This window comes from Dermacentor silvarum, chromosome 1, assembly GCF_013339745.2.
Source record: "Dermacentor silvarum isolate Dsil-2018 chromosome 1, BIME_Dsil_1.4, whole genome shotgun sequence".
Taxonomy (NCBI): Eukaryota; Metazoa; Arthropoda; class Arachnida; order Ixodida; family Ixodidae; genus Dermacentor; species Dermacentor silvarum.
In genome coordinates, this window is record NC_051154.1 from 35,808,433 (window position 1) to 36,096,790 (window position 288,358).

General features: G+C 46.0%; 2 protein-coding genes across 5 annotated transcripts; one reads left to right on the forward strand and one right to left on the reverse strand.

Moving 5' to 3' along the window:
- Positions 1-4,226: 4,226 nt before the first annotated feature.
- Positions 4,227-159,279, forward strand: LOC119460239 (huntingtin-like). 2 transcript variants are annotated; one of them, XM_049666594.1, is made up of 61 exons: positions 4,227-4,468; positions 5,968-6,051; positions 8,288-8,408; positions 8,992-9,131; positions 9,406-9,547; positions 10,104-10,245; positions 16,000-16,163; positions 17,313-17,505; positions 26,277-26,345; positions 26,452-26,613; positions 27,306-27,427; positions 32,472-32,697; positions 40,622-40,783; positions 53,280-53,476; positions 55,141-55,337; positions 58,359-58,488; positions 60,509-60,640; positions 61,887-62,029; positions 64,994-65,142; positions 66,640-66,772; positions 73,698-73,879; positions 74,906-75,012; positions 85,445-85,630; positions 88,836-89,041; positions 91,143-91,266; positions 91,330-91,499; positions 91,581-91,729; positions 94,818-94,954; positions 95,814-95,930; positions 97,351-97,473; positions 100,615-100,838; positions 104,883-105,025; positions 106,640-106,874; positions 113,276-113,366; positions 113,451-113,554; positions 113,627-113,702; positions 114,467-114,723; positions 116,848-116,962; positions 117,464-117,583; positions 122,912-123,142; positions 126,291-126,419; positions 129,469-129,646; positions 129,757-129,819; positions 132,944-133,066; positions 135,915-136,091; positions 136,618-136,721; positions 137,144-137,298; positions 141,976-142,044; positions 142,105-142,174; positions 142,961-143,233; positions 144,520-144,675; positions 147,913-148,097; positions 150,742-150,841; positions 152,407-152,546; positions 155,130-155,197; positions 155,301-155,406; positions 156,231-156,393; positions 157,088-157,248; positions 157,955-158,042; positions 158,120-158,264; positions 158,805-159,279. In XM_049666594.1, the coding sequence occupies exons 1-60, from the start codon at positions 4,383-4,385 to the stop codon at positions 158,225-158,227; spliced, it is 8,607 nt and encodes a 2,868-aa protein (XP_049522551.1). In that variant the 5' UTR covers positions 4,227-4,382; the 3' UTR covers positions 158,228-158,264; positions 158,805-159,279. The 2 variants fall into 2 exon arrangements, with proteins under 2 accessions (XP_049522551.1, XP_037577334.1); XM_037721406.2 differs by having other exon boundaries at positions 136,618-136,709.
- A 2,688-nt stretch (positions 159,280-161,967) lies between these two features.
- LOC119460265 (leucine zipper putative tumor suppressor 3) lies at positions 161,968-226,188 on the reverse strand. Of its 3 annotated transcripts, XM_049666607.1 has the most exons (5): positions 212,238-212,554; positions 173,558-173,647; positions 172,638-173,225; positions 163,169-163,319; positions 161,968-163,091 (listed from the first exon to the last, which is right to left on the reverse strand). In XM_049666607.1, exons 1-5 carry the CDS (start codon positions 212,283-212,285, stop codon positions 162,946-162,948), a joined length of 1,023 nt encoding a protein of 340 aa, XP_049522564.1. In that variant the 5' UTR covers positions 212,286-212,554; the 3' UTR covers positions 161,968-162,945. The 3 variants fall into 3 exon arrangements, with proteins under 3 accessions (XP_049522564.1, XP_037577336.1, XP_049522557.1); XM_037721408.2 differs by lacking the exon at positions 212,238-212,554 and adding an exon at positions 225,948-226,188 and having other exon boundaries at positions 161,968-163,319; XM_049666600.1 differs by having other exon boundaries at positions 161,968-163,319; positions 212,238-212,553.
- Between the last annotated feature and the right edge of the window lie 62,170 nt (positions 226,189-288,358).

Sequence of the window (288,358 nt, forward strand, 5' to 3'; positions counted from 1 at the left end):
TGTTCTATGCTTTCGAATGTATGTGATTAGAACGGCAACAGAGAATAAAGCCTGCCCCCATGGCTCATTTTTTGCCTGAATCATGTATTGCGATATCTCACAGTACAAATCTCACATGCCTTACTGCCAGTTCTGCATGCTTTGTTCCTTTTTTAAAACTCTTTACAATCCTGCAGCTGGGAGTGCACTTTAGTATGGGATTTCACTTTAGCTACGCACTCGGCCAGCAAAGTGCGTTCCGTGAACGCACTCCGACCAGAGTGCGTTCTTCTGCGAGTGACACTCCACTTGCGACGTTTCAATTTGGGAAAGCGCACTTATGCCGAGTGACACTCTCCATAAGTGCACTTGTGCCCGCTTGACAGAGGTAGTGCCCGCTTGACAGAGGTATTACCCCAGACAAAGGAAAGGCATCCTCAGTAAGTCTCTGGGATGTTGGCATCAGGACATCCGTAAATCCTAAGGATGCCCTGCACTAATCCTAAAAGGCTCCTGATAAAGTACATTTGTTCATCATAAGTAGATACTGAGAACATACAAGGTACATAATTGTAGGACCATTTAAGGACGTGTTCCAAGGCACTACTGTTTGACACTGTAATTAGAGAACAATTAATTATTTATAATTTAGTTTAATATATGCATAACGCATCTTGGATATGAGAATCATATTGTAAGGCTCTGTTTTGATATTTGTGTGCTTTCATGCTCTGAAATATCAGAAATTTGGCGTCCTTGTTTCTTGCCACCATTAAAAAGCAGTTCGGTATCAAACGAATGATGATGATGATGATGATGATTTAATAACATCCCCTTTGAAACGGGGTGGTGACAAATAGTCACCTAGCCTGACTGATTTAATCAGGCATACTATATATGTTCTTTATCTAGCATTTTTGTATACCTCTCATTAATCTTTTTCTTTCTTTTTTTTTCCAAAATCTACCTAGTACCGCTACCTATGGGAGATCAGGTCGTACCAATCTCTTCCCTGCTTTTTTTTTTTTCACCAATACTCCAATCGTCTCTTGCTTATCTCTACGGCTGATCGGTTGATGTTTCCTTTCACTTTAAACCCAAGCGCTTCTGGAAGTTGTACGTTACCTACGGTTCTCGCTGGGCGAATCCCGTCGCATTCTATTAGGATGTGCTGAGTGGTCTCTGGATCTTTACTGCAGCATACACATGCCTCATCTAAAGCCCCTCCATCCACGCGCCACCGCCGCTTTTGCTGGTCGGCGAAAACGCGTGTGGAGGGGCTTTAGCCTCATCTAGCTCCGCATATTTGCTCCGGTATGTTTTGGTCCTTAGGCAACCGGCTCGAGCAATAGCAAGGCACTGCCCTCAGTGTTATATCGTACAGATTTTCTCTTTTAATTTCTTCCTTCTCATTACCCTCCGTGGTTGCATGCTCAGTGGCTATGGTATTGGGCCGCTGAGCCCGAGGTCACGGGATCGAATCCCGGCCACGGCGGCCGCATTTCGATGGGGGCTAAATGCGAAAACACCCGTGTACTTAGATTTAGGTGCACGGTAAAGAACCCCAGGTGGTCCAAATTTCCGGAGTCCCCCACTACGGCGTGCCTCATAATCAGATCGTGGTTTTGGCACGTAAAACCCATAATTAAATTTTTTTTCTTTCTTCTCATTCTTGTAAATCTCCATGGTCCTTTTTTGTTTCCATTCTTTGCATCCAATTCACTGTGTCTATTTCTCGCCTTTTCTTTCTGATGACTCCTGGTTGTCTATCTATTTACAGTTTCAATTATCCTGTACTTGGTTGCCAACTTCCTTGACCTCTTCCTCCATTCTGTGCCCACGCTTTTCAGGTACAGATACTTGTGAACTTTAGCCACCCATTTATTTTCATCCATGTTCCTGAGCCTTTCTTCAAAACTAATTTTGCTCTGTGCTTCTCTGACTTCAAAAGTCAGACATCTTGCATGTTTCGTTGACGCCGCCCAGTACGGGCGCTCTGATCACTATGCCGTAGTTTCGGTTGACTCCAATGGCACTCTCATTAACTCAGCATCCGTGCGGAAGGTTTCTGCAACAGCAGCCGAGCAGGTTGCTGCACTGAAGGACCCTCTACGTCCCCATATCTTTACAGACTCATGGGCGCCGGCTTAGGACTGACTACAGGGATTCGCTCCTCACCTTCCATGAAATCTTGTCACATTATCAACTTGCTCGGTGGGCCTTTCCGCTTCCACATTCTAAACTCACTAGACCGCAACCGTCGGCCTTTCGCAAGCTCCCAACGGGGTCGTTTCCCTTCAGGGACCGATTCAGTCACTTCGCGCCTAATGTAAAACCCCACTGTCCAGACTGTGGGGTGGCGTCCTACTCTTTATCTCATATGCTCTGGCAATGCCCTGCGTTACGCAGCTCATCGCTTACCACTACGGGCTGTCCAGAGGGCCTGCGACAGGGCGGAGGACCACGATCTTTCGACCCTAACGTGGGTGCGGCCCGCGACGGCTACGGGGACTCCCTGAAAAGGGAGGTACCCTAGCGCGGTTCCTCAGGATCACCAATGATGATGATGATGATGAAAATGTATTTATTGTTGGATGGCTCGAAGGCCTATTATGTGGAATAGGAAGGGGATCACCAATAAAGTTGTCTGTCTGTCTGTCTGTCTGTCTGTCTGTCTGTCTGTCTGTCTGTCTGTCTGTCTGTCTGTCTGTCTGTCTGTCTGTCTGTCTGTCTGTCTGTCTGTCTGTCTGTCTGTCTGTCTGTCTGTCTTTCCGTCCGTCCGTCCGTCCGTGTCCGTCTGTCCATCCGTCCGTCTGTCTGTCTGTCTGTCTGTCTGTCTGTCTGTCTGTCTGTCTGTCTGTCTGTCTGTCTGTCTGTCTGTCTGTCTGTCTGTCTGTCTGTCTCTGTCTGTCTGTCTGTCTGTCTGTCTGTCTGTCTGTCTGTCTGTCTGTCTGTCTGTCTGTCTGTCTGTCTGTCTGTCTGTCTGTCTGTCTTTCCGTCCGTCCGTCCGTCCGTCCGTCCGTGTCCGTCTGTCCATCCGTCCGTCTGTCTGTCTGTCTGTCTGTCTGTCTGTCTGTCTGTCTGTCTGTCTGTCTGTCTGTCTGTCTGTCTGTCTGTCTGTCTGTCTGTCTGTCTGTCTGTCTGTCTGTCTGTCTGTCTGTCTGTCTGTCTGTCTGTCTGTCTGTCTGTCTGTCTGTCTGTCTGTCTGTCTGTCTGTCTGTCTGTCTGTCTGTCTGTCTGTCTGTCTGTCTGTCTGTCTTTCCGTCCGTCCGTCCGTCCGTCTGTCCGTCCGTCCGTGTCCGTCTGTCCGTCCGTCCGTCTCCGTCCGTCCGTCCATCCGTCCGTCCTTTCCAGATTCCACGCACCACCTCATACTTATTGTGGCCCCACAGTGCTGTCACAGTTTCATTATGGTGCTGTGGACGTCATCTGTAGGTCCCACAAAAAGCTAGGACGTTTGGATATTTCCGGGACATTCACGGGATGTTTTGTGTTGTCTGGGACCGAATTGTCATTCTAAGAACGATTTTACGGGTTCGAAATTGACACCGGGCACCCCCCCCCCCTCTCCCCCCTTCGCCAGAATCATCAGAATCGACAAAATTGTTCGATGTATTTCTAATATACAGGGCCCTTTTGCGTGTTTCAATTCCTCCTTATCGGAAGATTGTCAGCACTCGCGAGTGTTTCCGTTCCCTGTCAATCGTACATTTTCTTCATTTCATTCTGCGTATTTGAGTACGATGTAGCGCGATAGACGACTCAAAGTAAGGCTCCACCATACAAAGTGCTCCACCGCCCTCAGCCAACCAACTCCCCCAATTATTCATATTACCTTAAAGTACTTACACAACACTTATAAGTTTGGCAGATAAGTTCAGCCTCTGTGACATGTTAAATGAAAGGTAAAAAAATATTTGAGCGTTTGCTCCCTGAACACAACGTATATATATATATATATATATATATATATATATATATATATATATATATATATATATATATATATATATATATATATATATAAAAACGCATTTGATAGTGTTGTTGGTGATGGTTTGATAGTTTCGGTTTCGATTACCACGTTGTCGTTCTCTTGAGCACATATCTCGGCAATAGTATAAATATATTTGTACTATAGTTTGTCAATATGTTTTAATAGCTGTTATTTTTATTTTTGAAGAGAAAATAAGACGTTTACAATATTTTTAACTGCGTTTACTACGAACGCATTCTTCCGCAGGTGACGCCGCTGTTCGTAAAGCAAGATGGCGACGAGTTACGAGAAGTAGCAGAAGCGGTGATATTCTTGATTTATTTATTTTACCGCTGTTTAGTTCGACCAGCTGGTATGCCAGTTTTACGGAGACGTAGGTTTTATTAATGTAGCTTTTACTAGTGCTATGGCTTCTATAGAAAAATTAATAAAGTCTTTCGAAGCCTTAAAAGTCGTCCAGCCGTCTGCAGGAGGTGAAGAGCCGCTGCTTAAGTAAGACATTATTATATCTGCTTAGACCTGTGAGAGTACACCTTGAATTTGGCTGTGAGCGCTCACGGGCAGTCTATTTTAGTGCGAAGAGATCGCTCACTGAGCGACGTGGGTTACTACGCCTCTGGCTTCGCGTTCCAGCTGATAGCTGGACGCCGATGCATCTGTCGGGATCTACCTTAAACTTGTTGTGCAAAGCTCACACTATAAAAGAGACCATTTGATTGATGGTGACAGAATTGTGACAGCGTCCGATCGTAAATGACACTGATCTGCCGAACAGCTCCTGCCAGCAAAACATTCGAATATTGTGGCCTCGTAATGCAAGCAGCGTTGTCACGCCCATAAGAAAAATGGAATGGCAACTGTTGTTTTCTGAACATTACACACGTTTCGCAATCCCTGCTCATATTTCGCACAATGAACATTGCGTGCTTGTTGCTAGCAATAGGCGCCGCGTTTACTGAATACTAACACGGCATATCTTGCAATGGCGGGAACTACTGCACCGCATGCATCCCCCATATAGACGGACCAATCAATCAAGAATGCTGACCTTGGTAATTTTTGTATGTTAGCTAACCGGCCTTTTGAAAGGACGGTATTAACGGATTTTTTTTTTATTATCCGTTCGTGTCTTGTACCCTTTGCCGCCGTATGTATTAAAGCATCTGCCACAGGGACTCGGCGTGTCACATGAAGCGGCACGGTGTTCGTTTGAGCTTCATGTTTATTTAATTAGCATAGTCATTTATATTTATCGTCCCGCTATTGTGTGTGATATTCATTGCTACCATAGTGGTGATATAAGGTAACATCAATTAGTGACTGCATACATGTTACACATAAATTTACTCATGTTTGTACATTCACTTGCTGAGCACTTCTGTAAATGTGTTGTTGTGCCCGAAATGTATGTTTCTACTAGTGTTTGATTTCAAAGAAAGCAAGGAAGTTGCACTAAATATAGCACCCTTCCTTGTCTCTCTTGTGTGTCTAATCAGCGTCCTCGATATTACTCAAAATGCCATGTATAACAAGTCTTTCCACATTCAATTGCACTGTGTATGACTTACAGTGAAACAGAAGTGGCTGGATTGTGTGTGGGTGCATTTTGCAGCAATGCAGTGTGATGTAATACCTAGCAGTAGCAAACAGGCAAAAGGATACAGTGATACATAGCTATAAGGTTGTGAAGGTATCACCTTTAATGCCTCTACTGCTTCATAAAGTAAGCTCCAGCCTCATATTTTAAGGAAAGGTCATACTGAGCACAACCCTACATCTTGCACCTAATGAAGTTCTAATAAATTGCTGGCTAACGGTGCATTTATAGGGCCTTACCGCATTGTTGTTGGAGTAGCATGTTTGCAGGTAAATAGGTACTGTTCAGACTTGTACCCTTAAACGTAGGTTTTGATGTACAAGCTGTCTTCCAAGACTGCAGTTTTTGGCGTGATGAAACAATCATACTAAAACAACTCTTAATTATTTTTCAGAAAAAAAGAAACAGTGCCATCAAAAAAGGAGAAGATTATACACTGTACCAACATTGCAGATGTTATTTGCACTTCAAGCATACGGTACATGCTCTTTCCACTGTTCTTTCAGTAGTGCATCTTGATGACCTCTTCATTGAGAACTTTCTTGAGCAAATGCTCTCACTTGAAACCAGTGCTTTTACTTCAGTGAAATTTATTAAATCAAAGAAAAAAGAATAATTCTACTGTGATAAATTATTGTTTTAATTTGAGCCTTCAGTAATAGTTTGCAAAGGATTACAAGGCCTATAAACATAAAATGGAAGACAGACACATGTGTGAAACTAAACACAGTATCACATTAGCCAACAAAACGCAATTTGCAGCATCTGTAAGTTGAAATTTCATTTTCAGCAGTTTATTTTTTCTCCCAAACTGCTAACCATCTTAAGCAACATAATCACTTTTCTAATTGTGGTACTGACAGGAGTCAACCTTTCAAAATTTCAATGTGCATTTTTCTGGGAATTCTAACACCACTTTCTTGACAGACTTCAAGATGTTTAGTTTTGGGATAATTGAAAAGAATATATCAAGTTTTCGTTCCTACTAGCAATCAAACATAATCTTTTTTTTTTTTTTGGAATGCAGCCACTCTTGTTCCATTCAGTACATTGGCAGTCTATTCAAAAACATTTGTGTTTCCCATATAGTTGATGAAAATGTCACTAATATTGGGTCTTAGTAGTATGTGTTGCTGGGCTGGTCGGTTCATACTGAACAATTTCAGACCATACAACTGAGGACCACTTAAGGCAAAAAGGAAATAATAAGGAGGATGGGGACAAGGGTCCATGTCCCCTTTTTATTTCGTTTTTGTGCTAAGTGGCCATAACTCTTATGGTCTGAAATTGTTCTATTTGGTCTTGGGCAGGGCTTCCACTTAAGTATCTTTCAGTTCAATATGGGGCTCCTGTGTGGAGGCTTCAAAGATGGCTAAACACTATTTCCTAGTTGCTTGCTCACAAGTGACACTGTTGCATGGGAGGGGCCGCATGCTTATTGCCTTGCGTCTGACCTGTGCTATCAGGCGCTAGTGATTTTGTGTGCCGGTTGCATATGCAAGGTGTGGCATGAGACCCCTTTCAGTGGGACAGAATGGTTGAGAGGGCAGTGACCATGGTGTGAAGGTGTGGAATGTATTGTGTTGATTACTTGAATCCAAAAATGCCTTTTTCTGCTTGGACCTGAGTGAAAGGTCTGCAATATTTTGTTTAAAAAAAGAAGACAGCAGTTTCTCCTGTTGATGTGGATTCTTTATTGCTAGTAATCATTTGTAGCCAGGGAAAGCATAGGGGAAAGGGAACTATTCTTTATTCAAACAGTTCTGCACATTACTAAAAATTTAAACCCCATTTTATCATTACTTTTCGTAATTTCATTAAAAAGTATCTTCCTCTAGTTTTTTTTTTTTTATTATTGTCTGTTGTCTTGAGCCTCTTAGTTCACCTGATCCTTCTCGTTCATTGTTAGGATGTCTTATGCAGAATTTAGGCCATATTTATCTCCTCAAAAAAAGATGTCATAAGCACCTGTAGTCTTACATGGTCTTGTTGTAATAAGTTCTGCATATTTCTGTTTCTTGGAAGAGCGTCTCAAAGCTGCTTTAGGAACCAGTGGTGTTGAAATGTTTTTGGGACACATCTGCCGGGTTAATTAACAAGTTGTGTGGGTATTTTTTTGTTCAGATGAGGTCAATACAAAAAGAATGTAAGCTGAATTAAGTGAAGATATTGCCGAATCACTCAGAAGTAATTGCTCTGTCATGATTCATAGTTATCTATTGTGCAAACAGTGTTAAGATAATGCCTCTGTGCAAAGGCTTTTTTTTAATAAGTGGATATCGGGCACAACTATGTACAACTTTCCACTTTTGGATCTCCAATTTATAATTGAGAAATGTTGATGCCTTGTGTGCATCAATTCTGAAACCTAATTTTTTTGATTAGGACGATGCTGCCAGTACTGATGGTAGGTAATGATTCCTTTTTTATTTTTAATGCCCACAACATCACATTTCGTACTTTAGTAGCCTGTTTTACATTGCATTCAGCTTTTCTAGGGCCAACTGTGACTGTGGCTTCTGAGTTTTATAACAAAGTAAGCAGCTTGGTTCCTGCTCAGAGCTCTTGCTGAAGATTAACAAGATATTCTCATGAGATATAAATAGAAATATATACTGCTGCACAGTGCTCAATAAAAGACTGTTGGCAGTATCGGGTGAGTACCTTTACAGATGAAATCATTTACTCTCTGCTCTTGGCGGGACCATTTTCAGGACTTACTCAGATTTTCCTAAGCTTCTGGGCATTTCTGTGGAAAGTTTTTTTTTCTGCTGTGATGATGAAGACAGTGATGTGCGCATGGTGGCAGATGAATGTTTGAATCGAACCATCAAGGTGAGCTTGTATTAAACATTTATCCATCTGAATTTGTTTCATTTTGTGACAAAAACTGTGGCACATTTTGGCTAACTATTAAGATTGCTTGATTAGCTGTAAGTACTGCTGTATTTTTGTCTGTTATGGGCCTTCAAGACACCTCATTTGGTTGCTGAAGGTTCCAAGTTGTGCTCTGTGACGTGTTTTCTTGAATCTTGGAGACATGCTGTTGAAAACCAGTGCTCAAAGAAAAATGATGCACATGGTGTGGAGCTTAGTTGTAGTGTGCGGGTTTGTTGTAAACTTGTTTTTTTTTTCTTTTTTTTGATGTTAGGTTGTGACACATTGCATTTAGGTGACACTGGCATTTGTTGTAAGCTGCTGTTATGATGTCAGCTGTTTGCTTGAAACAAGGGTATTCACTTTCATGGCCACCTTGCATTGTTTCTATTAGAATGTAGCCATTGCCAAGGATGTTTCTGCTAGCAATATCTCATGCTTTGTGGTGTTTTCAGCTACTCGAAACTAATCCTGACAGTTCATCTAAATTGCCACAAAAGTATTGAGTGTATCATTATAGTTTCCTTGTTTCATATTTCAGACTCTTCTAGATTCTCACCTAGGAAGGTTACAGGCTGAGCTGTACAAGGAAATAAAGAAAAATGGCCCAGGTCGAAGCTTACGTGTGGCCCTTGGCAAATTTGGAGACTTGTGCCATTTAATCAAGACACAAAAATGCAGGCAAGGATCCAGCTTTGTACCATTCTGTTGCTGCGTCACTGTTAAGGTGTTTGCATTGCAGTGTTTTGCTTGCATAGTGCTTTTGTTGCAAGGAAACAGAGTAATCTTACTTTTGTTTATCACCATTGAGTTGTTTTTATCAGGTTAAATGTGTGTGTAACATTATAGTGGTGCAAAAACACTGAAAACTGCATGTCATTCAAAGTTAAATAGCTGTGCCATAAAAGTGTTTCTCCGCTAATTGCATTTTGTGTGCTCTTTCTCGTTTACTCAGGGCGTACACAGTGAACTTGATACCTTGCTTTGTGCGCATAAGCCAGCGTTCCGAAGAGGAGAGTGTGCAGGAGGCCTTGACAAACACTGTTGTTCGAGCCATGCCAATGCTTGGCCAATTCACCAGCGACAATGACATCAAGGTTGGTAGTGTGAATGCATCGTGGGTCAGTAACCAGGCGACGTAGTATAGTTGAATAATTTCTTAATAAACTCATGCCTGCAGCCAAAAACTTTGTTAAGGGAGGACATTCCTTCCAAAGCCGTTAAAAGGAATCTCTTCCCTTAACATTTATTTAAGCTATAAATGTTGAGGTAGGAATAATTTCATTTCCTGATATTACAAAATAGTGATTTGTTTTCTTTTCAGCTTTTATACACTTTGTTTTATGCGGCATGAAACACCACAATATGGGTTATGTGCAGACTTTTTCAGATGCTATTGACAAGAAAGGATATTATATGTCAATAATTGTTATGAATCACAACTGACAGTGTTGCATCTTCTGGTAGTGACAGTTACTGCTTGAATTTTGCTTTTTTCTTTTTTTTGCATTTGTATTGTGGTTGCCTGTTTCAAATAAGACATTGTGGGTGTCTAATTTCATTGAGACATGCAAAATTTCATTATAGTCTTGTGCGTCAATGCAGGCATACCAAGTTGCTAGTGTTTTAAATACTGTATTTCTTTTTATACAGATGCTGCTACGAACATTCCTGCCCAATCTGTCTTGTCCCTCAGCCCTGGTTCGCCGTTGTGCAGCCCTGTCCCTTGTAACCGTGTGCCAGTGGTCTCGAAAGCCAAATGTCTTCCTGTTGTGGCTTCTCAATGACCTCTTCAGTATGTCCATTTGGCTTTGTACTTCTGTTTATCTTCTTGTGACCACTTCTCCTTCTAGCTTGTTTTATATAACTGCCCAGAAGTATTTCATAGAAGGCACTGGCTTTACCGGATGTTTCAACAAAGACTTAAACTATAATGTTTAAAAATAGGCTTTTTGAAATAAAAAGATGCTGACTTCATAGTCATAGCATCAGTGGTGGAAACATCAGAGGATGGGTGAGGTGTGCTAATTGACTAAAATCACTAATTAACATTTTAACTGTATGCTCTGGGCACCTCACTGTCATTGGGGAAATCAAAGGAAGTGAAGCCATATACATGCCATATGTACATGCCATATAAACTTATTAATGGTGTCACAGACCCCGGTGAACGAGGCGCAGACGCCGGACTAAATTACAAAGCCGACTTATCAGCTCCCGAAAATAATCCCACGAAAGCAAGGACAATTAAGGGTGGGCCCTCTGGTGCGCCAGCGAACGCCGGTTGCTGTCCAAAGACCGAGTCAGAGCCCAGAGTTGTCAAAACACAACAAAATATATTCTTCACACAAGGCAGTTACACACACACTTGCACACTTAGGCTAGACACAACACAATACAAATCAGATGGGTATTAACAAACACAAGAAAATAACGACAAGCACAAGAGTCCAACACGTAAAGTACAAAATAAATAGGAACACTAAGTGTCCAATCGTATTCACCGTGCTGATTGGTCTTGGAGTCAGACGATCTCGGCGTAACTTGGGGGCAAATCTCGAAGAAGGAACTTCTTCCGGAAATGCAGACGCTCGAAGAACTCGTCGACTAGCTTACCGGGGAATCCCCTTCTTCCGCAGACGCTTGGTCTTCACGTTACATCACTTCACGGTGCGGACTCAACTCCTGAATTCCTCACTGGACTCCGAACTGACAATGCTCGCACGGCGTTTATATAGCCGTCAACGGTCCTTCTCGAACATTCGATCGGAGTTGTGATTCCGTAGCACGGCCAAAGCTTGGGAAACTTCTACTCTTTTCTGGTACCTTCGACCGCCACCATCGGAGCATTCTCGAGGGGGGGGGGGGGGGGTCCTGATGACTCATGCTGTTGGCGCGCGCGCTCACGCTGTAGTTATCTCTCTCGACTCGCCGGGTGAGAAGGTGTCTCGGCGCGCGCGTGTACTCTCTCACTCTCTCTGGTTAACGTCGCTCCGTCGAGTCTCTTCCAGGTTCCAGACGTTTCGGCGCCGTTGTTAGCATTGTTGCTTGAGGCGTATGCGCTCTCCCCCTCCGTTGAAGTTGCCGCGGGGCCGGCGTGTTCTTTCGCTGGCTTGCGTGACACTCGGCGCGCGCTTGGATTACGCGTTCTTTTGTGACACTGCCCCCCACTTTAAGAATATTATGCAATAATATTCAAGAAACCACAAAAGAAGCGCGCACAAGAGTCCACTACACAAGAGTCCGTAAGTCCATAAATCAGTCCACCACAAATCACACATCACTCACGATACATCGAATACAAGCACAAGTCACACAAGTACACTTGGACTACACAATAACACATCGCTCGTGTAACTAGTGCACTTATATTATACAATAATACATATTTCGCGTAACAAGGCAAACATTTGAAATATAACATGTGGAACAAGTATACAAAACTATGACGGGGTAGTCTACACAACAGAACAAATACATAAACATGATACATAAACAAACACTCGGTGCACTCAACCAAAACACTTTGCACCGCACACTAACCGTTAACGGTTCTTAAATTTAAATTTCCTGTCCTTGGTTTTTCGATGGTGGCGTTTGGCGTGCTTATGGGTCCCGGTCGGTTTATTTTCGGAATTGGGCGTGGAAAGGAGCTGGAAAGGTTTTGTCTGAACCTTTGTTTGAGTTCGGTTGTCTGCTGCCACGGTGCTCTCGACAGCTGCTGATAGATTTCCGCGTGGCTCTTCAATTGTCGAGGGTTCGATCTTCGGCTCTTCTTCCAAAGGTTTCGGATCGTCTGGGGCGCGAACTCCCTCGATGTTCCCTAGAATTAGGTCGTACAGTGGGCTGTCCATGCAAAGCGCAGTGAGATTCCCACTGTAATAGGGGGTATCGACCTCAATTTTGGCTTCGGCAAGCTTTCTAGCCGTACCATCGACTAGGTAGACCAAAGTGTTTTCGCCCGTGAGCTCCTCGTCTTTTACTAAGTCCCTTCGCACGATCACTGTGCTGGTGCCGGAATCTCGTAACACCGTGATTTGTTTGTCTCCCAATTTTCCGGCAAGTACGGGCATTACCTTATCGGGAAATTCTGGGCGTTGTGTCATCACCGCATTAACGACCGGAATTCTTTTTCCGTCTCGAAGTTCTACACAGCCGTCGTTTATGTCTTCTTGATGTTTTGGCGGGGCATACACACAGGATGCTTGGGGAGTTTCCTTCACTCCGTTGCGACATGAATCGGCTTTGTGCCCCGTTCGCCCACATTTAAAACATTTAACCTCATTGGTGCGCGTAAAGTTGGTCCGACAACTGCTAGCATGGTGGCCTAGTCGGTTACAGAGATAACACCTCGGAACAGGCTTCGGAGGGTTTCTTCTTTCATCGGATGCCGGTTTCTTTGCATCCTCTGGCTCCTCTTTTCTGATCTTGGAGAGATTGGTGCCTCCCTGTGCTTCCAAAAATTGGTCTGCCAATTCCAACATATCTTGAAGCGATTTAGCTTTCCTTTCTTTCAGATAGAGTGACAGGCTCGGGTGGCAACTGATGAGGAACTGCTCCTTGATCAGCAGCTCTCTAAGCGCACCGTACTCCTGTGCAATCTCTGAAAGTTCGGTCCACCTATCAAAATAGTGACTGAGCCGCGCGGCAAATTGCGTGGCAGTCTCGCCATCGGCTGGCTTTCCAGTCCTAAACTTATCTCGGAAGCCTTCTACGGTGAACCTAAATCTTTTCAGTAAAGCAGCTTTCACCCTTCCATAATTGGAGGCATCGGTTGGCGTCAGCCTACCGTACACACTAAGTGCTTCACCGCTCAAACACGTACTCAATGCAGTGGCCCATTGATCCTCTGGCCAATTCTGGCTTTTAGCAACTGTCTCAAATCTATGCAAATAGGCATCCAGATCATCTTTTCTTTCATCGAATGCCACAAGCAGTTTGCTTGGGTTCAGACGGAAGCTAGTTTCTTCCCTTTCAGTGCTATCGACTCTTGCCTGGGCGGGAGCGTCTGTACGCTGCTGCAATCGAAGTCGTTCGAGTTCTAACTCATGCTGTCTCTGTCTTTCTCTCTCAGCTATTTCGGCTTCCCTTTCTTCTCTGATCTGTCGCTCCTTTGCTTCTCTTTCCTCTCTTATCTGTCGCTCCATTGCTTCTCTTTCCTCTCTTATCTGTCGCTCCTTTGCTTCTCTTTCCTCTTTGGCCCGTTCGGCCGCTAGCTTCTCTCTTTCTACAGCTTCTTTTTCCTTCTGACTAACCCACTTCCGTAGTTCCGCTCCGGAAAGACCCATCTTCTCACCAAGGGCAACTAATTTCTCTAGATCCATAATGCCCTTCAAAGATCTAGCCGCGTGCAAAAATTATCTGCCTAGATTTCAACAATCGAACTTCTCTCTGCACACAAGTTAGCGAAACGTGGTGCAACACTCAAAATCGTTTACAATAGCAATGTAAACGACCCAAGGCTCTTTCTCCCTACTATGGACAAACAATTTGCACCAGAAAGGTCCTGTCGCGGACGCCAGAAATATTGTCACAGACCCCGGTGAACGAGGCGCAGACGCCGGACTAAATTCCAAAGCCGACTTATCAGCTCCCGAAAATAATCCCACGAAAGCAAGGACAATTAAGGGTGGGCCCTCTGGTGCGCCAGCGAACGCCGGTTGCTGTCCAAAGACCGAGTCAGAGCCCAGAGTTGTCAAAACACAACAAAATATATTCTTCACACAAGGCAGTTACACACACACTTGCACACTTAGGCTAGACACAACACAATACAAATCAGATGGGTATTAACAAACACAAGAAAATAACGACAAGCACAAGAGTCCAACACGTAAAGTACAAAATAAATAGGAACACTAAGTGTCCAATCGTATTCACCGTGCTGGTTGGTCTTGGAGTCAGACGATCTCGGCGTAACTTGGGGGCAAATCTCGAAGAAGGAACTTCTTCCGGAAATGCAGACGCTCGAAGAACTCGTCGACTAGCTTACCGGGGAATCCCCTTCTTCCGCAGACGCTTGGTCTTCACGTTACATCACTTCACGGTGCGGACTCAACTCCTGAATTCCTCACTGGACTCCGAACTGACAATGCTCGCACGGCGTTTATATAGCCGTCGACGGTCCTTCTCGAACATTCGATCGGAGTTGTGATTCCGTAGCACGGCCAAAGCTTGGGAAACTTCTACTCTTTTCTGGTACCTTCGACCGCCACCATCGGAGCATTCTCGAGGGGGGGGTCCTGATGACTCATGCTGTTGGCGCGCACGCTCACGCTGTAGTTATCTCTCTCGACTCGCCGGGTGAGAAGGTGTCTCGGCGCGCGCGTGTACTCTCTCACTCTCTCTGGTTAACGTCGCTCCGTCGAGTCTCTTCCAGGTTCCAGACGTTTCGGCGCCGTTGTTAGCATTGTTGCTTGAGGCGTATGCGCTCTCCCCCTCCGTTGAAGTTGCCGCGGGGCCGGCGTGTTCTTTCGCTGGCTTGCGTGACACTCGGCGCGCGCTTGGATTACGCGTTCTTTTGTGACAAATGGTAAGAAATGTAATTGCTGTCAGAGCCAAGGCCTGATGAATTGTGGCTCTCTGAGTACATGAAACCAAAACTTCGAGGCTAAAGAACGTGTGTAACCACACTCTTCAAGCGGGGCATCACTCTACTGAGCAGCAGAGACACACTGTGGCCTACATTTGTGTTTTGTCTGAGTCTGATCACTCTGAAGCAAAGGTAGCATCAATTTATTTCGAAAAGTCTTTGTTGAACACCTTCTATAAGCGAAAATAATAAAGAACAAGACCATAGTAAAAAGTAGAGGTAAACCATCTCTGACGGTGTGCAAGCACTATGCCCTGTGGCAGCTGCATGAACTCCATGGCAGGTGACCCCCTAGATATATTGCCAAGGTCAATATGCTCTGGTACTTACTACTTATTAAGGCTATTAAGGCAAGATTGGTGTGTTGGTGTGTAGGCCCAATGACCATTGCTGATAAGTGTAGTTAACCCTTTCACTGTCGGATTTTTTCGGAGGTGACGCACCCCCAGTGTTTGTTTGTTTTCTCTGAAAAAAAAAATGACATAGTTAAGGAAGAAATCCACTCTTGGTATCTGAGGGGAGAGAGTGGAGAATGCAAGGGGTGTGTCACTAACACGGCAGGGCAGAAACGCGGAAATGTACGGGTACGTCAGTGACACTGAAAGGGTTAAATGAATGTATAAGTGCAGTTCTGTCACGATAAATACAGACGTAATTGACTATGTATTGCATACACAAATGTCGGAAGGCACTGTTTTAACAATTCTTACTCATTGACAGTGAAGGCTGAAATGCAAATGCAATACTCACATCACTGAAAATTATGTGTGCCTTTAGCCAAGTAGATGTTTTACACCCACTTTTGGGGTGTATGGTCAAAATAGGAATACTACTATGCTAAAATTATTAAGTGACCCAATTTTTGCTCATGCCACAGTGACGTTTTTATCAGGCTCTTTCTGGTGCTCTGTTTTGTTCTTGTTTCTGATCCAGTTGTTCTCTTAAAATTTTCCACAGGCCTGGTACTTCCAGTCCAGGAAAACCATCCAGCTCACACTATTGTTGGAGTCCTTGTTTGTTTCCGGCACTTGATTCCTCATCTGGGAAGCAAGCCCACAAAAGAAATGCCTGCACTGAAAGGGGCCGAGAAAGCTGGCCCAACATTGGAGCATTTTCTTAAGGTATTCATTGTCCTTGAGCATGCTGCCTAATTGCTTTCAAGCTGTTGAAGCCAGTTTGGGAAGCCCAATTTATTTGTTATGGTTTCATGACCTCGAGCATGGCTACCAAACAAAGGAAAAAAAAATACACTGCATTTTCATACATGAACAAAAGATATGAAGTGCAGGCAGTATAAAAATCACCTAATGCAGTCTAGGGTTAGTGCTTGTGGAACCATTTGTTGCATGCTTACTCTACGCTTGTCCTCCTTTACTGGCATTAGTCACTAAGTGGGAGGACAGCTAACTTGGCTAAGTCTTAAATGTACCGAGTTAACTCTTTGGTTACCGCTAGAAATGTTTGTTTTATGTTTTTATTTCAAGACGTGGTAGTCGCAACATATAACGTGATACATAAAATTATAGCCTGATCACTGGTGTTTTGAATGGACCTAAAGCAGTAATAATTACTCAGGCAGTCTTTTAGGATTCTTATGCGAAACTTGACAGAAGCACCTCAAGGAATACGAATGAAAATAATTTCCTATTTTTATATAAGTACTCAGAGTAAAAAAAATCGAAAATATAGAAAGTATGCTCCTGGCTTCTAGTTCCCAACTTTTGTAAGTCAGATCACGCAAAAAAATTATGAAGATTTGTTGTCATCAATACTAGCCGTAGGGATGCCAATGCTATGCAAGGAAGCAATACCTTCACAAAGGTGAAAACATGTAAGTTTCTATTGTACAGGAAACATTTGGTTTTATTCATTGCAGCAGGCATTTTGTTTGTTTTTTACTGCATCCTTCAGGCTCTCGAAGCAAGGGTTGTTGGGTCAGGCAGCATGCAGAAGCCTTCTCATACTTGATTATTGCGTTCGATCAGCTTTTCTGTGCAAGCAAGGTGGTCCAGTGTTAAGCTTTCAGCTTTTTTAGACCTGTTGCTAATGTTTGGCTGTCGATCCATGTTATGCTTTTATGCGCCATATTAGGGCAACAATGCAATATGAAGAAATATGACCAGAGTTTCTGCTTCTAGTACTTGTTTTGTCTGTTAAACTGCAACAGTTTGTGAATGTGTTGCAACTTTGTTATCTTGCATCACATGAGGCACAGATATTCTGAAAGCTATTTTCTTGAAACCATCCTCACTTCTCTTTACATTGTTCAGATTTATGAACTACTGCTGTACCATATAAGCAACACTGACCAGACAGTGGTGACGGCTGCATTGGAAGCCTTAAACCAGCTGTTGACAACACCTCCGCCTGCACTCCTCCAAGTGCTGTTGAGCCCAAATGGTGTGACACAGTCATACATCCATGCTCCAAACCGCAGACCTGTTTCTCGCGCTGACACCTCAGGTGAGCTTTCTGTGCTTGTCAATGCAAAGCAAAGCACATTATTTTTCTGAATGCTAAACTTGCTTGTTCACATTGCAATTATGTTCAGCTAATGTTGGCACAAGTCATTATTGAAACATTAAAAAAGTGGCAACTGTATATGCTGTCACTAAATAATTGCTTGTACAGTATACATCCGTTAATTTGACTCCGGTTAATTTCATTTTTTCGTTAATTCGATTCGACTGAAGGTCCCCGTCGATGCCCATTCATTTCTACGGGCCCAACCTGTCGTTACTTGATCCTAAAATTAGCCTTCGCTAGATAATTCGAAGTTGACTAGTCAGTATGCACATGCCTGACCCCTATGGTGACCCAAAAGGGCAGCGTGTGTCTCGACAAAGCTTGGGGGACAGTGAAGGTGTTGAAAACGTGTCATCCCCTGTCAAAAACACCTATTTTTGGCCTGCCTAAAGATTTTCAAGCAATAACGGTAGCTCACAATGTCTGGTTACAGTATGTACCCGATTCTAAGGCACGCATTTATTTTTGTATTATTACAGTTAAACCTGGATATAACGAACTTGACAAATTCCCGAAAAACTTCATTATAAAGAGGATTTCGTTATATGCAGGTTCGGCACGAAAATTCGAAAAAGAAACGCTTACCGTATTTACTCGATTCTAACGCGCCCTCAATTGTAACGCGCACCCGTTTTCCGTTTTCGTCGAAGCACTCATCCTTGGAATGTCACACCAGGTACCGGATGCGTGGACGCGTGTCGTTTCGCACAAGCGCGAGGCATCAGAAACGAAGAGCGAGCGTCACGATGGCGTTGTAGCGTCGTATAGTGTTACAGTAGAACCCCACTGTTACGTTCCCGGGGGCTGCGTTTTCCCGGCTGTTCGTTTTCGGCCGGTCCCGGCACAGCTCCCATAGAACCCAATGCATTGGTAACCCCGCTGTTGCGTCGCAACTGTGGGACCGTTCCCGCATCATACGTTGCGAACTGCCACCCCGCGCCGGCCTGAGCGGCCATTTGGCTTTTCATGTCGCTTGGCTTGGTGGCTTGACGATGGCATTGGCCGCCCAAAGTGCCGGGGGCGACAACTATGACGTATTTTCGGTTTCCGCCAGAAAAAGTATGGCCCTTGAGATCCGTATTTGCTACATAAAGATGGTGTTTATGACGCGTTGTGGCACTAAAATTGGTTTTGGCTCATAGATATCCCGTATAAACTCCAAGAGCGATAACGCAGTCACCGCGCGCCGTATGCTGTATGTGCGAGTGTGCGAGGGGAGCCGACGACCTCGTCTAATCTCGTGCGCGCATGAAAAGCAGGGAGGAAGCGCGCCTTCTTCCGTTGCACTCGAGGCACCAGCGAGAAAGCGGGGGGGGGAGGGATAGCGGGGCGGCGTTGTACTGTACTCTGGCATCAACTGCGTACTGCGCGGCGGCGCGCGGGCCGTATCTTGAAAGCGATCTGCGTTGGGGCAGAGTGTAGCAGTGTAGGTACGTCGGCGGCTCGTAGCTTAGTGCGTGCTGTGTGTTCTCGGCGCTCAGTTTGCGTTGAAGTGATAGACAACAGCACGAAGGTCACTTCGCTCGCTTCTCCAGCGGCGCTTCCACACGCCGCCAGCGTTTGACAGCGCGTGTCCGCGCTCGTCGAGTGTGATGTGTCAGAGCGTGTACCAGCGCGTCGGCAACATCAACAGGAAAAGGAGAGAGTGCTGGCTTGGCGGGCTAGGCCAGCTGCAGCTAGTGGCATGATCAGGTTTGAATGAAGGGAGGGGGAAAGGTCACGCCCGCGGCGGCAAGATCGCCGGGTCCAGGGATACAGGCCCGCCTCACACACGCACGCACGCATGCACACGTGCGCTCACTTCGAAGTTCGCATTCCGTCGCGGCGGAGAAGCTGCTTCCGGTTGCTGGTCGCGCAAAAATGACAATACAGTAAAAGCTCGATGATACGAATCTCACGGGGTCACGAAAAATATTCGTATTAGCCGAAATTCGTATCATCGAAACACAATTAAATCTACTGTCGAATCTCGATAATTCGAACTCGAAGGGGCCCGAAAATTTGTTCGAATTAAAAGGACGTATTTTTGAAGTATTCGTGCACCATAGCACGATGCACGAACGGTGTGAGTCGTGAAATATCGCGGCGCGCAAGCGCATAGCAAGCGCGGGCTACGAAACTGCCCACGCCGGCTAACGGTCGCTTCCCGATAACGACAGAAAATGAAGCTTCAGGGAGCGAGCGGGCGGCGCCGGCACACGGGTGCGCGCGGAGACCGTCGAAGGTGAAGGAGGAGGGCGGCAGGGAAGCGGAATTGGCCGCGTCAACTCCGCCGCTTCGGTGGCTCCCCTCGCCCTCCCTCTCAACTCCCTCGTAGCTCTCTCACCTTCGACTCCGTGCGCACATCTCCGTGTGCGCCCGCCGCCGTGCTGGCGCCAGCTTATTTTAGCCGCCCCCTGAAGTTTCGTTTTCTGCCGTTATCGGGAAGCGAGCGTTTGCGGGCGTGGCAGTTCCGTTGGCCCGACTGTGCCTCCGCCGCTGCTTCCCTCTGCGCTGCTGCCGCAGCGTGCAAGGTCAACATGTGACTAGAAAATAGAGGAGAAGGGTTCACTGCCATTTTATCCGCGTGGCTGACACGTCGGCACTAGTGTGTGCTAGAATACGGTTGTCTAGAACACTCTAGTCGGCACGTACACGCTTGTTCTGGCGCGATGCAGAAACGGCGACCTTGCCATTTGAGAGAGGGGGAAATTTCCGCCGCGGGTTCTTTTTTTTTTCCCCCGTTCCTTTGCGCGCGGCATTGAGGGGTCTCTCCTGAGCTTTTGCTCTATGGCGGTGTCGTAGCAATGCCGGTCGGAGGCGCCGCCGCGTTATTTGGCGCGCTGCTAAGAGCATTGTCGGTGCGCGGTATGTTCGAAGTAAGCGTGTTCGAATTAACGAGATTCGACTGTAGCTAAATTAAAGAGTCAGAGGTGAACTCACTCAGGCACATGTACGTAAAAAGCATTTATTTCTTGAAGCGCCACCGCTTCAAACTCTTCGCGCCCAGTCGCGGAGTCCGCGCTGTCCGGCGCCGCGCCTCCGCACCAAAAGAGAAGGAGAGAAAGCGCGTGACTGCGCGCTGTTCTCTTTTGCGGCCATCGGTGGGGCGGCGTTTATTCGTATCAACCGACGCTGGCTGAAAATCGATTCGTAACAACCGTTCTCTAGCACGTTGCAAAGTAATGGGGCTCGGCCGGGACCACAAAAAAATTCGTATCATCCGGAAATTCATATTAGACGTGATCGTATCATCGAGCTTTTACTGTATTTGGGGCGAAATCTCTAGGTTGTCGGAGGGGGAAATTCGTTATATCGAGGGGGTCTCCTGCTGCCACTTCGTTACGTAGAGGTCTCAAATACATGTGCTTCTATGAAGTAATGGGGGGGAATAGAAAAACTTCGTTATATCCAGGAATTCGTTATATGGAGGTTCGTTATAAGCAGGTTTACCTGTATTATTATTATTATTATTATTGTTATTATTATTATTATTATTATTATTATTGTTTTTTTTTTCGAGAGTAAAATTGGTCAAGAACCGAGTTCGCGTTAGTAGGCGTTGCCGCATAACACGGCTGTATTACGGTTAGGTTATCCTTAGAAAACTGGCCGCCAGTGTGAAACACGTATTAAACCCTTGCCCATTTTTTTTTTTTTTTTTTGCCAGGAAATCTGGTGCACATTAAATTTCTGCTTTGTTTAGAAGCTTTAATGTCATTTTTACGTTAGTTTTCTACATTGAACAGTTAGAAAGTGGGTGCGCATTTGATTCAGGTGGATGTTAGAATCACGCAAATATACCGCCAAATCAATCAGCGGTGTGTTCTGATGTTTTTTTTTTCTACATCTTGCTTAATTCGACCCACTGGATGATTCAATCAATTTCGTCGGTCCCGTCAGGCTTTACTTAACGGAAGTTAACTGAATCAAAATTTCCACAGACATTTTCCATCTCATTAATGAATGGATAAAACATTTTATCACGTACCAATATTTATGGCTTCTTCGTGAGAAAGGGAATGTGAGGGTAAGAGTCTGCGATATTCTAAAATGCTGCTCACAATCAAAACCAGCCTTCTAGACTCAAGGATAGTACTTGTCTGTCAAACAAAGTCCAAAGTGCCTGAACAGTTCGCTGTTCTCAGGCCCATTGTTGAGGGAGCAATATGATGTTATACAGTAGCTGACATATTTTTGTATTGTGAGTTTTGCTCGATTATTTACTTCGTTGAATCACTGCCACGAGCTTCGAAGGGCCAGTGTATAATGGTGACCAAAAATTTGGATGACGGTTAACTTGTTTTATTTCTCGAATGAAATCTGCCCATACTGTGCCATGAATATCACTGTTTTAACTGATGAGACTAGCTGGTGATGTTGTGTTTGATCTTTGTGAGTCAGGATTTTAACACCAAGCACACCTACCATCACATTATCATGCTGTCAGCCCTTTCTTGAGATAAATTTGGAGAGAATGCACATGTGCAATCGACTGGCAGCAGAAGTGCTTTAAGAGAAACAATGTACCTATCTGCAGTCCACCACTAGTACCAAATTAACTTGTGGTCTTAAAAGATGCAACAGAAAAACCTCGCACATCATCACAAGCGCTTAGCCGAACTTGTGTGCTGCCAGTGATGCGCAGTCAGATAGCTCGTGAATTTTGCACTCTGCTGTATTGTAACATTTCATGTCAGCCTGTGCGTCAGAGAGCATAGGTACAGTAGGTGGGTTACTGTCTTGCATCATTTTTTGCCTCTTTAATAGAAGAAATGGTTATGTGTTTGATGGTGGGATTGAACCAGGGTCCCTCAGCACAAAAAGCCCAATGCTCTATTCATTAGGCCACAGGCACATGCGTGCTTCTTTCGTGCCAACACCAGCTACCGCTTTGAGACAATTGCAGTGATGCCACCGCTGCGCCAGTTGCGCCAAACAGCACCGAGAGGCAAACCCTGCTACATCTTGCTACATTTCAGCATAATATAAGAAATCTGCACCCACTCTGTGCCAAAAGGGTTGCTGGGGCTTTCAAAAACGGAACTAAGTCCTCAAGCGCCGTTTTACTGCACCATCGAAAGTGGCATGGCGTGGACCAGCTGCTGCATTAGCTCCAGACCGAGTCAAGCCTCACCAATTAAGCTTGGATCATACTGCTGTTTCTCCTGTGGGCTGTTGTCTATATTCACTACCTTCCACTCCAACGCTTGCAGGTTGCTTAGGTCGCAGCAAGCGATGGCACTGGTGCCGAGTCAGACCCCGCGCTCCTCTCCTGCAGGACCAATGTGAAACGATGACTTAAAAAGTTTCAGACACTGTATGGTGTCTCGCTTGCCGTGGGCCTCCAGATTTGAGAACTCTGTACCATCGACACCGATAAACCGCGGGAGCGGTGCCAATGATGTGATGCGCATTCCCCACTTTTGTCTGTTACGCAGATTGGCCTTAACGAGCTGACGATAACCCACAAAAACCGCCTGCCATGAAGATGGAAAAACCCTCCTGCTTTCTGGAAGAAAACTGGAAAGCAAAACTTTATAAGCAATAGAAGATTGCCATTCAGCACAGAATGGCCCACTATTAGACTGAAAACCCTATTGGTGTTTAGAACAACTTCGCTATTTCTTCAGCTTCAGACGAAAAAAAAAAGCACTTGATTCTATTCGACATACATTTTATCGAAAAAATATATTTTCTAGGGATGGGGCAAATATTCGGTATTGTCTAATATTTAATCGAATAATTCTATATTCGTTATTCGCTTTGATTCGGATTCAGGTATTCGATATTTTCAAATTATTCGGCGCTCCCGAATACAGCCGGTACACATCTCGGAGGCTATGCTTCACGTCATGGCTGCCATACATCAACCATAAATCTCGAAGGCTATACGTTTTTGCATTAAAGAGGTGGAAATGTGCGACGCAAAAGAGCAGAAACGGCGCTAGCGTACAACTGAAACGAAGCGGCGGAGTCCACATCGCCACAGTCATCAGCAGGAAATCGTACGTGAATGACAGCAACGACGGAATGCTTCGTGCCTATTTGTGCCTTTATTGCGTTTACCGCCACGCATAACAACGCATTGGCCGCGGGATTTCATAGTCGCCATCCATGATCGCGTCGATAGCTGCCGCGGTTTCTTCAGCAATGATTGCAGCAAAATGTAGTTTCGTTTTGACTCAATACGCACGTCGGCCGCGTGCCTAAAAAGCTGCGTAGTGGCCATCCATGATCGCATAGAAGCACCCAGTTAGTTGTAATTGAACTTAGACATCGCAACAAGCGCAGATCGACAGGAGCACAAAGAAGAGACAACTAGACTGGACGGGCGCTAGACATCAACTGTTGATGTTGATATCTAGCGCCCGTCCAGTCTACTTGTCTCTTCTTTGTGCTCCCGTCCATCTGCGCTTGTTGCGATGTCGTATGTTCGATCCTGGTGGTAGTGCAGAAAGGGTCCAAGCTCAATGGCACATTCCTGGGACAAGAAAGAAAGAGAGATAAAGAAAGAGAAAGATAGAAAGAAAGAGGAAGTGAGAGAAAGAAAGAACATCACCAGCCCTTCCCCTGTCGAGAAAATGGGGGTAAGTGAGGGTGGTTGTGTGTGTATTTGACCTACTACTTTCCCTTCCCTTTCCTGCTACTTTTGTTTCCCTTTCGTACAACTTATCCTTTCGTTGCGTTGTACGTTTCCTTCCCTCGATGTATTCATTACAGTGACATGTCGTGAACTTCACGTTACCCTGACGAAGATCAGATACACACACGACAAGCTTCGCTTACCCCCATTTTCTCAACAGGGGATGGGCTGGTGATATTTTTAAAAATTCCCAACAAGGAGTGTTCCAAGGCATCACATGCAGGCAATGTTTCAAACTGAACAGTCGTATACGGGCCACTTTTTAATGTATGTGACATAATTATGGGAAAGTGAAAATTTTATTGTAGCTGTTCGAAAGAAACAGCTCTGCTGGAAATTGGGTTGTAATTCTCCAAGGTCGCACACATCTGCTGTTTTTTTTTTTTTTTTTCTTGTGAATATTGCAATTTATGTTGATTGTACTTCATTGCGTATAACCTCAACAATACTACTATTACCTAAACTAGTGATCCATTTATGCTGTCGACTTAGACACGAAGTGCAATTCTTTGTTTAATTATAAAAATTGTTTGTCGCAAATGTGCATTTTTCATGTGCGCTGCACTGCTGCTACTGGGCGGGATCCGGGATGTCTGTGAGGTGCTCATTGCGTTTTGTCCCTGCAACATCATTAGATTCCGAATAAGCTTTCGCTATATATATATAGAGAGAGAGAGAAAAAGAGGGAGGGAGAGGTCAGATCGTTGGTGATTTGCCCCCCCCCCCCCCCCCCTTAATCGAGAAATAGTTGGTAGGTCACTGTGCCCACTGTAAAAGCCCCATATAATATAGTTTGCAATCGCTTTCATAAACGTGCTCCGAAAGTCCATTTTACTGCCTTGAAATGTATTTTTGGCTGCTCCAAAAGAGGCTCCGAAATGGCATGGGCCAGTAGCATCACTGTAGTTGGTGTGTACGTCACGTCACATAACAATGATTTCCTTAAAAAAAACTGAGAGCATGTGCGTAAACATGCAGGAACGGAACACGTGAATAATTGTCAACTGTACCACTGTCCCTTGCGTGTGTCATATCGTATAGTAGTAAGAAGTTTCTCATATAAAGCAGGAGTGCACCAGTTTCCCCCGTGTTGTACTGCCTACGGGAGCAGCCCATGTTGTAATGGATTAGCCTTTGCGCCATAAAACCCTGTATATCATCATCATAAGGTTGTAATGGAGCAGATTCTAACATTTCTTATGTTATGCCATTGCTGCCGCCATACTATTGTCATCGCCTTGCTGCTGTTGTAATGCATGCTTGTGTCTCACACACAATTGGTCGATTGTGTTGCTAAAAAGAATGACATCTAGGGGACATATTCTGCGACGATGGCCTCGGCAATACTATCGCTGAAAGTGATCGTCGCAGAATACGTCCTCTCCAGTTCTATGGTGACATGCATCTGTGCACCTCTCCGGTTTTTGCATTTATATCTGAGATGTGGCTACCTGGCAAAGAGCGTCTGTATGTCATGCTTCTAGGGTCTTTCATCTGCTGACTGCGTGTCAAGTGCTTTCTTCTGTGAAGGTTGTCCAATTACAATATGCAACTGGGGAGTGGTTTCATCTTCATGACCAGGAATTTTTGCCACTTTGCTCATTGAGGAGCATGAATTGGTTGTGACAGTCGAATTTGTTTGTTGCATATTTTGAGTGGATTGCATCCCACTCTGCTGTAGCCAGGTGCATATTCACTGATTTAAAAACCAGCTGTCCATTTTGCTGTCAAACTGCCTTCCAAGTAAACTGGCATTACATAATTTCAAAAGGGGTCTGTTAAACTGCAAAAGATGAACCTTTGATTAAGTACTCAGAAAGAAACAAATGGCACTTCAAAATGTTGGCACACACCACTTCATACCACTTTGCTACTACAAGTTGGTGCATCAATTTCCTAATTGTACTAATCACAGTAACTCTTGCCAGTTGATTCTAACACGTAAACATTTTGTGGGCTGAGTTGATTGGAAACCTCCTTGTGCAATTCACTTGTAATTCTTAATAGCTTTGTTGCATTAAAACTGTTCTTGAGATGAAACTATGCAATTGTGGCACCTGTACTTTTTCTTTTTTCTTTAAAGGGATGGGATCGTCCTTGAACATAGAAGAAGAAGTGGAACTTGTTGATGAAAACGATGAATCTCCATTAGGTATGTGCTCTTGGCCTTTGTAGTCTTTCGTGGTTGTCTCATTGGCATTTTATGCCACATTTTATTTGAAAATAGTGTTAATTGTCCTTTTTTTTTTTTCACCCAGTAACATGTGCCATTCAAAGCCGAACTTCATCTGAGCACCCTTCTGAAACAGAGGATGGCTCTGGAGGCCTTCCTGACGATATTGAGGCAGCAAGTATAGCATCCTGTGATGGCGAGGACTCTGATTTCTCAATTGCCAGTACAGCTCCTACACACCTTCTTGGTGAGTTTATGATAGTGCTGCCACAGCTCACATTATGATGAAGCATATCCTTTCTTCTCAAACCACTTCCTTTGCGTACCAGTTGGTTCAAAGCAGGCATAGGTGTGGGAATGTCATATTCATTGATCACTGCTGTGAACTTCATCACCTCCAAATGCAGCTCCATCCAAGGAAATGACATCAGCACTTGGAGACCATCTTAAAAGCAGCAGGACCACTTATTACCCAATTTTTCTTATTTATTGCATCTTGCCACAATAATGGGCAGAAGCTTCTGATTGGGAAGCGACAGTATTGAATAACTTGTGTTCAGTCAAATTGTTTATAATAAACTAGAAATTACAGAAACTAGAAGTAATTTCTTATCCCTCTTACTATAATTTACACCCTTTCATATTCTTGAAGAAAGGTAGCTTGAGACTACATGGTTTGATTATAATATTTAGTACAAATATAAAGGCGCATCTGTAAATGTATTTGTATATACTATGTGGGAATCTTGTACGAATGATACCACACACATATCTCTGATTCAAGAGTATCTGAAAAAGAGTCAAGATTCACAAAGTGCGCTTCGGAATGAAACAGACGTTGACAGCTGACCACAACTTCATTAAACAATAACACTGTTCATGACTTCTATAAAGCTTACGGCTGTTTTTAATTCTTATAATGCTTTCTTCTTTATTTAGCTTTAGACAGTCCCATGCGTCGTCCTTGTTCACTAAAGAAATTGGACCTGAAGGCAGAAGAGGAGGGCATGTGGGATAAGGTCTCCATCAACTCTTCTCCTGGCTTCAAGGTGGAATTTGTGGTGAGCATTATAATGCTTTCTCATAGTTGTTTCCAAAATATGATCATTCATGGCTGTGTCATACCTGCCAAATCTCTCGGATTACCTGGGAGATTCCCTGATTTGGAACATTTCTTCCGGTTGTATGGTTGACAGGAAAATCTCCTGGAAATTGCTGTTGTGTCCCGTTCCTGCGTCCAGCGCTTTGTCAGACTACATTGGCAAAAAAAAATACAACCTCATCTAATCCATTTAGAAGTTCATTGTTAAGCGCAAAACATTGTTATGAAAGTTGTAGGGAAACCCTATACATGCCCTATTTCGTTAACCGCATTTAGTTAGCCAGCAAATGCCGCCTTCCGCAACTAGCAACACTAGACTCTCCATCGTTCTCCTCGGCGTAAGCCGCTCTGGCATTGTGTAGGCCTACGTTCAGTCATGTTTTTAAAAGCAAGGAGCGCTAGCACAAAAAGTATCAAGTCTTTTTAATGTAGTGCTCAACCGAAGCGACGCTGGGTATTTTGTTGATACCACAGAGCAATGCAGAGTGCGAGCGGCAATTTAACATCGTGAAAAATACGAGGACACAGTGCCGCGAGTCTATGTGTCGCTTGTTCAAGATGCTGGCAAACGACAACCTCGCAAAATGTGAACGAAATGTAATTTCTCACAATCAAACATTATCTGAAGAATTTTTGAACACCCGCCGTGGCTGCTTAGTGGTTATGGCATTGCGCTGCTAAGCACGAGTTTGCGGGATCAAATCTAGGCCGCGGCAGCTGCATTTCGTTGGCGGCGAAATGCAAAAACGCCCGTGTGCCATCCATTGGGTGCACGTTAAAGAACCGCAGGTGGTGGAAATTAATACGCAGTTCCCACTACGGCATGCCTCATAATCAGATGGTGTTTGTGGGACGTAAGACCCGAGAATTTATATTAAATTTGAAAGAATTTTTTAAGGCAAAATCAGCAACAACGAAATACTTGCAAAAGTGAGACCTTGATGGTCATGTGGTCATTGGTATATCTGTAAATAAAATTGTAATGATGTTCGCCAGGCAGTACTTCAAAATATTGACAGTGAGGTAGAGGGGGTTGTGTAAACTGACTGACCAGAACTCCCGGATTTAGTTTCTCCGCCGAACTTGGCAGGTATGCTGTGTGTGCAAGCACTAGCTTTATTGATGCCTATGTAAATATACATGGTACATAGTTTATGCTGTATACATTTTTTGTTTATTTAAAAGGACACTAAAGACAAACACGTAATCAGTTTCAAATCATGAGGTGTCCTTTCCAGATGCTGTTTCATTTATTTGGCAGAACATGTTGGATTATTACAACCAAAAAAATTAAGGTTAAAGTTTACGCACAAACGGCAGCACTGTTGTGTCAGTCTGATCAGTGTGATGTCACGGATTTCAATGCTGTCTTCGCATGTTTGGGTCATTTCTGTGGGAAGAAAATTCTTTAAACTCACTAGGCTGAGTGTTTGCTTCTTTTAGAAAATACCATGTAATCTTTGTTTATTGAAAAAATTTTAACTAGTCCCAAGCAGAGGCATTCCAAATCCGTGATGTCACTGGCAACCAGTGCTGGATCTTTAACGGGCCCCTCACCAGGCCACATAGCAAATTCTGGTTATAAGCTGGAAGTTGTTACGTGACCTCTAAGGAGTGTTCTACCTCCAGAATTTTTCAAGTTAGTTCATTAATAGGAGAGGTAGAAATATTTGAAGGGCCAGGAACCCATGATTTCAGGAGGCAAGCATCACTGCCAACTTAGACGTTCTCTCCACTTGCCCCCTCTAGCCCCTGCAATCGAAATTGCTTCCCTGCATTCTCTCATACCGGAGCTGGAGGATTGCGTGACTTATACTCTCTCTATTGCGTTTTTGCTAAGTGGCACACTTCTGGTGACGGTCTCACGTGTGTGCTGTTGCGTTTGTCTCATTTCGTGCAGCTCACAATTTTGCACGCTCTGCACTAGAACAGCTGATTAGCGGTATAAATCAATGCCAAATGTCAATCAAAGCGGATGGAAGAGCTTGATCACACATTGTAACCCGGTAGAAAATGGCAGATATGTTCTCTGCACGCACGACTGCACGACGTGGGAACAAGTGGGTGAAACGGGTGCATGTCCCTCTTGCTACGGCATGAAGTAAAACAAAGACTTGCAGACATTTGGTTTGTAGGTTTTATTATTTCTCTCAACTTTAAATCATCTATTGAAGCAAGAGATCAAACAAATAACTGATGTTGCCTTGAATAATTCTCGAATTCGCATGTCACGGTGAGTGGCGTCACAGCACTGCAGTTTACGTAGGCGCCCACAAGGACAAGGGCACACGGCGTTTGGTTTGAAATTTCAGCTCTTTTCGCGGAGTGTACTGGCATAATAGCTAGTAGACATGATCATTAGCGCGCATTGTATGCACTACGTTTGTAAGCTCAAGATGGCCAGACCTAGTGAGAGGCCCAACACTTCACAAGCCATGGTATGCTGCAAAGCATTTCGTGGGCAGACGACTTTTGCACTGCTGACACTGGTTCGTCGTGTTTTTCTTGCACTATGCCCACTTCCCCCCGAGTCGCTGAGATGATGTAATGGCCATCAGTTTTCCTATCCTCCCGTCTCGGATGAACCCGAGGTCCAGGCCGCACACTGATTCTCAGCTTGAGGTGCAGCAAGCTAGGACATGACGACGTCCCGCCGAAATGCTATGTGCGTCATGGTGGCATCAGTTCCTTTGTGAAGCTCGCAGTGGAGGAGCCATCCTGCGACGACAGCCATGTTCAGACCATTGCTGAAAAGGTTCCACCACCATTTTTTGCTTCGAAGTCTTCGGCGGTAACTTCTGAGGAGGCGTTCACAAACATCTACTCCCCCAACGCCCTCACTGTATTTGTTGATCAAATATGGTAGAGGAATGTCTACCCTTTTGTTTGCGCGTCGTGAGAAGCGTTTTGCAGTTCCAAGAGGCTCATGGCAGAGGTGGTTTGAAGAAACTGTGACGACTGCATTGTCGTTCCACCTGCATGTGTAGACCACCCCGTCACACTTGTAGTGGAAAGAACCTCTTTCCTCTCCTCCGACGTCTTTCAAGCTATTCAGTGGACAACCACCGGTTCTTGTATCGCGTACAGTCCCCGTCACTCGAATCCCCTGATCAGCCAGTTTCGTCAGGAGACTGTGCGAAGTGAAAAATTTATCAAAGTAGACTTCGTTCTGTTCAAGGGCGGGCCGGACAGATGCCATATTGCCAACAACCCTCAGCCCGAGAGGTGCCCTTCTCGTCCTTCTCGTTTCTCCCGCATATATTTCCATTGCATAGGGGTATCCATTCGAAGAGCACATCATCCATATCTTATACCCAAATAGAATAGGTTTACCGCGAATGAACATTTTGCACGAGTGGGGGCCATAATAGGGTACCATTGACTGGTCGATGCTGAGGCTTTCGTGGAACATTCCAAACTGGAGGAAACATTTGAAGATTTCGTCGTAAAACGGCTGAATCTTTCCCATCTTCTCGCCTGCTCTCAACTGAGTGTTGCCCACTATATGAAAAAAAAAACCTTTTCAGCTGCCGGAACCTATAGCGGGCCATCACTGTCGCAACTAAAGGCATACAAAGATCTTCTGCGGTGCTCCAATACCAGTCCTCAGATCGAACTGAGTGATATCTGCTCAAAAGCAAGCGAACGAAAAAGAAGAAAAATAAGGCGAAATGCACGCGCGTGTCTACGCTGGTTTGACACCGTAAAACGCCAATGTTCCAAAAGTGGAACATTCGCATAAAACTCTAAAAACTGAAAACTAGAGTGTCTTTATTATTTTTTATTTTTTGGCCCAGTAATACCTAACCATATGCCGATATTTTAGTTCTGCTTTGCTCGTTGAACATTACTTTTTTCCTGCGAAATAATTCAACAAACGTATGGCCCTGAAGGAACGCAAAATATGCCTGTTTGTGAGCATTTATCCAAAGCTTCTAAATAGGTTGATAATAAAAATTTTAATTGCTATGTTTTCTACATGTATCAGTGAGTATGTGAAAACAAAAAGAAAAAACTGTGATAGATGGGGAAGAAAATAAAAAAATCAGGTTTTGTATGTTCCAGTTTTGGAACATTGGCAAGTAAAAGGTTAAGATAGCCTCACCACCTGTCTTGTTCTGCCATTTTTTCTGGCTTACTAGCTCTCCGCACGCAGTAAGACTGACGTTTTGGGTGTTTCAAAAGCTTGATTTATAAACCTAGGTTAACGTAGTATATGCCTCTGTTTCCCTTGAAGAGAATCCTTTATGCTTGGAGTTTTAGCTTTTTGTCACATAGTAGATATGTTGTAGCTACACACAGCGCTCCCAATGTTGTGTTGCTGCATTTCTATTGCCTCGGTCTCTTTTCTGCTGCAGTTTCATGATGTCAAAAGGGCCATCATGTGCAAATTCTTTTCACTTTATTGCACATGACAACCATTTGTCACATTGAGTTTTGCCATTACTTATTCCACTGTAAGCTCCTGACTTTTGTTTGCACATTTGTACAACTTCTCCCACTGGCTGTGCCAGGCTACTTTTTTAAATGTGTGTGTTCAATTTGGAAAGAAATCCACTGAGGACTCACTTGTTTCAGGGAGCTGTGAGGTATTAAGATTTTTTTTATTGTTTACTAGTTGATTGTGTTGTAAAGTAGATAAGAACATAACAGATGGCTGGCTTTCAGAGACAAAGCTGTTTCGTTTCTATTTGGAAGCTGACCTGATTTACAGAGAATCTTTGTAGATAATATGCACATTTCTCTGAACTAGATTGGCATAGGTCAATATTGTCTATGATTTGCTTGGCTGAAAAGCATCAAAGTAAAACAGCTTTGTTTAGTTATTTCTTAAAGCAACCCACATTTATTCTTAGGTCGTAGGCTGTGACTTTACAAATGAATCATAATTGAAGATGAAAATGGTTTTTCAAATAATTATCTCAGCAACATAAGTAGGGCACACATGTACGGCAAAAAAAAGAGCTATGAAAGGGAGAAGACTTCTGTTGGCTTGTGCGCAGCTGGGAAATCCAGGTTCATACCGCGATGCGGATGTGCCCCTCAAGTACTGCGCACGCCTCCTTGCGTCCAATTTCCTCCTGACGGGCACCAGTGGGGTGCTGATGCCTGATGCGAACGTGCGGGTCAGCATGAAAGTGCTGGCCGTGGGCAGCCTGACCCGTGTGCTGCTGTTGTACCCTCCAGCCCTCTTCCTTGACCTACACGTCACCCAAGTGCCCGATGAAGGTGGTTATATGTTTGCTTTGTTTGCTGCAGTAGTCTGGCAAGCCTAGGTATATACAGAAAACATTAGAAAGGGGGCAAATTTGGCATCTTCTGTAGCTATTTGTTCTGAACTCCTGCTCTGGTCTACATGCATTTTTACATATCTCTAATAGTCTGCATATAAACGAATTAGTGTGCGTAAACAAGACTTATTTACCGTGACAGCCATGACACACAAAGAAAATAAAAGTCAAGAATTTCACATGGGGCACACAACACAATTCATATATACAGTTACACAGATACTATATTTACTCGCATAATGAACACACTTCCCACTTTTCCATTCACGAAGTGTGTTTTTTTTCTTTTCCTCGCATAATGAACGCACCCTGAACTTGCGGCTATGAAGTTGGAGAAACATGATACGATTCGGCATCCGATACGCCGTCCGGCGGGTACGATTGTACCGGACGCCGTATCGGACGTCGAATCGTACCGTGTTTCTCCTTCTTTTATTGCGATAGCAAATAGATGGACACTCCAAGCACATTTTTGTCGGCGCCGACGATTGCGGCTTAATCTCCTGCGTTCTAGGGAGGCAAGCGTGGAGGAAACGCGCCGTATTCTGTTGCGCACTTGGCGCCGGGGGGAGGGGAGCGGCGCAGCAACTACACATTGCGCGACCGAGCACGCCCTATCTTGAAAGTGATCTGCATCGAGGGCCGAGTCCAGGTGGGACGGCGGCTTATACCATTGTGTGTGCTCCGTTCTCGCCGCTCAGTTTGCGTTGAAGCGATACACAGTGCAATGGTCGCTACGCTTGCTGCTTGCTCACGCCAGCGTTTTGACAGTGAGTGTCCGCGGTCATCGAGTGTGATGTATTCATGTTTGCCTGTGCTTGTTAATTTACATAGTTAGCGAATGTTTGCAAGTTTAAACAGCTGATAAAACTACTATCCTCACTTCGTATATCTGTCTATGCATTTGCTATCGCAATCAATCGTTCGCCTTTCGGCGGAAACTATTACTTTTTTAGAGGTGGCTGCAGAAAAAAAATTGCTCAAAACTTTACCCTGCATAATGAACGCACTCCCCAACTTTGCGAATATTTTTGGGAAAAAAAAGTGCGTTCATTATGCGAGTAAATACAGTGTGTCACTTATTGCTATTAGCCACTTCGACATTGTCAACCTTTACATTAACTCTATACAAGAATATGCTGCATGTAAAAATGCAATTATAGGTAATTGCATATCTGATGCAACCATGAAATTCTTACTTTAGGAAGCTCTTTTCTAATTAAATTTGTCATTAAACAAAACGCTGAAATTTCACTGAGGAAATTATGCCAGTGTGGGCCATAGTTCTCGCAGACAGCGCTGCCACGTGGGCCGTGTCAGTCCTCATTGAAGTTGATCTACATAGAAATTTTTAGTCCAATCAAAAACAAGGGTGAACCTTGCAGGATCAAAGCCATGTGTGCTTGAAGATAACTTGTGGATCATTGCACATTAAGTTTGATCTGCTCTGACTCAAGCATACTTGAAGGGGTCCTGAACCACCTCTCGGGCTTGGTGAAAAAACAGTCCGCAGATAGCATACGGCCATGTTTTGGCCTCAGCCAAGTTTTGGCCTCAGCCAAGTTTTGCAGTTGTGCGTGGCACATGGAGCTCGCAAGCAAAGGGCAAAGTCACCTTTCTCTCAAACGCTCTCTTTTCAACAGAAGCCTGCTTCTCACTGTTTTCTGGACGCTTCATTTCTTAATATAGCAGATTCCCATATGTAGCTGCTATTGGCCAATAGCTGACGTCAATCAAGAAGGGTGTTTGGATCAGTGCACTTCTTCTTACTGTTACTGTGTATATTTATTGACGAAGTTTAATGAACAGGTTGAAGTAAGCGAAAATGTGCTCTCGAATTTCAGTAATACAGTATAGACCACTTATAACGTAACCGCTTATAGTGCAGGACCAGATGTAGTGCGGTCTTTTCAGACTCCCGTTAATTTTCCCATAGCACTCCATGTATACACGTATCGCTTATAGTGCAGTTGCGGGAAACGAAATACCGGTTACAGTGCGGCTGCCTGGGAGTACGGAAGTCAGCGGAGACGGCGAACGCTCCCCTCAAACGGGCGCCCCAAGGAGTGCTCGAGGAAGAAAGAGAGACGAAGTGGAGGAGAAGGGCACGTGGTGCGAACGAACAGCCAGTGAGGCTGAAACCAGAATCTTGAGTGCGAGTCGTGAAATATCACGGCGCGCATAGCGAGCGAGGGCCACAAAACTGCCAACCGGCCAACGGTTGCTTCACGATAACGGCAGTAAACAAAACTTCAGGGAGCGGGCGGCGCTGGCACGGCACGGCGAAGGGCGCACGCAGAGACCATTGAATGTGAGGGAGGAGGGCGGCAGGGAAGCGGATTTCGCCTCAGCAACTCTGCCACTTCGGTGGCTCCCCTCGCTCTCCCTCGTAACTCCCTCACTTTTGACTGTCGCCGTGCGCGCCCGCCGCTGTGCAGGCGCTGCCGCTCCAGCTGGCCCGGCGCCAGCTCCCCGAAGTTTTGTTTTCTGCCGTTATCGGGAAGCGGGCATTTGCCGGCGTGGGCAGTTTCGTTGGCCGGTCTGGGACAGCGCCGCTGCTTCCCTCTGCGCCGTAGCCGCAGCGTGCAAGGTCAACACGTGACTAGAAAGTAGAGGAAGTATAAAGGAGAAAGAAGGGTTCACTGCGATTTTCTACGCGTGGCTACGGTAGCATGGCTGAGACGTCGGCACGTACACGTTTTTTTTTTCTTGCGCAGCATTGAGGGGTCTCTCCTAAGCTTTTACTCTATGGCGGTGCCGGAGCAATGTCGGTCAGAGGCGCCGCCGCGTGAATTATTTTGAATTAACGAGATTCGACTGTAAATTGAATGCAAACATTCTAGCCGCATTCCTCGACTGTCACATACGCATGGCAGCTCGGTGCACATGTTTTGCATATGTGCGGGCCTTGAAAATTGTTGCTTTGGTTATAGTGCGGGTATTCGTGACTCTGGCGACTTACGTTATAAGCGGTCTACACTGTAATTACATACTTCCAGAAGAAGCCGACTATCGTCTGCTCACACCACGCTTGGCTGCGGCCGCCCGTGTAGGAATTACACTTTGGCCATCCTGCTTATCGGTGTCATAGCCGTCGTGTCTCACTAATTTTGACTAGTTTTGAACGCTCAACTAGCCTCAAACCACGTGAAACTAAAGATCAGACCACACACACGCTTTCCAGTGCTTGCTCACTCCTGGGCCCTCTTGGTTGGACGCATTGGCAGACTGATTGATAGCGCTTCAAAAATGCGAGAGTTGGATGTGGCTACTATCCATCCGTCAAGTTGGTGAAGGACAAAGCCGGTCCACACCACATATCACAGTCAGACTGGAGCATATGAGCGAAAGCACGCACTCAAGCGCTGTAGTGCACAAAGCAAACACTGCGCATACACACTACAGTTGCATGTAGCTGCGGTCTGCTATGTAGCGTAGATGCCGCTGGTGCCACGACAAGTCCACTGGCTAAGCGCACTGCGGCTCACTGAGGACAACCACGTTTGGCTTACGTTTGGCGCGTCATAGGTGCTAAAATCGAAATCAGTGGCATCTATGTTAACATCCAAAATCAAAGTTGAACTGCGTGCCACGGTTGCATTCAGTAGGCGGAGCTTTGTGGGCACGCCCCGCTCCGCCGTTGCCTTCGCAGTGCAAGGCATTGAAGAAGGATAGAAGCACCTCGAAGGATGTCTTTGATTGCCAATAACTCCGCTTCTGCTGAACGTATTGAAGTACTTTTTGTGGCAAAGTATTTCTGAAATAGCCTATTTTAACTTCAAATGCCTTTCTCCACTTCGATAAAAAGTGGTTCAGGGCCCCTTTAAGAGTGTGTGACAGATGTATACGAAGCAATGCAACACCCGGTCAAAAGCCAGCTGCTGCAGAACCAGGCATAGGATGTGGACTTCTTTGGCCTGCTTACTAATTTACTTATTATTGCGATAGCAATTATACGGACACTCTAGGCGAAATTCCATTGTCGTCGTCGTCGCCGTGAGGTTCTGTATAAAGTCGACGGCTAATAAAGTTGTCGCCTCATGCCATACGCTGCATGTGCGAGTGAAAGCATGCGACAGTGAGCCGGCAATCGCGGCTCGTGCACACAAGGGTGGGAAGCGGGAAGGAAGCACAGTCTTCCAGTTGCGCACAACACTCTGGAGCGAGTGTAGGGAGGTGGAGGGGCCGCCTCTTACTGCGGCCTTGCGTTCCTGTCGCGCCGGAAGTCTTCGGGGGGAGGGTGGGCAGGTGGAGGGAGCACGCTTTACTGCGGCCACACACTCCCGCCGGGCCAGAAGGCTTCGGGGGGAGGGAGGGCTTTCGCAGATGGCTTTCAAGATACAGCCAAGCGAGCGCCTGCTCGCGCTGCTGTATCTTGAAAGCCATCTGCGGCGGGTTCAGAGTCTGTCTGCCCTCCCTGTGTTTTCGCGGCTAAGATCGCGTTGATGTGAGCGCCGGCACGAAGCGCAATTGGCGCACTGCTGCTGCTGCGCTGAATCACTCCAGCATTTTGACAGCCAGTTTCCACAGTCATCGAGTGAGATGCGTTCATGTTTGCTTGTGCTTGCGTGACACCATGCTTGCTAATTTAGTTAGTGTGCCTATGTTTACAAGTTTATACGGCAAATAAAACTACTATCCCTACTTTGTATAGCTGTCCACTAATTTGCTATCGCAATTGATGCTTCGCCTAACGAGCTAAACTGCGTCTTATTTATTTATTCATTTATTTATTTATTTATTTACTTATTCATACATTCAACGCCTGTAGGCACTACAGAAAGGAGTGGTAACAAAGTAGAAAGAAATGTACAGACAGCTATATAGAAAACAAATATAAAGTTATGGCGTGGTAGGTTGCTGTTTTGAATAAAGATGAATCTGCGATGTGAACGATGGAAGCAGAAAGGTGATTCCATTTCCACTCAAACATTTTGTGTAAGAGTGGTCAGCTTTTGGCCATAAAGGAATTTTAAAGTTCTGTTGAGGTTCCTAGCACTGTCACAGTGGTGCTAAAAGGGACAATATTTAGGGAAAATATTTAGGGATGGGCGAATAGTGAATTTGAGGTTCGAAGTGAATTCGAAGCAAATAGTGATTTGGTCGAATAATTTCGAATCGAATAGTTCGAATAGTAAATTCACATATTACAGTAAAACCTAGTTAATTCGAATTTCACGGGACCGAAAAAAAATGTCCGAATTAACGGAATGCCGAATTATCAGGGTATCCAGAAAACAATGAGCAAATGCTTACTACGTCAGCACGATTTTATTAGTGTAATGGATGAGCAAATCCTTTTGCTATTTTGCACAAAAGCAGTGCAGAAGCTGCAATTCTCATCATCTCGTGACTGATTGGCTCTCGCAGCGGCGATCGAGGCCTCGCGACTTCCTTCGCTGCACGGCCACGGCGCGCACCATTATTTGCGACACGCTTTGCACTACCGCGCGCACATCTCCACTATTTTTTCGCCAGTAAGCTGACCGCCAACAGATCGCTCGTCCATCGCGATGTAGCCGGTGCTCTTCATCCTCGACAGCTTTGCACCGAGTCAAACTGAAATAACTGTTTGTCGCATCTGCGGCCGCTGTCGACGCGATTATGAACGGCGACTTTGTGGTGCTTAAGGCACGCGGCCGACGCACGCACTGAGTCAGAACGAAACTACCATTCGCTGCAACAACTGCAGACGAAATCGCGGTCGCTATCTATGCGATCATGGTTGGCCACTACGCAGCTTTTTAGGCACGCGGCCGACGTGCATATTGAGTCAAAATGAAACTACTTTTGCCGCAACGGCTGCGGAATAAACCGCCGCAGCTATCGGCGCGATCATGGATGGCGACTATGAAATCCCGCGGCCAACGCGTTATGCGCAGCAGTAAACACAATAAAGGCACAAATAGGCACAAAGGGTTCCGTTGTTTCTGTCATTCACGTACGACATGGACATATGATTTCGGCTGATGACTATGGCGATGCGGACTCCGCAGCTTCGTTTCGGTTGTACGCTAGCGCCATTTCTGCTCTTTTCCTTCGCATATTTCCAGCTCTTTAATGCAAAAACGTATAGCCTTCGAGATTTATGGCTGATGTATGGCAGCCATGACATGAAGCTTAGCCTCCGAGATGTGTACCGGCCGTCCGTGCCTTCTGGCTGCCTATTTGGGAGCGCCGAATAATTCGAAAATATGGAATCCTTGAATTCGAATCGAAGCAAAAACGAATATAGAATTATTCGATCGAATATTCGGACAATACCGAATATTCGCCCATCCCTAAACATATTAAGTCGAGCTAGAATGAAAGATTAGGCTTCTGTGATAACAAATTCGTCATTTGTAGCAAGAACAGAGCTTTCATAAGCGAGAAAATTATGAAGATTGTAAATTGGAATGGAAACACCTATTTTGGACTATGTAACATCCTGTGTAATGTCGGCACTGGCTGATTCGCAAAAACTGGCAGTGGGGGAGGTCATGTGGGGATTACTTCAACTTGTTCACTTTGGCACAGCGATTTAAAGTGAGTAGCAGCGGACCCTTCGGTGACAACTTGCTACGCAACAAAATCATATACAGTGTAGACCGCTTATAACGTAAGTCGCCGGAGTCGCGAATATCCGCACTATAAGCGGTACCGCACTTTAACCAAAACAATGATTTTATTGCGTTAGTAATTATATAGACACTCCAGGTGCATTTCTGCCGTCGCTATTGCTATGAGGTTTCGTATGAAGTCCAAGGGCGATAAAATCGTCACCGCGCGCAGTATGCTCCATGTGCGAGTGAACGCGTGCGAGGGTGAGCTGGTGATCGCGGCTGAATCTCGCGCACGCAAGGCTACCGGGGGAGGGGGGGTATCTTGAAAGCCAACTGAGACTGGGTTTTCGCGGCTCAGTTCACGTTGATGCGAGATGCAGCACGAAGGTCAATTTGCTCGCTGCGGCTTCTTCACCCAACGTTTTGACAGCGAATTTCCATGGTCGTCGAGTGCGATGTGTTCATGTTTGCTTGTGTGAGCGACACCATGCTTGATAATGCGCAGAGAGCCACGGCAGTGGACGCGCTTTGTATCCGGTCCTGCACTATAAGCGGTTACGTTATAAGTGTTCTATACTGTATTGGCATACAAAACAATGATAGACTCCTAGGTGAATATCTATCCATCTAACTCTGCTTAATATTTTCTTTTAGTGTCCCTATATACAAAGATGTATTGTCTTTTTCCACGTATAGCGCACCACCGTGTATAACCTGCACCCCCAATTACAGCAGCCCGAAAATAGAAAAAAAGAAATCAAGACATATAACACGCTGATATAACTGCATACAGCAACACTCACATCTTAGCAAAACAGTCTCAATTCGCGTATGCACGACATGTCCACATCGCATCATTGACCAGCGGCTATGTTCCCCCCCATTCGGCAATGCTAATAATCTTCAGCTTCTGCTGCGCTGTGAAGGACGGCTGTTTCTAGTTCACCAGCGCCGTGTGCATTATTTGCTCACTATTAAACGCAAAATGGTGACCCGTAAAGAGGAGGAGAATGAGCGACCATGAAGGAGGGAGGAAGGGAGCTTCAACGCACAGGGATGGGCAGGGGGAAGGGTTCCCTAGGAGATAATGAAAGTTTGAATTGTAGAGAACCTTGCCTTGAGATATGGCTTCACGGCAGCACTGCCGTGAATCCACACCTCAAGGCGAAGTTCACGTATAACCCACTGACTTCAATGCTAAATTTAAAAACTTTTTGGTGCGGGTTATACACGTAAAAATGCAATACTTGTCAAAGCTCTGATGTTTAATAAATGATGTCATAGGGGCATACTTACATATTTTTTCCATGTTTTCAGATGGCGATCAGAAAATATGGGATGTTCTTGAATTTGTGCATCATTCTGACCCTCAGCTTTGTGGCCAGACTGCCCTTCTTGTGGGTCACTACATTGGCCACACACTCAAGCTGGCAAGCCATGGTTGGAATTACTGGGCTCGCAAACAGACACGGAGGCCAGGTATTTTGTTGAGTTTGCAAAAAGTGATAAAGTTAATAATGAACCTTGCTGGCTCTAATATGTTCACTAAAAACACAGCCAGGCTCATTGCAGGGTTTGCTGCTGAGTCTTGTTTTTGTGTATTGCTTTATTTATCTATTTATTTAAAGACACCTTAAAGGCCCATAGAGGCATTGCGTAAGGGGGGAGATTACAATCAAAGATTATAACATATGCAATAATTAGAATACGTATGTGAATACATATACAAAAAATACAAGGTAAGAAATGTGTTAATATACAGTAATATAGTGTTGCAATATGTACAAGAAACAAACTGAATGCTTTTGAATGCGACAGCTCGTTCAACAACAAAATTTTACATAGTAAAATATAATCAATTGAATTGCAGAACGAGCGCAACATAATTAGGCTATAGCAAAACAGCACTTAATGCATAGTTGTGCATTACAGTAAAACCTCATTAATTCGGATTTCACGGGACCAAAAAAAATATCCGAATTAACCAAATGTTGAATTATCGAGGGTATCACGAAAACAATAAACAAATGCTTACTTCGTCAACACCTTTTTATTTACCGAATGAATCGGCACATTCTGTTTCTATTTTCCACAAACACAATGCGGAAGCTGCAATTCTTGTCATCTTGTGACTAATTAGCGCTCGCAGCGGCGAAGGTCTTGCGACTTCCTTCACAGCGCGGCCGCGGTGCACGTCTTCATCTGAGACAGGCTTTTCACTACCGCGCGCACATCCCGATTATTTTTTCGCCCGTGTCGCCAGGTCGCCACCCATCGTGATGTCGACGGTGCTTGTCATCCTCAACAGCTTTGCACTGAGTAAAAACGAAACTATTGTTTGTGGCAGCCGCGGCTGCTGTCAACGCGATCATGCAGGGCGACCTTGGGGTCGCACGCACTGAGTCAAAACGAAACTACTATTTGCCGCAACCGCTATCAATGCGATCATAGATGGCGACTACGCAGTCATGAAGGCACGTGGCCAACGCGGTGCTATGCTTGCCGGCGAACGCAAGGATAAAAGCTTTCAATGCTCAAATAGGCACGAAGCATTCTGGCGTTGCTGTCATTCTCATATGATTTCCACTGATGGCTATGGCGATGCGAACTCCGTCGCTTTGTTTCGGTGGACACTAACGCCGTTATGGCTCGTTTGCGTCGCACATTTGCGGCGCTTGCCGAGCTCAGAGTGTTGTCCAAATTAAGCGATGTGTGGCCAAATACATCTGAATTAACGAGTTTTATTGCATTAAATAATGCATACACCTCCTGGGACCAAAGGACGTGTCCGAATTAACAGGGGTCGAATTACCGAGGTTTTACTGTTATAACTGGAAAGGCAATGACAAAAATAATACGTTAGGTCATGTAGAGTTCTTTGAATAATGTGTTGTTAGAAGAAGCCGGAAATTTTCTTGGGCACTCTCATAAACTACGGTGTTAGGAAGGTCATTCCAAAGGCGAATGGCTCTTGGAAGAGTGGAGTAGTTAAATGAATTAGTCTTTCCGTAGATGCTAATGAAATTGAACCGATTGTACAGCTGTTGTAGCCTGCAATGAGCAGTTTCAAGAGGCAGAACTGATGGTGCTTTGTTATTGACATATTTATGAAATAATGATAGTAGGGCTATATCACCATGATCTTGCAAGGGCTGTAGTGAGAGGTCGATGTTAAATTGTGTTATGCTTTTGTTATAGTCAAAAGAATGTGAAATAAAACGCGCAGCCCTATTTTGTATAGATTCGAGTTTTTCGATCAAATATTTCTGATGGGGAGACCAGACGGATGCAGCGTATTCAATCTGAGGCCGAACAAACATTAGGTAAGCTAGTTTACGAATATCTTTAGTAGAATTATGTAACTTGCGGCGTATGTACCCTAATGATCTCGAAAAATTGGCACATATGTGTGCAATGTGCGTTGACCATGAAAGAGTCGAAGTTAGGTTAGCACCAAGATATTTATATTGAGTATCATGCAAAATAGCGATGTTATTTATGTGATTAAAAGACGTACAGTTAGTATGCTTGCGGCTAAAAGAGATAATTTTTACTTTTAGCAACGTTAAGCTTCATAAGCCAAGTATTATACCAAAGAAAAATAAGTTATACATCCTTCTAGAGGATTGTATGATAAGTGGCACACCTAATAAAGCGATAACGAATGCAGTCGTCTGCATAAATGCGCACGTGTGAGGAAATGTTATTCGATAAGTCATTAATGTATATTAGAAATGGTAACGGCCTAAGAACACTGCCTTGTGGTACATCTGAAGTAGCATGTGAAAGAAGAGAGGAAAAATTTTTAACTGCTGTGAATTGCTGTTGATGAGATAGTAAATTACGAAGCCATGTTAGTATAAAAGAATCTAATTGTTTCTGGTGTATGCTGGCTTTTTCTTCTTATTGTATCCCCATCACACACAAACTTCTGACAAGACCCTGAAGTGTTGTTTAAAGGGTCCCTGAAACAATTTTTGTTGTATGCCTAGACACAGAGGGTATCTCTCAAGAAATGCTTTCTCACAAGAATTTTGTGTCAGTGCATCATAGTAACGCAAATATGAGTTGTTAAACGTAACTCTCCCCTCAAGCCGTGGCATTTCCCCTTAACTTTTACACCATGCAGCCATCGCTATTTCCCGCCTCCTTCAAGCGAGTGTGTTCCTGCCTGTCTTTCTTACGCACTTTATATTGTTAAGCCTAGAAATGGAAGCGAAATTGAAAGACAAACTGTGTGCGGCCGATGCGGCGGCAGTACGGACAATGTTCATTGGCTTATTTTTTTTAATGCTACATGAAGTGATAAGAGACAAATGCCCCCACAGGCATTCGCCGCATTGCTGTGAGCGTATATGCAATCTACAAACTACAAATTAGGTGTTTCCGGTATTATTTCGGTTTGATAATTGCCTGATAATATGAAAATATCTAAGACGTATGTTTACGATTGTCTCTATATTACGCTCGTAAGATTTCTTTGTGGCCGTCAGTGGGGGGAAAAAAAAGTGCTGCCGCTGACTTATAAATGTGGTGAAATGGGCTATTTATAACGTTTTCGGTACTCTAGATTTTAAAAAATAATAAAAACGCGGGGAAAATTTGAAAAAAAAAAAAGTACATTCATTCGTGTGTGTCATTGAACCCACACTTTCTGCGTAGGAGGCAAAGACTGTACCACTACACCAAAGTCTAACTCTTAACTCAAGGTGGCGGCTTTCGAATGGCCGTTTTGACAGCTTGTAAATCATGTTCAATTTCCTTCCCGCCGCTTTTTTTTTTCCCGATCTCAGCTTGTTAGGATATTTTTCTGTTATCATTCTAAGCAAATTATATACAAAACATGGCTCTCTGACGAATACTGAACCTGCAGTTACCGCTGAAAGTGCGTTTCTTTTCGAAACTGCGGGTGAACACTGTTGACCAAGGAGGCTGGTGTTGACATTGACGTGCAGCGCTTGCGCCTTCTACAGCGTGTAGTCGCTGAAGTTTACTCCCTGCACACACCTGCAGTGCAAGACGAGCGTAATATAACGCTGGGACCATTCATGTTCCTGCCACCAAAGACATCGCTGCTCCTAATTTCATATGAGAACCCCTCCATGTCCCATCAGCTGTAGCAGACAATCCACTTTCTCAGGCAAAAGTGGGCCATTGGTTTGAAGAAACATTGGTTTGAAGCATTCTCAATGACGCAACGTGGGTAGCCAATCGGATAGCTCATCCGACTGACGTCGCATGCTCCCACTACGTAGCAAGGAATGAGGCAACTGAAAATTCAGGGAGCAGTGCCTTTGCGATTGATAGCAATGCACATTTTTAGAACCTTATAATAAATTACATGCTTTATGCGGAGGGCTTAAATGTATCACTTAATGATCAGAAGGCACTGCCCTAATGACTAGGTATGTTTGTACTAAATTGTCAAAATCATTTCAGGGGCCCTATAAGCATCCAAAACCAAAAATATCTAAATAAGTATATAAAAACTGGTAGCAACAGTGCTACCAACATTGCACTAGAGTAAAATCTTGTTACTTCGAACCCGGCATTAACAAACTTTTCAGAAATTCCCCGCTGACTTCTTATAGTTTCAATGTAAATATATTTCGGTACTACGAACTTCAGAATACCGAACTTTTCAGAATAACGATCGTTATTCAGTTTTCGTGTCATTTTAACAATGCCTCAGTACTACGAACTAATATTCCAAAATCTGGGGATTCTTAGATTTCCGTGTGTCCAGTCACGGCAGCCGAAACAGTAGGCTAGCAGACTACAAGGTGCAGAAGCAGATGCTGCAGCGCATGGGTTCGGAAAACATGAGATGGCACCTCAGGGCCGGTATTTTGTAGCGATGCCTTTCCGGTAATAATGCCTTTTCGCGCTTATCGCGCTTTGCAAGTGGTAGGAGCGATGGTCCGCTCGCGTTATCAACAAGATTAGCTGGCCGTGAGCAGTGGATGATAAGGCTAGAGTAGAATAAGTCATAAGGCATCGCTACAAAATCGGAGCCCAGGAAAAAAAAAAGTACGCTGGCACGCAGCATCGGCGTGTCAAAAAGCGGGCCGGCCGCCTCTTGAAAGGCCAATCGCCCACGATAATCAATCCACGAGTTCCGAAAAAGCCTCGACAGTAGTGCGACGATCACGCGAATCGGTGACAACGGCATGTCACAAAGCAAACAGGTGTCGCCCGTGCGCGCACATAGGTTATTTTGCGCACGCCTTTTATGTATCAGCCAACGCTAAGGATGGCAGATGACATACCGCCGCGCGTTGCAATGGGTCCGTTGCTAGTTTAACACGGCGCCCTTGCGCTCTACAGCGATGCAGTATGCTCGAAGGCCCCGTGTGGACGATTATTCCAACAGCACAGCTCAGTAGAGCAGTGGGACCAGCGAGGTGAGAAGACGTGTATCATGTTGGGCATCTTTGCAAAATACTTTCGCTCTCTACTCGCACTTTTTCGTTCCGAGGCAGGTGAACAGTGTGTCAGCTGAACAGTCAGGTGAGCCGTTCTTTTTGAAAAGGTCCCGAAGTGGCGATTGTCACACGCAGGACCGTTCGAACACTAGCTGAGGCGACGACGCATCAGGTTTTGCGAGCGCATGCTCCTCCAAGACAAGTGTCGCCTAGCAAAGGAGGCACGTCTCATCCTTGTTTCGCCCTACTTTCCCGATGGGTTAATGGGTGGAATGGTTAATTTTGGGGCTTTCACTAAAACGACTTTTCAGAATAACGAACCATTTACCGCGGTCCCCTGAAGTTCATCATATCAAGGTTTCACTGTATCAGCTGCATTAGCTGCAAATGTTTTCATGAGACTGCATTACAAGTGTTTTTTGCATGACATAAGAACTTGAACTACTTAAGCTTCTTTTGCTGCCAGCAGCCTCATGTAAATAAACTGAATTGAATTCTGGGGTTTTACTTGCCAAAACCGCGATTTGATTATGAGGCATGCTGTAGTGGAAGGCTACGGATTAACCCTTTCAGGGTCAATAACGTACATGTACGTCCTCCGCGAACACCTTCAAAATGGTCAATGACGTACATGTACGTCATCGCTTGTACATTTAAAAAGCCTCTTTCGATCATTCCTTTTGCTTGGCATGTGCTGCCACTCAACGGGAACACATGGAATTTTTTACTTGCGCCGATGCCTCTCCGTATCTTTTTTTTTTTTTTTTTTTTAAGGCAACCGGCTATTGCTCTCGCATCTGGGAAGCGCGCGCGTGGTGGCGGCAAGTTTTGGTTTTCTCCTGCGGCGGCTCCCGCTTGTTGCATGCCCTAAACTGATGGCTATCTGGTTTCAAATCTCTCAAAGGGTGACCTCTTGTTACTCGATTGTTTATCTCTCACCATGGCACGCTTACACCTGTTCCTGGGCAGGCGCGTATATACGCAAACAATGCTGCCGTTCTTGCATTTCCTTTTTTGGAGACCACGAAAGCTGTATCGCACCTTTTTGGTGATAAGACGAAGGCTTCTCACTTATTTCGGTTTCCAGACGGGCGCACAACCATTTCTCAGTGCACTTATCTTCGTGTGTACATTGTGTGTTTTACAACACAAACAATTTTTTTGTCACTTTACGGTCACCCTAAAAAAATTACGACCATTTTTTTTTTTTTTTTCGAAATAGATTCTTTTGAAGAATTTAAATCGGTAATAAAAAATTCGACCCTAAAAGGGTTAATTTTGACCACAGGGGATCTTTCAATGCAGTAAATAAACTACCTTGGGCTTGTAAGAACCGTTTATATTCCTCCCTTTTACGAAAGAGCAACACTTGTTTTGGCCAAGTGCTTCCCGAGTTCCCTCCGCTGTTAATTCTGTTATGCTGAAATTGTAGCCTGCCGTGCATCTGTGTTCCTCTTTCATTATGCTAAATTAATTTAATTTAGGTAATGAAATTTTGTATATTTCAGTATACATTTTTTAACAATATGTGTTAAACTTGTTTTTAATATGCTTGTAAAATGTGTGCATTATAAAACGTTATAAAACAATGCAATTTTGTGAAAACTTTGACATCGAACCAACAAAAAGATACTGGTGTGGTCCAGCTCACTTCCGGTTTGTAGAAGTAAGAAAATATAACAATTGTCGAATCGGTTCAGTGCAATGCATTTGATCCTCGGACTTTCATTTTGTCATCTAACACAGAAGCACACAGGCTATTAACAACTAGTCAGTGTGTGAAGTTTTTACTTGGAAGAATTACAAGATGACCTCACTGGCACATGGGAAACAAGACTTAGATGTCTCGCACAATTTTAAACATGGAATATTGATGTTACATTGCTACAGCAAAAGTATATGCTTCCTCTAGCTGCAACCTAAAATGCTCAGTTGGCTTTAAGTTGAACAAATAGTATATGTATACACATGACTGAGAGCAATGAAGGTGTCAAACATATGTTGTGCATGATACAAAGACATCTTGTGGACAGGCATGTATTTGTTAATGCTTTGTATCATTCATGTCATCACCTATTAATATGTTTGTAATAGTATTATTATAGTGTGATGTCTAATAACTTAACAAGTTCATGAAACTATGTGTTTATTTTGTAAACTTGAATAGTCCAGTAGTACTGATTACGTAAATGAATGTGAGATTTTATTCTTGGATAGTAATTGCAATTTAGTGACAAAGCACTGCATGCGATAATCAAGCAGCTTCGTTATGACTACTTCACCAAATAAAGGACATAATAAACAGAGAACCTAATGCCTTCCACTATACACGTGAATTGATGTCATGCAAATAAATACTTGAAAAAGAAAAATCATGCTATTTTTTTTTAAAAGAGAAGCCATTTAATGTGCATCACAGTGTTTATGAAGCAGTCAAAAAGAATTCAATTCAATCACCATGCGCAAAGCAAAAGGCAACTCAATAAAGATTTTAACACCATTGAAAAATTTTAACCTTGCGTGCTAGGGAAATACGCTTTTCTTGCTGATGTGTGAATACACTTGAGTACTGCCTCATAAGCACAAAAAGATGATGCTTCGATTCTACATGCAAAGAGCCTCAAATAACATGATATCACTTTCTACCTATGACTAACGGTAGCACCAAAAAATGTCCAGCTCATCAACTTGGTTTGTTAGTACGTAGTTTGCACTGGCCACTGTGAATTTGGCATATTTCCAGTCACATCACTAAAACAACACTAGTACCATATAGACATGCTGAAGACAAGCAGCAATATTCATGCCAGTCAGAATTTTTATTTGTGCTCGAAATGCCTTTCAACTGCTTAATTGGATCTCTTCTTTGCAAAAATGAAAGTTATTGCATGTGGCACCCAGGATGGTCTGCCCCATACCTCTAGTGACACCGTGCTTGGCATTTTTTCTACTCTGCATTTCTCATGGTGTGTATACTTTAAGGGCTTATTAGTTTCTGCAGTTGAGCTTCTAATTTTTTACGGCTTGTGTTGAGCTTCCAACACTATGAGCTTCCACTGATCCACAAAGTCACAATGGAATGGGTAGTCACTCGGAGACCCTCGAAAAATGTTCCTGCCATGAAGGCCAGATAGGATGATTGTGTTCGAAACTGCAAGCATCCTGACCTAGATACCTGCAGTTTTTATTTATTTATTTATTTATTTATTTATGAGTACCTTACAGCGCCCTCGTGGGACATTGTGTAAGGGGGGCAATACAGCATGTACATAATAGAGAAATACACATAGGTGAAATATTGATTATTACAAATGTAAGTGAACACACGAACAGAGAAACGCAAAATATACTAAAACAGCAAAGTGTAGTGTCTGAAGGCGTTACACAAAAGATAATATAAAGCAACTATTTAAACACCAACAGTTTAACAAGATATGATAACTGCCGAAAAAGTATTACGCAAATAACTGTACACAGACGATCAAATAAAAACAGGTGAAAAAAGCATCGTCAAAACTATAAAAGCAAAAAGTATGCAGCACCTGTGCCAACTCGCGTACACAGACCATGTTGTGAGTGATAACAGGCTACAAGTGGAGCAGGCCAACTGTGGGTGGAAAGTGGTTTTGTTTATCCCAACGCATTTCTTGACTCCTCCTCACCCAAAATGCTTGAGCCATTTCGTTCTAAACCAGTAACCACCAATTTTTTTTATCATTCTTTTTTTATTTTTATTATTCAAGTTTGTTCGGGTTTAGTTGAACACCCTGGTGAAAACACTAACTAATAATCTCATCAGTATGATATCGGGACAAACTTGCCTCATTGTTCAGGTGTAATATAAAGGTATTGTAATTGCAGGATGTTTTACATTCAGAGTATGAACCAAAAGCTGAGTGATATTCACGAACCACAATAGTCACTATCACTTACAAGAAAGACTGTGCCTCCAGTATATAAGTTTTACAAATGCGTGGTATCCCTGGTGATGCCTTAAAGGGTTGCAACACCAAATTTTGATGCTATAAAAAGCCTGCTGTAGGCTTCCTTTGTATGCAAGGACACTCAATAAAATGTTGGGCGCAGCAAATGTTTAAAATGTATTTTCGTTCGCTTCCAAAGAGTGCCTAAATGCTCGCTCTCGCGATCGAGACCCATCGCTAGCACAATTGACACCGACGTCACTGTTTTCGAAGCGTAACAAAAGTTTCAGTGACGTCATTCCACATTAGAGTGACATACAGTGAGCGGTGACCCACAGCACCGGGCAAGCCTACAGAGTCTCGAGAATAGAGTTCAGTGAGCCACATCGGACGCAGACGTAGAGTCAGAATCGGAATCGGAGCTGCTGCGGCTAGTCATGAAAACTGTCCGCGTGGTTTTGCTTGCCTGCACTGGCACAGAATGTGTGTGCGAGAGCAGACGATGCAGCAGTGCATGCGTCACAGCTTTGTGGGCTTACGTGACTAAGCCTAGACTAAGCCTAGACTAAGCCTAGACTAAGCAAGACTAAGACTAGACAGTGACGTCACTGTCTAACTTGGCGCCCAAAAACCGAAACCGAAAATCGTTCACATAAATAATGCGATAATAAATTATTTACCGAGAATATATGAATCTTCAAGCATGTATCATGCTTCCTGGAGCAATAAGAAACGTTTGAAACAAAAAACGTGCAAGCCACAAATTTGATGTCTCAACCCCTTTAATAAAATCAATATAAAAGAACTTGTCCTGCATGGGATCCAGCTGCTGATGACATGTATAGCTTTTTACCGAGATGGTTGCTTTTATTTTAATGTGTCTAAGTACAGACCTGGATCAATGCTATTCTTGCTGGAGAATGAGTGTTGTGGTCCTGTCTTTTTATATGTTAAAGTACACAAGTCTTGTGGGCATGACATTTAAAAGGGCCCTGAACCAGATTTTATCAAAATGGACAAATGCATTTGATGCTAAAATAGGCTATTTCAGAAATATTTTGCCGCAAGAAGTACTTCAATCCATTCAGCAGAAGCAGAGTTATTGGCAATCAGACGCCCTTTGCAGTGCTTCCGCTCCTTCTTCGATGCCTTGCACTGTGAAGGCTACGGCGGAGCGGAGCGTGCCCACTACACTCCGCCTACTGAACGTCGCCGCGGCACACAGTTCAAATTTAATTTCGGATGTTAATGTAGATGCCACTGCTTCCGATTTTGGCACCTATGACGCACCAAACGTCAGTGGACTTGTCGCGGCACCTCGTTTCGACTGCGGTATCTATGCTACGTAGCAGACCGCAGCTACATGCAACTGTAGTGTGTATGCGAAGTGTTTGCTTTGTGCACGACAGGGCTTGGAGTGCGTGCTTTCGCTCATATGCTCCAGTCTGACTGTGATATGTGGTGCGGACCGGCTTTGTCCTTCACCAGCTTGACATATGGATAGTAGCCACATCCAACTTGCGCATTTTTGAAGCGCTATCAATCGTCTGCCAATGCGTCCAACCAGGAGCAGCCAGGAGTGAGCGTGCACTGGACAGCATGCGTGTGGTCTGATCTTTAGTTTCACGTGGTTTGAGGCTAGTTGAGCGTTCAAAACTAGTCAAAATTAGTGAGACACGACGGCTACGACACCGATAAGCAGCAGGATGGCCAAAGTTTAATTCCTACACGGGCGGCCGCAGCTGAGCGTCATTAGATGATAGTCGGCTTCTTCTGCAAGTACATAATTATTATTGAAATTCGAAAGCATATTTTTTCTTACTTCAGCCTGTTTATTAGACTTCGTCAATAAATACACACAGTAAGAGGAAGAAGCGCACTGATCCAAACACCCTTCTTAATTGACATCAGCTATTGGCCAATAGCAGCCACGTATGGAAATCTGCTATGTTCATAATAAAGCGTCCAGAAAAGAGTGAGGAGCAGGACTCTGTTGAAAAGAGAGCATTTGAGAGAAAGGTGACTTCGCGCTCTGCTTGCGAGTTCCACGCGCCGTGCACGACTGCAAAACTTGGCTGAGATGTTCACAGCAGAGTATGCTATCCACGGACTGTATTTTTTCACCAAGCGCGAGGGATGGTTCAGGACCCCTTTAATAAAATATGTAATGAGTGCACACAAAAAAAAAAGAAAAAAGAAAACAAATCCATATCTGCTATACTCTGCAAAGCTTGCTCAAGTCGCATTGAAATGAGATTAAGTGAGGTGAGTGTTTGAAATCTGAGGAGCTTGCTTTTAAGCTCTGTGTTTGCTGTGTTCAGCTTAAAGGGTCTCTCACCAGGTCTGGTCATTTAGAGCTGACAAGCACAGTGCTTACAATGCGCTCTTGCGATCGCTCTTGCTTCATGCAATGTCACAATGAGTCAATGACGTCAGATCCTAGACTACCGTAATGTAAACACGTACAATTTGTGCTAAACACGCACTACAAATGCCAAAAAAAGCAAAGCTGATGATGTCATCTGACAAGACGGGAAGCTTTTACAGCTCTTTCGAGCTAGACATTGGTGATTTCAGCGACAATATGAGCGCTAAAGGATCACCGTTTACTTTTGACCAGTCGCCGCCGTGTGAGGCAGCAGACGTGCCCAAGCTCAACGCATTGTGCTGTGGCAAGACGAAGAGAAGCACCGGTTATCACGTCTGTCAGAACGATGATTTTCGGCCGTTGTCTCATAGAAAAAAGAGCTAGCTTCGTTGTTTCTGGGCGAAGTGGCAATGGCTCTGACCTCATGAACACAGGGTGGCCAGTAAAAAGACAGTCTTGGCATGAGTCGGGAACACACAACCAATCTTTAAAATTCATTTTCAGGAAAACTAAATGACTTGCAGCCATATCGTTTGGCACAAATAAAGTGCAAAAGAGAACATATATTCAAAATTTTATTAAGGTCAGTGGACATTGAAAATTTGCCAGAGTTGCCCTTTAACCCTTTAAAGACTTTAAAAAAAGATAAAAGAGAAAAACTAGCAAGAAATATTGCATTCTTTTGTGTGAGAACGATTATGTTGATAATATAAAGCAAGTCAAAGGAAACGTTTGTGTCAGAAAGCGAAGTTTATTAGAAAAAAATTTTTTTTTCATACTGTAACGAAGGGCTTCACTGCAGAAAGATGGGCTTCGCTGCACATTTCGGCTGCGTGTTCACAACATTGTTTTCCAACAGGCTCCTTGCACCATTTGGTGTTGTTTACAACGAGCATAGAGTAGAGCACGGGCTCGGATCGTCTAGAGCTGCATGAAAAATAAAACAGCGCTGTACAAGTTGGGCTCATCATCCGTCTATTTTTTGCAATTATGCGCCTGACAAGCAAAAATGATAAGTGGCATGCTGCTCATGTACATTAGTATACGCCTTCTCATGGGCTCCCTCTTTTTTTTAGTGAAAGGAACTTTGTGTTCAAATTTATCAAGGTATTTGCGCTACAGTCAGTCTTGGTGCATGTCATGTGGCACCTCTAAGGTGCTAACAGGTGTCAGCTTTGGCAGAAGTTATGTTTGCAAAAGCACTGACCTGTTCTCAAGTGGCACTGTTCACACCCTCTTCCGCTACTGCCCTTTTGCAGATGTACCCAAACTGGTAGATCTGGTTGGCAAAATCACTCGAGTTGCGGGCAGCTCCTCCTCGGTGTCCAGTCGCACAGCGTTGCAGGCCACCCGCCTGTGCATTTCTAGCCTACTCCACTCCTGCCATGCCAACTTAGTGCCATCATTGCTCGAGGCTTGCATGAAGCTCAAGGACAATGCCTACTGGCTAGTCAAGGTAGGCACCACTCCCCATCCTGTGCACCTGTACACTGTGGCAGATTTTGTGCCTTGGGTGTTGCTCACATAGTTTCTGTTCGTGCTTTGTTGCTACTACATTCCATTATCTTCTTGTTATTTGGATTTCATATTCTCATTGTGTGCCCAGTCATACAGGGGCGTACTGATAACGGCTGTGACCCCCCTCCCCTTTAGAGGTCGACCTACCCAGCCACTCCTATCCGGAAGGTTGTTTTTTCGGTTTAAGCATGCAAAGAAGCGTCCATGAGTGTGCATGTGAGTGTGCGTACTTGTTTGTGTGTGCATGCATGTGTGTATGTGTGTGTGTTTAAAATTATTTTTCCAAAATTGTGATAACCTGACAGACTAATGCTGTACACATGTGTGAAGTTGGGGAGCTTAAGACTTCCAGGGTGGACTATCTGCAGCACCACTTTCCATTTCCACACACAGCCCAAAACCAAAGACTGAACATGTGACAGATAGTGCAGAAATACACGCTGGAGGCAATGCCTTAAAAATATTTTATGCCCTTGGTGCTTATCCTGTGCCCAAACAATAATCGTCATCTTGTGTGAATTTTTCTTTAACACTGTGCACTCACTACATTCCTGTCAGGAACGCTATGTCACACTGATACATGCATGCTGTTCATGACCTGAAAGTACTGGGAGCACAGCATTAAACTAAAATCACGCAAGGTAGATTACGATTGTTGCTTGGTGACGAGGTAAGCCATTAGATACATTATCTTCTTTATATTACCTTATCAAGTATCAGTCAACAAAGTGCAACCTGTGCTCAGCCAATCACATTGTGCAGCATATAACGTGTGTAACACCTCACATCCGCTGCTGCAAAATCCGACTGTGTGCCACTTGATTTGTTTGCGAGCCATATGGATGTGTGGAGCTGATTGCGGTATTAAGTGCTCTTGTCTGCAGCCCTCTGTGTCTGCATCATGCAGCTCGCCAAGTCCCGTACTGCATAAACAATGAATAAATACTTCAAGCCCAACCCATGCGGCAAGCCCCTTTAAGAAATGAGCAACTTTCAAGGCACACAGTCAAAACTACTTATGATTCCCCATATAATTATAATGGTCTATCAGTTATAATGACCAAATTTCAATTATTCTAAATATTTAAGACCCTGCCAATTGTAGTTACGTCCTGATGTACTGAAAAAGAAAATAACAGGATTGCTTACATAAAATAAGAAAAGGAAGCAAAGAAAGTGAGCATGTCTGATAATAAAATAAAAAGAGCAGAAGCTTCCTTCAGAGATTTGCAGACACTCAAGTGGTTCAAGGGGCTCTGTGGCCACACGTTTCAAGAAACAAGAAGTGGGGGAGAAGTCACAAACTTTGAACACTGAAAACCACACCCCTGACACTGTGTGTTGTATGGCTCACATCCCCACATCCGTCCTCTTTGGTTTGAACATTGGTTTGGTTATAGCATCAGTTATTGCCTTACCTACCTGTGGTCTATCAGCAAAATGGGGATGAATATGCTGGACTTCTCACTGTGGCTACGTAGGTTTTTCTTCTGTGTGCATTCTCCAAACTGGATTTCAATTCTTTGTTCGTTCTTTGGACTTAATTACCAAGGCGTGCACTCTTAGTAACATGTGGTACATATTCTACTTTCTTCTCTAAAGGTGGAACTCGTAGAGATGATTGGGGAGCTGCCTTACCGCGCCCTGCAGCACATAAGCAGTGTGGCCAGTAGTATTACAAGGAGTGTTTGTCCCTGGATGCCAACGTACCAAGAGATTCTTGTGCACGAGATACTGCTCGAGTTGCTTGGAGATGAAGATGTCAGAGTTCGCACAGCTGTCACTGGTGCTTTGGCAAAGTAAGGCTCCTAGTTGGATGAGCTCCACATTTGCATGGTTTATGCAGAATTTGCAAATTTATTGGCAAATTTATGCCTGGAAAAGCTAGTGCTCTTCTAAAGCATGATTTATTGCAGCAGCAGTAAAGAAAAGAACTGCAAAATTTTTTAAGCTGTTGTCCATATGGAGAAAAAATGCAGTTGGTATTTTAATGTGAGTATACTGGAAACACATGGTTGAACATACAGTTTAGATAACCATGCTAATCTCCATGCTAATGTTTGTGGTTCTTTGTTTTCATCTTACTTCATTTCCGTGCATCATACAATCCTGCTGCAGTCAGTTCACTTCTTTGGTGTTGACATGTCCCCGTGTCACAGAAAATTTGGTGTCGATGCCGGCGTCTCGTGAGTGAAAATTCTCGTATATATTTAGATATATGCATATGCCACGGCTTGCTATATGACATGAGGTATGTGCGGGTTATATTACCACACCATTCTATCACTAAAGTTTCATACATTGTCTTACATTCTTGACAAAGTTATTCCTCGGAATTTTGAGAATGACAGCCCACAAACAAATGTCATGAAACAAAACACCAACAGCATATGCCTTTTATGTTAAATCTTCTCAGACTGAAATATTACATTGTAAACAATAACAGAAACCTGAAAAATGATGTAATTTTTCTGGCACGGCTGTGCACTACCTCCGAGATTGGCCTACGCAAGAGGTCACGGTTCTACCAGCAAGCTCGCCTTCATGCATAGCATTCGCCACCAGCATTTCCGGGTAAACATTACGGTTACATAAGCTTCAGTTGCTGGGAAGCATGAGAAACAGTCAGGGATCTTTGAATGCTATCGCGTTCCACTCTTAAAGGTGAAGCTTAAAGGGACATTAAAGGGGAAAATGATTTCTTATGCATCCATAGGTTACCTTTCCATGATACCGAAAACACGACTCTTACAGCGAGAAGCCGCTTGGTAAGCCAGAAAGAAACGAAAAACACATAACAGGCGAGTGGCGACGCCACCTTGAAGTTCCCGAACCAGCTCACCGTGACGTCATGGATTTTGACAGCATCTTCTAGGTCTCAGTTTGTTCTTTAACGGTATAGATTGACTACATTGTGTTCTAAAGGAGCCCAAGACTGAATGTAGCAGCTTTTGTGAACTTTTACTGAGCCAACATTGCCCAAATGCGAAAAATTACTTTAGAAGTCGTGACTTCACACTGAAGTGCCAACGTTGGCACGAAATTCAAGAAAATTAACTTTGAGCTTCATTTTCTCTTCTAATAATTGACCTATTGCAGTGTAATTAACGACAGCAAAGTTTTCGAAGAATACTTTATCACCCTAAGTTGATTTATTGTTTTGCTTTAGTGTCCCTTTAAGCAGCTTCCAATTTTTTCCCCATGCTCTCTTCTGAATTCATTCAACATATAGAACTAGTAGAGTTGCCAATTGTCTCCACTCTTTCTGCATTTAATAGTTTAATATAAAGCTGTGGATCCCAGCAGAACTGTACATTAGCTACTTATATTAAGTATGTGGTCTGAAACATATCCAAGAGGGAAATTCACTTTAGTGCCCCGTTAACTCTTTCCCTACCATGGGAAAATAGGTGTTTTTTGTATGTTATGGCAGATGTTTTTTCTTTTCTGAAGGAACTACTGCACTCACTATTTAATGTAATACATAAACAGAAAGCAAAATGAATACACTTTTCATGCATCAAAGTTTTATTAACGAGATGTATGTCATAAAAAAGATATAAATTGTTAAAATGAAATTGTCCGATAAAATTGAACAAAGTTTGTAAAGACGCACTTGTATCTACAAATAAAAAAAATGTTATGAAAATTATGAGATATACAAAATGTATTGCCGTCTATTGGGCACTATCTCCAAAAAAATCAAAATGTTTAATTGAACAGGTATTCCACTACAAAAATTTAACTGCAAGCACTACAGTTGGGCGTGCCGGGCTGCGGCCGCCGATGTTCCGAGCTGGTTTGCGTCGTCATCGCTTTCAGACTCAAAGTCCAACAAAAAGTCAGCGTCCTCTGACTCGCTGCTATTCGATGTATCAATAAGATCAGCCGCAGAGGCAGTCGAATCGCGATATTTGAGATCTCCTGAAGCGCGCACGCGGTTTCCGGTGCCACACATTTTTGCGTTCTGCTTTGACGATCGCAAAACTTCCGAGCGCGTTTAAAAATCACTGCTTGGCGGGAAAAAAGCGAACTGCTTAGAAAACAAAAATATAGTTTCTCCTCTTTCACGTCCGATGGCGCAGTGCGTCTGTGAGCGGCGCGGAAGGTCTCGAAAGCAGCATTTCAAACCATCAATAGCGGGCTGCCATTTTTTCATTCTCCTTGGACGATCGCGAAACTTCGGAGCACGTTTAAAAATCACCGCTCGCGGGAAAAAAGCTAACTGCTTAGAAAACTAAAATATAGTTCTCCTCCTTCACGTCCAATAGTGCAGTATGTCCGTGGGCAGAGCGGAAGGTCTTGAAAGCGGCATTTCAAACCATTGATAGAGGGCTAACCATGCCCAATGGGCGCGGTACGGAAAGAGTTAAGGCTTTGTGTGTCCGGCTGTTGCATCTGTGCAGGTTGCCAGGTCAGTGGTTCAGGTGCTGCTGCCAGAGATATCCCAGATAAATTCCTTAGCTGCAGCTGCAATAGTTGCGCTAGGCACCATGTTTTTGGTGGAAAATAAGAGATTATGAGCCCAATAAAGCTGTTACATTTAGAAGGGTCTTTAATGTGCAGCAGCTGCCTGTGAAAGCTCTATGTACAGTAGTACGTTCAACCACAGTTTACGGCTTTGCAAAAAATCGGTGTACTGTAGTTGTCTACTTTTGCCCCAATTCTGTACTCATTGACATGGCTCGATTTTTTTCATGAGTATGATTAAGCTCTGGTATCGAAAAAAGTTTCATGTGCACATTCCTCTTCACTCCTGGAAGCACAGTGTTATTCAGCTTTAAATAATATGAAAGCTACATTGGTATGTGTGTGTGCAGGTGCGTTCCTCAGCTGTACTATCCAGAGGACCATCCTGGAGAAAGCGCTGTGTCAGCTGAAGCAGAGGTTGAAAGTAGCTTACTACTGGGATGGCTACTGCATGATTCGTGGATCCCTGGGCCACCTCAGGTACTTTCCAAAAGTTGATCATGTATAGTTTTACCAAGCAACGGAGAGTATACAGCATGCACCACATAGATGTGGGGTGGTTAAATTTCAGAAAGTCCTCCCTGCCACCTGAAGGTAGCACAATCGGAAACGTTTCATGGCTTACCTGCTGGAAGACTCTTTAAAGGGCCCCTAAACCACCAAGAGGTCGAAATTTAGTTGTGGTGTTGCAGTTGTGCACGAGTCTTTAACGAACACGTAGCCGCGAGAATTTGATGATCGAAAAACGGCCCTCGCTCGTTTCGCTCTTTACTTTGCTACTCTCCTCGGCAGCTGGTCTCTTCTCCTCGCTGAGGCTGCTCCAAATGTCACGTGACATACGTCGTCACCAACGCGCTTCTCAAAACAGCTCCCACTTTGGTTAAGGCACGTCCACGCTAGCAGCAAATATACCGACGGCGAACCTGCCTTCGGTGCCCTAGAACGTCTGCCCCGCAAAAGGTGTCCAAGGTATATGGTAGTTCGGCCGGCGTACCGCCCACAGCACGATGAACGGGCCAATCGACGACTGCGAAGTCGCGCACCTCCGCCACCGGCGACGAAAACATTGGCTGCAGCTTCTGTTCCAAGCAAAATAATTTTCTCTAGATAAAGTGATGCTTAAATTGTACATTTTATGAAGAGCAATATCTACTGTCAAATGTTAAACATGAACTCGAGAGCTCCGATACTCGTCGAGCTCAGCTGCCGTACACGGCTACCAACGGGAGACGACCGGCTCGGCTATGCTTGCATCGCAGCCGACGGCGCTACTAGTATAAGCGTGTTTTCTTCTTCGTGTACAATTATTGTAAAGAGCGATTACAGCTGTAAGAAAATATTGCGGTTTGTGAGCGTCGGTAATTTATTCCGAAGCACCATCCGTTTTAGCTTTGAAGTGAGCCGGAAAAGGCCTAGCAACGATATCGGCGCCATCGAGCGATCGGCGGCGGCGGTGAGGCTACCGCAGAAATGGGTCCCGGTCTCATCCTCTCTACAGCAAGGAAATCTCACCGTTCGCGAGGAAAACCGCCGTCGAACGGCAGCCCGCGAATGGCAAATGGCATGCGGCGAGTGTGCCGGTAACGGGGACGTGGACTCAGCGCTTCTCGGCTAACCACTGTTGCTGCTGTGCCGGCCCGTGTTCGTGCGAAGCGTGCCGCTATAGACCCTGTGTTGTGCGCTCATCTAGAAAGGCCAACACTGTCGCACTCTGTTCACGCAGCTAATCAGACCGCTAAGCACGACTGTGTTGGAACGCGAGCGATTTGGCACTTGTGTTGCGGGCTGTAATTACCAATTCGCAAGGGCGCACAAGCGAGCAACACGACAAGGAAGAGCAGGGAGCGCGCGTACCTACTAATAGACAAACCGGAAGTCGTAGGTTCTTGTTCGACCAATGGGCATCGTCCCCGACGCTGACTTTCACCAGATTCCCCCTGCTGACATCGTGACGACTGCTGGGGAGAGGAGGACAGGAGAGGAGGACATGCGCGTTTACTTAAAATGTTTAAAAAATAATTCCAATAATTTGCTGCACTTAGTGGTTCTACTGTGGCTGAGTCCGGCAATGAGACGAAGTGTATGTTGAACATTGAGCTTAGGGTTCGGGCTGGAAAATGAAATTTCTAGATTGATATGAGTAGTACAGGGGGGGGGGGACCCACTGAACCAGGCTTATATTTGCCTCAGTGGTAGCATGTATGGCATCATAAAGGAATAGTACGATGTAGGGTGAGGATTGTTCTTGGGATAGATTACTTGTGGGGTGCAGGCATTTCACAAAAATGATGAAAATTAAATCCTTGTTCTCCCTAGTTTAAGTGAAATTTCTTCATTCAACTTTTTTTTTTTTTTTGCATTTCTAAAATGTAGTCATATTTAACTATAAGTGTAGTGGTGAATCAGGCCAAGGTCATGATTAGAATTCACACTTTGCAAGACGTTTTTTTGTCGGACTTTACAGTTGTTGCAAAGTTGCTTCAACTTTGTATTCTTTCAGGTCCATGGTCTTGTGCCTCCTTTCTCATGCAAACCTCCCCGAGGCTTGTCTGTCTACACGGAAGCCGCCCTGTCACGTATTATTAGCCTCTTGTGGCAAAGGCTTGTTACTTCATCCAGCAAATACTTGTTGGTGAGTTCTAACATCAAATAAAAATCCAAGCACATTTTTCTAGGCTGTGTGATTATGTGTGATCACAGTGTGTGAACTCTTGAGGGGATGGCACACACTGTGCCTAGCAGTAAGACCAAATTATGTTCAGTGCTCATGGGACTTTTGGATGTGTCATTTAGTCATGTGTTGTGCTGCTACACTGGGCTGGGAAATGAGTAGAAGCATTGCACACCAAGCGAGCTTGAGCGAGTGATAAAACATTGTAATGTCTTGCCCCTACTTGGCCACCTTCTGTATCATGACACATATGCACATCCTGGGAAACAAAACTAGAACTTGTCATAGAAAAGCTGGTATAGTAAATTATGTAGGGCGTGTGAGGCTTGCCAATATTTTTTCTAGTGTTTCGAAGTCCAGGACCCTCATTTAAAGCACAAAAATGGCAAGTCAAAAATTTCATGTCATTACGCCTCCAAGCTTATTTCTTTTTTGATAGCAAAATTCTTCTTTATGTTGAAAGAACACCATGCTTTGACAAAAATGGCATTTCAAATTTTAGCATGTCTCTGCCAGTTGTGGTCAATGCTCCATTGCTTTTGCAGCACAACTCACCTGCGCTGGCCAGGCGATTTGTTGTTTAACTTGGGAAGCTGAATGCCAGCCTGCATCAGCTGTGAGGTGCTGGCATTCAAAATCATAGTGTGATTTTTGTTATAGAGTGTTCCTGTTCAACATAAATGTAGGTGTTCTGTCTGCACTCCTCAAGCATACTGCTTTGGTATCCACTAGATAAAAGTGTATGGCTTTGACAATGAATACTTTGCATTGTGTGTGCTCTTCAAAATTATGACAAAAGGTACTAACCATAAAAGGTGACAGTGTTGAAATCTGCAATATAAACAATAGCCCTGAGGCCACTAATTAAACAGTTAATACTAATATACTTCTTTTGAGCATACTATAATGTCTGCCTTTGCTTATAACCCATCTGCAATAAAATCAATTTGTTGCCACTTTAGGCTGTCCTTAAAAATTATGTATTGCCCATAGAAAATTCCATTCACATAGTTCTGCATTTGGCATCATGCTGGTAGTTTTTCTGTAATGTAATCGGCATATGAAAGTTAATCTTTGTATTAATGCATGTAATTCATGTGTAATGTTCTACTACGCATCATTATGAAATTTAATACTTGGATTGATCTCTCTTTTTAAGACACAATGCTTTGTTTATGGCGCCTCCTTCGTGAATCACATTTTACAGCATGGCTGCTGCCAAGCCCTAGCCAACTTGGTGCTAGAGTATCCTGTCACTGTGTACACCTTTGCCTGGAGCAGCATTCTGGGTTCCGCCATTCCGGTCTCCTCACCTCTGACACTTCGGTCACAAGCTAGTGTCAGTTCTAGGTCAGCAGCATTCTTCAAACTACATTATTTTGTGCCTTCGGGCTTGCTCTGTGTGAAGATCCAAGCCACAAGCTCTGTTCTAGCTAGTATTGAGCTGTGGTGGTGGCTGACCTCCTTTCTGTTTGTGTATTTATGCTCCGGATGTTCCAGCTAACACGCAACAACTTAAAAAAAAAGCCTTATGCCCTCTTCGCAGGTGAAACCAACTGTATGTTGTTACCAACCACCTGAAGAAGTCTCCACATTTTTTCTTATTAGTTAATTAGCCAATACAATTTATATTTAATGCACATTTGAAACCATCACTTTCAATTAGTTGTGATGCTCTACCTTTTGTGTAGATCTGTTTTATGCATACAAAACAAAATATTTGTGGCATACAAGTGGGGGGGGGGGTATGTAAGCAGTGGGCGGCAGTGGCTTTTTAAAAGTTTTTCTGGCTTTTTTTAAGGGGCCCTGAACCACCTTTGAAGCCTCGGAAACACCTTGTAGCGAGTTTGGTGCCTCCTACGAATATATTACTGAAATAAATAATTTTTCAAAACGACCTAGTAGCAATGTAATACTACGAGTGTGACATTTACATTTTTAATTCCCCCTTAACATCCTTCTTTCCGACAAAGTGAGGCGGTGCCAGTGGTGGTGCCCAGCCCATATGTTTTGGTCCTCCTATCTGCGGTGTGTAACGTCGTCTGTGCGGTGCGGCCTGTTTTCAATCGTGTGCATACATCAGTAGCACGCATAACAGCTCGCTGATGGATCCCGCATCGGTTGCCAGGTTGCGCATTTCATACCAGAGCTGCCAGCAGCAACCCCGCCTCTAGGTTATAGTGAGTGGAGATAACTCCGCTTAAAGGGCCCTTCACCAGGTGTGGCTGTTTTGAGCTCAGAAGCACAGTGCATACATTGCGTGTTAACGATTGTGTCTGCTAAGTATTACATCCCTGCGTGTCGGAGAAAGAGCTTAAATTTCAAACCAACGCCATTTGCCCTTCTCACGGGCGCCGCGCTCCCAGCCGAAGAGTTGATGTCAATCGCACAAGTGTGCAGGGCTGTGACATCACTCACAGTGACACTTGGCAGGGAAGAAGTCTGGGCGTGTTGGTAGGTCATTGTAATATTGACACTTGACTTTGAGAATGGAGAATTATTCAAGGCAACATCAGTTATTTAATTTGTTGCTTCAGTAGACGAATTATAAAGTTTTGAGAAATTATAAAACATACAAACCGAATGTCTGCGTGTTGTTTTACTTCGTACCGTAGCAAGAGATATGTATGTCCATTTCGTCTGCTTGTTTCCTCATCGTGCAGTCGCACGTGCAGAGAACGAAACTATGTCATTTTCTACCGTGTTTCAGCGCCACGATCATACTCTTTCATTCTCTCATGTCTGCCTCAGTGCTCGTGATTGTGGCACTGACTTATACCGCTAATGAGGTGTTCTCGTGCAGAGCGCGCAAAATGAAACAAACGCAACAAACAGCTCGCACGCAAGACCATCAGCAGAAGTGCACCGTGCAGCAAAAAAGCAAGAAAAAAAAAAAGAAGGCAAGGCCCGTGACATGTGCGTCACACGATCCTCCAGCTCCAGTATGGGAGAACATAGGGAACGAATTTATCTTGTGGAGGCTAGACGGGGGCAAGTGGAGAGAGTGTTTATGTTGGTAGGGATGCTCGCGTCTTAAAATCATGGGTTCGCGGCACTGAAATATTTCTATCTCGGCTATTAATTAACTAACTTGAAGAATCCTTGCTGTAGAACACTCTTACTTAGAGGGCATGTAACAACTTTCAGCCTATAACCAAAATTTGCTATGTGGCCTGGTGACGGGCCTCTCAACATTGCGTGGGGTCCTTGCCACTGACTCCGGGAAACAGGTTGCATTTAATACCTTTCACAGAAATTTGGCGACTGCCGCTGCATAAGAATGGCAGTGAAGCGACTACGAGGGAGCTGTAGCATCGACCTTTTTTGTTGACATGGAAGGTGTCGGCCAGACACCGCTGCTCCATGGGAATGGCACGTCCCCAACGCATACCTTCACCAGATGCACAAGTAACATGAGCCTGCTCTGGCTTATTACAGGAGTGGGTATACAATACAGACAATATATACAGGTGCAAGCAATGCACTAAATATATAAAGCAAGAAAAAAGGCAGAAAACATAAATAAAATGCTCAAAATGTAACGGTACACAAAAATATTTTTGTCGCTTTGGCAGAAGCACAGGCACTATACGTTTCCATTTCCCTACAAACTTTTCTAGTGTTAGCTGCTCTACATAAAATTGCTCGAGTGTGCTCCATTCCCTGATTACTTAAAGGAAAAAAAAAGCCACTGTGTGCTTATTAGAACTAACTAATTAATAAGAACACATGAAATACTGGGGGATTCTTCAAAGATTGCTAACAACATACAGTTGGTTTCATCCGCGTAGAAGGCTTCGCTTTTTTTTTTTTTTTAGCTTGCTCAGTATTATCTAGGACACCTGGTAGTGTATGTGTATGCAATATAGTTAGTGATCTTTAGCCATGGCAGGAGATTTGAAACATTTTATCAAACTGCAGGCACTACGTGGAAATGTATGCCCAGTGTCTTTTTTTTTTTTTTTTTGACCTCTGTGTTAGTCATATATGTTGAGCTTTCCTAGCTAACCTTGTGGTTCTAATGAGAGGAGATGCATTAATGCATGGCTGTGGTAGATCATGCGCAGCACCTTACCGAAATGCAGAGGCTACTGAAAAGCAGAGAAACAAAACTAATGTAGTGGAGGAAAAACTAAATAATTTAAATGCCACCAGAGCACACTGATGACATTGGCTTTTGCACAGCTGTTTTGATGTGCTGGGCTGCTTAAGTAACATCAAGCTGCTGTGCTTGCTGCATATGTATCTAACAAACATCCAGTGTTGAAGTAGCACTGCTCTTGACAGCGTTGAGTGTGCTTCCCTCACTTGCAGTAGCGTGACACCAGAGAGCCCTCAAGAAGGGACATCGGAAAGTGGAGGCCTGCTTGTGCATCTTGTGGCACTGCTGGTGGCTTCACCATTGACGTTGGACATTCATGTTCACCAGCACATACTCACCACTGCGGGTCACCTGCTGGCAGGTGGGTGCCTGCAAAAAGGCCGTGTGCATTTACTTGATATCTCTCCCTGACATTCCCAGCATATTGTTGCTATATATTATTTTGCCTTTAAAGACTCAAAGGGTACTAAGTAAGGGGTGATATGTATGCATAAACGTATGCATGTTCAAGTTTTGGACTGACAGTCCGACTGCAAAATTAAGGAACTAAGGATATCGGTCACTCAATTTCCATATAAGGAAGGAATGTTGGCTTGACGACATGCATTGTTTCATCATGAAGGAGAAGTGCTTTTGATCAAAGGCAATAGCAGTTGGATCTGCTATTCAATTCCACAGTTGCATCAATGTTAGTAAAGCCAAGCGAATTCCGAAATGTATTTGGCCATACACCGGTCAGGTCAAACAAGCTTGGAAGGGGATGTGTGCAAAACGGCACAAATTTGCAATGTAAAAGCAGTGCTAGCATACAACTTTACAGAATGGCAGAATATGCATTGTTACAATCATCACTTGGAAGTGATGAAATAGAGAGAACAATGGCAGGGGGGGGGGGGGGGGAACTAGACGGGGGTCTTTTGTGCTTTCGTTTTTGCGTTGTGCATGATTCTGTTTTCACTGGATGCTTGACGACATGGTCACGTTTCACCATCCATGGCCATTGTCACTGCAACATCGGTGATTACAGCAAGCAGTGGCCTCATTTTTTTCGATGCAAAGTATGAAATGTGACAAACATTGTCGAAGCCATTGGAAAATAGAATAATCTGTGCTTCTGCTACAGTCAATGTGCTGGCATCAAACTCACAAATTATACTTTGTAACTGATATTCAGAAGATGTGCGTGGTAGTGAAAAGCATATCTGTTCAGATCAAGACACACATTTTGCATCACTGCTGCTGCCACACTGTGAAAAATGTCACGAGGCCCTTGCCGCTCCAGGCATTTATCATTTGCACAAAGGGGCAGAACGTGCAGTTACAGCACAGTTCTTGTGCAAAATAGAAATGAGGATAATGTGTTTCTTTGTTAAGTAAAGGTATGTTGATGCAGTAAACATTTCTTTGTTTTTTGCTTGATCCTACAATGAAAAATTTAAACAGATTGGACATTTTTTCTGGTCCACTGAAATCCACGTTGATGAGATTTTACTGTAGTAATAATGGAACGTATAGTAATGAAGCATGTGTAGGTGTAAGGAAAATTTGCAAGCATTTCATCTTCAAGCAGATAAATGTGGTGCTGGTGGTAGTGTGGTGGCAGCTTTTCTTATAGATCATTGTGCAATACAATTATGGTAAAATATCAGCTTGTAAAGGGAGTGCCTATCAGCTAGACCTTTAAGGGGGGATTTCCTTTGGTGTTATATAACAGTTCCTTGTCTTCAGTAATGAGATAAAATAAGATAGCTAGCGTCCTGATTTTAAAATGACTTGTAGTACTTGCAGAACAAAAGCATCTTCATGGTAATTAGACTTTTGCTACATATGCTCTATTTGCTGTCTGGTTGTAACACAGGGGCCTGCTTCAAGTGCATCAGACCTCAGGACATTGAAGCCATGGCAAGCCAAGAAGGCGAGGAGCCATGGGCGTCAATGCGTGACCGCCACCTTGTGCCTCTCTTGGATAAACTCTTTCAGCATACCATGAGGTATTTGTGTCATTGCCTAAAGATTTACATATCTTTGCCACAAAGCATAAATCGGGTGCAAAAGCATAATGAAGATGCAACACAGTAAAGTAGTACAGTTAAACCTCGATATAATGAAGTCGCTAAATTCAGCAAATTTGCTTGGTTATATCTAAATTTCTTAATGAAATTCAACCTTTTATGCAAGTACAGTCGCCGATGGATTTTTGTTACCTGGAAGGGGCCTCAAAGCTTTACGAATTATCAGGTACTCGAAAAAAACGAAATTTCAACGAGAAAAAAAATTCACTTTATTGAATTTGAGAGTTGGTGACAAAAGATAGGGTTTGATGCCGTGTCGACGATATCTTCAAATCAGTGGTATGAAGCGAAGTCAGCCACGCTTTCGCGTCCACTCTGCCCCCGCGGCTGGTAGTGTCGCCCACAGTGGGACAACGCTATCATAAAAAGCGCTGGCAGCAGGGGGCAAATGCTTCATCGGCCTGTCGCTTCAATGAGTCTCTGAAACTCGAGATTGCGCAACCTCCAGTGCTAAATGTGGGCGAAGACAGCACAAACGATGCCATGTCATCTCGGCAAGCCCACTCTTTGCACCCTCGACAGATTACCTCTAAAACAGGGTGCGCAGGCTGTCGCAGGCTATGTATGCACTCAGCCACACTGACAGCCATTCACAGGCACAACCACACTAAAGAAGAAGACACGTGCCAACCTGCCCCTCACACCCTCCCCTCCCCTTGTGTGCACTTGATCGCGTTACCATGAGCTCGATCCCCCTTTTTTACCTTGCTCGCATGGGAAGACGGCACTCATCAAGCCACAAGCCTTCTCTGCACTCCCTTTGCCCACTTTTTCTTCCACCCAAAGCACACAGTGCGCAGGGTGCAATAGAATCTTATCACACTTGGTCTTTGCATGTAACATGCCGCTGCTCCGCTCCGGCGGTCGCTCTTGGTTGCGCGACGCACGATTTCAGAGGTGCATTAGCAAGCATCCGCGTGTAATTAAACCATTTGATCATCTGCGTCCGTGGAAGTTTCCATGTATTGTGTCTGTATTCCTTCTCGTCGGCAGGGAAGTTTTGTTATATTGAAATAGTGTATAAACACACATCGTTATATTGAGGTTCTAAATACCGTATTTGCACAATTCTGACGTGCACCTTAATAAAAAGCTCATTCAAATTTGCATGCACGTTACAATCGTAACCAATTTTACTCAGAATCAAAGCCGAAACTAATTCGTACTAAAAAGAAAGCTCAGTGCAAGGTAGCTAGCCGCACTGCCATCAAACGGACGTTGTATTTTTATGCCTTGGTTTTCGGTCGCCATTTTCCAATTTGCTGTGCGTGTGGCATTTCTAATGCATCAGATGGAACTGAAGATGACTTTCTGTGGTTGGTAGACAGTGAAAAGGAGGTGTCGGCGGACGCCGATAGCGACTAGCCGCTAAGATACAGCTGGGTGCCTTTGTATGTTTCATAAATTTGTTTTAACGCGGTATGCGTCGACTCAAATTTCATTGCTTGATGTGCAGGGTATAGTTGGCACCAAGTTATTTTTTTTGTATATTTTGGCTGTAATATAAATGCGCGTCCATTCTATAACTCTAATGGTCCACCAGTTATCCATCCTACGCATTACGTGGCCTGCCCAGCTCCATTTTTTTTTTTTTTTCCTCTTAATGGCAACTAGAATATCGGCTATCCCTGTTTGTTCTCTGATCCACACCGCTCTCTTCCTGTCTCTTAATGTTAGGCCTAACATTTTTCGTTCCATCGCTCTTTGTGCGGTCCTTGACTTGTTCTCGAGCTTCTTTGTTAACCTCCAAGTTTCTGCCCCATATGTTAGCACCGGTAGAATGCAATGATTGTACACTTTTCTTTTCAGCGACAGTGGTAAGCTCCCAGTCAGGATTTGGCAATGCCTGCCGTATGCACTCCAACCCAATTCTATTCTTCTGTAAATTTTCTTCTCATGATCAGGGTCCTCTGTGAGTAATTGACCTAGATAAACGTACTCCTTTGCAGACTGTAGAGGCTGACTGGCGATCTTGAATTTTTGTTCCCTTGCCAGGCTATTGAACACTATCTTTGTCTTCTCCATATTAATCTTCCACCCCACTCTAGCACTTTCTTGGTTAAGGTCCTCAATCATTTGTTGTAATTCATCCCCATTGTTGCTGAATAGGACAATGTCATTTGCAAACCGAAGGTTGCTGAGATATTCGCTGTTGATCCTCACTCCTAAGCCTGATCTGATCTCTAGAGTTTGCCACTTTCATGTTTTGTCTTTTCTTTATTAGGTCCTTTGTTACTTGGCAGAGCTTACCTACTGGGGCCATATTCTGAAACATTCCACTTCGGCGATAGTTCGCCTAGGCGATAGTTACGTTCAGTAAATCAACCGGCTACTTACCATGCACTACCAACACGCGCACTCGAACGCTTTGCAACACACGAGAGAGCGCACCGTGCGAGTGCAGAGCTGCTCGGGTGTGTTGTTTTCAAATATATCGGCCGCAGTACGACACAGGCATGTTCGTTTATTCAATATATGTCGGGAGCACCCAATTACACTGTGACGTCAAAATGACGTGCACCAGAACTACCGTACTTTCCGGTGTATAAGACGCTTTTTTTTTTTTTCCTGAAATTTTCGGCGGTGCGTCTTATAGAATGGTGCGACTTATGTACTCTTTTTTTTTTTTTTTGTCCTGAAAAACTGCCTTCAAAATCGGATTCGATGTTGTGGCCACGCTAAGCGCGCTAGTTGACTCAATTGCTATGGGTTCTGTGCGCTATCGAGGTGGCGGGTATGTTCTTTTCGTGATCGAGTTCCCGCGCACCGTGCGAGAAGGACGGAGCAGCAGCGCAAGCGGCGACAGGCCGACCGCGAGTCTGCCAACCCCGAATTCGTCGCGTGCGCAGATCACTGTCAAGATACGGTGCGCGCTGCTGCGCAAAGTACGCAGTTGCAAGCAGAGTACAAGACGCCCCCCCCCCCCCTTTCCACGCTGCCTTCCCGCTTTCCTCCTTTGTGCGCAATTCAGCTCACCGTCAGACGCTTTCACTCGCACTTACAGCATACGGCGCGCGGGGACGATGTTATCTCCCTTGGACTTTATACGGAACATCGCGGCAACCACGACGGCAGAAATGCGCCTGGAGTGGAAATATATGACACCCATACGCTTGCGCGTGACCTGCGTTCACAGAGTGAAACGTCAATGTAATTTTTTTTAAATCGCTTACCGAGCAAACAAGTGCGTCTTATACACCGGTGCGACTTATATACGTTTTTTTTTTTTTTTTTCAGAAAAACTGCCGTTTTGAGGGGGGTGCATCTTATACAAAGGTGCGAGTTATATATAGACCGGAAAATACGGTACTGGACGGCGCGATTTATTTTCCGGTTTTGCTCAACCAGCCAATCAGCGCGCGCCTAAAGGTGAAAGGCGAACTATCGCCGAAGTGGAACATTTCAGAATACGGCCCTTGGTTGCCTTGGTGCCTTACCTCCCACTTCAATTGCTGCTTCTGAGATCAGCCTAGTTACGGTTTCATTCATTACCTCTATGTTGTCTTCATCTTCCTGTTCTAAAGCTCCATATTTGTTTGCGAGCACCAGCCTGAATTGATCTGCTTTTACCGTTACTGCGTCTAGGTTTGCCTGTTTCTTCTAAACTAATTTTACTCTTTCTCTCTTCAAATTGAGAGAAATTCTAGACCTCACTAACCTATGGTCACTGCACTTTACCCTACCTAACACTTCTACATCCTGCACTATGATGGGATTGGCAGAGAGTATGAAATCTATTTCATTCCTTGTTTCTCCATTACGGCTTTTCCAGGTGCAGAATGGATACCAAGAGAAGGGAAGTGCAGTCGAGGACGGCAGAAAACTAGGTGGGGTGATGAAGTTAGGAAATTTGCAGGCGCATGTTGGAATCAGCTAGCGCAAGACAGGGGTAATTGGAGATCGCAGGGAGAATCCTTCGTCCTGCAATGGACATAAAATATAAGCAGATGATGATGATGATAAATGCGTGGTACAATCGGGGGCACGGTGGAATCTTGCAAATACGGTACGTGGTGTTCTACGGACAACAAGTTATAAAAGTTAAATACTTTGTTATATCAAGAATTTTGTTATATTGAAGTTCGTTATATCGAGGTTTAACTGTATCATATATGATATTTACCATACATTGCAACATGCACCTGGTTTCTTTTTTGAGAAAAAATGCAAATACTTATGTTCTCACTTGAAAGAATGTGTATGTATTCCATCTAGGCCAAATGAGAGCCAGGAACTAGTCCATCTGCAGTCAACGGGCTTCCTGCTTCAACATGATTCCTGACAGCCACTGACTCTCACCATCACGTTTATGTCATGCGGGAAAGACGAATGTCAGGGGATGCGACAGAGTTGAGTGTCCCCGCAAATTTTATGCATTTGGGGGAATTTCTGAAATTGTGAATGTTTCAAGACAGCATTGTAATTCAGAGCAACAAACAAGGGTTAAGATGTGTGGAGACAGTTCTTCAGAATGCCCCACTGATGTCAACAGATGCTCTACATTCACCACCAGTCAGATGCTGTGAGTAGCACTGACTGACACTCTTAAGCTTAGGTTGCACAAACATGTACATCTGCAGTGTGGTCCACCTTTAATCCTAATAATGCTTGTATAAATGCTATACAGTAAAAGCTCGTTAATTCAAATTTCGCGGGGACACCCAATGAGTTCGAATTAAACCGAAATTCGAACTAACGAAATTCATTGAAAAAACAGCAGGAATTGAGACCGGGTTGTTGGAAAATCACTCAAAATATTTACATGCGAAAATAATCTGTGATCACTGTCTGTTTCTCTTCTTTGAATGCGATTGCCATAGCCTTGTTTTCCAACGCGCGAACCTGGCAGAAAGCATCCTCTGCGTCTTCCTCGAAGCTTAAGAATAGACGCGCGACACGCATAGCCTCCATTAGTTCCAAAGCTGAGGGCCGCGTGGGTGCATCATCCTCTTCGTCATCCGCACCTACATCGACGACGGGCGCTTCTCCACCAGTCACCTGCGCGATGATATCATCGTCGGTGATTGTGCCGCAGACCGCTGCACAGCGATCTGCATCGACGTAGTCGTCGAAGGTCACGTCCTCCAGCGCATCCCGCAATCCGGCAGGAATGACTACGGCCTCGCGCTCGTCGGGCTCGCAAGCTGTGCCCTCATTGGTCACACAAAAGCCACTGTGGCGGAAGCAATTGGCAACAGTTGTTGCCGTGACCTGATCCCAGGCTCGCACCAACATATGCAAGGCCGTGAGCAGCGTCACATCGTAGCGACACGGCACCGAATGACTTCGTAGCTCCGACGTACACGAGGCCTAGCGACTGAATGTGCGGCACACAAAGGACACGGAGACTACGCAGACACGTCCGGCACGAACGATCACACGATGCGAAGAGCGAGCGCAATGACGACAGTGACGCCGCTGCGCTCGCGCCATCTATCGTTGAGCCTTGAAAGCTTGCGGCGGCAGTATAAAATACCACCACGCAGCGGCGCGCAGTTCGAATTATCGATAGAGGAGCCGATGCGTGCGTGAACTAACGAGTTGGTTAACCCATAGACGTTAGTTTGAATTATAATGAGGTGCGAATTAACGAGCTTTCACTGTATTTCTTTAGCTTTATCAAGAAAAAAACACCTCATATGATCTGATAAACATCTCCGCAAACAAAAAAGTTTGAAAGCATTCTGATGTAGTGTTTCTTTGATTGATTCTTGTCATATATCAGATGTAATCAATGATGAAGCACTAATTGAGTGTTCCCTTTAACCCTTAAAGCCAAAACACTATTTCACATCAAAGAAAATTAGAACTTATCCACCTTTATTTTTTGCTATGGAATGTACATACAAAAACAATGAAGTGGTACTTCCGTAAAATAATTAATCATTATAGTATAAAGGAGATTTATTGAGATTAGTAGCTACAGCCGGTTGTAGGGTGCACCGAGCACAGTCCCCTAGCTCAAGCCTCTGCTGCGCGCTTGATGCTGGCGATGGTGGTGACTCTGTGCCGACATTCATTATTTTCTTTACAATGAGTAATTGGTTTGCTGAACTATCCACAACTGGGGGGAAAAAAAACTTGTTCCAGCATATAAAAAAGCTGCTGGGGGCTTTGCGTTGTTTGCTGTGCTTAAATTAGAATTTCGAGGAATCAAACTCGGCGTAGCAAAATGACATGTTGCACTTTGTGGGGTTAAGAATGGGCCATATTGCATATGTAATGTAATAGACAACATTGCACTGTCGTTCACTTGGTATAGCACCACACATACGATGCAGAGGCTGTGGATTTAGCTCCCACCAGTGATGTGTTGTCTTTCTTTCCACATTTCCCCCCCCCCTTACACTTTTTTAATCATAAATATGCACAAGATATCAGCAAGAAGTAAAAGTACTCAATTCCCTCCCCCATGGTTTCCTAGGTGGCAGTGGCATTTGAGTTCTTCAGTAGTTGCTTCAGTCACTTGAACCACTTATTTACCCAAATTCTGTCATAAACCCATTTTAATGTGTGATCGTCATAATCAGCCTTTTCTTCCCATTTTAGTGCTAAGCTCTATTTTCCTTAGCTTTCATTATTGGTGAAGACTGCACATTAAAGGTAAGTATAGAAAGAATGACAGATGTCGCAGTCCTTCCGCATATCACGTCTTTCAGTGGCTGATAGGTGAGCACAGGCAGCAGCTTTCACCCACTGATTTAACAAATGTGTAATGTTAAGGAGTAGTGTAAGAAATTGTAAGAAAAGCGTAAGGAATTTCTACAACATTTCATAATGGTTAGTTCATTTGTACTCAATTATGCCTTTTTTCTTTACAAAGGTGCTTTGTCTGTCTGCTTAGGTTGCTTAATGTGTTTGCACACACCCTGGAAGAACAAGCATCACCCTCTCGAGGTGGACTAGGCATCTCGGGAGGCCCTGCACTGAGCCCCATCCGACGTCGCAGCAAAGGCCGGGAAGATGCTGCACTGGCAGCTGCTGGCAGTGCTGCAGCCAAGGGTGGCACTAGCAAGCTTACATCAGGTATGCACCAATTTGTGTAACCTGAGGTCATTTCTTTTATCATTTTCACTTCACACTTATTAAAGTAAAACCTTTACTCTCCTTCCCTTTGAGTGGATGGCTCTCTGGCCAAGTAAATTAGCCGATCCCGGATACAGTGTAATTCATCACTGGTGATCGGTGGGCCGGTTCGATTACTAATGCATGATGTGTGTCCTTGCAAAAGTGTTTATCTGTTTTGTAACACGTGCCAATTCTGGAGGCAATGCAACCTCTCAGCACCCACGATTATCATAGCTTTAACCAATAGAGCTAACCAATAAGTGTCCCCAGCAGCATATCTCAGCAAGTCAATACCGAGAAGCTATCACTTGACTCTGGCATTCATCCTCTGATGGTTTCTGCCTAATTTTTTATTGAATCAGCAGAAAGGAATCTGAAAAAGACTTGTAGGCACGCACACCTCTCATATGTGGCAGAAGCTGTAAAGTGCTCCAGAATAAATGAGCAGTGGAAAAATCATCGCACGTGCATGTGGCTATTCACTGTAGTGATATGTCCTACTGAATATTACATCACGATGAAATATCACGAAAAGTGAATGACTGAGAATACAGCCTTGGTGCGGACAGAAAGTGACTTATCACATGGAGCTCTACAATGTTCATCCAAACAGGAGGCTGCTTAGTAAAGAGTGGTTACATGTCACAATGTGTAGCCACCTTCTGTTGTAGTGGAAAAAGAGTGCATTTTCCCACATCGCATTCATATGGCCTGCTTTATTGCTGCTTGCACTATGCATGGTGGCACACCATGTATATTGAAAAGGTGGACAGCATACTTTTTTAAATATGAGCCTGCTTTTACCAAATTTTAATAGTTTGGCAGAACTTTAGTGCTGTTAAATGTATTCCTGTTTTGCATCCATTGGCAGCAGTTTGGGTTACCTGTTAATGGTGAATTTTGTGTGCCCATGAAATGAAATTGACCTGTACTTGACCCTCTCATTTTTTTTTCTTTGTTTCTTTTTCTTTCTTTTTTTAATAGACTTGGACAAGGCCAGCAAGTCACAAGTGGGCCTGGGCCACTTTTCATCCCTGCCTCAGTACATGAAGCTATATGAAGTCCTCAAGTCAGCCCATTCAAACTATAAGGTATGATGACTATATTATTATGCTTTAATTCTTACTTTTCAGCACATTGTGAAAGTCTTTTCCTGAGAACATTTCTGAATAGCCTTTTAAATATGCCATAATTTGCATTATTTTGTACCAAAGTTTAGTGTTAAATGGTGCCTAGAACATATTTTATAGATGAAGTGCAGCATCCACAGGTTCACAAAGCAGAAGACCTAAATTCCTGTTATAGATTTACTGTAAAGTAATATTTTTTCATGTTCATTTTTCGAGTATTTCTAGAACTGTGCAAAATTTTTGGCGGTTTAATATAACAGTAGTCATGGTTCAAATGTTCAGATGAAATACAGACAACGTCCGATTTTTTGGACTCCCTTGGGGCCACGAAAACGTCCAAAAACTTGGATACTCCAAAGAAATAAATGCAATAAATGCATGTCTTTTACTGCCCTCAAAGGCTCAAATCGCCACAGGCACGTCCGAAATAGCTCTGAAAGCCTTCCAGTACACTTATTAGGCATGCCGGTGCTCGTACTATGACTGGAGACAGCGGGTGCACGCGTGTATAATGAAGACGACGAAGTTGTTTTCTTGGCTGCTGCAGCTAAAACAGTAAACAGCCGTTCGCTCGGAACTGACTGCTTGCCTTTTCCTCTCGCAACAAACTGGTGGACGTGCTGGGTGCACATACGCCCTATGCCTGCTGGTCCTGAACCAGAAGCTACCGACATCAGTACCTCAGAGACTGCAGAAATCCATCGAAGCAGCCGTCACCTCCAAGGTCTTCCACCGCAATACAGTCCCCTGGCAAGCTCTGCGAGGAAAATGTCAACAGCAACCGCGTGCCAAACCAAGAAGATCCCAAATGCTGCTGTACCATGCATTGTCAACGCGCCTCGCATGCCTAACCCATTCCACGGCGACGCCTTTGAGGACATAGAAGACTAGTTAGACCATTTCGACCAGGTCGCCACCTTTAACGACTGGGACGGTCGCCGTAAGTTGAAGGTCTACTTTTCTCTTTTAGACGCGGCAAGGGTGTGGTATGAGAACCACGAAGCTTCATTTACCAGTTGGCAGGAGCTTTACCGACTGCTTCGTGACGCCTTCAGCACCCCTGAAAGGAAAGAAAGAGCCGAACAGGCACTATCTTCAAGGTTCCAAATGCCGAACGAAACCGTCGCCATGTTCATGGAAGACATGACACGATTGTTCCGTCAGGCCGACCCACTAATGCCAGAAGACAAGAAGGTGCGTCTGTTAATGCGAGGCGTAAAAGAACAGCTTTTCGCGGGCCTCGTGCACAATCCTCCTACAACAGTGTCTCAGTTCGTCCGTGAGGCAACAGTCATGGAATGCATGCTTTGGCAGCGGCTATCGCAGTATGAACGCCAGACCACCATGACTGCTGCATATTCGCTTTTACCTGCAAATGATGACAGGGAGTCCCTTACCGAACTAATACGGCAGGTTGTTCGATAAACAGAAGTATTATGCATCGGCACCTCCAAGTGCCGTGGCTCTTACGGACGTCATTTGGGAGGAAATCAGGTAGGTGGTTCATCCCTTGCCACCAACGCGAACCGAACCTCCCATGCATGTACACGGATGCTCTTTGGGTTTCTACGCCATCGACGGCCCATTTCTCGCAGCCCCCTGCAGGGCTTCCTCGACGCTTCCCAAGCCCAATCCACTGCACAACTCTGCAAGCATACTTTCGTCCTGGTCCGCGGAAGTCAACGGTATGGCGCGCTCCCGAGGACAGTCCGTTGTGCTACCACTGTGGAGAGGCTGGACACTTGCATCGCGACTGCCAGTACCGACGAATTGGTCTGTAGGGATACCATCCGGACGCCCATTGCCCGCGCTATGGCGAACACCCGCACGAAATTGAGGAATACTTGGAAAGCAACCGTCTTCCTCCTGCCCCTCAGCGAAGGCAGTCGCGGTCGCCATCACCTCGTCGGCACGCATCACCAAACCGCGCTCGACCCGCCTTTGATTGCACTGCAGTCACCGGCAGAAGCCTGCGCCAGGGAAACTGAAAACGGCAACCTCTGCCGTTATTTTCTCCTTGTGGTATTTAACCCGTCACCAACTTTTGTGGCTTAACTTTCACTGTTCTTTCGTGCAGTGGCATCGAGACAATGCCTCTTTTTTCGGAGAAAGGGGTAATGCCACGTGTTAGTGATGCTGGAGGACAAGTACGAAGAAGTTGTTTTGTTGGCTGCTGCGGCTAAAACAGTAAGCAGCCGTTCGCTCAGAACCGACTGCTTTTTCCTCTTGCGACAATACTGTGTCCTGTGACAGTTGCCCCTTCCCCCTCTTAGTATGCTTCACCGCAATGCTTCGCGTATGCTTCACCGCGTAACACTGCTGCATTGAGACGATGCTGACTTTCCTGAACCGGCATTATGCAACGTGGCGTGCTTTCCGAGCTTCGAAGCCATTGGCGAGGATTACAGAGGCGGAGTCAGCACCATTGCTGACAGCGGCAAATTATTTCAATGAAAAAGACTGCACCGAACAGCAAGAAGCTTAGTAGCGAACGTCACCCGCCGTGGTTGCTCAGTGGCTATGGTGTTGGGCTGCTGAGCACGAGGTCGCGGGATCGAATCCCGGCCACGGCGGCCGCATTTCGATGAGGGCGAAATGCGAAAACACTCGTGTACTTAGATTTAGGTGCACGTTAAAGAACCCCAGGTGGTCCAAATTTTCGGAGTCCCCCACTACGGCGTGCCTCATAATCAGAACTGGTTTTGGCACGTAAAACCCCATAATTTAATTTTAATTTAGTAGCGATCGTCGAAGTAGGTAGGCCTAGCGGTGCTGCGGTGGTGGCTCCGACTGCTAGCGGATCTGCGTGCGAGAGTGCCTGTTCAAGGTGACGAGACAATCAAAATGGTGGTGGTGGTGGCTTCGAAAATGCCGTTTCGGATCTGCGGTCATGGCAAAAAGGTTATTGCATTCGAAACTTCAGACATTCTTATGCATTTACTATTTGTTTTATATTAGGACGTGGCAGGGCCGCGAAGGCGTCAGAATTGTTGGGCATGTCCGATAAGTCGAGCATCCTGAAAGCCAGTCATTGTTGTACACACTAACCTCGTTATAACGAAGTTGAAGGGGGAGACGAACCTCGTTATAACGAAGTTGAAGGGGGAGCCGAAATTACTTCGCTATATCCATTATTGCCATTTACTGCAATATATGGCCAATGGGGTCAGAATTGTAAACATGGAAATAAGAAGACGACTTTGTGGCCCACGGAACCGCCACACGGTCACGCATGCGATGAAATTTGAATAAAATGACAAAAGAATCATCGGCGTGTGCAACACATGACTTAGCACCTGACGCGACAGCCTTTAGAGAGCTGCCTTCAGTTCCATTGTGATGGTTTTTCGCGTCCGCTTTCCACTTGGCTCGTCACGGTCTAGCAGCATGTAGCACACAACACAGTGCTCCGCTGTGTGATCGAGGAGGCAAGCGAACGTCACCGCGCCGGCTTGGCTCGGCCGTCTCGTGGCCTGAGAGATTGCACTGTTGCCAACGCAATGTCGGAGGCCATGCCCTGCTGCAAGCGAACGCGGTGTACGTCCCTGTCTTTCCGTCTATTCGTCCTTCCTTCACGGAGAGGGAGAAGCAAATGCTTGGCCGGGGCGTGACTCAAGAGATTGCACCGGGGAGGTCTCTGAGGACAGGCCCAGCTCGGGCTATTTGTGCAGCACACCGTAGAGAAGGAAGTTAATAAACAAACCTTTCACCCCGCAGCGCGTAGCCGCGCAGCATGGTACGACTCGCGCAGGCTTGTGCGGGACCCTCCGATATTGCGCCAGGGAGATCTCAGAAGCCACGCCCAGCTGTGCCTACTTGCGCAGCTGCCACCCTACTGCCACCCATAGCCGCACAGCGTGGCACGGCTCGCACAGCCAAGCGCACACAAGAGAGAGAGGTCAATGGAGAAGTGCGATAGCAGGGTGTCTACCAACCGGGAAAACAGGGAATTCTCAGGGATTTTGAATATTCTGGAAATACTCAGGGAAAACTCTGGGAATTTGTGCCTCTATCAGGAAAAATTGCAAATTAGCTGTAATTTTATTGAAAGGGAACGAAAGTTGCGGTAATGGAGGGAGGGAGGGGAGGCGACGTTTAGCAGCGGCACCAAATGTGTATTTATATAAAAATGTTGTGAGGTGAGAAGGTGGTAAAGACTTCGGACGCTGCTCGACGAGTGTCCCGTTCTGATCTCGTCGAAAACCTGCGAGCCGCCCCCAGAGGCACCGGCAACAGTCACCAACGCCGTGCGCGTTCGGTGCAAACGCGGGCAGAACGCCGACGGCGTCGACAACAGTTCTGCGCGTTGCTGGTGCTGCTGCATGTCCAAGTTTATACAGCTGATAAAACTACTATCCTTACTCCGTATAGCTCTCTACTAATTTGCTATCGCAATTGATGCTTCGCCTTTGGGTGTGAAACTGCAACATTTTTTTTAACATGCTTACTAAGGAGTGACAGCATCAGGCAACATGGTGTCAGCCCGTCTTGATGTAAAAGAAAGTTCCGTTTCACTCAGGGAATTTAGCAAAATCGCTCAGGAAAAACCTGGAAAACTCAGGGAATCTGAAAATGTCAACTTGGTAGACACCCTGGATAGTGAGCTGCGGCTTGTGCGCAGGTGCGCAGCTACGTGCGGTGGTGAGAAAGACCAGTGTTTCTCAACGACATATTCAACGTGGGAGTTTTGAACTGCCACGGCGAACGAGTGCCGAACCCCGCGGAAAGCAATGTACTCGGCACGCAACTGTAGTGCATTTTTTGGTTTCGGAGACAAATTCGGTTCGTCAATTGGCAGAACAATTTCACTTCATTAAAATGAGGTTTTAAATACTTGGATCTGTATGGGGATTTCAAGGGGAATTTTATTTACATCGTTATATCCATTATTTCGTTATACAGTTAAACCTTGTGGGGGTCTTCCCCAACCCGTAGCGCGTATAATCACAGCTACGTAGGGTTCGGGCGAATAAGGGAACAAGCGAGTCAACTCAACAACGTTTATTGCTGCGGGCAATAAAACACACTTGCAGAGGGAAGTCCACTCTGTATAATAAGTAATAAATAGGCTTGCCTCGTCACGTGTGATAGTCACGCAAGCGAGGTCACTCACGGGTTGCAGCGGGTATATCCGTAGGGGCAGGTCAGGTGTAGCGAGATCAGAGAGACCCGGGGTCTCTCGGTCGCTCTCTTTTATACCTTTTTACCTTTTCGCGAGGGGAATGTCCTCTTCGCCCGTCGAATACTTTCCCTCTTCCCGCGCGGGTATGTGCGTCGCGAGAGGCGAGCGAGAACCAGGAGAGGGCAAAGGGCCTCTCTCTCTTGTGTCCACCCGGCTCCCGCCGCATGCGCACGGCATGCGACGACAAGCGTACGCGGGAGAAGATGGCGGCGTGTGCTCCCCACAACCTGGATATAACGAAATTGACAAATTCCCGAAAAACTTCGTTATAAAGAGGATTTCGTTATATGCAGGTTCGGCACGAAAATTCGAAAAGGAAACGCTTACCGTATTTACTCGATTCTAACGCGCCCTCGATTGTAACGCGCACCCGTTTTCCGTGACCAAAAGAGAGGAGGGAAAAATCTGCGTGGACTCGTGTCGTTTTGCACAAGCGCGAGGCGTCGGAAATGACTAGCGAGCAACATGATGGCATCGTAGCGTCGTATAGTGTCACCTAGTGTCAGGTTAGTGAAGTGCAGAGACTTGCGCAGTAACCAAAGATTGGCACTGCCAGCTCGTCGAAAAAAAAAAAAAACGTGTTTTTTTTTTCCGTCGGCAACATTAACTGGAAAAGGAGAGTGCCGACTTAGCGCGCTAGGCCGGCTGCAGCAAGCGGCGGGATCAGGTTTGAATGAAGGGAGGGGGAAAGGTCACGTCTGCGGCGGCACGATCGCTGGGACGAGGGATGCAGGCCCGCCTCGCAGTCACCGTGAATTCGAGCGCGCTAAGCGCGACGCCGCCACTTCGCATTCCGTTGCGGCGGAGAAGGTGTTTCCGGTTGCTGCTCACGCAAAAATGAAAAAAATTGGGGCGAAATCGCTAGGTTGTCGGCGGGGAAAATTTGATATTTCGAGGGGGTCTCCCGCTGCCACTTCGTTACGTAGAGGTCTCAAATACATGTGCTTATATGGAGTAACAGCGGGGAATAGAAAAACTTCGTTATATCCAGGAATTTGTTATATGAAGGTTTGTTATAAGCAGGTTTAATTGTATCCCATTTCGTTATAACGAGGCTCAAGTGATTATATAGAGCCACAAATATGCAGTAAGGTACTCAAAGTTATTCCTTGTTTTTCTCAAAGTCAAACTCCACACCTGAATACAGTCAAACCTTTATGTAATGAGTCTCGGTTTAGGAAAGTGCATAATTTAACAAATTTTAAATATTTTCATATATTGGTTCCATTGAACACCATGTCCAGCTGTTTGACCAAGTAATTTTTTTTTCTGCACTTTCGATTTAACAAAATTTATGTGCACTTCTACATACATGTACCTAAAGTTTCGTGGCAAGCATGATTTCTTTATTAGCACATGACCTTTTGCATGCAGTAGCTGCCAGCGAATGGCAAGAAACATCTACTACCTAACAAAGGGAGAGATTCACCACTTCGCCATCTGTTGTGCCAGTGTGGAAAACCATAGTGGGTGTGCTCGTTTGTGCTCATGGTCTCGCGAATATGCTCCCAAACACATCAGCAGCTAGTTGCGAATGAAAAAATGTCGCAGTTTTGCCCTAAAGGCAAACCATCAATTGCGATAGTAAATTTACTAGTAGACAGCTATACGGAGTAAGCATAGTAGTTTTATCGGCTGCATAAACTTGGACCCATTTGCCTACTAACTGAATTAACAAGTATGGTGTCAGTGCACACAAGCGCTGTCAAAACGCTAGCGTAAGCAAGCGCGCCAGCAGCAGCGAGCGAAGGTTTGTGTTATCTATCGCTTCAACGGAAACTAAGCAGTGAAAGCAGAGCACATACAAAGGTAGGAGCCATGTTGCAGATCGCTTTCAAGATATGGTGCGCGCGTCCGCCCGCCGCCGCGCAAAGTACTAGTACGCAGTTGCTCGCAGAGCAGAAGCCGCACCCCCTCCCTCCCGCGCTGCCTTCCCACTTTCCTCCTTTCGCCTGCGAGATTCCAGTTCCCCTTGCGCCCAGTCGCAAGATACGCATTTGGTGCTGCAGCTAAATGTCGCCTCCCCTCCCTCCCCCCATCCCCCCACGGCCTTTCGCACGACGGAAGGAGTCGCGTTTGCTCTCCGTGAAAGCGCGCTGCAAAGATTTTATCGCTGTTGGACTTTATACGGAACCTCAGGGTGACGGCAGAAATGCGCTTGGAGTGTCCATATAATTGCTATCACAATAAAATGCTTACTGGAAGTGACTCACCAGTGCCTCCATGGAGATAAAAGAAATGTGTGTAGTCTTCATGTCATCATGAATGAATATCACAAATGACATCCTGGTGATATTGGCCTCATGATTTTGTAAATAAAATAACTTCCTAACATTGGTTGGCCCTGAAGGCAACGATATTGATGCACGTGTATGCATGGTATTGGGGTGATAGTAGCCGCTATAGCAGCACAGTCGGTGTTGAAGCTTTGTCTCGACACAATCTCTATTACATGTGTCAGTGCTTTTGACTTTGTAATTATTCTTCACATTTTATTGAGGGATTCTGTTCATAAATGATCTACTGACAAGATGCTTTCTATCAGGGCTGCTCTAGGAAACTGTAAGCTAACTTTTACAGCTGAATAAAAGATAGAAACCTTGACTTTAGGAAATTTGCAATTTAGCGTTTTCTGCTACAAGTACAGTTTGGTCAAGTTTTGACTGTACATTAATAGTCTTATGTTATTAGGACGAAATAATCGTTGCTGCGGCTCAGTGGCTGTGGCATTATGTTGCTGAGTACAAGTATAAACAATTCTTGTGTACCGTGCTCTGGGTGCATTTTAAAGAACCACAGGTGGTCAAAATTAATTCGGAGCCCTCCACTTCAGTGATAACTCGCTGTGCAGTTTTGGGACTTTTAAACCAAAAAAAATAAGCCTGAATGAACCAGTTTAGATTGAAAAAGTGTTCTTAAATACCTCTACTTTCGTCGATTTCGCAGTGATGGGTGTATTAATAGAAGAAACAATGACGGTTCAAGTTGCATTTCTTATTTCTTTTTTTTTTTTTATTTCGTGCCGAAACCCTAGGGCCGGTACGTCAGTCTGACATTGCAGATTGCTAAATATATATACATTTTTTAATTTTTTTTTCGCATTTTGGCCATTTGGTTCAGTAAACATTTTTTGAAGCTTTCTATGTTGAGTCTTTGGTTCTCTTGGAAAACAATTTGGTCCATTTTTGCCCATAAAGGTTAACTAGGCGCGAGCAGGCGGCTTCAAAATTCGTCAGTTATGGCGAGCTGGTGCGGAAATTTCATGGTGGGGGCACCACCTGTCTTTTGTGCTTGCATCTTTTCTGGCTTACCAAGCTTCTTGCAATAAGAGTGGCTCTTTTGCCATTGTTGGAAGGTAATATATAGGAGTGGTACAAATATCAAAATTTTCAATTACAAATCAAATATGATAACTTGAATTTGAATATTGAATCGTACATCGAATAATGATATGTGCATGCATTTATTAGCAAATTCAGTTATTTTAACTTGTTGGAACATTGCATTTACATTGTCAATGGTAAATGAAATGGTCAATTGAAAGACTAGTAAGCCGTTTCACTAAAATATTCTGTATTCGACTGATCTTAACTTGTAAAATTGGGTAATTCCCACTAGCTGTCTGCTCTCACCAACCTGTGCCTTAATATACAGCATCAAATACCCGTAAGCTCAGAGGCATTTGACACTGTGCCACTTGTCACTCATCGCATTAATGGTGAAGCAATAAGCTCACAATTAGAGGTGGTGCTTCAAAAGTAACAAATGAGTAAGGCAGAAGCTGCGCTCACACCCAACCAAAGTGAGGTGGTACTGTACTGTTTGCTATGACCATTGCTTAGAAAAGAACTGCAAGAACATTGTCTTTTCTTTTTCCTGTTTTGTGCCACATGCAAGCAGCACTTCTGCAACACAGCTTGTACAGCAAGCCCCTTCTGTTGTTTCCCTTCAGTGCGAGACATCTCATCGAATCACTGTTGTCGGGGTACTGTTGTCGGTGTGTTGCATTTGCAAGAATATAGCGCATCTACTCTGTCTAAAGCAGTCTTGAGCACTAGATCTTAGCTTCTAATGTATACTGCCAGTTTATTGAGTACTATACAGTGACATGATTGCTGGACCACTTCCCCCAAGCAGAAAACCATGCCATATCTATTGCAGTTGAGCAATATGCAACCATTCAGCATAAAACTTATGCAGGAAAGTATTTCAAATATTAACCAACATATTAGTTTGATTCTAATATGCCTCCCCTTTTATAGTTCCTAGAAAATGTTTATTAATGTCTTTATGCAGTTGTTGGTAATAGGATATTGTCATGCTTTCACAACACTGGTGTGCCACCTTCCACTTTTAAAGTGCCACACTGATAAATGAGCAAAACCATGTCACAGCATTCACATAGCCAACAGTAATGGAGGTGCATTTAATGACTGTGAGCTTTAACTTGGTGAAGTTCACTTCTCACTCCATTTACCCAAAGAGCAACCGTACATGCTGCCCTTGCTGGGCACATAGATCAGTACTTATATAGAACCTGCCTGTTGCAGTACATAAAGGGCTCAGTATATCCAGGTCAACTAATGGACTTCTTGCTGAGCTGTAGTTAGGGCGTGATTTATAACAAAGCTGGCATAAAGGAAGAAAAATGGACCAAGTAGAGACGTCTCTTTTTATCTCACTCTCTTAATTTGTGTTTTGCATTCCTTTGTTTGTGCCAGTTTTCTTATTAAGTCATTATAAACCAAGTCAACTATACGTGACAGTTAAGAAGTTAAAGCAAACCTATTTTTTCGTTATTTGTTGTGCAAGTGTTAGCAAAGATACATACCATGACTCAATTTTAACTATACTTACATAAAAGGGAGGTGAGATACGGTTCATGCCAGAACCCAACATCTGCTGGTAACTGCTCTTCATGCAACACATCAAAAATCACTAAGCTGACATCATAATTTAGCAATGATATTGATGTTGTAACCAGAGCATCTTCCACCTACAGTCAAACCAAGTCATTTGGCTTAAGTCATTTGGCTGAAAGGATAGGTTGACACATTAGTCATATAGTGCACAGGGCTCGTCTTAAAGTAATGCATACTGCATGTGGTTAGTGTTTGAGAACAAACATATAATAGGTAAAGCAACAAGTGACCCACCTTCTTCTAGAATGAGTGTACTATTTGCAAAAAGAGCTGAAATTCTTGTCCACAGGTGTCTCTTGATGCTGGCAGCAGTGAGAAGTTTTTGGGCCTGCTGAAGGCAGTCCTAATCACTACGGGTCAGATTCTGGAGGTGGCCCAGCTCCAGGATTTAAATCGGCATGTGGAAGAGCTGCTGGGCTACTTGCGCCTATCAATGACCGTCGAGCCTCTCACAACAGTGCAGTGTGTCCGGCAGGTCAGTCGTTTTATTCTCAACTTTTATTTTTTTGCACACAACATTCATTGGGCAATGGCAGAAGTGGTACAGTGAAATGTTGAGTAAAACAAATACAGTATGTACAAAACAAAGGTCAAAAGCAGTATTAGAGCTTGGCTAAAATATAAAACAAGGTTACAAAAACAACTTTGCATATGTATGCAATCTCTTAGCAGGCATACATCAAAAACAGTGTGAGAGTGAATGCCTAAAGGCTAGAAGGTTTTACAAATGCAATCTTTAACCAGTGATGTGATTGCTGCTCCAATTGCTCCAAACTGCTCCAAAAGGCCAATCCTGCTACATCCTGATACATTTTCGATAATGTGCTCCATAGCTGCTCCAAAAGGTGTTTTCTGCTATTTTAAAAACCAACTAATCTAACCAGTGACATCATTCATCACACACACTCGTCATGTGTGCACATGGAGGAAGTAAAATGGGGGTGTGAGAGTAGGGCTGCTACGTGCTTGAAATGTGGTTTCAGTCAGGGCTGAAATGGCGCTTTCAAAACTAAGAGGTGAGAGCACACAACTTTTGTAATAAACGCTATATGGAAAAGCGTTCTGCTTTGTGGTCATACTATTGTGATGCTGTAGTGGTCATACTATCGTCATCACAGCTTCATCATCTAATTTGGACGTCATTATTTAGCCATGCATGGGATTCGCATGTTTTAGCGCCACAACTTTATGTTGAGATAAATTCTTGTAAAAATGTGCTTGTTTCCTATTAGGCTCCCTCCTTCTGTAATCTCTCTTGCATCTCTCAAAGGCAATTTTTCCACTTGGAAATATGCATTCAGATGCTCCAAAAGCTTGCTTTTCTGCACCAAAACGCACTTTTGGCTGCTCCAAGAAGCTGCTCCAAGAAGCTGCTCCAAGAAGCTGCTCCAAAACAGCCTCGGCCAATCACATCACTGTTTAACATATGCTGGAGTCTTCTTGGAGATCACTCAAGTGTACAGGTGGTTACATGAAGACTGCTAGAAGCTTTGGTGCTGTCGAGCTAACTTATTCACAAATATCTTAAGCTTAGGACTTACTCAGACTCGGATTCATTACTCAGACTCGGATTCATTACTCAGACTCGGATTCATTAATAATGTATTCAGCCCGGCTCACTTGAACTCATGCTCACTAAAATGAGACACCACCAATATCACTTGGATTCAAACTTGTCAACATCAAACATGTGGAGGCTCACCCAGTCTTATTGGCTCACTCAGATTCACTGAATAAACCATAATGCAGCTGGGCTAATGAGTGTGTCACCATCTAGCCCAGCAGCATATATTTAAACTATGTAGATGAAATCATGTAAATGTCCATGCCTGAGAACTATACCAGACAGAAGCCTGGACACCCTAGACATAGTGAGCTCATTCAATGCCAACCAGTGTGGAAGTTTCCTGTATATCTCTGCTGAATTTCACTCAAGCAGGCATACACAGTTTAATTTATAATCTGGCACCTTACATCTCTAAAATTTGGTTTAGTTGACATAAGTCCTTTATTTGCATCTGCTCACTCAGACTTATTCTAATGGACCTTGCTGATACACGGTCATATTCACCTTGGATCATGTGGACACTTCTGCCCTGCTTGTGCACTCACTCAAATTTGTGAACTCAATAACAATTGCAATCGGATGTGATTCAAACTTCCTAAACTCACTCGGACTCATGTCTGCTTCAACTCACCTCATCTCACTCAGTCTAAGACTTTGTTGAAGTGAGAACACTTTGACTCACTTCAGCTCGCATTCACATCCACTGAGACTTACTCAGGCTCACTTGGGCTTAGACTCGTGGGTGGCTCTAATACTGAGTGAGTCAGAATGATTTGTCTCATAAGTGAGTTCAACAACCTATGATCTAAACAGAGGAGGATACAGCGAAGCGTGGATAAACTCGTAATAGCTGACGCTGTATAAGACATTTAATCATAATTAATCACTAGCCGTTATTTGCAAAAGCTCCTGGAGAGTCATGTAGTAGCGAATAGATGGCACCGGTTGAAGATTTGCAATGATAATATAAAAGGAAGGAAGAGGTTGCACGGCAAATAAAAAGGTGCAAAGTTCTATATTTTTGTGTAAGGGCCAAAGCCCTAAATTTAGGTCAGTATTTAAGAACAAAGTATTTAGGTAATTATCCATGCATGAGCCCGATGCTTTTTTGTAAGCACGGACGCACTGCACTGTCTCCGTCTGTTCTTGGCACAGTAGATAAAGGCCTATTGCACAGCGTATCAAACTCCTCTTCAGTATGTTTATTGCTTTTATAGTTGATAGTCAGCTGGAGGCTCGTTGACTTGAAGCATATGCATTGTCATAAAATTTACATTCTGGTGCCACATGGCTTGTCCTGTCACACTTTCTAGCTGTGTGTACGCATTCGTGCAGCGAGAAAATCCAGACCCAAATTTAGGGAGTAAAGTGTGGCTCTTACACAAGATTCTACCTATGTGAATAACGCTTCTCTCTCTCTTACACAAAAATATACAGCATTCATAAGTTGGTAATACTGTCATGTTGCAGATGGCTTAGCGAACATGAAGTAGTTGGAATAAATGGCTTCAGGTGTCACTCCAAATCACCTTGATGGAGCAGTGGGAGCAGTTTTCTGTTTTAGTTCTGACCTAATTAATTTTATTCTAGCTTTGTTAGTGATATGTTAGTAGAAGATAAATGCTGAAACAACTGTGCAAAAAAAAATGTTTATCAAGGGAACTAAGCTTCTAGTGCCCACACATGCACTGTCTTTAATAGCATGCAGCAGCTTCTAAAACTGACAGCATCGCAGGTCAACTTGTTCTTTTTTTTTTTTTTTTCTTTTTTTCCCCTCCCCCCCTTCGATTTCTGTGTATGTACCTGTGCTGTGCTTGTCAATGTCAGTGACTTCCGAGTGCTCATCATGCCTGAGTGACACGCGATCCTTTCTGCTATTGTCTTGTGCTCCATTTTACATCTAATATTCCTCATTTTAGTGTGGGCCTTTTTATCCGGCCATCAGTTTGTTCATTCTTTGTCTGATCACCTTGCACTGCATTGACAATATAAGTGCAGTATACCCGCAGAACTTACACCACTGATGTTTTTGCACAGCATTCGTCTCATGTTCTGCATACTACACACAACCATGGAGTTGCTTTGTTGACCATTCTCTGGTTGTACTGCGCAGCTTCTCAAGGCTTTGTTTGGCACTAATCTGACCAGCTTGTGGGAGGGATGTACAAACAATGACTCGCTGAACACCAACCTGTCAGGACATTCAACCGGCCTCTACCACAACTGCTGCTCCTACCCATATGCCTGTCTATCCAAACTGCTGGCCAGCTACAGTTCAAGATCTCCGCTTCTGACTGCAGATGCAACAACTTTAGGAAGGTGAGAGAGGCTGTACAAAAGGGGATGCACCAAGTGTGTGGAACAGCATGTACATTGCTTTCAGCTAGACAGCACCTGATGCTGCATGCTGTGCACGGAATCCATGCATCGTACGTACTGTACATGTTTGTTCAGTTTTAATGTTCGTATACGATTCAAAAACTAGGTATCCAAAACTTTTTGAATATTCGGTTGCATATGAATATTTGAAACAAATTGAATATATTGCTGACTGTGCAGGAGCAAACATGGTTCTTAGCGTTTGCTTCAATCTAATCTAGGAATGCGTGTTTTATTGTGTGCTGAATATTGTGGTAATTTCGTGCTGCTGGTGAAGTTTGTCCTGTAAAGCACGCTTGGACACTGGACGACGAAGCTGTGCGGGAAAGCCAGCCTCTCAGTAGCAAGGGGTACCAGTTAGCGGACAGCGAGGACGCGCTCTTTGGCAGCGCGCCACCCCCAGTCTGAGCTTAGTGCTTGAGAGCAAATGCAATGTGTGACGGCCGGTACAGGGTCAAATGCCTTTGATTTTACAGGCATTTGATGTATAATGAGGCACAGGTTGGCGAGAACAAACAGCTAGTGGGAATTATTAAATTTTCCAAGTTAACATGGGCCAAATACACAACTTTTAGTATAACGGCTTGCTATTCTGACATTGACATGACATTGTCAATTTTTTCCATTGACAATGTCATTGCGATGTTCCAACATGTTAAAATAACCAAATTTGCTAATAAATGCATGTGCATATCATTATTTCAATATTCAAAGCTAAGTATTCGTATTCAATTCGTATTTGAAAATTTTGATATTCTCACCCCCCCTCCCCCCCTATTGTTCACTAAGTTTAATGTTGCTCCTGTGCCAGCTGCAACTTATGCAGTTATGCAGATGCTACCGACTGAAACGCAATTCATATTTCAGCTGAATGCCTTGATATTCTTTTCGTCACGTGACCTCACATGCGGTGCGATGTCCTAGACCATGTAAAAGGCCCACAAAGGGCATAAGAGACCATACAATGTGATTGCTGTGAAAACATTTTGTACAAGATGCTAACTAGCAAAGTGTTAAAAAATAAAAAATAAAATCCCTATATCTGCACTTACTACTCCTATTCTATTAGCTTATTGCTTTGTTTGCTTGCTCTTGGGATCTCTAAAAACTTACAGGAAATTGCAAGTATAGTTCGGTAATTTCTATAACTTAACTTTTCAGAGTTAAATGGTATCTGTAGTACAGGGGAAGTATGAGGAGAAGTAGTAGTAGAAGAAATCGATGGAGGTGGTAATAGCATCAGTGCCATGTGTATGTTTTTGTTGCCAGCGCATAATTTTTTTACTTCTGCCATTTCATTGAGCCTTAGTTAATAGTGTACAATGTCACCCCATAGTATTGTTTTCTCATGGTTCCTCAATTTAGTTCCTGCCACAGTGACTCAGTAGCTGCAGCATAGTGCTACTGAGCATTAGGTCATTGGCTGAATTCCCAGCTGTGTCAGCCTCATTCTGGTGTGAGATGCGCAAACAGCCATGTGGTGACATTTTGTGCACAATAATGAACCCCAGGTGGTTGAAATTAGTCTGGATCCCTCTACTATTATGCTTTTATAGCTTAAGGCGTAACTCTGAGACATGAGGTATTGTTAATTAAAAATTAAAAAAAAGCTAGAGAAGTTCAGCAAGTACCCTTTTTTTTTCTTCTCTTGTTTTTCTTTTTTTTTTTTCTGAACAATTTTCCAGGAATGAGTGCTCGATATATTTGGTAACTTTCTGTGGCTACACTGGGCTTTATATGTGGACACACGTAATTTGTCTGCTTGCATAGACTTGTGTAACTCCGATTGGGGTTTGCAACACTGGGCTAAGTCTTCATGGGCAGTGGGTTATTGAGCCTGTACTTTGTTGCCACCTCTTCCATCAGTTTCTTTTTGTTTGTTTGTTTCTGAACTTTTATCAGAATTCCTAAGTCTGCTTTGTATTACAGAACTTTGCATGGAATGTGAAACTTGCTTGTGAATTGTGTTGATATCAGTGTAAGGCATTGTAGGTATTTTAAACGATGATTACAAAAATTGAGTACTATTGGTGCTGTGCAGCTGGCTAAGCTGGATGAGGCGAGGCTGTGAAAAGAAGATCTCTGCCTTGCTGAAACCCAGCAACAAGAGAGGCAAGGCAGTACTGGCAGCGCACATTCGCCTTTTTGAACCTGTGGTCCTTCAGGTGAGTACAGTTGCTTGCTGGATGTTGAGACCCATGATCTTATCCTGACACCTTCCTGCACAGGCACTCAAGCAGTACACAGTGTCGAGCAGCTCCCATCTTCAGGCTAGTGTTCTCGACTTGTTGGCTCAACTGGTGCATCTCAGAGTCAACTACTGCTTGCTGGACTCGGATCAGATATTTATAGGCTTTGTCATCAAACAGTTTGAATTCATCGAGGAAGGCCAGATCCAGTACGTTTGCATTTGTGCGCCCTTTTTCGTTTGAATCGTTTGTGCTTGGAACTGACCATATTTCTTGGGACTTCATTGCAGAAATGCTGAAGTGCTCATTCCACAAATCTTCTACTTCTTGGTACTGCTGTCATATGAGCGCTACCATTCCAAGCCTGTCATCAGTATGCCTGAAATCATACAGCTATGTGATCGCCTGATGGCCAGTGGTCAGCCACCTGACAGATACGGTAAGGCTGAACAATTTTAAGGAAAGCCTGATTGAAGGAAAAACTAGAATCGCACTTAACGTTCCACAGATGAGGTTCTTTTATTAATTATAATATTTTTTTTTCCTTTTTTTTTTTTTCCCCAAGTAACGTGCATGCTGGAAATGAATACTAAGGTATCGAAGGTGTGTTGAATAACTAGTTGAAAGGACAACACACTGGCATTCTAGTCTTTTATGCCAAAACTAATATGTAGCATTTTCAAATGGTCATGTGAGTGACATGCATAGCATAACTTTGTAGTAGCTACTGGTACTACTAAAGAGGTTATGCACATGAAGTGTGGATACCAGAAGAGAGTGACGAACCAAATGCATCTGTATTTGTTTTGGACACACATGTATGCAAATGGTCAACCAGAAGGTGACCAACGGGCACTACAGCAGTCACGTGTGCCTAGGCAACCTTTTAAGAGGAAGCTTTAGCTTGGGGCCAATTAAGATTTTTCTATTCAAATACATGTGAAGTGCAGAGATGCACTCATTAGACAACCACTGAACCGATTTGAGTGAAGTTGGTTGCATTTTTTTTTTATTTGAATATACTACAACCCAGAAGGGTTATTGCAGGTGTTAGCACAAGTCATAAAGTACAAAAAAAGGAAACATGTTAATAGAAACACAATTTTAATTTATACAAAAACTGGAGATATGTTATTAGGCTGCATTGCCAGCTAGTGCGGCGCAAAATTCATTAGATAGGAGGGAACGCGTATTGCCAGATAAAGAATTTCATAGGTCAATAGTATGTTGGAAAAAACTGTAGTTAAATGGGTTAGTGCGAGTGAAAGCCGGTTTCAGATTAAGTTCATGATAACTGTGGGTTGAAGACTGCTTAGCAACAGATAATTATTCGCTATTTGAAAGTCGACATGAAGAGTTAATGATATTGTATGTTTATTTCAGTGAGTCAATTTCACGGCGGACAGAGAGTGGGGATAACATACCTGCCAAGTCTCCCGTATTACCCGGGAGACTCCCGGATTTGGACCATTTCTTCCGGTTGTACGGTTGACAGGAAAATCTCCCGGAAATTGCTGTTGTGTCCCGTTCCCGTGTCCAGCTCTTTGTCAGGCCACATTGGCAAAAAAAAAAATACAGCCTAATCTACTCCAGTTAGAAGTTCATCATGCAAAACATTGTTAAGAAAGTAGTAGGGAAACCCTATACATGCGCAATTTTGTTAACCGCAGAGCCACTCCTTACGCTGACGGGGTTGTTGGGTGCCATAGTGGCCCTAGTCTCATTATTAAGCTAGCCAGCGAATGCCGTCTTCCGCAACTAGCAACACTAGACTCTCCATCGTTCTCCTCGGCGTCAGCCGCTCTGGCATTGCGTAGGGCAAAGGTCAGCCATGGCTTTAAAAGCAAGGAGCGCTAGCGCAAAAAGTATCTCAGCCGAAGTGACGCTGGGTATTTTGTTGATACCACAGAGAAATGTAGAGTGCGAGCAGCAATTTAACATGGTGAAAAATACGAGGACGCAGTGCCGCTCGTCCATGTGTCGCTCGTTCAAGACACTAGGAAATGTCAACCTCGCAAAATGTGAAAAAAATGGAATTTCTTACAATCATTATCTGAAGAATTTTTGAACACCAGTCATGGTTGCTTAGTGGCTTTGGCATTGCGCTGCTAAGCACGAGTTCGTGAGATCAAACATCGGCTACGGTGGCCGCATTTCGTTGGCGGCAAAATGCAAAAACGCCCGTGTACCTTATATTTAGGTGCACGTTAAAGAACCCCCAGGTGGTTGAAATTAATCCGGAGTTCCCCACTACAGCGTGCTTCATAATCAGATGGTGGTTGTGGGACGCAAGACCCGAGAATTTAATTAAATATAAAGAATTTTTGGAGGCAAAATTAGCAACGAAATGCTTGCAAAAATGAGACCTTGATGTTTATGTGGTCATTTGTATATCTGTAAATAAAATTGTAATGAAGTTCCTCTGGGAGTACTTGAAAATATCGAAAGTGGGGGGGGTCCGGTCGGAAGATCTCCCGGATTTAGTTTCTTAGAAATTGGCAGGTATGGGATAAGTTTAATGAAGAAAGAGCAGATGACTGGGAGAAGCAGCGATCGTATCTGTGGCATATAAAGCACATAGCTTTCTTTTGTACCGTCTCAAGTGCTGAACACTCGAGAAACGCCTAATTGAAGGAAAAACGAGAATTGCAACATTTGAGAGTGAAAGCTTAATTTTATCGGCTGTTGGAGGACGAATTTTTATTTAGGGCCAATTACCTTTAAAAATACTGCCAAAAAATAGAAAGTTAAAAAATTTAAAGCGTAACATTTACAAATCTGTAACTCTATGTTAAAATTAAACACATCACATTTCTGTAAACTCAATCTTCTAAAGGACCTTAAGTAGACAAATTTCGTAGTGTACAAGTTTACAGTTTACGTGAAATCGCTACAATGTTTACGAGGGGTTTCCAAAGCCCTTCTCACAAATTGGTGGTATAATTCAGAGCGATGTATATTATATCACTTTTCTCTGCTTTAGATGTCACAATAGGTGCAGCTTACAGAACTGTGATATCTTTTTTTTATTTGCTGACTTAGAGTTAAAGAACTTGGTGCTTCAATTTTTTCAAAATTTCCTGATTTTCAAGAATTCTTTGTCAACAAAAAAACCTGATAGCCTAAATAAAAAGCCAGCTTCCTGCAGTGGGTAAATTTTAACCTTTTTTAAGTACAACAAACCTCCTCGAATTTGGTGCTGTGGCTACCAACCAAAATGATTTCTCCATTTTCATGTACTTAGATGGAGCTCCAGAAATAAAGCTTCCTTTTAAGTGGGATTTGCATTACTAACTGTGGCACAAACTAGTTCCACAATCTTGTTTTAAAAACATATATAAGTATGCACAGCTGGTCTTATCTATTTGCCGCTTCCAATATGTACATTCAACACATTCAGTAACATCTGTTCTGTCATATGATGGTGTTGGTGGTGTAACCTCTCACACGTTGCTTTCTATACTCCACAAGAGACTGTGGGGAGTTGCATAGCATTCAGTGAATAATACTGGGCTCTCTGTTTTCAGTCATCCCAGCATTACAGGCTATTGTGGAGGACCTGTTCTTATTACCAAGTGCAAATAGAACAGATTCACGCAAGGAGCTGGAGACTCAGCGAGAAGTCGTTGTTTCTGTTTTGCTGCGGCTTATTCAGTACCCTGAGGTGAGTGGCCTTATGTGTTGCATTGGACTCGTAGCGTCTGTAGTGCTCATTTGTCATGGGATGGAAGGATTGTTTTTCTGGATATTTACATACTTAATATTGCTTAGAGCCCACATGTAGGATGTCTTGACTAATGTGCACTGGGCTTTAAAATTTTCTGTGCAGAAATAATGTGCATTTTGTTAGCTGTGGTCTCTCAAATGTGCCACTATTTTTCATATAAACAAGACAGAAATTCATAGGAAGATGGTGGCTTAAAGTGGCTAGCATGTCGAACAAGGAATGTCGCTGAAGCCAACGTTCCAATGAGGGGACTTGTCTTCGGCAAGGCAGCAACTGCTTTCCTTAGCAGTGTTTTTATATACGCGTAGCTCACTCTCCCCCACCTTCATTGGGGGAGGAGAGTATAGAGTAGGATGAGTGAAGTGAAAGTGTTCAAAGGTAGAGGGTGGGTTGTGATAGCAAGGGAAATGAGGAGGGGAAGGGTAGTGCTGCCAGTTCTACCAAAAAGTAGGGGTGACAAAAACAGAAAAAGAAAAATATATACAAATGTAAGCAGGCAGTGTTAATCTGGTAGGTCTAGTTTTTCCAAAAAAACGGGAAGAAAGAAGACAATTGAAAAATGAGTATATGCTTGATGACTAAGATTGATCTTCTGAGTTCCTAAAAATAAATTCATGGTGCATGTTTGGATCTAAAAGTTGTAAATAGCCTTGAAGACATGAAATACAGTTGTTTGCAACACATTGCCTTTCACGTAGCTCTGTGTTTTAAAGCAAACAGGAGACAGGTGGACCCTCCACATTTTGTTCAGTTTTGCAACTCATTTTTCTGATTTTTTGACTGGTCGTCCCTGTAGGTATTGGAGCTCCTCTTGGCAGTGGTTCACCACAGCTACCAGGAAGGAGAGGACAGGTGGAAGAAGTTTTCTAGGCAGCTCATTGATGTCATCTTACCACTGATGTCGCGCACACAGGTGCTGCCCCCTTTTGTTTCCTGCACATGCGCAAAAGTCTCTTTCCACATGAAAATTTTAATGATTCGACTTAGCCCCGAACTCAAATAATTCTGTAAATAGCAGGGGTGGGCGAACATTCTAAGTTTGAAATGTGAATAGAATATTACACACGAAATGGAACTATTTGGTATTTTTGAATATTAGAAAGTAACCGAATATATTTCGCAACAACTGACGAATAAAGTCTTGTTACTGTTCTCTTTCTGGTAAACGGAGTATTGTAAATTATCAGAAGTGAGAAAACAAACAAGTTTTGTAAGTAATGCAGAAATAAAATGGGTAATACAAGCTTTGTTTTCGTTTTTGAGGCAGAAGTCTACATGACAACCTGTGATTTTTGCTTATACATAGTCTGACATTTAATGTTTATGGCAGTCTAGTCATGTAGCAGTTTTATCTTTTACACTACAACCAGTGATGTTTTCCTTGAAGCAGGCACTTTTATATGTGTTTACAGCGCATAAATCCGTCAGCGGCTTTTTTTTTTTTTTTTTTTTTTTTTAGCATCTTGTGTTTAAAACTGATTAATTGTGTCATATTATTAGCTCTTTTTTGCAATAGTCAGTACAGGCCTGGTACCTCATTATACCGAAATAAATATTGCTGCTGTAAATGCTTGCATCTGCATTTGGCTATTCAATATTTTATTCGAGATTCGATAATTACTATTTGTTTTCTATTCATATTCGAAAAAGTTGATATTCGCCTACCTCTAGTAAATAGTCTTTTTCCCCTTACCCTATGCTATGCTATCTACGATGCTCTTTGCCTGTTCTTGTTCTCGTACTTCTTCCCCCTATGCTGGCCACAGTTCAGCTGTCAACGGAGCTGTCAACGGAGTTAGACAGCTACTGTGCGACCAGCATTCTTATTTAATTTTTCTAATTTTCTAATAAATGAACAACCAATTACTGCTACTTAAACCTCAAAACAAGTGAGAATTGTTTGAACACACTCACAAAAAACATTGCTGACCTGCTGGGTAAGCGTGGGAAATATTCACTTGTTTTTATTTTGTATAATTAAAAATCAGTACAGTTTTTTACAGTGGACTTCCTTTAAAATGAGCATAAAAGAACCGTGACAATTTGTTGTGTATTATCAGATATCAGGTGTTCTGTATAACAGAAGTCCACACAGTCTAATATAGAAATGGTCAAAATGAAACAAGCGTCCCCAACAAGTTCCGTCTTTCTTATCTAAGATCATCTCAAATTAATTTTAACAGGGAACCTGTTTAAGCCAACTGTTAGGGGCACATTCTTTTTGCACATGCACATGTGCCCCTAACATGCTGTTAGGGGCACATGCTTATCAGCCAGCTGATAGGGACACATGCTTTTTTAACTTGTGTGCAATAACTTTTTGTCATTTCCAGGTCCATTTGGACACCAGGCATTCACTCAGTGTCTTGCAGAGGCTGTTTGACGCTGTGTCACCAAGTGTATTCCGGCCCGTTGACATTTTGCTCAAAGCTCTCTTCGTTTGCCCCACAGATCCAGTAAGTAACATTCATCCATTGTCAAAACATTTTTTTCTTGTTGTGGTTTGCTGTTTTTTTTTATTATTATTATTTTTTCATTGTAATAGCTAAATTGAGCTAGTATATCCAACAGCATTCAGAGGATGTCAAATCAGTGGTTGTACAGCATTTGTGAACAAGTGTAGCTTTAAGATGTCAAAAATTGATATTGTTTTTCTTTTTTTTTTTCTTTTTAAATGTCTATTTCTGTTACGTGAGGTAGGCTTAAGCCTTGCTACAGAACTTTAGAGAAGGGGGACACTGTCTTCATCGATGTCTGTTGGCCCTGTCGAGCTCTCGGCGAAGAACCGGCCAGGTCTTTCTGGCTCCCAGAAGTATTGTAGAAAAGCCTGCCAATAAAACTGTGTGTCGGAAGAGGTCTGTAGGAGGATCGGTCCACTCTCGCTTACCCGAGGTCACTCACAAGTGCACTTAAGGAACGAAGGAAGCGTTCTCTCCCGGACAGGTTCAAATGCCGGGCACGATCCTAGATGTTCGGCTGTTCCTTTAGGTGGACAAGCCGGACACTGGGGACTCGTATAGGCTTCTTGATTTATATAGTGAAGGCTGGCTTGTGAAAGCAGCGTAGCAGTTTGAGCATGGCAGAGGAGAACTGCCTCAGCCCTGCAGAGTGTGCTGATCCGGTAATGTCCTTCGGGATTGCAAAGATGTGGGAGGGTGCGACGGCGGTAGTGATGCGTACGTTGCCGTGTCTCCGCCATATGTATGACAGGCGAGTTGGGCTAGTGGAGCACAATAGACGTCCATGCAGGGGAAACGAGGTTGGCTATATTATGGTTAATATGTTTGTGTTAGAGGTGTGCGCATACCAAATAGTATATTTCAAATCAAATATTGAATCGAATAAAGAAGAAAAGCCGAATATGAAATCGAATATCGAATATGAGAAACTTTAAAAAAAAATTAATGCTTACAAATTTTTGGAAAGAAAATACGGTGCTGCACGTGCTCGGGGGTCTCCTAGCTTTGCATAATTACAATGAAGCAAGCTGTCAGTAACTTAGATATACAGTACGGTCTACTTTTATTAAAGGGAACACCAAATTAGTATGCCAGCACTGATTACAGCTTAGTTCTACTATATGAAGATCTAGAAAATATTCTTTTATCAATAGAACTTCTGTTGAATATAACCAAGTGCTTTTTTCCATCTGAAACTAATGAATTAGTGTAAGTTCTTTTGTACTGAATACCAATGAGGTTCTCAGTTTAATATTGGACCTGTGTTTTGCGGCAATCTTTTATTTGTTGCATAGAAAGTTTTGCTTTCCTGTTTTTCTCCAAAATACAGAAAGGCGATTCCAACTCTGCGGCAGGTGGGTTATCAAAAGGTCAATCTGCACGACAGACGAAAGGACCGCACATCACGTGACTCAGATCACCGCTCCGCTTGAGCCGGCACTGTCCATGCCGTTTCATTGTCAGGTTCAGCGTGATTTGCCACCGGTCAAAGATTCTGAAACCTGGAGGGTCACAGCAAGTTCACGGGGCGCTCCCCCCCCCCCCCCCCCCCATATATTCTTCCACTGTCTGCGCAAATGCATGCAATCGTCCATGACACGTTCGCACCCACCGTGTAAATCCAAAGCTAGTCTTGTGACGGGTTTTGAAAAGATGCCAATGTGCATCTACAAATAGCTTCGGGAACGAGAGGCCGATGTATGGCGTGTCTCAAAAATGGCAGCCGTGAACAACTTTATTGCATTCGTAATTTCCCAAGCAGTCGCGCTTGTTTGTGAGGTGGTTTTTCAGCTTTCTGAGTCGCATGCAACTGCTGCAAATAGGTTGCGTCGATTTAGCACCAAATTGTAACTTTAGTCACCGATGCCCAATGAAGCAATGCCGATTAGGCCTATTGGCCTATGCAGTGTGGTCGTGGCAAAAATTTGCCACTGGCTGATGTGGTAACTGACCACAAGCCGTCGTGAAATGCTTGCCGCTAATATGTTTGTGCAGGTGGCTCATTAGGGATCGATCCCGAGATCAAGCGTGTGGGTTACATTGACAGCTCTGGAAGTGGCGTGAAGTTCGTTGCCGCGTGTCCAACACGATTTCTTGCCTATTTTTGGCTAATTAGCCCAATCTTCGCACATGGTTTCGCACTTTGCGAAGTACAGGATTTCGCAAAGTGCGAAAGCATTTGCTGTTAAATTCAATTTTCACCAGACTTTTGCTGCTTGATGAATTTGAGTATTTTCAACATTTGTGAATCATGAATAATCCTAGATTAAAGCAAGTTCGTTCTTGAATTCCTCTGTATTTGACTGGGGGGCATTTAAAGGTTGGACAGCACAGATTGTTTTCTGCACTTGGCAATGTGCTGCACACACCTCAACCACTCGTGTGCAGCAGCACAATAGACTGTTTTAGATTAGGGGATGCAAGCTACACTAACCGCCGGGCATACAAAACAACCCAAAGTGAGCACAGAATGGTGCAAAGAGCCCACAATTTAGTTCGTGTCCCTCAATGCTTTGGGTGCAGCTTTCATCCCCTAATCTACAACTGGCTAATCTGTGCTAATTATATTTTTTTCCCGATAAATGTGTCCGTTTTGACACTACCATTACAAATGCAGCTGCTGACAGTAAAATTTGTGGAAAAGTGTATGAAGTAATAAGGAATTGCTTTTGCAGTGCATCAGCACTGTTGCAGATAATGTTTCTGTTACAAAACAAATAGCTCCACAATAATTTTTTTTCTTTCCTGCCCCAGACTCTAATGGGCTGTATTTCATAGATGGCCCTCTTTCCTAAGGAAGCCGAGCTCCAGTTGTAGTAAAATCATGTAGTCATGTAGTATTTGGTCATAACCATATGCATATGCTTGCAGAAAATGATGAGCAATTTCTCTAATCAAATGCTTTTCAGCTTGATACAGAAGCACTTAATTTGTAGTTGTAATCTCAGAACAACGATCACACAGCCTCAAGCATTCACACAAACACTCACACGCCAATTTTTTCAATATTTATTTGAAATTTAGGGAAGCAGCCTCTGCACGCATGTGGGATTGTGTCTAAGGTAAATGCAGAATTGCATTGAGATGTCTAGCTGGGCTCTTGGCAAGCTTTCATGGTATGGGATCACTTTGACACAGGTGGGTGCCGAGTCTCAGGCTGGCTTTCGGGCTGAGCGCTGGATGTGTCTAGTGCTGATGAGCCTCCGTGTACTGCTGGCCTACACAAAGGAGGAGGTGGTGCTTTCCCGGCTGGCTGACCTTCTGCTGCCCTTGCGAGTCCCTCATGCTCTGGCACCCGAGGCCCTCTATGACCCACTGGACATTGACTCTTTAGGGGACAACATGGAAAAGGCTGTAGCAAGGTGGGTGGACATTTTTTGTATAGCGGATAGCCACAAGTAGGTAGTGTACAAAATAGTAATTTTCGAGACCAAATAGAACATAAATCGAATAGTGTTAGAAGCAAATGAAATAGAATATTGAATACTTTTCTAATAGTTTTTGAATAAAGAGCAACCATTTTCACCGTCGATCTTCACATCCTGCCTGGTATATTCACAATGTGAGCAAGTTTCTGTCATTACACTGGATATTATGAAGCTTTGTTTATTAAAAACAAATATGGAGCATAAGGAGCAAACAAGTAGTTTATTTGCATACACTGGACTCATTGTTGAGTGTGAAAGATAGTGGTTTAGCCAGAAAAGTCTGGCTCCCTGAGTGACATATTGCATGTTTTCCTACATAAATTCTCGTGTTCTATGTCTACTATGGCCTGAAATTTATCGCACATTTGGTGACTTAAAAAGCTATTAGAAAAAATATTTGTAATATTTATGAATTGTCAGTATATTTGATTCAAAGACCAAATGAAATAAGGCATTATTCGACTTGCCATTTGAAAGTTTTAAACATTTGCACAACCCTAGCCACAATTTGAGCAAGCTGGCTACGAGCGACTGAAGAAATGAGTCTAAAATAGCTTCTTAGCAGTATATAGTTAGTTAGAAGCTACAAGTGCCGTAGCAAGTACATCTTGAACGGAATTTGTATACATGTGCCAGCCAAACATCTTTGCTCATTCTCTTTCCATCTCTGCTCCGCTGTCAGGCGTGGTGGTGGCATAAATCTCAAGGTCGGGGAAGTATTTTTCAAGAAGTCCAAAATTTTATTACCGTCGCAGTGGACAAGTTGAGTCAACATTTGGTTTGGCATACTTTTGTTAGGGCAGCTATGTTACTATTCACAGTGGGTTCACAACGAGGTTCCCTAGAAGTGACATGAGGGTAAGCTCTCTGCATAGTCCCCCATGTACTGTGCAAGCATGCATTTGCACTGTATCCTACGTGCTAATGTTGCTACTGTATAGACCACTTATAACGTAACCAGTTATAGTGCAGGACCGGATATAGTACGGTCTTTTCAGACTCCCGTTAATTTTCCCATAGCACTCCATGTATCTGCATACCGCTTACAGTGCAGTCGCGTGAGACGAAATACCAGTTATAATGCGGCTTCTGCGGGAAAATCTCGCCGACAAGGGCGGTAGCGAGCACGCTTCTCAACGAGGTGCGCCCACCGATGGGAGAGGAGATCAACGAGGGTGATGCGGAGGAGGAGCATGAGACGTGTAGCATGAGTCCAAGGGCGATAAAATCGTCGCCGCGCGCTGTATGTGCGAGTGAAAGCGCGCCGGGGACGCACGCCTTCACGGAAAGCGAACACACAGCGGAGAGCAAACGCGACTTTCATCGCACGAAAGGCCGTGGGGGTATGGAAGGGAAGGAGGCAAGGGAGGGGGGGGGGGGGGGGGCGACGCTGTGTTGCGGCACCAAATGCGTATCTTGCAACCGGGCGCAAGGGGAACTGGCGTCCAATCTCCCACGCGAAAGGAGCAAAGCAGGAAGGCAGCATGGGAGGGGGGTGGGGCTTCTACTCTGCCAACAAATGCGTTCGCGCCTGTGCCGGCTGTCGATGCTGTCGCGCGCACCGTATCTTGATAGCAATCTCCACACGGCTCTGACCTTTGTATGCGCTGTGCTTACGCCGCTCAGTTTCCGTTGAAGCGATAGACCGCACGAACCGTCTCTCGCTGCGGCGGCCGCGTTTCCCCACGCTCGTGTTTTGACAGTGGTCGTCTGCAGTCATCGAGTCTATTCATGTTTGCTTGTGCGCGCTGACACCACGCTTGTTAATTTAGTTAGTAAGCGAATGTGTCAAGTTTATGCAGCCGATAAAACTACTATCCCTACTCCTTATAGCTCTCTACTAATTTGCTATTGCAATTGATGGTTTCGCGACTTTTTTTTTTTTTTTTTTTAATTATACTTTGTCTGCTTCACGTGAAGATTGTGGGTACTTGGACACTAACCTTTCAGCGTTCGTAAATTTAAACGAATGCAGAACTCCCACTCGCACGCTTCGATTCTCGGAAACGCGCGGCTGCTTGGTATACATGTTTTGCATACGTGCAGGGCTTGAAAATCGTTGTTTTGGTTATAGTGCGGTACCGCTTATAGTGCAGATATTCACGACTCCGGCGACTTATGTTATAAGCGGTCTACACTGTAGTTGGTATTCTGGCCCACCCTCTTCATGCCTTTAGCAGCCATATGGAAAATGTTTTTGTTTTTTAAACAATAAAGAGCGAGCAGTACATGCTTTTCTAAAAGGAGCTTCCTCTAAAGTTGTAATCAGAGTATAAGTAATCTGTTTTCTCACTCTATTGCTAACTGACACTTTCTAAAATTCAAAGAGATTTCACAACTGCACTCAGTTGAATTCCATGCAAACCATCGCAGCTGCTTGTGTCACAACTGTATTGATATTGGTGTATGTTGTTTGCAAATCCAAGTGATCTTAGCTACAAGCAGGATGTGAAAGGAATTATTGTCAGCATGTTTGTTGTATTGGTAGTAAACATAATTCTTATGCTCTTTTTGAGCCTCCATCTCAGCTAGAATGCTGTGCTATGCCAAGTGATGTCCCAGAACACTGTGTTACAGGTTTTAGCTACATCTCACGTGATACGCACGAAACACTAAAACAGCTAAAGCATTTTTGTTCATAAGTGAAGTTCTTGCCCTTAAGGGGGGAAAGGGGTCTTGGAGACACAAAAAATAAAATAAAAAAGTATATATTCTTTATTTCTGTTCTTTTTTTATCTAAATATCATGGTGTATCTGCTGGCAAAAAGCTAGCTCAAAACGACCTGTCGTTGAGAGAGAGAGAAAAAAAAATATATATATATATATATATATATATATATATATATATATATATATATATATTTCTAAATACTCAGTTATGCCCATGAAAGCACTGAATGAAAATGACCTATTTTATGCCATTTGCAATCCCAAAACCACTTAGCAGAGCCATAAAAAAAAGCATTTTCCAGCTTGCTTTCTTTTCAAAAATGGTCTTTCAATGATGCTTCAGGAGAAAGGTACCTGGTTTTGTAGCTTGAAATTTATATTTTTGCCCTCTTATTAATTCGTGGTTTTCTTTAAAAAAAATTATTTTTGGAAGTCGCAAATTTTCGAAGCAGCACTATGTCACTCCTACTCATTCAATTCTTTTTTTTTTCTTTTTTTTCTTTTTTTTTTTTTTTTTTTGCAGAGTGCAGAACCACTATGATATAGTGTTTTAGGACATGGCAACATTTTGAAACCTTGTAGAAATCGCCAACAAAAATTCACACCTGCAATGTTGCAGCTTTTTAATTTCATAACTTCATCTAAAACATAGATGCAAACATTAAAATGCCAAGTTACACTTTACGTGCTTCATTTTAGCTCTCTTTTGCAATTTTACAATTTTTGCAACTCGCCTTCCAAATTTACAACTTAATTTTTTTTAACTTTCAATGGAATTGACTTAACAAAAAGCTAATTGCATATTTGCAATCAGCACACAAGGTTTAATGTTTGCTGAAAATTCAGGTATCTAGCTTAGACATCAAAAATTTTTTCACAGAACCCATGTCCCCCTTTAAATTCACACAAAGAGCATTGGTTTAGTTGGAGATTAGCTACAGTGCCCTAGTAAAATATTGGTTTGCATTGTTGCAGAAATACAATCAGATGTTGACCAATCACAGATGTTAAGAAATTAACTATTTTCACTTGTGCGCTAGAGGTTTGTAACAAACCAGGCTGGCCATTGTTGTGAGCGAGCTGTGAACATGGCTGTCATGCATAAGCGAAAAGATCCTTCAGTTTACAATTGTCTGCATTCATGATCTTGTGTAATGATCGTTTCTAGCAAGATGAATTTAGACTTACCCTCGACTTCATTGGTCTAGCAATTTACATTACTGGTGGTACTTTGCCAGTTAAATATGGCATTCAAAGGAATCAAGAGTTGCTTGCATTATTTCTAAATTTGCTTCCCATTTATTCTAGGTACCTGATTCAAGTTGTGAATGTCTATGGCAAGCATCTTTGCAAAATTCTGCTTCAGTCTCCACCCACAGGCACGGACACAGTTTTCCCCTTTCAGCAGATGTCCAGTCTGTTGCTTTACCTTACGCACATGTTCCAGTCAGGTAAGAATTCCTTCAAAACTCGTGCTAGGCAATCTGGGGTGCAAAAGACTTAATTCGGATATTTGAAGAATTAGTATTGCAGCATTTGCAGTATGTAACCAAGTGTGTGAAAAGTGAACCTCATTCCTGTAAGCAATGTGAATTCAGGTTTTATGGTTGCGGCATGAATTAATTTTAAAGAAAGGTTATGCACCATAGCAAATATTGATTGGATTGCATTTAATCTCTATTGGAGTAATGCCTTACAAGGCAGAAAGGGCAGGTTAGCCGGTAGCTCGGGCTAGATAAAAAACACGCAGAGAGGGAAAGAAGCAAAAAGAATGGCACAGTTGTTGGAATTTTGAACAGTGAAATAAATTGAAAGGATATAACAAGCCTTGCTATTCCAACACTTGTGCTGTCCTTTTTATTACTTTGACTGTCTGTCTGTCTGGGTATATTATAGTACTGTCGATCTGCATGCAAGCTAATGTTTTACCCTTGTCTTGAGTAGGTCATTGTATACTAAATGAATGCCCTCTTTTTATTCGGCTTGAATTATTCAACCTTTGCATACAAGTAGTACTATGTCATATTTCTCTCTGTTATTATTATTATTATTATTATTATTATTATTATTATTATTATTATTATTATTATTATTATTTGGGTGCTCAAGAAAGTTTTGCATGAGTGCTGCTGACATTATATTGCAAGGCATTCCCATTACTGTTGTAAAACTGAAGGTGCCTTCTTGTACTCTCATTTGCTGTTCGCACATTCTGACCCTCTTTTGCCGAGCTTAGTCTCTGGAAGCCACCACAGCAGCTAACATGGGCTTGCTGGAGGTAATCTCATGCACAAGGCTGCATTCTTCCTTCCTTTCCCTGAATTGCATTCACAAGTGCATGCCATTGGAACAGACTGTGATTGGTCTTCCAGTAACCTTTCTGTTCCTTCATTAGATGGTCCTCACCCCAGCGGTTAGTAACTGCTGCGTGAACTTTGTAGTGATTGGCTAGCACACCTCACACATTGGTGACAGGCCCTGGAAACATGAACACACCCAAGCTACGCAGTGTGTAAGCTGCGGCAAGCTTCATTCACTTACTGTAGAGCTCTCAGTTGTTGGTGTGCTCAGAGTGAAGAGAGAGGTCATAAGAATATAAGTCAGTGCTTGTCCCAGTGTCATGTGTCCTTGTGTGCAACTTGAGATGTGTAAGGACAAGTGTGGTTTGTGCAGAAAATTGACGCCAGCATGCCAGCTATGTTTGCTGCAATTGAAGGTCAAGGGGGGCAAATGGCCTTCACATGCAAACAGGACGTGTGGCCGCAAAGAAGGCATCTCCATCCAACCAATGTATAGGTAGTACCATGTGGAAGTCGTATGTTAATGCAGTTTTGAATATGTTCCTGTAGAATTAATGTTGACATCCACCTGAGCAGAGCCGTAAACAGGCCATCTTAAAGTTGCTCTCATCTCTCTGCTGCTTAAACATGGCTACTTTTCCCTGATGTGCCAGGTAAAAGAGTATTGGAAGGAGAGAAATATGAAACAAATATTTATACAGTCCAATTGGAAAATATAAGGGTGTTCACTGCTCATTCCTCTTTCTGCTTCTTGTACTGGCGCAGGGAGTTTCTGCCGCGTAGCTACAGCTGCAATGCAGGCTGTGCATGCAGAGTCCAGTGCGGGTACGGAGGTGTGTGGCATTGAGGAGATCAACCAACACTTCTTGTCGCTGGCTTACTCGTACCCTACCCTGAGTGTGCAGTGGTGCAACATCCTTGCCCTACTCAATTACGGCGAGCAAGGGTTCTGGTCCAGGGTGCTCTGGCCAAGCATGGGCAGCACTGTCAGCGCAGCTGGGTAGGTCAGCATCATGACTCCTGTGGATTCAAAACAAGTCTTGTTCCTAATGTACTCACCAGCTTTTAGAAAGTGGTGAGGAAAACCCATGTGCTTGCTCCCCAACCTACACATGCAATTATGGGTACAGAGAGCACAATTCTTAAGTGAAACTGTGTACATAGCCAATCAAATGGTTGTGAAAGGTTTATTATATGCAAATGAAGATTTTAAATAGTTTACATGTAATTTTATGAGGTCATATTGTTTTCTTAGTGCACTTCTCTGTGACGTCTGAGAAGTAGGGCTAATGTCATCATCTGCTAGTTTCAGCTGGTACTGGTGCTTATTTCTCCAATGTACCAGGGCAAAAATGCAACCCATGGAGACTTTGTTTTTCCAAAATGAAGCTGCTGTTCTTTATACAGAAACATTCCCTTATCTCGCCACAACTGCTGACCTGATGTCAGCAGCACCACAATTTAGGTTGTCTTCAGCAAAAAAAGAGTTACCTTTTTTTTTTTTTTTTGGTATAAGTGAACATCTCTCTTAAAACTTCTGCAGAGTAGCTGTAATTGCAATGTCAGACGTGGTAGAGAATGTTCCATATGTGCCCTCCAAATTTTACAAAAAATGTATTGAGAAAACCATTGGAGCTAGCTAGCACAGTGAAATTAGTATGTCAAGAGTGATGTGTAGGCAAAGTTGGATGTGTGTGTGGCAGTTAGCCACATTAAGGAAAATTACCAAAATTCTGTTATTGCACTTCAAAGGCCATGTTGATACAGTCTCCGTGCACTCCATCATAGACGACAGCCATTTCGTTAGTGCTGGGGGCGCCTTTATTGCAGCCTTTGTTTTCTACTACATACACGGTATCACTTTGTCAGCGCTCAAAGACAGCGTTCTTAGAACTGCGTGCTTTTTGCGCCTTTTGGCAGATTTGCAACGATGGCTTCTGCCACTGACAGCTCGTACGTAAGTCGCACGTGCAAAAGAAAGCCGCTGCTCGACTCTGACAGTGAAAGTCGGAGTGAAAGCTATGCACTAGAGTTTTGTTCTTCGATTGAAGAGAATGATGATAATCTTCTCATCACTTCTTCTACCAAAAGTGATGATTCGCAAAGCTCTCTGCACCGTTCCATGCTTAATGAAGTTCCACACAAGTGCAGGAATGCACGAAAAACTTCCTTCACTGAAGAACTTTGCTTTGCAGAATAGTTGATTTTGAAACAGGGTAAAGACTTATTCCTCGTTTCTAACTGTACCATTCGTGGCAATGACAAGTACAGTCGAGTGCAAAATTCTAGAGACCACAGGAGCGGCGACTAAACTGCATCGCTGCGCCTTCTGACGGCTGAGCGCCTACGTTTGAGAGCGCGTATTGCGCACGCACGTCCGTTTTTATCTGCCAACCTACTCGTTCGCTCGCTTCAACCACGCGTGCACCGGAATGCGGGTGAGATCGCAAGGTGCCACTTCTGCAGTCGCTGTGGAAGCACGCAAGCGATGATATCGTGAAGAAAATACTTCATTTGTACTGGCAGGACTCTGAGCACACCGCTCTCTACGCCTTGCTTCTAGACGTAGTACCACAAATAATTGCATCATGCGCAAGTTCCCTGAACTAGAGCACAGAAGAAATCGGTGCTGGCTGAGCTTATCCCATAGTTCAATTTCAGAAAAGGTGATGCAAAGCATGTTTCCCGCACCGCGGAGCGTCTAGAGGCAAGGCGTAAAGAGCAGCGCGCTCCAAGCCCTACCATTACAAATGAAGTCTTCGCGACATCATCGCTCGGGCGCTTCTGGTGCGCACGCGTTTAAAGCGAGTGAACGAGCAGGCTGTAAGGTAAAACAAGACGTGCGTGCGCAGTATGCGCTCTTGAACTTAGGCGCATAGCCGTCAGAAGGCGCGGCGATGCACTTTAGTCACCGCTCCCGTGGTCTCTAGAATTTTGCACTCAACTGTACATATATATATATATATATTGCATAGTGAAGAGGTAAAATGAGGTTTTCACTAAGTGTGTGAGAATACTCGAATATACGAATACAAATCGAATTGTAACTTCTTGAATAGTTCGATTCGCGAATCGAATCTTAAATATTCGGTTACTCGCATATTCGTTATATTCGGCGAGTCTAGTTAGCGGGTAATATTCGAAACACACTCTAAATACGCAAAGTTTCAATGCCAGGAACCTGATAGCACGCAGATTTAATTGTTTTCGTGACACAGCCGAACCATGAAACTGAACTAAAGCAGCCTTTTGTTTGCGCCGCTCGCACAGGCTGCACTATGTTTCATTTTCTTCACAAGCACAAGTTGTATACAGTCCGACGAATTCTTTGGACTCCGAAAATTCAGACTTTTTTGATATTCTGGACTTCATAAATTCACCTTCTGGGTTCCCATAGAGCTAATGCAGTTTCGCGATAGATTTTTCGGACGAATTTAGGCACCAAAGTTCGATTTTATGGACTAAATCGCTCGTTCTGAGCCACGCTACCCGTTCTTGGAGGACGCCATGTTGGAATTTCGCCGACTTGACCAGGCTTGGCTTTCAGTGGCCTCCTCTATGGCCTCCAAAATTGGGACACGCATGCGTGTGCCATTTTCTTGTCTCGGAGGCCATGTGCAAAATAACGGGGCTTGTTTCTTCGACCTCCAACCAAGGCGATCTCCATGGAGATCGCCAACGCTGTGATGCTCTTGTCGACTGTATGTGGAGACGTCAGTCTTGCGCAAATCCAAGCAAATCTGATTCGCCTCCAAGCGTAGTATGAGGCAGGGCATTATTAAACATTTTTTTATACCACTCTAAGCGTAGGAGGAGGAGGAACAAACTTTTATTTAAACCAGCAGTTCAGTTGGCTGGGCCTAGGCCTCCCACGTGGGGACATCGAGGTCTTGCCTCTTCGCTGCCTTGCAGGCTTGCTGGGTAGCCAAGAGTTGGTCGTCGAGTTGGGAGCTGTGCAGGGCGGCGTGCCATCTCGACGAGAGGGTCACGGTATTATTTGTCGGATATTGGTTTTTACATTCCCATAGTATGTGGGGAAGCGATGCTGCCTCAGTCTTACAGATCTTGCAAATGTTACTAGGGTAGGTGTCCGGGTAGATCCTGTGGTAACGTATTACCACTCTAAGCGTAATAAATTTTCTTTTTTAGGGTGAACGAGTTTTTCGGACTTCGATTTTTCGGACTAGTTTTCGGTCCCCGCGAAGTTTGGGAAATTGGTCTGCGACTGTGTACACTTGAGAGGAATCGGAGACTGCAATTCGCGAGCACAAAAGGAAACCGCCCTAGCGAAACCGCGCACCACGGCGTGCTGCATTGGCTGCGTCCCGTCGCTGCGTGGTCGACGCGTGCGGCACTCACACGACCTCTCGGCCGCAGAGCCAACCAATTTCTCTCCTACTTTTGCAAGCAGGATAGAGGTGGCGCCAGTGTCTTCCCCCATCACCCCACGCGCTCCGCATCGTTGGCTGTTGGCATCGTTTCGCCAGGCAATCCGAAACCACCAAGTCCCTCACTATCGGAAACCAAGCCGACGTGTTCTGCTCCCGAATTTCATCTGCGTTATCTGTCGGAAAACGTAGACCAACGTCAGGGGCGACATGACTAAACGAACTAAAAGTGTCATTTGAAAACATTTCGTAAAGAACTCGGTCCAAGAGGCTACGTGCAAAAGCTGTGATACGAAACTTCGAACGCCATCGAGTACGACGACGCCACTTGCGAACCATCTCAAGAACAAGCATTTTTCTTTGCACAGTGTGTTTTTGAGAGACAGCGGGAAGCAAGGAAGACCAGAAGGCGCACAGCCGCTCATCAAAAGTACGCTGAAGTCGGGCAAGGACCTATCACAGCACGAGAGAATGGTGATAACCATCAGGATTGCCCGAATGCTGGCGCTCAACCTTCAGCATTACATCTATGTCGAAAATCGATGTTTCAAAGAGCTGATGAACCACATGGAGCCATTGTACAAGATACCCAGTCGCACGACATTTTCGAGGACAATCATCGCGGCGTTGTACAGAGACACAGTCACGGCTGTCAAGGAGAGAATGCATGCGGACTTCCAGGAAGGCATAGAGTCAATCTCGTTTGCAAGTGACATATGGATGTCGAGGTCTAACCAAAGTTACATCAGTCTTACCTGCCACTACTTAACCTCCAACTTCAAGATGAGAAGCTTTGCATTGGACAACCGGAGTGTGACCGAGAGTCACACTGCTTGCAACGTCCTGAAGCACCTGCAAGCAATGATGGATAACTGGGAGCTGCCACTGCAGAAAGTGTCAGTCTATGTGGTGACGGACAATGCACGAAACTTCTGTGCGGCCCTTAAGGGCATTTCTTGCGTCCCAATGCAGTGTATGGTCCATGCACTGCAACTAGCTATAAAAGATGCCAAGGAAGAAACAGCAGGAGTTCCTGCCATTCTCAAGAAGTGTCTCGCAATTGTTGGTCATTACAAACACAGTACAAGACGTGACACAAACACAAGACGTGAGAGCATGACATGCTCTCACGTCTTGTGCAGCTGAAAGAAGCCGTCTGTTTAGAGCTTGCCACCTCTGAGACAACTGTGCCCAACCTGACACCACAGGAGTGGAAAGCAGTGGCTGGGCTCGTCAAAGCTCTTGAACCAATCGCATCGGCGGCCAAAGATCTTAGTGGCCAGAAATATGCAACTTTGTCATCAGTAGTACCATTTCTCTATGGAACACAAATGGTCCTGAAAGACTGCATTGCAGCCGATGATGACACCTCAGAGTTTGCGAGAAACTTGCTGAAAAGCATGAGGACAAGGCTTCCTGGGCAGGACGAGCAAAAGGAGTATGTGCTGGCAACCGCCTGTGACCCAAGGTTTAAGAACCTCTTTTGTGCTCAAACATTCCAGGAAACAAGGCTCGTGGAGCTTGCAAGAACTGAGTTGCAGAGCTCTCCAGGAAAGACATCAAGTGACTATACTGAAGCGTCAACATCTACAGCTCACGAGGAGCATGTCAGCAGTATCTGGAACAGCATTGAGAAGCTGGCAGCGTCATCAGAAAGAAGACACTCCTCCAAAACAGCCAACATCGAGGCGTTTCAGCGGTACCTTCGAGAGCCCACTTGCAGTAAGGACCAAGACCCCTAGCATTCTGGAAAGAGACAGGCAAGCAACACTTCCCAGGACTGTGCAAGATGGCCATGAAGTACATGGGCATTCCAGCAACGAGTGTACCAAGTTAAAAGTTTTCAACGTCTGGCAACATTGTTACGGCCCGGAGGGAGAAGTTGGCCCCAGATCACGTACAACAGCTGCTTTTTTTGCATGAGAATTTGTAAACATTCGAGCTTCTACTAAATAATTTTGCTATTCGATATTCAATTCGATATTGGCTTTTTTTTTTGTTGATTCGATTCGGTATTCTATTCGAGACTTACTATTCGGTATTCGCACACCCCTAGTTTTCACACTTAAAACATGAAGCAAAACTCTTTAGAAGGGTTTTCGAAGGATTGAAGTTTGAAAATAACCCATAAAGAAAAAAAAGAAAAATAAGGTCACTTTTGGTGAAAATAATAAAACACTTAAGGGGTGAATTCGATCCTAGCCAATGGCTCCGGCAGCACTCATGCATTTCTATGGGCCGAAACTTTCATTATTTCGATCCTAAAATTGGCCTTCGCTAGATAGTTCCAACTTGAGCAGTCAGCACGTACGCACCTGACCCATATGGTGACCCCAATAGCAGCCCCTTTAGTAGTAGCTGTTTCTGTCTCCGCGTAGCTTTAGGACCATGAATGCGTTGAACACACATCATCTCCCGTCGAAAACGCCTATGTTCGGCCTGCCTTAGAAAGATTTTCAAGCAATAACCGTAGCTCACAGTGTCTGATTATGATATTTACCCGATTCTAACGCACGCTTTCTTTTTTTTTTTTCAAGAAATTTGAGCTGCAAGTTGCCTACATGGTGAAGTCGGACATGATACCAAAACAGACTTCGCGGTGTTCGTATAACCTACCGCTTAACACTGATGTATTGCAGCGAAGCTAATGTTAAAAAAAAAAGGCATGCGGCAAAGCTGGCTTTAGGAAACAGGACACCATTGTGCCTCACATTAGACCCTTGTTCACTTTTCTTACTAACTTTGTTTAGGAGCTTTAATGTCATTTCTACGTTAGTTTTCTGCTTTAGAAACATAGAAAGTGGGCACGCGATTGATTCGGAGGCGTGTTAGAATCAAGAAAATACTACCAAACGAATCAGCGGTGATGTTTTAGCACGTTTTTTCTGCATCTTGTTTAATTTGACCTGCCAGATAATTCGATCATTTTCATCGGTCCCTTCAGAGTCAAATTAATGGAAGTTGACTGTATTAATTATTTCTTGTCGTCTCTGACATTTCCTTTTCTTTACAGAATGGCCCGTAGAAACCTCAACACACCTTCTTATTCTTGCAATTTTGAGCTGGTATCTCAAGCAGGGCTTATCCTTCTCTGTGATTACCTGGTGAGGGCTGCTTCAAATGATATAGAAGGCTGCTTCACCTTTTTAAAAAATGCTTTCATTAACCTACTATTACTTTTTTTCCAGTGTGAAAACATATACGATGCTGAACCTATGACCTGGCTCATTGTCAACCACGTGAGTGAAATCATACGGCTGTCTTCAGAGCCACCTGTCTCTGATTTCATAAGGTTTGTAAAACTGGTGAATCTGACTGGGCAGCTTTTTGTGTGTCGCCTTGCATGGTCCTTTCTTTTTTTCAGTGTCATTCATCGAAACCCAGCAGCAAGTGGCCTTTTTGTTCAAGCAGTGCTTACTCGCTGTGAAACAAAAAGCTCGGTGAGGGCCTTTTGTGAACTTTGTTCTTTCAGTTAACAAGACAGCACATCCTGTTTTATGGTGTTCGAAATTTGGAGTGCAACCCTGAGGCTCCATTTTATGGTCTGTAATCAAGGACAAATCACACACAAAATACTGAAATCACCTCCATAAATACTATAGAAACCATTTCAGTAGCTTGGGGTTCTTGTTATTTTTGCCAAAATAAATACTTAGACACTTATCTTTTTCCAGACGGGATGTGCTTCAGTTTTGTCATCACAGTTGTCACATATGGTTGGCACAAAGGAGTGTCTTTCAATTCATATGGTCCTTCCTTTCTGTTCTCTCACTCTTCTTTTTTAATACATATCTTAATTCATAACATTTCTGTGAGTGCTCAATTTGACACTCATTTGCATCAATGTGGAATGCAACGCTAGAGCTGTGTTTGTTTGTTTGTTTGTTTGTTTGTTTGTTTGTTTGTTTGTTTGTTTGTTTGTTTGTTTGTTTGTTTGTTTGGGGTAGTAGACTTAGGTCAGTAAAATTTGTGCTCTGAATGCTACCCTTGAGCAGGCCTTGTTAGAGCTCACCTTGAAGGGACATAATATCTGGGGGTCACCAGCTCTAAAAGGGCTTATGATCATTCAACACAGGACATCTTTCTTCCAAATTACTGATAATTTTCACACCTTAATTTTTGCATATGAATGATCACTCATTCTATTTCTCCTTCCACCTGTCTTCATGTACTGATCACATTGTGGCAATGCACATGACTGTAGCAACCAAGCTTCATGAGTAAGCTGCTGCGCTGCCTGGAGGGCATTCATCCTGCTCAGTCTGCCGCCCTGTTGGCCCTGCTGGTGGAAAAGATCCTAGTGACCCCCCACCTCTCCCTGGCACGGACATGTGAGGCTCTGGCTCAGCGGCAGCTGGAGCTCATTCTCACAGAGCCCGGCTTGACTGCCAGATCCCCCACTGCTCTCCAGGACCTGGCTGGCCTGCCAGAGTTCATGCGCTCTGCAAGGTTGCATCTCAGGTGAGCTCTGCCAGGCTTGCATTAATTGTTCAATTTCTTGCACTGCATCTGGGGTCGTGTTTCTTTTGCTCAAAAGTTCTGTTTTTGTCTGTATACTGATAAGTGCATTATGGTAACCAGGAAACTGTGGCCATGAGTGACACTGGCTAGCACTCCCAAGGCTAATCTTGTGCACATGCTCAAATACCCAAGAAAGTTGGCTCGAGGATGGCCGCCAGGGTAGCTTAACTCTTTCCGTACCATGCCCATTGGGTATCGTTAGCCCGCTATCGATGGTTTGAAACGCCGCTTTCGAGACCTACTGTGCTATCAGACGTCAAGGGGGAGAACTGTATTTTAGTTTTTTAAGCAGTTCGCTTTTTTCCCGCAAGATGGTGATTTTTGAACGCGCTCCAAAGTTTCGCAATCGTCAAAGTAGAAAGCAAAAATGGCCGCCTCCAAGAGTGGTGCGCATGCTTCGGAAGATCGCAGAGCTTGTGATTCTGCTGTGTCTGCAGCTGATTTGATAGATGGATCGTGCAGCAGTTAGTCTGAGGATGCTGCTTTTTTGTCGGACTTTGACTGTGAGAGCAACGACGACGCAAACCAGCCCGGAACATGTAAGGCTGCAGCCCGGCACGCCTAACTGTAGTGCGTGCAGTTATTTTTGTAGCGGAATACTTATTAAATGAAAAATTTTTATTTTTTTCGGAGATAGTGCCTATTAGACGGCAATACATTTTGTATATCTCATAATTTTTGTTACATTTTTTTCTTAGTAGATACAAGCGTGTCTTTGCAAACTTTGTTCAATTTTATCGCACAACCTTGATTTTGGCAATTTATATCTTTTTTATGAGATATTACATCTCTTTAATAAAACTTTTATGCGTGAAAAGTGCATTCATTCTGCTTTTTGCTTATGTATTGCATAAAATATAGAGTGCAGTAGTTCCATCAGAAAAAAAAATCTGGCATAACCTACAAAAAACACCTATTTTCCCCATGGTAGGGAAAGAGTTAATGGTAGAGCATCGCATGCTTAAGGCAAAAGACGTGGGTTTCCTACATGCACCAAGTTGTCTTTACCTCCACTTTCTTTTCCGCTATTCCTTATTATTTCTACATTTTATTGTGATAGCAATTATATGGACACTCCAAGCGAATTTTTGCCGGCGGTGTCATGAGGTTCCGTATATATTTAGGTATATGAATGCTATATGCCATGCCATGCTAGATGACATGCGATGTATGCGGATTATATTGCCACACCATTCTATCACTAAAGTTGCTCATACCAGGTCTTACATTCTTGACAAAATTATTCCTCAGAGTTTTGATAATGGCAGCCCACAAACAAATGTCGGTGAAACAAAACACCGACAGTGCTTCCTTTTATATTAAATCTCCTCTGACTTCAACAATAAAGGTGCGAAACAATAACAGAGCTCAAACCTGAAAATTAATTGAAATATTGAAAGTAATTTTATTGACGCGGCTGTGCACTACCTCCGGGATCTGCCCAGGAAACAGGTTTGAAACATACCCGATAAGGAAAAATGGTGGTAAAGTCACTAAGAAAGACGTTGGCTTTAATTAAGAAACAAACGAAATTGTCTAATAGCAGGATTCAAACAGAGGACCCCTAGCACAACAGCTCGTTTTACTTAGCTTACGTTTACTTCAATTCATACTGCCACTACAGCTAAGTGTCTTATGCTTTGTGTAATATTCTAGCATGTTGCTATGGCATTCATTGCTTTGCCCTTATGGCGAAACTGTAATATTTTTCTATTAAAAAGAGTCGTTAATTTCCCCTGTGCTTTCGTTTGCTTCATTGTCTGTTTGCTTCACATGGTTGTAACAAAACATCGAGCCCCTCAGTTCAATTTTTCTTGCAAACTTTAGTGAGGCACATAGAAATTATTTGCACATTTCAAGAATGGTCATCTGCATTGGCTACGTGGACATAGTGTGGACATAGTGCTGCATATCAAGCACTATGCCTGTCATAAAATGTCATTCAGAAACGGATCAATGCGACTGCATCCATGAAAACCGTGGTTTTCATGGATGCAGAAGTTTCAAAGAACAGAAGTGACGTTGCTTGCAGGATTGCAGACACTTGTGCTGACTTATTTTCAGACACCCACACCTTCTGTCACTGTTGGAAAAGCTGCTGAAAGCAGACGGAGCACAGATGATGGCATCTGGAGAAGGAGCAGAGCTCGTTAGGCCACCAAAGCTCCACGTCAATAAGGTGCACAAATTTGTCGCAAGTATTGTTTTTCACTATAAAGCTAAAATACACTTAAGCACAGATTGGGGGATCGCTTCAGAAGTTGGTTGTTCATTGCAGTGGGACTTGTTTCCTTGCCTCTGTGGCATTCTCAAGATGCATGTAAGCGTTGCATGTGATACTGGTATAAGTATTATGGCATAAAAAAACAAGTGCGAAAAAACACACCTTGACGGGATGGGTGCCAACTAGTACCAACTGATATTATTCCTAGAGGGATACAAGCATTTATGACCACATTCATTATCTATACATCATGTGCATAACAGCAGCAGCAAAACAACCCTTAAAGTAAGTGTAGGCAAAAATGGCTTTGAGTAATGAAGTTGGAACTGATGATTGACAGTGCAACTAAATTGCTATAAACAAAGAACCCTTATTTTGTGTTCACTTATAAAGCTGTTGTCCTTGCATATCTTATGGGCCTAAGAAAGGCACCCCTTGTGGCTTACTGTGATGCAGGAATGGTTTCTTGCACAAGTACGGGAACGCTGCTGTTCTGGACAAGCATCTGCAATGGAGTGCTCCCAGCTGCTGGCTAACTTGAGTAATGAGGATACGGAAGCCATCATTCAGTTAAAGGTTGGTCCTACACTTAAGTCCCCCCAGTAGCAGTTCTTTGCCTGTGGGAGAAGACAACTTACAGGAGACACTGCCACTAGAAAACTCACATAAATTGAACTACTAATATAAAGTTGCACCTCCGTCACACTAAAGAATTTCACAGGACTGACAACTAAACAAGGCGGTGATCAACTGTGGGCAAATAATGGCACATAAACCTACTGTTGATTACTTCAAGTATCCATCTTCCTGTGACACCTTTGTCTTGATTAGATGACAACTAAACAAAACTAGGGTTGTGCGAATATCAAAATTTTTTAATACGAATCGAATATGATTTACTTAGCTTCGAATATCGAATAATGATATGCACATGCATTTATTAGCAAGTTGGGTTAATTTGTTATTTTGGGACATTGCAACTACATTGTCAGTGTTAAAAGACTAGACTAGTAAGCTGTTATACAGTTAAACCTGCTTATAACAAACCTCCATATAATGAATTCCTGGATATAACGAAGTTTTTCTATTCCCCGCTGTTACTCCATAGAAGCACATGTATTTGAGACCTCTATGTAACGAAGTGGCAGCGGGAGACTCCCTCGAAATAACGAATTTTCCCCGCCAACAACCTAGAGATTTCGCCCCAAATTTTGTCATTTTTGCACGAGCAGCAACCGGAAGCACCTTCCTTCTCCACCGCGACGGAATGTGAAGTGGCGGCGTTGCAAAGCGGCGGCGGCGCGCTTGGCGCACTCGAATTCACAGCAACTACGAGGCGAGAGCGAGCGCACGTGTGCGTGCGTGCGAGCGTGCGCGAGGCAGGCCTGCATCCCTCGATCTGGCGATCTTGCCGCCGCGGGCGTGACCTTTCCTCCAGCTCTGCCGTCTGTTTCCCTTTTGCTTACTTACCGTATTTACTCGAATCTAACCCGCACTTTTTTTCCGATCAAACGGGTCCAAAAATTACCTGCGCGTTAAAATCGAGTACGACCCTGAATTTACGCTACGATATCGCCATTGGCGTTTCAATATGGCCGCCACCTACGCACTTCGAGCCTAGCTCCCGTAGCTTCGACCATGTGCTGTAGTACGTGTGCTTCGGCATTAGTCTACCAATTTATTAAACAGCGAATGTTTACAAGTTTATACGGCCGATAAAACTACTATCCTTACTTCGTATAGCTGTCTGTTAATTTGCTGTCGCAATCGATGCTTCGCCTTTCGGGCAAAACTGGGGACCTTTTTGTTCATCGTAACTTTAGTGTATTGGGAGTAAAGCTTGAGCGATAGTTGTATTTCTGTATGAAAGCATAAGGTACGCGGTACTGTAAAGGATTTTTTTTTTCCTCTCTTTTGGTCACGTAAAACAGGTGCACGTTACAATTAAGGGCACGTTAGAATCGAGTAAATACGGTAAGCGTTTCTTTTTCGAATTTTCGTGCCGAACCTGCATATAACAAAATCCTCTTTATAACAAAGTTTTCGGGAATTTGTCAATTTCTTTATATCCAGGTTTAACTGTACAAAAAAATTATTTGGCTCATGTTAACTTGGAAAATTTAGTAATTCCCACTAGCTGTCTTCACCAGCCTGTGCTTTATTCATCATGTGACCTTGTGATAGTCGTCACTCATCGCACTGCACAAAATAAAGTCGCAGTTTCACCCGAAAGGCGAAGCATCAATTACCTGAAAGGCGAAGCCCGAAGTAGAATGCCCCCCCTCCCTCCTCTCCTCCCGGAGCCTTGCGCGTGACGGAAGACGGGGCGCTTCCTCCCCGCTTTCCTCCTTTCCAAGCGTGAAATTGAGCCGCGATCGCCGGTTCACCCTCGCAAGCTTTCACTCCCACGTGCAGCATAAAGTGCACGGCGACGATTTTATCGCCTTTGGACTTTATGCGAAACTTCACTGCGACGGCAGACATGTGCCTGGAGTGTCCATATAATGGCTATTGCAAGAAAAATTTTTAAAAAGTGCACCCTTGCTGTCTGCAAAGTTTCATTTAGCAGCCAAGTACAGTTAAACCTGGATATAACGAAATTGACAAATTCCCGAAAAACTTCGTTATAAAGAGTATTTCGTTATATGCAGGTTCGGCACGAAAATTCGAAAAAGAGACGCTTACCGTATCTACTCGATTCTAACGTGCCCTTAATTGTAACGCGCACCCGTTTTCCGTTTTCGTCGAAACACTCATCCTTGGAATGTCACACCAGGTACTGGATGCGTGGACGCGTGTCGTTTCGCACAAGCGCGAGGCATCAGAAACGAAGAGCGAGTGTCAAGATGGCATCGTATATTGTTACAGTAGAACCCCGCTGTTACGTTCCCGGGGGCTGCGTTTCCCCGGCTGTTACGTTGTTTTCAGCCGGTCCCGGCACAGCTCCCATAGAACCCAATGCATTGGTAACCCCGCTGTTGCGTCGCAACTGTGGGACCGTTCCCGCATCATACGATGCAAACTGCCACCCCCCACCGGCCCGAGCGGCCATTTTGACTTTTCATGTCGCTTGGCTTGGTGGCTTAACGATGGCATTGGCCGCCCAAAGTGCTGGGGGCGACAACTATAACGTATTTTGGGTTTCCGCCAGCAAAAGTATGGCCCTTGAGATCTGTATTTGCTATATAAAGATGGTGTCTATGACGCGTTGTGGCCCTAAAATTTGTTTTGGCTCAAAGATATTCCGTATAAAGTCCAAGGGCGATAACGCAGTCGCCGCGCGCCGTATGCTGAATGTGCGAGTTAAAACGTGCGAGGGGAGCCGACGACCCCGTCTGAATCTCGCGCGCGCAAGAAAAGCAGGGAGGAAGCGCACCTTCTTTCGTTGCGCTCGAGGCACCGGCGAGGGAGCGAGGGGGGAGGGGTAGCGGGACAGCGTTGTACTGTACTCTGGCATCAACTGCGTACAGCGCGGCGGCGCGCGGTCGCGCGGGCCGTATCTTGAAAGCGATCTGCGTTGGGGCAGAGTCTAGCAGTGTAGGTGCGTCGGCGGCTCGTAGCTTTGTGCGTGCTGTGTGTTCTCGGCGCTCAGTTTGTGTTGAAGCGATAGACAACAGCACGAAGGTCACTTCGCTCGCTTCTCCAGCGCGCTTCCACACGCCACCAGCGTTTGACAGCACGTGTCCGTGCTCATCGAGGGTGATGTGTCACAGCGTGTACCAGCGCATCGGCAACATCAACTGGAAAAGGAGAGAGTGCCGGCTTGGCGTGCTATGCCAGCTGCAGCCAGCGGCAGGATCAGGTTTGAATGAAGGGAGGGGGAAAGGTCATGCCTGCGGCGGCGAGATCGCCGGGTCGAGGGATGCAGGCCCGCCTCACGCACGCACGCACACGTGCGCTCGCTTCGCATTGTGCCGCGGCAGAGAAGGTGCTTCCGGTTGCTGTTCGCGCAAAAATTGCAAAATTTTGGGCGAAATCTCTAGGTTGTCGGAGGGGGAAATTCGTTATATCGTGGGGGTCTCTCGCTGCCACTTCGTTACATAGAGGTCTCAAATACATGTGCTTCTATGGAGTAACGGCGGGGAATAGAAAAACTTCGTTATATCCAGGAATTCATTATATGGAGGTTCGTTATAAGCAAGTTTAACTGTATGCTTTACAGGCGAAATTTCGCTAGCAGCACGAAATCGCAAAATTCAGCACAATATCAACCCAATATTCTTAGATAGAAACAAAAGCTGAGAACCGTCTTTGCTGCCAAACAGCCAGCAATATATTCTATCTGATTCGAATATTTGTATCCGACCGAATATTCTAACATTTCGAATGGAATACGAATATTAAAATTATGATATTCGATAATATTATAACCACATGCACAAGTGCACAGCAATCTCTTTTTTATATTTGTGGGCTTTCTTCAATACCCTGAAAAAAGAACCACGTAAAATATAACATCATGGAAACATCATTGTGTGTTTCTGAGCATGGTCTACAACTTTTTCAATCAAACAAATGCCCTAAGATCAATAATTAAAATTGTGCATAGCTGAACTTCAATAATTAGCTACCTAATCACTCTTCAAAAAATGCTCTGAGTAGTTCAGGGCAACTACTCCATGTAATCCGGAGTCCCCACTACGACGTGCCTCATAATCAGATGGTGGTTTTGGCCCGTAAAACCCCATAATTTTTTTTTTTTTTAGGGTGGCTACGAACAATATGTCATTGGTCTCCATCACCTAAGATGTACCATTTTTGTTTTTAATACCTAAAGGGCCTCTTTTTTTTTCAAGAGGAACGGTTAAAATAGCTTATTTTCTTGATGTGATATGCCTTAATAACATCCTTATAACACAGAAGTATGTCTGCAAATATTGTGAGAAATGTAATTCAATGCAAGAGATGATAATAAAATGTCTACCATCATTTACACAATTTACGTTGTGAGGAGGGCTTTTCATAGTCCAAACAGTGGCGATCACTCGTGGCGAACTGAGGTTGTCACGACCATTTAAGGGTTATAGAGCGTGGTTCATGTTACATAAAACACCTGGATTAGTTAAGAAAGAAATTGCACACTTGTGAAAAACAGCACATTTACATGTAGATGTTTTGGCCATGCCTTGGCCATGAACATCTGTCTTAGCTTGGTTTTAATTACTGTTTTAGAAATTGCAATCAAAAGTAAACAAAAACCCAACTTGGCAATTTTTCTTGACTCTTCGTACACAAAATAAATCTAAATCCATGAAGATACAATTAAATCTTGGTCACGTATCACACCTCTAGTGCCACAAGTTTAGGCATGAAATTTATAAAAGCCATATCCATCTAAAGAAGAACTTAAATTTGTGTTTGTTGGTACAGATTTATTGTGGTGTCAAGGACGCCAAACAGAACACACAAGAGAAGGGTACGGACAATGTCGTTATTCTTAACTGATCAGTTGCGAGTAGCGCTGTTATCTGTCCCCTTCTATTGTGTGTTCTGTTTGGCACCCATGACACCACAACATTCATCTGTCACTTCCTCTCCTAACAAGCTCCACTGAAAGGATAGAGGACTCTGTATGAGTAACTTTACCAGTCAATTTCAGGTGACCCAGTGTGCATGCCACATTTATGTCAGATTCACCATGGTAGACTAGTGGCTTTGGCATTGTGCTGCTGAGCTCGAGGTCATAGCTTTGATCCTGGCCACGGCAGGCGCACTCCGATAGGGGCCTGAATGCAGAACTGCTTTTGCGCCATGCATTGGATGCACGTCAAAGAATCCCAGGTGGTCAAAATTAATCTGGAGCCCCATACCACAATGTGCTTCTTAATCAGATCATGGTTTTGGCACATACAACCCAAGAATTTAATTTAACATTTGTGTCAGCTTAAGGTCCTCTTGTAACAGGATGTGGGGCCAGCTGTGGTGTGTGCAAGCCTGCGACTTGGGGCCCAGCGCTCGAGCACAGGCGAGTCCGCACTGTATCGTGCGGCGCGGGCTTGTGTACTGGGCCAGACCCGGCGCTTGGTGGCTGAGCTGCCCCAGCCACACCACCCCTTCTTGGCAGCAGCAGTGGCTGAGTGCCCTCGGGAAGCACGACATCAGGCTCGGCTTATCGCACTGCTGGAGGACACACAGGTACGAAAGTAGTCTGCTCACTTGCAGCCACTGCTGGTAACTTAGCAAAAAAGTAGCTAAATTAGGAAGTTGGCCTTTTTGAAGCCTCAGCGAATTTTTTAGTGGCTTTTGTAGTGACGCAAATAGCCATTAAATTGCCCTGGTAAAATTCCTCAAGGGTCTGTGGCTAAGTTCAATGCTTCGCCCCCATTTCATCCCAAGGGGTGTGTATAGTACTCCTCCATTTGTTGCTGCTTCTAAAGACATACCAAAGAAATTATTATTGAGCTATCTGAGAGCATCAAAGCTGCTATTCTAGACAAAAATTGATCTTTATATCTGATACCATTTTAAAAAATCGGCACTTGTCTTCCCTTTTCACATTCCACCATTTACTTCTCACCACGGGTGGTTATATAATGTTATAGTTTAGAAAATAATATAGAAGACATCTAGGAAACAGTTGAAATATAAAAAGACAAATTTTCGAGCGAGTCATCATCACAGCCACTTGGCGATTTTTCACTAAAAACAAGAGTGCTTTGGGTCGCAACCTGGGCACTTGTCCAAAAAAGAATGTTACCCGCACTGCTCTCAGCATACCAGTGTGTAAAGCATATAGAACCTGCCTTCTAGTGTTGCATAATCCATTTTTGACCAAACTTGCTATGCTGTTGGTTGTCTTATAATGTTTACAGACAAGATTGCACAGTCAGCAACAATAAAGAGCTCTGTTGGGTGGCACAAAAACTTCTGCAGTACAAACTTAGAGAGCTGTGTATTCAAGTGTGCAGCACACACCCAAAGAAAACTAATTCACGGCTTAGTAATCTTACTGTAGTAAGAAGTAACTATGGACACAAAGACAACTTGGAATAATTACTGCCAGGCTTCTCTCGGCACTACAAGAAAAGACAAGGCCTGTTTCTGGATTGTCAAGTGTCTTTACCACTTTGCCAAAAGTTACTTATAGATTCTAGCAGACGGCAGTGAAGTAGCCTACCCCATGAAACTCATGAGGGCCCTCATATCTGCAGCTTCTTGCACTTAAAACCTGTCATGCCTGGTGGAGCAATGTAACAAGTTATTGCGTTTCCACTTTCCAACGTGAAAAAAAAAATGCAACCTATTGATGTACTAAAGAAAATTGAGTGTGTTTGTGACCTTATCTAACGAATGGGACTATTATTAAGTAGAGTGCTCCATACCTGTGTTTTTATAACGCCTTTTTGTAACCCAATTGATATGTGTTGTGTTGATCAGTGCACTCGATTGACTGACAACTGCAATTTAAGAGGCCCTGTCTTTTACAGGGCAAGAAGTTAATTGCCAAAATCACTTTAATGCGCAGCAGTTCTTCTGAAGATGCTGCAGCCAATTTAACATAATTTTTCAGTGTGTGAAATATCACACTATATGTACAGTTCAAACCCCATTAACACATTCCCAACTATAGTTATGAGGAGTGTGTGAATATTAAAATCTTCGATTTCAAATCTAATAGTGAACATTCTAATCATTCCATTCGGGAATCGAATCTCTACTATTCAATGTCTCGAATATTCAATCTTTCGAATAATCGGTACCTATGGTGAATGACCCAACCGTAGTCAGTGCCTTGACATGTGCAGCGTTCCCACGGCACGCGAGATCTAATGGTACAAGGTTCGACCAGGTCGAACGGACCGATCGAAACATATAATGGTGCACGAAGAGAGAGAACAACAAAAGCAGTGCGTGTGGAAAGCACAGAAGCTTGTTTAAAGATTGCGCCAATTAGCTACCGGAAGGCATGCTCATCATATCAGATACATGAGTTCAGTGTTCATGCATGCAGATCCGCAAATTTCAGAGCTTAGCTTTCTGCGTGCATGCGAGCACACAGACGAACTTGGCACGCATGCTCGCATTAGTTGCCGGCTGTTTGACCGGGGACCCAAACGCCTCTTCAGCGGCCGTCAATCTAACCCATACGCATGATTTTGCGACAGATCACTGATGAGCCACCTATAGGATCATATTAGCAGCAAGCTTTGCGCAACGGTTTGCAGCCAGTTGTCACATTGGCTGCAGTGTCGGCAACTAAAGTTACGAGTTTTTCTTACAGCTTATTTGTGACCCTGCACAACACCTTCATATCAAGCTGCACGAATCTTCGTGACCATATGGTGGCTGTCCGCATGAAATTTTCTTAGGGCCAGAAATGCGTTCACAATATCACAAGCAGTAATAGCAACAGTTTAATATAATTCGTTTGATTATAAGTGAAGCACCTACCTACAATGATATGTAATCGCATGGTGTATATTCATAGGTATTGACAATGCTGTGCCACAGTTCTGCCCAGCTTTCTTGCCAAAATAAATTTAATTCGAAATTTTGCTTTAAATATAGATCTCATGCTAGATTTTGTAATTATGAAAGGCAGTCTTTTAGCTTCTATGATAAATGTCAGTGCATTTCAGTCTGTGGGGGTATTCTCTGCGTGCGGCTAGAGCTGAAGACAAGCTCCGGATCTAGCCACACACAGTCGTTCCGTAGTATACTACTCAACCCGCAGCACATGTAATTGTAGCTACGTTGGGTTCAGACAAATAAGGCAACTAGCGGCATCAGCTCTAGCAATATTTATTGCTGTGAGCAAAAAGTAACACTTACAGAGGGAAAGTTCACTCTGTAAATAGGTAATAAATAGGCTTGCCCTGTTGCACATGAGAGTCAGGCAATGAGGCCACTCACGGCTTGTGACAGATACTTCGTAAAGTCGTTGGTCGGGTTCAAGGTCGGGACACCAGCGAGAGAGCATCTGCTCCGGTGATGTTCTTTTATATCTTTTTACGTTCACAAGAGGAATGTCCTCCTCGCACGTCAGGTACCTTTCCCTCTCCCTTTCCCTTCTGGAAAGAAGGGCTCGTGCATTGCGAGAGCAAGGGAGTACCGGGAGAGTATGTGGTGCGCCTTTCCCGTGCCTGCACGAGCTCTCAACGCGTCCGTCTGCAACATGTTATCGTGCCAACGTGAGTATGCAGGGGGAAATGGGTGTGTGTGCTCCTCACAGGTCATACAATAGATCTTTGAAGTTATACCTTAGAGAGCAAGTGCTGCGTCAGTGCAGTGTGCGGCTTTGGACGCTGTGTTTGACTGTCTACTCTGAATGATTATGGTGCAGGTGTGGGATACGCTGTGCCGGCTTGCACCACCTGTGGCCACATACCTGGATGGCCTGGCAGCCTTGGCTGCTGATATGCCCATTGATAGCCTTGAGGATGTGGCCAGGTTTGCTGTGCTCTGCGCTGAGGTGGGTGTTGCACTTAACTACACCTATACATTCCTCCTTGTTTGAATAATAATGACACGCAAATAGTCTTCAAATTTAATGCGAATACAATAGACTGCCAATAATTTGACTTCGGTTAATTCTTTTCTTCTTTTAAAGGGACATAAAGTGAATTTCACTTTTTTGTTTGTATTGTAGCAACTCTATTGGCATTCACATGAAGTGCTGAAAGCCACGAGTTAGTAATATGCGAGTGGTTGATTGATACGCATGGATTTGTTGACAGTGCCAGAAGTCAGTTCAAGCATGTTTAATTCCATATTCATCTAAAGCGGATATGTCATAGCGAATAAAGCAGATAAGTCATAGCACCAGTCCACTCAAATAGCATGCTGATTGTGACGCTAATCAATGCCTTCATGCAGAACTCGGGCTGGGTTCTTTTCAGTACAGTTTCCCCTAGTGTACAATCTGTACACCAGATGGTGCCCTGACTCTGTGCCAGGAAGTGAATTTGAAACCGCATAATGATCCCTTGCATGGAGGAACACACTCAGGGGTCTGCATTCAAATGTGGTAAAGTGAAAGAGATTGTAAGCTGGCATCTTTCTTGGCATGTAGAAATGACATTCCATCTTCAATGCTGGCTTCCTGTGTGCACTTAGGAGAGGCATCGCTCGGAGAAAATTCCATTTTCCAAGTGCTTTACACACAACTGTCTCCTCATCCACCGTCCTTTTTGGCAAGGCTAGCCAGCTAGCTAGCTACACCAACGTAATGAAGCTGAGCTTAGCCCAAGTCATTGCAAGGCCCCACTAGCATCTACAGGCATAAATATTGACAGCACCTCACTCATAATGGGTTTGTAATATTATGCCATCAGTAGTATGCAAGTGCAACCAGGCTTTTTTTAAACCCACAAAGATTAATGTTTAGAATCTGGATTTAAATTTTCAAAAGCAAGTAAAAGAAATATAAAATCATCTTTAGTGCTTCCTTTAATTCAATTCTGCCAGAGGGTACTAGCTTGCAGCGGTGGTTTTATGCAGGACAATCCTTTCATTGTTTCAGTCCTAAAAGATTGGATAATTTGTCATTGGCTAATGTATACTGACACCCCGGCATAATCCTTGACAGCCAAAAGGTTGTGTGAGAGCAGCTACCAGGGCATCGAATAAAGCATTTCCAGTCAAGATGAGTCAATAGCAGAAACAATTTGACTTTGCCAAAGGCAATCTTTCACTTCATTTTTGTAGACACATGGAAAATGAAAGAGGGCCTTTCTTTCCAAATGCTTGTATAGCATGGCGAAAGTCCTTCTGTTCACCTAACACAGCCGCTGTATTTTATTTCAAACACGAGGCACGGTATGGCCATTACAGGTGGAGTGCTATCATGCTCAGAATGAGCTACAATGCGAAAGGGCGTGGCAAAGAGCTCACTTGCGCATTGTAGCTCAATGCACAAGTTGTAGCTCAGTGGGTTGTAGTCGTAGCTCAGCTTCTCACACGTTGTAGCTCAAACTGAGCACAATAGTACATGTGAGGCTCACAGAGAGACGAAAGAAAGGTGTAAGGAAGCTGGCAGGCAGAGAAAAGGCAGTAGGGAGCTGACTTAGTTCGAATTCATTTAATGAGTTGCTGTGAACATGTTTTTTGGTCTTAAGGTTTTGTCAGTACTGGTGTGTATGGAACAAGGAAACAGCTGGAAGATGTTTAGAAATTAATTATTTAAGCATATATATATATATATATATATATATATATACCGTAACATTCCGAGCAAGCACCCCCACCCGTGCAAGAGCCCCCCCCCCCCTAACTGCACTCACCGCTAATTTCAAATTTCTGCGACGTTCCGGGAAAGCGCCCCCCCCGCTCCGCACCAACACTGGCCTGCCACATCCAGTTTATGAAAATAATGGCAAATTTGGCAAATGGCACCGGTGCGCATCGGGGTGCCCTGATGAGCCTTTTCATCGCATCATGGTCGCACCCGGGCACCCCAGTGGGCACACATGCGCATCGGGGTGAACTGCGGCTGGCAATCTGTAGTTCACGGACCGCCGGCCGACGGTGAGATCTGCCTCTCACATGGCACAGAGGATTTCTCTGCGGCACAGCGACGTGACCACTCGGCGACAAAGGAGTGGTCGCGGCTACGCTCTGGCGTCGCCGGCAGCTTCACCGCTGCTAATCACTCGCCACCGATATGGTCGCTAGGCCTTTTCCAGTTTTGCACTTCGAATCTGTAGCAGACGGCGCTTCAGAACGAACCGCCGATGCTCCCAAGCAGCAATGTTTTGTTACCGTCATTGCCGCTTTACCCTCTCCTCGCAATAATTTCACACGATGAAGAAAACATGCTGATATTTGCGGTGCCACCAGCTGCAATGCGAGCATGGCCGAGCCGCGGTTCGCTGTCCGCCGTCAGTAGCCATGCACTGTAGCTGAGCTTGACTTGTATCGGAACTCTCATTAGTGCTAAATGTTTCACCGTGGACATGGTTTTTAATAAAGTGAACATTAGGCGTCACTTTACTCTAGCGGACATAATTTTGCCTGGAATAGAAGCTGCATAACCAATGTTCGTTTCGCCGGTCGCGGCGGTGCAGCGTCGATGCGCTCTTTCTGTATTTCTTTTGGTGGTTTTGAGAGTGATAAACACCACTAACAAATCTTTGGCTTAATAAAGTCCATGTTCATTAAAATTTTATGCCATTCCCACTGCGCTTCTTTTTTTTTTTTTTTTTTTGCGGGAAACTTTTGTCATTGCCATCTTGAATTTTGGTGCCGTTCCGGGATAGCGCCCCCCCCCCCCCCCCCTTTAACTTGGCCGGTAATTTTGACTTGCTTGAGGGGGGGGCGCTTGCTCGGAATTTTACGGTATATTTCTTTTATTATTTAAATTTTTTAATTAATGTCTGGATGTATGTTTTAAGACATGCTAGCACAAATGGAGTTTAGGTTGACAGTGCTTTCACTGAAAGTCATTGACAAAATATTTGCTTTGTGCTATATGCAGTGGCTGTCTTTTTTGAAGCGTTCAGCTTGTGTGACTTGTCTTCCAGGCCATACGGTGGATGACAGAGACTCCCGACTACTTTTCTTGCAACCATTTGGAGGAGTTTCTGCAAGCACTGGATGCTGTGCTGAGCAGCCCAAGCCTGTCATCTCTCATTGGCCTCCAGAAGCATGTGACTTGGGTCTGTTCTATCACAACCGCCATCTATCACCTTATCAATCACTGTGAGTACATTCTATGTTAAAAAGGGGGAAGCTGCTGCTCTTAGTTTGGGATTATTGTTGGGATTCAGTTTATTGGGGCTAACTTCTCTGGCCTATTTGGTTTCTTTCAGTAAAAGGATGGAAAAACTTCCCAGTAAAGGTAGCGCCTCGGAAGCCAAAAGGCAGCTCCCCAGGTGTGTATGATACACATTCAAAGCCAGCAAGCATTCATGTAGAGTCGGGACATGCAAATGTTTGATGTTACCTTTGAAATTGTGCAAATAGGATTGGAAAGAAACTTTTAATTGGCATGAGATAGCAGCTGCAGTTCCTATATAGCATTGAACTTGACTGACTACTGACATTATGTGAAAACAAGAAAGGAGTAGGTATGTGCTGAAGAGCAGCCCCGACAAGATAGAATACAGCATGACTCATCTGCACCCTATGTGCGAAACCAACACAGGTACATAAAAAAAAAAAGTATAATAATAGTTGTTTTTTAAAGTGCTCTGATGCTTGCCAGTATTTTTTCTAAGGTTTAGAGGGTTTGGACTGGGTTTTGTGATGGGTCACTTAACTCTTTCGTTATCATTAGAAATGTGCTCATTTTCGGTGCTCTTAAGCTTTAACTTTTTATTTCAAGATGTAGTCACAATGTATTCTGCGATACATAAAATTATAGCCTGATCACTAGTGTTTAGAATACATGTAAAGCAGGGTTAATTGCTCAGACAATTTTTACAGCGAAAGCTGTATATGACTAGGCGAAACGAAACACCGTTCACCCCATGTTTTGTTAAACGTCTCCATTGGCTGCGCCGTCAGTTATGTCGTTCTCTACATCGCACCCAAGCGCGCGCGCCATTGGCAGCGCCATTAGTGTTGCTGTTCTGCCCGCAGTTTCGCCTCCTTGGCTCGCCGTTGTCGCATGCGTTCGATATCTCGAGTTAGCTCAGCATTGTGGTTAGCAGCATCCACCCGCCATTGGCGCTTGCATTCCACTTCGCGATTTCAACGTGGACGTTTCGTCGCAGCCGAAGCCAAAGTGCCGCTCGAGAAACTCCCGCCGAATGCGGGCGTTTGCCACGGTGAACACGTTCCCGCCATTGCCACGTTGACGCTGCTCTGCCCGCAACGCCACTTCCTCGGTTCGCCGTTGTCGCATGCGTTCGATATCTCAAGTTAGCTCGGCGCCATAATTAGCAGCATCCACCTGCCATTGGCGCTTGCGTTCAACAAGAAACACAAACATCTAACCAATAATTGAGAAACGCTTCAATACAGTGTCGGGATTAACCCACTGCTAAACACCGGGGCCACACGTTTCAGCTTCGCTGGTTAACCATCTGTACGGAGTGCTTGGGCGGTGTGTTTTTTCTTTAGAATTGTTATGCTGAAACTTCAAAGAAGCGCTTCAATGAACACGAATGAAAGTAATAATTAGCTATTTTTAGTATAAGTACTGAGAGTAAACAAAATTTGAAATATACGAAATATGCACCTGGTTCCTCATTCCCAACTTTTGTAAGTCATAACACACAAAAAAAACTACTATGAAGATTCCATGGCATTAGTACTAGCCATAGTAATGCCCATGCTATGCGGGAAAGCAGTAGCTTTGCAAGTGTGAAAACGTGTACGTTCCTGTTGTACAGGGAGCATTTGTTTTTGCTCATTGCAGCTGGCACTTGGTTTGTTCTTCATTCTTTAGGCTTGCGAAGCAATGGTTGTCAGATCAGGGAGCACGCCATAGCCTTCTCATACTTGATTATTGCGTTCGATCACCTTTTCTGTGCAAGCAAGGTTGTCTAACATGCGTTCAACGTTGTTCAGTTCCTGTACAGTGCTGTACAGTAACGTGGAGTGTTGCACAATATTGTACAGTAATGAATATGGACACTTGCACAGGTGGTGTTCAAAATGTAAGATATTAGCCAGCTAGTCAAGCTTCGCTCAAAGGTCGGTCTGAAATCAACTGCGTGCCCTTGTATGAGTGAAAACCCCACACAACAAGAAGGATTGCTCGTAATAATTTGTACATACACTGTCGATGTGCTGAGGGATAAAAGCACGCTCTAGTGAAGAGGGTTTCGATGGGGCCGAGCCAGTACAATGAAAATAGATAACCGCATGAAGAGGGTGGTGCCGGCTTCTCCGATTGGTCCGCTTCCCCTTACTGTGCAGTGGCTGGTCGAAAATCGCGGCGGCATGCAACGGAAGGATAAGAATGGCCGCTAAAACGGATCCTCGGCAAGGAAGAGTTGGCAGAGCGATGTCGTATACGTGCCGAAAGGGCTCGATAACGTTTTACTGCCATGCAAAAAGGTTTATCATACGCAAATAAATACATGCTCACCGGTAGGTGCGAGTAGCGAGGGCCTGAGCGATCGGCGGGCAGCCAGCTTCTATTCCTTTCGGAATGGGGCAGTCTCTGGCTATTCAGAAAACTTTTCAGTTTTATTTGGCATATTAATGCATATTAATGCATTTTTTTCGTGTACACATCACTTTCACGCAGTGAGTTTTCACGGTTTTGTGAGGTCGGGTGGCAGACAGGCGAAGTGTGCGCAGCCCGAAAACATTGGACCAATAGCAGAGGGCTAATGGTGAAAAGGCGTCAAATCAGGAACTATTATTTTTATTTTGTGCGGTTTAATCATGTATAATCAGTGTGCACACGTTATATCAGATGGGGAGCTATCGCGGTTTTCGTGACGTCGCGTGACAGACAGGCGAAGTCGGGAGTGGCCCGAAAATGTTTGACCAATCGTGGTGAGCTGATTGCGGAATTGGAATAGAAAAGTTTGGAATAGCTTTACGTTATAGTGCCCCTGCTGTCATTTAAAAGTTATGTTGCCAAGTCAACCAAAGCACAAATTTTTTACTTTTTATTGAAGGAGTGCTAGAGGATCACTGGAGGCTAGTTTCAACAATGCCCCCCCATTGAAGTTTTATTTTTCCAGACTCCCCAATCTGCCAAAAATTGTAAAATGTGGCAAATAGTTCAGTCGTCATTTGAGACGGTGCATGATGTTGCTAGTAGAAGAATTCCAACAGAAATATTTAACAATGCAAAAAAATACTGACAATAAAATTTATCAATTTCCATAGGCGCGGTAACGAAAGAGTTAAATGAGATGAAGCTAGATTTTTATTTCATGTAGTCCAGCAATATCACATAAGTTCCTCACCATCTCTCACTCAGAAAATGAAACTAGCTCTACGCTGACAGTTGCACAGTCTTTGTGCAAGGGTCACATCATGCTCACAGTAAACAGCAGATCGCCTTTTAACTTTTTTACTCCTTATCTACAGAATATGCACATGTACATCAGGCCTGTGTTCATATGGCTGAGCTTGTGGGCTGGTTGGAACGTTCAGGAAGGGAAGCTCATATCCCTGTATTTATAAAAACTACCCTGCACAGAGTGATCAAAGGTGAGTTTTCCTCTGGTTATTATTGTTGATACACTGATGTAGCTTAATGTTGATGATTAAACAACAATGGCTTTTCTTTTTACTTGGAATTAGTGTTATGCACAGGCCATGCAACGCTTTTTAACAAGGTTTCAGAATGCCTTGTGCATAAAGGAATGTTCTTCCACAAAGATTTTTCAAAGGCATTTTGTATCGGCAACCGTAATGACTAATGAGTAAAATGTGTACTTTGAAGCTTCTCTTCCCTTTCTGTCTTCTAGCATGCTTTTGTCTTTCTAGCGTAACCAATAAATGATATCGGTTATGTGAGCAGTGCTCTTCAAGTGACGCATTGCTTGTGCTGCCTACTTTTTACTTTGCCTTTAGGTTGCTTCACAGTTCACTTTGCCATTACTTTGTCACTAAAATTTTCTAGCTTTGCGGTTGCTAGATCTCAACACAGTGAAACTAAAGAGGGAGTTGTACTGCAGAACTACACCACTCATGCACCACGTTCTCTGCTCACAACTAGATTGAGCTCTCGCGAACTCTTAACTGTAGAGCGTGATATAAAATAAGCAATGCTTTTGACTTCCACAATTCTAGGCTGGTCAGTGCTGACATAGTGTGACAGTACTTTTGCAATGCTTTTCTGGCCATCCCAGTATATAGGTTGTAACTTGCACAACACGGCACAGTTTTCGTGAGGCGGACCCCAAGTGTGAATGTTTGCACTTTCTCCCACTTGCACATCTGAGAACAGCCATGATAAAACAATGGTTGCTGTGGGTTACCTTTGTTTTTATTTCTTAGCATTTGCTTGCTCCTTCGCAGTGCTCACTGGTCATGGCTCCTGCTGTTTGCGAGCTGACATTGATTGGTTGTGACATGACATCTTAAGGAATTGGGGCAATAGCCGTCTTTTGGTTTCAGGATCTCGTGAAACCATGCAAAGAATAGCAATGATTTCATAAAGCTGCAGGGAAGGACTAGGGTATGTTTACCATACTCGGAAATGTTGCTGGGATTCTTGTGTCAGTCTGCTGTTGTTAGAAGCTCTCATGCACCAGATTTGAGATTTAAGTTCGCCAGTTTCTCAGGTATCATTCTGTAGTATACACTTCCCTTAGCAGTAGCCAGTACCCATCATTCCTAGAAGTTTCGTAAGCATTCTTCATTTCTGCTTTATATTCAAAGCCCTCTATTTTAAGGCACAACCTTGTATTTCAATAATCTTTTGCACTTCAAGATGCTTCCTGACAACTTAGTTGTTCTAAGTTATCATTCACATTTATTGGAATAATGAAGAGCTGTCAGCATATGTCAGTCAAAATTTGGTGTCATAGATTCTGTGCAGAAATCTACAGGTGATAGAGCTGTATTAGAATATGAAAAGCTTTTTCTATGGAATAGTGTAAACAGTGTGTCAACAAGCCTCGGTACTATAGCATAAATATTTAAAAGTCATTTGTCCAGAAATAAACCATTGTTTTATTGCTGACTGGCAGTGTACATTCAACTTGTACATTCATGTTGTATATACAACTTGTTGGCAACAGGCCTCAAGGGCTGAACTGTGGCATCATCTTATGTCATGTAATTTTATGCCCATCAGCCACATTCTAGAAGATGATGCGGTGTTGTCATTGTGAATCACAAACTCAAGTTTGATGTTCAGACTCCAGAGTTGTATTCCGGACACAGGCTAAAGGGTCCAGTGAGATTAGGAATGAAGACTAAATCCTGTGACTGTAAGGATTTAAATATGAGAATAGTAAGGATGCACAAATGCTGTTCTTAAAAATGAAATTGTACGTGGATCAAATAGGCTTGCTACAGAATGAAACATGAATACTTTTTAAATAGTTTTTTTAGCAGCAAACTTATTTTTGCGGGAATTGGAAGAAATAATGCAGACATTGTCGCCTTTCAGACCTACTAGAACTTAAATTAAGTTGTTAGGTTAGTCTATGCTCAGATCTGCGAGAGCACAAGTTGAGAACATGGAAATATAGAGTGAACAAGCAAGAAAGGATCAAGCAAGGGTTTAGCTTTCGGCCACTGTATATTTAGCTGCATCAGTATGCAATAACACAAATGGACACCTCATCAGTATGCATAAACGATCATCACAGTGAGCACAATTGTTAGTTCTTCCTCATTCTTTTCTACGAATTGTTGAAACACACATCAGGTTACTTATATATTTTGCACATATTGGTGCAGAAACATCCCTGGTCATAGCATCAATATTTAGGTGTTCAGGTATTTCAGATTTGTGCACAAGAAAACATGCTGCTTATTATTATGTAGGGAAAACAAGTCCCTGCAGTTTGTCTATGTGTTTGAGCAAATGAAGAAATGTCTTTTACTCACTCTCTGGGTTGCAAGTAGTGCACGGATCTGTTGCTTTTCCACGTCTGTCACCACTGAAATGGACAGTCCATGCATGGGAAAACTAGCAACCACAGATAGTCTGAAATTTCTAGTGTGGCAACACTGCACATCATTGTTGTTAGATGGTGCCAAGCTGTGAAGGTTTTTGGTTGCAATAGCTATTCACCTTCTATTTGCTCAACATAAACTGTGGATGTCGCATATCACTGTGTGAAGCTGAACACCTAGCTATTTATATTCAAATAATAATTGCATAATATTCCTGGAGTATTCAGAATATTGAATTGTGCCCATTTGTTTCAAATAGCAAATTGAATTTGTGTAACTTTTTAAACTTCAAATTTTTGTCTGTTCTTTTCCCCTTCTTTTCATAACTTTAAGCCTAGAAAGTTGATGCTAGTGTTCTGTGAAGTAAACATGTGCTAATAGTCAGTGTCCACTGAGGCCTGTGCTGTGTTTCACTTCCTTTTAGGTGTGGCTCGCCTGCCACTGGTGAACAGCTTTGTTCGCACACCACCCATCATGTGGCAGATGAACTGGGTACCTCATGTGAGTGGAGAGTGGCACACTGTTGTCCCACCACCCCCAGCCGACTTCTTGCTGGACCGAGACCTGCTGCAAGAATACATATATCGTGTGAACCTGCTGGGTATGGGAGCATAGATATAAGCCATTAAACTTTAGCTCATTGTTCAGTGTTTAGCAATCAGCATAACTCTTTTTCAGCTTTCCCTCAATGTGTAGCCTGTGTGGCATTCAACTGCAAATTTATGTTGTTTTAGAAAAGGGCACCCTTGCAAAGGTTTACTTTGTAATTGGCATTGCAGCTCAATCTTTTCTGTGGTTGTACACATATAGGCACTATGTGTAGTTATTAAGTAGATAAATCGAAATGTAACTGAGAAGTACTAAACAAGAACTCATGGGACACATTATTACCCAATTTTGGAGTGTAACATTGTTCTGTAATCACAAAGTTTATTTACAAGCTGTAACTAAACACTTGTCACCAAAACTTTACTCATACCAGCAATCATGCATTGGCAAATGTTGCACTGCAAAAATCTGTTCTCATTAAGTTCTGCATTCCCCATTTCAATTTGTGCAAATAGCGTGTGCATATTTTGCGTATTCTTGTGAAAATTGGTAGATAGTGCATGTATTTTTTTCTCCAGGCTGGATTTCACGACAGCAATTTGAAGAAACATGGATGGCACTCTTGGGTGTCCTCAACACATCTCCATCTGCAGAACAGGAGACAGCTGAGGTTGGGAATTTTGTGTCCTTCTTTATTTTCTTTCTTTAGGCACCTCAATCCTGATTTTGTGTTTTCAACAGTGCTCAGCCATTTGATAGTACTAAAACAAGCCTTTATTCAGATGGGACGCTCTTTTTATTGAATAACCTTTTAGTATTTAATAACCATTGCTGTACAAAAAGAAGCAACCCATTAATATCCCTGATGCAGGGGAACATCCATGCATTCATCTTGGAAATGGATGTTTTTATGCCTGCTTCTGCTCCCTAATAGAACATGGTTGATTTTTTTTTTTTTTGCAGAAGGTGTCAACCGTAAGCAGCAATCTCTCCATTTATTTTATTTTGCTTCGTTTCCTGTTGATACTGCTCGCACCAAGGCAAAGTTGGGGTTTATTGAGGCTTTTCGATTCATTTGGGGTGGTTTGGGTTGCCTCCTTGTAGGACGAGCAAGAGCGAGTGACCGTACAGTGTCTTTCGGTACGCTGCATCACCAGCTTGCTGCTGCAGTCACTGCAGCTGCCTCAGCCAGGTAACCCCCACAGCAGCACCCTACTGCACCAACCACGGGATAAGCCCTTTGCCTTTGTCCACACCCGGTGAGTTTTCTGCTGTCACTGTGCTTTCAAGGTCTTTTGGCTGCATCTAAGATCAGCAAAGTATTTAGTCCTGATTGACTCTCAGCATAAATTTACTTGCAAACAAGCTGAAAATGGCTCAAATGTGCCCTTGGGTTTCTAGATTCGCCTGCATTTGTAATGGCGACCTAATTCGAGCTCCAAAACGTACATTCGGGACTACATCATGCTTAGAAAGTGTCCACAGAGTGCATGCACATTCCATGGGTATACACGATGTCACGATGCACACTACTGATTAGGTGGTCTGTTTTTAGTTATTCGAACGCATACCCGCAGTACTGCCAGCCACTTACTGAATGAGTGTTTAGTGGCAACCATAATTTTATCATTCTTATGTGAATATTTCATGAATAAACTTCATGAATGTATTTCCATTCGTGGCATAAATCATTCTGTGTCTATAGAGAAAAGTTCCCATCCACAGCATTTCTACAGAAAAAAGGTTGTGAATTACTTGAGTGATTAATGAACATCTTGATTAATAAAACAATTTTTACTACTATTTCTAACCAAAATTTAGTATTCTTGGTCTTCAAACTTTAATGTTGGCAGGTCTGCAGCATCAATGAAGGGCAAGCATTAAAAGCAGTTATGGCTCAAGGGGACCTGTTGTAGCTTGCACTATATAGCTCCTGAGATAGTCTTAAACTAGCAATGAGGTGAAGAAGGGAAGGTAAAAAAGATCAGTGAAGCATTAACCTGAGAAACCCAAATTGCAGCATTTCACGATACTACTAGTCTATTCTTGCGATGTTTGTTGGCCCAAAATATTTTGATGTCAACGTAATTGCCAATGTGTCATCACTGCAGCCTGCGGCATAACAGTTGTTCTCCATCTACAGGGGTGGGACACCTGCGCCAAACACAGAAAACTGACCGAAATTGCGCCACGTTGCACCAGAACAGCTTCGGCATGTGTGATCCGGCAGTGGCTGCGAACAGCGAGGGGATTTGTTCTCCGAAAAAGAGTGCAGTCATTCACATTACGCACACCGCATGACGGCACCTCCTGCAGAGTGTCTTCTAATTTTCGCGCTTTTAACACTGGACTTTTCAGCGCTTCCGGCAAGTGGCCGGCGTGCACACGACCACTGCCGGCTGTTGCTGCTGCCGGAACGGCTAGGGAAGCTGTGTTTAGAGTGTACTAGAATACGGTTGAGGGGGCCGAGCGGTGCAGTGTTCCCTAGCTGAGGTGCAAAACAAAAAGTAGGCTGAGAGCGCTGTGAGCGAACTACAGTGGAATCTCCATGATACGATCACGGCTAATACGAATTTCCGGATGATACGAATTTTTCTGAGGTCCCGGCCGATTTCCATTACTTTGCAACGTGCTAGAGAACGGTTGTTACGAATCGATTTTCGACCCGCGTCGGTTGATACGAATAAACGCCTCCCCACCGACGGCCGCGAAAGGGAACAGCGCGCAGTCACGCGCATTTCCCTTTCTCTTTTGGTGCGGAGCCGCGAACGCGGCGCCGGACAGCGCGGAAGCCGCGACTGGGCGCGAAGAGTTTGAAGCGGTGGGCTTTTGTTGCTTTTGTGCTTTTCTTTTTGTCCCTTCGCTCGCTGCGGCGGCCGCGCTTCCCCACGCGCGGCCGCTGCAGCGAGCGAAGGTTCGTCAGAGACGTGTGGTCAGAGACGTGTGGAGATCGCTTTCAAGATACCGTGCGCGCGACAACGCTGACAGCCAGCACAGGCGCAAAGTACAAGAAGGCATTTGTTGGCAGAGTAGGAGCGCCCCCCCTCCTCCCCACTCTCTCCCTCCCGCGCTACCTTCCCGCTTTGCTCCTTTCGCGCGGGGAGATTGCGTCGCCAGTTACCCGGCTCGGTTGCAAGATACGCATTTGGCGCCGCAGCACGTGCAGCGTCGCCCACCCCCTCCCTCCCTCCCATACGTCCACAACCTTTCGCGCAACGGAAGTCGCGTTTGCTCTCCGCTGTGCGTTCGCTGTCCGTGAAGGCGCGCGTCCGCCGCGCTCTACCGCCGACAAGGGGGTGCTCGCTACCGCCCTTGTTGGCGAGATTTTCCCGCGAAAGCCGCAATTTCGTCTCACGCGGCTGCACTGGAAGCGATATGTGTATACATGGAGTTCTATGGGAGGGTAAATGGGAGTCGGAAAAGGCCGCGTTGTAGCCAGTTCTGCACTATAAACGGTTACGTTATAAGTGGTCAATACTGTAAATGCGTTTTACGTACGTGTGCCTGAGTGAGTTCACCTCTCGACTCTTTAATTTAGCTAGTTTTAATTGTGTTTTGATGATACGAATTTCGGCTAATACGAATTTTTTTCGTGACCCCGTGAGATTCGTATCATCGAGATTCCACTGTAGATATTTTGGAGGCACGCGCTGCAGCGGGTGAAGTGGGCAGGCGTCTGTGTCCACAAGGCTGGTATAACATAAAGCTATTCCAATCTGTCTTTATGCCTATATGGGCGAGGTGTGAGCCATTTTGACCTATCACGAAGGGCTAATGGCGGACTTGCAATAAAACGTCACAGTATCACCCGAAAGGCGAAGCATCGATTGCGATAGAAAATTAGTAAGACATCTATAAGAAGCAAGGATAGTATTTTTATCGGCCGTATAAACTTGTAAACATGTGTTCACTCACTAAATTAACAAGCATGGTGTCACGCGCGCACAAGCAAACATGAACACATCTCACTCGATTACCGCAGAAACTCGCTGTGAAAACGCCCGATTGAACAAGCGTGGCTGCAGCAGCGAGCGAATTCACCTTTGTGCTGCCTCACTTCAACGCGAACTAAGCGGTGAAAAACAGCACACAAGAAGCTATCAGCACTCGCACTATGTCCCTATCGCAGATCGCTTTCAAGATAGGGTCCGCGTGGCCACGCGACAGGCAGCAGCCGCCGGAGTAGAACGACCCTTTCCCTCGGTGCCTTGTGCGCGATGGAAGACAGCGCGCTTCCTCCCCGCTTTCCTCCCTCGCGCGCACGAGATTGAGCCACCATCGTCGGCTCACCCTCGTCGGCTCATCCTCACGCTTTCACTCACATACTGTATACGGCACGCGGCGATGATGTTATCGCCCCTGGACTTTGTATGGAACATCACGGCGACGGCGACGCCAGAAATGCGCCTGGAGTGTCCATATAATTGCTACTGCAACAAAAACAGATTGGAATAGTTTTACATTATACCAGCCCAGGGTTGATGGTTGATTGCGGTTCTCTTGGTCTGCGGTGACATATGGTGACAGAGAAATTATGTTACAGCGTCGATTGGACCGCATGATTTGAGAACATTTTCCGCTATCGTCATGAGCGTAGGCGCGTAAATATATAGTTTGATCATTGTGCAACCGATGTTTCCGGCTTTACAAGAAAGCGTGCGTCGAGCCGCCGCTCAACCCACTCTTCCATTTTCTAGTGCACTATAGCTACAAGATACGCTTCTACTACGAGCTTCAGATTGGTTTATTCTGTGTTGGGTCGTGGTTTCCAAGCGCGCCACCGTATTCCATTATTCAACCAAAATTCAGATTGGCGTGCTCCAAACTGCTTCAAATTGAAATTTCATCTGCTCCAAATTGCTCCAATATGAAATTTAGTCTGCTCTAAGCTGCTCCAAACTGCTCCAAAACGTATTTTTACCTGCTCCAAAAGCTGCACCAAAATGACTGGACAGTCCCACCCCTGCGTCTATGATGCATAGCTGCTGGAAGTTGCACATTTCACCCCGATTTTATTTTTGTGAAACTATGCAGCACTGCTTTTTAATTAAGAATTTATCCGTGAATAGTCCCATGCTTGTTACTGATATTGATATTGTTGACAGCAGATATCTTAATTATCATTACTTAAAAGCAGTTTTGAGCAGCACCTAAAAAAAATTTTTCTTGAGCTAGTTGGTTCATAGAAAGGATGAAAAATTGGCACAAGAACATAATTCACAGGACAAGATATCCAGGACTAGCTCTCATTCCATGCACTGTGTTCTTGTCCTTATCTATTTGTACTGTTGTTTGTTGTACTGTTTCATACCGGATCCAAAATTTTTAGCGATCGCTACAAACAACCAAAAGCAAGATTTCTGCTCTGAGAGACTTTGAAAGTAAAGTTACCCTTTGGAAACACAGCGCGATACATGAAACACTTCTCTATGGTTATGTAAACAGCTAATAAATAAGAATAAATGCATGCATCCAGGTGAGCGAACTATTACCAAGTGGCTGGGAAATTACCAGACCCTGAGAACAGGTTAAGGATGTGTGTGAGTAGCCGTGCAAATATCCCTGCATATTAGTTTACGATCAAGTTAAAAATACAATGATACCCACAGTATCTTTTGGCCTTTAATTTTTTGGTAGCCTCAAGAACTTCCATCTGTGTTAACAGTGCAAGCTGGGAGTAATCAAAACAAAAGAATGGCTGTGTTCGTCAGAATTGATGAGCATTATTTTGTTTGTCTTGTTGTTAGCATGCTGTACTACTGCTAGTGCTGAAGGTAATGCTTGCTAGGAGATATTCAGTGTCCTTTTGGCACTGTTGAAGTGTTCCATTGCATTGTAGCAGAGGATGCTAGGTCATACTGTGTAGCTGGAACATTATATATAAGGTACTCAAATGGTAATCAAGAGTATTTTTGTTTGTTTTCTGGTCTTTCCAGGTGTGGAAAACGACTGCAGGCTGTTCGAACTCCTGTTCACGAAGCTCTTCTGAAGATGCTAAAGCTGAAGTATGAAAAGCTGACTGCCTGTATACATTGTGGTTTTACTGATAAACTTGTCTTCCGCAGCACAAGCATGGCCTGGGGACGTTCCAACATTGAGAAGATGTGCCGCCACACTGAATACTCACTTAGTCAGGTACGATGTACATTTGTAGTCATTAATTCAAAATTGTTTCTTATTCATCATTTTTAGAGAATAAATACAGTTATGTAATAGAAATGCTAATATGAGCATCGGGTTCAGTATTTCATTGTTTATCTGAACCCAAGGTTCAATCATTTATTGTTGGCTTTTTTGGCGAGCCTCCTTGTTTTGGACCCACCAATGTGACTCAATGGCATTCTGCTGCTGAGCACAAGGTTATGGGTTTGTTTCCCAGCCACTACGGTCACATTCCAATGGCAGCAGAGTGCAGTCAAAAACCTGTTGTTTTACTTGCAGCGATTGCTCCGATAGTGTCCAGCTCACAATTGGCAAGATTTGTACAACCCCATTAACTTGCGTAACTTAGATGTTCTTGTTTCTCTACAGTGTTTCACAAATATTTTGGGCTTTTGCCTGCTTTCACAAGTCCTTTAATAATCCATTCTTCGCGATATTTTGGTTTCATAATTTCATCAAGGTGGCCGCAGGTTATTCAGTCATCATGTACTCATATAATTTAATGAATACTACCGAATATTTGTTTTTTCGTCTGTGTTCTTTGTTTTCTGTTTATATTATCAGACTGTATATTATTTTCATGCGGTGCCACACTAAAGGCACTAAGCTGTTAATGGTCAACTTGAATGAATAATAAATAAATAAAATCTGTGCCTGCAAGATTATCGTCTTTATGGGCAGGAAGTTGCATGCTCTCGGTGTACTTCAAAACTGTGTGTTCACTAGGTTGTCTGAAGAAATGTATTGATATCTGGGCAGGTTTCAGTCGAGTACATGTGTGTGGCAGTGGGCCTGGCAGAAGGAGCTGACTTGACTAGCACATCATCACCCTTGTCTTCATCTTCATCATCCTCGTCGAGCCAGTACTCGCCACCTGGTGGCAGCGTGGGCTGTCTGCGACGTGAAGCCAGCCTGGCAGCCGCAGGGCTGGACCTGCGTTCGTGCCTGCACTTTCTGCTCGACCTGTACACTCAGTGGCTGGGTCCGCCTGATGCCATTGGCCAGCCACTTCTCACCGAGACCATCCGATCGGTGAGTGGACTGGCACCCTGCCATTGCTGGCTCAAGTGATTGTTGTTTTAAGTGTGCCTCCATTTTTTAGCATCTGTCTTCTGCCTAGCCATCTGCTTGGTTTTCTGCTGGGGCCACTTGTGTAATGATAACACATCCAGGAAGGTCAAAACTGCAAAAAATACTAGGGGAGGCACAGAACAGACATTGCTGAGACACTGAGTGAAAATGTTCAGATTGCACACCCAGTGCCAAATGTACAAAGGTGGTTGAGGGACAAGCGTATTGAGGTAATTGATAGACAGGAGTGCCAACTCACCTGATGTCATCTGTGACTTGTCATCATCCGGTACATTACACATTTGATATTCCGCATTGATTGAACAACTCCGCAAAAGTCACAAACAGTATGGTGGCCCACGCCTAGACTAAGCACTTGCAGGCAATTTGCAGACAATTTGCAGATAAATTTTTCTTTGAAAAAAGGCATGCACTAGAATCTGGTAAATACAGTAATCATTGATTGTGATTTGCCATTTTCATTCGAAAATTTTCTTAAGGCTGGCTGAAAACAGGCATTTTTAGGGAAATAACATGTCTTTGATCCATTCAGTGTCCCCTATAGCCACCAGGACAGATGTGGCAGCCATTGAGTCAGATGCATTTGTCGCGACCAGTCAAGTTTAAATTATCTGTTAAAGGACAATTTCAGAATTGAGATAACAAAAGTTCTGGCCCATAGAAATGTATGAGTGCCAACTGTGAATAACATCAAGTCATTAATTTTCATGTTTCTAGCCCAATACACATGTTCATAGGAACACACTCCCAAAACAGATTGTTGAAAGCCTTGTGTTTGTTCATGGAGGCATTTTTAGTGGATTTCCAGGTGCATTCACACTGTCAACAAAGTCATCATTATAATAATAATCATCCACATGTTGTCTTCCCAATGATGAAGTATATGAATGACTAAGTAAAATTAAGGCACCTCAGCCAGTTTTGACCACATGGCTTTTTTTTAAAGAATTTTTGCTTACTAAAACAGGACAAGCACATTAAGCAATTAATTGGAAATTACTGTCTTCACTATCATATGTGGCCCTAAGAATTATTACAGATTCTTTGTGACCTTGAAAAGAGACTGTATCTACCTTTGTCTGAAAAAAAAAAAGGAAAAAGAAAGCTAGAAAAACAGGCTTCTTTTACATGTACAGTATCATGTAGTTGCAAGTTTTGTGTCGGCACCCAGTAGCTGGGCTTTGGGCTTCTCACATAATCAGGTGTATTCCTTTGGCAACTGCTAGGTGGTGATGCTGTCGGACATCTTCATGGAAAGCTCACAGTTTGACTGGATGCTGAGCCTGTTCATGGATATGTACCGCCATCACCCGAGTGAAGATGAAATCTTGGCCCAATACCTGATCTTAGGCATAGCCAAGGCAGCAGCAGTTGTCAGCCTGGTAAGACTCCTAATTTTCTTAGAAGAAAATTCAGTACATACAATTCCTGCACAAATAGAAGAGACAACAGCAATTTTGGCAGCCAGCCTGGCAACACACATTGCATGTGGAAGTGGTATGTCCGATTTTGATGTGTAGTATGCTGTCTTTTTGTTTACTCTCAGTTTCACATTTCACTTGCAAAAATACCTCTGAAGAAGTGCAGTGTTATTTGACATTTTTAGTTAATGTAGTTTGCCTAAACTTGCAATTCAGAGAGGTTCACCATTAACAGTATACCATAAATGTGTTGTGTATGACATATGATTTCTTCTGCAATGATTGCTCTTAACAGGTAAGGCACTTAAAATAGGATGAGTGGAACAGAAGATAAAGCATTGCTGTGGTGCCCTAAAGGTGACTATAGACTGCTTGAAAGCAACAGCATGACACTTGTACTGATGTAAAGCTGGCACATTGCTTTCTCTGAAGCACAGGCCTTTTTCTTTGTAAGTACACCATACGATTAAGTTAAGCACAGAATGTAGCTGTGACAAAACAATGTAACAAAGCAGCCAATACAATAAATGTGCTGCAAACTTTGTGCTGCTGCACTGAAACAAAGGTTGGAAGAAAAATGAACTGTTTCGACAATGAGCTTTCACTATGACTGGATTTATATTTTCATACTCTGTTACCTACAATCTTTACATATAAGGCTTTTGTTGTACAAATGTGTATCAGACTTGTGCCTCTATATTGGCTTGTGTAGTACAGTTTTTCTACAGCTTCTTCATGCTTGGTCTATCTACTTTTCTGAGAATGTGGGCTTATGGTATTCGGTTGGCCACTCTGATTGTCTCTGTCAGAGCTGATGGATGCATGGTCCACCTGCAATTTGAGTAGGAGACATGACTCTCCAACCAAACACTTTAAAGCAGGCTGTGCCTATGGCACCCTGGCACATTCACCGTGTGGGGGTTCGGGCTAACGTGCCCGCAGTCCCAGCTAGCTAACGTCTAAGGAGACACTTAGCTCATCCCCATTCTGCAGCGCGCACAAAGGGCCGCCTCGGCGGGTTCGCTGACTCACCAGCAAGGCGTAGAGACAACTCCAGTCGTGGTACAAACAAATGGGGGTTTATTCCCTGTTAGATACAAAATGGGTGTACAGGACAGGGTTAACGGCACTAGGGTGACAGTCGCAGACTACAGGTGAGAGCACCCGGGAAGTCTGCTCTGCCACACAGGCTCTTCCGAGCTAGGTTCGCCACACAGAAGGGCCTTGCTCAGAGGGGTGCGGAACCAAGTGGGTTCGCACGTCCGACAGTCAAGAGCACCGAAAGTCAATCTGCCGGGCGAAGGCGCCCGCGTACCTTGGATGCTGAAGGAGAGAGATGCCGAAGAGAGGGCGAGAGGGGCCCGCTCCTAAGGACTGTTCGTACGCACGGCGCACAGCGTAACATGAGCCGCGCGTGCAAGCAGCAGGCTCTGCATCGCGCCAGCGCCAGCAGCCGCGGGGAATGTACGCCGTCCACAATAAGGCTGGAACAGCATGCCCCTGCTGTCAACAGCTGCCTTCGTTTCACCGGGATATGACGATACCTTGCTGCCTTTGCAGGACATAAGCAGCTCATAGCACCACAGGAAAATGCCATGACAAACTGCTGGTGTCTCGGGACTGGAGTGTGTATGTGCGCCGCATGTGTACGTGTTCCCCAGTCCGGCCCTGCCACTGGCTATGCCTCGCTGCGCCTGCGGTGGCTCACCAGTCGCCTGGCACAGCTGCCAGTATCACGTGACCCTCTCTCAGCTAGATCTCACCTTCACCCTCACTTTGAAGTCAGACCAGTCTAGAGTGCTCCGAGTCAGAGCCTGGAGCACTCAAATTCAACCACCTGAATGTGTCGCCACTTTCAGAGTACTCCCAAGGGCTCGAATCCCAAGGAACCAATCAGATATGCCATTAATAAGTGCTTCCTATGCAGGAAGAATGGGTACACACCAGTGGCGCACCGATGGGGGGGGATTCGGGGGTTGTAACCCCCCCCCCCCCTGAGGCCGACTTAACCCCCCCCCCCCCTTTTGTTTAACCCCTTTTCTTTCCTTACGCATTTGAGTGCTGCAACTAAGATGTAAGAAGCGCAAGCGTCTGCACACTCGCAAAAAGCGCATTTTTTTACAATTTCCCGTGAATAAATCGAAATTAGTGCTGTTTAGATGGTATTGGCAAACTGTCAACCCCCCCCTGGCAGAGATCCTGGGTGCGCTACTGGTACACACTAGGAGTGCTTTGAAACTTCGAAACTTCGAATATTAAAAATTTCGAATACGAACCAAATAGTTCTCGCTATTCGATCTGTGTTCGATTTGAGAGTTCCCTATTTGAAGTTGCAGAATGTTTGTTTCATCCAAGTACTAAGGCACAGAAAGAGTTTTTGAAACCTACAGGAGGAAAGACTGATGCATGTGGAGAGTCTTGTGAATGATTGTGCTGCAGGAAAACCTGGATTGTTGTGCCGACACACAAGTTCATGGGCGAATGCATGGAGGAAATCATTTATCCACAATAGTTTCCAATTGTTAAACACGCATGTCTCTTCTTAAGCAGACTACAAATTTTCTTTCCAGATTTGGGCAAATGTACTTATTATTTGGGCTATGTCACTATGCTTGGATCTTAAAACGATGTACAGTACTGTGTGGTATTTCCTTGACTCCTTCATGAGCACTACAGTTCTGCAGGCATCTGCTGACGTGCTTTTTCTTTGTTGAATTAATGTGATTGTCATAGTGCACCAGATGCAGTCGCATTTCCTTTGTTCTCATTTAAAAGCTTTTCAAATTAACTAAAATACAGTTGATAATGGCACTAAATGTATCAAATAACATAAATAAGCCTTTTCTTGCTGAACAGACTACACGGGAGTTTTTATATTTTATACTCTGTTTAGAATTTCTAATATATTATATATATTCGTATTCGATTCAATTGGAAATTTTCACTATTTGCAGACCTCTGCGACACACTGTTGACATCACACTGGAGTTGTGATATGTGAAAAATATTGGCCCTGATAGTGCAGCACTGTATGTAGAATATGTTACGATATAAAATCATGCCGACTTGTTTTCAGCATAGAAGCTGAGACAGCTTTAAGAAGCCTCATGGGAGTTGCAGAAGTTAAGGGCTGCTCGTAAGAAAGCTTCCTGTTAGTGACTCTGATGCGGGCACTTTTCCCGTTTTGCTGGTTGGCAGGACTCGGACATGCAGGAGAAAATCCGCAAATTTGTGGACTTGGGCCTGCGCTGCCAAATGCCTTCCACCCAGCTGCTGTCCTTTCATGGACTGCTGTACATGCTGGCCCAGCCAGGAGACTCCACCTCACCACTGCTGCCTTCTGCCACTGAGTACCTTACCAAGCATCTTGATGACTCAGCCTTGTGAGCAGTCCTCCCCATTTGCCACTTACCTGTTCTAGCATCATTGTTTTTTTCCCAGTTGTGCACACACTGGAACAAAAATGTTGCTGCATACATTGCTAAAACGCTAGTTGTAAAATGGACCCTGGTTGATCTCTTTTTTATCAACTTGATGTGCATCATCACTAGGTGTGGGTGGTATTTAACAGAATACCGTATTTACTCGAATCTAGGCCAACTCTGATTCTAAGCCGACCCCCCAAAAGTCCGAAGCCAAAAAAAAAAAAAGCTTACCACGAATGTAGGCCGAACAAAAAAGCAAGGACAGCATTTGCAAAAATGAAACAGCATTTATTAAATACGAACATGCCAAGCTCATTCTACGTCACCATCGCTGCTAGCCTCGTTGCTACCTTCCTTATTGCTGTCATCTTCAAACAGTGCACTATATTCAGTACCGTCAAGCACATTAGAGATGCTGCACTTTTTGAAGGAGTGCACAATCAATGTTCCTGAGTAAATGCCATCCTCGTTGCAGTGCACGCAAAAAGCGTCTCCCGTGGCCCCCAACGACGGACGTTTTTCTTATCGATGCCGAAGTTTTGACGATGCCTTTACGGCTAGCACAACTATTCGTTAGAAAGTGGCACTATAATGGCATTGCCTGTTTGGTGCCATTACGAAAACGCCATGCCGCACGCCAATACTACACCATACCGATACTGCCGATACGACACAGGTCAAAATGGCGACGTCGCTCGTCTACTTCAGTTGGCTACTGGTGCGGCTAGTAGCGGCTGCGATACTGACTTTTCTAGATGGCGCTAACTTATGCATCATATTCATCAGTTTCACTTAAAAACTAGCGCATTTTTTTTTTAATCCTCAAAACTAAGCCGATCCTATAGTTTCGTATATGATTATTTGAAAAAAACTATCAGCCTAGATTCAATTAAATACTGATCTATTCAAAATAAAAATTTTTTTGCATTTTTACTGGCTCTTCTTTCTCGCAGTCTTGGGGAATTAGAATATAATTATATGCCCTTCAGCTCAGATTTTTCGTCCAGTGTTAGAAATTCAGGACCTCAAATCGAACTAACCCTTTTAAAAAGTGTCAAGCTGGCTTTCCAACAACTTGCAGGGGCCCAAAATATGACGGCCAACAGATTGTGAAAATGGTGATACCATGCAGCTGGTGCGTTGTTCTTGCTTTTGTGCATTCATTTTCACTGTGTATTTAATGCATGAAAGCAAGAACACCTGACCAGTACTGTAATGCTACAGTCAATAGCACAAAAATGGCGTGCTGCCAGCCGGGACTCTGCGATAAGGTTAAATTAAGCAAAGCTTCGAGCTGCAGTGAAAATGCATTGGTATCCTGCACATCATTTCCCACTAAGGCTTCCTTAAGCATTGTAGGACAAAATTATTTGGTCTAAAAATGTATTTTATCACTGATTTTGGTGACAAATACCTCAAAAGTGGTTACAGCCTAAAGGTACCTGCTTAGTGGACTTTCCTTGAGCTCTAACCAGCTTCACTTCTACAGTTTTACAGATTTACACTAAAATTATTAAGATATACATTAGCGAAGGTTATTAACTAAAGCTATAGGCAATTATTGAACAATTGATTACCCACCACTGCTGCGAATCTTAACCAGCGAAAATTACCATTTTGTCTAGAAACCCTTATTTTAAATAATTGTTGGCAGTCATCACTGAAACACTGCGGATGTTCTTTGTAATGGTAATGAACTTAGTGCGTGCAGGTGCATTAAAAAATTGCAGTAGCTTTGACACCTTTGCATGCAGAGTATAGAACGGGGCATAATGGTAATGCTGGTGATGTTTTAAACAAAAATAAAATGCCAAATAGGCATTATATCTAGCTCTTGACATTTACTCTTGATGCCATTGCAGGAATTGCATATAAGCATTTTTGATCTCACAAAAAACATTAACCCACTGTTCATTTGAAAATCTTCGGAGTATAGGACAGTTACATTGGTAAAATGCGTCATAGTAAAGCTGACAATTAGGAAAAGGATCTGTTGCACAGACAAAATTAAAAACAATTCACAAAATGGAATTTAGAAAGCTAAGAATTGTGATAAATGAAAACGCAGTTTACACTAGCTGTGAGTGCACATATGTAAGTGTGTAAGATGTTCAGCTCGAGAAACTTTTATACCAAATCAAGCCATTGCTGTAAAAAGTATTGCTGGAATGTGTGGAAATGCATAAAACATTAAGTGATTTGATTTAGTGCACAGTTGGTGCCAATTGTGTTTTCAGTCTTTGTTACGCTGTAAAATCTTATATTTGTCATGTCATGCTTAGTTGAGCCCTTTGTAGCAGTCTTCATAGTATAACAAAATGAAAACATGCCGGATTCACAAATTAGGACGAGCTTAAAGAACATAGGGTGCTGTGTCACCTTCTTTTGCCAATACCGACATCTCTTAGGGCTCATGGAATTCATTTTCATAGTGTTCACTCTCATAGCTTTATTTGCTATTTTTAGGCAAAGAAGGATTATAGGTGCTACCCAGTATGACTGACTGAAACTGACAGGCATTATGGGATTACTAAGAATGATTGTATCCTGCACGTCTTCAGCCTTTTATGTGAAGTCGCATTCTTTTTTTTTTTTTTTCCAGCAAGGACAATGAACTAAACATGTTGGCACTGTGGGCCTTGGCTTTCTTTTTGGCTGAGAACTATTCAAGCAAACAAGATCTCACACCCAAGATTGTCCAGGTTGTTATACCTCATGATTTTGTGCTGTCTCTGTTGTCTCATTTAAAGTACTTATTTTTGCGCTGCCTCATTGCAGTACTAATGAATATCTGACCAACTTTCCTGTTCTGAAGCTTTCAATATGTCTGCCATACCTGCCTTTACATTGCAACGGTTGATAAATAACATGTTGAGTCTTCTGCATTTCTCGCTGTAGGCGTTCTGGCATACTGCTGCTGTTGTTGTGTACTGCTCAGAAGTATGCTCAGTTTCCACTCCTATCTGCCTTTGAGAAACACATGTTGCCCCAAGTACAGTTATATATAACATTTTGAAAAAGCTTTGGTTCGGAGTATTTTAACTTGTACCAGGTGCTCATATTTTCTTGTAAGGAGAGAAGTGCTGCTCAAAAAAAAAAAAAAGCTTGTTTTAATTTAACCTAGTTTTCATAACTTGTACCAGGTTTTCATTGTTTTCTGCAGTAGATGTTTAAATAGCACGGTTCCATCCATTTCTCTTTTTTTTTTTTCTTTTTCTTTTTCACTTCTTTATTTCTATGCTAAATGCATATAGTAAAAAAAAAGGGACACTGAAGAGTAAAACTATTTGAACTGCATTACCCTTCTATACAATGCCAAAAAAGGCCACTCTTGTCAGGTGAGGAGGCATGATAAACCAGAAAACGCATAAAAGTGAAAGACTTACTAACGCCACCTTGAAGTTTCCACACCAGCTCACCATCACATCATGGATTTTGAGGACGTCTGCTCAAGCCTAGTTTATATTTTATCGGTAAAGGTCAACTGCATTGTACTCTAAAAGAGCCAAAGACTGAATTAGCATGTTTCAAAAACTATTACTGAGCCTTAATGCCCCAAATATGAAAAAATACTTAAATTTATGACATCACACTGACATACCAGCGCTGGGATTTCAGCGTGAAACTTAAAGAAAATGGAACTTCAACCTTCATTTTCTTTTCTTATAAACCTATTAGCGTAAAATTAACAAAAGTACAATTTTTAAAGACTACTTTATCAGTCTAAACTGATTTAGTGTTTATCATTAGTATTCCTTAAGTTATTAGCTTTTCTTTTCTTTGGGAGTTACGAGACACGGAAAGTTATAGGTTTTACTCATGCATCTTTGTAATTTAAAGAGAAAGTTAGCTTAAACTCAAAAAGTATTTATCTTAGACCTTCTGGAAGCCACTTCAGATTTTTGTGAGTGAGCTTAGAGGCATTGGCATGCAACATAGTGATTATAACAGCAAAAGGATCATATTACAAAACTGTTTGTATGTGCACAGCTGATGTACCTTAAGTGAATTACTAAGTACATTCTTCGCTAGCATCTGTATCACATCTCCTTCTGATTACTATTGCCCGTGAAAGTTATGTGCAAAGATCAAGATGAAGACAAGCAAGATACGAAAAATAAGAAACAAATCGGACCAGAGTTCTCAGAAGTCTTCAATCACTTCATATTAATGCAAATATGCAACCTTGAAGCTCTGTATGTTGATAAATATTGTGGAAAGCAGCATAATTCAGTGTGTTCATAGTAATTTTTGTGGCCACTTTCAGGTCAGCTTAAACCAGTGTAGTGGAGACAACCTTCCCCTTTCGCTCTACTTGTGCATTCTTCATGGGCTGGAGCGATTGCTTTTGGCAGGTGTCATTGAGAGTCAGGACAATGAACTCATAATCAAGGTTTGCATTGAACGGTAAGAACTCGTACCTTTTATTAAGCATGTGTCAGTGGCACTGCTGGCAAACCTCAGGCATACTTTATGCATTCTCTGCATACCAGAAACGAGAGGCCACAAGAAGCCAAGAAGCCTTTCTATCATTAGTAGGAAGCGTCAGCTTAGGAACGAAGAAATTGTTTTTCTCGGCAAATCTTGCACTGATTTTCCTGAGATTTGTTGAATTTAAGTAGAAAAGTTAAAATCTGGGCCATTGCATGCTTTCATTTAGCACTTATTGTACACAGAGAAACTAGTGTTGATGTTTCCAATCAATAACCTAAGAATGCAGTTGCGCACTATTCAATAATTTCACTGTTAAGTAAAAAACAAGAGGTATTCGAATAGTGAAGTTTCTAATCATATCAAATATTTTGTAATTTCTAAATAAATGGAAATGGAAATGTTTGTGTGCATACAGTATGCCTGGCAAAAAAATGCGGCTTATTTAAATTCTTTAAGGCATGCAGGTAATGCTGTTTGCATCTGCATTTCCGGCAAACTCGGGAGCTTGTGAACTGTATTAACTGGTGTACCAAGACAATAACAGTAATTATCACTAGGCAACAGCATGTCACCGGACACACATAGGGTGTGGTGGTCGTTGAAAATACACAAGTGTAATACTACCGCACAGCGCATAGTTTCAAAGGGATACAGTCCGAACCCGGTTATAACGAATTCGATAGTTCTGCTAAAAGTGTCATTGTATGAGTAGTTCGTTATCTATGGACTCTCAAAACGCACAAAAATGTACGACACCGAAGCTGCCGCAGCAGTTATGATTCGACACCACTTTGATTCGAAAATTGTATTTCTAGTATCTTACTTTTTGTTTCCAGCACTTTCCCGCATCTGGCTGAAAGTTTTCATCAAAAACGTCATCTAAAGAACGAAATGCAGCGTTTTAGCTCCTTAAAAATGGAGCCCGGCCAGTTACGATCACTGCCATTTCGAAACTACGAGCGCAGCCGCTGCCATTTTTCCTTTAAGAGCTTGTTATATATTTAACTACCAGTGGGAGACTAGTGGATTGTGAATGATAGCGAAGCATTCTAGTTGGCTGGAATTGCTGCAGCATGCCGGTATTTTGCAAAGGTCTTGCCGTTACGGCTGCAGCGTCAGCCACGCGCGTGCCAAGAGCCACAAAGTTACGTTTTCTATGTCGCTTCGGTAGAAAAAGTGTACGAAGTTTGAAAGGTAGGACGCCATCGCGATGGTATATCGGCAACGACTTAAACGTAACGTCGATGAGCCACAATCTCCCGATAGCGGGGTAGTAACGGCTGCCGACTCTAAACGAGAGTGCCGCTATCGTGACCTCCGAGATTGCACACGGTTCCGCAGAACCGCGTGGAGAACTGCGCAAAAACTGAAGTGCCGCCATTGTGGCCTCCGCGATAGCAACGGCGCGTGCTGTCGCAGTGGCCACAGCCGCCATTCTGCCTCGCCCTGAAGCATGCTGGAGGCATGCCTTGAAAGCATGGTTACCCTAGCATGGTTGAAGGCGAGTGACATTCCTCGTGGCTTCTGAAATCCGCGAACGGCGCTCGCTCATCCCGGCGGTCATATCTTCGTCCCTGTTTGACTGGAGCGCGAGGCGCCCACCTTTTACCTCAACCAGTTTTGAAGTGTTCGTTGTAACAGGACTGCCAATGTTGAAGACGTTCGTTATATCTGGGCGCGTTTCAATAGGGAGGGTCGGAAAGTCGTAAATGCAGTGAAATGTGGTCACTATAACCGGTCAATCGTCATATCTGGGATCGTTATAAGTAGGTTGGACTTATAGTGACACCGGTTAATAAATTGCGTTGCCTATATTGAGACAACAAATTCGTATATAGGCTGCCTCATAGTGAGGCATTCCTATTGAATGACTGAAAATTATTGAGCAGAAGTTACCTGCCAAGTGCGCTCGCTCAGGAAATGGTGATGCACAACCGCAACTGCCCTGCCACAGAATCACTTGAAACAGTCCTCCCTTGTATTGATCTTTCTCCTTCGAGACTCCAATAAGTGTTGTTATTCCTTATATCAGAGGGAAAAAAAAACGAATATCCAAAAATTTCTAATAATGAACTCTCGAATCTAAAACGAATTGAATAGTAAGGACCTATTGATGTGTATTCGGAAATTTGAATAGTCGCATACCACTAAAAAAAGCTATTTATTGCTGGATACTATTGTTGTGTACATTATTGTTGTTTTTTGTTGTTGTTGTTTGTTTTTTTTGCTTTACATGGGCATTTTATTTCTGTTCCTGCAAGGCATGCGCTCACAATACCTGATCGTTTATCATTGTACTACAATAATGTACTTATAATGTTGAATAACTGCTATGTGAATAGTAGTACAGTGACATTTAGGAATGGAGACCACCTTTGAGCCAATTTATTCTGTTTAGAGAGCACTAAAAGTACTCATCACTTCTACCATTGCAAAGTCTTTTATTTGTTTTGTGGGCACAAGTTCATCCAGCAAACCATCTGCCATCATGTTCCTTGTGTCTCCTCTTTCTGTACATAGCCACCGCCACATGAAAATATTTCTCTTGTTCTACAGCATTCGACATAGCAAGCCAGCTGAAGCAATCCCGGCCCTTGGTGTCATGCTGTCTGCACTTTACATAGGTCGGTGTTATTTCCTAGTTTGACACTTTGCATTGTGTACCTACACATGTTGACTAGTGCAGCAGTGTATTGGGAATTCTGCTTATTCGGATCCTTGTTTCAGCCCAAGGGGTAAATAAGCGACGTTCTCAACCTTCAATTGAGATGGAGCCTGCCAACAGTGAGCAGCGAGCTGCAGCTTTGGAAAGAGCTACTCTCCTCTTTGACAGGTATGTGTGGCTTGCCTCATTTGTGAGGTGCCACAGCTGTGTGGTCATGTCGCAGTATGGCATTGTACCTTGACACATCTGTAGGCTAATAAACCTTGTCTCCTATTTCATGCAAAATGCAAATGTTTTGATATTCTTGTTCACCTTCAAACATTACATTCTGTTATTCTTCTTTCTCTCTTGTTATGTTGGGCTTGTATTACCTTGATGCTGGAACACTGGATTTGCCACATGCATGCGTTGTGGTAAACAAGTAAAAATAAAGAGATGATAATGATCATCCTCTACCAAACTTAAAAATTACAAAAGCACCGATTTATTTTTTATTCTCTATTAATAATGATATGAAACAACCTGTAAAAACAACTTCTTAGTTCGAAATACATAACGCAGAATTTATTTATATGTGAGCAGAAGCTGGCTTCACTACCAAGCTTTTCTTGGTAATTTCAATAAGTGCCAGTCTGTGCTAGGGTGTGCTTAGTATAGCTGTGGAGCTAAAGAGTGCGCATAGTTACCTTTTTTTAGTGCGTAGGCAGATCAGTTGGTGAGGACAAGCTGAGCTCATTTATAGGGGAGTTGTGAAAATGGTGTGAATGACTTCAAATCGTACATAGACAAAATGGTAATCGCAGCTACCTAGCAAAGAAAGAGTGATCTTTATAATATATGCATATGTACAGTTTTTGTCTTTTGGTGCTGTAACACGAAAATGTAAAGGGAGGTAAGATAGGTACGAGTATCGAAATTGTACAGCACACTTGTGAACCATGATTTTCATCCAAACAAGCCATATCTTCTTATGCATCAACTTTTTTGTGCAGGATCAAAAGAGGCTACCCATTTGAGGCTGATCTTATCAGCCAAATATTGCCTGGATTCCTGGGAGAGTTTTTTCCAGCACAAGATATTCTTAACAAAGTTATTGGAGAGTTTCTATCCAACCAACAGCCTTATCCACAGTTTCTAGCTGCAGTGCTTTTCAAGGTCAGTTGTGCACTAGAGAGAGTGTGCATCTTTCATTTTTCCCTTTCTGGTGTTGTGATGCATCTAGAGTCTTCGTTACCTTTTTTCGAGTAATCAAAGCTTTATCCTTAAGCATGGCACTTAACTGCCTTCTGCAACTTACTTTTGTAACAGTTTGTACTGTACTAATTCTTCGTATAGTTGTTACTGAGTAGGTGCTCTTCATTTCCAAGTGTGGTTACAGCTTGTTCACATTTTTAGGTGACTGCTATGAAAAAGATGCTTCTTGCTTTGGGTACTGATGACTAGCATTTAATGCTCCGAGTGCATCTAGTTGAGAAGTAAGCATGTAAGGTAGCTAGACACCAGTCGCCAAGGTGACTTCTCAGTGGATTGGTTCTCACTGTGGTTAACTTGGTCTTTATTTGAAGGTCTCGGGGTGCCAAATTAAGAAACAGGGCTTTATGCATATCCTGCTTTGCCTTGAAGTAGGTTTGCTTATTCCAAAAACAACAAACAACATTTTCTGTTCATTCATTGCCGCTTTGCACTCTAGTACTCTTGACATACAGCAGTGCATTGTAGGAACAAGCAGTGGCTGGCTGGCTCAATGTATTGCAAGGAAAAATCTGCCTTTATAAACTTACATGTGGTGCTGCACAAATGTTTTGGCACAGATACTTTGAAGGTGCTTAAATCAGTTCTGCATTCTTAGGTGTGTGAAGGACTTCATGAAGGCAACCATGAGGAACTAATGCAAGACTGGGTTCTTCTTTCACTATCGAACTTCACTCAGCGTTCACCATTGGCAATGGCCATATGGAGTCTCAGCTGCTGCTTTGTCGCAGTAACAGCAACAGTCTGGCTCCGTGCTTTGTATCCTTGGATGATGTTTTGCACTGACTAGGTGTTTCTGTGTAAACATCTGACAGGGTCATGCCTTTGATTTATATAAGTTCGTGTTACAGTGTCCTTCTAAATGATATCCTTACCAGTTGAAAGCTGCAATTTTTTAATGCTATGCCATCTAACCTGGGTAGTCTGAGATTTGTACTTATTTTTGCTGACCTAACACTGCAGACTAAAACTGCTTAGGTGAAATGAGCTGCACTTGCGCCTTAAGTGTAGTGCTGCCATTGCGGGCTGCCAGCACTCGTAATTGCACAGGCAGCATCAGTAGTAAACTGAGTCCGTTTTCATTTGCCAAAAGGCTGTGTTTGTTTCTTGTCTCAGACTCGCCATGGTGACATAGTGGCTTTGGTGTTGGCCTGCCAAGCTTGAGGTTGCGGAATGGAGTCCGGCCGCAGCGGCCGCATTTCGATGGGGGCAAAATACAAAAAACACCTGTGTACCATGCATTGGGTGCACATTAAAAGAACCCTAGATGGTCAAAATTAACCCGGAGTCCCCCACTACGGCGTGCCTCATAATCTTATTGTGGTTTTGGCACGTAAAACCCAAGAATTTAATTTAAACTTTTTCTTGTCCAGTGAAGTGTAGAAAAAAAAAAAGGCATATATATTTTATACCACATGCAATAATTCACTTGCGAATAAATATTTTGCCTGACCACTGTGATCAGGTTCCCATTGATTCAGGGCAGAATGGGCATGTTTGAAGAGCATGACAAGGAGCTCTTCTACATTTCTGCTTTGGACTTTCAACGGCAGGCAAGTTTAATTCTGCATCAAGCAGGCTCTCGTGTTGTATATTCAATGGTTAAGCTGACTTGTCATGTCTTTTGCAGCTTGTGAATGAGCAACACAAGACACAGTTCTACAACATCATTAAAGGTGTTGCCAGTCCAGATACCCCATATGCAGAGCTCCTAAAGCAGCTGCCACAGCCACCTTAACAAAACAAAGGAAACGGGTGTTCTCACGAATTTCCAGGTGAGCACAATGCGCTTGTAACTTGCATTTTGTGTTCCCAGGGATTTTAGTTTACAAAAGCTTTGTCAAGCTGTTGAAAAGCTAGGAACTGCAGAAATCAGAAGCAAGAAAGAAGCCAACAGCCATTGACGACAAGCACTAACTTTTAGAGGGGCTTGGAATTTCATTTTATCGTTAAAATTGAATTCAAGAAAAGTAGATAAAATGCTGCCAGTAGACCACTACCGTACATTCTGCACAGTGTCCTAAACATTTTCGCTGTGGCAGCGGCTGCTTCTCTGCTTTTGTTTGTCTGAATATGGGCCCCAGTCATGAGTGTTAACTGTCACTGATATGGTTTGTGCTGTGAGCCTAGGTGCCTTCTTTGTTCCGTCATCATCAGGGCTTAAATACTAACATAATTTTCTTTAACAGCACACAAGTGTGTGCAGCATAAAATGTAGCTTCAGACTTTAACTTGATTTAGCGGCCATAAAATAATTGCTAGCTGCCTACTTTGCATTGCACAGTTTGTAACGTCGTGCTTTTGTTTAATTTCAGGAATAAAACCAAGCAGCTGAAAGCCGAACCTGGTGCTGTAAATAGTCTTGCTTGAAGAGGCAGGTTTTATGTTTTTGGCTGTCTTATGTACAGTCAGCTGTTAAGCATATTGGAGCAGATTTGAAGATGTGATAAGGACAGAACACGTTGACATTCCCAGGCATTCCACAGCTGCTGTCAGCTCCATACATGACTACGACCATTTCTCTGCCCTGCCGTCTGTCCCACACAGAATGGTTCCAGTGTTTTCATAACTCAAAGCAGTGATGTGCACTCTAGTCAGTTTCATGATGGACTGTTATGCAGCTGCACAGAAGCAACATGCCGTGTTGTTACTTGCACAAGCTTCAAGCTGGCTGTGAATCCACACTGCATGTGAAGCTTCATGTTATTCGGGTTACTTAATAAAAAAAAAAATCCCGATTTCCTTGTACAAAAAGAAAAAATAATAATAAATCCAACTTCAAAAATGTGACATGACCCAATGGTTTTTTGCCAACACGAAAATGAACAAGACTCGTCACAGTGACAAAACATGATATGCAACTTTATTAAGCAGCAGGTACTTTCCATTGAATGTTGTACACACAGTGTCATACTTATGAGTGCTTTACAGACTTTTTTTATTATTTTTTTTTTTTTTGTATGTGTAGTATGGTCATAACAGTGATTAGCACATACTTGGAAGCAAAAACACAGTTTCAGCTTTCAAGATAGTAACTGCTGTAGCACTACCTTCTGAATTCGCTCCAGCATCCCTCGTTTAAATGGCACACAAGTCAATGCCAAGGTGACAATTTTTTGCTTCTGTACAAATTTGCTGTATAATGTTGACTTGACATAATTCAGGTTCCATTACCAGGAATAATTACTGACAAAACTCGTTTTGCACAAACAGAAGCTGCCAATGATAGTGCCAGTCTTACTTCTTCGCCACATAAATTCAGGAAGTTGTGCACAGCCGTGGTTTTTATCTGAATGATAACATAAATCATTGGACATACTCCGAAAGTCTACACAGCAATAAGAAATGTATTCTTGTTTACAGATAATGTCCTGCCACATGTTGGTTTCTTTCTCTAAATGTTGGCAAGTAACTCAGCACACTACAAAACATCTTGACATATGGAGTACAACATGAAATTTGTGTGCAGTGCTACTGACTACATCACAATGATGTGCCATCCTTGAATAGGGTAGCCGCATCACAACTGCCATGGCAGCGATGGTGAAGATGAGGGAAGGAGAGCATTGCCCTTTCAGCATGCAAACCACTCAGGCTCTCTGATATGGCCGCTTGGGCACTGTCAGCTACTTACCTGCTTGCACATCACACCTTGTAAAGTGCACATACAAACAGAGGTTTCACACAGAGTCATCAAAATACACTTTATCAATGCTTCTTGGCACATGAACAGCTACCGTTGATTACTTAAATGCAAAGCTAAATACATGCAGCTTCTCCCACGCACCCTTCACATGGGCAATATTTAAAGTGGCAGTGAGTTTGCAGCCAAATATGTCTGGGCCCAAAAAAGAACAATACTGGGGAAACTGAGCAAAAATGCAGCTGACCAAGCAAGCACGCAGGAACTAACACATCTCATACAAATGCCCACATAGTACAAACACACTAGAACAATACCCATAGAAGCATTCTATGGTCAATCTACCATTCTTGAAACATCAAAGTAACAACGCATATTCAAGAGGTGGATGCAACCTTTGGCAAGACATACATATCTGGCTGGCAACAAAGCCATATAACTATGTACACAGCTTGCTATACCTGTAGCATTGCTGAGGAAAATATAAATGAAATTGCACATAAGAAAACATGAAAATGGGGCATCATTGCAGAGTGCTTTTCTTTCAAACACTATGCAATGTGTAAATGGGCATACCAAGACTGGCCCATATACACTGAAGCCCAATTACTATAACCACCCTCATTTCACGACCAACCTCACTGGACATAATGATATATTACTGTTTGGTAAATGGGCTTTGTTATAATATGCACTTGGCTTAAGAACCACTCTCAACTGACAACAAGGTGGGTCATTGTTTCTAGGCTCACTTCAGTGCAGGTGTGGCAAAAGGGTGGTTTGATTTGGGGAACACACTACAGTGCAGCCTACTTAAAAATGCTGTAGCAGCAACATTACACTGACACCTACTGACAAGTTGGTGAATCACCACAAATCAGTGCTGGCCAGAGCTGAATCCACAAATTGCACAGCAGCTTTATCAAGGAAAGCACTGTATACAGTATAGACCACTTATAACGTAACCGCGTATAGTGCAGGACCGGATATAGTACGGTCGTTTCAGACTCCCGTTAATTTTCCCATAGCACTCCATGTATACGCATACCGCTTACAGTGCAGCCGCGTGAGACGAAATACCGGTTATAATGCGGCTTCCACGGGAAAATCTCGCCCACAAGGACTGTAGCGAGCACGCTTCTCAATGAGGTGCGCCCACCGATGGAAGAGGAGATTAACGAGGGCGATGGAGGAGGAGCATGAGACATGGAGCATGAGTCCAAGGGTGATAAAATCGTCGCCGCGCACCGTATGTGCGAGTGAGACGGCGTGGGGGAGGGACGCGTGCCTTCAAGGAGAGCAAACGCGACGAAAGGTAGGTCGTGGGGGTATGGGAGGGGAGGGGGGGAGGGGGCGGGGGACGCTGTGCTGCGGCACCAAATGCGTATCTTGCAACCGGGGAAAGGGGAACTGGCGACGCAATCTCCCACGCGAAAGGAGCAAAGAGGGAAGGCAGCACGGGAGGGAGGGAGGGAGGGGGGCGGGCGCCTGAGCCGTATCTTGAAAGCGATCTCCACACGGCTCTGACCTTTGTATGAGCAGTGCTTACGCCGCTCAGTTTCCGCTGAAGCGATAGACCGCACGAACCGTCTCTCGCTCTCGCTGCGGCGGCCGCGTTTCCCTACGCCCGTGTTTTGACTGGTTGTGTGCGGTCATCGAGTCTATTCATGTTTGCTTGAGCGCGTTGATAAGACGCTTGTTAATTCAGTTAGTAAGCGAATGTGTCAAGTTTATGCAGCCGATAAAACTACTATCCCTACTCCTTATAGCTCTCTACTAATTTGCTATCGCAATTGATGCTTCGCCTTTCGGGCAAAACTGAGACATTTTTTTTTTAAATTACTTTGTCTGCTTCATGCGAACATCGTGGGTACTTGGACATTAACCTTTCAACGTTCGTAAATTTAAACCGATGCCAAACTCCCAGTCGCATGCTTCGATTCTCGGATACGAGCGGCTGCTTGTTCTACATGCTTTGCATACATGCAGGGCTTGAAAATCGTCGTTTTGGTTATAGTGCGGTACCGCTTAAAGTGCAGATATTGACGACTCCGCAGACTTTCGTTATAAGCGGTCTACACTGTAAATGGATCAAGATGCACTGTGAAAGCTCGCAAATTTGGGTAGGGTGCAAACCTGTGCATGATTGCATCTGCTCATTGCCCCAGAGCCGGAAACAAGCATTCATGGATATATTTTGTGATGCGCACTTCACAATTCTGTACCCTCTGGTTAGGGCAATTGAGATCTTTCCTGCTGCTGCCGCTCACTTAGATATGCTTAAAAAAAATTCAAGCTGACTATATTTGCAGCATTTTAGTATGAAAATTCCAATGCTCTTCCATATGATGTTGCTGTCCTGTACAAATGGTCTACCAAATCACAGCATATTCACAGACAGGGTTCAAGTATAAGCTATATTCTGCCATTGCCTAGGAAAAAATGCTTTGCAGTGACAGCGCATCCACTTCTTTTCATTGTTTTGTAGATAAACATGAATGTTATACTTGTGTGCATATAAAAACTGTGAAGGTACAAATTTAAATGTAGAAGGCTGTTATTCAATATTGATACAAGTGCTGCAAAATTACTGCATCAGTGTGAGGGCTAGCTAGCCTCGGTTGAACAAATAAAAGCTGCGCAAAGTGGTGCCCATAGTAGTTTCCGGTTCTGGAACGCTAAGCTAATCATGCCAACCCCGGAGACACCCTCTCTCCGAAAGGAGGAAGAGGCGCACCGGACCGAAGATATCACAGATGGGTGTGGTTGGTTTTCAGCAGCTGGACTCCGAGTGGTACCAGCCATCAAGCAGCTCAAGCGGCAGGCTGGCGTGCGACACAGCGCGCAGCAGCTCGCGGTTGTGGCTGCACAGCTGCCAGTAGCTGGTCTCCAGCTGGCGTTGGTACTGGGCAGCCTGGGCGCGCTCGTGCTGCCAGCGCTGGCGCTCCTCCTCGAAACCCTGCAAGGCAACCTGCAGTTGGCGCCGGCAGCGATGCAGCTCGAGCCGAAGTCGGCGCACGTCGTCGTTGGCATTGCCTGTGAGTCGCGAATCCTCCATGAGTGTGGTCAGCTCGGCCACCTCGCTGTCCAACTGCGGCGTGTCCAGCCATGACAGCTTGAGCGCACCCCCAGGCCGGCAGCTGGCTTCCTCCAATCCAACACTGCCACTGCACACCGGGCTCTCGTCCTGCGTATGGTTGCAGCAGATTAGCATTATGGCACATGCCAGTGAAAGACTGCACTAAATGGCCATTTGTCGTGGTCCTGCCGCGCCAAGGCCAATAGACCCTTTTCCCAATTCACAAGTGCGCTCCACTGCACTGCACATTTGACCAACTAATGGTGGCAGCAGTCATTGTTTAAACAAAGACGAAGTGCTCACTACACATGCTAGTGCTTGTCTCTTGCACATGGTTTCATCACAAGAATCGCGTCTACATTTCGCATGTCGTAATATAGGCAAGCTGTGCTTGTGCTCGCTGTTTGCAAAAATGACTCCGCCGCCATTATTTGGGCAAATTGGCTCACAGGAAAGGTAGCTTTACAATTATGAAGAAGGTTTATTGTACCAACACTGGTTTATATCTGTCATTAAGAGCAACAAGCTATACACATCTGCTTCAAGCGCAATCCAACAGTGACCCTCAAGCTGGTATGCCTTTATACTTTCGTTCCACTGTTTTGTTGTAAAGAATAGCTCGTTTAATCATCATATGGTTGATGATTGTCAATGCACGCCAGTGAAACTGGCACATACCTATGGTGAGGATCTGCTGTACATCAGTAATCCAATACAAATATAGCCCACCATTTTAATTCCACTTTCTTCCTACTGTTCGTAGCTAGCTAAAGCAATAGGCAGCTCACAATCTCAGGATGGCAACATCAGTCAAAAAGCACTGTCAATCTAGAGACAAACAGCTAGGGACACTACCTCCTAGATAAACTTTTCAGGCCTGCATGCAAAATTTAGACTTTATTGCACACCAGCTGACTGTACTTTAAAGGGACACTAAAGCAAAACAATAAATCAACTTAGACTGATAAAGTATTCTTTGAAAACTCAGCTGTCATTAATTACACTGCAATAGGTCAATTATTAGAAGAGAAAATGAAGCTCAAAGTAAACTTTTTTTTTTAATTTCGCGCGGAAACCCCAACGTCAGCACTTCAGTGTGACATCACGACTTCTAAAGTAGTTTTTCGTACTTGGGCCACATTGGCTGAATAAAAGTTCGCGAAACTTGCCATATTCAATCGTGGGGTCCTTTAGAACACAATGGAGTCAATCTTTACCACTAAAGAATGAACTGAGACCTAGAAGATGCTGTCAAAATCCATGACGTCACGGTGAGCTGGTGCGGGAACTTCAAGGTGGCGTCGCCACTCGCCTGTGTGTTTGTCGTTTCTTTCTGGTTTACCAAGCTGCTGCTCGCAGTAAGAGTGGTGTTTTGGGTATTGTGGAAGGGTAATCTACTGATACAGAACAAATCATTTTTTTTTCCTTTAGTGACCCTTTAACCTCATTTCACTTTGTTTTCATTTTCAAAGTCGTTTCCCTGATGCATCGTCGATATGTGCTATAGAAGCAACTCTCGTCATGAAGGTACTGATGACGGCATGGGCCCGCTTAGCCTCCGTGTGATGTGACGCCCCGTTGGCGTAGGTAAGAACAACTCTGACTACCAAGTCCCAAGACCATGCTCCCCCAATCCCAACAGCGTGTAGAACGTTTTAAAACACACGTTTATATTACATTTTGCTCAAGAATGATGCAGAAAAGATGTTAAGTTCAAGCTGCCGAATTTTTTCATCAAGCGTCTGTCTCCACTTTTTAACACCTCCGTTGTCCTAGTCCCGTCACCTTCCCCCAATCCGGCATATGCATGACATCATCCCCCGCCAATCCGGAGGTTGGTAGCCCTTTTCCTTCAAGGAGAGCGTGCACGAACAGGGAAAGAGGGAAGCACAATGACCCCATCTCCAACGCGGACGTGGCAGTTTGGGCCTGAGGTCATGTGAAGGAATGTCCCCTTGCAAATTGCCCAATCCTGTCCTGGCGGTGTCCAACTGTTTGCCATGAATCATTGCAGTTGGAGATGGCTCTGACGAGGGCATCTGCTCGTCCACCATTGTCGCGTTTTTCGTGAGCGACTGTTTTCGCAGGGTAAACAGCTGATCACAGCATTGCTTCCAAAGGTGCAGACGCTGAGGTGTGGGGTGAGTGGGACCAAACTGGATGCAGTTGGGAGGCCACATTTAGTGAAGCTTTCTTTTGGCATTCGAAGGTGTAGACGCTGTGGCGTGTGGGGGTGTATTAATCCTTTATTGACAAGTGTTTCCTACAGACAACAGACCGAAAAAAAATTTTTTTTTTTTTTGCCGAGTTTCAGTATTGAGTACAGAGTTTCTGGCTGAAGACATGAGGAAAAAGTTTGGCACGTGACTTGCTTTCTTTCGAAAGCACAGTCAGAGGATACAGACCGACGCAAGATCTCCAGGTGCAGTGGTGTCACACATGATGTAAAGCAAACGAAATGTTCACTTATGGTTAACATATGACAAGAGCTGTCTGTACAAATTCCAAACAAAGCCATAGGTGGCTTGGGGTTAAGTCTACTTCCAATTTTCTGCCTGTTGTTTCTCTGAAAAGTGTCTGCATGCTTTTTTTTCTGCAAGTTAATTATGCTTATTCTTTAGGTGTTTTGCACATTTAGATAGAAAATTTTTTAAAACTTTCAGATATCTATATGTGCAGTCATTAAAGGGTTAATGCTGAGTAAAATTCTCAGCCTACTTCCCCCACTATAGATTATAAATAAAGGTGTCTTTCAGCAATATGGTGCTCCCTACATTGCTTTAATGCTAATCACATTCATAGTCGTGAGATGGGTACTGATGGGTAACATGATTAAGATCGTGTTGCATAATTTCTCCTTTCACGAGCGCTGAAAACTAGAGAAAGGTTGCAGACATAAGGTGCACTAAGTGCGTCTCTTTCTGAAAAGAAAATCAGGTTAATCGTGTTCTTTTGAACCGAGCTGGATTTGTAATCTGAAAATCTGATTACATTAGTAAAGTAAATGTCTGTTACACCCTGCTTGAAAAATTCACTGTTTACTCCTCACCTGCACGGATACTAGTCAAATTTGAAACGATTCAGTAGATACATCATGCCATGTTAGCTTTGTGAAGACGAAGTGCACTTCGCCTAAGGCACTCTCACAGCGAGCGCGAGGAGAGACGACGAAGTCGGAGTAAAGCAGGCGATCGCAGGGACGGCCTCCTATCTGCTTCTCTCCATTACAGCCTAGATTTCAGATTTGAAGAACACCTTCATTGTATAAAGTTCACTCCGTAGTTTTAGCAACTATTTTAGTGACTTTCGGAGCAATGTTTAGTGAAAATTTAGCAACTCCTTTATCTCAGTTTAGCAACACTGATAGTCACAGGGACACCTTCAGCCTTTATATTTAGAACAAGTAACTGCATTATCAGGCTCCCATGGAGATTTGCTCAATCACTGTTCCATATTTGTCAAGCATGCGAAAGCTGGAAGAAGCAGGCCAATCTGGTCAACCGGCGTGCCATGATGTGGCCAATTTCATGTCACGTGGTGTGCCAGCCTGAAAAGTTATTCCGGATGATCTGTTTTAAAGGAAACTTTTTTTTTTCTTAGAAAGAGGATTTAACCGATGCGAGGACACTTTCTCTACTACTCGATTGTCCCTTCAGTGCCGTGGACCCTAGGTGGACAAGTAGCCATGACAGCCCATTTGCTAACTAACTAAAATTCATAAAATAACTTTTAAGTTGCTGGTTTGAAGGCCGTTGCAATGGCAGTATTGTAGCGCGACACCGCAGGAGCCTAGAACAACTTACGCGACTTTAAATACGCTATCCATTGTTTAAACAAGAAGAAAGGGAACCGAGGGCCCCGATTATTATTTATCATATCATAAGAAGCCAACAAACAATGACACCAAGGACAACATAGGGGAAATTACTTGTACTTACTAATTGAATTTAAAAAATGATAAATTAATGGAAATGAAAATGGATGAAAAAACAACTGTCCGCAGGTGGGGAACGATCCCACGTCTTCACATTACGCGTGAGATGCTCTTACCACTGAGCTACTGCAGAGCCGTTTTCCCACCCACTTTCTGGGGTATTTATGTTTTACAGCTAGAACTAACCCTGGGAGTGTTAGCCAGCGCCACCACTGCCGTGAATTTCTGCCGTCGTCATCGCCGTGAGGTTCCGTATAAATCCAAGGGCGATAAAATCGTCGCGGCGCGCTGTGTGCTGTATGTGCGAGTGAAAGCTTGGGAGGGTGGGCCGGCGATCGCGGCTCAATCTCGAGCATGCAAGGGAGGGAAGCGGGGAGGAAGTGCGCCGTCTTCCGTTGGCGCGCGCAAGGCTCGGGAGGGGGGGGGTTACTCCGTACTGCTGTATCTTCAAAGCCATCTGCGACGGGGCAGAGTCCATCTTGCGCTGTGTTTTCGCGGCTTAGTTCGCGTTGATGCGAGTGGCAGCACGAAGGTCAATTCGCTCTATGCTTGTAACCACGTTTCCTCACTCCAGCGTTTTGACAGCGAGTTTCCGCGGTTATCGAGTGAGATCTGTTCATGTTTGCTTGTGCGCGCGTGCTTGTTAATTTAGTTATTATGCCGATGTTTACAAGTTTATACGGCCGATAAAACTACTATCCTTACTTCGTATAGCTGTCCACCAATTTGCTATCGCAATCGAGGCTTCGCCTCTCGGGCGAAACTGCGACTTTTGCTTATCTCCACGACGCACAGGTAGTCAACTCGTTGGCGTAATGAAATAAAACGAGGCGGGAAGCATAACGTGGGCACTACTTCCGGCGCTCTTCGTGCCCGAAGTTTCAGTATAGAAGCGGGGAAAGGTGAACTTTCGTCGACGAATCGTGCAAATCGATTTTGTCTCTTGCAACGGCCTCCTCCAATAATGTCATTGCAACGCTGGCGTTATAGCCAGTAATTAAAACGTTTATTAGTCAATTTAATTGTGAATGGGCAGCGACGGCTACTCGACCATCTACTGTCCTTCGTGCTGAAGGAACGAATAGCGAAAAAGCATCGCATCGGTAAAATTTTATTTTTTAGAAGTGTTTCCATTAAAATATATCAGAAGGACAAACAAGCGGGTGCCCAAGCGATAAATTGAGCTGTACGACTCCCGAGCGCGTGCGAGCCAGCTCATCGTGTCTGTGTAGTTCAGGGAGTTAATACATAATGAACCTCCTTGGTGAAGTTATCTCATTTGCGCTTGCAATCGGTGTGCGCCAGATGGTGATCGGAGAAACGGCAGCCAGTCACATACGGAAGTGTTCGATTTACGAAGCGAAGCCACGCACCCTATTAATTCGACCAGCAATGTGTACATGCATGGCGCCGAAACGCGAACATGTGGAAGGAAAGCACGGTTGAGATGCGCTGTAATTAGCAAACAACAGATTCAACAAAACTTGTCATCGTTTCGCACCGAAAATTAGCTGCGTGCTGCCATCGCGGAAGTGGAGCAAACTATGCAATTCTGTCGTGCGTTCCCAAATAAGTGCAGCGTGCAGGCGAGCCCAGAAAGTACCGGCAAGCGACGCAGTATTCAGGTTCGGTACTGCGATGAGTTGGCCTGAGGCCAACGACGTCCATCGAATTTTGTTGCCGCGCATTGTGCGACTGACCGTAAGGCACATCCCTGGACCATATAAATTAATAAACACGAAATTTACGCCCAACTTCGGCTACTTCTTTTCAAACAGGGATGAGCCTGCTTATTAAAGCAGGTCTGATATCTCTTAGTTCCAAAAAACAACCGCAAATTCATGGAGAGAAGTTCCGTAAGTGAAAGTACCATTGGCACAGGGTTGAAACGCTACTGATATTCGTGAATTGAAGAAAAGATTGCAAGGCGAACAAAACAGCTCCCACAGAACAGACGCGCACCCTTCAGAGAGCCCTGCAAACATTTCGCGAGTTCGGCCAACATCGCTGAACTTCGGCATTGGTGTGTGCACCATAAGTTAGCGTATTACGGGCTTGTTAATTTCACAACATTCACAAGCGGTCTGTGTATAAAACGAAATAAAACAGGGGTGAATCGGGCAGGAGCCTGCAGCCATTTTTAGATGCCAAATAATTTGTTCTGCGTCTCAGAGGAGGAAGAAAGAAAAATTAAATTATGGGGTTTTACGTGCCAAAATCACCATCCGATTATGAGGCACGCCGTAGTGGTGGTCTCCGGATTAGTTTGGACCACCTGGGCTTCTTTAACGTGCCCAGAGGAGGAAGAGTGTCAAATTGAGCACCGGATATATCAAACACTGTTTCAGAAAATCGGATAGTCCGGAACTCAACTTCGTATACCGTAAACCAAAATTTTGCGAACCACTTTTCGCCTCATGTACGCCCAGGCAGACGCAGTATGTGTTGCATTTAGTGCTCCTGTACGAGGCCGGGACAGGAGCACGCTGCGCAACCACAACCGCGCCGCCACAACGGCTCAAAGCGCGCAGGCCTTGTGTTATCGATAAGGCGTTGACCGATCAAGCCCGATCCGGATCGAAATTCTCGACTGCGATTGGATCCCTCGCGCAGCTTGCGCAAAGCGATCAAATGTGCGCCGTGTGACACGCTCATCAAGCTGCTTATTTTATCACGGGATATGGATCCCGTCTCAAAGTATAGGTGTTTAAGCTTTCTTTAGCTCTTTTGTCCGCCTTCGTGGTCGGTGGCTGGACTTTCACCGCCGACGGCCGTTGCAACTCGGTTGCGTGAGTTGCGAGGCGCGTTCGTCACCGAATGCTACGATAGCTCTTTCAGACGCCGTCCACCTACAATACCCACACAAATGTGCTGGTTAACGGCTCTGTTCTCTACGGAGTTACGCAATGAAACGACAAACACTACCAAAATATCCTCCACACAACAAATATACGCCGTCAAGCGCACCCCGTTGCTTTAAAAAAACGAATAGCTTTCTTAAAGCGTATCGGCTATGCGCTTACATTGATAATCATCGTCGATGGTTTCCGCACTTGTTTATTTATTTTATTTTCGCCCTCAGACTTGCTAGTAGGGTTACCTTGAAAGCTTAGAAAAGAGTGCACCGCTGGCTTGGGGTTAATTTTCCCACCTTTGTTGCGGTTGCTATTAAATGCGCATTTCTTCCAAACAGTTGCTCGTCGGGCAGGCTTGTTGGTATGACGACATAATACGGCAGACAGCGCAAACACAAGACAACCACTTGACATAGTTATGTCGGCATTTGTTCCCTTCCCACGTGTGGGCCCAGTGAACACCTACGTACACCTTTCCAAATTAACTGCGCGAATACTTGCACAAAAACAAGTGCAAATAACTGTAATAGTGTGCTGTGGAAAATGCTTAAATGGTGTCGCCCAAACACACGCAGGAGAGAAAGAAAAAGTGTTGCGAGTCTCGAAAGTGTGGGAGGGGGAGGCGGTTACTTGGGAACAAGGACTTGTCGCGACACCATGACTTCCTCACTGAAGATGGACGTGTGACTGCTAGAGCGAATATTGAGGGAAAACTACAACTGGCATAGTATGTCCAATGACGACCATCACAATGAACACACCCACAAAATGGTGGTGGCAAACAGCGAGACAAAGTATGCAACTAATGTTAGACAGTTGGTTGGCAGACTTGTGAACCGTGTTACTGGAGCAAATGTGTGGTTGTAGTGCATGTGTCTACTACTTGTACCTTATTAAAATCTGCACAAGGTAACATGTTTTACGAAAGCCTCGACAAAGTATGTCACTGTTTGTGATATCGTCGCTTCTTTATATATCCGCCGAATATTTTGGTCTGCTATTCTATTCTAATACGCAGTACATTTGCCCGTGCAACGTATACCTGTAACGTACCAACCAGCGCACAGCGGGATGCGTGACGAGATCCAAGTAGCTATATGCTTTATAGAAAAAAATGCCGGCTCTCCCCTAATCGAGAGTAGATGTAAGCATGAAATGACTACCAATGTAAGCATGAAATGACTACCATATGGCGTATTTTGCTGCCTGTGGTGCCGCCGCCTTCAACCGCTTTTATTCTGCCAACAGTGCAGCGCGCTCAGCGTCTGTCGCTACCTTTTCTTCTTCTCGCGGACCGCTTACGACTCACGGACACCGCTGGCGTTCAAAAGAGTACAGGCAACCTCTATATCTGCCTTTTGAACGTCGCTATTGGAAATGACAAATAAAACTTCAGCGTAATAGAAGTTACAGCTTGAGTGATATTGTGAACAAACAGGAAGAAATCGGAAGCAATATTTTTTGTAACTTGTTTGGGAAGTATCTATAGTGTATGTAATGCGGTCCTCTACAACGGGTTGGGGGCCAGAGACCGCATTTTCCTAACTTTTCACTGGTTGCCCGGATGATCTCGTTTTGTTCTCGCAACGATGCGCAGATGCTCTCGTTTGAGTCTGTGTAACGGCTCGGCTTTCGGCTCAAGGTCACTTGAATGTCGCCCTTAATGGGAGCTAAAAACATTTCATGCTTAAAAGGAATTCCAGCTGCGCGTATAATACGGTGTGGATCACGTTGTCTTAGAACGCACAAACATGAAGTGGTCTGTGGGTCCCCGTAAGATCCAGATTTCAACGAGATCCGAAACCAATTTACGCCCATTGCGCAGTCATGCACTAATGCACGGCTATGCCATGCATTTCAAGGCCAGTGAAGCGTGGTCATCAAACGATAACAGTTATGTCACAATACGTGCACACTTTCTGCGCTCGTGCTGCTTTTTTGGTTGCTGCCAGAGGGGCTCCTGCGTTACGTACAGCGTTTCTCGGTACTATTTCCTTTTACCTCATCCTTTCGAGTTCCGGATTTAGTCATTTTGTTGTCTGACAAAAAAAGAAAGAAAAAGTACTTGCGCTGCTTATGCTTAGCTCGAGGTCGCAGGTTCGATCCCGGCCACGGCGGCCGCATTTCGAGGAGGGCGAACTGCCAAAACGCTCGTGTACTTAGATTTAGGTGCACGTTTAGAGGGTGGTCAAAATGAATTTGGAGCCCTCCACTACGGCGTGCATCTAATCATATCGCGGTTTCGGCACGTAAGACCCTAGCATTTTTGTCTGAAAAAAAAAAATGGACATGATGCACGGATTTTACTTCATTCCGCTGTTCTTGCTTAGTGCCTTCTGTTTTTTCGCATACTAAGTTCAACATACAGCCTTGTAAGGTAACGATACACCAAGCATGTATCGAGAGTGAGTTCTCTGTGCTCTGCGCTTTCGACACCACATCAACAAGGACCCCTGCTTTGCTAAGTGCTAAGACGCGCTCAAGCGCATAAGCTTTCGCATCTGGACATGCCTTGCGCACTGCGTTCGTAGCGATATCGAGCCATGAGGTGCTCCACCTAACCGTACCCGCCCCAGAGGACACCAGACTGTCCGGCCGTGACGACAGCGTGAAATAAGACAAACCAGAAGCACTCACCCGCGCGGCGGCCACGTCGTGCCTCTGCAGTTGCTGCTCGTAGTGGTCACGCAGGTCATCGAGGCGCCTGTGCCAGAGCTGCTCCTTCTCCTCGTAGACCTGGATGATGGCCTGCTCGTTGCGCTCCAGAGTCTGGCGCAGGTGCGCGATTTCCGCGTCCTTCTCGCGCAGCTGAGCTTCAAGCTCAGCCACGCCCGAATCGCTCGGCGAGGGCGCCTCCTCTTCAGCCAGCAAGGCAGCAGAGCTGTGGCCCGAGTCGAGCACGTCCAGCATGGCCGAACCGCCGCCACTCGAGGAACGTGACGCCACACGGGCCTCCTTGCAGTCGAAGTGCGGCATCGACTGGTGGAAGGGCACCTTGCAGCGGGCCGGGTGGAAGGCGGTGCGCGTGCTCACGGCCGCCGACCGCGGCTGCCTCTCCAGCAGCGGTGCCGAGTGATGGCCCGAGGGCCGGCGCTCAGGCGCCAGCAGTAGCCGCTCGTCGTGCAGGTTGAACACCGAACCACTGCTTGAGCAGCCGTCGTCGACGTCCGCCCCGTGGCCCCAGCGCACCGCCCGGAAGGCCACCGGCCGCACCACCGCCGGGTTCTGCGCGTGTCACTGCAGTTGTCCCAAAAGGCCCTCGTGCGCGCTGGCACCCGCGATGCCTCAATGTCCAACAACGACTTCAAGCGCGTTATTGCCATTGTTGGGGATTATTGCTTGCGCACAGACAACGGTGTCTACACGACGTCGTGCAACTTCGAACGCGCCAATGCTGCGGCACGTGCCACACTAGCTTCTGTAATGAAGAGCTTCACCTGCACTGCGGTTTCGCGTTCCCAAACGCCACCAGTAGCACGTATTTTCTTACGGACGAAATACTTTCATAGCTTCACTCTGCGAAGGACAGCATGCGACAACACTGGAAGTGTACTCACCGCGGTGACCAGCACTCCGCTGACGGGAGGTAGGCGAGGCGGCGAGGCCGTCATGTCGTCAGTGTCCATGGGCCACGAGAAGGGGGTGCCCTGGAATGGAGCAAAGTGTCATCACCAGAGTCGGCAGCGGTGCCCGGAGCCACATGGTGAGCAGCAGCGGCTCGCTGCGGCGGCTCGATCACAACAACAAAGCGGGCCGCGGAGACGGCATGTCGCTGCCAGACGCGCCCCATATTTTCCTGGCTGCTGCACTTTCGCCGCCGCCAAACTCGTTCTTCGAGTTCTCCGGCAGACGTCGCTCCAAGGCCAAAGGGCAGCTGCTACCCGCCGGAAACTCCTGGCCGGCGCTTCACCCCCCTTCCCCCTGGCACTGCTCGTCATGTGCGGCGGCCACTTCCTAGTCTGGCAGCGGCCGACAACAGTAACCGCCCCGGGTTGTCCCTCCGGCGAAGGAGAAATCCCGACCAGTTCCGCGGTTGCTTTTGCTGACTGGGTCGGGCGCGGCACCTGCGCGTGCGGTCATCCCCGCGGCTAATGACGGGCTGCTCCCGCTGAGGAGCGCTTCAAAAGCGCGCATCGGCGACGCGCGGGTCCTCGCCGGTGGCAGTGTCCGTGAATCGGGAAAAGCGCGACGGGACCTTGTCGCACCCAGCTCTCCGCGTTGCGCAATGGTCATCACGCTCATACAGCACGTGCGTCGGGAGCATCGCCGTGCAAGCAACTTTAATCACACTGAGACACCACAGGACAGACTACTCTCCTATTTCGAGAGCTGTCGCCGGGGCCATCAGTGAAAACAAATGGAGGTTTCGGCCAAATCACGCTGCCGGTACGAGCGCGACCAGACCGCCCCCGCCATTTTGTCAGACTGACGAACCCGACGGCAGTAGCGGAGAGCCACGCCTGGCTTCCACGAGCAGAAAGCTGCGCGGCAACAATGGCGGCCCCTCGGTTGGCGGGCGTCGCCTTGCCCGCGCGCCTACGGAGGCCATGCAAATCACGGAGAGGCTCGCCAGATCAGCGTCCGCCCGACCTCCAGATTTCATCGCGCTCGTTGCGAAAATGCCTCGGTGCAATCGCAAGTGCTCGCTGCTGCTGCATGTCGGGGGCAGTGCGCACTGTCCCTGGCTTTCTTCACCCACCACTAGGATGCACGCGTGTGGTGTAAGCGACCAAATGATCGAGAACGGCTGCAGATGCACGTCACCGGGCCGTCGTCTGGTTGACCTCGGGCGCATTGGAGGGGCACACGACGCCACAAGCGCATTGACGCCATTCACTTGGCCCGACGTAAAGCGGGTGAAAAAGACGGCGCCGGAGAGCGAAGCGCATATCGACGAAGCACGAACGGCGGCATCAGATTGGCGAGGAGCGCTGAATAGAATATCCGGCAGACATACGGTGCAAATAATAACAACAATAATAATAAAAGGAAAGAAGGAAAACAAAACCGGCCAAATCGAAAATGAAGCCATCGAGGCCAGCTGCTTCGTGCGACAGGAAAAGAGTGTGACCAAATAATTAATTGCGTAAGATTACGTTTCACAGTCGACCCAAATTTAGGTGGTAATTCAAGTCGGAAATCCGTATAACACACTGCTCGCTGCTGTAAAAACATCGGGTGACAAATGTGACAGGGCTAGCAGCATTAAACAGGAAAAATGCAAACAGTGGCAATATAGTTGAACGGAAAAAACGCGTGAAGGCATTAGAGTAGAAAAGCATGCCATCCCACAAACCACCTTCCGTCGTCACTACTTCGGGAACTGCTCCCTCTAGGTGACGAACGATTAGCAACGAAATGCACAAACGAAGCCGGCGCGGTAAGCAGTAACGCACATTGGTCGGTATGATGCGCAGCTTGCGCCCAGGGCTGGTCGCCGCTTCTGATCAAGACTTGGGTGCGCCGAAAGGATGAAGCGCAAGTCGAGACACGGGTTCATACCAATTAGCCAAATTCTCTCTCTTGGTCAGCTGCAAGCGTGGTATATCGGTGCTGCTGCAAAACCCTACAAAGCAGCTCTAGCCAAGGTTTACTTCTCGCCGTTTTTCACTAACACACTAACGACTTACCTGGTTGACATGTTTTACACAAAAGCGATGTGTTTGTCGTACTTCTCCACCCCCCCCCCCCCTTTTCCCCCAAGGACACTCTCACAGTTTTCGGGAAATAAGACGCTGCGAAGAACCCACACCCACCGTAGTGAGCGGGCGGCTACCGCGTTGTGCTGCTGAGCAGAAGGTCGCGGGTGCGGTCCTCGGCACTCGCATTTCAGTGGATGTGTAATGCTAAACTGCCCGTGTGCAAAGATTTCAATGCGCGCTGAAGAACCAGAGGCGGGCAAAATTAAAACGAATCTCTCGACCCCGGTGCCTCTTTCAACTCGTGTCTGCAGCGCAACAACCCATCGCTCAGTTGGATAACACAGACCGTGTCCGAAACGAGGGACTCCCGGCGTCGAAGCCTCAACACTTATGCAGCAGTGAGAAGCTCGCACTCGCGAGCACTGGCACAGGAGGGTCGAGACACGTGGGCAGCTCTGCGCCCCTTCTGTTCCACCACAGGAAACCTCCATCAACGAGGGGGAATCTCCGCGGCACAGCTTCCTCGCCTGCATTCGTGCGCGCCCATAGCCGTGTGGCCCCCCACAAGGTCGTGTGGTCGATTCGTCCCAGCTGCTGTGGCTGCATTTCGAAGACGACACGGGTGACAAGCAAACGGGAAGCCGTGAGGCGCCACGACGTTTCCCGCCGTACTCGTCAACACGTGTCCCACGTTATTCCCCCTGTGCCGACAATATTTTCTTCTCCTCCCTCTATTGGTGGTCTACACCTGGACAAGTCTGGATATAGATTACGAATTACGATTAAAAAGAACTTAGATAATAGAGCGACAAGGGCTGCTCGTTTCATGGCGATGCGCGTAAATGACGACACCCGCCGTGGTTGCTCAGTGGCTATGATCATAGTCCCTTAAGGGACTATGCTATGATGTTGGGCTGCTGAGCACGAGGTCGCGGGATCGAATCCCGGCCACGGCGGCCGCATTTCGATGGGGGCGAAATACGAAAACACCCGTGTACTTAGATTTAGGTGCACGTTAAAGAACCCCAGGTGGTCCAAATTTCCGGAGTCCCCCACTACAGCGTGCCCCATAATCAGATCGTGGTTTTGGCACGTAACACCCCATAATTTAATTTTAATTAAATGACGACGACAGCGGATACAAAGCCGCAGGCCCTCTTCTCTAATCTGCGCAAGCCACATCCGAAAGAAACGACCGCGATTTCAACAATGGCTCTTATATTTGCACTGGATGAATTAAGGCATATTTACGCTCGCGCTTCAGTGGGATTTACTGAAAAGGGGAGGTCACTGCTGTTCACTCCCATGTTCTCAACTCTTTTCCTTCTAGTACCCAAAGCTGCTGCTGCGACCGTACATAAGTGCCACGTGTGTCACGAACGCGCTGGCTATTCTTGGTGTTGTTGAAGCTATACAGCCCCTCCTCCTTACGCACTTGGGTCTGCATTGGGTGCTATTTGTGCTAAGAAAGAAGGAAAAAGGAGAGAGAGTCGTGTTGTCCTCTGCTTGTTATGACAAGCACAATGGAGGTGCTTAAGGTTGACCAAACTACGTTTTCTTTTATAGCTGAGGTATCAAACACACGGCCCTCGTGGTACGTTGAGTATTCAGCCACCCTTATAATCTTCCTGTTTTACCAAGACGTCTGCCGATCGCACCGCCAATGAACAGAATGGCCCGTCTTCCGGTGATGATGGTTTTTACAGCCATCCCCTTTGAAACGGGGCGGCGACAAACACGGTCAGCTAGCCCGCTTGACCTAATCGTGTTTTACTACATCTGTCGCAGTCTAGCATTTTGCCTATCTCTCCTTGATCTTTTCTTTCTTCGTCAAAACCTATCTATGACCGCGTAACGACTCCGGTTCTATCAATGTGCTTTGAATGGGTTGGAGATTCACAGTAGCTGTACGAGCGCTTCCTCATTGGGCGGTGTTCTGAACTTCGGGCGCTCTCCACTCACGATAACGATTGGCGCGCGGTGATGGCCAGTCGCGGGCGGCACATATGTAGGACAAGTTTTGTGAGTGCATGCCGTGAGACATGCTGACCATGTCGGCGTAGCTGGAAGCTGCGTGAATGCGCCGTTTTGCCTACAAACATTGCAGCTGACCGAAAAAAGCGCGCCAAGTTTACTACGGCGCCTACCGATGTACTTAATAAAGTCGTTCCACAATCTGCACGCATCTCGGCGCGCTGCGTCGCTCATTAACGCGATATCAATCCATTTCTTTCTTTCTTTTTCTCTTTCTAGTGGCTGCGGTGAAACGGAAAAAAGGGAGGACATGGTGTCGCGTCGTCGAATGCTATGCGGCCCAACTCGGCAGTTGCGCGCAATGCTCTCGAGAAACGAAACCGGTGGAGTGCAGGAAAGGACGACGATAGCCAGCTCCGCGGGGGGGGGGGGAGTGGTTCCGCGCCTGAGGGGAGCTGCAACGACCTGACTTGCCACTCGGCGAGAAGCACCGCCGAGCACATCCACCGGAACCAGTTGGTTCCCAAGAGACTTGTACACACGCCAAGTCTGCGCTGTTCTCTGTTCATTTCGCGAGCGCGCCCCAAGCCCTCGTAGCTTTCTCAAGTTCCTTCGTTTCTCCTAGCGCCCGGCATGCACTCAGTTTCCTTTTCTTATTCATTACTGTATATCATGCGGTACAGTGCCTATAAAGTCACTTTCACTTGTTCCTTCCGCTCCTTTTATAGAGATTCAAAAGTAGGAAAACAAAATATGCAAGCAGCTTTCCTTTTCTCGGTTCTCTCGATGCATTTGGCTGAAATATTTAACGTTGTCCACAAGAGGCACCTCGGCGCCAGCAGGTTTACTTACCGGAGAAACACTTGCAAGGTCAACTATGACCTCTACTGCGCGCGAAGAGTGCCGTGAACAGCGCGTGCAGTGTTTGGCGTCAACAGAAAAGCCGAGGTGCCTAATGATGCTTTGCTAAATCGAATGAGCGCGGATTTCTTCCGGGCACCCATATGTCGACGCACTTCCGTTCTCCTTCCAAAACCGGCAGTAATCTTCGACGCCGCATGGCAAAACGCTTGTGGTGACAGTCTGGGTCACAGCTACAAACGCCACTTCTAGCGCGTCCACAATGAGACTCGCGAGGTTCCTGCCGCTTTTTGGAATAGTTGTGACCAAGTTAATGAGAGATCGTATATTGAAAAGAGCGCAACTGTCCTACTGACAACACAAACTCCATGGATAGAGTGCAAATTGGAGGGCCCTGCTCGCTAGCAAACGGAGCACTCACGCAACAACCTGGCGTCACGTATTTTTACGTCGTTACTCAGCTGATGAATCAATCCTTAGTATCTAACTTTCCGATGCTGCCTTCACTTAGTACATCACCGACCCAAACACGGTAATCATTTAGCAATGTTTACTGCAGAATCTCACCCAACGCTTTGCATGCAGTGTCACGAGGACCACACGAGCTTCGTTCACACGAACTGGCCGCTTACGGGTCGCGTCGGACGTGGAGCAGGTCGAGCGAGTGAACCCATCCCTCGAAGGCAAACTGACCCAACCCGATTTCGGGTTGGGTCTAGCGGCCCGATTATCCGGCGTTGACATAAAACCCCGACAACCAGATTTCGGCCTGAGAAAGCGAATTGAGCCGACTTTTTCGGGTTAGAGTAAACAAATTTATAGTAAACAAACAAGCATTCCAAGCTGCCTCGTTCCGGATACCAGAGAGAGGCCGACGCTGGCACAACGAACAGCGAAGCAGTCCATGTGGTCGGCGCTTATGGCTTCCGAGCGAGTACCAGGGGCCACAGCAGGGCCCCGCGCCATCTGCAACTCAGCTGGACATGCGCGCAGTGGCCCACGTATTTTTGACGAAAAAGCGTACGTTCGCGGCCCCACTCTGCGCTGCAGTCGATGCGGACCCAGCTGCTCACAGTAGCAGCAGTACCGCCAATGCATCGAGCCGAGGAGTGCTAGCTAGGCGGCGTCGTAGGCGCGCGGACGTCCTCCATTCAGGCTCCCGTTCAATTGACTCGTCCCTCGCTCGTCGTCGCGACCTGCTCGAGCGCGCCTACTGCGTGTGAATTCGCCCCAGTGCTGAGCTGACACGCGCTCGAATCGAATGAGCGCCCATGTCGCAGACCCACGCACCAGTGGCTAGGAGCCAATCAGTCATCGGGGCATTACACTGCAGTGCACGTCACCGATTCGCCGCTCGCGTGAGGTCGTCGAGCTCGCCTCGTTTCTTGAAGCGCAGCTAAATAAATGCAGATCTAAAGTGAGTGAATTTTGGGTTCCTGTTCCATGAAAATCCTGCCCAATCGCGTACCATGTTGCTTACAGCAGAAAAACTCACTGCCACTATGCGCACGACAAACAGTAAGCCCGGTGCAGTGGCTATGGAGAGAGGCCGGGAGGTTAACCAGGCTGACCTCAGTTAATGTCCCTGTTCCCTAGCCTGCACTTGGGAACAGGGACTGAAAGATGAGAAGATGAGAACTTCACCGTATGCTCGGACACGCACGCAATGAAGCGTTCAGCAGTTCGTCACAAGCAGCCATAGGCGGGTGCATCGCACTGCAGACGCTCGAAGCCACGGTCCCAGTATATATATATATATATATATATATATATATATATATATTGTAAATGACCTGTTATCTATTTGCCCTAAAGCCGTCCAATGGGCCAATCTCTCATCTTCGTATAATGGGCAGTCACACAAGCGGTGTTTCAAGGCTTCTTCAGTGCCACGTGTGTTACAACTGTGAGTAGGCGTTCCTAACGGAAACGCCTACTCGCAGGGGACACAGTAAGGTTTATTCCCGCCAAGGTCCATTCGCTTACCCCATGCGCCTCATGGGTAGCTTTGTCGGCATTTTTGTTGCCGATATCGCAGATGTCCCGGTAGCTACTGAAATATGTCGTCCTCGATGGTAATGTCATCTAATCTCTGGCGCCAGCTTAGGAAGCACTGCTAGTAGACAACGGTCATGCTGGGAATAGAGGGGCAGTAAGAAGGTACAAGTAAAAAAGAAAAAAAAAAAAAAAAAGGCCGCTCGGTACTTGTGTGGACGTTGAAGTCCGGGTGGTAAAAATTCATTCGGAGCCATCCACTAAGGCGTCTCCTCCTAGTCCCTCTGTTGCTTTGACAGAGTTAAACACAATCAATCAACAAATAATTTAACCATTTAGCTTAACCCTTTGATAAATTAACCCCAACGTCTCTACTTGCACGCTATACTCCTCCTATGCACCGCTTTGCACCAATATCGCCAAAGACAAGTCTTATTTCTCCAGGCCGCGATTCATATTCTGCTTTTATCGCCAGAGAAGAACCACAGTCATCAGCTCATTTTGTCGCGTGCTAGTTGCGCGCTCATAGATGTCATTTCGAGATTTACTTTTTTAACATACATTTAAGTGTGTGTGTGTGTGTGTGTGTGTGTGTGTGTGTGTGTGTGTGTGTGTGTGTGTGTGTGTGTGTGTGTGTGTGTGTGTGTGTGTGTGTGTGTGTGTGTGTGTGTGTGTGTGTGTGTGTGTGTGTGTGTGTGTGTGTGTGTGTGTGTGTGTGTGTGTGTGTGTGTGTTTTGAGTAAAAGCTTTTTTTTTTTTTTTCAGAACCCGCGTTTTCTTATCTAGTAGTTTGATTGAACATTATAAGGTGTACATAGATTTTTTTTTTACGTATAGGGGCATTATGTGCAGAAATGTGCGCAATAAAGAATGTAGGAACACATAACAAAGAAATCGTCACAGTAAACTTACTGACAGCAAGAAGACGTCCGTATAGCGACCGGAATGTTTTTGACGCAGCCTTAGGAAAGTCGTATTTGCACGTTCCACCCGACTAAATTCCCAACAAAAGGTATATCGTCTCGAATACATTGCAGGAAACCAAGAAAAGGGGCTCGCAGTTAACTGGCAAGCCATGGCAAACACAAATCGCGCCGGACTGCAGACAGACAAGAAAGACGCCAACCTTGATAATTAGTGCTGATATATAGACAACGTTTGTTTGGTCGTAGTTCCACGGCTGTAATCAATATTTACACATCTATCGTTCCGAATAGCAGTCGCAGGAACATAAAGACTTTGCATGAAGACAAGTTCCTTCGTGTGTTTAATTTCTTTAAGTTATTATTCTCTCTCTCTCTCTCTATTTTATTATTATTATTATTATTATTATTATTATTATTATTATTATTATTATTATTATTATTATTATTATTATTATACTTTGTTTAGGCTCCGATATCTTAGAAGCACGCAGTAACCGTGTCGTAAATTTCTGTGCAATCAAAAAGGCCTCACAAATTGCTCTCCGTGTATATAGTTCGGCGAGAAATCACAGACATCGCAGTACAAAAGCGAGAGTCGCGAAGAGGGCCAACATTACGCAACGGCGCTCTCAGCAATTATATGGGAAGCTGCGGACTCCGCATTCGCTCAGTGTGCGGGTAATATATGCGCATGTCGACGATAAAGAGCAGTGAAGCAATCCGAAAGGAAAATGTTATTTTTCGTTTGATTCATTCCTATTTCATCATCGCAGGGGGCTGGGCTCTCAGAGAAAAGTAGAATTTGTTCAACCAAAAAAAAAAAAAAAAAAAAACAATTAACAAACCGGCCAATTCAATCAACCCCTCATAGCTGGGGAATCGATTATATACAGTCGAAAAGCGAACAATCTTGATATACCCAATTCGGCTGTTAAATCTTGCAACTTGTCTACGTTGCAACGTGTTCTCGTCGTGTTGTGGAACATGATCTGCTCCTGCGGCTGTAGGCCAATCAGACCCCCCCTTGCCGTGTTCTCAGAGGCCCCTGAAGTGAATTCAGAACTCCTAAGCTCGGGACAACAACAAATCTGTGTGCCGGCGAGCAACAGCGGCATCGGTGGCATGGCGGCACACCCACACAGGCCGCCCCCCATGAACGGTGTCTCCTTTGAGCGGCGGCAGCAGCAGCAGCAGCGGGTGTCTTCCTCGAACCCGGCCAAACACTCTTTCCCGCCGCCAACGTCCCGACAAGGCTGCCGGCGCGATGCGCACGTGCACCGCCTCCTCGTGGCGCTCCTTTCGCGTCGAGCGTTATGCGCGCCGGAACGCCAACAAACCTCCGCGGCTCGGCCGACACCTCACTCTTGTTAGAGGCAACATCGCCGCGCAGCAATTGACGCTGCGCGCGCGGCTGACTGGAAAGTGGAGCACGGAGATCGCGATACGTCCCCCGATGTGCACACGCTCGCCAAGCACACGACGAACAAAGCCCGCGAAAAGCTGCATCCCCGATGAGCAAACAGAGGATCGCGCTGCACCGAAATGCGGTATCGAGGAAGTGGCTCCTTTTGTATTCCTCAGTAAATTTGGCTGCGTTCCACATCTAAACATGCGAGCGCGGGATGACGGAAAACTGGACGAAGCAACTAGAGCAGTTTTCAGAACTCGTCTCCTGCAAATGCGGCACCAAGAACGGCTATTTGTGTGTGCAGCATTATTTCCTTTTTGTTTTTGTTTTTTTGGTAAATAAAAAGGGCAGGGCACACTTTTCTGACGACGTCGTCGGACCTGCAGTCGCGCCAGCAAAGATAACTTTCAAGACCACGGCAGGGCACGCATAAAACCGCGTTTCCGCCATTTTGGTGGAGTACACGAGCACGCCTTAACTGGAAGCTGCTGCAGCCACCCCGACGACGGGCAAGGCCGCAGCAGATCCGTGGAGCGAGAAAAGCGACCACAGTCCGTGCTCACGAAGCGCGACCCTGCTGCTCACTCATGCTGCGCCGTCAGAGGAGGCAACCCTTCCTTTTTCTGCCCGCAGTGACACACCACCACGTTATTTTACCGCGGCCAGGTGTATCATAGTACAACGCGGCGCTTGCCTTTCCCGAGAACGCGCATTCGCTGGGGCGGTTTTCGTGCCCGCCAAGAAAATGAAAAGAAACTCGCTCTTGTCAAGAGGCGCGGCGGAGCAGAAAGCAGCTGAGTGCGAGACGACGATCGAGTCACGGTGCGAAAAGAAAAGCCGCCGCGGCGCAGGGCGGGCAATCGGCCGGGCCGCATTCGCAGGGGACACAATCGCCGGGCGCGCGCCGGAAATGGCCGGCAAGGAGGCGGCCACTCTAACCTTGAGGCCGGCAACGGAGCGGCCGTCCATTAGGGCGCCGCCGGTGTGTGTGTCTTGTCTTACCGCTGGTCTCCGCGTCAGCCAGGGTCAAAACCCGGCGAAGATCGGCCGCGCGCACGATACTGATAGCGCGCATCTGGGACCGGGCGGCCACTTATAGGTGCCGTTCCGACGTCGCCAACCACTGCCGCCGGCGAGCCACATGCGGAGGCAACGCGCAGCTATATTAGGGGCTGGCGACTCTCTCGCTGCTCGCCGGGACTCCGATCGCCGCCGAAGAGGAGGACCAACCCGTTTCCGTCGAGAACCAACGTGCCGCCTCTCACGGCGCTGGCGGCCTCTCCCCAATCTGTCGAGCCGCACTGAAATGCCAATGAGCGCGGATTAATTTTCGGCTCCGTGAGTGTTGCCGACAACGAGACAGCCCTCGTCTTCAGAACGGCCGAATGCATATGTGATTCGGGTGTAGCACCAAGTGTGCCAGTACCGATAACTTTCGGACGTAATGGCTAACGAGCGCAAAAAAAAAATAATAATAATAATAAAAGCGTGATTTTGAGTGTCAACTACGCATATGTAAAAAGCGCACGCAGGCAAGCAAGTGCATATGTGAAACTGTTTGTTAGTATATAAGATACTTTTAACTGTCCTGGAGAGTTACGTTTTTAATTTTTATTTTCTTTCGGGGTAACCAGCTCTGAGGAACGGGCTATGAGGTTGAGGGGGAAAGGGGGGGGGGGGGGGGAGGGGACCTCGCTCTACAAGCCAGCGCGTGGCATGGCTTCGGTGTGCCCGCAAATTCACCAGTGCAAATTTACACGTCTGCAAACTGACACGCGTTTCTGTTGCCATTGGAGACACACTGCTGTGCCATAGAAACCCGGGGTCACACGTGCTCATTCATCAACATGTAAAACCGCGTTTACATTTGGCTTTGCCATGCGTCTTGTTAACCGGTGCAAATGGTGTAACGCGATTGAGCTAAAATTTGCCGCACAGATCAGTATGAAATTATCTCCACAATGTCTAGCAATATCTCCAAACGACATTCTCGTTCCACCAAGAAAGTCACAATGTCATCGCAAAGTAATGTGATGCTGGCTCTTCCACATGTTTATTATTAACTTTTATTATGACCATAAACGCAAGTCCAACACTTATGTGGCGCACTTTGGTCCTTGACGATGATGCAGCTTACATCACAGCGCACGTAGCCCATGTGACATTCTTAGAAACTCCCATAGTCCCATTTTCAGTCTTTTTTGAAGTTAGTAATATTATTATTACTGTTACTATTATTATTCGCACCCTGTCAACGGTTATTGAACGACGACTTAAATCCGAGGTGGATGTGCGTTACAGACTGCATTTCTGCGCGGAAAATGCATTATCCGGGGCCTCGCAGACTCGAAGTCAGGTTCCGGCCACATACATGTGTGCACAGCGCAGGGTTCCAGCGGCCGCAGTGACATTTCCCGAGAGAATACGTGCACCCAAAGCTCGTTCGAATTAGAGAGTGGGTTCAAAGCATGGAGAAAGCAGCCCGGGCCTGCACAAAGGTTCCGTGGGTCGCGTGCTTGAGATTCCTGCATCATGTCACCGCGCCCGTTCATTAAACAGGTCGCTCAGTGTAGCATATATTTATATATGGTGAGCGACTGTCGCGTCGACGTCCTCGTGAACTATGCAGAAAGCTGATTTTCGACTGTGTACATTTTCCAGCTAGCCCCAACTGTAGTCCTCAATTCAAAACCCCGTACTTTCCGTGCGCCAAGGAGGAGGGGAAGGCTAGCCGACATTATAGAGAAACGAGGATCGCGTTGGTATGCGCGTCGGTTGGTGCTCGCCGAGCGCGAGCTCCGGGTTTCGTGAGCGCCGAACTATAGTGGCGCAGGGTGTCGTCTCGGTTAACGGCCGGGGGTGGTTAGAAATCTCGAGAGAGTCTGAACTCGCGTTTTCTTCGTGGTCGGCACAATCTCCACTTAGTTTTGTCTTGTCTTCATTTTTTTTTCTCTACTCTAGCTCTCTCTCTTCCTGTATTTCTCTTTTCCACTTTTCGAATAATGAAACAAAAAAAAAAAAAAAAAAGATTCCCGTTCTTCGTCAGTCGGATCTGCTCCGCGACATCAGTATACCAGCCCTGCCGCACGGTTCGACCTGCCTCAGAAAAACAGAGTATACGCGTTTCTTTAAGATTTAGTGTGTCGCAGACGCAACCATAATGGAGACGCTGTGCTTCAACGCTGGAGTAGCGACAAGGTGACCCTGGCAACGGGGAATGGAACCTGGACGGCAGAAACATTGATTTCTGTCATTGTTGTATATCAAGGAGAAGCAATACTGACTTCCGAGTGGTGCGGTTCATTGTTAACACACAAACAAAAACAAAGAACTACGTCAGACAGGGTGGTACGTGTCGAAACGACCGCCTCCGCGAGCACAGCAGCAGTATGCCAAACGGCAGAAAAAGGGTTTCTGGGCGCTTTAATGGCGCTTGCGGCTGCACACCGCAGTTTGAGCGCACGAGCCTCATTAAAGGACACCGGGACGCCCGCACACGCACAACCGTAGATGCTGCGCAGATGGCGTGGGAAGGTGGCGAATGTGCCATCAAGCCGGTCATTGCACCACGTGACGAATAAATGTTTTTGGAGATCACGGAAATGCGTGCTCGGCCGTATAGCGAGTGTTTTGCTACGTAGCATTTCGCTTTGTTATTTTTGTTTAAGGTATACATGGTATACATATGACGTCTTAGCAATGAACCATACCACTTGAAAGACAGGGCTTGACTTTTTTTTTTTCTTGTCTGTAATTTCGCTTTAAAACATAAAACTAATGGCTAAGAACTGAATTAACAGTCGAAACAGTCACATTAAGCGCCAGAAACAGCCTTCGTACCGCGTCGCCTACTGAATTCACTCGCACAGTTTTGCCATATGGACACTCCAATTCACGACTCATCGCGTTTTTTTTTTTTTTTTTTTTCCCTTCTTGCTGCGTAGGGTAGCCAACCGGGCTGAGTTCTGTTTGGTTAATCACCTGCATGCCTCGCCCTTGTCGCCCTACTCATTCTCTCCAGCCGTGAGTACGCCACAAGAAAAATTTTCGAAAACCACTCAAACAAAAGCCTTTAGTGCCACCCAAAAACAGCTGTTTCGGCTATTCTGGGTGGCACCCAACGGTATGACGACGACTGCATGCAACAGCACGACGACAGTAACGGCACGACAGCTCACACTTCGCGAACTCGGCATAGAATCCTGGATAGGGCTTTCTTTCCTGGCGACTGCGGACAACGAAAACGTGATGGTGATACTAGCCGCACAGGCCACGAAATCTGGATTAAGTACCAGCTATCACTGTCAAATTCCAAAGATGCTCTTCCCGGAGCGACTGCGCTTGGCACCATCTCAACTTTCTGTCAGATGGGCTCACGAGTGACGGACTGCCTCCCGTAGTAGACTATAGGTGCCCCTAGTGGCAGGAAAGGTGCATGCACAGTGCGAAATTTTATCGGTAGAGACAATGCAGCACGAGAAACAAAATGGATACAAAAAACAAAGGAACAAAACAAGAACATGCAATTCGGGTAAAAATTAAAGGAAGCATTTTTGACCATACCGCATTCGATGAGATCCCCCGCTGTCTACAAGAAGCGTGTTTACCTGCATGTGTCACAACCGGCATCCGGAAATTCAGGTCGTGACCCGGATATCACTAACCCAACCACCGATTCTGTTACACATTACGCGCCTTCGATCGTGCCTGCGTCCCACCGGGTTCATTACGTCAACAAGGGATGCGACCTGGGGGAAGGAGTGGCGACCGCTCCGTGCCTCAGCGGGCTATATACGCGAGGGAAACACGGAGCTGCTGTTGTTACCCGGCAATCGCAGCCGGGGCTGCGTGCCGGGACCGCACCGCGCTCGGCTTTTCTTTGGCCCTTTGGCTTCTGGGCTCACTGCGCTTGGCGGCAGCGCGCTGATTGGTCCCGCGCGTCTCTCCGTTGTATATTATCGCCGACATCGACCAGCCCCGGCCGACGACGATAAGCAAGGGCAAAAAAAAAAAAAAAAAAGTAGCGCCGCCGAACCAGGGCGCGCGCTGTTGTTGCTTTCCCGCGCGAAGCGGTAACAGCCCCGCGCTCGCCTGGTGTATAGGTGCATCAATTAGCGGGAGCAAGCGCAGCCATGCCGATGCCCGAACAGAGCCAGAAAGCCACGGCAGAATAAGCAAACACGCCCAAGCGAGGCCCCACCTCTGAACACCAGAACCGTCAAATTAATCCATCACCTGGTGACGCCGCTAGCGCTTAATCTCTTTCCAATCACCGAGAATGTCACCCACGAAGAAGACGGACGGGCGCGCTCACGCGTGCTTCAATGCTGGAAGACATAACGCTCGATGTTAAAAGCGGACAAGACAGCACAAGGAGAAAAAAAGATATATATCCAGCGAAGGCGCAATTACTGAAGCGGAAAGTTAGTAGCTTGCAGTCGGGACCCTTTAGACGCGGAGGATAATTTCCGGAACAAAAACGCGGCGTCCCTGGCATCGAGGAGGTAACGATCGTCACACGCGGCGAGAAAAGCCCAATGACGACAACATTACTCGGGAAGGAGAAGAAAAAACGACGCGACAAGCACACGGTCCGGAACGGTGTTCCTCGCGCACATGCGGCGACCTCCTTCCCCATTCTCGCGACGTGCACCCACGGCGACGGCAGAGTTCCACTCCGGCTTGCGGGCGATACGGCGTTTCCGACTTCCGGCCAGCCACTCCATGCAAGAAGGGAGCGGAGGCAGCCGGTTCCGCGATTCGAACCCCCCTCCGTTTCCGCTGATGCGGGCCACCGATTGCGCGGCAGCAGAGACCCCAAGACTGCGCGCACGCACGCACCCGACACACACACACACGCACACGCGCGCGCGCGCACACACACACACACGCACACCACTAGACAAAGCAAGGCAATGCTCGCCACTTTATGAATACGTCAGATGGGCATAAAAGATGTCCTAACATCTCATAGTGGTCAAGGCGCGCTTTGAAATAAAGGGACTGAACCCCTTATTATATTGACTATACCCTTATTTCAAGTCGGGCCTCTAATCTCGAAGCAGCGTTGAAACGGCGAAAGCAGGGAGCAAACGATGTGCCTTGTTCATGAACCGGCCTGCCTTTGGCTTCGCACAAACTGCTCCAAAATAAAGCCTTTTGTTGGATTGCTTGACGCGCCAAGACTACTTGCGGTCGTTCTACACGAATTTCTGACAAGCACGAGCGAAGCGTTTCAAGAAATAACACAGTGAGAGCAACGTGTTTGCAAAATGTGATAGTTTGATCGGGGTCAGCCACCCAGCACGTTGTTTCATCCTGCAAAAAAGCAACAACGGCGTCCACCAAATAGCCTTGAACGAGTCGCCCCGTGTTCCCGGCAAAATAGCAAAACCCACTTTGCAGCATAAGCGAAGTGTAGTGCCCGCACGAGAACGACAAAGGCGCGGCATCTTTGTGCACGGTCGATGGGAGGGTTTGAATCCCCTGAAGTACCCGGCTGAGAGGCCCGCAAACAGCGCAACAAAGCCGCATAATTTATAGCGCGTACGAGTTCCGACTTCCCACGTTTTGTCCATAATCGATCGCGCATAGTACAACGCCTCGTCTGGCTTTGGGCTAGTAACACGCAGAAACTGGGTCTGACATTCGCCGATTTCAGGCAACGTGAAGAACAACCAGCTGGCACAAATTGATTCGCAGCCGCCTGACCAGCGTGAAGTTCTCCCGTGACTCGTGGCTGCACTCTGGATGCGAGCGCAGTAATCGATCACCGCTGGATATATAACCCGCTGAATCAATAGGAAAGCCTTTTCGCCGACCCCAACGACGGAAGCTGAAATATTCAGCCTCTTTTTTATTTAGCGGATCTGCTGTGTATGTTCAGACCAGAAGCACAAAAGAGCAGATCTAGCTGCTCCACATATAGGAGAGGGCAACATTAGCGAAAGAAACACCGCAGGCGCTTGCTTGCTCTATTTTCTTGCGCAGAGAGCCCCAGGGCACGGCGCCCAGCCGATTCATCAATCTTGAAAAAACTCATTCTTTTAACGAACGAAGCTTTCCGCGTTCCCGCTTTGCGCGTGGCTATGGGCAGAAACTAAATGAAACCTTTTACTGAGATTGACTGTTTTCAAGACCGGGGCAACAAAGGAGCGGCCAATTGGTGGTCCTCCTCCTCCCCCCCCCCCCCCCCTCGCGCTTTTGCCGGCCGCTGCTTTTCTTTCCGTCAAGCTGCACGCCCCATCGGAAGATGCGGGCAGCGGACAAACTGTTCGTGCTTCGCAAATCGGAATTCGAGTCCATTTGCCGTTCCCCCCGTCATACGCACGTACACGGCGCATCAGTCCTAATTCGATTTATCTACGTTTGCATTCGTAAACTGCAATGCATTCACTTTGCAGCTCACAGCCCGCGGGGCTCTTTTGCCCTGCCTGTCAACGCCCATGCGAGTCGTGTCTGCAACCGTGCCGGGGGCAGACAAGTGCCCTTTATCGCGCATCCCAGTGGAAGCGGTAATCTGGCCTTTTCGGGGAGGCTCTCCCGCGCGCCCAGCAAAGAGGGAAGTTGCGTCGAGAGAATGAAGAGGGCCGGCGTGTGACCGCGCGGCCGGGGGGCCATTGTGTCGCGCGACAGTGGCTCGGCCACTGCTGCATACACTTAGCATACTGATCGGGCCGTCGATTCGGACCCGCCAGTGCACATCTGTTGCCGCCGCCGCTCGCTCGCCGCCGAGGGCCATTATCTAATAAGCAAGCCGGCGGCCTTTCAAGAGCCCATCTTGATTTCGATTCTGCCAGCGACGACTTTCACCTCTCAGCGCTGGCGAAAGCGTTGTCGCTCCCATGCAACCCTCGCTCGCGCAGTGGCAAGACATGATACGCGAGGTAATTTTATACTGCGCCTCACGCGAAATTATATATATACGGTCGCAAGCAAGCTCTTCTTGGCAAGTAACTTTCCACTCGCCGCGGTAACTACGCCCATGTATGCTACCGCGAGTATACATTCTTCAAAAAAGTTGCGTAAAGTGAGTAACCGCGGTAGTTACCATGACTGACCGTTACTAACCTTTTATTACCTATTTACTAACATAAAAGAGCCATGCGGGCGCACGGAAGCTAAGTTAGTAAAGTATACTACCTCGTCTTGGCAGTGGTGTATAATGCCGTGTTGTGACGCAAAATTTAGACGAACTATAGCTTCTTTCAATATGTTGTATTAACATTTGTGCGCTACGTCGTGGCGCACTAATGTGAAAACGGTACGCTACAGAAATTTAGGTCCGTAACTCTGATTATTTGTCGAAATACATAGGTGCTCACCGGTACGAACTGTGCTCCCCTACTAAGTACAGATAAATACTCTTAAAATCGTTCATAAAATACGTGTCACGTAGTAACTTTGTTATTGTTCTGTACGTGTTTTCGCGTTTGTTGTTCACGCATTTCTGTGTGTAGTTAACCGAAGTCGCTGTACCATCATGTTGTATCTGGTAAGCATGACCACTAGGTACCAATAAGTCATGGTTAATTAATATGACAAAAAATGCGGTTCTCGTTTTTCATTTATTTATTTTACCTTGTTCTGCTTTTACAACATCGACGATATAATATGAGAATGGAAGTAGCGCTTATAAACCCAAAAGTTCCCACTACGTGGCTGGTAATTATCGTACAGTTGCGTTGGTAGTGGTTACTACGTTTTGGAGCTGATAAGTGAGCCCCATTAGAAAGGTAACTACGTTTTTTAGTTATTAAAGTTACTACCGTTGCCGTTACTAAATGAATGTTACTAAGCAAAAAAGGCGTATATACTGCTACTGAGCACGAAACCGTGGGTTCGAATCCTGGACGCGGCTGCCGCACTCCGACGTGGGTGGAATGCAAAAACACTCCTGTGTAACAAGCGTAGGGTGCACGTTACAATCTTGAGCCCTCCACTACGGCGTCTCTCATACAGCCCCCGCGTTGTCTCGGGACGCGCGAAGCGCCTTCAAACAACAAGCAAGCGAAAAACGAGAGTTGCTCTTTCGACAGACGATACCCTTCTGATGGGACATCGTCACGTCTGACGTAGTTTACTATTTGCAAAGAGCTTATCGAACAGTACCGTCCTCTCTCTCGATAAGGCAAGAATTCACTCCTGGAGCCTTCGTTCGGAAATCTTGTAATCGAAGCGCATTTCTAATCGAGAAGCAGATTGCTTTTCAGGACGGTATAGCATATACGCTCAACTTTGCAAACAGAGCCCCGCTTCTAACGCCGCGCGACAGCTAGCCCCGGAGCAGGGAGCACGTGAGTGTCGGAGGGCGTCTTTGTTCACCAGCGGCTCGATTCAGCGCGGCCGTTTGTTGAGCGCCAGTTCCGGCTTCGCTCTCGGCGGGCTTCCGCCTTCGGCTAATGATTAGCGCACCCGCCGTCGACAGCCGTCCCTCCCGGCGACGACGCCGAGAGAGGAAACCGTGAAATACGCCCGCGATCAGACGCAGCGAGGAACGGCCCCGGCAGCTAACGAGCACGATTGCCCAGAGCAGGGACCGTCCGACCGGCCGGGCGCCCACCGCTCCCCGCCCGCTCATATATAGGCGCGCTCCTCAACCCCCCTTTTTATTACGTAACGCGCAGGGGCGTCTGCTATGTCTGCACCATGCACGACATCAGAAAAGACAGATGAAGAAGGGGCAGTTCACATGCACAGCGAGTACTATAAGTCAATGACAAATCAACATTCGAACAACTAAAGCGCTATATACGGCGACATACGGGTTGAACCTGCAGGCGCTCATGTCCACGCCTTTATTTTGTTTACTGCGTCAGCCATGCAGTTCCAATCCTTAAATCTCCAAACTTTGTGTGTTTGCTTTGTGTGTCTCGAGCTATGCCGCAGGGCAAGCTTCACAAAAGATGATGCGCCACTGCGGCAATGTGCAGTTCGGAGCCGGAGGCGCTAGCCACTGAGCTTGCGCGCTGAGCAGTTTCTGCGGCGTCTGTAACGCTGACTGACGCTGAGGACTGCAGCGGTTTTGCACAAAGTGGGGATGGGGGAGTCTAGGAATTGTTGTTGCAATAAATGAGTGCGCAGCTGAGGAGAGAGAGAGAGAAAACACTTTATCGCTGAAGTCTGGCGATTTAAAATTTTTATTTTCATTTTTTTTTTTTCTGAATTGACCCTACGACCTAGTGTTCAGCAGCAGAATGGACTGCGTTCAACTGCTAAGCTCGGAAATGGGCTGAACATGCATCCGTCCTGGGCTAAGCAGATTCCCCGGGCTCCGCAGAACGAAGAAAGGAAAGGGCTTTGGCACGGTGGGTGCGAGGCTCGAGATGTATCTGCAGCGCAGTATGCCGCAAAAAGAAGACGCTCGCCGACCGGCGGGTGGGGGGGAGGAAAGGGGGGGAGGGGAAGAGGAAAGAAAGAGCGAGATGACAAATCTCAAAGAATAAAGTAGAACACAGTACAGGTCACACACAGTAGGGCCAGTAACTGCAGGTCACGCTACTAAAGAATGTTAAATAGAAGAAATAGTTTCTGGGTTACAAACGTGACCCTAAGTTCGTTACTTCTAGAAGAGTAAAGAGAGCGCGATGAGCCTGATCGCGTCGAGAGGCATAAGCTCTGGGGTATACAATGTTTGCATACAAACATTCGTTTAGTGTCATACACCGCAGGCCAAGGAGATGATAGTCCGACACTACTGACATGCGCTGCGCACTGAAAGCGGGAAACTCCAATATGCTCAAGTGTCTCGTAGCAACCGCAAGACGTATACACGATGCACTGGCCACACGTCCTTGTGTGTATAAACGTTCGCACACGTTCACATAGCCTACCCTTAGCTTCAGGAGTTGCGCTCTAGCGCGACGAGGCAAGCCTCGATCGCGAACAAGGGACGGGAACGTTCCGTTTGCTACGCGCTGGTGTGGATGCTACTTGAGTAGGTGGTGATGAATCAGCAGACGAGCGTCATCAAGGTTGCACAAAATTTCAGGGCAAGCACAGTCATTATGAGTGCAAGTTGAAGCCAGCCGATCAGTTTCTTCATTTCCGGCGATCCCTACGTGTGAAAGTATCCATTGGGCAACGAGAAATACCCGACGTGATAAAATTTTGATGGCAGACTCAGTAATGTTGCGCACAACTGGGCAATCAGTATGATTGCGTTGTAATCTGCTAAGTTCACCGCGGGAGTCCGTAAAGATGACAATCTTCGATGTGGTTAACTAGGCCTCTTGCACGTATTTCAGTGCAATTTTGCTGCTATATATCTCCGCAGTTGTTGACGAGGCTGGATGGGGTATACGAAATATACGTCGTATTTCAGTCGAAGGGCAGAAAAAAGCTGCAGAGGCGCCTTGACCGTCGCTATATACAGATGTATCTGTGAATTTGAATATAATAACGAGAAATATTTCGAACATGTGCGACTGAGCCAATGGAATATTGTCGAAACAGGCATATCAGACTTTTTGTGTATGTCAGGGATTGTGAGGTAAATGGGGAATACATGTTTGCTGATATCTTTCGGAGGCGGAGGCGTAACTGAAGCAGTATGTTCAGAAATATCAGCAATGTTCATAAATAAGCTACAAGGCAAGAAGAAAGCACCGATGAGTCGTAGCATATACGAGTTTGAACCATTGTCCAACATGTAACGGCATGATCACTGACACCGCTCAGGATACCGATCAAACATGTTTGAAAGTAAACACATCGTGTTCAGTTCGTCCGACCTGGACGAGCATGTTTCCAAGAGTACAGTATATAGTCTATTCAGAGCGGCAGTTATGTCTCCGTACGAGTTTTGGACATATCGCTCTCCTTCCGTGGCGACAAAATCCAACATAGAATTATAGTTGGACTGTGCAGAATAAGAGGCCCCGATTCTTGCCGCAAGTTTTCAGTAATAAGCGAGCACCCGACACGCCATCACATATCGCAATGGCGCCATTACGTTGTACAAGAAATACATCTAAACTTCTTTTTCCGCGCACACGAATGCGGAGAGGACTTCTTTAAATATGACATTGTATCACGTCGCTGAGTGACGGCTGTGTCTGCATTTCATTATTTCGCGGCCTCACTTCTTTAGTCTTATTTACGTTTCCTGCTTCAAACCTCCATGCATGAATCTCGGCTCTGTGGCACGAAGAAAATAAATTCTCATAAAAGGCCAATGGAGTCTTTGAGACGCACATAACCGCGTGCACGCTTCACAAGCTGGCAGTGGAACGAGCCAGTTTGCTTATTTGTCGCAGATGCAAAACGCTCAAGTTCGGCGGTCTGCTATACCGACCGTTGAGAGGAAGGCGGAAGCCCGCAACGAAAAAAAAATAATAATGGTGTTTCTGCGATTATGCAGGAGAACAAAGGAAAAACAGGTAAGCAAAGACGGCCATTTTTGCAGAAAATCTAGCTTTGTCCACGCCGTTCGACACGCGACGGCGTCGTCGGCAGCCGCGCGTCGCACGGCCTTATTTGTGCGCCCCCGACGCACCGCCGCTGTGCGCGCAGCAGCCAGATTATCCCCCCGAAGCTTCTCGTGCGAGGCGGCGCAAAAAGCCGCCGAGCGGTGGAACAGCCCGGCGGCCCCCGGGGATTGTTCCTGTTTAGAGCGCAACAGCCAGCCCTCCCCCGCTCGAGCGACCGGGAACCCTTGGCTGCGTTCCAGGGAAACTCGAACCGGCCTTTTTGCCCTTACAAGAAACGCCCGAACTCCGCGTGGGACCACGACCCAGCGAACATCTGCACTCGCGGAGAACGCCAGCGGACGCGCACGCACACTTCGAACATGCTGAATGGAGCGTTCGCATCTTCTAGCCCATAGTGGTGCGTGCGACAGTCCGTGAACTTCCGCCTTCTTCCTGACGAACCTACTACCCGTGCCCTTTCATGCCCAGCAGCCGAAGTGAACCAGAATCATGTAAAACCGACCGTGGCACGTGTATACATGCGCACCCACGACCACGTGTAACTCCAGCCGCGAGACCTGATCACCAGTGAAAGCATGGTCGTGCAGAACGCGATAACGGCGCTTTTTTTTTTTTTTTTTTCTCCGTCTCTGAACACTGCCAGATTCTGCTCCAGATAGGAGCGTGACCGTGTGATGTACAGAATTAATAGCAGACGGAACACGCTTATGATATCTGACTGCGTCTCGCGATCTTGCGAAACTCAAGAGGCATGCTGCACACTTGTGCGTAAGCGTATACCATGCAGTGATGTGGCTACGCTTCGAGTCCGCTCATCGTGCGGCACTGCACCTAAACCACGTGCACGGTATTGTTCATTCTTACTATTGTAGCGAAGTGACGCAGCAGTTAGTTTTCGGACGCATCAGCTCACCAGGGAGACGACGATGAAGGGGGATGAGCTCTGGCAGCGGCAGGTGCAGATCGGCAGGTACGACGACAACGCGAAATAACATTTGAAGAAACTAGGTTTATTTAACTTGGCATTAAATTGGCACCTTAAAACTGTACATACACATCTTATACATGAAACGATGTCATACCGATCGTCGACGGCCTGCCTGACCGGCTTGGTCTCCCGTGGTGAAGTGGCGCCGTGGGCTGCTGTGTCCTCTGCACCTCTGCACCAAGCCTTTGCACCAATCGCCTATTCTAGCCAAACAGGCAAGCCGTCGTGCTCCAATAAGGGCCAGAGTTTTCGCGACCACGCAGACATGGCCGCGACAATAGACCGTGAACAACAAATTTGGCCATGCCTAATGAACCTCCCCCCCCCCCCCCCCCCCCGATACAGCCGCGCGTGGAGCGACCGCGCTACACGTGCACACACTCGTTCAAACCCGTTTCGGGATTCCTCAAGGTCGGCCGCGGCATACGTTCTTCGCGACACTATCGATAACCACACTTTGTAAGTGCCATCAGCAAACAGTCAAGAAAAAATCCCAGGACTCTCCGCACTATCATGCCAGAGGAGTGCGGCATCGGCAGGAGACGCCGGCAATCACTAGACCGGTGTCAACGATCTCTATATATAGGCGCACGCTTCGCCATCGTGGGAACTTCGTCCCGCTTCATCGCGCTTTTGCACCAATACTGTAAATACCAATACTGTAAAGCTAAGAGCATCTTCCACCACTTTCTGCTTTTTACAACAAATAAACCTGCGTGTGTGCCGCTTTCGAACGCGACCTCTGAACCATCGAACGCGACCTCTGAACCACATTGTATTCCGGTTCCGCTCTCGCCAGCGTCGGGCGGATTCGACGAGAGGGGCTCAGGTACTCTATTTCCTCTGTTAATTAAATGACCAGCTTATTCAGTACATAAGGCATTCAAAATAGTGATGAACCGGATACAGAGGCTCCTTCTATAATTAGCGCTGAAGTTAGAAGGGCCTTGAAAGACATGACCAGGGGAAAAGCTGCTGGAGAAGATGGAATAACAGTAGATTTAATCAAAGATGGAGGAGATATCATGCTTGAAAAGCTTGCGGCCCTTTATACGCAATGCCTCACAACTTCATGTGTACCAGAAAGCTGGAAGAACGCCAACATTATACTAATCCATAAGAAGGGAGACGTTAAAGAACTGAAGAATTATAGACCCATTAGCTTGCTTTCAGTATTGTATAAAATATTCACCAAGATAATTTCCAATAGAATCAGGGCAACACTTGACTTCAGCCAACCAAGAGAACAGGCTGGCTTCAGGAAGGGATATTCTACGATGGATCATATCCACGTCATAAATCAGGTAATCGAGAAATCTGCGGAGTACAATCAACCTCTCTATATGGCTTTCATATATTATGAAAAGGCATTTGATTCAGTAGAGATACCAGCAGTCATAGAGGCATTGCGTAATCAAGGAGTACAGGAGGCATACGTGAATATCTTAGCAAACATCTACAAGGATTCCACAGCTACCTTGGTTCTCCACAAGAAAAGTAGAAAGATAGCTATCAAGAAAGGAGTCAGGCAAGGAGACACAATCTCTCCAATGCTATTCACTGCATGCTTAGAAGAAGTATTCAAGCTGTTAGACTGGGAAGGCTTAGGAGTGAGAATCAACGGCGAATATCTCAGCAACCTTCGGTTAGCAGATGACATTGTCCTATTCAGCAACAATGGAGACGAATTACAACAAATGATTGAGGACCTTAATCGAGAAAGTGTAAGAATTGGGTTGAAGATGAATATGCAGAAGACAAAGATAATGTTCAATAGCCTGGCAAGAGAACAAGAATTCAGGATCGCCAGTCAGCCTCTAGAGCCTGTAAAGGAGTACGTTTATCTAGGTCAATTACTCACAGGGGACCCTGATCATGAGAAAGAAATTTACAGAAGAATAAAATTGGGTTGGAGTGCATACGGCAGGCATTACCAAATCCTGACTGGAAGCTTACCACTGTCGTTGAAAAGAAAAGTGTACAAGCATTGCATTCTACCAGTGCTAACATATGGGGCAGAAACTTAGAGGTTAACAAAGAAGCTCGAGAACAAGTTAAGGACCGCACAAAGAGCGATGGAACGAAAAATCTTAGGACTAACGTTAAGAGACAGGAAGAGAGCGGTGTGGATCAGAGAACAAACGGGGATAGCCGATATTCTAGTTGGCATTAAGCGGAAGAAATGGAGCTGGGCAGGTCATGTAATGCGTAGGATGGATAACCGGTGGACCATTAGGGTTACAGAATGGATACCAAGAGAAGGGAAGCGCAGTCGAGGTCGGCAGAAAACCAGATGGGATGATGAAGTTAGGAAATTTGCAGGCGCAAGTTGGAATACGCCAGCGCAAGACAGGGGTAATTGGAGATCGCAGGGAGAGGCCTTCGTCCTGCAGTGGACATAAAATATAGGCTGATGATGATGATGATGAAGGCAGTTTTTGAATTGCGTACGAGGCCTTACGTACTTGAACTCAGGCACCTTGAGGGACCTTATAAAGGGTGTGCAGATGAACAATTTTAGTTTAACGTATACCGGAATTCAAATGTAGGAAATAAAGAAGAAACACGTAAGGCGGGCATACTGACTTCGATCGCTTGTGTCAAACCTCTCCAATTATCGTCCATTCGCTTCGCCTCATCTCGCCTAAATCGCAAGTGACGAGGGGCTAGCCTGCAGGCACCCAATTTCTCAGATCGTTTGACGATTCTGTCTTCGTATAGGCCTGACGAAACGCGTCCGCATATAGAAACGGCAGGTTGGTTGCTAATGAATTTCCTTTGCTAGGGAAAGCACAGCCCTCAAAATTACGCTAAAGTGGGAGCCACGGGTGTGGTCATATTAGCCAAATTTTTAAAGCACACCGTTTGCTAAATAACGCGTTCGCGCCCGTTTTTTCTGATAAAACGTATCTGAAGACTCGCGGAACAACCCATTTGATAAATCGTCCTTGAAATATTTTACTGTCAAATAAAGTTTCTTCCCATATACGTTTCCCATACACAACCGTCCTCTGCCTCCTCACTCATCGCACACAGCATGCCAGCCGGGAGAAAGTTCAAACAGCTCAGCTTTGGGGAGGTCCACCTCGCGTGCGGTGTGCGAGGAGGCGATGTCGACCGTCAAAATGCGATGTAACGCAGGTCAGGTTTTACATTATATCAGCGAGGCCCTCCTGAAGACAGCAGCACGAACCTGTCTAAAGACACCACTCATCTGCCAGCGTGGGAGCCACTACGGGACACTGTATGCACGATACGGGGCACGGATGGAGTGACATTTACGCCAGCTTTCGAGCTGTATAAAAAGAAAACCGTTTACCGCTACTACCCCCGCGCAACCTGCAGCAGCAGGCTTTACTTCATTCCCCCACTGCTTTCCCGCGTCCTGCGCCCAGGCGAACACTATTCGTATAAAGATGCAATGCACTCACGACACGACGTCAGTGAAGCCAAGCAGCAGAAGTCACTAGTGGTCAGACGGCTTCCTGCAGCCAACGTTGTCACTATGGTGATATCAGCAGAACAACTTCATATTCTGGTGTATCATCTAAGAGTTAAAGAGTGCATCACCAGCCGCGTGATGAAGACCCACCACGCTCCGCCCGAGCACTATAAGGCGAACTGATCTCTCGTCCACGCAGCAACGACGAACGCTTCTCGGGGACGGTGTTTTCGCATGCACGTGGTATGCGCAGACTGGACACGAAGCAGACACCTAACGGCCCTGTAATTCGCCCGGCGAGGAATGTGTGCACACGCGTCAAGTCCCCAAGCAGAGCCGAACAGTCGTGGGAACACAAGCTCGGTCGCGCTTCTTTATACCTCTAGACGGAGGCGCGCGTGCCTTGTCCTCACCCGAGAGCACGCACGAGAGCTTGGAGATGATTCAAGCAGCAGCACGGATGAAACAAAAACGGGTGTGCTCGATGACGAGATCGGCAGCCAGGAATTTCGCGATCATTGCGTGTGGTGATGTCCCTCGGCAATGTATACCCGCAAGCATAAATACACGACGGCATCCTCTACAAATGGTATCGATTCCGTCGCAAGCGCGCATGATTTGCCTTCTTACAAGATTGGCTTGAAGATTTGAGCGGCCCCTAACGGCACGCTTATCGCGTCATCTTGACTGTCATGCAGGTTCCCTAACTTGACAGCTTAGTCGCACCGCCCTTCGTGTGGCGTCAACGCGTATACGTTGCACGTTTCTTCGCGCACCCGCTTGCACATCGGGTGGTGGTGCCGTCGAGCACGTGGCGTGCACACGCACCACTGCGTTTTGGTGGGTACACAAACGCATTGACGGGGGCGGCGATGGGACGGAGAAGCACCGCCGTTCCACAGCGAACGGGCCGGAAAAACGGCGCGAGTTTGCGCAGCTTCTCGGAGGAAGAGAAGCAGCGGAACAAGAGCAGAGATCGCGTCGCACCGCCGGAGCCGATTTTCGCAGTTGCGTGCGCGCGCGCCAGACCCGAGACGCGCGCGCTCGGCAGCCGTTTGTTCGGGCCGTGGGCGGTGATGGATGCGTGCTCTCAATCACAGTGCTCGCCGAATACATCAGCGGCAGCCAAGCGAGAAGTCAATACCGTCCCTACACGCTCGGTCGAAGCAGCCGACGTTTCGCAATCCAGGATATGCCCGCCGCGCTGCCGCGTTCCCTCCCGGTGCGCTTTTCCCGTCGGGTTCAAGGACGGCGCAGCGAAAACTGTCACACCTAAGGCGCGGCGTTACGTCATTTCTTACTTTGCTGCCCTCTCCCCAAAAAGCTCAGCGAGTGTGCCTCAGTCGACGAGAGCACCGCAGCATGTTCAGCCCACTGGTAAAGCTCGAGACGCCTAGGGCACAACATAGCGCTGTCTCATTGCTCATCCGATACGAAAAAGCAGATTTCGCATGACGCAAAATGTACGGATTTCCCAACGAAAAAGAAAAAAGAAAAGAAAAGGAAAACATATGACTAACTTTTTTTATCTCGGTGGACGCGACCAACTGGTGCGCGTTTTCCTTGCACTCTAACTGCAACAGTGCACGAGTCCATAAGAAGTTAAGAACGCACATTCATCTGTTCGTCAAGCTATAGAGTAATCACTGTACGCCACGTAGGGACGCAGTGTCGTCACTCGTCGACTGACTGCACGGGCAACGTTACATCTTGCCTATCTACCAGCTGCGTTTCTACCATGGGGGAAGAGCCGACAGTGCACTGCAGATGATAACGTATTTTGTAAGCAACAAATTGCTAGCGGTGGCGGGTATTACTAGATGCGTGATAATCACTAATTAACTAGAATTGTTATTTACCTTCTAATTGCTTTAGGGGACATGTTGCTGTTGCGGAATTGAAGTCAGTCCTCAAAGCATGCATGTACCCCCTCGAGCACTATGAAAGGGAACACCCAAATTCCCATCAAGATGCCACGCATGCATACATGCACTTTGCCCGCATAAAAGTGTTTCATCCAATTAAATGTGGTCAACAAGAAAGCTACACGGTAAATACTAACACAGCAGGTTCTGCGCTCCCTCTGATATTAATCACGACTGTAGCAGGAGTCCTGAGACTATATAGCATAGGCATTCCGTTTGGATTATAGAGAGCGCTAACGACTTGAGTATGGCTTGCGTACGCAAGCGGCTTCAATCCCAGCGAAACCCCGGAGGGCTTGAGGTTCTTACGTACGCAAGCCGCTTGAGTGCCCCAATCTGAAACTCCTTCAGAAGCCACTTTCGCGTAAAATGGGGCAAAGCTAAGCGGAACACGAGTGCAATCATTGACAGAGTTCGAGGACGAATGTCTCTAAACTGGTGCTAGTCTCGGCACTCCTACTATGTGGGCGTGCGGCGAGCACTGACTGGCCTAGCTCAATTTCCCAACTGCAACAGGTGCGTTTGAGTAATCAATTAAGAAGTTAATTATCAAATTATAATTAGTGAATTAGTGATTATAGTTACTGCCGTCCACCAGTGATAAGTGATAATCAGTGATAAGTCTACTGACATCCACTACCGCTAGTAACGCGATGCGCCAAAGAAAAATACATCATTATCTCCGAAAATGTTGCGCTTGGTATAACCGGCCGCTTTTACGCTATTACTAGCCGGATCACTGGCCTCTGATTAAAGTACGGACGACCATCAATCTCTCGTGAGGCCAAAAAGGAACGCCTGAGAATGCCGCAGAGGTCGAAACCCTTGTAGCACGTCAAGGACACGTGCACACCGAAGTTCAGTAGCAGGATTTAGCTCGCACATGCAAAGGAAACCGAAAGACGGGCTGAGCCTTCCGCCTGCGCAGGTCCGGCGGCCACCGAACGAAAAATCCCTGCTCGGTGCCACAAGCAAAAGGGGAGCCCAGCGCGCGGCGCCGGCGACCGTAACGCGACCCTGGAGGGCAAGAAAAAAAACAGGCAGGCCACGCGTCATGCACGATTAGTGACGAACGTCCCCACGATGCAATCTACTGCCGCCAGTGTGTGTGTGCTCGCGCGCGGTACAAGATTAGGTGGTATAGTAGTAAGAGGGGGAGGCTAGGTCAAAGAACTCTGGGCCCGTCCTAATCCCCGGGCAGTAGCCGTGGCCCTGGCTCCTTGGTCCGTGGCCGGCCACCGCGGTGACGTTCACCCCGGCCGGCTGCAACTTGTTGCTTCCTCCACGGTGGAGGCATTTCCGCCGCCGCCGCTCCCCCCTCCTTACACGAGCCTGCGCGCAGGAAGCCGCCCGGGTGCCGCCGGTCACTCGAGCATGCAAGCCGCCGCTCGGCTCACGACATTGTTTCATCCTTGAGAAAGACCGCCGCCCGCTTCCCTCGCGCTCCCCCCCGGAACATACACACACACACAAATTTAAAAAAAAAAAAAAAAAAACACCCCCGCGAGATCTTTCGGGCCGCTTTTCTGACCCATTTCGACGCAGCCGCGCTCGTTCGGAATCGCGCCGAAATTTTCGGCCCGAATTGTTCTTGCGCAGGAAGGGAGCAATTGGCCAGCCCCCTCCCCGCACCAGCGGGTCGCGTCTTGGGCTTCCGTTCTCGTACCCCCCCCCACTACGATGATGACGACTGCAGCGCGGAAACTTTCACGTACGCGCAACTCGGCGAGGCCAGGGCGTCGGGGCCGCGCGCACACATTGTCTGCGCGCGAGGCGCGTACTCGAGGACACTGGGCGGAGACCCTGTTGGTGGGCGTGCGCAAGCTGCTCCCAAACGACGCGCGCCGGCACCGTCGCAAGCCCCGCTCAAAGGCAAGGGTCACACACCGTCTGCGATGCACGCTTCGACTGGCTGCACGCGTTTCCTATGGCAGCTTTTTGCGTGAACTGCTGCTTAGGCATAAGGAAACGAGCGAGGAACGCTCCGTAAGGACAGTATATACATCGCGATTTTGTTTATTAATATTTTTGTCCAAATTCAAACATCTTATTATTTCTTTTTTTTTTTTACCGATCTGTGGTAGAGAGCGCAATTCCACCTCTTTGTCCAGTTCTGAATTGTTTTAATGTCCGGAGAAATACGAAAAGTGTACTGTACTGACCTGTTCCGCTCACACCCAACGTACTTATCCCCATCTAGAGCTTCTGTATTCCACCAACGCTGTTGGATGGTTCGCCATCAGAGGAGTGCGCGAATTGCTTCGCCCATCAGTTCTCCTACGAAATTCCCCTTCATACTGTAACGCGAAAAGGTGAAAATTACACGAAAGCAGGAGCTTAGCATTACACTGGATATCGTGAAACGATTCAATACACCTCGGGTATAACGAATGCGTTGCACCGGATATAGCGGAGCATTTAACACTGCGGAGGCGGTGGAGCATACAGGAGCATGTGTCAGATAAACCGAAGTATATAGCGCTATATAGCGAAGCACTTGCATCAGATATATAGCGAAGCGTTCGCAGACTGTTGTGGAGGACTTACGAAGGTTGCGGGAACTCCCTTATACAGCTATCACTGTCTTTGATGTTTTAGTGGCTCGGGTTTGCGTACATCTGTGATTTTTCTTTCTTCGCGCGTGTATGCACCTAGCTGTCTCTCTGTGCGTACGTGATGCGTGCGTGTGGTGTTTGTGCGTGTCAACAAACACATTAAGGATGGTCCAAATATTCTTAGTTCAAGGACGTTTGCACTGTGAGGTGCCGAAAACAGGTGAACAATTCTGGCTCGTCCCGTGTAACAAACGATGGCGCGGAGATCTCTGAAGATCATCAGTCCACCAGACCGGACACAGACCGTCCTGTTAATTTCGAAAACTACCAAGAAGTACGTGAAAAGCGCATAGCTAAATTTACAATCATATATTGCTCCCTGGCGATATTCTAACGACAAAATGTCACGTTCGGTGTTTCTATAGAAAAATTGAACACTAGGGCTAACCATTTATAGTGTTTCGCTCTTTTTTTTTTTTTTTTTTTTTTTTAATGCGAAAGCAATATATGCCCCACGTTCCCGGCGCTGGACCTGCTGCGGCTCGCACTGCGAAATCTCACGGTGACCCACACCCAAAAAATTGACGTTGTTCAATTCGAAAATTGAGTTGACCCACGTTCAACCCCGACCTGGCTTACTCCCAAAGTTGACTTCGCCCACTCCCAAAATTGACTTTGCCCAATTCGAAAGATGAGGTGACCCACGTTCAAAACCGACCTGGCCCACCCTTGACCCACCCTCAAAATTGATTTTTCCCAATTCGAGCACATGACCAAGTGAAAAGTATCGCGCGGAAGAGTCAGAATGCTTTCGTATTCAATGCACGTACGAAGACTTAAGTGCCTCTGTAACTTTCTTTCCCGGGAAGGGGAAGGGGGGGGGTAAGTTTGCAGAGATGCTCGTACAAACCGCCTGAGACAGGTAACCTTTGTTCCGCATTATCAGATGTATTTCTGAAATAGATGGAAATTACGCCCTCATAAGAAACCGCATGTCCAAGCAGCTAATTAAAGAGATTCACTAATTATATTTTCACTGTTTACTCTGGGGCACGTGTTGCGGTTTCGAAATTGGATCTGACCAGTAGTGAAATGGTGTCTGCATTGCTGCAACCCTAATACAGTTTTGAGATATCAGTCCTTGGTGCCATTGGGGTTCCCAGTTGAGTTTCCCAAAAGCCGATCGCAGTTCGAGACAATTTCAACTAGAATCATGGTGAGAAGCAGTGCAAATTGAACACTAACGGACAGAAGAAACACACGGACGTCCGCCTGTTCGTCCGTGTTCAATTTGCGCTGCTTTTCACCATGAACGTAAACCAACTTGCCAAACTTTCAACTTTCAAGCAATTGTTTCAACTAGAATGCCAATGTATCTTTACCAGATTTTGGCGACGGATATTTCGAAGGTGATCCTAGTCTTGGAATTTCCTTCAGGAAGACACGAGTTCACTGCTGCTCTGACTTCAATTTCGCAATTGCAACCTGAATAATCAAAAACTTAATTATTTTAATTATTTAATTCTTAATAATTTTCATATCTTTCAAGAATCCACCTGCAAAGGCAAAATTTCAATCTGTCACAGACGATTTTTTTTTTATCTGTTCAAGCTCTACAAAAAAGTGTTACACCAAGTTTTTTTTTTTTTTTCTTCTATATTGTCTTTTTTTTTTCCTTGCTACATTTTAACACAATATTTTAAAACTGCTTGTAGCGGTTAGCACAATTCTACAACTAGGGGAGGCGGACATTAAATTGCACGCGAAATAACATTAAATTAGGGGTGCGCGACTATTCCAAACTTCTAATAGGAATCGAATAGTCTTTCGATCCGTATTCTATCCGAGAATTCACTTTCGAAATTGCCGAATAACACGCCGCGGTAGCCTACTGGCTATGGCGGTGCGCTGCTGAGGACGCGGGTTCGAATCCAGGCCACGGCGGCCTCATTCCGATGGGGGCGGAATGCAGAAACGCCCGTGCATTGGGCGCACATTGCAGAACCCTCGATGGCCAAAATTAATCCGGCGCGGCCAATACGGCGTGCCTCGTAATCAGATCGTGGCTTTGTCACGAAAAACCCTAGAACTAATTTTTTTTCTTCGTTTATTGTCGAATATTCGTTTGCGTTCGGATATAAGGGATAAGAGCACTTATGAGAGTCTCGCGGGGACCCGACACAAGTGGGGACTATATTGAAAATGAATGTGCTGGAGGAGATGCCGCGGTCCTTGCGCAGAGGCACCCAGTTTCTCGTGCGAACGCCCGATTAAGATACGTTGCGCTGAATGATTTACAGTCATTCAATAAGGCTGGCTCGCTTTTATAGGCAGCTCACCAACTTGTATCTCGAGTTACGCAAATCAATTTATTATTTGGCCAGACTCACCGTGTCTGCGTCCCGTTAAATCGATGTGCGGCGCTGTAGTATTCGACGAACACGTTACGTGGTGACGTTCTGTTGCTCCCTTGCTTCAGCACTCACTTTCATGGTTTACCAGATAACCGGCAGCAGTCGTTTAAGCTCCTCAGTTGACAGGATGTTATGTTGAAACGACATTACATACATGTATCAAATAACAACCCCATGCAAACTTTATATTCCACGCTGTTTATAAATTGGGAAATATTCGGTATTCGATTCGACATTCGAAGGTAGTTTTCTGTAAAATATTTGTATTCGTTTCGGATATTTCATTATTAGAACACTCTTACGTTAAATATTCAGCTAATTAAGATAATTTCATTAATTAACGTTTAACTAATCACTCTAGGGCACATGTTGCGATTGGTGGATTGAAGCCGTCGAGTTCTCAAGGCACGCCCACATGGGACGAATTTTTAAGCTAGCAACAATTCTGAAATAAGCGCCGTCGAAACTGTACCATTGTTTCACTCTTCCCTTTTTACATTTTTTCTAAGGCCTTCTTAAGGCAATGGAGGAGAAATTGAAATGGACAATTTGGGAACACACATACCCCAAAATTGTTGCCAGCCTCAGAACGTGGGTATGCCTTGCAAACTCATCCGCTCCAATTCGTAAATTACAATGCGTCGTCAATTATGCATTTCCATTTATCGTGCATGTCCGCCTCTTCAGCAATTCAGCTCAAGGAGTTTAATCGCTGTATCTGCCACAGGCGATTTTTTTTAATTCTGTTAATATTTAACAACAAAAAAGAAAGGGGAGGGGGGGGGGGGAGGAGCGGATACCTGTTATAGGAAAAGGCGATCGGCTATCGATCACGCGCTCGCTGCGCCGATACCCAATTATGTCGGCGGAGATTATGTCGATGAAAGGTATAAGGTACGCAACGTTCTTCCTTTCCATTACAATAACAGAAATATATATATATATATATATATATATATATATATATATATATATATATATATATATATTAAAGTTACAAGGGCATTTAGTTGTAACGTCGCAAAGTTTATCTATCATCCAGTCCGGCACAGACGACATTCACGATTGATGCATGTATAAGCTGTAGCAAGCTACATTTTAGCCTCCCCGTATGGCACACAGGGCATTAATTAGCAGCCTCCGAAATTTTCTTTGTCCGCACCTTCTCCTTCGTAAATAAAAAAAATAATAATAAAGTGAAACGCACATAATCCATCCGTTTTAATAGCCCGGCCTTATAGATACGACTAAAGCGCAGAGAAAGGATGGATATACGTGCAGCCGATGTTCTATCATGGTATAACGGCGGTCCCCTCTGGGAAAGAAAAGAAGAATCATAAAGGAAAAGAAAAAGTTCGGCGCTCCTGGAAATACCGAGGCAAGGAAGAAGAGACGCGCCAGCCACATCATGGCCACTCCCACCGTCCACCTGCCCACCCTCCTATGGCGTCTTAACGACCCGTGTTTGCGTTTCATTTTGCGACCCATCGCGTTTCAATGAGGCACGTGCCAAGTAATTCCACCAAGAGTTCCTCTGCTTGGCGCGCGCCGCGCGGAGCCCATTAGCGATGTTTCGAAATGCAAACACCGCCAACGAATAATTGTCTCTCCCTGAAAGAAACTGTAACGCGCAGCCACCTCTTCTTCTCTTGGATCCCGTACATACACCCCCTTCCTTCCGTCCTCCCCCAACATCGCCGCCTTCATCCGCAATTCCAAAAGGAAACGAATATAAAAGAGTGTCTGCAGAAGAGACCCCACCCCCATCCAGGATTGCCCGCAAAACTCGGCGGCAGCCGATGCTGCTGGCGCAGCGGCGAGCTTCTTTCCGCTCTGCATACTAAGCCGGGCGCAACAAACGGACCCCGACCCAATTTTCATTCTGCGCGACTGGCGTCATTATAGCGCGTCATGCGTGGCAAAACACGGTCAACGTCGACTCACGCCATTGCGAGATTTTTTTTTTTCTTTCTTTTTTCTCCCACTATACGAAAGGCACCAGGCTCCGGTTCGCGCCCGTGTACACATATGCACGGCGCGGCTTAACTCAGCGACCAGTTAGCTGTGGTTTTTGAGGCGGCAATTGCCGAGCGGCCAGGGATAGCGCCAAGGACAACGACGCAAAACAACGTTCATTACTACATCTAACTAGCAACAGGAACAACGCAGATGCGAGGACCGCAATGGACGTGAAAGGACACCGCTGCGAAGGTGAAAGCACGGGGAGGCACACAAACGTTGTCATTACACGGAGGGGCTCCGCACGGGTAGCTGTAAGCTTTGCCGTTTCGAAGTTTCACTTGGCTGCTTCCACAGGGACGCAACAGCGACAAAAGCGACGGCCGTTTCTGTTTCAGAAATGTATCTCCGAATTTAGCTACACAATTGCTAATTGCACTTATGCGCTAACGTGGTTGCGCCCGCCAACTTTATACGGCCTCGTACGCCCACAGTGCCAGCGCGTATTAAAACCGCCGTAGCAATCCTGGGCGCTGTAGCAATCACCAAATCACAGTGCGTTAGAGACACGCGCACAGCGAAGCAGCACACGAGGGCACCTCTTGGAGAATGCAGCACGCAGAAAAGTGTTCGTTGTTACTGAACGTTGTAGAAAACACGGAATACCGGAAATTCCCCACTGTCAAGACACATACATATACGCACGACCTCACAACAGAAAGGCGAAAATCGTTCCATAAAGAAATGCAGTATACGTTATGGGCGGCTGGGTGGCGTTTCGCTTCTGTTAAGAGTAAAAGACAGCTGCGCTGCCTCTGGCAATGCAACCCGCAAGCTCGTGTTGAGCAGCTCCCTGCTCCACGCACCCCCCCCCCCCCTCCCCCACTCCCATCGTTTCCGCTGGAAGAGCATGCCGCGCACGTACACACAGTATCGCTTCAATCGACTCTCTTCGCTGCATTCGGCTCGGAGCGTGGAGTGCACACGCGACGGGCACGTGCTAGATCCTTCCGGGCGGATAACTGAAAGCCACAGCATCTCTCCCATCCCGGTATACTATATTTCTTTTGCCCGGAACGATTCGAAAGATACGGAGTGACGAGTACTCTCTCTCGTTCCTTTTTTTTTTTTTTTTTTTTTTTTTTTTTGATCTTTCCGGTCAAGGCAAGTTGCTTACAGGACGCGCGTTAAGACGGCACCGCGCCTCAGTCGACACCGACGGCGCTCTGTATTCAGCGCGTGCGTAACGGTCTTGATAACTTAGCTTTCGAAATAGCCAACCATGTCGCTTGTTTATAAGCCAACTTGAAGAAAGAGTGAACACAAGGACTTCTGTCTCACAGGAACAACATTCTACTGTTAGCTATAGGACAGCGACGACAGCCGAATTTCGACGTGGACAAAAAAAAGAACAAAACGCCTGCATGCAGGCAAGGAACCGAAGTTGGACAAATATTGATTCGGAGCCCCGAATAAAGTGCTTCTCGTGCAGCTATGAGACGTTAAAGGGACACTAGAGAGAAAAATGATTTCCCCTGTATGAGTAAATTACCCTAATACCAAAACTTCACTTTTACCGCGAGAAGAGGCGTGGTGTGCGACAGAAAAGGTGCAAAAATGAAAGACGGGTGGCGACGCCGCCTTGAAGTTCCCGCACCAGCTCGCCGTGACGTCATATATTTTCACGCCGTCTGGTAGGGCCTCGCTAATTCTTTATCAGTAAAAATGAACTACATTGTCTTACAAAGGAACCAAAGTTCGAACATGGCAAGTTTCGGGAACTTTTACTGAGCCAACACGACTCCAATACGAAGAAATACTCTGAAATCCGTGACGTCACACTGACGTACCGGCGCTGAGCTTCGGGAGCGAAATTCAAAAAGTGGAACACTGACCTTTTTTTTTTAATAATCAAACTGTTATCGCGAAACTAAAGAAAATAGAGTTTTCAAAGAATTACATACTACTCTGAACTAATTTTTTTGTTCTTAAGTGTGTTAAACAATTACAGGACCTCGGTAACACCGCGAAATCGCGACTTCGACTATCCGGTCTTGGACGCCTATCCCGTGAATGTTTTCCGGCACCTGCACCACCCAATGTTCGTAATGTGGTGCCCTTCCCACCCACTGGAAGGAGGCAGGTGTCGTCTACGAATTCCAAGTGTCATCGCGCGACACTCCTTGTCTGTGAACTACAGGGGAACACCAAGATCGGCGTTGTACACACAGTTACGCCACGCTTCCTAATGTCGTCTCATGCTCCCTTTCGCCAAGCTAATTGAGAAGCTGCATAGCCGACTTTTTCTTTTTTACTTTGCCCTGGAAATTATCTTTAAAGCGTAAAACCGAGTTGTAACACTTCGGCCACCCAACCGCATCTTCAGGCAAATTCAACGTGAACATACACACGTATTCACAACGGCTGCCCGAGTTTTGCCGGGCGTACATCGTTTGCACACACTGGCGCCACTCGGAGTGCTAAGCGACCGCGCTATGCAAGCGACCGGCTGCTCGCGGAGCTGCGGCCGGGAGGCAATGGCCGAAAAGCCGCTGTATGAATGGGGCCCCGCTGGCGTCCCATTGGGCGGTCGTGCAGCGCGCCTCGCTCGCGGTGCCATCGAAAGCGGCGGTGATGTATCGCTATAGGCGCGGAATCGGGGCCAGTTTACGCAACCCTGACGAACGACGTGCGTCACGCGTGGCGCCCTGTCGCGTCACCTGAGCCGTGTATCAGATTTGGGCGACGAAGAAGTGCAAGGGCCGGCCCCGTCAACGCCGATTCCGTGTCAAGGACGCGCCACAAGGCTTTGGCGCTCGCGCGAAGAACGGGAGAAACCTGCGGTTTCGTGCCACCAAAGAAAAAAAAAAAAAGCACTTGCCAAGTGCGCGCGTCACGCCATGAACGGACGGAGTGCGCCAAGTAGCAGTATAGTATACAAAAACATTCGCTGAAAAGAACGCCAACGTGAGGCGCGCCGATGTGACCCGCCGACCGGCGGGCTAAGGGGAGGGGGCGCTGTTTGTCCTAACTACTCGACCCCTTTCCTACCAGAAGGCCTCCTTACCACTGGAACAAAAGGGTCACCCTGGAGCTGCGCCCCACCTCTCGCGCAAAGAGATGCGGAGTGCGCGCCGAGGACAGTGCGAGATTTGAGCCACCCGGAGATTTCAACTTTTTCAAACATGCCCGCTTTGGCATTTTATACCAGCGCGAAATGGAAACCTGCTCCGTAGGCGTCAAGCGACCACATGCAGACAGCGAGACCAGTCCGGTGTCTCCATTTTCGACAGAAGCAGGCCACAACACCCGAGTGGGAACCCCGATGGACAAGGGTGCCGAGTGCGCCGCGTTTACGTTATTGTCACGGCCGATTCAAGCGTCGGTTCACGAAACGCTCGACGTCCTGACGAAGCTGATTAGTGGCGACTGTGAAGAGAATGATAAAATACAGCGCTCCACTCATGCCCCGATGCTCCATCACAGCGCGTGGTTTAAACGACTTGACTGACTGGTGCCAGCATCTGCATTAAAGCGGACAAATCAGTCTCGTTCGTGGTCAATTGCCAAACATTATATACACATGCAGCAAGTCAGAAAAACTGGAATCTCCGATTCTCGTTCCGTTGCTTCTCGGCTTACTTCCGTCGACTACAGAAAGGGAGAGAGAGGGGGAAAAAAAAGAGATGATAGGTGTTTGTGTTTGTCAGATACTTGCCTTGGGTTTTAACTTTTGTTTGTTGTTTGTTCCCGCGCAAGCAGACATGCACTACCAAACGACGATGCGATACTGGCGGCGGCCTTGAGTGATGGGTCGCTGCGAGGCGTCAGCGCGCTGCACCATTAATGGCTGTTCGCCCGCCCGGCGAGGACTTCCGCGGGGACGTTTTTCCCGAACTCCTGCGGCCTCAGGAGAGAAACCATGAAGAGTGATCGTCACGCAAGCGCCGCCGCTATAGCACCCAGGTGGCAAGACAGGCGCGCCGCTTCCGGCCATTGTCCCGACACACCGCCCTCCGCATGCGCCTCGATGGCATAGCTGTAAAGGAAATAACTGCCATTAATTAACCTGCGCTATGAGGGACTTTGGGATCCAAGTGCGGCTCAACGTTACGCGACGCACTCGGCTACCAGAAAGACGGTGCGTATACACTGCTTGGTGCAGAAACTTCTCAAGGTCACCATTGTTTGTACAAGCGCTGCAGCCCGTTTGACACCAACTAACACTATACCACTTCACCCTTACGATCTCCCCGTTAATGGCACGGAAATAGCAATTAAACGACGGATTCTAAGCGAAGCTGCAAGAACATCCAGCACTCGCAGCAATAAGGCTGCGTCTTCGTCACTCGCGTTAGCTAGCTCTGCAAGTAATCGTATAAGCAAACTTTCAGCAGCGCTCTTAGGCTAAAAGATACGCTTCAACTGCTGAAACCGGCTCTTTCGTAATCAAACTACTTTCTGCTTACTGGCGACCATGTAACATGGTTACTTCAGGGACGCATAATTGCATGCGGTTCCTGCAGTGTCACGAAATTATGGAGTCAGGGTTCGCGCGCCAGACGATCCCCCCCCCCCCCCCCTTTTTGATGTCTCTCGTCTAATTTAAGTGTCTATAGGTTTGTAAATGAACTTTCAAAAACAATACAGGGTGAACACTAATGTTAGTGTATTTAGTGTAGAGTCGCAACAGGCTTGGATGACAAATGAATGTGCATTCGCCCCCTCCAGTTTGCCAATAGGCACTGCGTAGTTACAGGTGTCCAAAGTGTTAGCAGCAACGAGTTTATACACCGCAAGGCTACAGTCGTGCAATAACAGTTCATGAACGCATGACCTCAGAGGACGCGTACCGGCAGACAACTCGTTGGCGAATGTGAGGCCTGGACCTGGCTTTGAGGAACATTGTCTGCTTGTCCACTGCGCGTTTGTCACCATCATGCTATCATCGCAATGAGTACTCCAGGAAGCGCGCTAAACGAATTCGGTCCGTGTTTTTTTTTTTTTTTTTTTCCTGTTTTCTTCCCATGTATACATCCTCGTCCTCTTTACAGAGTGGCGGTCATATATGAATAAAGAGCTTTTTATAAAATTGCCAATACGAATGATAGTGCTGAAGGGTCGCGTGTAAAGCGACCCCGCGAATTCGCATTTCCAGGACCACTACAGGGATAAAAGCGGGATATACAATGGTGATGCGCTTCGTGCCGGGAACACTGAGGCAGTTTCTCTCTCTCTCACTCTCTTTTTTTTCTTCGGAGGAGAGGGGGGTTGCTCGCATGTTGTCTATACTGTTATAGATGATGCAGTAAAGTCAAAAGAGAACTGGCCCTGCACGTTCCGGAGAGAAGTGGGGGCGGGGGGACTCGCCCAAGTCGCACCCCTCCCGTCGCTGTAACTCTGGAAGGAAAAAAAGAAATAGAGCCCTATAGCGCCCGTCTGCAGACGATGTAACCTGAAACACGACAAGCATACGCGTGCGCGCGACTACAGCGATGGCACCATTCGGTGTACACAAATATAAGCACGCGCGCGATGCGCTCAAAGGAGAACCAACTGCTAGGCTATATAGTTGGTCTTGCAAAACTGGGGGATAAGTGCTAAAAGAACACCCACGCACAGAGAGGAGGACGAGCACCCCTATGCGCGTGTCTTGCTAAGCGCCAACGGTAAACCACAAGACCTTACATTTTGTGCCAACAGGTATACAAATTACAGGCAGAACTATTATAGCGCGACCATCAACCATTGCGAGCATAGACGACACCAGACAACCAGGGTACATAACGCGGCGTTACAGGCGATGGGACAAATGGAGAGCATCCCGGATCGCAGAGCAGCAGCAAGTCGGGCAGCGCAGCTGTTCGCCAGGGCCAGACTCCGAAGCGCGCTCGCTGCCACCCTGGCGCTGAAACCCGGTGCGTTGCCTTACAAGAGGTTCCCTGCAAGCGCCCTTGTAGCGGCACACGCGAGGAGCCCCTACAGGTGCATCCTGCGGGCAGCGAAAGGGCGCCAAGCACGTTCGCAGAACAACGCCCGCTCGGCGTGTGTGTGTGTATGCCCGGCGCGCTCCCGTGGCGTCCCCATTAGCGGGCGGACAAAGGCGCGGTATTAATTGCCCATCCGTAGGCGGAAAACAGGGGCGTCCGTGTGGCTCCCATGGTGCGCAAGCTTTTCGGGCAGAGCGCACGGCACTGACCCAGTTGAACGTCTAGAGCGGGAGGCTCGGCATATACGCATGGCGACGAGCCGCTCGGCGACACCCGCGCCGTGCGTAACGCCTAAAACAAAGACGCAAACGCGCGACGATAATGCTATCGCCGCATATCCGCCTGTGTAACACAAGTGGCAGTTCGTGGCGGAGTGAGAACCGCAGATAAATGAAGAAGGCTATACCGCCCCGACGCCGCGAAGGCGTCCGCGCGCAACGGGCCTCTCTTTTTGATCGGTTGGCGAGCTTCTTGCCCTTTGAGCGACCAAGCGGGCGTCGAACAAGAGCGCAGGGAAGGCACTCTTGTGCGCAGATGTCGCGCCACCGTTTCGCTTCATCGGTTGCACCACTTCATCGTCTGCAGCTTCTGCGCGACCCGCGGACGGCCGAACGCGTTCATGGAAAGGGCAAGAGGAAGTAGTAAAATAACTGAATACACCTGGCGTATTTGAGACATGATTCACTTCTCTCTCTTCTTGTAAGGTCGAGTAAAATTAAGTGTCCGCTCTAACGCAACTCCGACGAACGTCGCAAATTATTCAATACTTCGGCATTACGTAGTACACGTAACATCCTCAAAAACGCCGTATAAATTGGACCGCGGGCATTTTAGGCCGCAGCTGCAGTTCTTACTGCAGACAAAACCCTATGTATAGTATATAGAGGGTTGCTCGTATGCACGGCCTCGGCGGGACCAGAGAGCCGCGGGCGCCATCGGCGAGCAACTTCAACAAGCGGATTTCAGCGACGCGTGCAACACGGGAAACTGCTTTCGACTGTTCAGAAAAGGTAGCGCGGCGATGACTGTCCATGACAAATACCTAGCGACCTATAGAGCGGGCCCCATTGACACCAAAGCTGCGAACTGGAAGGATCTTCGCCCGGGGTGCCCTCGACAATATGGTCGGGTCGGCACACACGAAGCACACACTACAGGCGGACAGCTCGCCAACGACCGCGAGCTGGTTTTGGTGGGGTTTCTGTTCCGGAATGGTCGGTTGTGACCCGCGGAGTCGAAGGAACCCGGCAGAAGCGCTGTGCCTTTTCCCGTTTCTAAATTTGTAACGCCCGTGCGCGCGCGCGCGCTGCCACAGGGAGCAGGCGCCCATCCGAGCGCTCGAGTGGAAATCCGGTGGCACGTGACGCAATTATTTATCGGCTGCCGGCGGCATCTTGCATGCAGGGTACCACCACAGGCAGCGCGCGGCGACACCCTTCGGCGCCGCCGCCACCGGTTGCCGCCGTGCGCACGGCGCGAACACACAGGCGCTCCCACACACACCGCGGGAGAACACCTGGCGCGAGCGTTCGTGCGTACTTGCACTCGTGTACGCGTAAGCACCCGTGAGCTATGCGCGGCGTTTTCCCCGTCGTGCCCACACCGACCAAACGCCGTCGTCGGACGGCTGTAGCATCGGTAACGAGTGAAATCGGACGGGAAGCGGAGCACGTTCGCTCTGTCCCACTTACGAAAGCAAGCCGCCTGGAGACACGGAAGCTATAAAAGGTAAACGCGAAGATGACACCCGAGAGCGGGGCCATTAAACCAACGCAGCTGCTAAATGTGCTGCGCTGAGGCACGTGCGCAAAATTAGCATGTCACCCGCGTGTCAGTAAACGAACGTTAGTAACTTGATCGGGCTCAAACACGAGACACTGTGCGTGCACGTGCTGGCCCCTTTTGCGATATTCGCCACGATCGGTATGTAGGCGTAAGTTTGCGACCTATTTTAAAGAATTTTTATGTTCAACCCGCAGTCCCAAACCTGACGCCGTAATGGAGAGACTGGGGATCAGCTAGCGACTACTTGGGACCGCAAGAATTTTACGCGAAGGTAACAAAGTTACCGCATACTATAAGTGGACGAGTGACAAAGGTTTGAGAAAGTATGACTCTAAGTGGACGAGTGACAAAGGTTTGAGAAAGTATGACTCCTTGAGATTCGATGGGAAATTTATCCATGACTGAAATGCTTCGTGCAAGCAGTCCCTTAAAGCGCGCACAAGAACTGCATACTATAGCAATATGGCGCTTGCTTTCTTTCTTTTCCCTTTCGAACAATTCGGAATGCAACAATGTTGCACCTTAGTTGCACGTTCCCAGGACACAGCCGTCACGTGAATTCGAACAAACGCTCGAGCTTACTGAGGGCCACAAATCATAGTATGTTGTGAGGTAAACTCCGAACGGAGCTCGGTATACATCAACTCCAAGATATCACGGACACGCGCCGGCGATCCATGCAGTGAGCGCCTGGATATCGACAGGCAAGGCGCGAGCACGGGCAGCGAAGCGGCTCTCTTGTCGGATCAAAGGGCCCTTCATTTCACGACGTTAGATTCCGAGCTTGGATATAGCAAGCGAGAAGGAGAAGGTACCTCTCAGGGCGGGCAACTCCCCAACCGGCAGCAATCACCGTGGATGCTATTACGATGCTGGGTCGCCCGCGCAAATATCTTCAGCACGAATGGCTGTCTCGCCGTCATCACCAAAATCATCATCAATGACGGGCAAGCTTCCCCCGGTTGGCTCGCTCTCCCTGCCGACATTTCCCTTGGGAAGAAGCCGAGTGATTCGCCATATACGGCGCTGCCCCCCCCCCCCCCCCCCTCCATCGTGGAGCGCGTACGCTGCCTTATCAGCCAATTAGCCGCGAGCAGCGGGGACATCGCTCCTGCGGCGATCCTGTTTCCAGAGCGCGGGAATAAGACGCGCGCCGGATTACATGCGCCGGCCGCTCGGCCCCGGGACGCCTTCTTCCCCGCTCTGTTTTCGTTACCGTCGGCTGCCGCCCCCCCTCGGGCGAGCCCACGGTCGGCCAGGCTGCACAGCTCGAAAGCACTACGGCCAAAGCAAACACACGCCGCCGCAACGTCATGTGCGCGTCATTAGCAGTAATTTTAATGCGATTGCCAGCGACGAGGATAACTAGGGCCGGCGAGCGAGGCACACTATAACGATGACGACAGGAGAAACTTCCAAGCCGACAGGGGATGGGGGGATCATGCACTACCGGAAAAGCCACCACCACACGCGCGCTCGCGTTGTATTTGTAGCCGCCGGTGCTGACCGGACGCACACGTGGCCCGCTTTCGGTGAGTAAGCGTATTCGAGTCAAAGATACATTCTCTAATCAGGCCTCGGCGTAGAACGACGGCGAGCGTTCAGAGTTGTAGGGGGCTCACGGAAAACGTGAGCACGGGTCGACCGAAATAACCTCCCATGCGAGTACTCGCGAGCAAGTGAAGTATTCGCTGCGCGTTTGTTCTGGGACAGGGCGAAACAGTGGCGTAACTTGTAGCCATCATTCAGTGACAAACTTCCGACAAACAAAACATTCAAAGCGAAAATGTAGGTGCTGGCTTGGCAGCGAAATGCTCTTTTCAGCGTCGTCTACGAAACTGAAGCGTGAATCTTTCGTGAGCTGCATGTTAGCTGACGCAAAAGAAATTATTAGCCAGAATGCAGAAACAACGCACAAGACTTGAAGGAAAAGGTTAGACTAAACTTTTTTTTTCTCGCAATGCACAAGTCCAGCAGGCACGCGACGACCAACTTCCCACTGAAGACAAAGGTTACCTGCCGAGTGCGGGCATTCTGCCACGTGGCAGACCCTTTCTACAATGTAGCGTGTTTGCCACTAAGCTCTAAGCTGTCAGCCAGAGGGCCACGTGCCGGTAAGATTGGGAACCGCGCTTAGCAGAAGCCACGCGCATTCGTCAACGGGGTTGGCTTCTTTCCCCCGGCCATCGAGGGAAGAAGCCGTTGGGTCGGCAAGAAGCAGAGGGGGGCCGCCGCTCTTCCGGCGCGACCTCTGCCGGCACGCTCTGCGAGCCCTTCCCAGACTCGCGCTGGAAAACGCAACAGCGAGCGTGTGTGACCCCGCCGCTAGAAGCACAAGACATGTTCCCTCGCAGGAAATCAGGGCCGACTCACTCACTGGAAGCGCGCCGAGCGAAGCGCGCCCCTTCCTCGCCCCCACCACGTTCTTTCTCGGGCGCGCACCACGTTGAGTGATTGGCCCGATCCAGGGTAAACAAGCCGGGGTCCCGCGCGCGCGCGCCGGGAATCGAGAGATTCCGAATGAAAACAGCGGCGCGGCGGCAAGAGCGCTGGGAGCAACGGCGGGGGAGTGAGGGAGCGCGGAGAGAAACTCGAACAGGCGCGCGACCGTGTGTTGAAACACGGGGGCGAGCACTCCGCTCGGTCAGGCTGCCAGGAAGCAGACGCTTCTTCCCCTCCCCGCGCGCTCTTCAAAACAAAAAATCTACGCGCTGCCGCGAAATGTCAGCGGTGTACACACACCACTGCTTCCTCCCTCAACGGTGGCACTACACTCCCGCCCAAAAGGTTTACCGCCATATAAGCCGACTCAGCGGAAGAAAACAAGCGCTTATCGTGGCTGATGTTTGCTATTTCCTTGCGTCCTATTTGTTCTTGAAAGCGAAGAAGAGGTGGGTACGCGAAACCAATATTCTTTGCGCAAACTGAACATACAGTCCGGGACATATAGCATACCGGGGTGCTCACCCCTTACTGCGACAGTTATTTCTACGACAGGTTCCTTTCAGACTTGGATCTGCACTGGTAACTCGTTTCAAAACCGAAAAACACCCCAGAGAGACGCGAAAACATCGGCGGCGAGTTCCACGAACGCTGTCATGCCGCAATTAACGTTCGTACGTCACGCAATCTACCGCCGATCCAATCTACCGTCGACTCGCAAGGAATCCCCGTGAGCCCCCTCTCGTCTCATTATGGAAATGTTCTGTCGCGTGAGATCCGCGAATGTGGACGGCCCGGCGCGCATTGCACGGGGAGAGCCGCTCTCTCACCTTGAATGTTCGCGCACGGGAAAGCCAAAACCGCGCGATCGGGTTGCAGCCGTGTGGCGAGAGACGGGGGAGGGACGGGGGGCATGCATGCCATCCGAGAGGAGACGCAGAACACGGAAGCGGGGGAGGGAGCAGTCGGCTACTGAAACGACGACCCGACTGTCGCGACGGCAGATGGGCGTCTCGCTCGCGCCCAGCGACGCTTCGAAGCCCCTCTCGCGCAACAGGACGACACGCAACGACGGGGTCCGCCATATACCATCGAGGCTATCCAATAGTCAGCGCCGGTGCGAGGCCCATACGCAAGAGCGCCAGGAACCGAGCGGTTCAGATTGCCGGGCAACCGTTCCGTAACGTAGGATTACTTCGGCATTATTGCACGTTAGTTTCATATTGTTAGCCTACTAAAGTATGGGGGAAAAATGAAAAAGGTCGCACAGACAAACGCGTATGAAAACGCCGGCCCGTCTATCTAAGGAGTTGATTTACTTTCCTACCGCTGCTGGCCCGAGGTGGACGCATCAGCTTAAGAAAAGAGCCGCTAATGGAGACTGCATCGGGCGCGGTTGACGCAAAGTTGTTCTAAGAAGGTGCAATATGGCATTAGCATGTTTTTTGCATATGGCGCCAATGGATAGTGTAATAATTTAACGGCATAAGCATGCACTCGGGGGCCATATAATAAGTGCTAGGAACATGAAGCGCTGGTCCCGGCACTGCATTATATCTCTACGACTTGCAAGGCTCTAGGTATAGGAATTTCGATCAGTGGGACTTAGCGCAACCGTAGAGCATATATCTAGCTGTAAGCGGAGCCGTACTGGGGGCACGGCATAGAGGGAATAATTGAAAACGGTTTATAGTTGGTGCGGGAACATGCTTATAGAAAAGAAAGCGCAGAAATTAAGACGGAACTTCCGTGTCGTTCTGTCGACGAGTGCTCTATTTTTCTTGCTGTTTTGTGAGAATAACGAAGGACAACCAAATTCCGATAGTTTTGTTGCTTAATATGTCACGCATGCGACCGGTCAATACAAATTGCATCGCGGAACCCGCTAAAGCACAATTATTTTTAAGTACTTTTTACTTCTTAATCTTCCACTGGATTCAAAGGAGTCGTGGGCAAGATGTTTCGGCGCACAAAAGAGGCTCTGTGAAATGTAGGAGACGCCGAAAGGCGTGCACTTGGCTCTGCGAGCCGAAGGGGGGAAACACGCGCTGAGAGCTCCTTGATCAACACCAGACGCGCCCCCGCCACTTTTGAACAGGCGCTGGTGTTCAGCATCTGTGACGCTACCATTTGACGCTTGACTTTCAGAAACCAAGATCACTCATCTGAGAAACCATGATAACAAGAAATTTGATGCGTATTGGAGAATTCCTAACTGCGATGTGCGGCTATTATTATTATTATTATTATTATTATTATTATTATTATTATTATTATTATTATTATTATTATTATTATTGTTGTTGTTTTTGTTGTTGTTGTTGTTGCAGCAGGTGTTGTTGTTTCAAGCAACAACAAAAAAAAAGTCAGAGACAGGTTCACTAACTTCCGGATAAGGTCTCCAGATAAGTTATCAAGGCACACAGCGGCCCTCTGCCTTAACGAGAAAGGGCAGAGGAAAGGAACATATAGGAATCACAAAAGAATACGAAAGACAGAAAGACCGCAACAAGTTCACATGGGGTGCTGGAAGAGCACTGAATGAGCTAGTGCTTGACAAAAAATGCCTATAATAGTCAAACAGCGCTGGAAACAGAGCAGGCTCGCAATTAAAACAGCACGAACAATTTGGTTCAATGAAATCTCTGTCCACTCAAAAAAAAAAAAAAAAAAAAGTTTGTAAAGACACAAAAACACACGAAATTAGTATCATAGTCGACAGCCCAGCCTAGATGCCGTATGTAAGCTAATTCCGTGCTCTTGATCCCAGAGCGATGCACATGTGCTCGGGAAAAGAATGCTGCCCAAAGAAGGGCCTTTCTTTGGAAGAGGCCAAGAAGACGATAGTCACGAAAGTGTTACATGCTAGCCTTTTACACACGGTCGCTTTGAAGCTGCCATTGTGAACCTCGGGGGTGTGAGGGATTGCAGCATTTATGCCTATCCCTATACCACTTATACACAGCTGTATGCACAAACATGGGCCAATAAATGTATCCTCATCCTTTTTAAATGGTGTTGCACTTTGTTGCGCACATGCTCGACGTTCTAGGATGACAAGATTGCCAACGAAGTATCACCAAATCCAAGCAGGAAACCGAAAGCTCGGATCTCGATGCATGTGCGCCATTACAACTTCCGATGCAGTGTCCTTGTATACATACATTATTCCGATGAACGGAGCAGCGCCGCCCGCGCGCCCCGCGCTGCAAAGGCGCTTTTAACTTTAATGGGAGGCACTGCCCTCAAAGCGAGACTGTGATTACCTTTAGATGTGTCCGAGAGAATGCTCTTTAATGAAGCGCAGAGAATTCTGTGTAAAGTCGCCTACATGCTACTCTGCATGAGGGAGGGGATCAGGGTTTCAATGGCCCTAAGAGATGAAGGGCGCAAGAAAAGAAAAAAAGGCGCGAAAAAAATGGACTTGGTATTTACATATAGAATGATGTTCGGTGTACGTGTTACATTCAAAACGAAGGCTAAGCGAAAATCAAATTTTGTCGTTCTAATGTGTGCATATAGCTTTTCCTAAAAAGGCTTGTCAAGCAAGCCAATATATCGAAGATAAGCAAATACAAACTTAAAGCTTGCCGCTGCCTAGAAGGGCAAGGCATATAGGACCTAATGTGCTTCTCAGCGTCAGTGGTGCCTGACTCATTTTGTCCGTTTGGTTTTCATAAAAGGTTCTTGTCATTTCCATAGGTTGGGCAATCTAACAGGATATGCTCTACTGTTTCTATAGCCCCACAATAGTCGCAGTAGGGATTGGTAGACTGTCCAAGTCGGCACAAATAAATGTTTGTAAATGCAGCAGGCGAAGACGAGTTTCTTGCCACCGGGGAAGTTGGCGCGGAAGTTTCGATCTCTAGTCCGAGTCTACCGAGTGAAGGAATTAACGCACGCTGGTGAACTGGTTGGGTCAAGACGCGGTTCCTTTCCGCACGAGCACGACTTTTGGCCACCGCCGATGCATCCCTTTTCGTAAAGTATGTAAAGTGTATTCTGTGTCATTTCGCAAGTCATCGCATTCAGCTGGAGTAGCATGCTAGGCGAGCCGCCAGGCAAACGTCTTTCGTTTAACAGCTCTGCTATCTTTCTCCACAGAACTTTCTGATCATCCTGCATCCTAAATCCGGAATACACGCCTTACCAAGAATCAGAATGTTGTAGCAGCCAGGTGCGACGTGAACCCTGCGTGCTCGTCGTCACTACACGCAACATGGCCGGGTCACGTGATGAAACCTCGGGGGCGGCATTGCGCATGCGCAGTAGAAACGTTCTCGCTGGAATGCAGGAACGTTATATAAACTGGTCTCCATTTACGTACCTTAGATATTTCTGCCTTAAAATCCATTAGGCCGACGTCGATGTCGTGAACAGGTGTTTCCTCGTGCTTAGATGGTTTGACCACCCTGCATAAGGTGGTTCGTGTGGAAAAGTGAAAAGGCTGGTGCTATATATCTTCTACAGCCCTGACTTGAATGATTAAAACGGCAGTGCCATCAGGTGGTAACGGCCCATTTTGTGAACATAGGGGGACAGCTCAGGTCGCAACAGACGGTGGAGTGAGGCGCCCGAATAACTAATACGTTTAAAGAATAGTAACTATAATCAAAGCTACGCGCTCGCTTGGTGCATTAAAGAGTTCATGTAGAGAAACAGTACCACAGCGGTGGTCGCAGACGTGAATAAACGCGAAGTGTGTCCCGTCAGTGACGTGCCTCTCGATTATTTAATACTGCGGCAGTTATAAATTGCGGATGCTGGCAGCTTTGCGCTCCCAAGCACTGTGCATGCGCGGCACACGAGCCCGGCTTATAGGCTTTCTGTACGCGGGGGTCTTAGTTTGCAGTTAGGTGCACACTTACAGCTATATCACAGAGTGGTAATTATTGGAGTTAAGAAAATCGGCGATCAGGACATAGCAATTAGGGTGGAGCGGTCTGATGCCGAACATAAAAGCGCAATCCAAAGATGACAATCCCTTTACTGAACAGAATATCCTGGGCCCGTGGCCTCAAGCGTATGCGATGTGCAAGGCCACGAAAGCGCTACTGCGCTTCTTGCGGGGCGGCGCCAACTTATACGACCGCCTGTGACAGACTGAGCGATGGACGCTTGTGCATGTGTGTGCATACGGCAAACTTCTCTCCTCATCTCTCAATCCCTTCCCCAGTGCAGGGTATCCAAACGGGCTCAGCCTGGTTAACCTCCTTGCCTTTCCCCTATCACTGCTGCCTCTATCTAAAGCCACGCTTCTCAGAAAACGAGTGATGGCAATTCTTGGGAGGCCACATTCTCACGGAAGTGGTAACTAGCAAATAATGTGAGCGCGAGTGTTGACGAAAGCGAAATCGCGGATTGATGCCCGTTGCGGTATTTGTATACAACGCGTCGTCTGCTAAGAGTGCAGCCTGGATGGATATGGCCTGTGCAGTATGAACAGGGACGAGAAAAGAGAGAACACCGATCGTGTCATCGTTTATGGTGATCCTGCGTTCGAGACTGGGAGAAATGGCACCACTGTACAGGCGACCCAGACAAACTGCGGTTAGACATGCTCACCAAATTCAGATCAAGTAATGCAAACACATACGAAATGGACAAATCCTGCGCTTCCTACTTGACCGGCTCAGGTCGGAAACGAGGTTGAGCATGTACGATGGAAGCTGCGCATCCCAGTGCGGAAGGCAATGGTAACAATGGCATCAGGGCTGCAGAACACAATCGCTGCGTGCAGCAGTGAAGAGAAAAATAAAAGCGGAGAGCCGGCAGGAAAACGATTTCCACCTAACGACGCAGCGCGGAAGTGTTTGTTCTTTCTCCGAGGCATCCGACCATGGCGCCCTGGTGTATCGCGCGGCGCAGGTAGAGGAGGCGGTCGCGCCTCCTCGAATCTTTTGCAATGATGCATCCTTCAAGAGAACCGCGTCTTCTGCTTTCATCAAAAGCCGAGGCGGCAGTTGAATAAAAGAGGGAGAAGAGATAGCGCGGAGGACGCGTCACGGCGCCTTTGTGGCGACGTATCATCACTTCATCTCGGTGGCTGCCGAGTGCGCTCCGGAAGCCGCGGCGTCGAGCACACGGCGAAGTCTTTGCACCAGCCTGACTCATCTTTTGACTCACTCCCCAGGGGGTCTCATGGAGGCCCTCAACTGGCATGCCCCTGCGTCCAGCACGAACGGTCGCGCGTGCCCCAGCAGCTCGCCGCGACAGGCACCGGGAAAGATCGAGGTCAGCTATCTTTCCGATGCCCGGTCCAACCACCGAGCGCCTCCTCCCCTTCCTTTTTCTCCATCGGAAGAAAACAAGCGCGCCAGGGAAAGCGGTCAAAACGAATTGCATCACCGCGGAGAAATTGCAAAGGCGACAGTGGTCTCCTCGGCCGCCGCATGCGTGCGAATGTGATATCGCAGGTTTTGACAAAGGCGACACGCACTCGCGGGCCCGCCGGCACGAATCGCGGTTACGGTACGAGTGTGCGTTCGCTGGAACCCAGCCCGACTGGTGAGAAGATTGCCCCCAGCACAATGACGGCCGTCTCGGTAGTTCGCACGATGACGCTAGGAAAGGGGCAGGCGCAAAGCGAGTGTTTGCGATCACAATGAGGTGCAGCAGCGAAAGGAAAAATGGAGCCACCTCGAAACGATCCAGGAAGGAAACGACGGCAGTCACAATCAATCGCGAATACCGCTTTGCGTGGGACGCCTATCTACATAAATAATGGGCTCTGCATATGGGTCACTGTAAACGCGCTTCACTTTTATGAAACGCACGTCCCGCAAGCTTTTCCGCGGCCTTTGAACCGGGGCGCCCACGTCGAGCATACAGCGACAGCGACTCGGTTTCGCCCACCGCACGCACTTGTTTGGGCCTGATGCAAAATCAAATGCCGCGCTCCAAGCGAGCGCGGAAGTAGGCAAACTTTTCTCCGCTCCTCTTTCCCGATAGGGTTGCGGCGAGCAGCTGAGCCTCGTCTGCGACCACGCCGGTTGTGGGCTGCTATTCTAAACGCTGACTCGAGCAGACAGGCTCGCATTTCGATAGCCCGTGCGCTTGACATCTCGCGGGACAGCCCTGCCGCGGCTGGTGCAACTTCGCCAAGGAGCGCAGCCGCAGCGAGCTCGACCCCCGCTGACCCCACACACACACACACTCCCCTGGCAAACAAACAGCCCACCAGACGCGCGTGTCTTGAAACAAAAACTTGCCTCTCTCGACAGCGGCGGGCCGTCACCGGTGCTACGTCGTCCAGGCTACGCAATCCGCTGCTTGACCAACCCGGGCTGCTGTCCGTGTGGTGTGGTCGAAGGATCAGGCACAACAACGTCCATGGTTCGCACACGACTGACGACCACGACGTCCCAAAGCAACTTTCGCGACTGGCCCGGCGCCCGCTGCTGCGCGGCGGTGCGCCCTACCGAAAACGCCGGCTGTTCTCTCGCTCCCTCGTCCTCGCCCTCCGTTCTTGTCTGCTCGCTCGTCGACGAGGAGGAGAGAAGCGCCCCCTCCGGGAGAGTCCACTCGCTACGCGCGGGGGAGGAACGCCCTGCACGCGCAGGCCGGCGGCTTCGGCAGGGGTGTGCGTGCGCCAGCTGCATGTTCCGTCAGCTTGCGGCGGTGCTCTATGCAGGAGCCACGCACGCACACACCTTACTCTGCTTGTGTTGACTTCCTCCCTTTCCGCGGTACTGCCGCCCGCGTAGTACGATCCTGCATCGTTCACACGAGACAATGATGGCGCCCCACGACGACCATGGAGCGATGCGAAAGAGGAGAAAGCAAGTGATGCCACAACAAACATTATTGCCCTGAGGCTAGGCGGCGTGGAGCTGTGACTAGTCGTTCACGCGACAACAAAAATGAGCCCTGCACCTCGTTTTCCACAGCACATGCGCCTCAACAAAGCTGTGGTTTAATGTTCAGGGTGCTATTTAGGAACTCGAATTGCCATATAAACAACAAGAAAAAAAAAAAAAGAAAACGTTAACCACCTTCTCAGCTGTCAGAAGCAAATGCAAACAGTATGTCACAGGCGGGGCTCTTTTGCTGTCGGGCGCACAAGTGCTGAGCGTCGCAACCTCCCTGATAAAGCACCGTTCTGAAAAGGTCTACCAGCTATCTTCAGGAAGAAAATAAACGCATCGATAGAACATTCGTGCCTATTCTAGGCTAAAGATACCGACCGCTGTCGCGATATCTTCCTCGTTCTTTTCCTTTCTCCGTATACGTACAGAGCTGCACCGCGGTGCACTCACCATCCCGCAATATGTCCACGTGCAGGATCGTATAGGCAACGTTTGAAGGCCCAGCGCGCCGCGTGTGCCCTGGTGCCGCGGGCGCCGTAATTGCTATTGAAAAAGAAAGGTTCGCTTTTGTTGAACAAATCTCATTAAATTAGGCCATTGTGAGCTGCTCACGTTTTGGCTTCCTCCGAATAATGAGAAACCGTCCTTTTTCTTTCTTTGTGAGTCGGGTACTTTGGCACGAGTCAAAATGCTAGCGGGCGTGTGATCGTTGAATATTTAGTACTGGTGTTTTCTCTGGCAGTGGAGATCCCTCTGCTCTTAATTTATTGTCTGTTCGTTGTATTATCCCGTCTTCCCTATTACTTTTCATTGCAGGAACTCACAGAGCACTTGTATATTCAAAGAAGCGACTTGATGCGTAGTGCGGTCAACCCAAAAAACATAAAGCGCCCCTTGTTCCCTTGTGGCCCTTATTTAATGCAAGGCGAAACACGTGTGTGCGTCCACTATTAATTGTTTCGATGAAGACGACTGCGCTTCCGCTGTTTCAGCTCGGGCATGTAAAAAACACAATGGCATCTGCTAAGGAAGCGGCGTGCGGAGGAGGCGCAAGCCACGGACACGTTATGACGTGTTCACAAACGGATGCGTGGGGCAGGCGTCGCGCGAATCGGAGTGGTTGGGGGGAGTTCGGTGCACGGAAAGACGCCGCAGCGAAGGGGGGCCCAAGGAGACCGTGACTCTCGCCCCATCGACGTCTAGGAAAAAAAGCTGTACAAAAATACAAAGGCGCTGAGAAAGATGGGGGGGGGGGGGGGGGGGGGGGGGGTCAACTGGGACGCACAAGAAAAGCGACGGGATTAGTGACGATGGTACTGGTGTAACCGCGGGCCGAAAATCGGTCCAACACACCAGATCGCTCCGCTTACTCATATCCCGTGCCACTGTTACAAGGTTCGTAACAGTGGCACGGCATTTTTATTGCGATAGCAATTATATGTTTGGCGCTCTTTGGTCACAGTTGCCCTTGCGCCATAAAAATCTACCACTAACTAATTATATGGGCACTCGAAGCGGATTTCTGCAGTCGGCGTCGCCGTCGCCGTGAGGTTCCGTATAGAGTCCAACGGGGATGAAATCGTCGCCGCGCGCCGTATGCTGTATGTGCGAGTGAAAGCGCGCCAGGGACGCTCGCTTTTACGGGGAGCGAACGCACGGCGGAGAGCAAACGCGACTTCTTCTGTCGCGCAAAAGGCCGTGGGGGACGGAAGGGAGGCAGGGGAGACTACGTTTAGCTGCGGCACCAAATGCGTATTTATATAAAACGTTGCGAGGCGAGAAGGTGGTAAAGACTTCCGACGCTGCTCGACGAGTGTCCCGTTCTGATCTCGTCGAATACCTCCCAAGCCGCCCCCAGAGGCACCGGCAACAGTCACCAACACCGCGCGCGTTCGGTGCGAACGCGGGCAAAACGCCGACGGCGTCGACAACAGTTCTGCGCGTTGCTGGTGCTGCTGCATGTCCAAGTTTATACAGCTGATAAAACTACTATCCTTACTCCGTATAGCTTTCTACTAATTTGCTATCGCAACTGATGCTTCGCCTTTCGGGTGAAACTGCGACATTTTTTTTTTTTCATGCCTCTTAACGTCGTGCTTTCCCTCTTCACTAACGCCCCATGAAAAGTGCAGCAGAAGCCGTTGATAGGCTTCTGGTGCACTTGACTCGATTGGCGGTGTTCTCGAGGTGACTTGAAATTTCCAATGCTACGGAGCTATAATTGCTATTGGAGCCCTAGATAATGTACGCGAGCGATAAACAGGAACAGTCCTAACGCTTTGTTTTGTTTTGCTGGGAAACATCGCTTCAGGTCCACTTTCTTAGTCTGGATATAAAGATTAATGGATCAGACCTGCTCGTTTCTAGGTCCGAAAACGAAAGTGTCAGGAACAGCAGGTTCGCATACACGTCCAATGTCAACCTGACGACCATTACACGATTACAGAAACTACGAAGAAAGGGAGAGAGGAGGAAGGCAAAGGCAGTGCCAGATTAATTAAATTCTGGGAGTTTACGGGCCAAAGTTACCATCTGATTATGAGGCACGCCATAGTGGGGGAACCTGGATGAATTTTGAACACCCGGGGTTCTTTAACGTGCGTCTAAATCTAAGTACACGAGCGTTTTTTGCATTTTGGCGCAAGAAGTTTAACCAGATGTTCGTCCAGTTTGCTACCGTATACCAGAGAAAGGAGGACAGGTGGATAAAAAGAAAGAAGATAGAGAGATCAGTAGCTGTGCGTAAACGGGCGGGGGGACATAAGGCCTAAACAGTCACCGAGGCCAGTTGTCTTCATGAACATCACCAATACCGACGTTGCTTTCATAGCCTACAGCGTATGAGGCCACGGTGCAAGAATCCTCTCATGAAATGTCCTTTAGATATTTGCCAACTCTCCCGATTTGTTCGGGAGACTCCCGGAGTCGGACCAATCCTCCCGATTGTACGGACACGGTCATAATATCCCTAAAGCTGCCCCAACCCCGCCGCGCAACAAAAGAAAAGAAAAAAAAAAAAACCGTGTAGCGCAGCCGCATCTTTCCCGAAGTCAGATGTATACCCAAGCCATTTGTATGTAGGCAGTGTGCGTCTAATTCAGTTCGCCACAGATCGAGAAATGTGTTAAGGAGGGCGCGTGAGGCAAAGGCCTATTACGTGTTGCATAATGATAGGTTTTCTGAAGTCAGCTTCGCCGCAATACAGTACTGTTATGCGGTGAAGCACGCGCAAACTATTTTTTTTTTTTTTTTGAAATTCTGGGGTGTTACGTGCCAGAACCACAATGATAATGAGGCACGCTGTAGTGGGGGACTCTGGATTAATTTTGACCACCTGGGGTTCTTCAACGTGCACCCGATGCACAGTACACGGGCGCTAATGGCGCATAGGAACGCGAAACCATCGCGTTCAAGTGCTAAATGCTGCGTCGCCTGTTACAGCTTGTCTAGACAATAAAGTATAACTGGCTACATGTAATTGGTTACTGAAAAAATTAATTTATTTACAGTGAGCGTTACTGAGTAGGAAAACGCAATCCACCAATTACAAAAGTACCGAAAAATGTAACTGATTACAAGTAATCACATGTACTCCGTTACGTATACAAGTCTGCCTCGCAGCCTCCGTTTTCGACCAAGGTATTGAACCTGTGCCTTGATGCGCCGACCGGGAAGCCTCGGCAGCGAGGTCCTACATACCACCAATGTCGCAGCGACCCGCAAACATCTGGACGGTGGTGTCGAGCCCATTATACAGAGGGCGCGGATACCATTAATTGTTCACGAGTCCTACGACGGAGGGCTGACTGCCAACTCTAAAGGGATGACGTGGAGTTCAAAACACAGCCCATTACTGAAGTGCCTACAGTACGAAATTAGCTCCAGCAAGGTGAGCGCTGTTGCCATTAACATCGTCATACTGGCGCACGTACTTGTTTATCATCGACTAACAACTGTTACAAGTTATCGCTTGGCGCAAGACGCGCCTTCATGTATCGGAACTTTCTCGAATGTTGTCGCCGATTCTATATAGCGAAATGATCTTGTCAGCAGTCAGATTACATGCGTGACACGAATAGTGGTGTATACATTCAGAACGCACGCGAGCACCAGCGATTACGCAGGAATGTACGATGAATCATGCATAATTAGCCGATGCGCTTGACCCGTTTGTCAGAATTTCACGACCGACGAGTGTGCTCGCCGCTATCGTTGTACTTTGGGCGTCACTTGTTTTTCTGGGTGCAAGTTGGTCCAATAAAGCGTTAAGCTTGTGACTCACAAGTTTTCTAAAATGTCTTGTGCTTCACCGTCACTATAACGTGACAATATATATAGTACACCTTGGACTTGATTGTGACAGGTATAGCAGGAATGACTACGAAGAAGACTGATCGAGACAGCAAGTGCGCTGAGCTGACGCTCTTAACACAAAGCGCCCAATAAAATTTATTTGCCCTGCTCTACCTGCCTTTCGCCCTTGAACAAAATCACGTTGTACTGCTAAGCTGACGTCACTCCACAATTTATTTCTCGAACTTTTATTCATTTAATTTTAACAAATATTTGAGCCTCATATAATGAGCACTAGCATGTGTCCCCCGCCACTGCATTTTGGACTTAATTGTGCTTGGAATATATATAGTCACAATGGAGTAGATATGTGCAGGGGTGGTATTTTGTGACAATTTCCTTCGTGTTCTTTTTATTCTTTGTCATTGGTTAGCACCAAGCCGCGCCCGCGTTGTCGCCAGGATCGGCCAATCAACGGGACGTCTGATCTGGAATTAGAAGAATCGGATAAATATAATCCTCACAAAGTGCGGCCCTAGATTTCTGTGAGCGGAGGAATACGGGGCTACAGTCCAAACTACGTTCACAGAGGTCAAGACCTGCACGCCAAGAAAATCTGCAGAAACCGGGCCTCATTCGGGCGTCGGAGCCACGGGCGCCTTATCTTGCGTAGATTACCAACGCCCCTCTATGTACAGGTCGAAGAAAGCCAGCACGCGAGCGCGTTTCAGGAAATGATAGCAGCCGTTCGTCCGCCCGCGCATTCTGGTGCGCCCTGTGTATCGCACATCCTTGACGAATGCGCAGTAGCGAACGAATTGATACGCCGCTGCAGGAAGACGATAGCTAGCGGGTCTGCAAGCACCCACTCGCCCTAAAATGAGATCAAATGAGTGCATGGACTGATGTGCGATATACACACTATTGGCACCAAGCAGGCAGGCGGCGGTGTGCACGTGCGTGTTGTGTGCATGCCTGGACTCTTTTTTTTTTTTTTTTTTCTTTTTTTTTTTTTACAAATTGCCGACTAATTATGCAGAATCTCGCATCTCTCTATGTCCACCACGCAGCAGAAATGTGCGCGCTTAAAGAAGAGCGGCATATAGTTTCCCTCGGAATTTGTTGCCTATAGCCAAACAAGTAAATTATATCATAGCTTAGAGGCGGCTATAGATAATAAATGCGTCCATATCACATGCCAAAAATTAAATTAGGTGGTTAAACGCCGCATTTCTCAATCTGTCGCTCGCCGAAAACTGCTATTCGGAATATATTTGCAAAGCGCACAAGTTGCCACATCATCGCAGGTTTTGGGAAGCGCATATACCGAGTAAAGAAACAATAACACCTTTAAACAAATAACAATAGTCTGAGAACTTTCATTTTGAAAGCGGAAGATTACTGTTCTACTGCCGATCATGTCGCCTGCATTCTGAGATGCCGTGGACACCTTAACATGACACACCTACTCTGCTAAAAGCAATTCTTCTTCTTCTTCTCGAATTTTAAGTGCCAAAACCAGTTCTGATTATGAGGCACGCCATAGTGGAGGGCTCCGGATTAATTTTGACCACCTGGGGTTCTTTAACGTGCACTACAACGCAAGCACACGGGCGTTTTTGCATTTCGCCTCCATCTGCTGAAAGCAATGTTGCAATGTTGAAGGCAAATGTGCTTTTATATGACCAGTCGCCGACGCCAATCATGTGTGCGTCAGGTTAGGATCAGGATAGCTCGTGCGGGATATGTACACGTTATAAACGCCGTGCCTGGTATAACTGCATATCCCATTACAGACTTCAGAACCACCAGTGTGTGGTCGCCAATCACTGTGATCTCTGCGTGACTTTTTCTTGAACACTGCATGATGCCGTAAGCGATAATTCCACGCTAGCTATAGGAGACATGTAAATGGCGATGACGCGCCTGCGAATCGCAAAGAGGTGTGAGTTCTGCAGAGGGTCTGCTACAACTTTGCAGAACTCACATATCTTAGCGATTCGCAGGTGCGTTGCCATTAATAATGTTCATCTATGATCAGCTTTTGAACAAATTTGTTCAGGACACTCTGCTATGCACTTGGAAAATGAGGAGTGTTATCCATCGAAACGTGTGCAACTTAATTCGGAGCATTAAACGAGTGTAGCGGATTTGCCGCGCGTTTTGGTGAGCTGCAATAACTGACCCGCGTGCTCTGACCTATAGCGCGCACTTCAAGCCTTTAAGCAAAGTATATGTGGCGTCCTATAGACACATCGCCTTCACAGCGCAGTTCGTGTCAGACGGTACCATTTTCGTTGCAGAGGAAGAAACTGCCCAAAAAACTGCGCGATGACAACGGATGCGTGATATCCTAGAGATAGGACAAGCAGCACGGATGACAGAAGGATCGCGTAACACAAGAGACAGGCGAGTGCCTTTTCATGGCAAGGGTTCTTCAAGGGCGGCATGCCTCATGCATGATGGCAATTTTCGAATAAAGCGTATCGCGAAATAGCGTTTGGTTCTTGAGCGAAAGCTTTCTGGATTTATCTTTTTTTCTGGTGCGCCGTCCTCCAAGAAGAAGCAACAATAACGGCGGTGTATAGGCGCATTCCGGTGTAATGCATGCGTTCAAGTTATCCCGGAGAAGCAGTCGTTAATATGCATGAGCATTCGCTGACCAAATCCAGGGGCATTGATGAAGTCCAGCATAATACATTTGTTAGAGACTACACTCTAAGAAAAATATCGGGGAAAACGGGAGTAACTGAGCTGTTAGTCCTAAAAAGGGCGCTTTCGTCCCTCAAAGGACTAATTGCAGGAGTGTGCGTGTCGTGTGCAAATTTTGGGGAGTAAGTGTTTAGTCCCTGGTCGAAAAGAGAGCAACGGCAGGACGAACGGCAACAGTTACTCCCCAAACATTTCGCTGTTTTCGTCCGTGTCGTGGAGTGGTGCGCCGAAAACCGTATTGTCTATAAATCGTGAATATTTTGAAGTTCGTGCACTGTCTATTGAACTACATGCAAAGCAGCACTTTGTCTCTTCTTGAGAAAATTGTGTGAAATTTAAAATGTGGAGTGTGAAGACACATGCAAGTCATGTGCAAGCCATAAGTGAACGATACACATTAAACGCGCAAGTCATTGATGGACTGCCACATGTTCTTGGTGAAGAGTACCTAAGTTCCAACCGTTCCAAGGAGATTACGAACTTAAGTGAAGCGAAATGTAGCTCAAACTGGGCACGCTAAGTGACAGATAAGTTCGCCTTCTCTGTCGTCTTGAGTGCCCCGTTACGCTCGCTACACGTATGTACGTACACCTCGTAATGTCTCATTGCGTAATCGGGAAACTTTCTTTTTGCAGTCGCATGGTTGCAAGTACACACAGCGTTAGACTCGCCCCGCATATAGGATACACAAAATGCCGAGTCTCTTGCATTGCCACACCTGCGTTTTGATCCATAACCATGTCTAAGCGAGCTGCCGTTGTATAGTGGTTAGGTTATAGCCGTCTTGTGAGCGAGAGGACGTCAGTTCGAATTCTGTTGCGGAAGCGTTTTTTTTTTCTTTTTTTTTTTTTTGTAACTTCAATAGCTTTTTTTTTTTTTTCCTTATCAGCGTGTAAATGGCTAATTTCGTCAATTGCATCCTTGCGGAGCATCGGAAAAAATGACCGTTACTCCCTTGAGGGGATCGGAAAAGAGCAACTGTTAGTCCCCTTGATGGAGTAACCGCATGGGGAGTAACAGTTCATCCCCTCGCAGTTACTCCCCAAAAGGACTAACCTCGATACCCCATTTCGTCCTTTTTTTCTTAGGGTGTACATTATTTCCGGTAACGCCCTCGACGTCAGTTCAAATCAGGCTCAACAATTCTTGTTTTATTTCACCGATTTTCAAACACGCGGTTCTATATTCGCGTATCCGAGAGGCGCCGCGCTCAGTGACGCCGCGCAGCAAGGCCGAGCGTGCGAAGATGACGAATCAGGCTGCAGATAAGTTTGGGCAGTTACATTTTCAAGACCGCCGGCACGGTTTCGGCCTCCTCGTCACGCGATTCCGGAGGAATCCGATAAGGACGCGGTGCCAGTTATGGGTGCGCTGCCGCGTTCCCTTGCTCGACCGTCGGTATTTCCGTCTCCGCGCAAACGCTGCATCCCGAGCCCGGAGCGACGCTCCGCGCAAATCGAAGCGGCGTCCGTGGAGCGCGAAACGGACGCTTCCACGCGCGGCGCGCTAGTTCCTCCTTATCGCTCTCTCCGGCCTCGAGTCGAAGAGGCCGCGTTGCCGCAGCGATGGCATAAACACCGGCGCGGCGCACGCTTCGGGCGGCTGCTGTCGGCAGCTCCCCACGTTGTGCACGTCGTGCTCGGCGCATGACGGCGCGAACACCCGCTTCGTCCCCGCCACGTCTCACTTTCAGAATCAAGCGACGCGATAGCGAAGAAATTTGGCCGGGGCCCCCGGCCGGCGGGAGTCGGAAACGGGATCGCGCCTGCCTCGCGACCAGCCGGCCGGCAGGATTCCGTTCGTCGGTCGTTTCGCTGCGCGCAACTCGACCGCGCCATACACCCGTCGCGACTGCGGACTCGCGATGCGCTCGATTTATTTCTGAAAGACCTTTCAGTGGCTTGCGTGGACATCGCTCGAGTTCACCCGCCGAATTTAATCTCTCACTTTAAGGTCTCGTTTCTTTTTTTTTACTCGCGTCGGTTGAATCTTTCTCTCCGGAAGCTTCCGCCGACGTGGTCGGCCGTGCGCGTTGAGACAGAAATCAGAATTTGTCGCAGTCTTGCAAGATGGAGGGCGCCTCAGTGTGCAACTCAGTATGACATATACGCCAAGGGCGGGCCGGTCCTTTGAGACAGAAAGTAGCCAGCCGATCGACTGCTTTAGGCCGTATTCGGAAAGTGACAATTCCAGCTTTGACGCGGATGCAACCGTACATATTGTCGTCGTGTTTGGCGTATAGCTCTACACACGCATGTGTCGGTGACCAATTTCAGTGGGATTCAGTGGATCATATACTGTTCTCGATTACTGCTAACTATATATAGAAAGCAAATAGTGTCACTCTTATCTAACCACAGCGGGACGCATGTGGATAAACTTTTATGAAAGTATCTGCAACCGTGTGCGTAAAATAATAATAATAATAATAATAATAATAATAACAACAACAACAACAACAACAACAACAACAACAACAACAACAACAACAACAACAACAACAACAACAACAACAATAATAATAATAATAATAATAATAATATAATAATAATAATAATAATAATAATAATAATAATAATAATAATATGAAAGGAAGAACATGCCGCATTTCTACGCATATCGAATAAGACTATAACCATGAGTGTAACTATGTTCTAACGGAATTTTGGAATTTTGTCCGTATAGCAACCGTTCAATTGCTTGGCTACAGGAAATTTTTACAGTCCTTGCGGCGTTTGAACTGAGATATTAGGTGCAAGTGCAAATATTTCGAAAAGTCTAAAGTAAAGACAGCAGCACGTTAATAATAAATTTGGCTAAGTTGATAATTTTTAATAAGCGTTTACCGCAACAATTATACAGCAGTGACACGCAATTTCTGGCAGAAATGGAGCTCTCATAAATGCGCGGCTCAAGGACAATCGAAATGACTCGCGTAAAATGATCTAATTAAAATACTCCCTACGGTCCTATGTTCCCGAGATGAGTGCTGCGCTTCTCGAATGTCCTCTTGCAGAGTATATGTATATGGCTTTCTAAATCTGAACCCAATGCTCGAAGTTACGCGCATTCGCCTGTGATGCACTGTTCGTAGAAGCAGGATGTATTATATAATACATCCTGCTTCTACGATAATACATCTGCGAACTAAGTTGGGTTTTTTTGGCATATTACATTGTTTTCTACTTTTTCTTGAATGATACCCTCCTTCCTTCCGCCATGCGCAGAGTTCTTACTTAAAAATCCAGGTAAAGGGAAGCTTTATAAATGGGAGACCCAGAAGTTAGGGGACGATATATCGGCCGGGCGTATACAACATAATGCAAGAGGTATGCAAAATAACGCAAAATGAGTGCAAAAGTGCGCAAGCGGAGGGCGGCTGTTTAGGTGCGCAAAACTGCTTGGAGATGCTATTTATAAAACTCACTAGAGAGATTTAGAAATAGCGTACCCAAGTCACTTAGCGTACGCAAAACTCAAACTACATTGTATAGGTCCTTTGAGTTCTTTTGTACGCCCGGTGGTTCGCGTTCCTCAGAGCTTATAATAGGTACCCTGCGTTCCTCAAAGCTTAGGTACCCTAATCTAAAACTCTATTATTAGGGAGTTTTAGAAACAGGGTACTCATAGTTAGGGGCCGCTATCGGGCAGGCATACAAAAGAACACGAAGAGAGCACAAAAGAACACAAAGGGTCTACAATGCAGTTTGGGCTTTTGGGTACGCAAAGCCGCTTGGGGACGCTATTCCTAAGACTGGGGACGCTATTCATAAGACGTTTTAATCAGGCAAGTACTGCTTTTAAATATGGATTACCAGCTCATGCTTATTTCAATCGATGTACTGTAACATGATCGGCTGAAATACGTCAAACGGCCGCGCCGCAGTTCTTTCGGCCATGCATGGTGTCACAGCGTATGGACGGCGGCTGTCGCTCTTCTCGAAACCCCCGGCCAATCCTCTAGATACGGTTAAGCAACCTGTATCTTGCTTTCTGTTCTTCTTTTACTTGGATTTCAAGTATACTTGAATGTGAAGTGCATAATGAGCACTCCACGCACACGAACAAAGTGCTGAAATCACCAAGTGTGTGGGAGCATTGCTGACAAAGAAAATTACCGAGAAAAAAGAAAAAAGAGACCTCACATGGGAAGAAAAGAAAAAGCAAGCCTACATGTAGCGCTCGTCTTTGTCTTTTCTTCCCACGTGAATTTCTTTTTTGTTTCTTTTGTTTTATATTACACGAATTTTCCGCGTCAGAAATGAAAGAACAACTAGCCCGACGATTAATTCTTCTAGAGTGTGAGAGCAGCTCAGAGTCGCAGCACGAACGAGTCATTTGATAATGGATTAGACTCGCCAGCTGTGTGCAGTGCAACGAAGACTCGTGTCAGCCACTCATTAATGAGAGCCAGCTGCGTGTTCCAGAGAAGGGAGGAGGCCCATTGTGCGCCACTGATCCATCCGTGAAGCTTCCATTCAATCGTCGTCACGCGGTGGCACGGCCGGACTGGACTCGGCTCGCGGCCGCGACGGAGGGCGATCAGCGGCGCACAATAGACGAGACCTTCTTGCGGTTCTCTTTACGGGTTGGCTGACAGCGACCCACAGCTTTCGCTGCGCTGACCTCCTGTACAAAGTACTTCCTCGCAAAGCACCCCCACTCCCCCTACAGCGTATGGGTGCTCGCCGGCACCGAGAAAATGCACAACAAAAGGCTTAATGGCCTCGTCGATCCCAGCAACTCCGACTTGACAAACGTAAAGCCCTCCGAGAAGGATGGGGAGTTTCACCACAAGCGAAGGCATGCACGCAAAAGCTGAGGAAGGAGTGGAAGACGAGGTGCTTCGCTTTTCCCTCGAGGGGCTCTGGCTGCTAAACGGTATTTCGTCGTATAGTCGTCCGCTTCATCAGGACGTGCCCGGTTTTGCACGGGTCCCATAGTGTGCCTGTGTGGTGTGGCCCAGCTCTCCCAACAAAGAGGTGTGAAAGGGTGCTCAGGGGAAGGTGTATACGAGCTAAAAGGGGGATATGGGTGCGGGCGGGGACAGATCCGGCAAGTGTTACATGACAGAAGGACGATCTGATTATCAGGCACGCCGAAGAAGGGGGGGGGACTCCGGATTAATTTCGACCACCTGGTGTTCTTTAAGGTGCACTTGAATCTAAGTACGCGAACATTTTTGCATTTCGCCCCCACTGTAATGCGGCCACCGCGGTCGGCACCGAACCCGCGACCTCTGAGCTCAGCAGCGCAACGCCACATAGCCACTGATCTACCGGTACGGTTGCCATCCCAAGAAAACCACTAAGCTGACGGCGTGATCCAGAGAAGGGAGGAGAGATCGTCTATTGCGCGATATATCCCTTTCATAGCCGCGTTTACACGAATGCGACAGTAGCGTGTCGCGTTGTTTAGCGCATCACGGTAATTACTATGCGACATCGTTTACATGAGGGCACATCCCCCTTCGTCTGAAACGTGCTGGTTCACCTGTTTCCGGCACATTTCGCGCTCTCCCGTCGCATCAGTGCGACTCGCCTTCCCAGCGGATTACCGCCGTTCTCGCGAATGCACTAAAATGCGATGCGTTACGCATCTTGTCGCATTCATGTGAACGCCGTTCATGGCGCTTCCATGGCGGCTCTTCGGCTCATGTCGTGGCGCCGAGGGCAATTAGAGACGAAGGCTGGGGGATCCCTTCTTGTTCGCACGTCTGGTTGGCTGACACTACCCGTAGCACTGCGTATCAGCTTCGTGATCCTATTCGTTTTGATTTTATTTTGAGATAAAGACTCGGGCAGAAAAGTGCAACCCATGGAAATCGTTTGCCTAGCAGCTCGCTCCGGAAGTCGGATTAGACGCGTGCCTCTGAGCAGTTGGCGTTTGTCGTGCTGTTTATTTTTTTGGAGCGAAAGAATGCACCATCCGATACTTCTCGCGGGAAAGGGTGTACTCGTCTAAAAGAACAAATAAGTAGAAGGACGTGCATGCCATTCTGTTTACACGCGATCAGCGCGTGCTTTACATATCGCTTATCGTAGACACCTAATACCATGTCAGGCACTGCATACGATGCGGGCAATCCTCAACAGCAATCCCCAAGGAAACGAATTACGAAGACGAGAAGGCTGCGCGGATCGCCTTCGCCAAAGCGATTGGCCAAGCATGACAGGAATCTTCAATTTGCGAGCTCTGAAACTGCGCGGACTTTGTGCGCACAGAACAATCGCGGTGATAAAGTAAAGCACCACTAGCAGTCTGATTGAGTCCCTAAATACTTCGTAAAAAATTTGGCAGATCCAACGCACATCTGGGATTCTATGTGACGCGAAGCTTTTGTGAAGCGGTTAATCAAGTGCTATTAATTGGCCCATTTCATTCCTGCGTCTTTGGCTTATACGGGCGCACGCATGTGTTTTCACCCATCCATGCTACGCAATGTGACACACGCAGCGAATCATCTCAAAGAGCTATAGTTTGCGTTGACATGATAGAATTACACGTCCGATAAGCCCGAAACACCAGAACACGCTTTTATAAATTGTTGGGAGCCAGTGTTTCACTGGGGCGTGCTACAGAGAACACTAAAAAAAAAAAAAGGATCTTCCGATAACGCCGTATGAAATTCGCTTTTTAGCTGTTGAACATCAAGAAATTCCGTACGATCTCTTCATGGTGCTCAGCCTTCACAGTACTTACATGTATATATATACGTATATATATTCATTGGAAGTGTGGTGACGTGCTTACGTGATGTATACATCACGTAAGCATTATATATATATTGTCGCGAAGCACTTTGGAAGTAAGCGTTAGCGACTAGCTCGATAGAGCAGCAAGAGGTAACACAGCCGATCGAGCACCGAAACAAGGTTTATCTTCCTCGTCGTCGTTCTCTCTCTTATAGCCACAGCCCCACTGCTCCTTATTGTACAGTACAATATATATATACATTCAGGGCTGAGCCCGAACCCCCAGAATGGGTCAAGTTGCTACATGATCTTGTCTACTTCAAAGACGTTTTAGAGCTGCGCCATATGTTAAATATTGTGACTTCAATTGTACTTTGAAGAACGTTTGTATTTGTATTGTGATTTGAAATGAAGCAAGCAAAGAAAAGAATTATTTGCCTGATGGTGAGAGCATCGAGCTGCTGTGCTAGGGCATCGAGGTTCGATCCCACCATTGGGCCCGTAATATTTCTTTTTTTTTTTTTTTTTTTTTTAAGTGTGAGCTATTGGACAAGACAGCAGCAGCACCCAGCAGCCACAGTCAGGAAAGTCCGGGAGTGTTCGCAAAGAAAGCTTCGTTTAAAATTTACTCTGCTCGCACATGAAGGGGAAAAAAAAAAAAAAAAAAAAAAAGACGTTATCGCCGACGTTCTACACGTCGGCGATAACTGTTGCTGTGACGCGTAACTCTAATGTGGCTGTGACCATGACTCAAATCGCGGTCGCAATGTGCGACACATTCATTTATTTTTTTAGCAGGCGGCATACGTGAGTCATAATTCGCGACGAACGAGAACAAACACGAGATTTTTGAAACCCGTTCTTGGAATAAAGAGAGAGAGAGAAAATTTATTTACAGAAAGGCAGAGGAGGTCGGCCTGAGCTGTAACTTGCTCTGGCCTGCTACTCTACACTGTGGAAAAGGGACGGGGAGGAAAAGGGTTAATGAATGAATGATGATGATGATGATGATGATGATGATGATGATGATGATGATAGGAGGAGGTGTGTATATATACAAGTTTACAACGTTGTGGCATCTCTAAAGCCGTGTGTCCAGCCCAGTGGCCCGTAGAAAGACTATAGCGACAATGGTTATCACGGCTGCGCTGTTTGCATTGGGCCAAGTACCTGAAAGAAACTCGTCTGATAGGGGCCTCTTATCGACTTTTGCAATTGAAGAGACCAGTTTCTGTCGCTCTTGCGCGTACGCGGGACAAACGCAAAATATATGATCAAGTGTTTCTGACCGGTACCTGGCTGTATTCACAATTGGGGTTAATGTCACTGCAACCAATCATATGTCTATCACGATTCGTGAATGCGACACCAAGGCGAATCCGGTGCACCATGCTTGTTTGGCTTCTTTTGAGCTTGTGAGGAATGCGGTATTTCATTTCTGGGCCCCATTTATGCACTCGCTTGTGTTGACGATCTGGTTGGGTCCAGTGCTCCAACGTGTAATTGCGTATTACGCAACGAAGTAGGGCATTTATGTCTGTTCGTGAGGATGGAATTCGTACTTCAGTCGCATTATTTAAAGCAGCTTTCGCTTCAGCGTCTGGCTTATATCAAAATAAAGTATAGGTATGATTAGCCTTGCGCAATTTTTCTTCCCCATGGTACGAATTCCAGAATAGCAGTAAGTATTCCAGTTAGGAAAGTAAGTGTAACTTGCCTTGATGAATAACCAGGTCAAGTTAGCAAAAGCACATGGAAAAATAACGTTACAGCTGAAGTATATTCCAGGACTTAAGCAAGGCACTTGATTCCATCAAAGGTGGTAAATTCGGTAAATTACCGTATTGTGGCATGAGTGGTACAGTGCTTCAACCCCTCTGAGGTTACCTTTCTATGCGGTCGCAATTCGTTATAGCCAATAAGATATGAGGTAAAAAGGAAATTACATGTGGTATCCATCGATGACCTATAATGGTTTCAACACCAGTTCTTTTATATGTGAACGACATTACTTGCATTCATCACACTCTAGAAATCGTGCTTTTTGCAGATTACGCGCAAACGCATTTTTCTCTTTTGCTTAATCATCGCTTATCCCAGCTGCATACTTGTGGAAGAAACTTTTCAAAGTGGCTTGATACTAATCAGTTCCCTCTATATGTTAACAAAACAAAATACGTGGTCTTCTCTAGTACTAACACACTAAACGACCTTGTTGGATACAATAGCCTTCAAATCGAAATCCGTAGTGCTTGGAAGATAATTACCTTAGATGCAAAACTGCTCAAACATATTTCATATGCAACTGCCAACATACGGGGTGATCATTTTAAAGTTGTACGGAATTTTTAAAAATCGCCTGTTGCAGATAACTTAATTCTAGTCCTTGAGCTCGATTATTCAGAAAGGCGGCCATTACTTACACGAGAAATCTAAACACATGTTCAACTAATTAGCATAAATTCACTAATTAAGTTTTTAATTAATTGCATTACGGAACATATGGCAATTTACGAATTGTAGCTGATGAGTTTGCAAGGCGTATTCACTTGGAATCAATTTCCAGACTGACACCAGTTTGGAGATTTGCGTCATCAAACTCGCCGTAAAAATGCACTGTTGTTCCACTTACTTTTTTAACAAAATGCTCTTTTATGCATTGAAGCACAAAAATCCCTGGTACGCCCATGTATTTTGTCCCCCACTTTCGGAAGTATTATCTCCAAACTGGTGTAATCCTGCAAGTTCATTTCAGGTGTATACGTCTTGCAAACTCACCGGCCACAATTCGTAAATTGCAATATGTGCCGTAAAGTAATTAATAAAGGAGATAATTAGTGTATTTTCATTAATTAGTTGAATATGTGTTTAGTTTTATCGCGCTAGTAATGTTCACCTCTTCGAATGACCTAGCTCGAGGACAAGAATTATGCTATCTGCCGCTGGCGATTTTTAAATATACTGTAAAACTTAAAAATGATCATCCTGTATTTATATAAAACGACAACATTATTTTAGTACAATCCACGCACGCTTAAATTACTGTTCACTGGTATGGAGTGCGATGTGCTCATATATACTCTTAATAGACTGAATGTGATATAAAATAAATGCGTTCGGTTTTTGAGAACCTTACAAAGTATGAGCGCACATTACCAAATTTAGAGCGTCACAAGATATTGTTATTTCAGGAGTTATATACAAGCATAGCTTATCATAAATAATATTTACGCAAATTAAAATAAGAAACCACCAGTTAGCTTACCACATTTACACAAATACGGTTACGCTTTATCTGTCAAGGCACACCAAGTTTTTGAAGCCACATATTACTACAAACTATGCCAGATAACTATTAAAAGGCAAACACCGAAACTACCAAATAATAATTGCTTCATAATATATTTAACCGACCAAACGTATTCCATGGTTGTATTTAGAAAGAGCCTAAAACTATTCCTTTTGGAAAATAATGTCAGCTTCTGCGTTCCCAGCTAGGAAGGGGTTTGTAAATGTTTGCCTTGTGTTCTCGTCTTCTCTGCGTATGTATTAGCTTAGAAATGCATTACTAGACCGTTGTTCCATTCATAATGTATGAGTGCTCTTTGCAACGTTCTTTCTTTTTTCCCCCGTCTCGAAGAACGAACGTGTTGTCATCGAGCTGTGCTTCTAGGAAGCTTGCAGTTCGTATACGCGTAGCTGTACTAAAACGTGCTGTCTGTAACTGAAGCTGTTGCGTGTGGTGGCTCTAACAGTCAGGCTACCGCTCGTGTCGCCTTTAGCCAAGGGGCCACCATATATCAGTGCTGCATTGGTTACAAATAAAAATAAAGCAACAAATAGTAGGTCGAAAAAGAATTCTGGACCGGCGTCAAGAGAAAAAAAAAAAAAAAATTCTCCCCTCAACAAAAGCAGCGCCCGAGATTTTCTCCCTCTTGCACCCACGCCAGACTTGGTAATATACTCTAAACCCCGAAAACGCTGACATAGACTCTATAACGTATACCGCGAAAAGTGGAGCCATCCCGAGTTCAGGCAAACGTTACCCTCCCAATGCCATTTCGTACATCCAGTTCGTGTTTTTCGTAATCCCAGTGGACGACTCTGTGTGGCAGTAAAGTGAGGCAGACGGGGCGACGTGAACGTGCCGATTCACAGAGGCTCGATAGCACGTATACGTGGATCGCATATACCTAACTGCGGACATGCGTGCATGCCACGAAAATAGAATCCACTAAAACCCGCACCGCGAAATAAGTCGTTGTAGCTATAGCGTAAAGAGCAGCGCTTCACAGTCGCCCCATCGGTGCATGCCGTTTGTCGTATCTGGAGAACACCTCCTCCGCTGTGTTCGTCAACTGGTGGGTGCGCGCGTCTCACGTTCGCAGACCGGCATCTCACGCGACCCTGACGGAACAGAGCCCCCCCCCTCCCCCGAGATGCTCCGCGCACGCCGGTCGCGATGGGCTGCGCGCGCTCGTACGCGCGTGTCCAGCTGGCACGTCGCGCAATCTGTGCGGGACCGGCCTAATCAACACGTGCGATCCGCCGTCACTCGCTCACGAGGCACGTTGGTGCCCGCTGGGCGCTGCTGCCAAGCCTCTTTCGAGTCGCGCCGTCAAGAAAAGTGTCTAGCTTCCGGGCGAACCACCCGAAAATCTTTAGAGTAGGTTCGTGTCACTTTTATAAATATAGCATTTTCTTCTTAAAATAAAGTCTGGCCTTTGCCTGCAAATGCCAGAGCACCTACATTTCCCCCCTTGAGTCTTTTTTCGGTTTGATTTTTTAATGTTGTTATGCAGATATCCTCAAACCTCTCCGCCTTTCAACAAATATCACTTCTTCTTTCTTTCCTCAATATGCCGAAAAACCATCGCCGTAAAAGATTTCGTTTTCTTCTTCTTCTTCATCGTCATCTCTCTCGCTATGGGAAAGCGCGACCTGATTCTTTAGGATGACACAGTAGGAATCCCTTAATTTTCGAGTGTGTAAAGTAGATCTAAGTAATGCCAGGCGTTTCACAAAATGGCGTTCGAAATTCCTCAAAAATAAGCAAAATGCAATAATTAAACTCTTTCTGCGTGATTGCATTTACCGCAGAGGCATACATATTAAATTTACTCGAGGTAATAATTGGACAAGTAATTATGAAATTACACGAATTAGATTTTAAACCGTAAGTGTGAGCCGATCGATCCTGAAGCAAGGCTTGAAGCCGTCGTCCGAAGAGTTCCGAACCACTTACGGACTTGCAAGAAGCCGACGCTGCTAATTTCTGCGGGGGTAATGAATTCCAACCCATTTCACCCAGAAACACCGACATTGAAATGCCAAAGAGACAGCGTGCATTTCATTTGAAGTCTTTTTTTTTTTTTTTTTTTTTTTTTTTTTTTTTTTTTTAGACGCGAGTAAACTGTCGGGCTAGTTGGTTCATGATCAATTACTTGCACCGCATGGCAGTAGAGCGTTGACTGGCCACATAGAGCGTTGACTGGCCACTGAATATTCCAAGGTCGGCCTTTTATACAACAATGGCAAGGTTTTCTTATCACCCAAAATAATGCTGCGTAAATATGCTCAATTTCTTCTCCGAAGTGATACACCGAAGGGCATCAGTCTTGCATCGTTCCATTTGAAAAGATGCTTAGTATCTTCCTGGTTAGGTTATCTGGATGCTTGTGCACCAATGCGCATTGATTGGAAGAAAAGCACTCGCGGCTGTGAAAGGGCAAAATTACCACAGGTAGCAGTTTTGCCGATATTGACGTTATGACATCTTCCGGACGTGTATCTTTCCATATGACAGTGACAGCGATTTGACAACTTGCTCCGCGCATTCCGCGCGAACTGGATTTTGCATCCGCGTCGCTATTGCATCCCACAGTGCACCTTGGAGCACATATCAAAGCAATTTTTGCCTCCTGTGCAAAAAGAAAAAAAGAAAAAAAGAAAAGGAAATTCACACTAACGTGTCACAACTTTAAACAAAAAAAATGTGCAGAATTCTATGCAAATAAGGCACCAGCAGCTGTTTCATTTCCTTCGATAGACGCCTCTGTAACTTTCTCGTCGACATGTCGACCGTACTTGGTCGAAACACCGCTACTTGGTACTTGCATTCCGTGCGTTCGTATGGTTCAGAAAATCTGCGCAGCTGTCCTTTAGTATCAAAGAACGAATAAATCTTCATTGAGAAGAAATATTACTCGTGGCCTGCTTGGGGGTTAGGGTTTTGGGTGGAGTTTAAAAGGACGAGAATAAAATCGCCTCTCTGGACCGAAGCCAGAAAGCAATCAGGTCTTTCTTGACGCGAATGTATACGTCCAGGAGTACGGTGCTGTCCCTTGTATTTTTATCTGACTTGGTTGAAGGCTGTGAAAATCAGACTATGTGTTTCAGGTCTGGCATGCCGCTATCGCATCTGAAGCAGGCTATTTTGGTTCTTGTTGGGCTGTCTTGGAGCTGTTGCTGCGGTTTTCCTGCAGGCCGACTCTTTCTTTAGTTGTAACATTTTCTCTGAGGCCTGGAGGCCTGCTCCTGTTCGTGTCTGGCTTATAAGTACATCGTTTCCTATCCTTAACCCTTTATGCAGGAGTTGTTCATTCGCAGGTGTAATGTGCACGTATTCTCTGTTCTTGGCTGTGATAGCTTTGAACGTTAGAGTGAGGCCGCTTGTTGTTGCTCTCATGATGGGAATGGGTTCCAGGGGCAGTGGGAGAGAGAGAGAGAGATAGAGAGAGAGAAATTTATTTACAGAAAGGCATAAATGCCAGAGAAGTCCGTTGCTTTCATGTGGACTGTTTCATTGTCGAAGCAGCCCGCATGTCCCGAAAACCAGCACACCCGAGGAACGATGCCACGCTTGGCCTGTAATGTCTTACAGTTCTCTTTGATTTGTTGGGCAATTGTATTGTCGAGCATGCATTCCGGCAAAAGGGCTAGGACTTGATTACAGTCTGTGTACATTTGAATGTTCATGGAGCTCTGATCCGATAGCAGTTTGAGAACCTCCGCTCCTTGAAGCGCGACTGTTTGTCGTGAGAATAATGTTGGTGGGAAGGTGAAAGGGTTCTTCGCGTGTGATGGGCGCTATGAAGAGTGTATTTGTGGGCGAGACTGCATGATGCTAGTCTACAGCATTGCGAGTCGGGATAATACGACGCATCTGTGTAATAATGCAGTTCCTCTTTTTCTGTGGCCTTCTTGTCTATTCTATTGAAACGCACCTTTCGTTCCTTTAGATATCTTTCTCTATACTGTCTTTCGTCGTCATATGTTTATGGGCTACAATGTCGGCCTCCTCCCATTGTATACTATCTGTGTTGGGACGTGGGAGTCGGGGATTGCTTCTCCTAGTATGGAAGCTATCGGCGTCCCAAGTTTATCGAGAGTCGTCTATTGACATAATATCGTCTTTTCGTACCTCGATAATGTATACCCGAGAAATGGTGAATTGGCGTTCCGTCTTGGGTATCGGTTTGTTCGTGCCTCAGCAGGCATGTAATGGCTCTTGGCATCGTGTTTTGTAGTAGCTCTAACCTGAAGAAGGTTTGTCTTGTAATTTTGGCCTCCTTGCATCCACGCTTCGGACGGGATATCTGCAATGTAGTGAGAGCGCACAACTTTCGTACGAGCATCGGAACAGTGTACCTGCTTTTTTATGATGTGCAGTTCGTGTTCCCATGTTCGTTTGAGGTTAGAAAACCCTAGTCCCGATATTTCATTGTTAATTAAAGTGTATGGCTAGAATACGTAGGAATTTTGGCTCGCGTCTCTCAAGGTTCATATGGTTGATTGGAAGGTGCTATTTGCTTCGTTCTGTGACGGAGCCTTTTTGTATGTATTGCGTCGGGGATAGAGCTAGTCCCGTCCCTTTCATTTTATCATAGAGTGGGTCGAGCCCTACTTGTACAGAATATTGTTATTTTTCAGTTGAATGGCTTGTTTTGGGTTCTGCCCAAATTTTAATATCTCCCACGTACGCTGTGAAGCCTGGTCTTAGGTTTTTGAGCGCTTTCGAAATGGTGGCCAGTGTGATGTCAAAGAGTATATAAGGGATAAGATTGCACCTTGTGGTACCCCCTCCACTGTGAGATAAATGTTTGTGGATTGCGGCATGTCCGTGGCTTTTATAGCGATTTGGAACGAACGGATATGTAGGAAGCTTATAACGATGTTGACTGTTTACGTGCTCCAGTTTCCTCGAATACTTGAATTATTTTTCTATGTTCGATTGAATCGAATGCCTTTTGCCGGTCGAGTGCTGTTATAATGATGGAGATTTCTTTTTTTTTTTTTTGGCTCTTTTGCTCATTTTGATGAGGGCTGAGGGGATCAGTGCTTACGCTGTCGTGGGTATAGATAAACCCCTACGGATTCCCGCCTATTTGGGATCAAGGAATCCTGTGCTTTCTATGTGATACTCTAGCCGGCCCAGTATCGTTTTCTCTAGAAGCTTACACAGCGTCGAAGTAAGTGATGTAAGCCTCAGGTCGCGGGTCGCATATGCCTGACTCTTCGGGCTTTGGAATATAGTATACTTTAACGGTGTTTCCTACTCGCTGGGTACTACTACTGTCATCCAGGCCTCGTTTAATTCGTCGAGTAGCTTGATCCGATCTTCGATGTCCATGTTCCTAATTATTGGCTAGGTAATCTTGTCGGCTCCTATGGTTGATTTCTTAGTGGATCTAGCTACTGCCATGCAGAGCTCTGCAATAACGAAAGAGTTCATCCCTTCGTCTGAGTAAATGGGAAGGGATATGTAATATTCCGCCATTTCTGAGTTTATGGAGGTTGTCGACTTGGGATAGAATGTTAGTACTAGGTCGGCCTCAAGGTCTTTACTCGGCATGTCTAATTGGAGTTTAAGATTAGGGATGATCTTGCGATTCTTGTTTTTACCCATCATGACCTTAAGTGCGCGCCATACTGTTGCAGTTTCAACTCGCTCGTCAAACGTCCAGCAGTGATTGGTTCATCTGTTCATATAGTGAGCAATTCGGTGTGCCTTTTGATTTCAACAGTATTTTTCCTGATCCGAATTAGATCCTTGTATCGTTTGCCGTTAAGAATACATGTTCTACGTAGCCGTTCTTTAGCACTTGATCGTATGGGGAGATGCGGGAGGAGTAGGATAGTTCAAATATTTTTAATACCATTTAAACTACGCAGTTGAGGAAACCCGTCACAGATAGCGCCAACGTACATTAGTTTCTATATTAGTTTAGTACACAAAGCGAGTGACTATAGCAGTTTTGTTGTTACCGATCTAAAGCCAAAACAGCATGATAGATGTGCGGATAAACAAAAAGCTTCAACTCTTGCACGTCTGACATGTTTTCTGTCACTGTGCTCTTAAACAGGGTGTCGGAACGAAATGTTTTTCGATCTAGTTTTAGTTTCGTTCCACTGAAAATAAGTTCCGTTCCGGTTCTGCTCCAAAACTAAAAAAAAAAATGTTCTGTAACGGTTCATAACGGTTCTGGTTCGCATGCAAAAATTGTAAAAACATAGTATTTATTTTTCTCAATAATGTGAGAATATCTTTCTCAGTATTTGTGTTTCTTAATATATTTCTCAAATATTTTTCTCTCAATTTATTTGTCTATGCGCGCGGTAACCGTTTTGCGCGCGGTGTGATACGGTAGCGCGAATGTGATGCGGCTGACGACGAGGGCTTGCACTATAGTCGTCTCGTCCTCGGTGAGGTTGTCCTTGCTTCGCGCTATTCGGGCTATTATGAATTATGATTTCTGAGATCATGCTCAGTGCCTTGAGTCAAGGCACCGAGCATGATCTCAGGAGCAGCCCGTCATCGAGTGTACTCGCTGAAATGCGAGGCCGCTGTTCCAATAAAACGACCTTAAACGAAGATAAACGAACGTTAAAGCTTCGGTAACAAAGCGTTGCACCCGTAGAAAACGAAACGATGAGCCCTTCAGCGCGCAAGCCCTGGGTTTTTTTTTTTATATGCGATGCCGATGTGCTAGTTAACCAAGCGGCAACTTAGATTAGTGGAGCGCTCGACCGGCTGTCGCTCGCATAATCGCTGCCTGAGATACGCACTAATGTGGACCTCTGAGATAAGCGCTTGCCTGACGTCGGTTGTTGCGGATTGCCGACTTTCCCCTTGAACCGAAAACCGATCAAAAATATTTCGGTTTCACTCCGGCACAAAATAATAAATAACGTTTCGGTTACGTTTTCGTTCCGGTCAAAAATATCGTTCTTTTTCGTTTTCCGTTTTTGTTTTCGTTCCTTTCCGACACACTGCTTATAAGGTTCATCAACAACGCTATCACGTGGAAAGTGATTTCGATTTGTCCTGCATCCTTACGAGGAGTGGGACACCTACCCAACTCCTCCCAGCTGCGCTAAATGCTTTTGTTACTTTAATAGCAGATAAGACGATTTTATATTCGATTCACGGGCGCCGCCATCTTGGGCTGTTAAACAAACAATTTCTTAGTTTTATGAGAAGTTAAGTCACGTAACATGGTCATGAAACGGTGAACGCATTTATGCAACTGTTTTCATACTTGCGAATCGACTGTAGTACCGTAAACTTCGTTGTTAAAGACAGAAAACAGCAGCGTTATCAGCCCGAGATGGCGGCACCTAAACGCTTCCGTAAAATGGTCTTATATAGCTAGCTGGCTATTTCATTTCTTGGCGAACATTTGCCACTTTGACAGTATCTATCTATCTATCTATCTATCTATCTATCTATCTATCTATCTATCTATCTATCTATCTATCTATCTTATCTATCTATCTATCTATCTATCTATTTATCTATCTATCTAGCCGCCTACGTCTTGGTGCTCTCATGGTCATTTCGTTAACTTGGTAGGTATCAAAATTGGCGTAGCATGACAAGAGTGTATGACGAACATAAGTCATAGGTCACGACATGAGCATCATGACGTGTGTGTCATGTAGATCATGAAACAGCCGCTTACCTCTTGGTGCTCTCATGGTCGTTTCGTTAACTTGGTGTGTACCAAAATTGGCATAGTATGACAAGGGTGTAAGACGAACATAAATGATAGGTCATGACATGAATATCATGACATGTATGTCATGTAGGCCATGAAACAGCCGCCTTCGTCTTGGTGCTCTCATGGTTTCGTTAACTTGGTATGTAACCGGAATAGGTTCGGACATGGCTACTAAGTGAAGGAAACACTAAATGATGATGGTAGAAGTCATAGCAATGAGCATGATTCAGCAAAAATGAAAATGACTCAGCGAAAAAAGATTAACAATAAAAGACCACTGAAATGGGTTCGGACGTGGGCACTAAGTGAAGGAAACACTAAAGGATGATGGTAGAAGGCATAGTCATGTACATGACTCAGCAAAAATGACAATTACTCAGCGAAAAATGAGCGATTAACACTCAAAAACCACTGGAATGGGTTCGGACGTGCCAATAAGTGAAGGAAACACTAAAGGATGATGGTAGAAGTCATAGTCATGAGCATGACTCATCAAAAATGGCAATGACTCAGTAAAAAGAGATTAACACTCAAAAGCCACTGAAATCGGTTCGGGCATAAATGATAGGTCCCGACATGAATGTCATGACATGCGTGCCATGTAGGTCATGAAACGGCCGGCTACGTCTTGGTGCTCTCATGGTCGTTCCCTTAACTTGGTCGGCTCCCCGCACTCTGCTTCGCATAACATCGATTCCCACAGGGCGTGGGATCTGCCGGCTTTTTTCTTCCACATTTATAACTTTCTCCTGAATCTTTTTCAGACAAATATTACGACATGTAAGGTTGTAAGCATGTATACTACGGTGTAAACGAACTGGCCCAGGAATCGCGGCAAACAAAGGCACGGCAGCGGAACGTAGACGTTCAAGGGAACTATAGTACATCGAATGACTAGTCCATAGCCTTGACGTCGGGAGAAACCGAGCTGGTGAGTGACTTGACCATCCCTGACAATGAGCCGCAGGGCTTCCCCACCAATCGACTTTCCAGGGGCCGAACTCTTAAAATAAACTCAGTAAATAGCTAGTAAATGCACGCGTTTACTAGATTACTATGTATTTTACTACCTCATCATCACAAGACCTCGCCGTCGTCTACTGGCATCATCAGCTCAGGGAGAGTATGGAGGCTGTTTCCGCTATAGCCTCACTATATAGAACGCAGTCGCTGCAAGATCGAGGCTAGAGGAAGACGGGAGCTGGTCTAGCCGCGGCTGGGGCCTGCTGGCTGCGGCTACCCCACGTCCTTTCTGGCAAACAATCGGCTCACGGGTAAGACTGACCTATCTGCGGTCCCACAGTGGTAGCCTAACGATCGAGCTTAAGCCAATGTTTGTTTAAAGGAATTTTATGCGACCTTTCATCTACCCAGCAAAAGGAACACATAAGGAGCTTGTATACAGGCCGTGTGACTTAAGTGCAAATAAAATCATCAAATCGTTATCAACACAACCGCAATACTTTCACGCTTCGTTTATCGTGCCTTCGCAACTGCTGGTTTATCTCGTTAGGATTTCCTCGTCTCTCTCTCCCTCTCCGCTGATCCTTTCACCTGACCACACTCGACCACATTGTGCCATGATGCAGCTAAGTACGGTGAACTTGCCCACTATAAAGCCTGCTATCCCAAGACCTCAGCTAGGAAAACGCAGCGGTAAACAAACAGAAAGAAAGGAACGAGAGCGAAGAAAATTATGATGACAAAACACTGACCAAACGAGTCTATCGACTAAAGAGAAAATTTGATTAAAAAAAAAAGACGTGCGAAGCAATGCCTGCGATAGCAAGGCCTTTCGTTGTGCTTGAACGTCTCGGACGTTGTTCGAACTATACGCGGGTCCGACTAACGCGGACGCGACATACGCTGGTGCGCCAAAATTCCTGGCCCCCCCTAAAAGCTTCAACACGCCGTGTATAGGGCCTGTAATGACACCGTGCAGGCGCCGCTACGCTGTCCGTAAAGAGCCGCTCCAGTAAAATTACATTACTTTCAGGTTTGGGCACTGATATTGTATTGCACTTTTAATACTTTATAATCTGAGTTTTAAGATAAATGGCATGCGCTGTGAATGCTATGTTTCATAATAGTTGTTCGAGGGCTGCCATTCTCAAATTTTTGAGGAATAATTTAGTCAAGAACGTAAGACCTGGTATGAACAACTTTGATGATTGAATAGCTATAAATTGCAGCGAAAGAAGAGTATTATCAAGCCTATTTTACCTATGTGGTGAATAATTCTGCTCTGTTCTGGAAGCGACTGGACAGCCTTATAAAACAGACCGATGTATAACTCACGTTGAAAACATGCGCGTGAACAACACTGTTGCCCGCGCAGCAGACCTTTCGAATGTTCTAAATGATCACTTCGTAGCCGTTGGAGAGCCTAGAAGTTGCAACACAGCAAATACTCCCTAGATTCACAAAACAGCAAACTTTTCTGGCAGCATGGTGTTTTTCCCCCACGACAGAGAATGAAGTTAAACATGTGTTTCACACCCTAAAAAAATCCAAGTTACTCGATGCAAATTATATGCAAATTTGGCCAATCAAATTTATTATGGACACAACGCCGCCGATTATAGCTGACATTAATAACTTATCTCTTGAACAGAGTTGCTTTCCGAAGGAAATGCAGATTGCAAAGGTGGTAGCAATCCACAAGGGAAGGAAACAAAAATGCCGTAAATAATTTTAAGGCCAATTTCCATTTTACCGGTCTTTTCGAAGGGTGTTCGAAGCAATTATATAGTTTTTTAGACGGACACTCGCTTATCTCGACAGCACAATGCGGTTTCCTGAAAGGCAAGTCAACGGAATTGGCCTTATTAACGGAAAAGGAGTTTATAACTACGGCACTTGATGCAAAAGAGGTAGACTTTAGTATATATCTAGATCTCACAAAAGCATTCGATAGCGTTCACCATATTCTAGCTTCTAGCTAAGCTTGAGCAACACGGAATACGTGGTCATGCAAACAAGTTTTTGTCCTCCTATCGCCAGCATCGGTCTCAGTATACGTTAGTGGTAACTGTTCAAACTAGAAAATAAAACCTATCCCACACGGTGTGGCACAAGGGAGCATTCGACTCTTCCTCCACACTAGAATCGCCCTTAACATCTTGGGCGATCGACTAAGACAAGAACATCACATTGTATGGTGTCCGGGGCATGCTGGTGTCACTGGTAACACAGGGGCAGACGCTCTTGCTCGCGAGACTTCAATCCGAGCAAGGAATGACACCCCAATCGGAAATAACAATCAAATACTAGCCTGCGATGTCTTAGAACATCAACGTCGTTCTCGCCAAGAACTCGCCGCGCCAAACCCGCAATCAACAGTGGAGGAGGTTCGGCTATACAGAAAAATCCAGACAAACACCTACCCACATCTGGGGCGATGGCATGCCATCTGGCCAACCAGATATGTCAGTCAATGCCCCTGGTGTGGGGGGAGGCCATTCTTGCCCCATGTGACATGGGAGTGCCAATCACGACCCCAAAATTCAAATTCACCCCGTTTAGCACAAAATTCCTTTAGGGAGCCTTGGGCAGCCATCCTCGCCCGGACTGACCTGGAGACTCAATTGAGCCTCCTCGACCAGGCACGGCGCGTGGCGGTGGCCACTGGAGTCCTGGACTAAGGAGCCACCCTCCGGCCCCCTTAACCCTATTTTTCATAAATAAAGTTATTTCTCTCTCTCTCTCTCTCTCTCTCTCTCTCGGGCCACTTAGTTTTATTGTTTATATGAACGATGTTTTTTCTACAGCTGAAAGTATCAAATGGCTTGCATTTGCAGTCGACACCATCCATTTTTCCAGGGGCACGATTCCGGACACCGTCGTCAATTTTGCAAACGTTGTGCTCCAGGATATTTTAAACTGGTGCGATAGAAACTGCCTAAGAATTAATGCTAAGAAAACGCAAGCGATCATCTTTCGCGCAAAGCATAGTACCCTAAATATTGAAAACATGTTTGCAAATTTAAGTTTTAAATTTATATTAAATTTAGAATTTCATTTAAATTTGAAAGCATGTTTGCATATTTAGATGTTGTATCTAAACAACGCGGAAATTGCAATTTTAAGTGAGCTAAAAACACTAGGAGTAAAATTTTCAGAAAATTTACTTTGGAATCAACATATCGAGTTTCTTTGCAATAAGCTAAACAAAATAACGGGACTATTACACAGTCACCGACAGGTCTTGTCCACTGTTGTGAAACGAACTATGTAGAGTTCACTGTTCCTATCTACATTAAATTATTGTCAGCTACGGGCTGTCCATCGGGCCCGCGACGCAGCAGAGAGGCTGGGCCTTTCTGTACCGATGTGGGAGCGGCCCGCTACGTGCTGACGCGCGTTCCGAGGGACATTTAATAAAGTTTTATCATACCATCATACCTAGTCTGGCCAACAACATAAAAAAATCACTAAATTAAAATTACGTCAAAAACGCCCAATTCGTGCTGTGGGAAATATTCCCTCCAAAGAACACACTTGTAAATATTTCTTTCCGAATACAAAATAATGTCCGTCGAATTTATTCACTCATTTCATCTGGCGTGCATGTACAGATCCGCATTGCAAAAGGGAAATGTTCGCTACATGAACTTGTTTAACCTGAACCGTCTTGAAATTCCATATAATACGAGACATACAGACCTTCGGTTAGAACGCTGTCGTCGTATACACTTTATGGGCGGCAATCAGTATCATACCGCATTGCTGCTCTGTTGAACACCCTGGCTGCTAATGGACTAAATCCGGATGCTACACGTCCGCTCGTTCCTTTTAGAGCGCAGCTCTTAGGGCGCGTTCACATTGAGACATTCGGCGTCTGGAGCGGCGCGGAATCCAGTTCGGCGGCGGCGAGATCCGCCGGAATAGCCCGTTCCGCACCGATCGCTCCTGGACCGATTTTTGCGGCAGCTGCCGCCGGATTGCCTCACCGCGGGCCAATCGGAGCGCGAGTCAGAAATTCGAAAGATGGCGGCCAAGTCCGACGCGCTCGCCATGTCGCAGTCTTCAAGGCTCGTCGCGACATCGGAAATGCTCATCGAATAGGTGCGTAACCACCCCATCGTTTTCGACAAGCACCACGTGAAGCAGAACGCGACCTGACAAAGTGGCGTGACCCAGCTTCTCGCGGTCTTGCAGGACGAACCCCCCGCCACCGCTGGCGTCGTTGCTTTGGCGACTGCTTCTACGCGTCGTGCATCGCCAGCAAGGTGTATGCCAGCAGGCTTAGCATCATCGTCGTTGCAAGGAGGGGTGAAGAGCCGCAAAATAAAAACATGCCAACTCGACACGAGAGGAGATAAGTGCGTAGTTTCGATAGGGTGTATAGAAAGGCGGAGTGGGTCCAGCGAACGCCTTGGCAAGCGCCCATAGGCTGAGGCGAGCTCACGGGCTGAGTAGCTGTCGTCTGCTCGACGCACCGTCTTTGTTGCGTCGTTCGCTTCGTTTCTGTCACGCTTTCTCCATTTCGTTGACTACATTTTGTTGACAAAATCACTGTTTGCATCACCGAGTATGAAAACTAGATGCAGCAGAGTGAAACGCCTGTCAAAGCTCCATGCTGCTGCGGGGTAGGGTCTGCGACGCCACAAGGCGTCTGGCCGACGTTCCGGCGGCGCGGTAGGCAAGCAGTATGAACGCCGTGAATTTCGGCGGCAGGAGAAATCCGTTCGCTGTAGACGCCGAATTCCCCAGTGTGAACGTGCCCTTAGGCGCCCGTTCCTGCGGCGACCGTCGGCGTCGGCGTAACTGAGCGAACGAGCACAGCGAAAGATGAAAGCGGACGCGAAGCGGGGGATGAAAGACGCGAGGAGGAAAGCGGAGGAGGAGGGTGCAGCGGAACCATGAGGCGGAAAGCGGAGGTGTGGCGAAAGCCTGAGAAGAAAAGCGTAGTGCGGCAACCATGGCTGCGAGATGGTGCCACGCTCATCGTCTGGTAGATTTGCCATTTTATTCACAGCAGCCGCATTTTATTTTGAATTCTTTCCGCGCTTCCTCATTGGCTATGGCGCTACTGGTACTGCCTAAAATCCCTATATAAGAAAAGTACCGCCATCTACTCTTTCCTCCGCCGCCTCCTCTCCTAAAGCGCTTGCTTTTATTGCGATATCAATTATATGGACACTTCAACCGGATTTCTGCCGTCGGCGTCGCCATCGTCGTCGCCGTGAGGTTCCCTATAGATAAAATCTTCGCCGCGCGCCGTATGCCCGAGCGGAAGCGTGCGGGGACGCGCGCTATCACGGAGAGCGAATGCACTCAATCTCCCACGCGCGAGCAAGGAAGCGGGAAGCCAGCGCCGGAGGGAGCGGGTGGGGGGGGGGGGGGGGGGGGGCACTTCTACTCTGCCAACAACCGCGCTCGTCGCTCCGCCCGCACCGTCTCTTATCTCCCCACGGCTCTGACCTTTATGCGCCGTGCATTCACCGCTCAGTTTCCGTTGAAGCGATAGACCGCACGTAGCTTCGCCCGCTGCTGCGGTGTATATATGCGCTTGCTGCCAGCGTTTTGACAGCCGTTGTCTGCAGTCATTCAGTGTGATCTATTCATGTTTGTTTGTGCGCGCTCACACCACGCTTGTTCATTCAGTTAGTAATAGTCGGGCCACATTTTCCAACGCACGCTGCACATGCAATGCTGCCCGGATCGGCAGTGCAGCGCTACAGGTGTGTCCCTTCGCACGCGCTACCCACGGGAAGCGCTTCTCAACACCACCGTTTCACACGCGCCTTCTCGTGGTCATCGAGTCTCTCTTCATGTCGGTCTACTTACGCCGCAGCACACCTGCTTACTTAATCAGCTCATGTTTACTACAATTCATATTGCTACCAAAGCCGCTCACCTTACTTCGTACGACATTGCTGTGTTGCTATCGCATTCATTGCTTCGCCCTTAGGGCGATACTGTGACATTTTTTTTTCTTTACTTTTTGCTTGCGAAAGCCAAGTCGACGGTGGCGCACCTAGAAAGTCCACGTTGAAGCTTTCAGGCCGGGCGCGCGCCGCCGCCGGCGACTGCGGCTGCGCAGAGGACTTTCAACATGGCTCTGAGGCGGAAAAAAAGAAAATATAAAGAAGTGAAAAGCGCGCGCTATCGTCGCCCAATCGGAGATACAGGAGAGAGAGAAGCGGCGTTTATCAAAGGATGGCGGTACTTTTCTTATATAGGGACTTTAGTACTGCCGAGATCGCCCAGTAGGCGCGACGGATGATAAGAAGGAAATAAAATGAATTGTTATACAAAATACGACCCCTGGGTTAATTTAACGTGTACATAATATAAGTTCGCTTCGGAACATGATATAGGTCTGGGCGTGGTGTGCACTGTGCATTCACTCAACCGCTGTCGCGATCGCATTAGCAGTCGCTCTTCACACACCTTCCTTCGGACTTTCTGTTCGACACCCGGCTGTCAGCTATCAAAGTTCAAAAGAAAACACACGCAGACAATAAAAAAATTAAATAAAAAGGGACGTACTCGCGTTCAGAATACCCGCACCTTGTCTGGAATCGCGCCATGCAAAGCAAATTATCATGGCCTGTCGACTGTGATCCGCCGCCTGTGGCTGTGAGCATGCGCAGTGAGTATTCATCTGCCTTCCATTGTGTTGCGATGAAAAAAAGGAAAGGGCGTCCCTTTCGTCAAGTTACCGTCGAGACAACCTCGCGAAGTGTGATACCTCTGGTGGAATGCAGCAGAGATGAAGTGGGGATAGGATCTCGCCTGTTTTTCTGCTATGCCTCGAACGCAATGTGATCGTTCGCCGCTGCTGCCAGCATGGGCCGCATGCGCCTGGCGTCACCCGAGCCGGGGTGACCTACGCGCCGCTGTCGCCACCGAGCGGAGGGTGTATTGATTCTCGGGAAGGGGGGCAGTAGGGAGTACCAGACCTAACGCAATTGTCTCTCAAGAAGAGGACACCTGAACTAGCCACAGCGGAAGGACAAAAGGGACAACAACACATATATCGATGACAAAGGAGAAGACGGAACAGGAATGGTAGGGGTCACCAGCGCTGTATGGAGCTAGCCTGGTGGCGCTAGAGCCCAGCTGTAGAACCAGCTTTGCGAACCTCATAACTCGATAAAGGAAAGGAGTGCCCTGCGCGGTCCTGATTGCTTGTTTTTGTCCTGTCGACTTTTCGGCGAGGTAAGCAGTGAGCGCATGGCGGTGCGTACGTAGGGTTTCTAAGTAACATACTCTAGTAAAACTTTTTCATAGCCTAGTGTGTTAGACATACATCTTCTTCTTCTTTCTGGGGTTTTACGTGCCAAAACCAGTTCTGATTATGAGGCACGCCGTAGTGGAGGGCTTCGGATTAATTTTGACCACCTGGGGTCATAGGCGCCGACTACGGGGCTCGTGCGTCGCACCTTAAAAAAAAAAAAAAAAAAAAAAAAAAAGTCGGTTATAACTTAAGAAGACAGGAGTGGCGCCCTTCCCTGACCACTGAAGCGCAGCAGCCGATTTCCACCGCAACTAAAGAAATAGTCGCGCTGACGCGACTCGGCCCAGCTCGAAGCGCGGGCTGCCATGTCCTCCGTCGTCCGGCGGCCGTCCGACTCATGACGTCAGTCTAGAGTGCGCGCCCATTGGTGGATGCATGCTCGTGTGCATCCACCTTTGAGGGGCAAATGCCGCTGCCTAAGTTGTACACGACTATACAGGGTGTCCCAGCTATCACGCAGCACGATTTTAAAAAAAGAGGAACGGCGTTACGCGAAGCAAGCCTAGTGCGTATTGTTGCCAGTGCAGTGCAGTAGCCGCCAGTAATTTTTTCGTTACTGAGATTTAATTAGTTAATTGTAATTAATCGTCTAACTCGCGAAGTAATGGCCTAATCATCAAAGTGTCAATGAGAAAATTGTAGAGCAACATGAAAAACTCCCGATACAGCTTTCTGCTGCTCAATACGTGCTACATAAAAGTCCATCAGTGTAGACATTTGGGCTTGTTGGTATAACATGTTTTGGTATAACATGTATAACATAACTTCATAGGCACGTACCTGTGAAGTAAGTGGGGAATGAAAGGAAAAATTGAGGCTATAAAAGTGGCGTCCGTCCCGGAAATAAATCGTTGTTGGAAGTTAGCGCATGTGTGTGTCTCCGTTCTTCTTCTACGCCCGTGTGCTTTTGCGCTACATGAATAAAATCTGCAAATACATAAAAGTGTTTTTCCGAGTGTGAAAGGAGCCCGCGAATACACGCAAAGTGCCTCGAGCGGCCAGTCGCGCGGTAATTATGTGTGTATTCGCGCGGGCTTCTTTCACACTAGGAAAAACACATTTATGTAGCACGTATTGAGCAGCAGAAAGCTGTATCGGGAGTTTTTCATGTTGCTCTACAATTTTCTCATTGACACACACACACACACACACACACACACACACACACACACACACACACACACACACACACACACAAATATATATATATATATATATATATATATATATATATATATATATATATATATATTAGATACCGACCCACCATGTACAGCAGCCAGCAGCAGCCGCGCCAAACACTGCAGGTTAGGCAAAAAAAGTTTCGTTTTAAAACAATGACATTTAGAGGTCAATAAATTGAAATAAAACCTGCCATGGCTGGATGATGCCATACCTCGTCAAACGATGCTGCTGTCTGTGACGAATGTGTAGCACGCATAGCGTGTTTGATGCCTCCGCTTTTGCAGAGACGCCGGAGGACAATGGAAAACTTTTTTTTTTTTTTTCATGAGTAGAATTAAGTGATAGTGCATGGAAAGCAACGTTAATTCTCACCCGTCGGCAAACTTATTCCCCGATAGTGTGCACGAAATCACTGTTTAACAAATTATAGGTAGCCAGCCACTTCGGTCCTATATAGTATTGAGCGTGTTTTCCGCCGCGAGGCTAGAGGTATATACCCTAACCCATTCTGTTGACCTACCGCACGAGTGAATGGTTTTCCTAGGGGGCGAGCTGCGTGTTTTCAAACAAAAGACGGGCCGGCGCCCAGTTCCGGCAAAAATAGCGAGCTAGTGCAATCCAAACAAGACGGAGCGGTCACAGGAAGAGAAAGCACGTATTGGCTAACGTTGGCTGAGGCTTCCTTGCTCAACGACTGTTGATCAAAACGAGTACCAAGGACACTCCGCTGCTCGCTGCCTTGAACAAAAATTTTCGCGAAGTAATTTTTGAAAACCCGCCCCGGGTAACTGGTATTGACTTTCGAGCAAGATTCACGCCAGTATATCTCGTATATTTTACCTGCACTGAGAATGACAGTAGCACCGCCGAATCTCTATACGTCGCGTTCTGCATCTCGTTTTATGCGCTGTACAATTTCTCCGATGAACACGAAGTGTGTTCTCACGCCTTTCGTCGAACAAAGGCCACAGACGGTATTTCAGAGGCTTCGCGGACCGCCTCTCGTATTCTTCGGCGGTAAACACAATGGATAGCAAGTGTCTCCGTCTGCACAATCTGATTGTCTCGAAATTGCGACTCTGCTGAATACATAAACTTGCACGAAAAAACCCCAGTTCGTACCGCGCCGCGCTGTTACGGTAATATCTGCGAACGGATTCTGGTACCGGCTTCCATCTCCTGGCATGTGCCACTCGCCATCCAGCTCTCCAGTTCTGGAAGAGTGCTGCGCAAACAAGAGTAAAAAGAAGAATACAAAAGTGCGGAGGCACTTTTCGGCGACGTGACAGCCTCGTCGCGGTGTCCTATCGTCGGGTGACGCGCAGCAGCGGGGGACTCGGGGCACCTGGGCTTGTTTTCTTGCAATCCCGAACGTGTGGAAGGCTGCGCTCAATGCGATCAGCCGCCGGAAGCCCGGTGCCGGCGTCACACGCGGCTGAGTGACCGAGGCGGCGGCGCCTCATCGTGTATGTATGGAGACGCTCCATCCGGGCCGGTCGATGCATACAAAGCCGCCTTCTCCAGCGGGAGGCGCGTAATTGCCTGCGCGCAGTTCGCTCGCTGACGCGAAAGAGCCCCTTCATCGGTCTTCTTCCACCCCGTTTCGGTCCCGCTCGACCGTTTTCGTTTGTTTGTTTTTCGCTTTGCGTTTGCCCTCTAATGATGCATGCTGGTCCTCTGCCTTGGCCGCTTGCATGCGACAAGTGAAGGCTCTGCTCGTGATCGCCCTCTTTTGTATAGAGCAAATAAGAACACCAACAGCAAAAAAAAAAAAAAAAAAGAGAGAGTGGACCTGTTACTTCTTGCGCCCGATCGAGAGTCTCTATATATACATCCGAATGTCTCCAGGCTGCACGATACGAGCTACAGGAATGTAACGGGTCCTCTTGGTGCACTCAGCACTGCAGCCAGCTCTCCGTGCTTGTTGTCCCGTTGAGTGACGCGTCGTCCGGAAGGCGGGGAAATGGATTCATTTACTATGCAAGACACACCGCTCTGTCTCTACAAGGGCCACTTGTAGAGGCTTACGATAACAATGTTCAGATTTGGCGGAGCATTCAAGAAATGCTGGTCGTGTGTCCTGTATTCAGAAGAGGGTGTAGTTATCGAATGCTTTGGCATGGCCACCGACAACAACTTGACTCTTACTGCATGGAAAAAGAAAAAAGGAAAAAAATATATTCTCTATCGATTACCTTTGGTGATACCTTAACGCGACGTAATATCAAGCGCATTGTCGCGATCATTACGTAAAGTCGTTCATTCCTCGCACTCAATGAAACAACCTGCTGACGCGCGTTGCCATCGCAAAAAAAAAAAGAAAAAAAGAAAAAGAAAAGAAACGAAAAAATAAAATTTAGACAACTTTCAAAAACTCATGCGCATTTAAAGTTGCCTGAGTCTCCCTCTCTCTTTTCCATTCTTTGATAGTTGTTGTTTTGTTTTGTTTACTCGGCTATTTTCTGTGCACTTATGTTATATTATGCACATTTTTTTTTTTACTTGTACGTCATTGTTCTTCATTTCCCGTGCTTTACACTGCCTGCTTACTCTTAGCGTCTTCCTAATATTACGTTGCTGTCCATTGATTCTTTGTGTCTATGCCTAAATTACGAATGTTATACCCCCTATGTAATACCATCTCTGAGGGCATTACATAGAGCACACACTGAAGGGGATATCTCTGACTGGTCGATCGAGAAAGCGGTCGCTCTTAAGTAGATGTGAGTAAACTTCCGAACAGGGCGTTTTGAAGCGTGAACACTTGGTGCGAATTCCAGGAAAGGTACAAAACATTTTCACATTTCTTTCCGCTCCCCGCCAGTGTTCTGCGCACTCTGAATGAAGCAAACTCACCGACCGCGGCATAGGCCCGTTCGAGCGGAGATGCTGTAATACTTATCAGTGGCGCAAATTACTTTCATTTTATGCGTTTCCTCGTTATAGAAGTTATAGAAATCACGCAGTGTTTCTGTTGACTTCATTAAAATTTTGTTTGAGAGGCATTTGAATATAACGCATTATGTTTGCAAGGCTTTGCTGGAGGTGCTTCTCTCGACGGCCCGTAACTTTCCACTTGGAACAATTATCGGAAACAACCCCACTGGTTGGTTGTTATGATAAACGGTATATCATCCACTTGAGCGATACGTCGTCTAAAACACAATGCGAATTTTATCGTAGCTGTTCGCACCATGTTTGTTTAACTGCGGCCCCGACCTACGGGAGGCAGGCGGCGCAGAGGTGCCTTATATATATAGCCATGTCTAACGTTTCAACGTTGACGTACAGCTCCGGATGTGCACTCAATAAGCGTTCTCTCTCAATCTTGTTAAAGCAAAGCATCCCCGGGGTTTAGCGTTCGTCGTCGTTTCCTTGCTAGATGTGTTTGTTGATCCATATATCTCATGGACAATTTTGGCCACTGGATATGTGCCCTTTGCTGGCTGTTGTCTGGCATATATAGTAGACAACTTGGGGTACATGTAGCACAGGGTATGTGCCCATTCTTGGCCAATCCCCCAGAATGGATGTGCCACTGTGGCGCACGGGGTGTGAATACTTGAATGTATTTAGACGTGTGTACTTCTCTGTGCCCCATGCACCTCATGTCAACATTCATCCCTCGACAAGTATCATACATCGCCTCCATCCTTGTGACGCAGAAAGCTGACGGCTACAGGCGACGAGGCTGTGCCCGTGTCACCCGCTACTGCTGCAACCTCGCTGACACAAACGAGCTTCGGGTCATCGAGATGCCAACATTGCGTCGAATCTGCGTGTTTCTCTTCGCGTTTCTTTGCGCCCTCGCTCCGACATAGGGTAGCAAACGGGACGTGCTTCCGATTGCAACCTCCCATTTCTGTCGACGTTAATTCGCCGCCTCTTCTCATCTCGCCACTGTGACGCGGATGCTCTGCAGAAGCGCCCGTTTCGGGTCGTGGTACGGCGTTCGGTCGCGCGGCCCGGTCACTGTGAAGGGCGCGCGGTGGTGAGTCAGCAGCAGCGGGGCCGGCCGCCCGGGAACACCGTGGGGCGCTGCAGAAAGTGCGCGCACGTTCTCGGGAGAGACTACAAAGCGCGGAGGCCGAGGAGGACCGGTTTGCAGCATCGAACGACCACGCTGTCTCGTCGCTGAGCGAACGGCGCGCGCGCCCCGACTTGTCGCTGCAGGTGCCCCTCGACGGTGCATCCAGTTGCGGCTCTCACGACGCCCCCCTCACGCTCACCAGCTGGTTGAGAGGCGCGTGCTAAATTGTACTTCACTTGTTTGGCGCTGAGCCGTGCTCCCTCAAGGGCTGCAGAAGATAGCGTCAACCTTACCCTTTCCCTCAAGAACCACTTATCATCATCATCATTTCACTTGCGCCGGAAGAGCGAGCGAGAACGCAGTGTTCCATACAGGGTGTCCCAGCTATCACGCAGTACGATTTAAAAAAAAGAGGAACGGCGTTACGCGAAACAAACCCAGTGCTTATTGTTTCCAGTGCAGTGGAGCAGCCGCCAGTAACTTTTTCGTTACTGAGGTTTAATTACCTAATTGTAAATAATTATCTAACTCGAGAATTACTGTCCTAATTGTCAAAGTGGCAATGAAAAGATTGTAGAGCAACATGAAAAACTCCCGATACAGCTTTCTGTTGCTCAATAGGTGCTACATAAAAGCGTTTTTCCGAGCGTGAAAGAAGCCCGCGAATGCACGCAAAGTGCCTCGAGCAGCCAGTCGCGCGACAATTCTGCGTGTATTCGCGGGCTTCTTTCACGCTCGGAAAAACGCTTTTATGGAGCACCTATTGAGCAACAGAAAGCTATATCGGGAGTTTTTCATGTTGCTCTACAATCTTCTCATTGCCACTTTGATAATTAGGACAGTAATTCTCGAGTTAGATAATTATTTACATACCACGGTCCAGATGGCATTATGGCGACGCCCAGAGCGTTCCCGTTGATAAGGTCTATGGTGCAAACCGTTGCACAGCACACCTATATAGCGTCGTGTTGCAATTATTTTCAAAATATGACATTCAAAAGCAGTTCTTTTGTGTTTGATAAAGCATGAAGCATGTTTTTATTTGTTTAAACATGTAATGGTGCGACCTAATTGGGACCATACGAATGTTACCTGCGACCTGGCGTGTCAAGCCAATCAGAACGCACAGTGTCAGTGTCATATGTAACATACATCACTTCCGCTTCTAAAAATTGCCGTTCTGGGTAGCTCTCGTCGTAGCAGGAGGCGGTTTCTCCTGTCAAATAAAATAATAAATACTTTTCTTTCGGCATTCGCGCTGGTGCTACGTACGATATTGCCGCATCCCACATTACCAAAAGAAGCGATGAAAACGACATGATTAATTTGTGTCGCAGTGCCCCTTTAAAGTGTGCTACGAAACACATTAGATCCCAGTTAACAATTTACCAAAAGCGCGCGTTAAGTATAGTTCAGGACGATCTTAACTGGAGCACCATGCATTCTTTAGCAGATTTTGGGGACGGATATCTCGACAGTGGCGCTATAGTCTAAGGATTTCTGCTAAGTTGACATGACTTCGCTTCTGATCAGCTTTAGTCTTTTAAATTGATAAATGTGTTCTCAAGTGAATAATGACAAGGGGAATTAGGTGAATCTTTTTAATTCAGCCACCTCGACATTGCGATCTGACGTGCAAGTAATGTTCGACTCTTCAGGTAATTCATCTAAAACGGAACACAACGCACTATGTGCTCTCTGTTATTGATATATATATATATATATATATATATATATATATATATATATATATATATATATCGTGCAGGGATGTCTGTGTGTTATTCGTGGCCTGAACGAGACAAGCGCCGCGTCGACGTCGCAGTGTCCTTCCTGTCCGCAAGCATCACGGCGCATTATTGGGGTCTGTTCATCTTGCCAGTAAGGTTACACATAACAAAACGACATTGCAAGTGAAACGTATAGGGATGGACTGTTCTATATTATAGCAGTATCATAGTTACAAGAACTCGGTTTCCCGTGTTGCTGTCTCGGTAGAAGATGCCCTCGGGGACATAAAATGCCGGGCTGCACAATCCATCAGGTTTCGCAGAACGCGCTCACTTTTTTTTTTTTCTTCGCAGAGCAATACGCGCAACCTGCATCCTTTGCTCGAGCAATCTATATTGCTCGCGGCCGCACGCTCCCCAACAACTCCTGGCGAGGTAATCGCTTCTGTGCCATCCTCGAGCCCGCTATTCCCTCGCAAGCAGTTATATACAGGGCGAACAGTGATCAGGAGGTGCAGTCGCGAGCGCCGGGCCAAGCTCGGAGAAGTTGACACCATTAGGCGGCGTCTCGAAACTGCCGAGCATTTTGGAAACAATGAGCCGTGTCGGATGGCGCCTACACACTGCGCACCTGCGCAGAAGAATCGTCGTCTCCCGTCCTTGGCCGCGCGCGGTGGTTCTCAACAAGTGCGCAGCTGTATCAAGCGGTGCCAGGATCTGGGCACCGCCATAAAATGCCTCTCTTCCTTGCGCGGCGATCCTTGAAGGTGGCCGGCGGAGACGCAATCGTTAACGGGCGCCACACAGAGAGTGGCCGAGGGGAAGCGAGGCGCAGCCGAAGAGGCATCCGCGAGAAGCGGCAGCGATTCCCCGTTGTGGAAGTGACAGTCCGGACGGCCGCGGCCCGTCGGCGAGCGCAAACCGCACCGACGTATTATAGTACACGGGCTATACGCCAAACAGCGGGCTTGTCGAGACGCCCGAGGACCTCGTGCGAGGTGCGCGCGTGTTTGCTTCTTATACTGTGGGAAGGCGCACGGACAGTCTGGCAAGTTTGTGGACATTCGCTTTGCGACCGACAGCGCGAAAAACGACGGCCCCCCGAATAAAGCGAGCGACCTTCGTATTCACCGTTCCTTTCCTTTCCTCCCCTCTTGAATAATAATAATAATAATAATAATAATAATAATAATAATAATAATAATAATAATAATAATAATAATAATAATAATAATAATAATTAGAGGTGGGCGAATATAAACTTTTTCGCGTATGAATTGAATACGAATAGTAAGTGTCGAATATCGAATGGGATATCGAATAGTCAAACGCAGACGCATTTAGTTAAAGAGGGAACACATATTTCGGCATAATTAGGTACCAGGATTGTAATAACTAGTGAAAAAAAAGATAGTTCAGTATCAGGGACAATGAAGATCAGTTTTAAGCATAAAATTACCAATTGTCCTTAAAAACAAGCAGCACGAATATGTAGAAATGATCATATATGAAGCAAAAGATCCCTCTGAATATAGCCGGATTGCAAGCAAACCGTCCAATGATACCTGCCGAATAAATGGTTGCCGCTAAATAAATGGTTACCGTAAAAAGGTCAAAAGTTGTGGAGAAAAAGAAAAGAAAAAAGACTTACCGCCGCCGTGTTGGCTTAGCGGCTATATGGCGTTGCGCTGCTAAGCACGAAGTCGTGCAATCGAATCCCGGCCGCCACGACCGCATTTCGATGGGGACTAAATGCAAAAACTTTCGTTTACCGTTCTTCAGGTGCACGTTATACAGAACCCCAGGTGGTCAAAATTAATCCGGGGTCCCCCACTACAGCGTCCCCCTTGTAACAACCTGTGCAGTGCGCGTCTCTTCTACTCCATGGCTGAGGCGCGTCCTATATATCTTGGAGGCAATATGCGCTGGGTTCTATATATAAGGCTTAGCCGAGGATGGTGGGTGCATGTGCGCTGTGTTTTCGCGCGCCTATAGTTCGCGTTGAAGCGAGTGGCAGCAGCGTTATGTCAGCGAGTGTCCGCGATCATCGAGTGAGATGTGTTTGTGTTTGCCTGTGCGTGCGGGACAACGTGCTTGTTAATTTAGTCAGTAAGCGAATGTTCGCCGCATTTCATGCAACTGATAAAACGACTAACCTTATTGCGTATAGTTGAGTAATAATTTGATATCGCAATACTGCGATTTTTTTTTTCATAGCGAACACGTGTTAAAGTGCACTGCGCCAAATGATTTGCTTTTTTTTTCTTTCAGACGTAATTAAAAATACCCTTAATAGACACAGGTAAACTTCCGTATTTTTATACCGGAACACTGGTTATAGTATGTCCGGCAATTATGCAGCACGCGATGGCATGAAAGCTTCGAGCGACGCTTTAATTTCCGAATACGATTACAGTATGTTACGGGCATCACTATAAGCAACGTCATGTTCATTCTTAATATGAATAATGTGTCCCTCGTCAATTTGCACGAACCTGTCGCACAAATGGCGCAATCGCATGTTTTCCCTGTTCTGTCCGCTGAAACACGCACAGAGCAAGACAGATGGGGGCGGCAGATATCTTTCGCTCCAATTTGCGCAGAAGCAGGGAACCTGGCCGCGGTATTCAGAAGGAAGTGGACCATAAGATGCTGAAGTTTGCTCGAAAGGATTCACGCAATTTGAATTCGCGTGCAGGAAAACCAGCTGATCGGCGTTATCCCTGCCATATACGATTAACTGCGCTTGGTCAAGGTGTTTGAGCTAGTGGAGTCTTTCACTTGTAATCTGGCGTTTCAGGTACTTCTCCGTACTCGGGAGTTTCAATGATAACACGTCCACGCATTGTTCTCAGTGCTTTCGAGCTCTCTATAGCACCTCCTTTTGTTGAGGGCTATTGACTCATATAGGGTGGCACAGTACAGCATTTATACAGTGAACAAGTAAGATGGGCGTACAGAGCTCACAAACATTAGTAACCGATCGCATGCTGTTAACGGCTCTGGGGTCTGTACCGTCATACTAAATGCAGTGATCTCGGTCTTCTTTTTTTCGTCAGTACCTGTGCCCACAGCGTCGACAGCTCCCGCGTGGTGAAACTTGTGATTCTTTAAAATCTCTGGTGTAAGGCAACAGTATTCTTTGGTGACGCCAACGCAATGAAGATGTTCGATGCTGACTTTAGCTGTTCACCCTCCGTTCGTCGCTCAGCGCGGACTGTGGACGCCTCGTACTGATGCTGGAAGTTCGAACTTCAAGCAGCGCTGCGTAATTTCGAAGTATATTTCACGAAATATGCTGGAAGTATTTGGAAAGTTGAATATTTGCTCGTTTCCTTCGAATAGCGACACAACTACCTCGATATTATATTCCTTACTTTCTTCAGTTCGCTCTACCGAAGGTTCAGTACATGAAGAAGACAAGAAGCTGTTGAAAATGAAGACGAGAACTAGGTTTTTGTTTAGAGTCCTCCATCCCATCTGGTGCTTGCCATGTTTTCCTGCAAATATAAACGCGCCCACCTCGTAGCAGTCTTGGTGTGTGCACGAATGTGTGGAAAAAAGAAACAAACAAAAAAAGAAAAGAAACGCGCGTCGCCTCATCGAATATCTAGAATTTTTCGATTCGTAAAAGGCTGAAGTGAAAAAATGGGTAAGCATACATATAGAACAGATATAGAACAGAAAAGCGGATATAAACAAAACAGATATATAAACAGATATATAAACAGATATAGGACAGAAAAGACGGATATAAACATAACATATTTAAACAGATAGAAAGCTAAAGAGATAGAAACAGATATACAACAGAAAAGACGGATAAACAGATATAGTGAAAAGAAGGGTATTTCTTCGAGAATTTTCTACAGACTAAATTTAACAAAAAATAAACAAATAAAAAAGTGGGGGGAGGGGAATTTTCGGTCAACTGCTCAGCCTGTAAATGACCGACCAGAGAAACAGCGTCAGAGTTTGTGCTGTACGATGAAAACGAGAAAAAATGATGATGATGATGATATGCGGTTTTTTGTGGCGCAAGGGCCAGGTATGGCCATAGAGCGTCATGACTGATAATGCTGTGTTAAGCGCCGATTGATTAGTTGCGATGATAGGATGTAACATGGCTGTAAAGTGGCCTAAAATCAATCGCTATCGTATAGAAACGAGGAACTCCGCAGTACGCTACATGTATGCGGAAACATGTTTACTGTTTACGGGAAAAGAAACATTGCGAGTTTTCGCAAAGTGCCCTATAGTAGCCCTGGCCGCACCGATGTCCCTCTTTCAGCAGAAAGCGATCCTTCACTTCACGTCTTGCCCTTCAAAATGAAGGCGTATAATACGTAATAGTAGCAACGTGGACCGGACGTAAGTGGAAGTTCGAAGACGTCGATTATCAAGCTATGGAATGGAATACGAGCAGAATAACACACTATTTCGTGCTTGCCAAAAATGTGAAATATTCGCACACCTGTGCTTTTATTTTTCTTAAATTGCAGGCCATTGAAAAGGCATGAAGCCTTCAAAAGGCGTGCCTCTGTCGAAGGAGTACGGCCCACCCGGCGTGCGACCGAAGCTCACTCCGAGCCCTGTCGTGGGCCTCCTGATCAATATCTAGAGCTCCCAAACAGCGGGAGGTGAGAGCAAGAACTCTCCTCGATTTCCCGTTTTGTAGATTTTTGTAAGGACGGGAAGCCTACCAGACGGCTCGAAACCAACTTCAATCACACGCCGAGTGGGCCGCGTATTTGACAAAGGCAGTGCAAATACTGTATACGACACTAGAAGTGAAGGCTATACGAATAATGCCTGTATAGAGCGAAACAACTGAAAACTGCAGGTTTAAATTTTTAGACTATCTATGAGGGCAAATGAAACGAAACTGGATCTTGTTGTTTAGAGGGATCCTCTTTTCATTCAATGGCATGCCACGCCGATAGAAGGAAATCAAATAACAAAAGCTGAGAACATTTTGTGGACTGGACAGCTTGGGGTCTTCCCAAGAAGCGCCTGTTACGCTTCCGAATAACGACCGATAAAAGGGGCGCGATAAGAGAAGCGCAAGATGGTGTAAACATGGCTGCGGCACAAGTGGCGTGGCGGCGAGGAGGAGGCGGGGGGAGTGTAGCGTGGCTGGCTAACAAAGATAAGCTCGCGATGGACCGATGACGAAGAGCACGCCCGCTCGCAACGTCCTCCGAAGGCGGGAGGCGCAACCGACCGCGCCGCGTGCGCCCGCTGATGCTCGCGTAGCTTCCCGTTCGTTTTCCGGAACACGAGAGCCGCGGAAAAGCCGAATAACCTTTGCACAGGGGCACGCTTGCTCGTGCGGACAGCTCGAGCAATAAGCTGACGACTCACGTGCGCACGGCACCTGATTTGGTCTATCCGAAACCGTGTAATGTACCAAAACTGAAGGCATACGCGAGGCAGCTTATTCACCAGTGAGGCTGTCGTCCTCTGGACAACTCGAGTGTGCGTATGGTTTAGAGGGAGCTGCTTCTTATGGCACGCATGCAGATGCCGCATACCGATACCGGCTACTAGGCTTATCAAGTCTTAAAAGAACTTTTGTTAAGGCCCAACGAAGAGGCGAGACACAGAGAAACGAGCGGACAAGGCGCTTATCACGTGCCAGCAAGTGAGCCCATCGCGACGGCTGCGCTCTCACTTCCGTATGCGACGAGAAACCGACGTATGCGTCGTGCCTGCGAGGTTGTCTTTGGCGGCTGCCGCGTTTCGATAACTGGTGTGCGCAGCTGTGCCTGTGTTTCGAAACATGGTGCACAGCATTTTTTTTTTTTCTTTAACGACACCTTCTGTTCTCGTTTAAAGGGGATCTATACATCATGCATCATTCCTGCGGTTGCGACCCACGACGCAGCGGAAGCACTGCCTTGCGAAACCAAACGCTAAAAGCAATCATATACAGAGGCTTGCTGGAGCAGGAAAGCATGAGCAATGTTCGCAAGCGCGTCGTCGCGTTTACACCGGCCAGATATCGCGGGCGTCACGCGTGTAGATTGATTGATTGATTGGGAAGCGTCGGCAACTCGTGCCTCCGGCTTGTTGTTTCACAACAGATCGTGAAATAATACTGTCACGATCTAGTGACATGGCAGAGGCAGGAACACTACTATAGTGGCAAGGCGGAAAGGTGAGCTTGTTGGTTGCACTGCTTGCACCACTTTCGAGATATCCGTCCCCAAAATCTGCCAAAAATGCCTCGGCGTTCCAGTTAAGATCGACGGGAACTGTTAGAGCCACGCTTTTAGGAAACTTGAGTGGAATGCCAATGTATTTCGTAGCACATTTTAAGGTCGCATATCTCGAAAGTGATGCAGGAATAGTCCTAGGACTTCTGCTAAACAGACATGACTTCACTACTCGTCGGCTTCTATTTCGCAATTACAACATGTGCCCTAACGTTATTAATTAAACAGATAAAATTAACTTACCCACTTTATTTAGTTGAGAAATTATCGTCGAAATTGTTCTCGTTGCTAATGTCTGCCTCCACGTAGACTATCAGAGAAAACGACAGGGGCCTAAATGTGATAGTTTTTGTGTTCCGAATAAGAAAGAAATACATTCATTGTCGTATCTAGACAGCAGGCAGGCTGCGCTAAAGCGACCATGCATTTGAACTGCCAATATAAATACAAAGACTACCGGAAATAGTGAATGATGAATCCTGCACTTCACGCTCCTAAGACAACACATCGCCTTCAACTTTTTTTTTCGTCCCTCGAAATTCGCTCGGAAGTGATTACGCAACATATTTATTCTCGGTATGAAAAAAAAAAAAAAAAAAAAAAACTGTGGTGCCAAAATGTGCCGAAACTACGATCTGATTATAAGGCACGCCGTAATGGGGGACTCCGGAATAATTTGGAGCACCTGGGGTTCCTTAAACGTGCACCTAAATTCACGGGTGTTTTCGCATCTCGCCTCCCTCGAAATGCGGCCGCCGTGGCCGGGATTCGATCCCGCGACCTCGTGCTTAGCAGCCCAACGCCATAGCCACTAAGCAAACACGGCGGGTCTCGCTATGAAGTTCGGAGCATGTGTAACTGTAAAGAAGTGGTTTACTCATATTCTTGTCGTCCGCTTTAGAGAAAGTTCACGCTAAATTGATCTAAACCTCTGTGTCGTCCTAGACGGCCGAAGCAACCTTGAGGTGTGTTTCGAAATGACTGAGATTGCGTGAAAATACAGGACGCGGCAGCAAAATTGCAATGTACTAGACGTATAGTTCCATTTTCATCTCTGCGTTTGGGCAATGAAATGCAGTTTTTACCATAGCAAACATGAGGAGATGGTGGAGATAGTGATTTTTTTTTTTCACGTACATAGAGACATCTAACCACTGTATTTAATTTTTTTAAATTGTTTTAGACACATTCATAACATAACAATAGACAATAAAAACCACCTTGAAGGGTGATTATGTCCCATATGGCTGCATTCGAGTCTCAGGAGGATTTATTGGGAGAACGTGCACCCAGAAAGCAACACGATGGCGGCGATCGCAGCCGGCGGTCGGGAAATCAGGACTGCAGCGAAGCTCTCAGCCGGCTGCTATTTACATACGGCGCATAAGTGTCTCAGTGACCCCTACATGTTTGTGACGGAGCCACAGGGTGAAGACACACTCGTATAAGGCGATAACCGGGCAGGTTCGCACCCATGCACCGGGCACAGATACGACGTGCGCAGGTATAATGTGACTCGTGCTTCGATACATAAAACGATAATGCCGTTCGTCAGCGGCGACAAGAAGACAAAAGTAAAACAATCACATCACGTGGGAATACAGTGTTTAACGCCTCAGGGTTGCACGGTGGAGGGATGCCGCATTGTGGAAGGATTAATTTCTCCCACCGGAGGTTCTTTAATATGCGCCGAAATCCATGTCGGAACGCGATTGCAGCAACAAGGAGTCGAATCCTCGACTTTTTTTTTTTTTTTTTCACTCAGCAGAACAGCGCCATAGCCTTTGATCTGGCGCAGCGGGAGTGCAAGAATTAGGAGATAAAATGGCGGAGACGGCAAAGCAACAGCTGCGCCGAAGGGAAGCGTTGCAGGGCCTCCTCGTGGGTGGCGGCGACTTCTGTTCTTGCCATTGCAACACAGCGCGTATGCACAGTAATTATGAAGCGATTATAACTTTTAATTAAATGAAACGGCAGAGTTTGCAGTTCCCGTATACGCCACACTTTATATAGCGACGCCACCGAGAAGACCGATTTCTTTTTCTTGTTCCGTGCAACATGTCTGTATGTTTGGGCGTGTCTTCCTCTGCTGCTTTGAACCGCGATTTAATGTTTCGAAGGAACGCCGTCCGCGACCTTTTCATCGCACTGCCGCCGAAAAAGCGGGCATATTGCAAAACCACGTCGACTTGCGCGTCGCATGCAGCGGCGGCGCTGACGCACACATGTGGGCGCGGAGTTCAGCACAGATCGTCTCGTATATACCATGCACCCACGCGCAAGGCGAGATAGCAGCAAATATAGGCGCGATAAGTTGGCATAAACACACCATGATAGAGTGAAAGCACAGCCAAAACGCTGGAAGCGTACACATCCTAAGCATTTTTGCAACCTTAACAGTGCTGCTTTGCCCCATTCTAGAGGCTCTGATTTTGTTTTCATTATGCACGACATCGAGCTCAAACTGCAGCTGCGAAAAAAAAAAAAAAAAAAAAAAGGAGACGGTAGCTTAAAACTGTGTATTCATTCTGACCATCTGGTGCGCAACGAAATTGCTGACACGATCGTTCGAAAACAATAGTGTATATTAGAGAACAATATAAATATGATGCTGTGCTTTCTGTGAAAAATTCATTACCTACGTTACTAAGCTATTAGTTGCTGTTGTTTTTCTGTTCTTTTTTTTTTTTTTTCTGATAACGCCGAACAGGGCGTGCGCTGGTGCAGCCAAAGGGACCGAGATGGATAACATTTGATTTATTGACGGTGACATAAAGCTCCACTTCCCGCTTTGTTCTTTTCATTGTGCTGACTGTTGCGTACATTTGCGAGTCTGTGCGCGAGTGGATGTGTGCGCGTTTATTTCTTTGCTTCTTTGATCTCCTGTGATTTAATAAACTTGCCGAGCAATGCCAGGCTTTTCGTTCGGCTAACCTCTCCAGTTATCGTTAAATTTCCTCTCACCTGCGCGTACGTATTTTCGCATACTGGTTGATGTATACGGTTTTCTTGTCAATACATTCGTGGAATACGCGCAAGTTGTGCACATGGTGGGTGGGCTGTGCGGTGCAACTAGCATAACACCCCAGTGTTTGTGCAAGAGGCTATATTGCCCTAGGCTAGCGGTCAGACATAGCCCAGCGCCAGCTTTCAGATTAGTTTAACTCAAAGAACCCAAGATGTAAAATATCTTTTTGATGATTAGTGTATATTTCATGCAGTATCTGTGTCGCCTGGCGCAGCCATATTATCGCGTTTACTTGTCACATTAGCTCGTCAAAAATGAAACTTCATTAATATTAAATTAAATTTTATGGTTTTACGCGCCAGAACCATGATATCATGTTGAGGCACGCCGCAGTGGGGAACTTTGACCACTTGGAGATCTTTAACGTAAATAAAAGTTCATTTAAAAGTGTTAGTAATAGAAAAAAAGCACGCTTACGGGTGCAAAAATTTTGCTGTGCACATCTAAGAAATATATAATTCGTCACGCCACTTTCCTTTATTAACTTGTTTCAGAATGCTCGGGGCCGAGTGGGCGTTACAGAAATGATTGCTGACTGTATATATAGTTATAAACACAAGTGTATGGGACAAAGGCTAAGATGTAGAATTCTCTTTTAAAGGCACCGTTAGTCTTTGTTGCAGTTATTGTGCTGATCGGAGCAGGCGGTTGGCTGTACCTCATACGTAGTTTCTGAAACGAATGAATGAAAGTTGGCTTATATAACAAATAATTAGAAACGCCCACGCAACGATGATCGGAAATGGGGTAGGTACAACCGCATGAAATATGATTACATACAACCCGGTGCCCGTGGTTGAAGGGGCCCCAAGACTGCACGCCGGCGCCGACATACGAAAAATTGTAGACGTAAACACCCTTCCAATTATTGGTATTTATGAAACCAATTTTTCGTATGTCGGCGCCGCCGTGTAGCCTTAGGGCGCCTTCGATCTCGGGCACCATGTTGCAATCATATTTCATGCGGTTGTCGTTGCGTGGGCGTTTCTAATTATTTGTTATATAAGCCAACTTTCATTCATTCCTTTCAGAAGCTACGTATGAGATACAGCCAACCGCCTGTCTCCGATCGGCACAATAACTGTAACAAAGACTAACGGTGCCTTTAAAAGAGAATTCTACATCTTAGCCTTTGTCTCATACACTTGTGTTTATAACTATATATACAGTCAGCAATCATTTCTGTAACGCCCCCTCTTGATGAAGGCCGGCGCCAGCCGGAACGTCGAAATTGAATGTTTGTTTTTGCATTTCTGTGTGCTCCTGCACTTCTTTCAATTTCTTAAACACCGGATACGAAGAACTACTTCCTTCCTACACACATTATATATATATATATAGGTTGTCCCAACTATCATGCACCAAGATTTAAAAATATGCAGATACCACATAGCTGGACAGAACCAAGGTAATGTTGTCTGCCGTCGCTTGGAGATACTCAGATTATTTTTTTGCATTCCGCCTAATTACATAATTAGTCTTAATTAATTAATCAACTTCTCAAATATTATGATTAGTTGAAAAGTGTCAATGGAAAAATTGTAGAGCAACATGACACAGACTCCCGATACCGCTTCCTGTTGCTCAATACTTGCATCATAAAAGTGTTTTTCCGAGCAGGAAAGAAGCCCGCGAATACGCGCAAAGTGCCTTGAGCGGCCAGTCGCGCGGCAATTTTGCGTGTATTCGCGGGTTGCTTTCATGCTCGAAAAAACACTTTTATGATGCAAGTATTGAGCAACAGGAAGCGGTATCGGGAGTCTGTCATGTTGCTCTACAATTTTTTCATCGATACTTTTCAACTAATCATAATATTTGAGAAGTTGATTAATTGTAAGTTTGTTATGCGATGATGTATCACACAGTCGTCTGCGAACAATCGAATATTAGAAGAGATGTTCGTAGAAAGGCCATTAATGTAAATTAGAAACAGTAGGAGTCTGAGAACTGTGCCTCGTGGTACGCCGGAACGTACAGGAGATCGTTTTGATGAATACGTGTTAGTCATATACAAACTGCTGCCATGGAGGACGCTACGTATCCAGTCTAGTACAAAAGGATTAATGTTAAGACAAGAAAGATTTAGGAGCAGCCGTTGGTGTTGAACTTCGTCAAATGCCTTTTCAAGATCTGAGAAAAGGGCAACCACAGATATGTTAAGGTCGAGGTTATAACTTAGATTGTTAAAAAATAAAACTAGTTGAGTATCGGCTGAAAGACCCTTCGGAAAACCATGTTGAACAGGATGAAATAAGTTATGAGATACTAAACAGTATGATATGCGAGTGACTAACATGTTCCATGAGTTTGCAAAACAAACACTGGTGAGCGAAATGACGAATGATAACTGCAGCAAACGATAAATGCTGCACAAAGATGGAGGACCTTTTTGGGGGGACTGGAACAATCTTTCCCACTCTCCAGTCTTCCGGCACCACTCGATCCCGATATGATAATGATCAGTGGCGTAGCCAAGGGGGGGGTTGGGGGGGTTCAAACCCCCCCCCCGAAATTTTTTCCGCAACCCCCCCCCCCCCCCTCCTTACCCACCCCTTGTTTTCGTCGCTTCGCGCTGACATAATTCATGAAACCGGTGCTACTATCACAATTTCATTCCTGGGCGCTTCCGTTTGGTTGGTAATTTATAGCGAATCATGTCTGCATATGGAAAAAACTGTCACGGTGTTTGTCAAGGCTTTGACACTCTGTGAAGTTTTGGGCGAGAATGTGGCGGCCGCATTCTGAAGCAACAAATGTGCAACAAATGAAGCAACAAATGCGGCAGCCGCATTTTAGATGATGGCGAAAACGCTCGAGGCCCGTTTACTTAGATTTAGGTGCACGTTAAAGACCCCAGGTGGTCGAAATCTCAGGTATACATTTCCGCCGCTTCCCTTCAGGTGCTGGTTAGGCCGCGCTCGCGCAGGATCTAGGCTACGTTTACACTTGGTCTCGAAGCTGTAGGAAGCGGCAAAATCTTGCAAAAATCCGCCCGCCTAGGCGGCAAAACAGGCAGAAAAACAGGCTGCGAGCCAAATCAGTCTCGGGCCGATTTTTTCGCCATGGCGAAGCGGAAACGCGGCGGAAAGTCGTTCTGCTTCACTGCAAGCTACACTAGCATGTAAACAACTGGTCGTAAAATTGAACATGGCACCAGAAGTGTAGGCTGTAATGCTGATCGACGCGATCAAGAACCAGCCCTTGCTCTACGACAAGAGTGGCACTAAAACGTACTGTCAGCAATACTCGCGATAGTATTCAATGTCGCGCGACCGGAGGTGCGGCAACGAAGCCTTGGCGTGAGCCAACTTCTCGCGCTTTTGCAAAGCCAGGCGAACCCACCACCGCCGTTTCCGAGGTGTCCGCGTCTTCCGTTTATTCATTGTCCATTTCTAGAAAACAAGTAGGTAGAAGTATAAGAGCCATTTCTTCTTCCACTTCCACGGCAGACAATAGTTAGGCAGATTCCTCGTTGGCGCTCCATAATTCTCCTCGCACGTGTACGGCATGTTGCAGAAGTCGCGGGGTGCTTTTCTCGTCGCGACGATAGATTGGGAGCGTAGGTCTCACGTAGGACGCGCAGGCTTTGGCGAGCCCCAACACAAGGGCCAGCTCGGGTTTCAGCTGTGGTGTTCCCGTTGCCCCTTTGGTGTCCTGGAGGCGCCGACAATACCAAATGATGAAATGTTATTACAACTTGTAAATAAACGCTATTAAAGAAATATTCTCACGCCTAGGCACCAACCTGTGACTCAGCGCTACCGCGCCCGTGTGCGGAGAATTACGGAACGCCAACGAGGAATTTACCGAAGGTCGCAGATGACACGCGAAGTTGCGTAAAATGATCACTTTTGATGACGGTACGTGGGTCAAAGAATGAACATACCGCTAGACATAATGCGATAATCAGCGCCACCACGCCGACAAACGTACGCAGACGAGATGGATCTGGACGAAAACGGCAGCGGCGGCCGCGGCGGTAGCAAAACAAATGTGAACTTGGACAGGCGTGGAAAAAATTTTCCGGCCGCTTTGGCCTTTCCGCCCGCTTGCCGCTTCCCAAGTGTGAACGTAGGCTTAGTCTGCGCGAGAAACGTCTCTTGTTTGCGATTGCGCCCCTACGGAAGGCTGGTAATTACTGTTGTGTTGTTGAATCACAAACCAGCAATTACGGAAGGCTGGTAGTTGCGGTTTCAGTTGTGGAATCCCAAACCAGCAATGTACACACGTAGGGGTTGATGACAGCAGTGAAATTCCACCGACTCGCAATAGAATGCACGAAACAGACAGCCGACAAGCATGAATTACTGCTGTGCGCAGTACAGCGTAAGTAAACTCTTGTTGCAGGCGCTGACAGTTCTCGTCGGAGTTCACGCGTCCTGAGAAATTGATTATGTGCACTATGTACTGAACAATACCGGAGTTCATTCCTGCATCACTAGTGCACCAATCAGTCGAGATTCTGTGAGGTACAAAGCCGCTTCCTGTTTGCACCGGCGTAAGTGAAGCAGAAATGAGTTGCACGCACTACTTAAAATGCGTACACATGTCATATCTATGCTGCGCGGTGAAATATTCTGCACAATTCTGAATCTGTTGACGTAAAGGCAAATGACGGCTGCACGCTCGCACACAGCGGAAGACACAGCGGCCCATGCACTTGCCGCAGGAAATGCAACCCTCTCGTATGAGGGAGCAGGGCGACGAAAGCTTCGAAAAAAAAAAAAAAAAAGCCTTACGCGTTTTTGCGCGTATTTAAGTTTTCTAGCGCAAAGACGCAGCGAACAAGCTGTTGCTATGGGAGTAGGTATAGCCTGGTCACACGTGCATTTTCACGCGTATAGCCGTCCTTGACTTGTGAAACGCACTTCGCCCCGACGAGGACGACGCCATCTACGCTTAACGGAAATTAACAATTAATGATGTCTTCTCCGATCGCACGGGTCGTCTCAATGATGCGTTTTCGAAGACTGGTCCATTCAGTGGCGCGATGAGAGACCGTTGCTCCAAACGCCCACTGTACCTGTCGTACTTACTGTATTTACTGAGCTTACTTTACTTGTTACTTAATTTCTTCACAAGCACACGCAAGGAGGGGGGGGGGGGGGGTCCCATGTCTTTGATAACATGTAGAGGGTGTGCTTAAACTACCGACATTTATCACGTGACCTAGAGAAAAGCAGAAGCTTGCCCCCCCCCCCCCCCCCCCGGTCGGGCCGGTGAACCCCCCCCCCCCGAAAAAAATTCCTGGCTACGCCCCTGATAATGATTGCCGAAAAACAAACTCCGATTATTGTGGATGGGTAAGAGGCGTTACACAGGACGAACACAACTTCTAATGATGATGATGATGATGTCTTAATTTCAATATACTCAAGGCTTTTGTGTGCGCCAATCAATACGCCACCGCCACGTTTGTTAGTGTGATCGTGCCGGAAAATATTGAAATTGGGAAAAAATGGTAGAATTTCAGAGTCTGCTATTGTAAAGTGAAGCCACGTTTCAGTAATTATAATTAGATCAGACTCTGCTGTGTCTCTGACAGTACAGAGAGCATCAACTTCGGTAGAATACGTATGTTAGTGAAGAGAAACGAAAAAAATTACACAATGTTAATGTAATTAATATTATTCAAGAAAAGATAGAGAGATCGGCCTGAGCTAGTGTGCTCTATAGCCTGCATGCTGCTCTGTATGGGGGAAAGCGGGATGGAAAAGACGGGATGAGTAATGATGACTACCGTTATAGGGATGCTAAATGAACAATCGTTTGGCACTGTTAAAGGCACGGGCCCAATTGGGTGTCGTGGAAATGTTTCAGAGCGTCCCTCAATGCAGATTGTTGCACATCTTGGCAAGCGACCACTGACGCAAGGGAAGGTCCTCAAAGAGCTGCCGGATATCGATACGCAGCAATAGGATAGACTAGTGATTGGCACAGGGCGTACGCTAAATGAAAGGATCGAGCCAAAAGCCCCGTGCACACATCTGGCGGCGAAACGCGGCGTAGTCACGTAGCTCCGGTACTCGCTCACGTGCTCTCGGAGGCGTGCGTGCTATCAGCCGAGGCGAAGACTGGGCCTTAATTACACGTTTCTCAGCTGTTCTACCGGCATCTAGTGCGCAGAAGTCAGCGGAGGCAGATCGGTTCTGAGATACCAGCTTCGTCAACAAGCTGTATAGCTCTCCCCACTGCACTCTTCTGTTAGATTCACTTTCTTTTGAAAGCTCCGCCGTTGGGAATTCCATCAACGAGAAGCGTGCCGCCACTGCCCTAATAGTTGGCAAGGCGCCTCGAACTGCAGTGCATTTTTCTTTTATTTTATTTTTTAATGTTGTGGCGACATAATAAGGTGCTTCGCATTTGCTAAGATTTTCCGAAATTTAAATTCCAATGCACAGTGTTCCGGACAGAATCGTCTGCACGAATCTGTTTTGTACACCGAGACAACGCATTGTTCGAGAACCGAAGTGCCCATATTAAAGAGGCACGACGTTTATAATACCGCGTGTTTCAACAACGTGTGTCTCAGATTATTAAAAACATGGGAGTTGAAACAGAACGTTTTTTACTGACCAAACTTTATGTAGCAGCGGTGGGGATCATAATTTGTGCTGTAACCGCCAAAATTGCACGGCGAGTCATGCCTCGAAGTTGTGCCGGTCGATGTTTAATACTAGCCTGACCAATACACGCGGTCTGCATTTAATAATTTTATAGATCGCCACAAACATTCAGGTAGTTATGCAGTTAAATCATAGGACGTATAGCATCTGACACCTCTCTTAAGGTTGTGACGCTGCGATTGTATGCCTGTACTGGAAAGCTTCAGCCTGGTGTAGTATCATGCCGTAATAAAGTACGAACGGAGAGGAAACAAGTCGTATATAGTTTGCGCTTAATTGCAGAGACATTGCGTGATATGTGGCGTAACCGGTCGCTAAATCTAAGGTTTCGTCACACGCAAAGTGCCTCGAGCGGCCAGTCGCGCCGCAATCTTGCGTGTATTCGCGGGCTTCTTTCAGGCTCGGAAAAACACTTATATGTAGCACGTATTGAGCAACAGAGAGCTGTATCGGGAGTTATTCATGTTGCTCTACAATTTTCTCATTGACACTTTTCATCTAACTATAATATTTGAGAAGTTGATTAAATAATTAACACTAATGTAATTAGGCGGAATGCAAAAATAATCTGAGTATCTCCAAGCGACGGCAAACAACATTACCTTGGTTCTGTCCAGCTATGTGGCATTTGCATATTTTTAAATCTTGGTGCATGATAGTTGGGACACTCTGTATATGTATAGACACCGCATTATGACTACCGGGGCATTATGCGCAGCCTAAATGACTGAGTGAATGACTAAATCGATGAACAAGCAAATTAAAGCAAAGTAAGGAATGTAAGAAAGGCAATAGATAGTTAACAAAGCCGTTAAATATCTGGAGGAGGACGGTATAGTCGTCGCCACCTACTGGAACGCGCTACAACAGAACATAATCAATGACGGAGCGTAGAGGTCATGTTTGACAGAGGCTTTGGCTGTGGCCGACAGTATACCGCAGTATCTTGAGATAAGTCACTGCCTTAATCAGTGTCTTATTTGTGCTGACTTCTGTACGAGAACACTGACAGACTCCGAGTATTTTACGTGCAGCCTAAAACAAACTGGAATATACTCGCATACTCGGTTTGTTGACGGCCTATATCGGTCCCAAATGAAACCTAAGGAGGGCGTGATTATCAGGCTTTACTCTCGCTTCCATCGTATATATACGTGGTGTTAAATTCGCACATCATCTGCTAAGAGTGCTCTAAGACTCCGAAGGATGTTCAGCGGTAAGCTGCCGATGCTGTCGGCCATGCGTCACTGCCGCTACCATATCTCACACGCTGATTTTCATGACAATCGCGTGAAATGTCAGACGATTCGGACTCTTCTCTTGCGTGCGGCTATGACCAGTGGCGTAGCCAGGGGGGAAGGGGCGGGGGGGGGGGGGGGGCGCACCGGGCACGTGCAAAATTTCTGTGGTAGTATATGCAGCCTACCGAGCCTTCCCTATCCCCTCCTCACCCTCCCCGTTCCGGGTCAACCCCCCCCCCCCCCCCCGCCCCCCGAAAGACATTTCTGGCTACGCCACTAGGCTTTGACACATATCCGGCGCTAAGTCGTCTGGAAAATGCAACACTGTCACCGGAAACTCCAAGTAGTCGAAATTAATCCGGAGTCCCTCCCACAACGGCGTGCCTCGTATCGTGGTTTTGGCACGTAAAACTATATCATTACTAATACTGCACTTTCACCGGGGGGCAGTGTCGGTTGTGGGAGGAGCATAGTGGAAAAAGAAACTATACAGGGAGTGGCGAGGCACGGCTTGGAACAGCGGTCGCTTTATATGACAGTCCAGGCAAGCCGGTATCTTTTTGAATGCTCGTTATGATAACGTGACTTGTACGAGCTGCTCCCGCAGACAGCTCTCTCCTCGCCATCGTAGACCCGTCAGCGCCGTGATTCCAGCGCCGGGCCTGGCGACAGCAACATGAGGAGGTCGCGCGCGGCGGCGTCGACGATTGCCGTCGCTCCGACGCCCGGTGTCTTCCCGGCCCGCGCGGCCCTGTTTCCCAGCCCCTCTCGCATAACAAGGCGCGTCCATCTCCTGCCATTGTTCGAACTCGTTCCGTTCGGCGCGAGGCGGCCCCCGCTTGCGTAGGCGATCGCCCTGGTGGGCGCCGCCGCTTTCCTCTGCTGGCGAGATGGCCCGATACGACCGCGCTGCTGCTGCTGCCGCCGCCTTTTGTCCGCGGCACACTTCCTACACTTGGTCACGGCGCTTCGGTGCAGCGCCGCCGCAACGCTGGTCAATCCGGTCGCGAGATTGAGCGCATCCGAACGCGAAGTTAATTCGCCTCGGCTCGCCGAGCGCTATGGAGTCGCCCGTGGCCCGAGGGACTGTCACCGCCTCGGGCGTATCAGGGTCCCGTCTCTGTTGTGGGGACGTATAGCGCTGCAATGCGGACTTCATTGGGTCGCAGCATTGCGTCAGCACGAACCGCGTTCTGTTAACCTCGCGTCCTTGGGCCTCTGGGGAGAACCATTCTCACGCCGTAGCGGAGCACCTTTCGGAATTCATCACCACTGATTGGACGAGACGGGGATGAAGTTGATGTCAGCACTTCCGCGGAAGTCAACAGCGGCTACTGTTCCCGAGGAAAAAAAAAAAAAAAAAAGAAGGAGAACCCGAGTGCCGCAGCGCGCGAACAAAGGCGCTGCCAAAGGTATACACGCCTTTCTCAAGGGGCTCAGTGCAGTGACACACGTCTCCTGCATTGACGCGAGCCATTCCGCGCACGCACGCACGCGCCACTCTATTCACACTTTTAATTGGAAAAAAGAAAGACATATGTTGCTTACTTTAAGTGAGCTGCTATGATAAGCACCCTTCTCCAATTCGAGGATATGAGGAAAATATAAGGAAACATAAATTAAAAGAGGGGGGTGGGAGAGGGAGAGAAAGACGCTTGCATCCGCGATAACACGGTATAGTGCGCGGCTATCGTCGGCTCCGCTCTATACTGCGTCGAACTATCGGCGATGGGGAGCGTTCAACGGCCGCGAGCGGGAGATGGCCCTTTCTTTGGAGAGAAAAAGAGAGATGCCTCGCGAATGTGAGCGGTTTCCTTATTGATCGACCTTCGCTCGCGATCTGCGTGATTGTGTGCACGCGTGTGTTTGTGCTACACATACTTTGCGAGCTATATCCGCACTTCGCGGGTATATGTATTGTACGTGATCCAGCACCGGCGTGGCTGCATGCAGTATCCCTGCTCGGAATCGGGGTCACTTGGCTGCAGTTTCCAGCTGGGCCGCAGGCTCAATGCGGCCTGCCTCATCTCGAACGAACGGGACCCCCTCTTCGGCGTACATACGCGCGTTCGGAGACCAACTAGGCGCGCGCATCTGCGCAGGCACGTGTGTGTAGGAACGACAGCTTTGTCCAGCTCTTGCGCGCGCTGTTTGTGTACAGAAGCTTTCTACATAAGAATGCGGACGCTTTGCGTCACACGAGTTTGCGGCAACTTCTCTGTTCCTCGAGAGAAAGCCGTGTCTCAGCAGCGTAGGATGAGTGGAGGGGCGCAATGTGGTGGCACGAGCGCATCCTCTCGTGCATTGAATTATGAATTAATTTCCATAAGGCACACGTGTCGGCGGAGGACAGCGTGGACGAAAGTTGCCGCGACAACGAAACTTGACCGCAGCCATTGCGACGGCGCATTTTATCTAGCCGCGTGGGAGTACTACACGCACGCAGCATTAAGCTGCACCGGCCGGGGCTTTAATTGCGTCCGGCTACTCATTCGGAAAACCCGAACGTCAAACTCTCTCGCTTTAATTCTCGCAGCCTGTGTATGCGTGCGGGCGCGTCGCTTCTGCCGGGACTAAATGGGGGCTTAACTCATTTCCCGGTCTTAGAGAGCCCGACTGACTGCGCCATCAGGAAAAAAGAAACGGCCTGTAATCCTCGAAAAACACTGAACGGACACCGCGAGCGGGGCGGGCGCAGAGTATAGAGCGCGCCGATGGGCGCACGGCGCCGAGCTGCCGGCCAAGCCTGGCTCTTTCATTAGCGAGCTCTTAAGAAGGTCCCCCCCAACGATCTATTCTGAAAGCGTAGAAACTTTGTTGCGGCAGATGTAAACGTCCTGTGAGGGCAGGTATGAGGGCGCGCGCGACGCATCGAACCGCGGCACGCTTCGATATATACGTGCACGTGCGTACACCGAGAAAGGCCTATTCTTCCCGCTGAAAAAGGAGCTTTTGTGCGCCGCATGCACTCGCGATGCGCGGCTAATTTCGAGGCGCTTCGATCCCGCCGGCTTATACGGTTCCTGGGAAGTGCGCGGCTTGCTTACACGCGATGGAGAAAGGAAGGCTACGAACGTCCGAGCTTGATTACCTCGTCGAATGCAGCGCGCTTTTGAGCGACGAACCGATGCTGCTCGCTCATGTATGGGATTAGGATTTGCATGTAAACTCAAGTTGCGCGTGCCAATCACACAACCTCCCTAATATGCGACGAGAAACTGGCATTATTATTATTATTATTATTATTATTATTATTATTATTATTATTAGTAGTAGTAGTAGTAGTAGTAGTAGTAGTAGTAGTAGTAGTAGTAGTAGTAGTAGTAGTAGTAGTAGTAGTATGAAATTTGGTAGATGATTAGCAAGCTGATTAACAAATAATGCATTAATTTATTTTTTAGTTATTGAGCTTAGAACACGCATTACGTTGCACATTTGAAGTCTCTCGCTCTCCAAGAGTATGTCAGAATTCACAAAGCTTTTCTTTCGAGTCTTCTTTGGATATGACCGGTTGCCTTCGCTAATGATATGTTAAGCATCAAGACAGCTGGCTGGAATTATTCTAGCCTAAGAGCTCTTTTTGAATATAGGATTTTCAACCCGCAGGTATTCAAACAGCTTCTTTGGAACCTAACCTAACCTAACCTAACCCAAGTATTTCTCTTTTTTTTTTCGGAAATATAATTGCTCGGAATGGGGTACTTATCTTATGGGTTTTCGCTGAAAAGAACAAGTCTAGCTGAGATGATTTCACTTTCTTGACTCTACGCTGCGTGTAAGATGTGTCAGTCAACCGTCGGTTGCTTTAACACGGGAGAAAATAAGTTGTTTCACATTCGAGCTGACCCCAGTCTTTATTAAACGCGCCAATGATTGCGAATTGACCTTTTTTGGGAATGGAGAGGGGGTGTGATTGATGAACGACTGTATCTTTGTGATCTTTGTTTCCTTGTGGTATTTCTGATCGCGGTCATCTATTTCTATAGCACGAGTGCACAATGTTGCGCTAAAGGTCACGTGAGCCACTATTAACTTCACCACTTTAAGTAATTGCCACGGAGAATATCCAAGTGAATGTTTGCAACACGTCGGTTCGGGCTAGTTGGTGATCTACAACACTTATCCGTAGGGAAACGAAACCAATCATATATGAAGTGGGGGCACCTGTATACAATGGCGAAAATCTTTCAACTATCACCAGCAACCGTCTCGAAAATTAAATTATTTATTGGATAGAGCAACTGATGGCGAACTCACGCACTCATAATCATCACACAGTGTTGCTACTGCCTCGACAATATCGCGTGTGTAGCGATCTTTTTCACGGAACACAAACACTGTGTTGTCAAAGTATATAGACCACATCCACAATCGGGACAATGAAACACAAGGTGACCTTCAACTCCCTTCTTCATAATTTTATTGTGCTCTTTCAAGCGTTTATTTAAGCATCGCTCAGTTTGCCCGGATATAGACTCTGTCACTCGATAATTTCATTCGATACACTATACACCCTCAACACCGGCAACGAATCTGTGCGCGCATTCACAAAGGAGTTCTTACGCTAAAACTGTCTCTGCCAGCCAATCACTTACGAACGAAAATATTTGTGAATCCGGACCCTAGTCTTGTGCTTTACGTTGCACACACTTTTTTGCTTCACTGTCGGTGACGTAATCTTGCAAACATTGGCCAGTTTATCTGGGGAAGACATGATGACTTCTACGACAAGATTGCCACCATTTTTTTTTTTTTTAAGATGATTGGACGTGTTGTGCATGTAAGGAATGACCGCCACCTTCTTT

Bases quoted from the DNA above. Each gene is read 5' to 3' on its own strand.
- LOC119460239 (XM_049666594.1), top strand. From the start codon at position 4,383: ATGGCTTCTATAGAAAAATTAATAAAGTCTTTCGAAGCCTTAAAAGTC. The intron at 40,784-53,279 runs GTATTTTGTTGA...GCCCTTTTGCAG, and splicing joins CAAACAGACACGGAGGCCAG to ATGTACCCAAACTGGTAGAT. The intron at 148,098-150,741 runs GTGAGCAGTCCT...TTTTTTTTCCAG, and splicing joins CATCTTGATGACTCAGCCTT to CAAGGACAATGAACTAAACA.
- LOC119460265 (XM_049666600.1), bottom strand. From the start codon at position 212,285: ATGTCTGCTTGCGCGGGAACAAACAACAAACAAAAGTTAAAACCCAAG. The intron at 173,226-173,557 runs GTGAGTACACTT...TGACACGCGCAG, and splicing joins GCGGAGTGCTGGTCACCGCG to AACCCGGCGGTGGTGCGGCC. The intron at 163,320-172,637 runs GTGAGTGCTTCT...AACCATACGCAG, and splicing joins ACGACGTGGCCGCCGCGCGG to GACGAGAGCCCGGTGTGCAG.